The 288,358-nt window shown below is 40.5% G+C and overlaps 10 protein-coding genes and 2 long non-coding RNA genes across 19 annotated transcripts in view; 7 read left to right on the top strand and 5 right to left on the bottom strand.

Annotated features, from left to right (window-relative positions):
• Positions 1 to 5,421: 5,421 nt before the first annotated feature.
• On the bottom strand, positions 5,422 to 19,775 carry LOC125769005 (uncharacterized). 2 transcript variants are annotated; one of them, XR_007419001.1, is made up of 5 exons: positions 16,477 to 19,775; positions 10,980 to 15,960; positions 9,179 to 10,078; positions 7,566 to 8,085; positions 5,422 to 5,760 (listed from the first exon to the last, which is right to left on the bottom strand). It is a non-coding gene; the product is annotated as an uncharacterized LOC125769005 (long non-coding RNA). The 2 variants fall into 2 exon arrangements; XR_007419002.1 differs by lacking the exons at positions 5,422 to 5,760; positions 7,566 to 8,085 and having other exon boundaries at positions 8,995 to 10,078; positions 10,980 to 14,537.
• Positions 19,776 to 23,254: 3,479 nt separating this feature from the next.
• Positions 23,255 to 42,793, top strand: LOC125768984 (uncharacterized). Its single transcript, XM_049437340.1, has 5 exons — positions 23,255 to 26,354; positions 34,237 to 34,999; positions 35,365 to 35,471; positions 36,566 to 37,281; positions 40,752 to 42,793. The coding sequence occupies exons 1-5, from the start codon at positions 26,315 to 26,317 to the stop codon at positions 41,628 to 41,630; spliced, it is 2,505 nt and encodes an 834-aa protein (XP_049293297.1). The 5' UTR covers positions 23,255 to 26,314; the 3' UTR covers positions 41,631 to 42,793.
• Positions 42,794 to 55,935: 13,142 nt separating this feature from the next.
• Positions 55,936 to 162,067, top strand: LOC125768983 (Down syndrome cell adhesion molecule-like protein Dscam2). 3 transcript variants are annotated; one of them, XM_049437339.1, is made up of 22 exons: positions 55,936 to 57,214; positions 67,644 to 67,680; positions 67,995 to 68,830; positions 89,006 to 89,127; positions 93,249 to 93,370; positions 96,259 to 96,317; positions 126,003 to 126,079; positions 147,407 to 147,596; positions 149,255 to 149,872; positions 151,112 to 151,239; positions 151,391 to 151,527; positions 151,840 to 152,726; positions 152,802 to 153,881; positions 153,946 to 154,098; positions 154,166 to 155,311; positions 155,388 to 155,537; positions 155,610 to 155,780; positions 155,896 to 156,047; positions 157,264 to 157,342; positions 157,502 to 157,579; positions 158,289 to 158,463; positions 158,538 to 162,067. In XM_049437339.1, exons 3-22 carry the CDS (start codon positions 68,779 to 68,781, stop codon positions 158,761 to 158,763), a joined length of 5,802 nt encoding a protein of 1,933 aa, XP_049293296.1. In that variant the 5' UTR covers positions 55,936 to 57,214; positions 67,644 to 67,680; positions 67,995 to 68,778; the 3' UTR covers positions 158,764 to 162,067. The 3 variants fall into 3 exon arrangements, with proteins under 3 accessions (XP_049293296.1, XP_049293295.1, XP_049293294.1); XM_049437338.1 differs by lacking the exons at positions 55,936 to 57,214; positions 67,644 to 67,680; positions 67,995 to 68,830; ... (3 more) ...; positions 126,003 to 126,079; positions 147,407 to 147,596 and having other exon boundaries at positions 149,343 to 149,872; positions 155,896 to 155,999; XM_049437337.1 differs by lacking the exons at positions 55,936 to 57,214; positions 67,644 to 67,680; positions 67,995 to 68,830; ... (3 more) ...; positions 126,003 to 126,079; positions 147,407 to 147,596 and having other exon boundaries at positions 149,343 to 149,872; positions 155,896 to 155,999; positions 157,433 to 157,579.
• LOC125768986 (uncharacterized) lies at positions 133,430 to 145,923 on the top strand. 2 transcript variants are annotated; one of them, XR_007418996.1, is made up of 4 exons: positions 136,178 to 136,466; positions 136,992 to 137,180; positions 142,703 to 142,891; positions 144,129 to 145,191. It is a non-coding gene; the product is annotated as an uncharacterized LOC125768986 (long non-coding RNA). The 2 variants fall into 2 exon arrangements; XR_007418995.1 differs by lacking the exons at positions 136,178 to 136,466; positions 136,992 to 137,180; positions 142,703 to 142,891 and adding exons at positions 133,430 to 133,804; positions 138,417 to 139,842 and having other exon boundaries at positions 144,129 to 145,923.
• A 532-nt stretch (positions 162,068 to 162,599) lies between the features above and the next one.
• Positions 162,600 to 174,659, bottom strand: LOC125768985 (ceramide transfer protein). 2 transcript variants are annotated; one of them, XM_049437341.1, is made up of 8 exons: positions 173,855 to 174,659; positions 173,212 to 173,510; positions 172,901 to 173,131; positions 172,769 to 172,829; positions 164,903 to 165,019; positions 164,257 to 164,814; positions 163,491 to 163,626; positions 162,600 to 163,369 (listed from the first exon to the last, which is right to left on the bottom strand). In XM_049437341.1, the coding sequence occupies exons 1-8, from the start codon at positions 174,086 to 174,088 to the stop codon at positions 163,242 to 163,244; spliced, it is 1,764 nt and encodes a 587-aa protein (XP_049293298.1). In that variant the 5' UTR covers positions 174,089 to 174,659; the 3' UTR covers positions 162,600 to 163,241. The 2 variants fall into 2 exon arrangements, with proteins under 2 accessions (XP_049293298.1, XP_049293299.1); XM_049437342.1 differs by lacking the exons at positions 172,769 to 172,829; positions 172,901 to 173,131; positions 173,212 to 173,510; positions 173,855 to 174,659 and adding an exon at positions 167,614 to 168,060.
• A 209-nt stretch (positions 174,660 to 174,868) lies between these two features.
• Positions 174,869 to 181,910, bottom strand: LOC125768570 (uncharacterized). The gene is made up of 5 exons (XM_049436422.1): positions 181,172 to 181,910; positions 176,407 to 177,059; positions 176,056 to 176,326; positions 175,821 to 175,967; positions 174,869 to 175,742 (listed from the first exon to the last, which is right to left on the bottom strand). Exons 2-5 carry the CDS (start codon positions 177,017 to 177,019, stop codon positions 175,391 to 175,393), a joined length of 1,383 nt encoding a protein of 460 aa, XP_049292379.1. The 5' UTR covers positions 177,020 to 177,059; positions 181,172 to 181,910; the 3' UTR covers positions 174,869 to 175,390.
• A 762-nt stretch (positions 181,911 to 182,672) lies between these two features.
• On the top strand, positions 182,673 to 187,660 carry LOC125768569 (tripartite motif-containing protein 2-like). 2 transcript variants are annotated; one of them, XM_049436420.1, is made up of 8 exons: positions 182,673 to 184,264; positions 185,572 to 185,659; positions 185,972 to 186,174; positions 186,240 to 186,373; positions 186,446 to 186,592; positions 186,794 to 186,982; positions 187,043 to 187,115; positions 187,179 to 187,660. In XM_049436420.1, exons 1-8 carry the CDS (start codon positions 184,145 to 184,147, stop codon positions 187,650 to 187,652), a joined length of 1,428 nt encoding a protein of 475 aa, XP_049292377.1. In that variant the 5' UTR covers positions 182,673 to 184,144; the 3' UTR covers positions 187,653 to 187,660. The 2 variants fall into 2 exon arrangements, with proteins under 2 accessions (XP_049292377.1, XP_049292378.1); XM_049436421.1 differs by lacking the exon at positions 182,673 to 184,264 and adding an exon at positions 184,639 to 185,229 and having other exon boundaries at positions 185,572 to 186,174.
• A 53-nt stretch (positions 187,661 to 187,713) lies between these two features.
• Positions 187,714 to 189,410, bottom strand: LOC125768575 (ras-related protein Rab-43). The gene is made up of 4 exons (XM_049436428.1): positions 189,023 to 189,410; positions 188,836 to 188,920; positions 188,505 to 188,761; positions 187,714 to 188,443 (listed from the first exon to the last, which is right to left on the bottom strand). The coding sequence occupies exons 1-4, from the start codon at positions 189,233 to 189,235 to the stop codon at positions 188,336 to 188,338; spliced, it is 663 nt and encodes a 220-aa protein (XP_049292385.1). The 5' UTR covers positions 189,236 to 189,410; the 3' UTR covers positions 187,714 to 188,335.
• Positions 189,411 to 189,443: 33 nt separating this feature from the next.
• LOC125768572 (translation initiation factor eIF-2B subunit beta) lies at positions 189,444 to 191,067 on the top strand. Its single transcript, XM_049436424.1, has 3 exons — positions 189,444 to 189,662; positions 189,724 to 190,641; positions 190,700 to 191,067. The coding sequence occupies exons 1-3, from the start codon at positions 189,586 to 189,588 to the stop codon at positions 190,770 to 190,772; spliced, it is 1,068 nt and encodes a 355-aa protein (XP_049292381.1). The 5' UTR covers positions 189,444 to 189,585; the 3' UTR covers positions 190,773 to 191,067.
• LOC125768574 (SAP30-binding protein) lies at positions 191,029 to 192,259 on the top strand. The gene is made up of 2 exons (XM_049436427.1): positions 191,029 to 191,266; positions 191,330 to 192,259. Exons 1-2 carry the CDS (start codon positions 191,144 to 191,146, stop codon positions 192,200 to 192,202), a joined length of 996 nt encoding a protein of 331 aa, XP_049292384.1. The 5' UTR covers positions 191,029 to 191,143; the 3' UTR covers positions 192,203 to 192,259.
• Positions 192,260 to 192,348: 89 nt separating this feature from the next.
• LOC125768558 (uncharacterized) lies at positions 192,349 to 269,903 on the bottom strand. 2 transcript variants are annotated; one of them, XM_049436388.1, is made up of 11 exons: positions 268,339 to 269,903; positions 247,503 to 247,614; positions 232,247 to 232,784; positions 231,397 to 231,540; positions 231,014 to 231,112; positions 215,806 to 215,916; positions 210,323 to 210,577; positions 206,295 to 206,378; positions 199,119 to 199,642; positions 198,699 to 199,034; positions 192,349 to 198,620 (listed from the first exon to the last, which is right to left on the bottom strand). In XM_049436388.1, exons 3-11 carry the CDS (start codon positions 232,668 to 232,670, stop codon positions 194,307 to 194,309), a joined length of 6,291 nt encoding a protein of 2,096 aa, XP_049292345.1. In that variant the 5' UTR covers positions 232,671 to 232,784; positions 247,503 to 247,614; positions 268,339 to 269,903; the 3' UTR covers positions 192,349 to 194,306. The 2 variants fall into 2 exon arrangements, with proteins under 2 accessions (XP_049292345.1, XP_049292346.1); XM_049436389.1 differs by lacking the exon at positions 268,339 to 269,903 and having other exon boundaries at positions 247,503 to 249,372.
• Positions 269,904 to 281,343: 11,440 nt separating this feature from the next.
• LOC125768560 (uncharacterized) overlaps positions 281,344 to 288,358 on the top strand; it is an 11,397-nt gene continuing 4,382 nt past the window's right edge. Inside the window, exons 1-6 of the mRNA XM_049436390.1 lie at positions 281,344 to 282,434; positions 285,455 to 286,121; positions 286,195 to 286,752; positions 287,626 to 287,925; positions 288,114 to 288,200; positions 288,269 to 288,358. The exon at positions 288,269 to 288,358 is cut by the window's right edge and continues 6 nt beyond it. Coding sequence (XP_049292347.1) covers positions 285,692 to 286,121; positions 286,195 to 286,752; positions 287,626 to 287,925; positions 288,114 to 288,200; positions 288,269 to 288,358 — 1,465 coding nt within the window. The 5' untranslated portion in view covers positions 281,344 to 282,434; positions 285,455 to 285,691. The remainder of the gene's footprint in view (positions 282,435 to 285,454; positions 286,122 to 286,194; positions 286,753 to 287,625; positions 287,926 to 288,113; positions 288,201 to 288,268) is intronic.

The following is a 288,358-nucleotide window of genomic DNA, read 5'->3' as shown; positions in this document are numbered from 1 at the left end:
GTATAAGGAAAAAAAACGAGACGAATGATGGTTGTTCAAGCTCTCTCGCTTTTTCTCCATCTGAACACGATACGGAACGATAGCATAGCTCTGCGTATGTGTTGGTGACGTCCCATGACTGATTCAATGCAGGGGTGTCAAACTTATTTAAACGAAGGGCTTTTTAATCCCATCACTAAACGCTTAGCAATTGTCGCGTTTGCGAACGCCTTAGCTTTTATTTTGCGAAATTTAGTTGATGAATTTTAATGAGAATTTGTTTAAATAAGTTTCTTTTCACTCAAATACTGCTTTAAATTTAAAAAAGATAAAAATCTTTAAAATTGAAAAAAATTATAAATTTGTCAATCTACTAAGGCTCATTTTCGCACCAAGTTTTGCCTATAACTCGGTCGGTATCTAACGGATCGCCAAACTTTAATTTGTGGTCGATAGATGGCACCAATGGCTACATTTTCTTCTTGGACGGCCATGCCCTTAGTCGTCTGTGCCAGAAGTTATTCGAGGAACCAAGTTCCTTACCCTGTTTGAGAAAATGTAAAATTTTCCTCATTTTTGAGCAATGTAGCAAAAATTTTAAATGTGATATATTTTGATAGGAATTTGTTGCAATAAGTTTCTTTTCACTTAAATAGTGCTTTAAATTAAAAAAAGAATAAAAAATCAGAAAAAAAATTCAAAAAAATTTTCCACTCGAAAATTTCATAAGGCTTACCCCTTACGATTTTTTTGGGAAATTTTGCAAAAAAAATTAAATTGTTTTATTTTAATGCCAATGGGTTGCAATGAGTTTCTTTTCACTCTAATAATGCTTGAAATAGAAAAAAGAGTGAAAAATAATAAAAAAATCAAAAAATTAAAAAAAAAATGAAAGTTTTCCCCATTTTTGCACCAAATTTTGCCTATAACTCGGTCGGTATCCAACGGATCGCCAAACTTTAACCTGTGGTCGATAGATGGCACCAATGGCTACATTTTCTTCTTGGACGGCCATGCCCTCAGATGTCTGTGACAGAAGTTATTCGAGGAACCAAGTTCCTTACCCTGTTTGAGAAAATGTAAAATTTTCCTCGTTTTTGAGCAATGTAGCAAAAATTTTAAATGTGAGATATTTTGATGGGAATTTGTTGCAATAAGTTTCTTTTCACTTAAATAGTGCTTTAAATTAAAAAAAGAATAAAAAATCAGAAAAAAATTTCAAAAAAATTTTCCACTCGAAAATTTCATAAGACTTACCCCTTACGATTTTTTTGGGAAATTTTGCAAAAAAAATTAAATTGTTTTATTTTAATGCCAATGGGTTGCAATGAGTTTCTTTTCACTCTAATAATGCTTGAAATAAAAAAAAGAGTGAAAAATAATAAAAAAATCAAAAAAATTAAAAAAAAATTGAAAGTTTTCCTCATTTTTGCACCAAATTTTGCCTATAACTCGGTCGGTATCCAACGGATCGCCAATCTTTAACCTGTGGTCGATAGATGGCACCAATGGCTACATTTTCTTCTTGGACGGCCATGCCCTCAGATGTCTGTGCCAGAAGTTATTCGAGGAACCAAGTTCCATACCCTGTTTGAGAAAATGTAAAATTTTCTTCATTTTTGCACCAAGTTTTGCCTATAACTCGGTCGGTATCCAACGGATCGCCAATCTTTAACCTGTGGTCGATAGATGGCACCAATGGCTACATTTTCTTCTTGGACGGCCATGCCCTCAGATGTCTGTGCCAGAAGTTATTCGAGGAACCAAGTTCCATACCCTGTTTGAGAAAATGTAAAATTTTCTTCATTTTTGCACCAAGTTTTGCCTATAACTCGGTCGGTATCCAACGGATCGCCAATCTTTAACCTGTGGTCGATAGATGGCACCAATGGCTACATTTTCTTCTTGGACGGCCATGCCCTCAGATGTCTCTGCCAGAAGTTATTCGAGGAACCAAGTTCCTTACCCTGTTTGAGAAAATGTAAAATTTTCCTTATTTTCGTACCAAATTTTGCCTATAACTCGGTCGGTATCCAACGGATCGCCAATCTTTAACCTGTGGTCGATAGATGGCACCAATGGCTACATTTTCTTCTTGGACGGCCATGCCCTCAGATGTCTGTGCCAGAAGTTATTCGAGGAACCAAGTTCCATACCCTGTTTGAGAAAATGTAAAATTTTCTTCATTTTTGCACCAAGTTTTGCCTATAAATCGGTCGGTATCCAACGGATCGCCAATCTTTAACCTGTGGTCGATAGATGGCACCAATGGCTACATTTTCTTCTTGGACGGCCATGCCCTCAGATGTCTCTGCCAGAAGTTATTCGAGGAACCAAGTTCCTTACCCTGTTTGAGAAAATGTAAAATTTTCCTTATTTTCGTACCAAATTTTGCCTATAACTCGGTCGGTATCCAACGGATCGCCAAACTTTAACCTGTGGTCGATAGATGGCACCAATGGCTACATTTTCTTCTTGGACGGCCATGCCCTCAGATGTCTGTGACAGAAGTTATTCGAGGAACCAAGTTCCTTACCCTGTTTGAGAAAATGTAAAATTTTCCTCGTTTTTGAGCAATGTAGCAAAAATTTTAAATGTGAGATATTTTGATGGGAATTTGTTGCAATAAGTTTCTTTTCACTTAAATAGTGCTTTAAATTAAAAAAAGAATAAAAAATCAGAAAAAAATTTCAAAAAAATTTTCCACTCGAAAATTTCATAAGACTTACCCCTTACGATTTTTTTGGGAAATTTTGCAAAAAAAATTAAATTGTTTTATTTTAATGCCAATGGGTTGCAATGAGTTTCTTTTCACTCTAATAATGCTTGAAATAAAAAAAAGAGTGAAAAATAATAAAAAAATCAAAAAAATTAAAAAAAAATTGAAAGTTTTCCTCATTTTTGCATTAAATTTTGCCTATAACTCGGTCGGTATCCAACGGATCGCCAATCTTTAACCTGTGGTCGATAGATGGCACCAATGGCTACATTTTCTTCTTGGACGGCCATGCCCTCAGATGTCTGTGCCAGAAGTTATTCGAGGAACCAAGTTCCATACCCTGTTTGAGAAAATGTAAAATTTTCTTCATTTTTGCACCAAGTTTTGCCTATAACTCGGTCGGTATCCAACGGATCGCCAATCTTTAACCTGTGGTCGATAGATGGCACCAATGGCTACATTTTCTTCTTGGACGGCCATGCCCTCAGATGTCTGTGCCAGAAGTTATTCGAGGAACCAAGTTCCATACCCTGTTTGAGAAAATGTAAAATTTTCTTCATTTTTGCACCAAGTTTTGCCTATAACTCGGTCGGTATCCAACGGATCGCCAATCTTTAACCTGTGGTCGATAGATGGCACCAATGGCTACATTTTCTTCTTGGACGGCCATGCCCTCAGATGTCTGTGCCAGAAGTTATTCGAGGAACCAAGTTCCATACCCTGTTTGAGAAAATGTAAAATTTTCTTCATTTTTGCACCAAGTTTTGCCTATAACTCGGTCGGTATCCAACGGATCGCCAATCTTTAACCTGTGGTCGATAGATGGCACCAATGGCTACATTTTCTTCTTGGACGGCCATGCCCTCAGATGTCTGTGACAGAAGTTATTCGAGGAACCAAGTTCCTTACCCTGTTTGAGAAAATGTAAAATTTTCCTCGTTTTTGAGCAATGTAGCAAAAATTTTAAATGTGAGATATTTTGATGGGAATTTGTTGCAATAAGTTTCTTTTCACTTAAATAGTGCTTTAAATTAAAAAAAGAATAAAAAATCAAAAAAAAATTTCAAAAAAATTTTCCACTCGAAAATTTCATAAGGCTTACCCCTCACGATTTTTTTGGGAAATTTTGCAAAAAAAATTAAATTGTTTTATTTTAATGCCAATGGGTTGCAATGAGTTTCTTTTCACTCTGATAATGCTTGAAATAAAAAAATCAAAAAAATTCAAAAAAAAATGAAAGTTTTCCCCATTTTTGCACCAAATTTTGCCTATAACTCGGTCGGTATCCAACGGATCGCCAATCTTTAACCTGTGGTCGATAGATGGCACCAATGGCTACATTTTCTTCTTGGACGGCCATGCCCTCAGATGTCTGTGACAGAAGTTATTCGAGGAACCAAGTTCCTTACCCTGTTTGAGAAAATGTAAAATTTTCCTCGTTTTTGAGCAATGTAGCAAAAATTTTAAATGTGAGATATTTTGATGGGAATTTGTTGCAATAAGTTTCTTTTCACTTAAATAGTGCTTTAAATTAAAAAAAGAATAAAAAATCAGAAAAAAATTTCAAAAAAATTTTCCACTCGAAAATTTCATAAGACTTACCCCTTACGATTTTTTTGGGAAATTTTGCAAAAAAAATTAAATTGTTTTATTTTAATGCCAATGGGTTGCAATGAGTTTCTTTTCACTCAAATAATGCTTGAAATAAAAAACAGAGTGAAAAATAAAAAAAAATCAAAAAATTCAAAAAAAAATAAAAATTTTCTTCATTTTTGCATCAAATTTTGCCTATAACTCGGTCGGTATCCAACGGATCGCCAATCTTTAACCTGTGGTCGATAGATGGCACCAATGGCTACATTTTCTTCTTGGACGGCCATGCCCTCAGATGTCTGTGACAGAAGTTATTCGAGGAACCAAGTTCCTTACCCTGTTTGAGAAAATGTAAAATTTTCTTCATTTTTGCACCAAGTTTTGCCTATAACTCGGTCGGTATCTAACGGATCGCCAAACTTTAACCTGTGGTCGATAGATGGCACCAATGGCTACATTTTCTTCCTGGACGGCCATGCCCTCAGATGTCTGTGCCAGAAGTTATTCGAGGAACCAAGTTCCTTACCCTGTTTGAGAAAATGTAAAATTTTCCTCATTTTTGAGCAATGTAGCAAAACATTTAAATGTGATATTTTTTGATGGGAATTTATTGCAATAAGTTTCTTTTTACTTAAATAGTGCTTTAAATTAAAAAAAGAATAAAAAATCAGAAAAAAATTAAAAAAAAAATTTCAACTCGAAAATTTCATAAGGCTTACCCCTTACGATTTTTTTGGGAAATTTTGCAAAAAAAATTAAATTGTTTTATTTTAATGCCAATGGGTTGCAATGAGTTTCTTTTCACTCAAATAATGCTTGAAATAAAAAACAGAGTGAAAAATAAAAAAAAATCAAAAAATTCAAAAAAAAATAAAAATTTTCTTCATTTTTGCACCAAATTTTGCCTATAACTCGGTCGGTATCCAACGGATCGCCAATCTTTAACCTGTGGTCGATAGATGGCACCAATGGCTACATTTTCTTCTTGGACGGCCATGCCCTTAGATGTCTGTGCCAGAAGTTATTCGAGGAACCAAGTTCCTTACCCTGTTTGAGAAAATGTAAAATTTTCCTCGTTTTTGAGCAATGTAGCAAAAATTTTAAATGTGAGATATTTTGATGGGAATTTGTTGCAATAAGTTTCTTTTCACTTAAATAGTGCTTTAAATTAAAAAAAGAATAAAAAATCAGAAAAAAATTTCAAAAAAATTTTCCACTCGAAAATTTCATAAGGGGTACCCCTTGCCATTTTTTTGAGAAATTTAGCAAAATTTAAAAATTTGTTTTTTTTAATGCGAAATTGTTGCAATTAGTTCCTTTTCACTCAAACAATGCTTTAAATTAGAAAAAGGTAAAAAATAATGAAAAAATTGAAAAAATCTATCAATTTGTCAATCCACTAAGGCCCATTTTCGCACCAAGTTTTGCCTATAACTCGGTCGGTATCCAACGGATCACCAATCTTTAACCTATGGTCGATAGATGGCACTAATGGCTATATTTTCTTCGTGGACGGCCATGCCCTCAGATGTCTGTGCCAGAAGTTATGAGAGGAACCAAGTTCCTTACCCTGTTTAAGAAAATGTAAAATTTTCTTCATTTTTGCACCAAGTTTTGCCTATAACTCGGTCGGTATCCAACGGATCGCCAATCTTTAACCTGTGGTCGATAGATGGCACCAATGGCTACATTTTCTTCTTGGACGGCCATGCCCTCAGATGTCTGTGCCAGAAGTTATTCGAGGAACCAAGTTCCTTACCCTGTTTGAGAAAATGTAAAATTTTGCTCATTTTTGAGCAATGTAGCAAAAATTTTAAATGTGATATATTTTGATGGGAATTTGTTGCAATAAGTTTCTTTTCACTTAAATAGTGCTTTAAATTAAAAAAAGAATAAAAAATCAGAAAAAAATTTCAAAAAAATTTTCCACTCGAAAATTTCATAAGACTTACCCCTTACGATTTTTTTGGGAAATTTTGCAAAACAAATAAAATTGTTTTATTTTAATGCCAATGGGTTGCAATGAGTTTCTTTTCACTCTAATAATGCTTGAAATAAAAAAAAGAGTGAAAAATAATAAAAAAATCAAAAAATTCAAAAAAAATGTAAAATTTTCTTCATTTTTGCATCAAATTTTGCCTATAACTCGGTCGGTATCCAACAAATCGCCAATCTTTAACCTCTGGTCGATAGATGGCACCAATGGCTACATTTTCTTCTTGGACAGCCATGCCCTCAGATGTCTGTGCCAGAAGTTATTCGAGGAACCAAGTTTCATACCCTGTTAGAGAAAATGTAAAATTTTCTTCATTTTTGCACCAAGTTTTGCCTATAACTCGGTCGGTATCCAACGGATCGCCAATCTTTAACCTGTGGTCGATAGATGGCACCAATGGCTACATTTTCTTCTTGGACAGCCATGCCGTCAGATGTCTGTGCCAGAAGTTATTCGAGGAACCCAAGTTCCATACCCTGTTTGAGAAAATGTAAAATTTTCTTCATTTTTGCTCCAAGTTTTGCCTATAACTCGGTCGGTATCTAACGGATCGCCAAACTTTAACCTGTGGTCGATAGATGGCACCAATGGCTACATTTTCTTCTTGGACGGCCATGCCCTCAGATGTCTGTGCCAGAAGTTATTCGAGGAACCAAGTTCCTTACCCTGTTTGAGAAAATGTAAAATTTTCCTCATTTTTGAGCAATGTAGCAAAAATTTTAAATGTGATATATTTTGATGGGAATTTATTGCAATAAGTTTTATTTCACTTAAATAGTGCTTTAAATTAAAAAAAGAATAAAAAATCAGAAAAAAATTAAAAAAAAAATTTCAACTCGAAAATTTCATAAGGCTTACCCCTTACGATTTTTTTGGAAAATTTTGCAAAAAAAATAAAAGTGTTTTATTTTAATGCCAATGGGTTGCAATGAGTTTCTTTTCACTCTAATAATGCTTGAAATAAAAAAAAGAGTGAAAAATAATAAAAAAATCAAAAAATTCAAAAAAAAAAATGAAAATTTTCCCCATTTTTGCATCAAATTTTGCCTATAACTCGGTCGGTATCCAACAAATCGCCAATCTTTAACCTCTGGTCGATAGATGGCACCAATGGCTACATTTTCTTCTTGGACAGCCATGCCGTCAGATGTCTGTGCCAGAAGTTATTCAAGGAACCAAGTTCCTTACCCTGTTTGAGAAAATGTAAAATTTTCTTCATTTTTGCACCAAGTTTTGCCTATAACTCGGTCGGTATCCAACGGATCGCCAATCTTTAACCTGTGGTCGATAGATGGCACCAATGGCTACATTTTCTTCTTGGACGGCCATGCCCTCAGATGTCTGTGCCAGAAGTTATTCGAGGAACCAAGTTCCTTACCCTGTTTGAGAAAATGTAAAAGTTTGCTCATTTTTGAGCAATGTAGCAAAAATTTTAAATGTGATATATTTTGATGGGAATTTGTTGCAATAAGTTTCTTTTCACTTAAATAGTGTTTTAAATTAAAAAAAGAATAAAAAATCAGAAAAAAATTTCAAAAAAATTTTCCACTCGAAAATTTCATAAGGCTTACCCCTTACGATTTTTTTGGGAAATTTTGCAAAAAAAATAAAATTGTTTTATTTTAATGCCAATGGGTTGCAATGAGTTTCTTTTCACTCAAATAATGCTTGAAATAAAAAAAGAGTGAAAATAATAAAAAAATCAAAAAATTCAAAAAAAAATGTAAAATTTTCTTCATTTTTGCACCAAATTTTGCCTATAACTCGGTCGGTATCCAACGGATCGCCAATCTTTAACCTGTGGTCGATAGATGGCACCAATGGCTACATTTTCTTCTTGGACGGCCATGTCCTCAGATGTCTCTGCCAGAAGTTATTCGAGGGACCAAGTTCCATACCCTGTTTGAGAAAATGTAAAATTTTTTTCATTTTTGCACCAAGTTTTGCCTATAACTCGGTCGGTATCCAACGGATCGCCAAACTTTAACCTGTGGTCGATAGATGGCACCAATGGCTACATTTTCTTCTTGGACGGCCATGCCCTCAGATGTCTGTGCCAGAAGTTATTCGAGGAACCAAGTTCCATACCCTGTTTGAGAAAATGTAAAATTTTCTTCATTTTTGCACCAAGTTTTGCCTATAACTCGGTCGGTATCTAACGGATCGCCAAACTTTAACCTGTGGTCGATAGATGGCACCAATGGCTACATTTTCTTCTTGGACGGCCATGCCCTCAGATGTCTGTGCCAGAAGTTATTCGAGGAACCAAGTTCCTTACCCTGTTTGAGAAAATGTAAAATTTTGCTCATTTTTGAGCAATGTAGCAAAAATTTTAAATGTGATATATTTTGATGGGAATTTGTTGCAATAAGTTTCTTTTCACTTAAATAGTGCTTTAAATTAAAAAAAGAATAAAAAATCAGAAAAAAATTTCAAAAAAATTTTCCACTCGAAAATTTCATAAGGCTTACCCCTTACGATTTTTTTGGGAAATTTTGCAAAAAAAATAAAAGTGTTTTATTTTAATGCCAATGGGTTGCAATGAGTTTCTTTTTACTCTAATAATGCTTGAAATAAAAAAAAGAGTGAAAAATAATAAAAAAATCAAAAAATTCAAAAAAAAAAATGAAAATTTTCCCCATTTTTGCATCAAATTTTGCCTATAACTCGGTCGGTATCCAACAAATCGCCAATCTTTAACCTCTGGTCGATAGATGGCACCAATGGCTACATTTTCTTCTTGGACAGCCATGCCGTCAGATGTCTGTGCCAGAAGTTATTCAAGGAACCAAGTTCCTTACCCTGTTTGAGAAAATGTAAAATTTTCTTCATTTTTGCACCAAGTTTTGCCTATAACTCGGTCGGTATCCAACGGATCGCCAATCTTTAACCTGTGGTCGATAGATGGCACCAATGGCTACATTTTCTTCTTGGACGGCCATGCCCTCAGATGTCTGTGCCAGAAGTTATTCGAGGAACCAAGTTCCTTACCCTGTTTGAGAAAATGTAAAATTTTGCTCATTTTTGAGCAATGTAGCAAAAATTTTAAATGTGATATATTTTGATGGGAATTTGTTGCAATAAGTTTCTTTTCACTTAAATAGTGCTTTAAATTAAAAAAAGAATAAAAAATCAGAAAAAAATTTCAAAAAAATTTTCCACTCGAAAATTTCATAAGACTTACCCCTTACGATTTTTTTGGGAAATTTTGCAAAAAAAATTAAATTGTTTTATTTTAATGCCAATGGGTTGCAATGAGTTTCTTTTCACTCAAATAATGCTTGAAATAAAAAACAGAGTGAAAAATAAAAAAAAATCAAAAAATTCAAAAAAAAATAAAAATTTTCTTCATTTTTGCATCAAATTTTGCCTATAACTCGGTCGGTATCCAACGGATCGCCAATCTTTAACCTGTGGTCGATAGATGGCACCAATGGCTACATTTTCTTCTTGGACGGCCATGCCCTCAGATGTCTCTGCCAGAAGTTATTCGAGGGACCAAGTTCCATACCCTGTTTGAGAAAATGTAAAATTTTTTTCATTTTTGCACCAAGTTTTGCCTATAACTCGGTCGGTATCCAACGGATCGCCAAACTTTAACCTGTGGTCGATAGATGGCACCAATGGCTACATTTTCTTCTTGGACGGCCATGCCCTCAGATGTCTGTGCCAGAAGTTATTCGAGGAACCAAGTTCCATACCCTGTTTGAGAAAATGTAAAATTTTCTTCATTTTTGCACCAAGTTTTGCCTATAACTCGGTCGGTATCTAACGGATCGCCAAACTTTAACCTGTGGTCGATAGATGGCATCAATGGCTACATTTTCTTCTTGGACGGCCATGCCCTCAGATGTCTGTGCAAGAAGTTATTCGAGGAACCAAGTTCCATACCCTGTTTGAGAAAATGTAAAATTTTCTTCATTTTTGCACCAAGTTTTGCTTATAACTCTGTCGGTATCCAACGGATCGCCAAACTTTAACCTGTGGTCGATAGATGGCACCAATGGCTACATTTTCTTCTTGGACAGCCATGTCCTTAGATGTCTGTGCCAGAAGTTATTCGAGGAACCAAGTTCCTTACCCTGTTTGAGAAAATGTAAAATTTTCCTCATTTTTGAGCAATGTAGCAAAAATTTTAAATGTGATATATTTTGATGGGAATTTGTTGCAATAAGTTTCCTTTCACTTAAATAGTGCTTTAAATTAAAAAAAGAATAAAAAATCAGAAAAAAATTTCAAAAAAATTTTCCACTCGAAAATTTCATAAGGCTTACCCCTTACGATTTTTTTGGGAAATTTTGCAAAAAAAAATAAATTGTTTTATTTTAATGCCAATGGGTTACAATGAGTTTCTTTTCACTCTAATAATGCTTGAAATAGAAAAAAGGGTGAAAAATAATAAAAAAATCAAAAAATTCAAAAAAAATGTAAAATTTTCTTCATTTTTGCACCAAATTTTGCCTATAACTCGGTCGGTATCCAACGGATCGCCAATCTTTAACCTGTGGTCGATAGATGGCACCAATGGCTACATTTTCTTCTTGGACGGCCATGTCCTCAGATGTCTGTGCCAGAAGTTATTCGAGGAACCAAGTTCCATACCCTGTTTGAGAAAATGTAAAATTTTCTTCATTTTTGCACCAAGTTTTGCCTATAACTCGGTCGGTATCCAACGGATCGCCAAACTTTAACCTGTGGTCGATAGATGGCACCAATGGCTACATTTTCTTCTTGGACGGCCATGCCCTCAGATGTCTGTGCCAGAAGTTATTCGAGGAACCAAGTTCCTTACCCTGTTTGAGAAAATGTAAAATTTTGCTCATTTTTGAGCAATGTAGCAAAAATTTTAAATGTGATATATTTTGATGGGAATTTGTTGCAATAAGTTTCTTTTCACTTAAATAGTGCTTTAAATTAAAAAAAGAATAAAAAATCAGAAAAAAATTTCAAAAAAATTTTCCACTCGAAAATTTCATAAGGCTTACCCCTTACGATTTTTTTGGGAAATTTTGCAAAAAAAATTAAATTGTTTTATTTTAATGCCAATGGGTTGCAATGAGTTTCTTTTCACTCTAATAATGCTTGAAATAAAAAACAGAGTGAAAAATAAAAAAAAAAAAAAAAAAAATTCAAAAAAAAAATAAAAATTTTCTTCATTTTTGCACCAAATTTTGCCTATAACTCGGTCGGTATCCAACGGATCGCCAATCTTTAACCTGTGGTCGATAGATGGCACCAATGGCTACATTTTCTTCTTGGACGGCCATGCCCTCAGATGTCTCTGCCAGAAGTTATTCGAGGAACCAAGTTCCATACCCTGTTTGAGAAAATGTAAAATTTTATTCATTTTTGCACCAAGTTTTGCCTATAACTCGGTCGGTATCCAACGGATCGCCAAACTTTAACCTGTGGTCGATAGATGGCACCAATGGCTACATTTTCTTCTTGGACAGCCATGTCCTTAGATGTCTGTGCCAGAAGTTATTCGAGGAACCAAGCTCCTTACCCTGTTTGAGAAAATGTAAAATTTTCCTCATTTTTGAGCAATGTAGCAAAAATTTTAAATGTGATATATTTTGATGGGAATTTGTTGCAATAAGTTTCCTTTCACTTAAATAGTGCTTTAAATTAAAAAAAGAATAAAAAATCAGAAAAAAATTTCAAAAAAATTTTCCACTCGAAAATTTCATAAGGCTTACCCCTTACGATTTTTTTGGGAAATTTTGCAAAAAAAATTAAATTGTTTTATTTTAATGCCAATGGGTTGCAATGAGTTTCTTTTCACTCTAATAATGCTTGAAATAGAAAAAAGAGTGAAAAATAATAAAAAAATCAAAAAATTCAAAAAAAATTTAAAATTTTCTTCATTTTTGCACCAAATTTTGCCTATAACTCGGTCGGTATCCAACGGATCGCCAATCTTTAACCTGTGGTCGATAGATGGCACCAATGACTACATTTTCTTCTTGGACAGCCATGCCCTCAGATGTCTGTGCCAGAAGTTATTCGAGGAACCAAGTTCCATACCCTGTTTGAGAAAATGTAAAATTTTCTTCATTTTTGCACCAAGTTTTGCCTATAACTCGGTCGGTATCCAACGGATCGCCAAACTTTAACCTGTGGTCGATAGATGGCACCAATGGCTACATTTTCTTCTTGGACAGCCATACCCTTAGATGTCTGTACCAGAAGTTATTCGAGGAACCAAGTTCCTTACCCTGTTTGAGAAAATGTAAAATTTTCCTCGTTTTTGAGCAATGTAGCAAAAATTTTAAATGTGATATATTTTGATGGGAATTTGTTGCAATAAGTTTCTTTTCACTTAAATAGTGCTTTAAATTAAAAAAAGAATAAAAAATCAGAAAAAAATTTCAAAAAAATTTTCCACTCGAAAATTTCATAAGGCTTACCCCTTACGATTTTTTTGGGAAATTTTGCAAAAAAAATAAAATTGTTTTATTTTAATGCCAATGGGTTGCAATGAGTTTCTTTTCACTCAAATAATGCTTGAAATAAAAAAAGAGTGAAAATAATAAAAAAATCAAAAAATTCAAAAAAAAAATGTAAAATTTTCTTCATTTTTGCACCAAATTTTGCCTATAACTCGGTCGGTATCCAACGGATCGCCAATCTTTAACCTGTGGTCGATAGATGGCACCAATGGCTACATTTTCTTCTTGGACGGCCATGCCCTCAGATGTCTGTGCCAGAAGTTATTCGAGGAACCAAGTTCCATACCCTGTTTGAGAAAATGTAAAATTTTCCTCATTTTTGCACCAAGTTTTGCCTATAACTCGGTCGGTATCCAACGGATCGCCAAACTTTAACCTGTGGTCGATAGATGGCACCAATGGCTACATTTTCTTCTTGGACAGTCATGTCCTTAGATGTCTGTGCCAGAAGTTATTCGAGGAACCAAGTTCCTTACCCTGTTTGAGAAAATGTAAAATTTTCCTCATTTTTGAACAATGTAGCAAAAATTTTAAATGTGATATATTTTGATGGGAATTTGTTGCAATAAGTTTCATTTCACTTAAATAGTGCTTTAAATTAAAAAAAGAATAAAAAATCAGAAAAAAAATTTAAAAAAAATTTCCACTCGAAAATTTCATAAGGCTTACCCCTTACGATTTTTTTGGGAAATTTTGCAAAAAAAATAAAATTGTTTTATTTAAATGCCGATGGGTTGTAATGAATTTCTTTTCACTCTAATAATGCTTGAAATAAAAAAAAGAGTGAAAATAATAAAAAAATCAAAAAATTCAAAAAAAAAATGAAAATTTTCTTCATTTTTGCACCAAATTTTGCCTATAACTCGGTCGGTATCCAACGGATCGCCAATCTTTAACCTGTGGTCGATAGATGGCACCAATGGCTACATTTTCTTCTTGGACGGCCATGCCCTCAGATGTCTCTGCCAGAAGTTATTCGAGGAACCAAGTTCCATACCCTGTTTGAGAAAATGTAAAATTTTATTCATTTTTGCACCAAGTTTTGCTTATAACTCGGTCGGTATCCAACGGATCGCCAAACTTTAACCTGTGGTCGATAGATGGCACCAATGGCTACATTTTCTTCTTGGACAGCCATGTCCTTAGATGTCTGTGCCAGAAGTTATTCGAGGAACCAAGCTCCTTACCCTGTTTGAAAAAATGTAAAATTTTCCTCATTTTTGAGCAATGTAGCAAAAATTTTAAATGTGATATATTTTGATGGGAATTTGTTGCAATAAGTTTCCTTTCACTTAAATAGTGCTTTAAATTAAAAAAAGAATAAAAAATCAGAAAAAAATTTCAAAAAAATTTTCCACTCGAAAATTTCATAAGGCTTACCCCTTACGATTTTTTTGGGAAATTTTGCAAAAAAAATAAAATTGTTTTATTTTAATGCCAATGGGTTGCAATGAGTTTCTTTTCACTCTAATAATGCTTGAAATAGAAAAAAGAGTGAAAAATAATAAAAAAATCAAAAAATTCAAAAAAAATGTAAAATTTTCTTCATTTTTGCACCAAATTTTGCCTATAACTCGGTCGGTATCCAACGGATCGCCAATCTTTAACCTGTGGTCGATAGATGGCACCAATGACTACATTTTCTTCTTGGACAGCCATGCCCTCAGATGTCTGTGCCAGAAGTTATTCGAGGAACCAAGTTCCATACCCTGTTTGAGAAAATGTAAAATTTTCTTCATTTTTGCACAAAGTTTTGCCTATAACTCGGTCGGTATCCAACGGATCGCCAAACTTTAACCTGTGGTCGATAGATGGCACCAATGGCTACATTTTCTTCTTGGACAGCCATACCCTTAGATGTCTGTACCAGAAGTTATTCGAGGAACCAAGTTCCTTACCCTGTTTGAGAAAATGTAAAATTTTCCTCGTTTTTGAGCAATGTAGCAAAAATTTTAAATGTGATATATTTTGATGGGAATTTGTTGCAATAAGTTTCTTTTCACTTAAATAGTGCTTTAAATTAAAAAAAGAATAAAAAATCAGAAAAAAATTTCAAAAAAATTTTCCACTCGAAAATTTCATAAGGCTTACCCCTTACGATTTTTTTGGGAAATTTTGCAAAAAAAATAAAATTGTTTTATTTTAATGCCAATGGGTTGCAATGAGTTTCTTTTCGCTCAAATAATGCTTGAAATAAAAAAAGAGTGAAAATAATAAAAAAATCAAAAAATTCAAAAAAAAAATGTAAAATTTTCTTCATTTTTGCACCAAATTTTGCCTATAACTCGGTCGGTATCCAACGGATCGCCAATCTTTAACCTGTGGTCGATAGATGGCACCAATGGCTACATTTTCTTCTTGGACAGCCATGCCCTCAGATGTCTGTGCCAGAAGTTATTCGAGGAACCAAGTTCCATACCCTGTTTGAGAAAATGTAAAATTTTCCTCATTTTTGCACCAAGTTTTGCCTATAACTCGGTCGGTATCCAACGGATCGCCAAACTTTAACCTGTGGTCGATAGATGGCACCAATGGCTACATTTTCTTCTTGGACAGCCATGTCCTTAGATGTCTGTGCCAGAAGTTATTCGAGGAACCAAGTTCCTTACCCTGTTTGAGAAAATGTAAAATTTTCCTCATTTTTGAACAATGTAGCAAAAATTTTAAATGTGATATATTTTGATGGGAATTTGTTGCAATAAGTTTCATTTCACTTAAATAGTGCTTTAAATTAAAAAAAGAATAAAAAATCAGAAAAAAAATTTAAAAAAAATTTCCACTCGAAAATTTCATAAGGCTTACCCCTTACGATTTTTTTGGGAAATTTTGCAAAAAAAATAAAATTGTTTTATTTAAATGCCGATGGGTTGTAATGAATTTCTTTTCACTCTAATAATGCTTGAAATAAAAAAAAGAGTGAAAATAATAAAAAAATCAAAAAATTCAAAAAAAAAAATGAAAATTTTCTTCATTTTTGCACCAAATTTTGCCTATAACTCGGTCGGTATCCAACGGATCGCCAATCTTTAACCTGTGGTCGATAGATGGCACCAATGGCTACATTTTCTTCTTGGACGGCCATGCCGTCAGATGTCTGTGCCAGAAGTTATTCGAGGAACCAAGTTCCTTACCCTGTTTGAGAAAATGTAAAATTTTCTTCATTTTTGCACCAAGTTTTGCCTATAACTCGGTCGGTATCCAACAAATCGCCAATCTCTAACCTGTGGTCGATAGATGGCACCAATGGCTACATTTTTTTCATGGACGGCCATACCCTTAGATGTCTGTACCAGAAGTTATTCGAGGAACCAAGTTCCTTACCCTGTTTGAGAAAATGTAAAATTTTCCTCGTTTTTGAGCAATGTAGCAAAAATTTTAAATGTGATATATTTTGATGGGAATTTGTTGCAATAAGTTTCTTTTCACTTAAATAGTGCTTTAAATTAAAAAAAGAATAAAAAATCAGAAAAAAATTTCAAAAAAATTTTCCACTCGAAAATTTCATAAGGCCCTTACGATTTTTTTGGGAAATTTTGCAAAAAAAATAAAATTGTTTTATTTTAATGCCAATGGGTTGCAATGAGTTTCTTTTCACTCAAATAATGCTTGAAATAAAAAAAGAGTGAAAATAATAAAAAAATCAAAAAATTCAAAAAAAAAATGTAAAATTTTCTTCATTTTTGCACCAAATTTTGCCTATAACTCGGTCGGTATCCAACGGATCGCCAATCTTTAACCTGTGGTCGATAGATGGCACCAATGGCTACATTTTCTTCTTGGACGGCCATGCCCTCAGATGTCTGTGCCAGAAGTTATTCGAGGAACCAAGTTCCATACCCTGTTTGAGAAAATGTAAAATTTTCCTCATTTTTGCACCAAGTTTTGCCTATAACTCGGTCGGTATCCAACGGATCGCCAAACTTTAACCTGTGGTCGATAGATGGCACCAATGGCTACATTTTCTTCTTGGACAGCCATGTCCTTAGATGTCTGTGCCAGAAGTTATTCGAGGAACCAAGTTCCTTACCCTGTTTGAGAAAATGTAAAATTTTCCTCATTTTTGAACAATGTAGCAAAAATTTTAAATGTGATATATTTTGATGGGAATTTGTTGCAATAAGTTTCATTTCACTTAAATAGTGCTTTAAATTAAAAAAAGAATAAAAAATCAGAAAAAAAATTTAAAAAAAATTTCCACTCGAAAATTTCATAAGGCTTACCCCTTACGATTTTTTTGGGAAATTTTGCAAAAAAAATAAAATTGTTTTATTTAAATGCCGATGGGTTGTAATGAATTTCTTTTCACTCTAATAATGCTTGAAATAAAAAAAAGAGTGAAAATAATAAAAAAATCAAAAAATTCAAAAAAAAAATGAAAATTTTCTTCATTTTTGCACCAAATTTTGCCTATAACTCGGTCGGTATCCAACGGATCGCCAATCTTTAACCTGTGGTCGATAGATGGCACCAATGGCTACATTTTCTTCTTGGACGGCCATGCCCTCAGATGTCTCTGCCAGAAGTTATTCGAGGAACCAAGTTCCATACCCTGTTTGAGAAAATGTAAAATTTTATTCATTTTTGCACCAAGTTTTGCTTATAACTCGGTCGGTATCCAACGGATCGCCAAACTTTAACCTGTGGTCGATAGATGGCACCAATGGCTACATTTTCTTCTTGGACAGCCATGTCCTTAGATGTCTGTGCCAGAAGTTATTCGAGGAACCAAGCTCCTTACCCTGTTTGAGAAAATGTAAAATTTTCCTCATTTTTGAGCAATGTAGCAAAAATTTTAAATGTGATATATTTTGATGGGAATTTGTTGCAATAAGTTTCCTTTCACTTAAATAGTGCTTTAAATTAAAAAAAGAATAAAAAATCAGAAAAAAATTTCAAAAAAATTTTCCACTCGAAAATTTCATAAGGCTTACCCCTTACGATTTTTTTGGGAAATTTTGCAAAAAAAATAAAATTGTTTTATTTTAATGCCAATGGGTTGCAATGAGTTTCTTTTCACTCTAATAATGCTTGAAATAGAAAAAAGAGTGAAAAATAATAAAAAAATCAAAAAATTCAAAAAAAATGTAAAATTTTCTTCATTTTTGCACCAAATTTTGCCTATAACTCGGTCGGTATCCAACGGATCGCCAATCTTTAACCTGTGGTCGATAGATGGCACCAATGACTACATTTTCTTCTTGGACAGCCATGCCCTCAGATGTCTGTGCCAGAAGTTATTCGAGGAACCAAGTTCCATACCCTGTTTGAGAAAATGTAAAATTTTCTTCATTTTTGCACCAAGTTTTGCCTATAACTCGGTCGGTATCCAACGGATCGCCAAACTTTAACCTGTGGTCGATAGATGGCACCAATGGCTACATTTTCTTCTTGGACAGCCATACCCTTAGATATCTGTACCAGAAGTTATTCGAGGAACCAAGTTCCTTACCCTGTTTGAGAAAATGTAAAATTTTCCTCGTTTTTGAGCAATGTAGCAAAAATTTTAAATGTGATATATTTTGATGGGAATTTGTTGCAATAAGTTTCTTTTCACTTAAATAGTGCTTTAAATTAAAAAAAGAATAAAAAATCAGAAAAAAATTTCAAAAAAATTTTCCACTCGAAAATTTCATAAGGCTTACCCCTTACGATTTTTTTGGGAAATTTTGCAAAAAAAATAAAATTGTTTTATTTTAATGCCAATGGGTTGCAATGAGTTTCTTTTCACTCAAATAATGCTTGAAATAAAAAAAGAGTGAAAATAATAAAAAAATCAAAAAATTCAAAAAAAAAATGTAAAATTTTCTTCATTTTTGCACCAAATTTTGCCTATAACTCGGTCGGTATCCAACGGATCGCCAATCTTTAACCTGTGGTCGATAGATGGCACCAATGGCTACATTTTCTTCTTGGACGGCCATGCCCTCAGATGTCTGTGCCAGAAGTTATTCGAGGAACCAAGTTCCATACCCTGTTTGAGAAAATGTAAAATTTTCCTCATTTTTGCACCAAGTTTTGCCTATAACTCGGTCGGTATCCAACGGATCGCCAAACTTTAACCTGTGGTCGATAGATGGCACCAATGGCTACATTTTCTTCTTGGACAGCCATGTCCTTAGATGTCTGTGCCAGAAGTTATTCGAGGAACCAAGTTCCTTACCCTGTTTGAGAAAATGTAAAATTTTCCTCATTTTTGAACAATGTAGCAAAAATTTTAAATGTGATATATTTTGATGGGAATTTGTTGCAATAAGTTTCATTTCACTTAAATAGTGCTTTAAATTAAAAAAAGAATAAAAAATCAGAAAAAAAATTTAAAAAAAATTTCCACTCGAAAATTTCATAAGGCTTACCCCTTACGATTTTTTTGGGAAATTTTGCAAAAAAAATAAAATTGTTTTATTTAAATGCCGATGGGTTGTAATGAATTTCTTTTCACTCTAATAATGCTTGAAATAAAAAAAAGAGTGAAAATAATAAAAAAATCAAAAAATTCAAAAAAAAAATGAAAATTTTCTTCATTTTTGCACCAAATTTTGCCTATAACTCGGTCGGTATCCAACGGATCGCCAATCTTTAACCTGTGGTCGATAGATGGCACCAATGGCTACATTTTCTTCTTGGACGGCCATGCCGTCAGATGTCTGTGCCAGAAGTTATTCGAGGAACCAAGTTCCTTACCCTGTTTGAGAAAATGTAAAATTTTCTTCATTTTTGCACCAAGTTTTGCCTATAACTCGGTCGGTATCCAACAAATCGCCAATCTCTAACCTGTGGTCGATAGATGGCACCAATGGCTACATTTTTTTCATGGACGGCCGTGCCCTTTGGATGTCTGTATGTCTGTATAGATGTCTCAGATGTTTCTATAAATATGCGAATCTCGTAAGGCTTTGTAGCCTTAGGTTTTTTGTTTGGGAAATTTAACAAAATTTTTAAATTGATGTTTTTTAATACGATTTGTTGTAATACGTTTCACTCTACTCAAATAATGCTTTAAATATAAAAAGAATAAAAAATATACAAGTGTTTTTTTTAACAAATTTGAATCTGTTACTTGTAGTCATAGGCATATATTAGTTATATATCTTTAACTATTTGTACTACATATTATTTCATATTCTGATTAAATTGCTTATTTGCACACGCCGAGATTGTACAATAAAAATGCCCATCAAAACGGCAACTAGACGCAATCAAAATTTATAATATTTTGTTATAAACTTGGTTCATCGTCTAATCAATCATTAGTTATGTTCTTTAGCATCTAATTTCACGTATGCCGAACTCATTTTGCAGCTCACAGACAAATAAAGTTGTTAATTTTTTAAAGATAATATCTACCAATCAATCACTTTTGGGGCGGTCCGGTGGTGCATGTGATAAACGGCGCCAGTCCACACGGCCGGACCGGGTTCAAATCCCATCCGGACCGTTCCCCCGTAGCAAGGACTGACTATCCGGCTACGTGGTAAAATAAGTCTAGTAAGCCAGAAATGGCCGGCGTGACCTGTAAGGTCGTTAAGCCAAGAAGAAGAAGATCTACCAATCAACTTCTAGTTATAGTGGAGCGCCGATTATCAGGAAATGACAGTTAAAAGGCGAATTGACAAATTAACTGCAAACCGCTGATCGCAAAAAATAAAACGCCTCTATACGGAATGATACAGTTTGCTAAAATTCGACTAAATAGGACAGCTTTATTTGGCAAAGTGCACCTAAGAAAATTAATAGTTAGTAGCTTTAGACTAAACACTAATATTTATCAATAAAAAGAGTTGTGCCTATTATCCGTGATATTTGCTTATCCGGCAGGGTCCATTTCCTGATGAGCACGAATAATCGGCGTACCACTGTACTTATTTTAAGCAATAACAATTAGCGGTTCTATGGCCGTGTGGATCGGCATTGAAGTTACTCATCAATGGCCTTGGGTTCCAATCTCATCTCGGCCTCTAACCCTGTAATATTAACACAGTAACCCTTCCCGCTGATTGAGCTTTTTTCATGTTGTACGACAGTGCTGCCATCTTTCTACCACGGGTAAGCTTTCGATGAGCTTTTTTCCAACCCCTAATGAAATGAGCTTGCATATCGATTTCGTAGAAATTTAATTTTAGAAAACAAGTACTATTACATTAAAATACACTTAAAGTAAAAAAAGTAAATTGTGTGTCTAAGTAAGAAAAAATTATGGACATAAAAAACATGTAATGTGTTTATAATCCCACCTTACTTCATCTTCCAATAATGTCGAAAAACCTGATTGATTTTATTTATTTTCTAACCTTCATCTCAGCTAAGAAAGATTTAAAATTAATAAGATCTACAAATTTATGTTTGGAAATCATCGTAAACGATCACACCGCGAGAGCAATCAACCCGAAAGGTTGATCATATTTTTGCTCATCCTAACCTTTGCCCATCATTACTAACCCACTGTGGGCAGTACAGGCCGGCTGCCGGTTAGGTGTTCGAAAATGGGAATTGACCTTGACAAAAGAAGTAGAAAAAAAACCGCTTTCAAAGCTCCACCTTCATGTTTGCTGGGAGAGCATAATTTGCCAATAAAATAATTCACCAGATTGACCAGGCTCCGGTTATTTATTGCACAGTCTTCACGGGTCGTGCAGTCTTGAACTCAACTCCCCCACGCTTCGATGTGGAATGTTGGAGCATGTTTAGCCAACGGGGAAACAGCAGATCGAAGCTCGTCTTACGGAATCGGCCCGGTTTGTGACATATTGCATGAGGTGGAGAAATATGTTACGAGCCGCAACGGGAAGGCAAAGGGACGACGGGACGGAGGTCAACATCGCCGACTGTTGACATCATGGTTGTGGTGAGCCCCGACCGATCGATGTTGTACTGTGTCTATCTAATGCTTCTTGATTATCGTACAGCTGATTTACATATTTTTGTGTGCGCGGAGAATGGACCTATAAAGGTTGGGAAGGCCCTTGCCGTCAGGGGTTCATTCATCTCGCGTAGCTTCCCGAGGCGCTATCAGACGTATCAGATATCGCGTCCGATGTGCCTGAAGCTTGTCCACTTACTACCGGTCGGGAAAAAGTGGATTCTGTCTGCACGACGTGCAGTTTTACATGGAGTTCGATGTGTATTGTAAACGTTTTTAAAATGGGTCACGCCTGAACTGTATGAAGGTCGATGGCGTAACTGGTTGACTGCTAAATTGTACAATAATTGTTGATTTATTATAAAGCGTTTGTATTTCGTGGCTTTAAACAAAACATCTTCCAAATTAATGATCAAACCATACTGATAGAAACTCTTGTTTAAACGGGTTGCTAGTTAATAAGCGATCAGTTTTACATTTTATCGCTCTAGCGTGTCTTCTCGAACGGTCCAAACAAATTGGACCAATAAAAGCTTCTCCCAAAAACTTAAGCCACCCACAAGTAGTATCGATGATCAGCCGATGGCGTCTACTGATCTGCTTAGCCGCAAATCAGCTTAGGGCTTCCGTAATAGGATTGATGTAAATTGTGAGACGTTTCGTTAAACAAACCACAACCAGAAGCCGTTTTGTCGTGATGAAGAAACGCTTTCCATCTCATGTGTACGAGATTAGTCGTGATTAGTGAACAAAGGGCTCACCGTTTGTTGCTTCCAGCGCCGTACTTGCACAAATTAAATGTATTTCTCGCAAACATGTGTTGTTTGAAAAGAACACAAAAAAAGCCCTTTTCGGTATTGTAGTGATGTCTTGCTTCCTAGCTGTGTTAGTGGAAACAAATAGAAACATCAAAACCACGGGGTGGCAAACAGAGCTTAAGAAACGACGCGTTCCCTCTCGATGGTTCGTCTCGGGAAGGTGTTGAAGGCTAATATGCCCATTAACGTTGGCACGGTGGCAACGAACGGTGGTGGAATTTCCAAATCTAGCGCATCGATCGTCGATCGTCGATATTCTCTTCCAGTCGAACATCACTGTGTTTTTTTTTATGTTCGTTATCTTATTGCCCTCAGCGATGGCAAGGGGTGGGCTAGCATTAATTTTTATTTTCAATCTTTGCCGCGTTGCGCTTTATGCTGCAGTGTGGTCGAGATTTGCATACAAGCCGTATTGCACTTTTGGGTCGAACTAATGATCGTTTCGGTCGCCCAGGGGAGGGTGTCTAATGGAAATCCATATGTTGCCGCTGATTCATGTTTTACAAATAAAAAGCCACCCTGTGTCGAGGGCAACCCTTCCAGACCAGAGGCAGATAGCAAGATGACTAACCTCTTGCTTACGACATCATAAAATGCGATCGATCGCTCGTAAGCTCCTTCGAACGTATTTTTTGGGAGGGGGAAGAACTTGCGATCGTGCGCTACTGTCTATTTGCATTTACGGATATGCAAGAATTCTGCGACCGTAAACAAAGTGAGAAACCGAAAATAAACCATCCATTGCGTAAAACCAGTAGACGATGCCAAATTGTGATCATGATCATCGTCATCAGTGGAATTCATTGTTGACCGTACTCGGGGCAGACCATATCTTCACGACGACACTCGTCTATGTAGAATTTGCAAATTTTGCACAAATAAGTAATGAAGTTGTCGCTCGAATGACGGAAAACAAAACCCCGCCAACGAATACCTTCCGCTCCCCAAAAATAGAATCTTCCCGTTACGGTCACTTGAGAGCGCTGAAGTGGTTTGTGGTCATCCATTTAACTGGAATTCTTACGGTCAACTTAAGAGAGGTATCACTCTTCTAAAATTTAGAAGAAGAAAAAACTATCTATCTGGCCCAAGTGCCACTAGAGAAAAGCGTCAACGATTGGAATGCGTACCACTCGAAGTTTAACCATTCGTAATCGGTAATGCTTCCGGGTTGGGAAGCTAAAAATAGCTTTTTTCGGGTTGAAATTATTCCAAATTCTAGCAATTATTTACAATACCTTTTAATAGTCAGTCACCCAGCAAAGTGGCGGCATGTTGTATCCGGCTTGCGAGTGCAACGTTCTTTAATTTGATGTTTTTGTTTCTCTTTGTCTTCGTAGTCTTCTGTTCATGTCGAAACAGAAGAACGTGACAAACTGTTCACATTACTGGCAATACCCGTGTGGCGTTAGGATTAGCTTAATGAACTCGAACGGATAATTGATGGCTACCCATCCGATGGATAGTTTTCTCCAATCAACCGGGTACGGATTGATAATTGCGTGGAGACGCCTGGTTGCGTCAGTGACAAATGTTGCCCGAGGAGGATGTGTGCAATTTTTGCATATGTTTATGATACGTTTTCGGGGGTGCTGTAAGATGATGAAGGATAATGATTCTATTGGTGTTGGGAAGATCCCACAAAGAAGCGAGAAGAATCAATCACTAAAATGACCCTAGATTGCTAGAAAAATTTATAAGGTATTAAAATGAATAATCAAATAAGATAAATAAATTAACTAAAAATAAATAACTTTTTTTTAAATAGAAAAAAAAATTAAAATATATTCTATTTCTCTTGTTTCAGTCAAAACAGGGTTTGAAATATAATTAAACGTTTGTTAAATTTACAATTACAATATTTAAAAATGTTAAAAAAAACTACCATTTAAACGACCCTCATGTTCGCACTAACGCCATCATAACCCCACTAACACCACCCATACGCTTGCCTAGCGTTACATGATCCGTCATCCTAAAAATAGCCGAGGATCGCGCTTCTACTCGGAAACTACTTCGCGAATGTATTTGTCATGACGATGATCGGACGCGACGGATCCAACTGTTTCGTACCACCAAAAAAAAGTCCAACCATCTTATCGTTACACCATCAGTCGATCGTGGCGTCTCGAACGGTAAGCAACCGGAGCAAGCGACGAACCCTTCGACGATCGCTATCGGTAGTGCAGTGATCAAAAGTGACTGTTTCTAGTGCGTGTGTTGCTTTATTTGAAAGCAGCATTTGTGAGGTGATTATTCTAAAAAAACGGTGAATTTAAGTGAGTGTACTGAGGTGTTAAATAAGGTGCAAAACGGAACTCAAGCTTCAGAACGGCTTACCATTATCGTCCATCAATAATTCACCCGTAGTTGGCGTCTTTTATGGACTTCTGTTGAAACAAAAAAAAATCGGAGGACTTTATATAGATATTCCAACTAGATGTGCTACTAGTTATGGCCCATTAGCTTTCATGTTCTTTTCCGTGTCGTGCCGCGAAACGTCGACAAAACGAAATCCTTAAAACGACCGACAGAACGTTATCCTTTAGTGCGCTAGAGCCGGGTTGAAATATTTCACAAAGTTCTCGCAAGCATTCAGGTGTATTCAAAGCGATCCGCTTCTCGACTGTACGAAGATAATCGAGCCAAAGAGATAGAGAGAGAGAGAGAGCCCACGAAGCTTACTGGGGTGATTCATGAGTGGATGATGTCTCTAAGAACCGAACTCAAGCGAGTGCAAAAAAGAATGGAACATATGATTCTTGGTGCACACATTTTCCTACCAACTCTACCGAACTGTTTCAAAAAGAAATACGAAAAGAGAAACACGAAAATCTCCAGCACACAGATCGAGAAGCTCAAGAAGTATGTGAAAGCATAAGTCACGCGCGAATGTTTCGACCGCAAATCTTACCATCCATCCATTTTCCCGCACCCGGGAAAAGGGGTTGAAAGGGCGTACCGTGTGTTGTGGCATTTTGATTTCAAGTTTTCCATTCACTTGCAATGGATTGTGTGTAGGTAAAGTTGTAAAACATCTACAAGACGTATAACCTTCCCGGTGAGCGTTTGAGCGTTTTGGGCAAAAAAACACCCCGGTTTTCAACCCCCCCAAAAAGACTGCACCACGAGCTGCGAACGAAACGGACAAGAAGCGGTTCTCAAGAAGCAACATCAGCTGGTCGTTGTGGTGGAAAATTCAACGGAAAGAATTTTACCGACTGCTTCCCCGTGCTAGCAAGGTGCAGGCAAACAGTGCAGAACGGTGCATCGATGTGAAAATCGTGCTGCCCCTTCCTTCCAGCCACACATGAACCACACCGATGAATGCCGAATGAAATTAGATTTATGGGTTTTTAAGTGCTTTATTGTATAAAGGATTTCGACGAAGGCGCGAGCTGAAATACGGTGCAAACATATACACACAAACACACGTACGTACACACGTACCACAGACACGTCGTGAAGATTTGGTACGATTTTTCCGGTTCGTTTGAAATGTGTGTGTGTTGTTTCCTCTACATCGCCGGTGGTGTATCCTCTTGCACTGGCAAACGCGGGTAAAAAACATCCAATCCCAAAAGTGCATCATCACATTCTTCTTGCTTCGCTGTTTGCGTGTGTGTGTTTGTCTGTGTGCAACAAGGAAGTGACTTTTCCGGAGCGATTTTTCCCGTGTCAATATTCCCACGTATAGCTCCGTGCTTCAGTGCTCATCCCGTTCGTTTCGGCTTTCGAACTCTTGCGTGTAGCTTTGGTGCAGTGCATTTTGGGGTTTTGTTTTTCCTGTCTTTCATCAACCCCAAAATCTTTCCCCTTTTCCTTTCGACAGGAGCGTATTGGAAGTGACGATTTTGGTCCGCGTGTTTTTTTTTTCTTTCAAACGGAAGAAAATCGACGATGCCACGACGTTTGCTGGCAGGCTGCTGCAGGGCGAACTGTAAGTAACGATACACACTGAAAACTATACCGAGGTGGAAAAAGAAAACCAAGAAAAAAAAGAAGGAAAGAAGAATTGATAAATTCAGCATTTTGCGAAAGGATGGTTTTGGTAAAAATTAGCATAACAGAATTCAGCCCCAGAACGGTGAGGGCCATGCCAAACCGCAAAGCATCCTTTCCGCTTCACGGTTTCGAGCTTAAGCCGGTCGCGAGCAACAGCGTTTTGTGAGGTTTTTTTTTGCTGGCTGGTTTTGTGGTTTTTTGTTTGCAGCGAACGTTTTCTCTTTTAGCACGAAAGGGAAACCTTGGAAATGGGAGGAAAAGAAAGTCATTGGTCCGTCATCACCTTTTCCGTTCGTTGAATGAGCAAAAGGGGGCTCATTTTTCATGCTTTCAATCTGTCTTGAATGGTTATGTAGCGTTCGTTTCGCTTCACAAAGAAGGTGCATCGTTTTCTTCCGTTTTATACGTTGCTTCCTCTCTGGCAGCATCTTAACGTTATCAGGAAGCTGCTGTCTGTTTTTTCGGGGAGATGTTCTACTGCCACGAGCACGGTAAAAGTAGGGAAGTTCCTTCTTTTTTTTGAAGCGTAGAAAAAAAAACATGTTTTCCTTGAAATGTACATTTCCAAGTGTGTTGTGTGCTTCAATCGCAAGGTAGATTATGTTGTTATGGGTTCAGGTTAGCACTAAAGTGGGATAGTTTTCCCGGGCAAAACAATTTGCATGATTTTATTCTTTACTACGATGTATCATCAGGTTGCAGAATGTGTGGTACAAAGGTAGCTTAAAATATGCAATCATTTTTAGCTGTTGCTTGTTTTCTTGTTGTGAAACGATCTGATTGATATGTGCACTATTGAATTGTACGTTTCGATTAGATTTGTTTTTTTTACATATATTTTAAGTTTTTTTATGCAGGATTTATGGTTGTTTACAATTTTTTTCTGTTTTTTATGTATTATTAATAGTCTTAAGTTGTTTATTATGTATTTTTATTTGTGTATCAATTATGAAGTGTTATACTATTGTATTCTGTACCAATTTCTTCTTTTCGGAGAATATTTTTTATTTTTATTTTACTACAAGCTTATTTTACGGTTTTGATTTAAAACTTTTATACAGTCCATCATATTTTTTTAATTTTCTTCATTAAACCAAGTATGTTCTGAATTAAATTGGAGAATACGCGAGATTTTTTATAGAATTTATATATTTTCCTACCTAAAACTAGTTCATTATTATTGTTTTTAAACAATATGAAACATTTTATTCCAAGTGAAAACATGAGAGTTCTATTTTTAAACTCCATCTTCTCAATTGAAATGAAAATTTCACGATAAAGATTCAATTCTCATGCAAATCTACAATATGAAATGTCTTCTAAATCGTATGGGAACATTTTATTACTATCAACGAGAACCTTCTCAAGCTTTTGATCGCCACCGCCTAGATCGGCCAACACAAAGAGCGGTTAGTTGAAGAAAGGGTTCTTCTTTCTGATAAAAAAACCCTCGAAAGAATTATCTCTAAGTCGATCAAATAATGGACACAGTTGGTATTCCCTTCTCTTTTCGCAAACTATCAAGCGAACTTTTAAAGTTTCCATAGAATCCTGGAATTTGTGTTTATTGAAAGCACCAGCTGTTGCCTAATCTGTTCCGGGATGGCATTTCAAACAAACAAATTTCTTTAGGTGGTCTTCAACACCATTATTGTTGAATCTTTCGCCAGACACCTGCCACATCATGGGGTGAGTGTTTTAACGTGGAGAACGCGATCGTTAATGTGGAACATTAGTTTTCACTCTCGATAGAATTAAGAAACCGCTCGATGGTGTTCAATTTTGGGCAGCTGATGATCAAACGCACATCGAGTGTTGGTTTTATGTGAGGGGTTTGACCCTTTTTCGTCCCTCGGCATTTCGAGCTTCGGAAATGTAAAGCATTTCGATTTTGCTGATAAGGTTCGTATCGTTTTTGGAGTGGAATTAATTTCATTTAATGCTCTGCTCCGCGGGAAGTCGAATGAACTGGAAAGCGTTATTTAATCGGATCGCCATTTTGAGCATGAAGGTTTGATCACTCCCTTTATTGATGATAGATAAAGTTTTGATAATTGGTTTACTTGCCTTTTTAAAATACGAAAAGTGTCGGAATGTATTACTAATGTTATTAAACATTACTTCAAGCTAAAATTTTTCATCCCCACAAACGTTAATGGCCGCATGAAATTAGCGAGTTCGTAAAATCGCATTCCATATTTCATCCCTCTGATTATAAGTACAATTATTTAAACCTTAAACATTAATCGTTAAATCATAAAACAAACCCGGGTGGTCGTTTTTGTCTTTTTTCCACCATGCCACAACATCATCTGTTCCCCCCTCCCCCCCATAACAAAGTGAAAAGAGCGGATCATGTTGGCGCTAAAATCGTTTCTCACCGTTTTTCTTCCCATTCCCCATATGTTGGTGTAATTTATGCTAAGCTTAGGCTTTTAGTGCTTGCGCCCAAACTACACCGTTTTTGCGGCTTATCATTGGGTTCGACTTTAAGTCCGTTCGTCCATTCGAGTGATCGTTGCGCATCGATTGTGTTTGCGCATGAACGATTGACTGCTTGTCCTCACCTTTCCTTTTTCTTTCTGTTGGCATCAATCAAAGGGGAAACCACACATGTCTAGATCCTCTAGGATCCGGTTGACATACCGTCTAGCACAGGAATGGTTCTGCGAAGCAATGAATTTACGGCTCACGCTTTTTTCAAGTGGCTGGTAAGCTTCCTTAAAGTCTCCCACCCACTAGAAGGCGGATGTACGCACAAGGTCTTCGTGTGCTAGAATTCCATCCCCTAGACACGCCGCCAGATATTCGAGCAGCTTCTTGAGCTATTTGGCGCCAGAATGAATGTCGCCGTAACGCCGTAATGTTACTAGAAGGAAGATCCGGCTCGGTTAGTGAAGATGGAAAGCAGGCATGAAAACGAAACCACCCGAAAGCCAAATACATCTCGTTTTGGGGAGACGTGGAGATAGCGAGAAAGGAGAAGTGGCTCGATCGATCGATTATAGTCGATCAACTTGGTGGTGAACGTGTTTGACGCCATGTGAGTAGCATGTATGTCACCTAACCGGTGCCGGGACCGTGTTAAACACATACACAGCTTCGAAGGGTTTTAATTCGTCATCTTTCGGCGACGATTCGGTTTATTCCTTTGCTTTCTCGCAGCAGCAACAGCAGCAGGCAGCTCACAGGCGTGTAATTATGATAAATATAAAAATTCAAATGAGCATATTTTAATGTTTACGACCCTTTTGGGACGTCGTAAAGATGGCTGACAAATGTGTGTCAACATGTTTGTTTATTGAGTTGTAGACCGTGTAGTAGTGTGTTTCAAACAAACGGAGTCCCAGTGCAAGTTTCGTGATCGTTTGCGATCGATTTTGTCGATCGGTTTCCTAGCGGTTGCGTGAAGGAAATAGGGCTGTGATTTATTTTATGGAACTCGTCCACCTGTATGTACGTCTAGCGATGGATTTGGGGTTTTTTTTTCTTACACTTTGCTTTGCTGAAAGGAATTAATGATAAAAGCAGCGACAAGCGGCTATGTATGTTGTACGCATGTTAAATCGCTCCCTGGTCCCATAACTAATGTAGCGTAAAATTTTATTACTATTTTCAAACCTACTCAAAATCACTTTTCGTGTTCTTTTGAGCAGTATTGGGAATGAATGTGCACACAAGGGAAAAGAAAATTGACATATTAGGCAATATGTTTGTTTATGTTAACCGACATTTAACGTTGTTTGCTGGTTGATTTACTGAGCAAAAACGATGGTGGTAATAAATTACTATAAAATCAATTTGGTTTTTTTTAGAAGAAGTAGAAAATGAAATTAAAATAAAGTTGTGGATCGCTAAAGAGAAGTGAAAACTCATGCTTAGACGATCAGATCTGGTCCTAGATGTTGTGATCTCGATCTTTGCCTAATTTAAAGATCGTACCAGTTATGATGGATAGGATCAAGCGCAACTTCATCAGATATTCCTCAAATTGGGGACCTCGATATTCTACAATATCCAGCTATTCCAGTTTGAATTGAAATCCTTGGAGTTTTTGATGAGTTGCCTGAGGTACTATTTACTAGTTCTACTACAACCAGAGCTTGTACATTTCTACTTCGGTTAAAATTTTGAGGTCTAATGATAAACAAATGTACTGCTAGTATTCAACTCATTCGTTACTTAACTTTCAAGCAGTTGAAGTTAATGACATTACGCAGTAAATTAGTACTTTGTAAAGTATTTTTTACTTATTTATTTATATTTAATCATTACCGCCGTATTGTCAGCCTGTATTGAAAGGCTGAAGTGTACAATTTTCACAAGGCTTTTCCTCCTTGTACTTTGCCTTATCCCGGGCATACTTGGTTGTAGATGCGTTTTGTTGTGGTTGTAGTTGTTTATGCTATTGTTGTTGAATGTTAGAGAGTTGGTGTCCTATTTTGTTGTCTGCTTCGGTTATGTAGTTCTATTGCTTCAATGTAGTTTGATAAGGTGTCCGTGATGGTACTATTTCTTAGTTTTGGTGGTGAGAAGTTCATGACTGCGATCTTATCTCTCGATGATAGGGTCTACTTAGCTGTTGTAATGTACCTGCGGCTTTGGCGTTATTTTCGAAGCAACTGTTTCCTCAACGGCTTGGCTAAGGCACTACAAAAAACATGTATAGACGAATACTTTGTAAAATATTGTGAAATCAAAAACAAATAAAAAGGCGATACTAGAATCTAGATACTAGAATCTTTCCTTTCCTAGGAGAATTAGAACTCTTTCCAATATTACAAATATTGGTTCTTTGTTTAAATCTCGACTGGATGCGACTGGAAATTTAAAGTATCCAATATCACGCTATCATATTATTCTCGATCGGCCACAGTGGTTTATAGCTGTAGAAGAAGAAGAAACAAAAATGATAAAATGATGATCATAATAATTTGAATTCAGCAGCACTATTAACGCTACTATCTCGAAAAGGGTCCAGCGTCTTACTGGCGTAGCTAATGAAAACGCACCGATACGTTCGTCGATTATGACGTCCCTGGTTAAGTGTTCAACATTTTATTACCTTCGCTTATCTATCATCCAGCACTGTGGTGCCCTGCGGTGCCTCCGGTGGATCATTCCCATCTCACGGGTACATAATAATGAAACACAATCCTTAAATTTTCTCCCGATTTTAAAAGAAGCGTCTGATTAAGGACCGGCACAGAAGGATACCATGTATTCCCAGCAGGTGGTGACAACGAGGCTCCATGGTGGTAATGTCGCTAAATAACACAAAAAAAAACCCCGACCCCAACGGGTGGGCTCATTCGTGAAAAAAAAAGAATTGGAAGGGAAGGGAGTAGGGGAAGGTTGGAGGAAGCCCAATTTCGAACGTTGTCAAATAAATGGGAAAAATCAATAGCATACGGTCACATTTCGGACACATTTTTCGGACCATTCTTCTGCCAAAAGAACTGGAACGGTTCCGTATTCGGGGTGGCGTTCCTACCGGCGTCTTCTTCTTGCTGGTCTACCAATAATTTAATGTCCGATTCGAAACCTCCATCATTCATTTGCATAATTGATTTTATCTTGTTTGCCCTTCCAACCCGGTTACTCCCCCCTACCGCCGTTTGTGAATTCCACATCCCTTCCACATCAACCCCTTAGGAAGGATTGAAGTGGGATGATTTTATCATACGTCTTTTCCGTTCCAGCACAGTACGCCCTATCACTGCCACTTTATTTCTACATTCTGTCAACACTCACCGTTTGGTCACATTGACATCGCACGCACTCACAAAAAACGGAGGATGCAGGGAGGGTCCCCCTCCCCCCCCCCCCCCTTAAGTGCCGGCATACGTTAGGGTGAAAATCACAAATTGGGAAATTAAACGAGAATTTGTGGAATGCTTTTTGTGTGCGAGTCTGTATTTTGTTTTGTCTGGAATTGGTTTCGAATCCATTTTCTTCCCAAAAATCTAAGCTTTCTTTCTCAAGCACGCACGTTGATCTATTTCGCACGCCATCGGAATGGGTAGCGTTTGCCAGCTCTTTTGAGGACAAGAGCGTTAGGGCGTATTGTATTGCTCATCAGACACACACACAAACACACACCAACCAGCCGGATGGGTTAGTTCGGGTCGTTAATGCTTGTGTTGTAATTTTTTACGAGCGTCTTGTCGGGTGAAAATGGATGTAAATTCTGTCCCAAGGACGACAGGGTGCGACAGGGGTTTCCTCTGGTTCCCCGGGATTCTAATTAGCAGACGGGCAGGGTATATTTGCGGGCATTGGATCGATGGTGTTTGGGGTGACCAACATCCGGGTTCGGGTTGTTACCGGCTTATTCGAACGGGGAGGTGTTTGAACCGTCATTTACGGCCATCGCGACATAAATAGCAGCTTGATCTTAATCGAAGCGTGTGCCAACAAAGATGCTGGGTGTGTTTAGATGTGCGATCGGGAGATAAGCAATGGGAATGCACGAGATTAACCAGCAGCAGAGCAGAAGGGTCATAAAATTGTACCGCGAATTTAAAGAATGGAAGATATGTTAAGTATTATTTGGTGGAAAGGTATGCCAGTAGGAATTGAAAGTCATGGAATTTAAAGGTTTAAAGTTATCGGAGAAAATATTATTCCTTTTTTTAAAGAGCATACATTTTTAATGTTGGTATGACCCGGTGGTTTATATGGTAAACGGCGCCGGTGTCACACGACATGATCGGGTAACAAATCGCATCTGGACCGTCCCCCGTAGCAAAGACTTACTATCCGGCTACGTGGTAGAAATAAGTCTAGAAATTCAGAAATAGCCGAGATGACTTTAAGGGTTTATTAATCCAAGAAGAGAGAAAGATAGAGAGAAAGAGAGAGAGAGAGAGAGAGAGAAGGAGAGAGATTTTTTAATGTATTTTACGCTTTAAAAACTTAAGGTTCCGACCTTAAAAAGTCGTGTAGTTGGCCTCTGTAGGAAAGTTCAATTATTAAAATTGCCTCAGCCATCGTTTGGAGTTGATTCATGCCCAAATATCTGTATGTAAATGTTTAAGATCACGTGATTTTTTTTGTTACGTTTTAAGTTTAAGTTGTAAATTAATTCTGGATAATTATTCTAAGAACACCAACCATATGAGGTCTATTTATGCTTCTGAATAGACACCAACTCCAAACACCACTAAGACGATAGTTAGTTGCAAAACAGTACATAATTTCACTGGTGCCAAAAACCACGATATTCTCCGACGTGTTTCGTTTTAATTCCCTTCCCATTCAAAGGCAGTGGATAATTTATTGAACATTTCACTTCAGCTAACCCGTGCAAGCGCCCAGAAAGCTCTTTGGCGTTTTTTTTTGTTTCCTCCTCCAAAGCAAAAGAAAATTGTCCACAACGGGACATCGTTTCCGGCCCCCGGCAACATTCAGCACCGTCATCAAAACACCACCGGTACATGGGAATCCTTTTGCCATTTGGTCGGGGGATGACAGTGCGTAGTTTATTAGATTGTCACAGTTAGTTGGACTGCCTTTTTTTGTGCTTTCCCGATTTTTTTTGGTTCACAAAATTGCAGTTTCAGCAAAATTCGACCGTTTTTAACACTCCTTTTTTGGGGATTTCTCTTTTTCGGTCGGTGAGAAGAAAACTGCAAAAGGAGTAAAAATGAAACAAAAAAAAAAGATGACCGTTTGATTGAAATATGAACCACGGGATCGTGTTGGGAAGGAAAATGACCCAATCGACATCCGTCTCACTGAAAGAATCTTGATTCATTTCCATTTTGGAAAATTTTTTTTCTTATTTTTTTTTCAACCCATTTTCCTTTCGATAGGCCGTGTGGTGTGCTCTAGTTCACTGCCACTGTTACTACTACTACTACTGACCGGAACGGAAGTACGTGGACATGTTAGTGAACCCAGCAGCAGCAGCAGCAACTCCGTGCGTACGGTAATGGATCTGATGGAGGTGATGCTGAATCGGAACATTCTGGATATGTTGAAAAACGGTGGCTTTGACTTCCGGGAGCCGGCTCGCATCTTTCTGCCACCGAAGTTTTACTCCATCGTCCCGCTCGACCAGGGTCACATGAGCCCGGACCAGATCTTTACGTACGACCAGCAACGGATAGGTTCTACCGGGCAGAGTGATGCCTTCCCCTCATCGGTCACATTCGGTGGAAAAGCCGACCGGCAACCGAAACCATCTGGTGTGGTGGCCGGAGATAAACCTACCGTCCGGGATGCGGTGAGTGAATCGGGCGGCGGTAGCAGGATCAACTTGATTTCGTATTCCGATGGCAAAGTGACGACAGCCGGCGGTGTCGGTAATGGTAGGCAACCTGCGGTGACCAATAAGGGAAGCGAAACATTAGAGAAAAATGTCGCTACAAATGGGCTGGTGGGTGGGGTGCCGACGATGGCAAGAATGAATTTTCAAGAACGAATCAACGGAAAGGAAATGACGCCAGCAAACGAGCAGCAACAGCAGCAGCAGCAGCGATGGCAGCCATCCCTAACGACCTCGATAACGGATCAAACGGTGTCACAAAATGTCGGCCGCACACTTCCGACATCCGGTCGATTCAGTGGTGGGAGGTAAGTTTATGGAAAATGGGGGGGAACTGTAAAAGAAGGTCGGATGGGATGGGAGAGATGCTTTTTTTTTCATTTTTGTACGACTCTTCATGGCTCGAACTCGACAGGTGAACACAAAACGAATTCGGAACCGACGGTTGGATTCATTTAAAGAGGTGAAAATAACACACCCAAAATTGCCAGATGGACGGAATCGTTCTTCAGACGCTTATTTGTTGCGCGTTGGAGCTTTAGGGACTAGTAGTTCGAAATGGAAAGAAAAGCATCCACATTGAAGGTTGAAAACGTACACTAAATGAAACTTTTTTTTGTTTTCCTTCTTTTTTAATTTCATTTCATGTACTTCCACCCGTTTGCGACGGCAGTACGACGGATCGGCTACGTTCGGCACTGCCCGGTGAACCGGATGTCGATTATCCGATTTTGAGCAGCGTACCAACGACTCAGTTCAGTTGTGATAAGCGCCATCATGGTAAGTATCCGTAGTGGTGTGGAGAATTGTTGGGAACAATTTTACTGTAGTAAGATTTAGCTTCAACAAAAGCTTTGGTGCAGTGACCAGGATTGAATTGTTTTCAAAATCTCACGATCAACACTATCAAAGGACGTTTGTTAGTCTTGTCGTACAACTTACTGAATATTTCATTAACGAATAGAAAGATATATCAAATCCTTTAAAACTGTCCAAAGATGTGTTATTAAAAAACACCTCTTCATTAGGAAAACCCAAACTTCAGCTAAGGTTATAATCATCGCACATTAATTATCCCCGGAAAGGTTACCGGGAGCTTTATCCACAAGATGAATACATTCGGTTGCTTCAGTTGACACTGCGTGTTATGGATGATAGTCTACTTTTCGGGAGGGGTGCATCCATCATTATTACTACCCGGAGCGATCATGGCGACCGTGAACTCATCGCGTACTAAGCGTGACTAAGCGTTGCTACATAAATAAGATGTCACAAACGATGAACTCGCGTACGGTTGACACGGGCGGACACGGTATGGCTGTACGCGTAAAGAGGTTGAAATATATATGCACCAAAACGCTAAATGAGAACGACGCAAAGGAGGTGTGAGATTTGAAGAAAAGGAGAAAAAAACCATGGAAGCTACAACAAATCGAAAACACAACCTCGAAACGTACGCAAACGAAACAGAATGATTTATTAACGATCGTTTTGTCTAGGCCGGTGGGATGCGTATAGATTGTGCCTTTCGGGAGGGACAAATAAAGGCAGGAGAGAAAAAAAAACAGTCACGACTTGCGATTAGATCTGTATCGATGCGTGGGTTTACGAAATTGCTACTGCCTCGCGCCAACTCCGTTTTTGGGGGGGCAACGTTGCTTTGACGATCATTTGCTATCATTTGGTGTCTCTTGCGCTCGTATCTCTTGCCCTCCTTAGTACGGCAGATAGTATCGTGACAAGCGCACAAAAATTAGCATATGAAAAGGGCTCGAGGGCGCCTTTGGTCGTTTGAAGAATTGGAATATTTTTTCTTATCGTTTTCACACCATTTCTTTTTTTGCTCTGTATCGCTCTCTCTTCCTATCGATCAGGTTATTATGCGGATGTCGAGACGCGGTGCCAAGTGTTTCGCGTGTGCGCCAACACAGATTCAACCGGGCGTGGATTTGCCTTCCTCTGTCCGAACGGGACACTCTTCAATCAGCGGCATCTCGTGTGCGATTGGTACATGAATGTGCGGTGCGAGGAAAGTGAGAACTTTTACCACGTGAATGATGCAATCGGTGGCGCGGGTGGTGGACGATCGATGGTAAGCGATAATCGGCAGGATATGATGAAGGTTGTCATGTCGATGGTTACCTACCCGATGCGTTCACTGATGGACATGATGAACGGTGTCGGTGTGATTGAGGAGCGTACAGGAGGTGGTGTACAGGAGCAGTTGGTGGAGGTTAAAATGCCACCGTCTTCTAGACGAGAAGATTACGTGACTCCTGGTACGGGTCTAGAGCCACCATTCAATCGGGAGCAAACGAGAATTACCGGAAGCGTAAACAATTTCAGCCCCGTAATGAACAATTTCGTAGCAGGTGTTAGCTCTCCCGTTGCTCCTCCTGCAGATCAACGATTGTCGAATGTATTCCGACCAAAGCTAGACAATGTTTATGTGTCTAGTCTTGGCACATTGTCCACCGATCTGGATTCTGGATTCGATCCACTAAGGTCTACGCTGCTTAGCAACACTGATGGCACTGTAGGACAAATGATTGGAGTACCTCGAGCGGATACGTACGGAGTTGTAAATATGGTGAGTATTGCATTGTAGTAGTTCTTATGTAGCGAATTTCTACTGCCAAATTGTTAGATTAGATTTAGATTCACATTAATTCGAATTCTTAATACATGAAAAGATATTTGTATAAGGAAGATATTTATGAATAATTGCGCTTAACGAAGAGATTCAGAATTGATTTTAATGACATACTTTGAAAAAGATTATATTAAATCTATAAAATACTACAAAGTTTTGCACTTATACATATGAGTGTAAGTCTTGGGGTCTTTAGCTGGTAAGATCGTATAGAAAATCCATTATTACCTTTAGCTCGTTCATGGTCTCCAACTGTGCATCTTCCAGATAGGAATTGTCCAATGCAAACAATCCTATCGTATCAAAGAATGCTTTATATATAATGCTTTATGCGTTGTATTATTATTCTAAACTCTATTTACACGTTGCTTACCTTGGGGCAATTGCAGCCTTGGATGGAGTGCTGCAGCCCTGGGCCGAGATTTCTGGAAACGGATTGGTGACTTGGCCATGTCATCGCGACGTGCTCGACCATGAGCATGAGCAAGAAAGAAGAAGAAGTTACCTTGGGGCACAAAAAGCAAACTACTATTAATTGAGAATGGAGAATTCACCTTACACATATACAAGTCTTTTTCTTTCTCTTGTGTGTATTAGCATCAATTGGCATGAATCTTCTTCTTGGCTTAACAACTTCTAAGGTCATTTCTGGCTTATTAGACTTATTTTTACCATGTAGCCGGAGTCCTTCCTATGGGGACGGTCCGGATGCGATTTGATAGAAGGGCCTGTTATAAATAGTAGTATATAAATAGACTTACTAAATACAGTGCGATGCATTCGTTTAGGCGCATGTGAAAATACTATCCGTTTGCGTTTACTACTTTGCGCACAAACACATGCACTGCAGAAAAGAATGGAATCACTTGAGTTTTTCAGATGAGTAGTAGTAGTAGTAGTAGGATTTATTTTATATTTTTTCAGATGAAAAAAGGTATATTTTTATTTATTCGAAGAAAAATTTTGGAGGTGGAAAGGTTATGGTTTTGGTGCAGTTTCAAGCCATGCTAAGCTTCCTATATGCTGGATATCCACGAAAATAAACTCAGAAAGTTACTGCGAGCTCCTGACAGAAGATTCCTCAGTTGGAGGAGCACTCAGACAATGTGCCTGTTTTCCAGCAGGATAATGCCTCTATTCATGTTTCGAACTCCGAAGACATGGTTTCAGCAGAAGTAAATAATTGTTCTTGTGTGGTCAGGATTATATTGAGCATCTTTGGGGGATAATGGCGTCAAAGGTTTACGCAAGTGGACGAAAATTTACAATTACAGTAAGGAATGCTTGGAGCGAATTGACCCACTAACCATTAAAAACCTAATCGATTCCATGCGAAAACGATTTTTTGGACTCCTTAAGAACATAGGAGGACCTGCCAAATGATAATCAATCAGCATGTCATGAAATTTTGACTTATTTTTCATTTTTTCAAGGGTGCGTCTAAACGAATGCAATACTCTTTATACGATTTTGCCTTATTTAAACATGCTAAAGCGCACTATTATTGATGTAGTTTCTTTTATAATGTGAGTATGAAAAGATAAAAAAGACTTATAGATAGGTTCAATTCGGATTTATTTTCACTGAGAAACCTATCGATATGATTTACTGGCTAAACAAATGCATCACACTGTATGTATAACAATTAAACAACAGGGAATCGAAATGTTATTAAGAGCGTCACCATATCCTATCAATAACTTTAGTAAAATTGATAACTTAAAGAATTCAAATGAGTCAAATATAACTAGTTTTTTTCATTAATATAAACACCAACAACGATAAACAGCCCACCAAGTAATCGTATCCACAGATTAGAAAACAAAAGCTTTTTAGCTCGGTATTAGCATTAAAACCCATAACTGCTCATGGAAAAAGAGGTCCCAATAAGTAGTAGCAATATTCTTTACGATAATGACACATTGTTTATGTGGTTGCAAAAGTTTTAGAGTAGATCGATAAACTTGCGCTTCTCTACCTTCCTCCTATTACATTAGCCTGTTTTTCGGGGTTTTACGATTTCTTCACTTTGACGAGGTACGTCAACATAATGGTTCGTCTTAAGATATCCGAGCTTCAGTGCTTCAGTGCTCAGAACCTTTTCCTTTTCTAGCGTCAAAAAGGCTAGATTATGATGTCCCTTAAAAACGTATCATTTGGTCCATCCTTATCCCGCCCAACTCCAAAACTCCTGCCACCGAACACGTTTGGACACTCGTTCCTCCCGTTCAACTGTTGGATCGGCAACGACATTGCTGTGGTTTGTCACGCCAATGTGACGATGGTGGTTCATTATAAGCTGAAAGTTTAATTTATCACCCGAACGGAAGTTTTTTTGGAGGGAGGCGGGGTAGGTAGCAGTTTTAGTTTTCGGCACTTATTTGACTGGCACCGATCCGTATCATTGAAAGTTTACAGCACCAAGCGGGCAAACGAGAACGCTTGTGGAGGTGGAAAAGCGGTAAATTCCTCCATGATAATCGACGGGCAACCCGGGCTGCGAAACGATGAGAGATGATAATGAGCAAAGGGCCAGCACGAAATGGTGTAGCGTAAGCGTTTTTCACTTTCACTGTGACCGACCGCAGTGTCGATGTTTGGAATCGGTTTGTAGTAGAGAGCCCGGGGAAGGATTAGCTAGAGCGTCAAGTGTACGATAGGGATGGTGTAGGTTTTTTTTTGGGTTTTACTTTGGTTTTTAGGAGTGTGAAATTTACATCCAACTTCAAGCCAAGTAGTCGTCCCTTTTTCCGTTTGCAAACGGAAGCAAGAAGACGTAGTACGTCAAGCACCATTGAGGAGCGCTTAATCGAGAACTTGTAGTGCAAGAGGGGTTTTTCGGCCGGAATAGACGGCTTGAGACGGTGAAGGATGTTTGCACAGTTTTGCAAACTAATTCCTAACAATAAAGCGAACGAGGGGGGAACCACCACTGCTGCTTCTCCCTGTATTTTGTGGGGTTTGGCTGAAACTAGTTGGTGAAATGTATGATTGAAACATTGTGCGCTTGGGTTCCTCTGAAGTAAGCACACGCCATCCCAGAGAAGTGGGAGATGATTTACAGGATTTGTGTGTGTATGTGTGTGTGAGAGAAAAGGAAGGGGTAGAAAAGTTGTGACCAAGCACATTTTGCACATGGCATGAGTGGCAATATGTCCGTTTCTGGAGAGTGCTCGAGGGAATACATGGGATTACAAGCTTGGGAAATAATCTAATGCAATAAACAGAAGGGAATGGATTCAATTGGGTGTTTTTGCGGACCAGCGAATGATTAGGAGATATGTTAGAAGAGGTTTTTTTGTAGTTTAAAATTTTGTTGAATGAGTTGAATAAGTTTCGCATGTTTTACAAAAAAATAATAATTAATTAATAATTTTTGTTTCTAAACTCTTATTTCTTTTCCTCAGTATCAGCCAACTTTTGTAAGGCCTGCAGTTGCGACGGATATTCAACTGGTCAGGGCTGATTTGGTGAAATCGTGGGACGACCAATCGGAACCATCACCTCCACAGCAAGCCTCATTGAAGCTGGCCCCGGTATTGCGAACACAACCCCAGCAAACCGCAACACCTCTGCATAAGTTTCAACCGCAACATCAGACAACGCACAGTGTCCTCAAGCAAGGCACGATACTACCACCGACCGGTGTTCTGCCACCATCCAGCTTTACACGCACGGTTTCGATTGGCGGCTCCAAGAAGTATGCGGACCCATCGGTACACCGGTTTGCTCCAGTGCGCACGGTACTTCCCATCCAGCAGGTAACCGTTGTACCGGAAAACTCGTACCAGCTGCATAGCAACTTTCACACACCGTTGGGAAACTTGTACCCGGCGAATACTCCAACGTACAGAACGATCCCGATGGCTGGTAGTGGTTCCCTTCCGGTTCAGACAATGTATGTTCGATCGGGAGCAAACTATCCTTACACGGGTCAACCCCAAACATATGCTCCGGTAGAACGGTCGCCTTATCAGTACACCAAGACGCAACAAGCGCCGGTAGGATATAATCGCGATACAAGTAATACACCTACGCAGCTACTTCGCCGTAGTGATGTACCTCGGGCAACCGTCCCGGCGACCAACGTAAGCCCTCGAAGGCTAAAAACCACCACCGTGTTACAGGTGGTACCGTCGCTAAGCTTTTATCTGAACGATGCACAGGAAAAGCGAGCGTTCGATGAAGCGGTTCGGCAGGGACTGTTTGACGAACGGAGACGCCGGGCTTACACATCGTATGATGCACCGTTGGGCAGTGTGGGACGACTCGGATCCATGGCTTAGTTCACTGGCTAAGAGTTAATGTAATTTATTAGAAGCTCGCTAAGACAGAGCTTAAAAGAAACGAAGCGAGGAAAAAAAACAAAAAACACACCCAGGTGAAGTGACTTTGAATGCGGAACGGATAAGAATAGCGTCACGCGTTGCTGAATAATTCTGATTATGAGATTATGCATAAGAATAAAGCGCAAAAAGGCGGAAAATAAAGTAAAAATCATCTCTAAAGTGATTCATTTCATTCTTTTTTTTGTGTTAAATATAAAACACCGCAACCCTGAATGGTTGAGGGAGTGGAAAATGGGAAAACCTTTTACCCCAGCGGGGTGGTTTAATTCCAGTGCTCTTTGTCGATCTTTGTTTTTTTCCTCTTCGTTTCGTTTCTCTTAACCTTAGCAAATTGTGGCAAAGAAAATTCAACACGAGAAAGAAAGAATAAACGCTCGTATGCAACAGCCGTGCAATCGAATCGAGTTACGTTTTGCTTGATCATTTCTCTAATCTTATACCCGATACTGAAGTGCTGCTCTCTGGAGGTGTTTTGCTGAAAGGAGTTTTCTTTCTTCTTTTACATGGAATTACATTTTTACATTCCCGGGGAAAGGAATCCAATCAGCATGATCAGCAAGCGGAGAAGGAAATTTGATTCATCTTGTTACACGACACGGAATGCACGAGGCGCGGAAAGGATGTTGTGTAAGGGATGTTTTAATGAGATTGTACCATTGTATTGGTTCCATTTCTTGAGCTATTCCTGTGTTGCACCCTGTTGAGAGAGGGGGTTTATTTTTTTTTTCGTTCCGATGTACAGGGCTTAAATAATGCATTCATTGTCCACGCGAATGGAAAGAAGTACGGGTTGTAAATGATTAATTTATCGATTTTATTACATTTTACATTTTGCTGCTATCAAGTATAGAAGTAGAGCAAGGAAAAACTATTTTTTTTCATAAAAACTCTATATTTAATTTCAACTATTTGCTTTTCTTTCTATTTGTTGAAGCTCTCTTTAAGCTCACATATTTCCCTGTAGAAAACAACGCACCCCCTGCACCGTTTGACCTTTTAAAGTGTTTTTAAAGCAATTCATTTAATGCTTTCATTCAGCGCTTTTTGGTGCAATAGCATCCAGGGGAAAAGCTTTAGCGAAAGCCACCCACACAACGCATCACACCTTGCGGATAAAGCGTCGTAAATTCGTTGCAGTGACGCGTGCATTAAGCACCGGCTGCATAATGTACAGCATCATCCTCCCCCCTCCCGAAAAACAAGCCTTTCCTCGATGTTCACGGTACGGCAAAGGTGAGCAGACGAAGCAGAGAGAGCGGGAACTTGTAGTACGAGTACGTCGTATTCGTACATATTGCCGGTGCTTTCATTAAAATGTGTAGCGAGTTGCCTGTGACGCGCATCGGTTCAGATGGTTTTGATGGTTGTTGACGATGGTTGATGGAGCAGCACCCGGGAGCACCGAAACACTAGAATGCAACGCAGTGTAAAGCGACCGTTTTGCTAACCCTTGCACCTCTTCTACCCCCCAGCATCCCCTTCCACGGGGCGCACTATATGCTGACGGTGGCATTTCGGTCATTGATGGTTCCAAATCGGACGTTCGGTTCGGGGGTTTTTGGTTGGTAAATAGTAAAACTGTGCTGTGGCTGGACCGGTCGACTCGTGCACCAAACCGAGGTCCGAAAGCAAAGTACGAACCCGGCACAGCTTTTTTTTTGGCATGTAGAAGGCATGCGCTTTACTCATCGCATCACGATTTATGTGCCATACCCGGCGTTACCCTGTGATGCGTTGAATCGATAACAAAGGTTCGTTGTAGTGCAAGCGATGCACTTCCGGTTGCAGGTCCGTACCGTGCTGGTCGATGAAAAAGCGTCGCTTTTGTTGCATCTACTATAACGCTGAGCACTGAACGGTGAGTAACTCACATGTCTCATTCCCATACTGCTCACACTCACTGTAGCTTTGGTGAGCTTTTCACCATGAACGCTCTCGCTTGCTGAGGGTTTTGAATCTCATCTCACCGCGATGGTTGTAGTGAGATGGTAAGCTTCCATTGCCATACTCACTACCAGAACCGGCAAGTTGAGTTCGGAATCATCAATCACAGGCACATAACAGGTACGCTGCACGAAGCAGTACAAAATAGGGGAGAACCTCTAAAGCTGTCGCTCACTGCATTCCGCAACCGATGCAGGAGGAATGGGATGAAGGTAGAACTTTTCACCCTTCTGTAGAGAAAAAAAGCAACTCTGAGATCAAACCGACCAAACAGTCCGAGAGGTTGCGGGTGCTTTTTGGTACGGTGCTCAGTATTCAACCTATCGCAGACGGTGATGCAACGTGCAGGCGCTTATCATGCTCACCGAATGGAATAAGAAGAAAAAAAAATACTGTACAGTAAGCTTCCCTGTAAGTAAGCCAGTGTGAAATATATATTCTACGATTGTGTAAGTGAGTGTGTATGTGCTTGTTGAAAGGAACTAGACGCAAAAGGAAAGTCTATTACTCGATGAAGTTAACGTGAGTTGATTCTATCATGCACCCGCTATCCCAAAGTGAGTTGGAATTAAATGTGTTCGGGTATTGATTAAACTTTTTTTTTGTTTGCGTGGAGAGAAAAATGTGTTCAATTAAAATAGTTATTAATTAAATTGGTTTCGAGATGTACATTAAAAAATAAACTTTGCTTAATCGATCATTTATCGGCATTATTACATCCATTCGAACGAGATAACCGTTTTTCAACCATCAATTTTCTACCAGATCGATGAGGAAAACTTCACGCTGGTACCACGTTTGGTAGCGGCCAGATAAGAAGCTCCCTCGTTTACCGGGTACCGGGCGACTCCATCGTCTGAAAAACGCTACATACATATAGACCCATCGCATGCACCACGGTGAAATGCATTTTCAATTAACTCTCTCCAGGCAGCATCCTTGCGAAAATGTGTGTGTGTGTGACACTGATGGCGTTAGTGTGATAGTGTTCGTTTTGTGACGCGTCATAGTGAAGGTGAATTTGTGGAAACTCACTCACATCCCGTGTCTGCATGTGCACTCACATAGTGCTGACCAATCAAACGGTTCCGAAGGTGTGTTTGTGCAAAGCGACAATACGGTTTTGTGGTGGTGGTGGTGTTTTGGTGCAGTTTTCTTTTTCCCGCTAACCGAAATGCACTGTAGACCTCGGTTGGTGGTGCATCGATTCACGTGTTTCAACGTGAGGCACGCAAAACTGGAAACGCGCGATATGACCGGTACGGGGTTTGGGGTTGAGGAAGCTAAGCGGAACAAAAAGCACGTGCCTGTAGTAGTGGTAGTAGTAGTAGTGGATTTTAGTGGATTTTTTTTTCTATTTTCATTCCTTATCGTACCGGCTTTGCCGGTTGTGTGCGCGTGTGTGTACTGTAAGCTCTGTGGATGCACTTGAGACGCAGTGTCGCGGTACGGTGGCTATATTATAAGAGCGAGAAAGAGCTAGAAATCAGTTAAATGTTCATCTTGTCTTATGTGGAGGGTTAAAAATGTAAAAGAAAAAAAAAAAGAAATAAAACCAACACATCGCCCCGAACAGGTAGGTAACGAACGAAATTACATCATGCTGGGAAAATGAATTTTAAAAAAAGGTGAAAAAATAGTTTAAAAAGAAACGAAAAAAGAAATGTCACAAAATTGAAATCAATAGTCTGGAACGTGGAACATGCATAGAGATTTAGGATCCTTTCTCACGTACGAAATGTTCGCGTGAACGTGATTGATGGTGAGGCGATGAGTTGGAGAATAGATTTGATTTTGTTTTTTTTTTTTGGTTTGTTTGAACCGATTTTGGCTTATTGCTACGTATCGAGTTTGACCTTTTTAGAGCCTTTTAGGTTTGATTATTTTTTGTCACGAATTTACACAATCGAATATTAAAAGCATTTGGTTAGAATGTTTTATATATGAAACATGTTTTTTTCTTTCCAAACTATTCAAGTTTCACTTGATATCTGCATTCTTGTTTGCGTGTGCTTTAAAGAAAAATCGATCCAAACAATTCATTTCCATTCGCCATTGGCCTGTCGATAAAGCCAGACAAACCAGACACTGAAGCAGACATTTTTGTTAATGGTCGATAACAGCTTGCAAAAACCAGCAGGATGGTGAGTTATGTTTGGATTAGTTTTTTTTTCTTTCCCACTGAGTTTCTAAATGAGACATTGTCTCGTGTCTGGTACACTGACTAGACGGTGCTAATCATCAAAGAACCACACAGCACCGGACGACGTCTGATGAACTTTTTCCAATCCATGCGGAAAGAAATGGATTTTGTATTGTGGTTTGAAGAGGAAAATTATTGTTAGCCTATTGTTTCTGTTCCGGCTCCATCGGTTTGACTTTGAACTGGCAGAACACAGAAATCCATGATTGAAAAGTGAATGACCTTCATTTATGCTTGTTTTGTGGCTTTGCTTTATGAAAGTAGAAAATAAAATTCGGAATGAAAGGATGAAAGGAATGAAGATTTCCTTTTCATCGGAGTTTTTATGTTTTGTTTGATATTTTACTTATTACTTTTTTATGTACGTCATGATTTGTGGTTTTATCACATTTCATTTTACATGTTTCTATTTTTTATTGTGCGTTACACGCGTTACGTTTTAACAGTTACTTACTTTTTATTGTACTACAATATTTTCTTGAATTATGAAATTCTTTTTTATAATCATCTTTCTCGTTATTAAGAAAACCATGAATAAATAACTCACAAAACATTATCTAATTATGAAATATTATATTTTCATTTTATTATCATTTGCATTGAAAGATTAATTTTTTTAATATATTTAATCGATTTAGCCTATTTTGGTTTGTTTTTTTTAGTTCTTTTTTGTTATGTATTGTGTGAGTTGTTTAAGGTTTTATTATTAGTTTTTTTTTGTTATTTTATCCTCTTACAAATTTTTGGTAAATTTCTTTTCTTCCAAAGTTACTTATATTTTTTTCTATTTTCTTTCTTTACAAAAAAAAATATTTCGTTTGAAACGCGTTACGTATATAATGAAACTGTATAGATTCATGTCCAATGTGAAAAGCTTCAACGGTTCGATTTCCCCATCGGCTCAGCCCCACGTTATGCATGCCAAAAAGAAAAAAAGACCCCATTCAATAAAGAGTGGAAGCTTTTTTAAAACTCATTCTTTTGCATGTCTGCGCCAATATGTTTGTGTAGGTGCGCTTATGTGCCTACAACTATGGCAAAGGGTGATTGCTGATCACCACCATCAGCCCACCAGGTCCAGGTATTTAATTTCTGATTCGTCTATTGGATTTTCCCTATCGCCCTATTCGTGCCGGTCATCGGAACAAAAACCGGAACTCCGTGCATGTTTGTGTGTCAGTTGGAAACTTTGCTCATCAGTGTTAGTACCATCTGATAGAAGCGTACGCCAGCAAAGTTGACCATTTTTGGGCAGTTTCGATTAAGGTTTGTTCGCACTGGATGGGAAGGACGGAAGGGGGGGGGGGTCGGTGGTGATGAGGGTAATGCTGGGAAAATGGAAGTGAATGGATGGAGTTTGCCGGTTGCAACTCTCAAATGTGAGTAATTTTCCTCCTGCGCGAGTGTGTGTGTGTATGAGCATCAGAGAAACGAGGATCAAATTGCAGTTACTACTAGTTATAGGAGGGATAAGATAAGGCATGCGTGCACCGGCACATTCCGTGCGTACGTGTGTGTTACAGTGCGTATGGATGCATTTTTTCCCATTCCACACTCTACGCACTATACGCAAGTTGTATCGTACGCAAACTAGCTTCGCGTAGAAATGGTACGTATACGCACACGCGCACCTCTGAATGCGGCTTGCCGTTTGGTGCTGATTGCATTTTGTGTTACATTTGCCAAAGCAAGAGAGCCACGGAAAGATACGGTGAGCCAGAAAGGGATGCCAGAAGCGTGGGAAATTTAAGATTCTCAACACCGGCACTCGGGTGTGATGGTGGCGGATGAAGCTTTCATTGATTTTTCGATTCGGACGTCCGGTTAAAGTGTTGCGGTGGGAGGGGTTCCGCATGGAATTGATGTGGTGAAGCATAAAAGCACCGAACGTTTTGATCGAATCCGAATCTTTCACACATACATGCTTGCTTGTCCGTTGCCAAGCTTTGGGAGCAAATGCAATTTTCCACCCACCACAGGAGGACCACATCTTTGCTGCACTGGAAACAGTTTCGTTCAATCGACTCCACCATTTGTCACCCCGGTTCGGTCACGGTGGCAGTCCGGTTGGTGAAGCATTTCGCACAAACTCAATTAAAGACAGCATCGTTTCGGGCGACACACAGTGTCGTGTTGAAACACTTTTCACCACAGACTCGTTCGTGATGGAGTTTGTTATGCGTGCAAAAAAGAAGGTTTAGTGATCATATACTTTCTTCTTCCACTAATAGAAACGAATGGTGGGCACTAGCAGAACGGAGAAGAATGTTCAGCGTAGTTGGAAGATTTTTTATTGCACTGCTTTTACACGTCACGTGAACGGACGCACCTGAAATTGGTGGCACAACCATTCATTTCCACGGAGGCACGGTAGCGACGGACCAAACGGGTGCGGAAGGAAGTTCAATTTAAAGTTTGCTTAAAGTCGACATGCCATTAGCACGCGCTTCATTGACCAAAGCTGGGGATGGTTTGTTGCGATAGTTTCGGAATCGTTCAGAAACGTCCACACGTTACCTTTTTTTCCCTCTCCCCCCCCAAAGAACGCACGAACGAATTGCTGTCACGGTTGATAATAAAGTTGATAGTGAAAAGTTTGAGCGGGCCAGTGTATGTGTGCGTGTGTCTGGATGAGTCGGGGAAGGGAAAAAGAGAAAAGGCATCTTGGTATCCTTCTGCATTCCATTTGACAGTTGTAAATTGTTCTAATCGTTGGAGTTTGTTGGAGAAAACTTTCCACATACCCCCGTGGTACGAAAACGTGTTGATTAAGAGCGAAACGGGTAAGTAAAACTGTTGGCATATTAGTTTGTGCTTAATAGTGTTTGGAACTGGATGGATTTTTGGAACTATTTGCGACTGAGCAATATTTGCAAAGAATGTTTTTTTATAGATTTTTTTTGGTTAGAATAAGTTTTCTTGAAAGGATATACTAAGGATTCCTTTTGTTGAGACGGATGTTTTGCTCGGGAGTACAAAAATTCACAATTAAAAAAAGTCCATAATTTAGATTTTAATTTTTATATCGATTTTCCGCTTCAACCGAGCATCAATGTCAATAATCTCTTAAATGAATGGTTTTAAGAAATGAAATTCAATTTTCCTAAATTTACCAGTCGAGAATAACAGTTTTTTTTGGAAGCATGCTTAATTCTTTAATGGCTACGAATGAAATAAATGAAATACTTTAAACAGTTCAGTTTAAAAAAATTATCCTGATCGTTTTGACGGCCATTTTTATCAATAGTCCATGCTGAGGTGGCAAATATATTTTGTATATAAATCGTTTCTTTGCTCTTCTTCATCCTGTTGAATTTTGATATTTTTCTAACTATTTCTTCTGGTAACAATTGATTGATATTTCCATTGAATTACGATTTCATTAAACGATGAAAATAAGTTCTTCGCGTAGTTTTAATTTTAATGCTTGTTTATTCTCATAGCTTATGAACATCGACCTATAACAATCTTTTAAATATTGTTGAAAATGTTGTAGAAAAAATGTTATCGGCAGTGCATTATTTTAAAACATATTTGTTTCGTTTTTAAATATTCATTCTATTATGATTTCCCTATTAATTTATGTCATCCATTTTACGCCTGAAGGTATGCAATGTAAATGTGAAACAATCATTATTTTTTTTTTATTTATCATACGACTTAATTGACCTAAAGCGGATATGTACCATGTTATTTCTATCATGTAATGTATTCATGTAATCATGTAATAACAAAGACACACAAATGTAAGTAAAGCTTGAAGTTTCAATACATTGAATCTTAAAAATTCTGCCTATTGTGAATCACAAAAGAATGGCTTGTATATGAATTTTGTGACTAATTTTGCAATAACCACCACCTGAATTTATTTGCTATTATACTGCTGTATCTATTGTTCAATTTTGATAAAAGCTGCCGCATTGTAATGTATTGGTTGAAGCATGATAGCTTATTAATTGAATTCCAACTCTGCTTTACCACGGTATGGTGTGATTAAAGAACGCATCTAAATATAGTCTAACGCACAATTTGCTGCAAGGTGTTCGATTGCCACGCGTAGCAGCACAATGTTGGTGGCGACTGGAATAGAGACAGAGAGAAAGAAAATAAGTACGAGCTCATTATTGTGCTTGTTATCAGTATTAGCGAGTAGCAGCAGCAGCATCGCCCCCACTTGTAACATCATCATCAGAGTGGCATCATTTTCCAAACAGCTGAGGCAAAACAGGTTGTCGTTTTTACATACGCTTCGTTATCGATGGTGAAGCACGCTTTTTTACATTTTGCCTCCCAACGCTAACATTAGCGCTTTGGTTGTTTTTTTTTCGTTGTTTGGTTGCTGTTTAGTTTGTATTTTTGTTTATTTTAGAAGATATATTTCAGTAGCAAAAAAAAAGGAACATGACATTTTATGAAGGTGGGTGGAAGAAAACATAAAGAAAAACACAGCAAGAGTAAAGATGAAAGAAAGCGTTTGCAGAGATGGGAAAACGAAAACACAAAACTTGAGCAGCCGACAGAGACGATAAAACATGAAAAGAATTAAATGAAAATAAAAACATAAATCTTAAAGGACAACAAGCAAAACCGTTATTTGATATGTCTTGTCGATCAGTGGCAGTGGAGGTGTTTACAGTTTGTCGTTTAGAATGTTGCTTGATTCGCTTTCAAGGGAATGGTGGGAATATAATGTTTAATCAGAAATATTTTAAAAATACAAATAATATTTGAAAGTATAATATAGTCAACATGCTATTCATATTAGAAAAAGAAACTGTTTTATAGCATTTTAGAATTTAAGAGTCAAAGTTGTAGTAGAATAACCATCACGATAAAATCGATTCAAAAAAGGAACAATAACCAAAAAAGAAAAGGTCCTACGATCATGACAAAGTTTTAGTCACCGAGCGTTAGCAATAGATGCTGTTTTATATTCTGCCAAGCGTCCCTCTGCATTTTGATCGAGCATGTCGCCGGGAGTGTACACTAATTGCTTAATCTTTTCGGCTCTGCCCTGGTCGCCCGGATACCAAACCCAACTACCCGCACAAAACATACCGTCCTTCTCCTAAACTACCTACAAAACACCACAACATTGTTTGCTTTGCATTCTCTCGCTCTCTCTCTCTCTCCCTGTGTGTCACCGCAGAAAAGCCAGCAATGCTTTCGTGTTGGTGTTTGGTATATATTTTTTGTGCCTTTTTTCGGGTTTAAAAAGCCGGCCACGCTTAAGTTCATTTGCGTGCCACGGTGCAAAAGTAAAGTTTTCGAACTACCTTTCAACAATAATTAATTTCCTCAGAATTAGTGCCGTGGAAAACGATGTCAAGCTTAGTGTTCGGCCGGTCGCTTGTGTTGGTCTCGTACTGGTACAACAAATGTAGTGCCTGGATGCCGGATCTCACGGTCACGAGTGAGTGGAAACCGGGGGATGATTTTTTTGTTTTTACTGCTACTTTCGGTAACCTCATCTCGTCCTTCGGCCTGTGTTTGAAGAAGAGCTTGTCGAGGGAATGGGAGTGAAGTAAAATAGAGAGAGGGAAAAAAGGAACCGGTAGACAGGTCTGAAGAGTAGCAGCAAACAAGCGCGAACCAATCGGAACCGTTTAGCACCGGATGGAATCGTATCCGGCAAGCGCTGTTTTGCTTGCCCGGTTCAGAATTTCCATCCCGTTCCCTCGAACAGGAGTTTTGCTTCGAGTGCCACTGTTTTGCTGTTTCCTACGCTCGAACCTATTTTTCCATTGAATGGAAATTTCGCTGCTCAAATCGTTCGTCCTTCACGGGACGCGTATGGTAACATCGGGAGTCGGGGTCGTTACTATCCCTGTTACGTCGACCATATGCAACCACGCAAACCGGTATGGGTAGTGGGATTTAAAATTTACATATTAATTAAAAAACCATTTTCCACCATCATCTTCACTTAATGTCAGTATCAATTGCAGAGCGTTTGATGGTACGGAAAAATTCGTGACCTGCAACCGTGCGCACTTTCCACTGTATGTTACACTTCCCACTTGCTGAAGAAGCGAGTAATGGAAAACGTTACCATTGATCGATGAAGTACAGTGAACAAATACAAAAAAAAACTGTACACACACAGACACATCTCACATTCGTGCGTGTGGAGCGCCTTGGTACACGGTACCAGGGACCGGGCGTCCCCATCGAGAAGCGAGATGCATGGTTCATGATTGTTGGGCATGGAATGTTCACCAGTGGCATACCAGTTTTTCACAACCCAAGCCCCTTTGGATGGTGCGGGAATGTGGGTAAGGTTTTATCGCAGGAACTTTAGCGTTTTCTTGTTCTTCTTTCTATGGAATTTCCGTGCACTATGTAAATTCGTTCGACGTGAAGTATGGACGATGTAGCAATTTCTCGAAATTATCATAGTGGAAATAATTTTGCAACTATTCGCTCAACTGTGCAGTTATGTGAACTGGTCGATTTTGTTCGATCAGCACAAAAAGTGGACCGGCAGCCATACATTGCATTTGGTCATGTTTGACAGGAAATTAAAATGGTCATTTTCCAAATTAAAATTAGAATATCAATATTTCTTATGAGTAAAATGAGTATAAATTGATATAAAGAGATAAAAAGAGTGAAAAATTATCTCAGTTACAAAATTGTAAGACTAGGAACTCTTAGTTATTTTAAAATTATTTCTTGACTCCATATAAAGCGTTTACAAAATTGTCCTAAACCTCGTATAATGTCCTATGTTGTCAAGACCATATCTCAACGTATTGATTACGATAGCTCCATCATCAAAGTTCGCTACGCGGCATCTCAAGCTCAGAAAACAAACAAACACACTTGACTCGGTGAAAATCTTCCGTACGGACGGTAGGTCTTGGCGCGTTGGCCGGTAATTGAGCGTTGTCAGAAATAATTCAATTTCCCGCACGCTCCCGTGAGCTATCCGATTTGCCTAATGACTTCTCTAAATACTTTGATCTGCTCGATTCTCGGCATCATTTTTTTGCGTTGCGTTTGGGATAAAATGCCCCCACCCAAAAATAAAGGAAAAAACCTTCGACAAACAACACCCAGCAATTGTGCAATAAAAAGCAAGTCAAATCAGGCGCCCGACGGCAGAAAAAGTCAAACTTTAAGATGTTGGTTTTGTGCGTGCGGGCCTATCTTCTTCCGGAGGTCGTATTAAAGGGATGGTTCGAGGGATGGGATGGAGCGAGTTTCTCTGTTCGGTGCGTAAAGTGTGGATCTTTAAATAGTCTCACAATGAACACTCGCAATCGGGGATATTGTGTTAGTTTTTTTTTCTTAGCTTCTTTCCTTCTGCTAATGATAGAACGTGGATAAAACATGGTGGAACATTATGTTGGGAATTAATGTTTCTTGTGGTGTGTGCGTTTTGCATTGAGTAAAATTTGGTCTGTCTATTTAGAAGAAAAAATGGATGATAATGGTTTAATAGTAGCTAATTAAATTATTTGTTAAGGCTCATTATTATTTTTATTTACTACTTTAATAAATGTATGTAGCAATTCAGTATTTTTTTAAATAATTCACTTTGAAAATATATTTTCTTTATAGCAGTTTCCTTACATATGTTTCTAATAAAATATTAATATTTATTTGGAGTTTTCAAGTCTTTACCTTCAGTTGCAAAACGTAGTTTCTTAATGTTTGAATTTCTCATTCTATCGGATATTTATATGCTCTAATTTGATTCTAAGCAAACATTTTTTTCTTTAGTTAGGATATCGGTTATTGCACAGTTTAGGCTGAAGTTTTGTTTTGTTTTTTTTGGTCCTATTTCCAATCTTTTCTCTACTTTCATTCGTGTTGTTTCATTAGCGATTGAGGATGAAGTTGTTCTTATTTAGTTATCAGTCTTTTTCTTTACTTGCGTAAATTTGGATGTTTATGATGGTTGCTATCTGTGCACGCATTACCCAAGAAAAGATGTGGTGAAAAACTTTATATATTGGCAACTATATGTCTGCATGCTTAACGCTAATATACATCCCATCTTATACTAATCACAATTTACACCCTTTCCATATAAAGCCATCCACAACACATACGTACCCGAGCCGTTCATTCATTCTGGGTTTAATAAGCTGTAACCCAGCCCCATTACAGTGGCGTGTGCATATTATGTTCCTTCCCCTTCGGGTTTTGCTTAACATAAAACAAACCTGTCATGTTCGTAACGGGTCAGGTACGCGTTACTGGTTGACAGCATGGAATGTGAAGGAACGAGGACAACAAAGAGGCACAAAAATAAAATAACCACACACACACACACATACACACAGCACGTGTGACTCCTTGTCTCGTGTGCCGCCTAATGAGCACATTCAAGCTGACAGGAGTCGACGCGCTTCCGGTTTTTATTTCCACCGTTGCATAAAAACACACACACGTGGGGAAGGGGGACCGGTGGTTGGACGAATCAATGCGTTTCGGCTGCTGCTCATCTCATTTATGATGCACGTTCGTGGGAGGTAATTGAGAAAGGTATGGTGGACAGAGAGGCACACCCAAAAGGGAACGGTATTCAACCGTTTGTTTGCGAAGGGCTCGTTGTTTGTTCGTTAAAATAGGTGAAAAATGAAAGGTGACAGCTTGAAGAGAAGCGTCGTGACTTTATTGAAAGTCATCACCCTTTAAAAGTGGACGAACAAGCAAGCGATGAGGTGCATTGCTTTTAAGAAATGCATAATGAATGAATAATAATTTGAAATAAATACATTGTGAAAAAGGTTCTTTCATAAACAATAAAATCGCATTTCTCAACGCAAGATTGTTGCATTATGATCGATATGTGGGATATGTGGGTAGAGTAGAAGTGAAAAAAAACGCATTCCTTCTTACTCCAAAAAAAAAAAAAAAACAAAAAAAAGAACGCCTAAAGTCCTCTTGTCTTCCCTGGAAATGATTTTTTCTCCATCACAAATAAACCGTTGCAGTAGGCTGAGGTGATACAGCAGTAGAATCCCATCTCACAACGCGAGCGAATGAGAGCGTGAGAGCAATCAGACAGAGAGGATACGGATGCACGTGAGTGATTTAAAAGTACGAACAAAATCTTGATAATGGAAGCGAAATGTAAAAAAAAGGAAAAGAAAATGAGAGCCCCCCATTTCATCTCCTGAGATTTCGGATAAGTGAGCATTTTTCTCGCACATTTTCCCCCCACTCACCGTTCGCCTTGAGGGGTGTATTTGGCATTCTTTTCTTTTTTTGGCTACCGTATGCGTATGGAACGGCTGATAAAACGAATAGGGGATGAAAATGTAGAGCAAAAAAAAAATCCCTTTTGGAAGTGTATTAATTTTTTTCCTTACTATTTGTTCATTCTCTCTCTCTCTCTCTCACTCGCCCACGAGACCGACCACCTTCGGGTTGCCTGCTAATGGTTCACATAGCCTTGAGACTTTCTGGATCATTTGCTTCACCGCGGTGCGGGAGAGTTTTCCACACGGATTCTATCCGTAGGGTGTTTTGGACCTTCGCCACCTCGAAGGATGCTGCTGCTGCTGCTCCGGTGACGGCACCGGAAAGGTAGGTCGTGTTCGGCAGTATGTGAGTGATTTTTCTTGTCGATTCTCACCGACCGATGCTGCTCTCACTCATCTCAGCGGTTACGGTATCTCAGTCTTCATCGTGTGCTTGTGCCGCACTTATCGGTACGTTCGCTGTAGCGTTCGTAGCGCCGGAATCCTGTTGCTGTCACGTCGGTCGGATCGCTGAGCTGAGGCTGCACATCCTTCAGTTCGAATCCTGCGGTTCGTCGCGACGGTTTAATAAGGTGGCGGAACAGAGACCTGCTTGCTTCCACTTTTCGTATCGAACAGTGTGGCTTCCTGGTGCGATTGTGAGGGTCGTCTGGCGATGAACGTGATAAGCGTGGTTTAGTCCATTCGTAGTGCTCTGGTGAGTGTGTTGCGTGCGTGTTGAAGCAAGATATCGTACAAATGTTTTCAGCTCTCGTAAAACGTTCGGTGAAGAAGAATCTGCACAAGTGGTGTTTGTTTGACAAAATTTGAATTTTGTGAACGGACAGTTGCTGAGTGAGGAGAAGCGAGAAAGCTTAGGTAAAACTATTATCTACCATGCTGTGAACAGAACACAACGGCTTGTCCCCAAAAACCCCTGCAAGGAAAGTCCTGACAAATGGGGTACTCTTAAGCTGTGGAATAAGTCCATTTAGCTAGAAATATCGCTGTTTATTCCAGTTTTGTGTCCTCAAGAAGACTGTTTTTGTGTGTGTGAGGCAAGAGGATAAATTTAAAGCACGGTAAAATTGCATCAAATTAGCTCCCATAAATCCTGACCAACGATCTTTCACCTTGTCCATTTAAACCGGTTTGACGGGCAGTGTGCTAGTTTCACCTAGTGGTGAGAAAACGAGCTTCAAAATTTATCAAACATTCAACGGACTTTGTGCCGAAGACAATGGAAAGAAGTGACTGGAAAATGTGTGCGTGTGTGGAAAGTGTTTTATTTTAGACCGTCACCTTCACTACCGTACGGTTTGACTCCGGAACTTGATCTTTCACCCCATTTTTTTTTCTTCTTCTGCAAATCACCGCCTGAAAGACAATCCTGCCAAAGGAGCACCGAAACGAGTCCTTGTCGTGTTTTATCAAATTTATGGTACCACATCAGAGACGGGCGTAATTGAGCCGAAAGTGCTTGACTCGGTGTTTGGTACGTGGTGCGTGCTTCACCCATCTTCTGGAGGACAGTTTTTGGGGCTACTCGGTCCCCGGTATCGCCATCATCACTATTATCATCATCACCCTTTGCTCCCGCGGGAGTGTGCTTTCGGTTTCAACGCATACTCAATTTCCGGTTGGCCGAGCGAGGCATTGGTGACGAGGGGAAAAATTTAATAAATCATCATTCTTCTTGCAACCTCACCGATGCGCACGACTACCGTCTCGCGTCAAAGAACACTCTTCACATAGCCTATCGGTTTGATAAGACGCTGTGAAATCAGTGGAAAGGAATGTGACGAAAAAAGTGGTGATAATTTTTCCCGCTTTGATTCGGTAAATAAAAGGGCTTCTACAAGACCGGGGTGACTTCTGTGGCGGTGAAGATGTAGGACGAGATACAGATTTTTTTTGTGTTGCGTTCCAATCACGGTTCAGAAACACCGCTGAACGTGAAAAAAACCGTTGATATTCTCTTTCATTGTGTTTGAATGTGTTTTCATGTGCGTGATTTCGTGTGTGTGTGTGTGTGCGGTTCGTGTTCTTGAAGATTGGCCGTCATCGCTGGATTCCGGCACGCGAAGACGACACTTGAACGAAAATTGGATTTCCTGCTCCATTGGAGCCACCATTCGAGGACAACACAGCCAAAAAAGGGGGAATTGCAGCAAAAGGTACCGGATAAATTCGCGCTGTTTTCTATCGCCCGTGCCTCAGTGCCTCTTTTCTATTCTTTTCTGGCTGAATTATGGCGGCCCAGGGAATGGCGTTTATCGGATGAATTCATATTGCAGTCGGGTGGGTTTCGAGTATTTTTGTTATTAATTTCCTCTATTGAATTGGATCGAAACATGAATAAAGTTGATAGTAGAGGACGAAAAGGAGGGGGTAAGTGGCAGTACTGGGAAAAGGGGGTAAGATTGGAACGTGGAACAAGGAATTTGAGATGGATGGATGACGTTGAGCTACGGCATTGTTGAACAAATAGTGCGTGCATTTTGTTGTTTGTGTGCCGAATACATTTTTGGCGAAAAATTTGCAATGAGCAACGTTGGTTTGTTGCATGTTTTGCTTGTCATTTTTTTCTATTTTTTTTTTGAAAGCTTTGTAATTACATCAAAGAGAGAAACATCAATACGATTTGGCAAACTGGGTACGAAGCTTCCGCTTGGCAAAACGAGTCATAGCGCATAAATCAATAAGTGAAAACATTTTTTATAGTTTTCCCTTATTCGAGCCGAGTTGTGGATCAATCATTTTTAATTAAGGATTTATGTTGGCAGATCGTAACGGATCGTTTTAACTGATGAGAGATCGTTTTGACTGATTCTAGAGACAGAAAATATTTGATTAAAAATCATATTCAACACTGATTTACATAAAATTTATAAAATTTATGTAAGAAACGAACTGTGTTATGAAGCACAGCTCAACTCAATATTTCCGTTAATCTAAACAAATTTTTGAAGTTTTTATGCAAATGATCGTTCAACTCTTTCGATTTACGTCTTGAAAGCAAACTTCAGTTTCGGGGTAATCTGTTTGTAACAATTTTTTTAGGAAGCTTATCTGAAGAATTGACTAGAAAACGAAATTGAATATTTGTTTTAATCCTTACACCTGGTTTGAAAACAACCATTATCTGAAATTGATGTTCAAACTGCCAGATGGATGCCAGATCTGATCATGTGATGCTATTAGCAACGTACGATTGAACTAGCAATCCGTCCCAATATAATGCTTTCTAGAGGTTCTAGGAAGGTTTTTAACATTCTTTACAAAACCTTGCTTTTGGGTACAAAGAACTATCTATTCAGTCGTGTGCTATAATAAAAAAGAGTAAAATTCTAGACCGCACCTTCCTGTAAAAGCAATTAAATGGCGTTAAAAATATTTAAATAATAGGAAAAACGTCCTTTACATACAACGAGTAGTGTTCCTCTCAATATACTTCTCCTGCTAGATCGATACGGCAATGGCTTATTAATTCTCTGATAACGAGCCAACTCCGTTACAAGCATCGAGTAGCTGACGGTACCATCACCCTAAGGGAATGCACTGAAAGATGCACACACTTATGCATCGGCTTGCACTGTATGGAAAACTCTTTTCCATGTGCACCATGATTTAATCTGCAGTCGTGGCGAATGGTTGCTGTCCCTTTCATTCCGCACCATTAGCAAAAGTAGGGATTTCCAACATTTTCCCTTTTCCACACACTCACACCCGACCCACCCACACACACCCACATACAAGACACAGATACAAGTGGGTCTGATGGCCAAAAAAGCCCCATGATAGCAAGCAGATGCCGTCGGAACGAGTTGCACTTGCACAGCTGTGCATATCTCCGATACACACACAGGAGTGTCGGTCTGGGGCCGTAAGATGTGCAATGTGCTGGTGGAAGTTGCCAACCCATTCTGGCGGTATGTTGCTTATCTCTTGGTACATGCTTCCCTGTCCTGTTTTTCCACTTAACGGTCGCGTAGCAGGTGAATCAGCATTACATAAATTTTCTGCTGCAAAAACTTTTGCTTGTAACCCGGGGTGGTCGGGTACCCGAACGTTCCGATCAAGTGCATATGTGTTTGCATGTGTGTGTGTTTTTATGTTGCCATTTTTTGCAACAACAAAAAAAAAGACCGATGTAAGTGGAACGCACACAGAAGCGCATCGTTAGCAGAGTGAAATTAAAAAGCGTATAATTTACGGTACAAGCATAGATCGTTTCTACCTTCAACCTCATGTAAGATGGGGCCACGCTCTGGTCAATGCGGTCGGTAGGCATTTTGAGCATGAGCTGGCTAATCGGTTCCTTGGCAAATGCCAGCTGCATTCCAGCCTGCTCCATCGAATAACAGAGCGAACGTAGTACAGAGTAGGTCAAAAGGTTGTAGATCACAGTGTCGAACCAAGAGAAAAGGAAAAACAACAACCCCTCCATGTTTGTCAGGTAACGCCGGTGCCAATGCCTGGCAAATATCGATACATTTGAATCAATTCCACGACAGCTTTCGCCACGTCAGCGTTTATAAATGCACGTAGCGCCATTTTCATGGCCCAGCTGCCCGAGAAGCAGCCATATTTCCGAAGTGCAATGTGCTCGCAGCACGGGAGTTTGCTCGTTGCTGATAAAAATCGATCGAAGTCAAAGCAGTTGGGGAAATGAATCATCGTACGGAAATGGATGGGAAAGCGCGCTTCATCTGAAAGCTAAACACCATGTGCACAAATGCACACGCGGAGCGTAGAAATGAACTATATTTTATGGTTTTTGGTGTTATTTTCTTCTTTGCAGCCATTGCGGAATGATAAATGGCATAAATGTGCATGATTTTGAAGGAATCATTTTAACTTTGCACCATGAATAATTTATGAAGCGTTGAAAGTTTGTTGAGAAATGATTTTTATTTTTGCAGCGATGGGAGGCTAAGGGTAACAATGTAATGCAGTACTTTCGAAAGGTTTACTAAAATCGTGTGCTGACTGAAAATTGTAAATATTTTGAAGCTATTTTCACACATATAGCTGGAATAATCTTTTATTTCATTTTTACTAAGCACATCATCCTCTGAGTGTTAAAAATGTATACAACTAATTTTATTTTTTAGTGTTTTTTTATTTAAGTTTATTTCAGAATAACTTCAGAATATTTCTTTGTACAGATTTTATGGAATTATTTTAAAATAGTTATAGGTTTCGTTTAGTTTGTTACAAATGTTTTAACACTAAAACTACCAAGCGTGTAAGGCGTTTTTCGGTCGTGGTTAATTTTTGACAATTTCGAAAAGTTGGAGTTTATTTTATTCTTTATTTATAGTTCTAGTTCTAGTTCTAGTGTTAAATGTCTATGAAATACAAAATTTTATTGTTATGGTTACCTTTATAAAATTTAGTTACGTTATTTTATCAAATATATCGTCTTAAAAATTAAAAGCAACATACTTTCGTCCATTAACGTTTCGTGCATCTGTTTTTCAAACATCTTCCGGTGTATCTTCATCTATCGTCAGCCGAAACCTTACGCAAGGCTGCATTAGAAAATACATATATTCAAAGTGTTATAAATGTTTGAAACCCTCCGGCACAGGGAAAAAGCAAAAACCACATGTGAAGAACATGCATCCTGCAGCCAGCCACCGGCCTTGGTGTACGGTGCAAGCGACCACCGTGCGATCGTACATTTGTTGACATTATAAATTCATGCACGAAGCATCTCTGTCGTGCCGATCGGCGGAAGTGGAAGAATTGAGCAAAAAGGTTCAACGCCGTGGAAGCGCTAGTAGCGACAAAAAACAAAGTTAGAACATCCTTTCTTATAAGAGATAGTGACTTTGTGGTGCAGTAAAGGGTAAACACGATGTTCCGGTCGTTTCGGCAAGGTTGCACGGTTTAACTCAGTTTATAGTTCAGTAGAAACGTGGCCTGAAGAGTATACTTTTGAGTAAGAAATTCATAACCTTTGGTTTTCAAATAGAATCGAAAAATAGTTCCAATACAATGTTTCGGTTCTATATTTCGAAGGACAATTAACCCGAAAAAAAAATCGCAATCCAGCACAAGAGTTGGATATGATGGCTCTGATGTCGGTTCAAAGTATCCGAGAACGTTTGCTAAGCTGTTGAAATGTTGTTGACCGCTTTCTATGCAAATATCCGCCCTTGGACGATTTATGGAAAACTCATTTCCCGTCCCAATGGAGGAACCTGGTGTGTGGTGGAACGGGTGAAGTTCCCAGCAGACAGTGGAAACGAAGCAGAAAAATCTGTTCACTACCAGACTAGGACCGGAAGTAGTTGCCTGACAGCAAACCGACCACCGTGCGTAAACCGACTGGACGACAAAAGGAAGTGCAATGCAACGTGCAGTGTACTACGTGTTTACACATACGGTGGAGAACCATATTGGCCCGAGTTTGGGAGTTTCGTTTGTTTGATTAACTTTTGCGGTCATGAAATACGGTGTAGGGTTTTTTGGGGGTGTTTATGTCGGTGATGTGTGTTGTGGGTGGTGTGGCGATTTTTTCTCACTCTCTCTCTCTTTCTCTACTAGTGTCAGATGTGAGTCCATGCTGTTTGAATGCCATTTGCACACTTGCTACCTTTTTGTTTTAGACAAGTAAGTCCAGTGAGAATTTTTTTGGCCCTGATAAAGAGAGAGAGAGAGAAAGGAAGAGAGTTTGTACGAGTATGAAACGAAAGAAAGTTTTGCAACTCGTTTTCGTTGTTTTGCGGTGTTTATGAAGTATTTGAAAACTGGATAATAGGTTTTGGTGAAGGAAGGTAGAAAAAAAACACACACACACACAAACAAAAAACGGTGCAGAAACAAACCAACCATTTGGTTGTAGGTGACAGGTCAGGGATTTGGTTGTTTGGTTGAGTTTCCGTTCGGTCGAGTAGGCGAGCTTGTAAGTTTGTTTGGTAAGTTGATCATCCGTGAACGATCTCGGGAGAGATTGAAGCAATAGGTGTATGTGCTTGTGTGGGTAGTTGGTGGGTAGTTGGAAAATTGAATATGAATTACATGTCCCAGCGGTGTGTTACAGTTTGTAAGTCCAATTACAAGCTTATTGAGTGTTTTTCTATGATCATACAAGTCAATTGATCTTTCGCCTTGATTAAATGGAAATTGGATGTAGGAGATGCTCTTGTACACGGTCTAAAACATGAATTTTATAAAATATATTATGTGTGTTATTCTCTTTACGTTACCTGATTTATATTACCTTTAAAAGGTATTTAAAGTTCAATGATTGCATACTTTCAGGCTGTATCGAAGTATGCAATGGTTAATTCGAAATATATGACGATGAGAATGAAGTATGTTTTGCAACATGATTTGTAATGTAATTCAACAAGTAATTTAATTTGAATATTGAAATTTATAAAAAATTCCGTTTAGGTTTTATTTGAAAATGCCGCTAGAAATTGAATCAATTTTTATTTTTCAATTGTATTTAACCTTTGCCTGGTTGGTTGAAATATATACAAAAAAAGAATCTACCATCCGGAATCAATCAAACCGAATGCAAAAACAGACTGTTCTATATTGAATTATTGCTCCAGAAATTCTACCCGGGTAGTCTATCTTATTAGAATGATTTCATTTCGCTGCTGCAGCATACACTTTACGCTGCACCGCTCACCCTATTTTCCTCACGATATTTCCTAGCGAATGGAAAAACTTATTTCTGCATCCCATCTATCAATCATCAGCCTGCAAAAGGTTCCTTCTGTTCTACACACCCAAGAATGGTGAACCGGGGTTTCGATTTTCACACCGTGAGCAACGAACGGGCGAGCGCTGATGAAGCAATCGCTAAACTTTGCGCGTAATAAGATTGGCTTGCAATTTCAGGGTAAATTTAATCTAAGTTAGATTGAAAACTAAAACGGTCTGTTTGCACAGCTTGCACACCGTGCGTCTTACTTTGCTGCAGAAGGCTGCATCTTGCAATGATGCAGCGATGGGAATATGGTAAACGATCGCAGCAGGTAGTTCCACTACACAAGCCACAGCTCTAATCAAGCGTTACAACGTGTCTGTTGGTAGTGTACCGTGTAAAACCGAGTAGTTAGAGTGTATTAAGCATTAGACGTTTAACGTGCTTTTTGTTGTGAAAGTGATTAGGCGCGTCTACACGATACGATTCCTGCTCGATTTTTCACATTCGGCGAATCTTTTTTGTATGTATTGGTGCGTTCGAGCAGAGTTGGGCAATCTTTTTCGCCTAAAAAGATTAACCAACTTTGATGGATGCCTCGAATCTTTCGCTTGTAATCTTTTGTAAAAAACGGTTACTTTGATGGAAGAACATATCTTTTCAGACACTTTTTATTTGTGCTGGAAGCACGGAGACGAAAGTAGGCCTGGTAAAGATTGGTATCGTGAAAACACGAGAACACCTACCAATCTTTTTATTACAGGCTCCTATGACTGTATGTGTAAGATTGGCGATCAAAGATTGGCATCGTGTAGATGCGCCTATTGAAATGTATTTATCACGAATAATTTGCTGCTTAAGTAATAAATGGAGCGTCTTGTGATGATTGAAATTTGATGTCAAACATTGGGCGATGCAAATTATGTACTTTAGCAAGCTTCATAAAGTGATTATAGTTTTGGAACAGCTCGAAAATAAGTTTATGTTGTTAGCTTCTAAAAATAATCCTCTTAAAGCGTATTCAAATTAAGACCTAGGCGTAGGTTGTTATCGAACACCTTGAGAAGTCTTAATTGCACAGAAAAGCAGCTAACTCACACACCCACCCACAGCAGCTAAGATGTTCACTTTGAACTCATCGGGAACTCTGGTGCACAAGAGATTTACTGTACCATGTCTCAGCAAGACCGCCTCCAGAGCACAAACTTACCAGAGTACCATCGCACCAAGGCACAGAAAGCCGCTGTACTTACCAACGTACAGTGTAAGTGCAAAAAGGAAATGCATTCCAAAACCGCAACCGGCAACCGCACTTGATGGCGGGAATCAACCGATCGGCCCTTAGCTCTTTGCGTGCAGCGCGATCGTACATTCATTGCACGACGTTCGTGCGCCAGCAGTTTTGGTTTGGCAGGCGGGTGTGTTTACACAGGCGAAGTTGGTTCTTAATTTTCGCTCCAATTAGCTCACCCGGGTGCCGTGTGCCGTGAACTGTCAGGAGATTAATTTATTATACACACATCTACAGCAGTAGCGCGTGGAACTCAAGCTAGATTTATTATGCAGTTGCCCGGTGCGACTGGAGCGAGCTGTTCTATTTTGCTACCTTGACACCGAGGAAAATACAGTACAATGTAATCGCTGTTTTCAAGACGTTCCGCGGCGTGTTGGGGACGCCTGTGTCTTACGCTTGTATGAGTTGGCTAGGGTAGTCGTTTTGATAATTAAAATATGCTACAGACTAAAAGTGATGTATTAAAACCTTTAAGAAATTAGAAAATGATGCATGACAACGGCCAAGAAATATTCATCTATTATTTGCTTTTTTTGCAAAAAAAAAACTATTTAAGGTTTTGTAAAATTAATCGAACTCCAGGACATTCGGAAGTCGACTCCGGATCAACTCCGCAATTTGGAGGATATCAACAAGATGATACAGAACAGCGGAAACTACCCTTACTAATTTAGGGAAAACTAACTATTGTAAATTAGTACAAAATATGTGAAAACCTCTATGAAATCTGTTTAAATATAGCCCTGTTTAAATATAGAAAACGAAGCTTTTGAAATGTTGATATTCAATATCAATCGAAATCTATGAAAAAAATTAACGAAAAATGTTTTAAAAACCAGAAGAAACCTATTTGAAACATTGATGAAAACTGTGGAAAATTTAAATTCGAACAATCCCCAATCATATGGAGTTGACTTCGGAGTTGAGTCCGGATTCTGTTTTTAATCGAATTCCGTATTGCAACTCTGGAGTCAGAGTCCCATCACTAGTCGGTATTATGTAGAACTTGGCTGGAGGTCCATAGCACCGTGGACCGACCCACCTGACCAAAAAGACCATAGGGGGATTTTAAGATTAAGAATCGGTCACACGCGACTAATCCACACGCACAGGTTAAAGACAGACACTTCTTTAATTTGTTCATTTTGCAGCGTGGAGCTTATCATCATCTTATATCTACTGTCTAATAGACAGGCAGAAATAGTCTCTACGGACTGGACTCTACGACGAATTGTATTTTTCCTCTTAATATTAAAGGACATATAATATATGTAAGAATTGGGTTTAACAGCCCTGGGAGGCTGTCCGAGAAGGAGTATAAAAGGAGCAGCGATTAGGATATCAGTCAGTCGTGTTTTGAATTTCGGAACAAAAAAACATCATAATAAAGATTCGAATTCTCCCTCCTTTTTTCTTATATGTACATATTTTTATGTGTGTATATTTATATTAACATATGTACATACATATATTTCATCTCAAGAGAGGCGAAAGAATTTTGTAAAAGCAAAACAAAAGCAACAATTACTAGAATATAGATTCAAGATTAAACGTTGAAATAATTGATATATTGTTACAATTGATTGTTTTAGTATATCACTTTTGTGTGCACTTTTAACAGGAGACAAGTGTAAACATTTACAATTAATCTATTTTTTTAAATAAAAATATTTAAAACGCCACCAATACAAAAAAACAAAATCTTCACTGAAACATTTTAAACACGGCAAATTTAAAGTATGCGTCGTTAAAAAGCAACAAACATAATGGTAGTAGCCACCAATGTTAGGAAACGGATTACCTGTTAACATCGGTAGAAAAGCTTCAACCGTTTGCCGGATACATTTTGGGGCTGAATTGACAAAAGGTCTTTCTTTCCGGCTACCGGGTGGAATGTCGCATCGCTCGGTTTTTTGGGATTGATTGTGACAAAACAGGGAAGATGGTGCAAAACGCAACCGAATGAAGACATAGATCAATTTCCCATTTGTATCTGTGTTTGCTTATTCTTTCACCAGCCTTAACGCAAGAAAAAGGTAACAGTCTTTGTAACGTGAAGGATGGAAGAAGTAAAAAAAATCCTCCACGTACAGGAAAACACACATTTACAAAGCGTTTCGTTGATGGGGTGTGGAAAGTATGCTTCAAGCCATGCCGTTTTCCCACTTCTACTCGTTACACCGAACCTTCCCATCGCTGCCCCTTTTGTTCAGTCCGTCTACCGGCGTCAGCTTCCTTTGCAGTTGGCAACGAAATCGAAGACGAATGAGCTTGGGCTTAAAATCACGTTCCACAAACACCGTAGGGTGGGGCCCGAATGCCGAATGTTTCTTTGAGCGAGCGAACGCTTCCGTTAGTAATCCGTTTGACAAATAAAAGCACTTTGTCGTGCGCCGTACGTTGTATCGGGGCGGCGAAGGCGACGGTTTTACATTTCCTGGAGGATAGGAAAGCTTCGTGTTCGTTTGCCTGGCAAGTTTACCCGTCTACGGTGCATGGGTATTATGATAAATTGAGTTGCACGTTCCAATTTCTAATGGGTTTTTCGGGGGTTTGTGAAGGTTTAGTTTGTTAAGAAAACAGGAAAGAAGACGGAAATTCCATTGCATCCAGGTTGCAACAGTGCGGGGCAATTGTACTAGGTGAGCGCAAGCTTTCCTTGAAAGACCCTTTAAATTGTTTCGATTGTTTCGAGCTTTATTTCCGGCGAAATAAAAAAAAAAGGCAAAGAGAAGTTTGTCCTGTTTAATTATCGCACTGCCCGGGGGGTGTGCCAGTTGCATGATAAGCACTCGCCGCACGCAAACTCTCATCAACGGCGGGCATATTAATGTCGAGTCGAGAATGTCGAGTGCTCATTTTGAATGCGAAGATTTGCATGCGAAAGAAAATTGTCCCCAATGTGTTTCTTGCACAACGCACCGGAAGTGTCCCGTAAGTGTACGCAAGAAGTTGTCGCAAGGCGTTTCTTTTTATCCCTCGCCCCACCCTCCTCCACCCAAAAATCAAGGTAAAATGAAACTTTTGCACCAAGGCATAAGTAGGATTTATTTCGGCCAAAAAACTTCGTCTGCACGCAGTCTTCAGCTGAAGGGGTTGAAATGTTTCTTTTGTGGGTGTGTATGAGTTTGTATATGTCCTTTCTCCTAACGTCTTATGTTCGAATTAATACTTGCATCAAAATGCAAATGCGCTGCTCCGTTCGCCACATTCCACCATGTTGAAGCAGTGTGGTTAGTGGAAGTTGCTCACTCACTTTTCTCTAGCTTTCTTTTTTAACAAAAGCTTTCCCAAAAAGGGGGTTTTGGAAAAGAACTTTTTAATTCCTTTCGGATTGTTTCGAAACGGGGGAAGATTTTCTACCTTTACTTTATGTGACTTTTCTGGGGTGAGTTTCTTTCTTTTTTTTTGGTTGCTATTTTGTTCAAACGGACTGTTCAGCTATCAGGATAAGCTCCAAAAAAAAAAAGTCAAACATCGCAACTGTTTCGTTTCATTTAACTTTTGCCGAGTTTTGAGTGATGGTAGCCGGAACTATTTTAAACTAGAATACATAGCAAAAGAAGAAGCAAAATAACGACAAGCACACATAATTCTTTTCTTAACGTAAGTTTTTTTTTCTCTTTTCTTCTCTTTGCAGCAAGATTCAGTGTGCTATTGCGCTACAGGACTTTTTGGTAGAAGAAGAAATAAAAAACTTTTCACACACTAACGAACCTTCTTTTGTTGGACAAGCAAGAACAAATCTTCAAAAGTTATAAAATTACTTCAAAAAGAAAAGAAAGTGAAAAAAATTAACACAAAAGAAACAAAACCATAACTGTCTTACTCGCTCACCTTAAGCCTGTACCGTAAAATATTGATAAAAATTCGTTCCCTTCTGTTTGTTCGTGAAACGAATTGACCTTTTTTTTCTTCGATAATTAGCTACAATTTTTTGTGGTAAAGATATTTTTCTTAAAACTTAAATATTTCATTCCCATGTCTTCAGTGCAATTTCTTTCGAGTGAAGCCTGCGACGATAAACGAAGGAAACGAAGCCTGTGCCAATCAGTCAGTGTTAAATGGTGGTTTAATCAGTCGGTGGTTGGTGTGTGATGTAGTGCAGTGAATCACAAGTGAAGAAAGAGAAGCGATAAAAAAACATCCCGCTGCAGTGCTGTCGAGAAGTTGAATAATTAATTACGCAGGAATAGAATAGCAGCGGCTAGCGAAACTTGGCTGGAAAGGAAAACAAAAAGCTGCCAGGGAAAGAATAAAGCATCGGTAAGGAAATGCTTGTCTGGGTGCTAGTGTGCGTGTGAAACATAATTGGCGTTTGTGCGCGCTCCGAGCGAGTAGTTAAAATTGTTTCTCGGTTCCTTTTTGTAGCACGTGGTGCCACATCTCGTTAGTGGATGCGATTGATTCTAGCGAGTAAATAACATTTAAAATTCCATAAATAAACTAGCCCCCGGTGTCGTAAGCGTTCGAGGCAAAAGATTGTCCTGTTGTAAGGAGAGATAGTAAGAAAACTATCTTATCAAAACGGTGCAGCATAAAAGGGTGGGCCTTCAATGTAATGTGCAGCGCGTGCTACTGAAGTGTTTCCCTCAAACAACGACCTACCGAACCAACCAACAATGCGAAGCGCGCGTGTAGCAACGTTTAGCCGAAGAATCGCACGTTCCCATCGTTAAAAGGTGACCCATTCCTGGTCGATCGGTCGAGTCGCAAACAACTGCGGGCCCAACCACGCTCACGTCTATGCCGTTGGCGGGCGCGTCCTAACCATAATGGATGTACGCGGCCTCGCCCAGGGCATTTTGCTGCTGCACATTCTTAAAGGTAAGTCACAGCTAGATGGGTTTCGTTGTCGATCACTCTTTTTTTTTGTACCGCTTGATCGTAAATGTCCATTTGTTTGAAGTATAGCCAGACTGTCTGTTAAGTTCATGTTTTTTTTTCTTGGCTGGTGGAATGCATGAACCAATCGTTTAATTAGTGTGTGAATGGAAAAGGCAAGAGACTAAAGCATTCCAGCTTTAGAGGGCATCGTTTTGAGGTGAAAACCCCTTCCAAGGAAAGGACTCGACTCGTCCTACAGACGTATGGCGTACCGTTGGTGTGGAAAAGAATTTAATGAAGAAATTCCTACACTTCGTTTGCCGGCAAAAATGAAGATCAAGTATTCGAGCTTTACCACTCTCGGGGGGTTGGGAGAGTTCGGTAATCGTAAGGAATTTTATTGATATCGGTAAGATGGAATGAAATGCATGGCTGTTGAAGGATCAAGGTGAGGTTTTTTTTTTGCTGCTCTGTGCCATGATGGTAAGGAATGTTTGCTGTTGTGAGAGATGAAACGATGCAGAAGGTCAAATGCAGTATTCCTTCTGGATAGCTAGGAATATTTTTTAGCAGGTACAGATGTTATTAAGCTAATGTTTTATTAGGTCAGATTAATAGGAATACTATTGTTTTTTTTTATGAAATAACTCAAAGTGTTTCACAATAGTATTGAAATTTGAAGAACAAAGAAAATGTGACCATAAACGACATTCTAGTCTTGGAAGTAAAATAAAATATTTAGCTTAAAAATCTTTTCCTACAATTTCTTCTGCTACGTAGAAGGTTTTATCTTACCCTGCTCAAAGAGTATGCTCAAACTTTAACTTTAGCCTAACTTGCTAGCTGCCTTGATGGGCACAGCTGAATTATTAATCGAAGGATCACCGTTGAGCCATCGTTCAACCATCAATTAGCTTTGCTTGATTACTAGCCATCGCCGGGAAGAAGCGGGTCCAATTAAGTCAGTGAAGTTGCCTTTAAACGGAAACTAATGCAAATTTCACTCCTCACACGACACAAGGCCGGCCTGCCATACCCGGTACGGTTACCCGGTTTCAATGGACGTTAATTTGTTACGATCCGAGCCATGAGCTAGGCATCCCCGAAAACCGACCCCTTTTCCACCACCACGAACCACAACCCATAATCCCGGTGCCCGGTACGTGAAAAGTAATGTCAAATAAATTACAACAACAAAAAAAAATTCACCATCTTTCTTGCTCTCTCCTTCCGCCCCCAAATGCGATCTAGCGTCCGTTTCCATTATGGAAGCTTAATTTACATGGAAACTGTCAGGCTACGAGGGAACAATTGAGTTAATTTTTGGCAGTCTGTAACTGGGTACACAACACACCCACACAGCAAGGAATGGCATTTTGGGTGATAAAATCGGGTGTATTTTTTGTTTTGGGTGGGAAACTTTTTTCTAAACGAAAAAATTAAAAGTTTCACGAACCACCAGGCGTCTCCATTTGTTACGGATATTTAGAAAGCATCACGGTGTATCAAAACCTTTGGCGCCAATTTGCGCCTACCATTTTTGGGGCGCACCGTGTACGAGATTGCATCCCCACAGCAAACGTTTCAAATTCACAGCTACAACAAGAAAAAAAAGAATGAAGAGAAACATGAGACACCTTTCGGACGAGGTACGACGCGGGGGACTCGTCCTTGTTTACGTAGCGAGTTCCCTTTTCGAAGAAAGTTAGCCTGTCGTGCTCGGAATTTATTTACTTCCTTTTATGTTGGTATTATTTGCAAAGCAGGCAAGCTTTTGCTGCGGTACTGGGACGAACCGGACGAAGAGAGGTGTGTTGATTTATTCTTCCACCCAAACAAATTGCTTCACCAAATCCATCATCCCGGTACGGTGGCATTGGGCAAACGGGATGGAAAGGGAAAAAGGGGAAATGGAACAAAGGCAAGGTAGAACGAGATTTAGATGAGACGTGTACGATGGATGGTAAGTTAATGTGGACGTGAAAGTGAAAGTGGCAAAATCCAAAAACCATCCGAACGCATTCAATCGATGACACGTTTGCGTGTGAAAATCATTCATACTCATGCCCGTTCAGGGATCGTACCATCGAATCAACATTATTAGGGTGAGAGAGAGAGAGAGAGAGAAAAGAAAATAAACACAACAGACAGAAGATGAAGGAACCTCTTGTTGCGATTCAAATCAACAGCAAAACGAATGAGGTGAGTGAGAAAATAATACCATCAAAAGGGAAGCGTTTGGAAGCAAATGTTCGAAAAGTGAAACATCTCGTTCATTTCCGCAACCGTGGTTGAAACCTGGGGTGGCTTTCTTTCGTTTTCCCCTCATGCTGGGAGGGGGTTTTCTTTTGATTCAACAAATCTAGACAAGTAAAAGATTGCGCCCGTGTGTGTGTGTGTCATGAAGTTAAGTCGTATCCGGCCATATTCTTTGTTTTTTTGCTCCTTCTCTGTTTTTACTGTGGAAAGAGGGAAAAAACTTTTTTCATTTCAATCATCTCCATTGGTTTTTGTTCCGGCAGTTCGTATCCTTCGTCTTGCGAAGTTAAAGTGAAGTCTTGTTTTTTTTGTCTCAACTCGTCTAACCAAACCGATTCGAAAGGCAGGAAATAAGAAAGAGTGGCACACAAAAAAACCGCACACGCATTAGAAATGAGAGAAAGTTCTTAATTTGACAGTGGAAAGTAAACCTCACTTTGTCGAGCTTTCGCACCACTTTTTACACCGGGCTACCGGAGACATGTGAAGTGGATGGATATTTTGTAAGGCTCTCCGGTTGCCGGTACCGGTTGGCATATCGGTCACGATGAACTTTTGCGAAAACCAACCAACCAAACACCTGAACGCTTGACAGTTGTTGCTTGTGGTTGTGGGATGTGTTGCCAGCTAACATGGAAAGTGTTTCAGCGCTTGCTCTAGCGAGATTGCCTTTCAGGGGGGTTTTCCCCCACACCGATGAAGCTGGTGAAATATTCAAAACAAGCCAACTCTTGACAGGGTTTTTTTGGACGGGATTTTGATCAGCATCCGATTTCTGATGTCAATTTAAATCCAAAGTCCATTCCTCGAATGGGGCAATGTGTTTTAGTTGAACTGTCCATAACAGTGTCGCTGCACGGATAAATCAATTGATCGATTTCTTTTTTGCTAGATGAAGAAAAAATAAAGGCAAGGTTGTTAGGATAATTGGAAACAAATTTTAAATTATTTGGGGAAAAAATTGAATAAAATTGCATGAAAAACCATGATATGCATTTCATTGATATTATTATTTCCATCATCTGAACAAGCTCATCGTTACAGTTCCTTAAGTCACTATGTTCTGAGTATACTTTCAGAAGATAAACATAAAACTTCACCCTAGGTAGTAGCTTAAACCCTGTCAGACGACGTAAGCAAGCAGCCAGCCGTCACCTTACCGCTTACCGATTCGAAACGTTGGTCTACCAGCACGAAAGCATACGGCCAGGTTGAGATAAAGAAAATTGGATTTTCCATAAGCACAACCGCATTGGCAGCAGTGTACTATCAGGTGAAAAGATGGATTGCCCATTTCTACACGGTAGCGGTTGGATAAAGTTTGTAAACTTTTACGGCAAGGCAAACGAGACGCCCAGGCAGCAGACGTCAGCAGGTTTTGCTGCTTCTACTGGGGTAATTTTTTTTACCGTCTTGAAGTTTTTGCTTCAAAAGCGAGTAAAAATAGAATAAAAATAAATTTAAAATGAAACAAACGAAAAAAACAAGAATTACATCAAACCTTTCGACGTACTGCAGTATGGTTCGGGTGGAGAAAAAAAGCTTAAAACCATATTAGAGCAGTGTTTGAGTAAGAAAAGCACCCCTTTTCTACACGCTTATACACACTCACTCACGTATCTATATGTATAGAGATACACTAAGCAACTGTTTGCATCCCACGAGCGCACCCTGCTGGAACGGGGATTACTTTACTTTAAATCAATTTTCTCGTCCAACACGGCGTACTACGCCACAGCGGGTAAGAGATTTATGCTAACGAATGTTACGCTTATCCCACCGTGCGCATAGTAGGGCTGATGTGTAAGGCGAAATGAAGAAAAAAAACAGCACCCTACAACCAAATAAAGGAAGGTTAGAAACGGTTATAAGCTACACCTATTGAAGCTTGATGTGAATTTTCCTGACATAAAGGACGGAAGGTGTTAAGTATATACGTTGCATGTACGAAACGATTACAGTAATTCCTGGTTCATGTTTCCTATAAAAGAGAATATTATATTGAGGAAAACATTGCATGGTAGAGGTGCTGGTTTGAAGGACAGCTTTTAATTTTCCACAGCTTTTTGTTTTGGTTCACGTTGAAAATGGTGCGTAATGCATATTGCATACCTTACAGGCGTTTATATTGGTTTTATATAAGTTATTTAATTATATATAAAATTTATTTTGGTAACATGCACATACATACGTATTAAATGTTTGCAAACTTGTGAGTACGATAACAAAATAATCGTTAGTGTTGATTCAACTATTACGTAACGCAAAAATTGTGAAATTTTGACCATTTCCCTCCGTATCGTAACAAAACGTAACGCAGAAAGCATCCCTCCTCTATTATTTTCAAACTAAGGTAGTATGCTCAGCACGCTGTGCAAGGCGTTAAGGAAGCAGGGCGGTAAAGACTTTGGCAGGCTTGATGATCCGATCGTCGACAGTTCAACAGTCAACCAGTCCGCTATGTTTTTTGAGCCTAAATAATATTTACTCCGCGTTTCAATTCTTTTTGTGCATGTGTACGATCGTGTCTTCATGATCCTTGTTTCGTCGTTTTAATTGTATGCAGTGCAAGTTCATGTTTTCGTCCTTCTTTCGTATGTACTGCCTGTTTGAATCGTCTTCCTAAGGCCGAATCGTCCTTCGAAAAACTTCTAAGGCTATAGCCTTAGTTTTTTTGGGAAATTTAGCAAAAATTATAAAATGATGTATTTTAATCAGAATTTGTTAAAATAAGTTACTTTTCACTCAAATAATGCTTTAATTAATAAAGGATATAATATAAAAAATAATAAAAAATCTATAAATTTGCCAATCTCCTAAGCAGAGGCGGATCATCCACTACGCAAACTAATCGGCCGCGGGGTGGCGCGAGGCTAACGAGGCCTCAAAATTGTTGGCGTTTGTAATGTTCAATATGCATGCCTTACAATATTGTAACACTTTACTTATTTTCTTTCGTCGGTTGTCTCCTCGCACCTTCCGTGAGTGGTACGTAATAGTTGAATGATCCCTTAGCTGTTTTTCCTCTTATCAATCCACACTACAGGGCAATGCGAATCGAAGTTACCGAGAAGGATTATTCCTCAGCTCCTCGCATCAGCCGACTCATACGTCCGCTTGATAAAGGTGATGATTAAACGCTGCAGGATATCTTAAGAAGGTGGTTACCTTCTTGAAGTGGTGCAAAAAAAAAACCCCATACCTTCTACTCTTAGGCCTGCTGTTATCAAACATTCCCTCTGTCCCAACGTTTACGCCCGATGAAACAAGTGAACCCATGCGTCCGGATTTGTAAGGATATTTGTAACGGCAAATAAAGCAAAAAGAAAAAAAACGACGACTAAAGGTGACGGTAGATCTTGGTGGGCTTAGAAAGTTCGTTCCGAACGACGCGCCCCGAAAGCGGGGAGGTTTTGGGAACTTGGTAGGTTAGAAATGAAAGATGCTTCACCATCGAACATGGTTTACGGAATCGATCGGTATAGGAAACGGGGCAACACGATACTCATTTTCCAGTTGACGTAGGAGGCAAGATTATAAAACGGGACGTGTCAGTTTATCTTGCGTTATTTATGAGTGCTGGTACCCGGCCGGATCTGCGGACCGATGCGATGCCTGTGACCTTTGCATTTATGGATCAGCAGCCGCTCGTAAATCCGAGTCCAAGTTTCTGCCTTCTTGTACCCTCCCCGGTCACGTTTCCATTTCGTCAGCATGTGTCAGTGTTTGCTCAGGTTCATGCAAACGAAAGCGACACACGAACACGATCTGTTCTCGGTAGTGCAGTGCAGGCCCGGCACAAGTTTGCGAACGTTCCGGCTTTACACTTGTGTGTTCTTTCTAATCGCAACGAAGCCTCACACATCCAGTGAACCAATATTTCTGCTCTAGGAGTTTGATTTCGCTCGCTGCTACCCATCTGTATGGGTGCAATGAATATTCATTACGGTGTGAACGGTTTCGGGGGAAGACGCATGACAGGGACGCTGTCAGCTTACCATTTTTATCGCTATTGATTTTGCTAGGATTTATGCAACGATCGAGCACCTTCCTGAGGGCTCCGGTGTGTACGTATGCGAACCGGGGGTATATTTTTTTCTCGTTTACTGCCAGAGCAACGTGGTGAACGTGTTGCACAGCACAACGAACGGAAATGTTCGTCTGATTCGATTTGATTTGAGCGAAGAAGTGCTGCTCATTATTAGTGAAGTTGGAACTGAATACCCGGACCGAGAGTTTCCATTTCATGCATTATCGATAAGAATGCGAAGTAACAACTGTTTGCTTCTAACGTACGGATGTTTTCAGTTGAGAAATGAAGAAAAAACCAGGAATCATTCCCGGATTTAGCATAGACCTTGGACGTTCTGATGTTTTTTTTTGTTGAGGATGCATGTTTAATAAACGCATACACATATTTTTGAACACAACTTGCAGGACCGATCAATCGATAAATTTATTACAAAACCTTTTTTTTTTCTTTTTTCCTTTGAGGGAAATTGTTGGAGAAGTTAGCATAAGTGTACATGACTTTCGACGTTGCATTGTTGCGTAGTATTTTGCATACAAAACGCCTAAAAGTAGGCAATCAGTTACTATTTAAACATTTTATCACTTTTAAATCAACAACAACTTACAACTGACGATTTAAAAATGTTTTTAAAAATGTGATTAGACCAGTACATTTTTAAATATTTATAGCATTAATTATTCAGGCTTAAAATACAATTAAAAATATTAAGCGTTCATGTCAAACGACATAAACAATTATGTACATGCCTTACAACGTACAAAATAACACATTGAGTCAAAGAAGAAAATAATAATATACTGGAATTAAAACTATACAAATATTTGACAACCTTATCATATGTACATGTCCTAACACACCAGTAAGACGGAACGAACGTGCCGAGGAATGGTACAAAAGTAATTTCGAAATAGCTGAACTGCAACCTCTTCGATGCATTTGGTTAGCCGGTTAGTTCAAAGGTAATTTCGTTGAAAAGTAAAGAATGTCTGATTGCAACCCAAAATTCATTTCCCCATTGTGCATTCCGATGCACCGTGAGCTTTGTGGGGTTTTTGATTTTAATTTCGAATATTATTCCACTCGCTTACGGCTGACATGACTTCCCTTGAAGCTCAGCTCGAGGTTTGAGCATTTTCTCAGATCTTTTGCTTATTTTAGTGTTTCCAGTTGGATGCAGGCAAATTTCGGTCATATCTGAACCCAGCTCACCGAAGCCAATGAAAGCCGCACGGGAAGGAAACCTTTTTTCGTTCCACGCAAAAAGGGAATACTTTATCAAACGAACAGTGTGACCAGGTAGGTACCATGCTGGTGGTAAGTGTGCGTGTCTGGTTGTGACTGAGCGTAAATAATACATTTTTGGATAATTTTATTCAACCCGGCATGGCCGATGCAGCAACTCACCTGCAACCGACATGGGTTTTGTTGGGTAAACTGTAAAGGTACTGAGGGAAAGGTAAGGTTACTGCTACTGCTGGAGTGTTTGCGCAGCTCTTACCCGAACAAATACATTATGAATTCGTAATGCTTTTCGATTATATATGGTTATTTACTTGCAAGAAACTCACCGTTTGGATGGTTTACCGCAAGCACACCTTTAGTTAAGGTAAAGATAACATTTCTATACCGCAAAAAGGAAACCATTGAAGCGTACGGATGAAATGGTGCTTTAATGTTTAGACTTAACTTTAAATTATGTCTGCTCGAGCTATGCAATACCCACACACATTCATGTATACAATTTTGTAAACGAACACAAGAAATACATTTTTATCTATTGTCATTGACCGAAATGAAAAATATCGTCCAAATGCACTCAGGGTATTTTCAAAATAGAAATGAAAATTTAATATATTTCGTCAGATTACTTGGTACGTGAAATGAAAACCACTCAACATGGAGAAGTTGTTAGGAAACGTTTATTTATCCGTTTAATCTCACCTCATCAAAAATATGGAGAGCCGTACGGTAGTAATCAACCGAAGTTACGTTCCATTTCAAATGTTGGCCACTGGAAAAAGACAAAAAAAACAGAATTTATTTTCTGATTTATGAGAACATGAAAAACAAATTATGGAGGTAATTTTTTTTGCTACGCAATGGTCGTTAAATGTTGGACTTATCCTCAAGAAGCTTTTTATAACGTCGCCGTGAGCTTTGCAGTTCAAAGCATCAGTATTAATTTGGACAGTAAAGCGTTATTTAATGAGTGATTAAGTGCGTGGAAGTTGGAGACGAAAATTACAAAGAAAACCAATGTTGTTACAGAATTATATTGGACTTAGTTTAAATGGTACATGTAAAACACAAAAAAACACCACGCAATTTTAACACTAGTGAAGCATTTTTAGCCTTTTGTTATTAGTGGTACTGTTTAAATAATTTAAATAATTAATAAAGAACTAGATAGTCTTATACCACTTTTTAGTTCAAATAAAAAAGGTTTTATTTTAAATGGACATTAAAAAAGGTGGAATGATGATAATTCTAGAATCAAGACATATACACAATGTATTGCATACTTTTAGGAGTTTAAAAACTTTACAATACAAGCAAATACCACTTAAAATCACCTTAAATAAAATGTTGTCTTGCTAACAAAACTTCATTGTTTCGCATACAAAATACAAACAACCATACCGACTCCATTGTGTATTGAGGGGAGTTTTTTTATTACACCACATTTAATAGATTTTCTTTTCTTTACGACACTTCACAAACTGCCATTACGCACAAACTTTGCACAACATCGAGTGGGAACCGTTGTACCGGTGGCAGTTTTGCCGGGGGTTTTGTAGGTGCATAAGATGCACTTTTATCCAAACCTGGCACGTAAGAAAAGCAAACATTAATTTGATGTAAGATAAATGAGAAAGATAAACTCGTGCCATGAGTGCATCGGTACCACACACACCCACCGAGTATGCGACCGGTCTGAAGCACCTTCCGGCACGTGTTTATGCTGACGTGTCATCGTACGGCCCACTATCATCTTTCACCATCAGCCAGCCAACGAACCGAACGACGTCTTCAAGAAGCAACGACGGCGTGACGCTCTCGAGCGGTCGACAGAGGGTTGAGTGACTGACAAATTCTACCCCCTTCCGTTTGGCCCGGTGTACGTTGCACTTTACCTGCTTACGATAAACGAATGCCAGGAAACGAGGTTGTCTTCTGCGGTTTGTAACACACTTCCGTTGAAGCCTCTTTGTAATCAGCGGCAGTATCGCAAGACACGTTTATGCAGCAACATACCAATTTCACCTGTATCGTGTGTCCTTTAATGCTAAGCTTGTAAACGCTTGTAAACTTTGGTTCTAATTTGGTATGGAAGTAAAAATAAAGGCTCTTTGCAGGGTGGGCTAAACCGAAACCAAATCAAATGTGTTTCATACAAGTGTTGACAGCCGACTTGTAGTGATGATTTATTCAGTTGACAATTTTCAGCGTTGTTAAGGAAAAAATTTCAAAAATACACCATTTCAATTCCTAACTTTTCTCAATTGATAATAATTACACGCTACAGATATGTATTATGTAAAAAAAAACAAATGATATGAATATTTTACATCAAAAAAGACGAAAGAATTATTCAAATGATTCCAAAGCTAAGACTGATTAAACTGATATTCTGTCATTTTGTCTTAGATTAACGATTATTCCATAAAATTCTATTAAAAATCACATTTGTGATCCAATTTAAGCTTATCTTTTTGGAAGATCGTATACTGCAATGCTCTGTAGGCCACACAAGGGCTTGTTCACAAGGGCCTCAGGTATTTCTTTAAGCAGTTAGTACATGCTTCGTTGTGCTTAACTAGTATGTTCATCGAACTTCGAACATACTTTATAGTATAAATGTGTTACAACCGATCGGAAGCAAACGAACCATCACAATAATCGTGCAGCGGATCATGACCGATAAATGATAAGTGATCTGACAGACCATATCGAAATGGGACATGTAACCGTATAACATATCGTCCAATTTTACATTTTCTCTTCCCCCATTTCCAACAACCCGTCTACGATACAAACAGTAATTTATCGTCCCTTAACCCTGCTAACTCCATGCTAATACAACCTTCGCCAGCATAATGCAGATATTTGCATTATAAATGCCTAGATCAATAAGACACCAGAACTCGCCTGAAGGGATAAATTAGTTTGCCTGTTCGGTTTCGGGTCGTCTTCCGCTCAGCGGCTCATCATTCACCGGTGGCAAAGGTGGTTACATAAAATCAATACACAACACACATTTTGCAACTTGAAGCAGAAGTTTCTTTCGCATTGCAGACTCATGTATGCGGCACAATTTATGATTGTCAGTGCCGGAATTTCCTTCCACCTTTTGCGATTGAAATCAATTTGCTACGAAAGCCACCAACCGGTGAGTGTTTCCTTCCTGTTGCAGAAAGTTTCTTCCCAGAACTGAGGAAGGAAACACACACACACACACATTCATATCGGTAGCTTTATTCCGACGACGTTTTGTATCGTTAATTATGCTCACCGTTTCGTGCCGTGTGTCGCTTGGGTGGTAGTATCCCGCCCATAAGTGAAATGTCACTCAACCGTTGATTAGATCGTGTCAAGGATGGCTTTATTATGGGTGACAGATGTCAACGTTATTAACGTCTTACTAAGGCAAAATACTGGCACAAGTCAAGGGATCGGTTTTGTAGCAAATAAGAACAGGAAGACAGGAAATGAGAAAGATTTTTTTTAAATGAAATTACTATTTTGGACTTGTAGTATGCGTGCTTGATAACAATTATAATTCATTTTCCTACAAAAATTAATTCATCTCTAGTTAAAATTCTAACATAATTATCCTTGTCTGATGATGTACAAAGAAAAAGAATTTTTCTTCGGTTTTTGTTTAATTTAATTACGTTGCGTTGTATTTTATAACGAAATATCAAAATGAAATTTAAAAACCAAAAACTTTCTCCAGCACTAAAATGATTATGAAACGAATTTCCATCCCCGTCACGATATACAAATGATCTGAATGAATAATATTGTTTGCGAAATATACTTCCCAATATCGCATTCCCCTTAGCACCACCGTATCAGCGCGCTGTTTCGAATGCAAAGCTTTTGCAACTTATTTTCACTGCCGATGGTGTTGTGTTTCAAAAGCAGGTTCGAAATAAAAATATGCAGCTGCGGCGCATATGTTATTGCTTACGGAAGTTTGACCGGTGGACGGTGGACCGTACGGTTGAGAAAATAGCACGAATGCACAACGCTTGATGGATATGTGAAATTTTATGGAAAAAAAAACAGATAAAAAACAATTTTCACACACAAACACACATTCATCGCGAGGATGAATAAATAAAAACAGACGACATATCAAAATAGGTTCTACCCTTCACTTGGTCGGAAAGTGTGTGTGTGTGAGATAGTGAAAATTCTTTTTTTTTCAAGCTTCTTATTTCCTTATTCCACATTTTATTTATGTCGTTCGCGAGCTTTATTATTATTATTTTTTCCACTGCTCGCCACCATAAACGCAGGAAAATACAACACCAACTATTGTGAGAGTGAAACTGGAAGAAAAAATATTCTCCTATCAGATAATCACATTTGAAATCGGTACAGTCGAATTGTTTGAGGAAGAATTCGAGCCGGTGCATGTATCTTTATTTATGGATGTAGATTAGCTTGCGTGAAATGTATCGTATATTGCAGGAAGAATGTTTTTTCCCAGAAAAAAAATCATAAAAAAGCATGATTATTTTTTTAGAACCCATGTGTTTTTAAATAAAAATGTTTAACTTATTTATTCTGCCATGCAAATAAGCCTTCAAAAACAAAGTTTATTACTTCCAACCCGTTCAACCCGCCCGATGACGCTGCTCGTCTGTTCGCCAAGCAAAAGATGTAGTACATACACATAATCATATTCAAATATAACCCATACACTAGATGCAAATCGCAAATTAAACATCCAGCGACGACGAATTCGACACACTTCCTCCAACCATGGTCCACGCTTGATTTCGTTTGTGTATTCCGATGGTAACACTTCAAACGCTCGTTTTTCTCCCGTTCGCACATGATGCCTTCACCATGCGCACACGAAGTAATCCAAACATTATCATAATTTATAGTGAAAATTGTGTTTGTGTGTTCCATTCCGCGGAAGCAATTCGATGGGTGGTTGCAAGTGAGAAAAAGTTAGTTACTTGCCAAACGGGGCAAAAAAAGCATATTTATGCTACGTACGATTTAGGTAGCGCCCTGCTGCTACCAGATAGTATGCGCAAAAAAAGCTGCTAGCCAGGAAAGCTAAGAAAATATTCCACTCAAAAGCAAAGTTTAACAAAAAACTAAAAAATAAAATCAGCTTAAACTTAAACAACTCCAACTACCGTACGGTAACTTTCGCCATGTTTGGTGAGAAAGTAAAAAAAAAAAACATAAAACATACTATATGCTAAACAAAACAACAAACAAAAACCGAACACACGATGAGGCGCAATTCGAGTCAGAAGTAGATGAATGTTTCATTGCTTGCACTCGTACCGTTTTGGATGGGGATAGTGTATTTTCGCAAAACAACCGGCCAAATCCTGGTCAAAAAGTATGTTGCGCTGTAGTGGGTTTTTTCTCCATCACAAATCTTTAAAACCCGTAGCATAGTGTGAGCAAAAGGAATGGATAGTATAACCACACACACATACACAAAGTTGCCAGAAAACAGAGCATACGAAATGAAATTCGTAAATATGGACCAGCCTTTCTACACCGACGAGCTTTTGCTTCTCTTGTGGGCATGCAGAAACCGGTGAACAGATGGTTAGAATGATGTTTGAAAACTTCAGCCTGTTACTTGTTGGTGAGCATCTTTTTTTGCGATACCTTTTTTTACCAGGAAAATCTCAGCTAGTAGGTGAAAGTTTTGTTGAAAATGTTCATTTTATTAGTTGTTACTGCATTTGAGCTGGTGCTTTTGACAAGTTTTTTTTTATAGTAAACAATAGAAAACGTACTTAAGCAGACTTCAGAAGATAAATTTAATTATCATTTTAATCGTTATGCTTTTTCCATAACAAAAGAACAGGAAAGAATTTTCATTTAATAATCGAAGCAATAAACGGCAATAAAGAAGTATGAAATTTCTAATTCGATGATCACTTTATTCTTCGTTTTGTACCAAGTGTTTAGAATTCGAGTAAGTGATCAGTTAGATTTAGATAGATCAGGACGTTGGATTAAGTAAAATAAAGACTGCCTATATCCTTTCGAATTAGGGGCGTCCCGATGGTGTATGTTATAAACGACATTGTTTCCACACGACACGTTTGTGTATCAAATCCCATCTGCACCGTGTCCTTCCTCAGCAAGGACTGGCTATCCGGCTACGTGGGAAAATAAGTCTAGTAATACAGAAATGGCCTGCATGATCTTTGTGGCCTTAATGGCCAAGAGACACCAAGAAGAGAGATAGATAGAGAAAGAAAGAAAGAAAGAGAGAGAGAGAGAGAGGAATAAAGAGAGAGAGAGAGAGAGAGAGAGACAGAACATATTTCCAGGCTGGCACACACAACTCAGAGTCCGATGGAGAACTGTTGGTGAAGCGTTAATTATTTTTTCTCAAAAAAACGCTAAATCACAAGAAAATCAAAGTGTTTTTTTTTAATTTAAAAACTATTAATTGATAAATAAAAACAATTCAAATGTACAATAATAGTAAAATGGTAAAAATAAATCGGATCGGTTGATGAGTGAAGGACCAGCGTCGATCATTTGCATGGATTTTTTTAATTTAATTTGTGCAATTTGGAAGACAAATGTCTATGTTAAGTTATATCCTCTATTTAATTAATTGTTTAATGAAAAAACAAACGTAAATAGCCCAACCACCCTTGTAATTGAGCAATATAGACGCAAAATTTACCTCTTTATGGCTGAGTCAAATTCAGTTCGAAAAATTATCATTGTAATCAAACATTCAGGGTTAAGAAATAATTTTCATCAAATAGTAAAATCATCATAACCGTGCAAAATAACACAACAGAGGAAGGAATCTCGATATGAAAACATAACAACACGTAAATAGTAGTTGATTGAGTCGAAAAACAAATCCATTTGGAACTTTATAGCATTCCATTCGGAACAATTTCTATTGCGTACTTCTTATCTTCCATGTGTATAGCTGCTACCGTATTTGCGCATTCGTATGTATGCGGTTCAGTTTCAGCACATTACATTAGCTTGGATTCAATACATGTATACTCCCATTCCCTTTCGTACCTTTTTCGCATCCATGAGCTCCTCTCACACGGAGAAACTTTTCCGCTGACGCTTGGCGGTAGAAATCAACCGACCGGTTTGATGCGTCGCAAACTTTTTCGCCTGCGTGTTCGATATTTATCTTTTGCGAACAACCGTAACCACCGCAACATAAGTTGTTTAACCATCCGAGGAGAAGGCGGGAATAAAAAACAACCTCGTTGCGGTAAACTTTGGCGGAGCGAGCGTAAACAGAGCAAACGATTTCGATAAATCCGATGAACCGTGGTTGGTTGCAGTTGTTCGTTGTTTTTGGTAGTAAAATGGCACTGTTGATATCATTATTAGCAAGTTTCGAGCAATCTTATGCTGAAACCGGTCCGCTTGTTTTGCCCGAACTCCCAGACTTGGTGGGAGGAGAACGATGAGTTTTATTACTCCCACTCGGAGTGCACATTTGCACACAGCTGGTTTATCGTTTACCGAGCAAGTGTCTTATATCCTGGAAGCTTTGCAATGTCATCGCAAACTGAAGCGAAAAGTAAAACCGGAAAGCTCGCCAAACACGGGACAAGCACGCAATACGATAAAACCAATTTCCTCTACGCCATTTGACTCAGCAGCAGGAAAAGTTTTGATGAAGAAAATGCAACAGCATTCCGTAAAGGAATGGAAAAAACATAAGCAAGTTTTGTGGTTGGCGTATCGTGCTCTAATGCTTGAATTTAAACAAAACCAAAACAAGCCCAGCTCTTTATTGCCTGTGTCTGTTTGCTGGTTTGTGTGTGGGTGAGTGTATAGAAAAGGGAAAAACTATTGTTATTCGTACGTATCTGCAAATCTTCACCAACAAAATCTTATCGAATATGAATCGCACCAACCGATGGTGAGGTTGTTTGCATTTATCCTTTCCCTTGTTTTTTTTGGTTTTCTTTCACTTTTTCACTTCCACTCTCACTAAAAAGCAATGTTTGTGGTTTTGACGCTGCAGGGTTCGTCGCTTACACGCTCACGCGCCCGCTTGCTTGTGGAATAAACTCTGCTACGTCATCTGTTTCTTTTCCACTAAAGCTTGGTTTGGATTCTCCACATTGCAACACAACTTTAAGCCACGAATGGAAGGGGAAAAAAGTTAGTTGCTGAAAAGTATAACCATTATCACGGAACGGCCACCGTACGCCAAGGGATAGAGCGACGAAACTGTCTGGATCGTGGTAATACTACACCGCGATCCCCCGATCAGGATTGGCTCTAGTGGGGAAAAGCGTACTGATAACTTCATAAAATAAACAACCAGAAACTGAATTTCCATTCATTTGTTCCATCGCAACACAGCGAGCGGATGGTGATGGTTTTGTAACTGAAACGAAGCGTGACGACTGGAAGGCAGGCTTATTGCAACCAGAAGCATGGTTTTATATTTTTGTTTCCCAACCATTCCTCCACACGGCATTCCAGGGCAACGGAGTCTATAGAAAGACAATGTTTTTATTCCTTGTCTCCTATTTTTATATCGGATCCAACCGGAAATGCTGTAGCAAGTTGCGATCGCTTGGATTATTTATTCTTCTCGACTTTATGCCATTTTCTCTTTTTTCACCACCCCCCAAATACCATCATCCGGTTTTGTGAGAGTGAAAGAAAACCAAACACAATTGATACAATGTATATTCGGGCTGTATGACGTTTCTACCGGAGCGTTAAGAAGCAGGCAGGCGGTCGTGAAAAAATGTCTCACCATTTTGTTGTGTAAAAAAGCAGCGTTCAAATTCTACAGCACACTTTCGTTACCGGAGAACCTTTTTGGTGCATTTTTACGATTCTAGCTGCTTTCTGGGTTTCCGGTTGGTGGTCCCGAAGGCACAGTTTGCTATTGAAAATTCTACCTCCATTCTACCGAGGACTTCATGTGGGAAGATGGGGAAAATAAAAATTGACGTGTACGTGGCGGTGGTGTTGGCACTGGTAGAAGGGACAACCAAGTATCGCTTTCCAAACGCTTACCGGACCATTCAATTGAAGCAATTTGATGATTGGAGAGTTGGGAACAAGAGAAGAGAAAGAGAAGCATCAAGAAAAAGGAAAAAAAAAAACATCTGTACCGTTGCCATGGACCAGCTCAGGGAGGGGCTTTTGTGGAGCCAACTTTTATTTAAGCTTACATGGTTCATTTTTAAGGAGCACTTATTTTTTCGATTTTTATATTGAACCATCAAAAAAAAAGGACTGATATTATACAGATCAATCGAAATCATTGTGCAGCTGGAAGAGCGCAAACCTCGCGCAAACTTCTGTGCGCGATGTAATGTTTGACGCTGGTTCCGAAGCAGACGTCCGGTGATGGTCGGTTTTTTTTCTCTTTCCTTTGAAAGCTTTCATAATAGGTACTTGCTGGTATTTCTTTATTACACATCTCGAACAGATGTGCACCCCCCCTTTTTGTTGTGGTACGAGTGTTTCCTCGTGGGATTTAACTGCTGGGGACAAGTCTTTTGAGGGAAGACTTTGCCTGGCAATCACAATGATTTCTCCTGGGGGCAATAGTTGGAGAATCATGGTTTTTGGTGACTCCACCTGGGTTGCGTGCTGCTTACAGACAAGCTGGGATTGTGTTAAAGAGATGGGAATAACATTTTTTGTATTGATTTTTTTTTCTGTAAATTTGTCTTCCATAACAAAAGAAATAATTAAGAAATGGAATATACTCTCCTGTGAACAATTTAGCAGCGATAAGCATGATTTAGCTCTTTTTCAAATGCAATAAGAAAAGTCTTCATTGTCTTTCATTATCATTGTTATATGATTATCAATGTTTGAAGATGTTTCATGATTTTATATGACTAGCGTTTATTTATAAAAAGGTTTTATTTGTATTGTTATTTATAAAACGATTTAAACATGTAAAATCCAAAATGCAATTTTCAATTGTAAAAAATTGTCTCATAAAATTTAGATAAATTTCGGTGCTCAGTTTCTAAGCTCGTTAAGCGACACCAGATAACTTTATCAGAAAACCATGTACAAGAAAAATTGCTTCCTCCCCACGAAGCACCAATATCATTTGCCAGCTACTATATGTTTTATTGTAACACAAAATGGCTACACTGTCCCAAACCCTGTCCCATGCTCGGTAACACAAAGTCCCAGTCCGACTGATTGGAATTGTCACGTACAGTCGCCTCACCCGGCATGCGTCGATAATGCCATTTGCCATAAACCAAAAGTCTATAATCTTGTAAGTACAACAATATATCGAATAGTATTTATGGCACGCTACACGACTTTCTGCCGTTCTGCTGGCCGGTTTGATTCGGTTATATCGGTACCGCTAACACAGTGGCACCGCGCTAAAACACACAAATCGACAAGACACAACACGCAAAAAAGGGACGAACACAAAAATGTACACACACACACTCCGGGGCACACACACAAACACAAGTACAGCTTGCAATGGCACAGTCCTTCGCAATAAGATGGGTACGCTCAGAAGGAACACCACCAGTGTACGATACTCTCGGGGCAAGTAATATCCTCATTTTTATTCAATCGTCTTATCTTGGAGGTTGGTAATGGTCCATGCTGATCCCCAACTGCTACTGCTACTTTCTCTGCCTCTTTCTCCCTTTCTTGTGCCTAGTTTTGTCAACGAAGAATGCCAAGGTAAACATGCAAACAGCCACACACACACACACGCTCTAACACGCTTCATCCCCCAAAGGTAGAATCATTTTTTTTCCACATCCACACAAAGGTTCGATTTTCACTTTAACAGAAGCATTCGGTGATGTTGACTTCGACTCAAATCATCCCGTTGCGATTCCTGCGGCAGTAGAAAAAAGGAACAAAATAAAACCCTTAAAAGAAGAACGGGAAAAAAACTACAAAGAAGATCGTACCGTAAATGATGAGCTTCGAAGTTGCAAGCGAAAAGTCACCGAAGAACGGAATAGGAAAGTCTCACGTACCGTACTGTGTGTGTGGTTGATGTCCTTTGAATGTTCGTAGTTTCTTATCCCATGGAAGAAGTAGCATGCCGCAGGACATGGGTAGTAGCGTAATGTTGAATTTTCCATGTCGTTACCAAGATGGCAATATATGGGAAGACACACAACATGGTCCGCTTTTGTTCGGCGTCCGGTGGAAAAGAGACCGTTCGAGGAGGGGTTACGCTGACTGGACCAAAGTAGCGAGATGTCTCGCATATATTCAATTCCATTTCTCAAGGCGCAAAACTCTACCAACAAACACACCCAACGGCGTGTGAATGTGTTCGCCGGAGCGAAAGAATGTAAATAGCATAGGGAACATTCTTGCACCACTTTAGCACGACTCTTTTCCTAGTGAAATGCGCGCATTTTCTAACAGTACCAATGGGTTTGGTACGCTGTTGTGTGAGCGAGTTGGATTGGAAAACCGCTACGACTATGACTATTTCTCACCAGCTGAAACCTTCTTGCAAACCTTCTCACCTGAGCGTCAAACAGTGTCTGGGGGCTGATTTATTGCGAAGTATATTTCATAACGATGGAATTTTACTCACTCACCACCACCCGCTGGATATGGTGGTTGAGTCGGTTACTAATAGAAACAGGCAGCACTTCCTGTTACCGACACCGGGCCAGGCTTATGAGTTGCTGGGTTACGACGGCAAAACGCTGTAAAAGCCCACCAGGCTTAACAATTGATAGTGTCGCGGTTTTGGTATTTGAAAAATGTTTCATTTCCAGCGAAGTGGTGTAAAGTGGTGAGTGGTAGAAGAAGAACAAAAAAATACGTAAACTTAAGCCCCCATTCCGCCTTTTTATGCTGAACTACAAGTAAGTGTGTATTGAGTATTCCCGCTCCGCAGCTGAGTAAGTGGATGCGCATGGAAGGATAAAATAAAATTATTAATGATACTCTTCTATTGTTTCTTCCGCCGCCGGGTCCATCGTTTGCGCCTGTTCTTAGCTAATGGAATTGCTGGAACAGGTGAAGAAACACTGCCGAGCTATCGCGATGGTGTCTCGGTGATCATTTTTCACCGGTTCATTGCTTATGTGAAGTTACTTTTCTTTAACTTTCTTCCTGTATAAATTTGTGCCCGGAAAAGGGTATGATCGGGATCGGAAGGGTAAGGGTTTGTGACTACAAGTTATGCCCGCATTGCATAAACACAACCATTTTTCTTAACTTTACTGTGTTTCGAAGCCACACTATGGGAAGATATTGGACAAAAAAAGATTTAAAAAAAATTGATGAAAATTTTTAAATTAGTAAATAAGATACGAATTGAATGTGTTTTGATAATGTAAAATTATAAATTGAAATGTCGTGAAAATAAATAAAGTATAACTTTGGTCATCGTTGAACCCACTGTTCAGGGGATACGAAAAACATCTTTTTAATAAATTTGCACCACCCCGTGCCGAACTAAACCATCAGCACCTTATGCTTGGTAGTGGAACGCCAACGCCATTTGCAAATTGAACCATTACCGAGCAAATGCGGGCAATGACGAAACTTTTTGAGGACAGTCTTTTTTTCCGCATTCCACCACGGTAGCCATATCATTTTGCCTGATTTGTGAGCGTGTGTGTGTGTGTTTTTTTTTGTTGAATAATTTTTAACATTCCTTCTCAACTCTCCCACAGGCGTCATTCTGCTCGATCTTCAGGGACCAGTGTTCTTGAGCGAACCACCGTACAAGGTAGAATTCTCCAATAACTCTGGCGGCCTCATCGACTGCACCGGACATGGTAGCCCTCCACCAGATGTAAGTACTACCATTGCTTGTGACTTTCTTATTTTTTCACTTTTCGTTCTTTCGTTTTTTGTATTTCCGTGATCTGTAGAAAGCTTTTAAGATTTGTTAGCGTTTCTTTCCACTCACAGTTCTTGTTTTATCCACCCCTTCTCCTTTAATATTGAAGCGGGAAAGACTCCTTTATCATGTTATTTCCCCCTTTTTGTGACCCCTAACATTAGATAAGCTGGTGTGCGAAGTGAATGGCCGATCAATTCCGGGTACGCCATCACTTTTTCCAGCGCGCAACGGTTGATTTATGATTTTCTTCGCTAGCGATATTAAATCATTTTACAATTGATTGCTGTGTGGAGGCACGGGTGGCGAAACAAGCGCCAGTTCCGGGGCGGTAGGCTTTTGCATGGTCGCTTTTACGCTAGCGTTTTCAGAGAAACGTCTCATCGTTGAGTTGCTTACGGGCCCTTTGATGGTATCATCATTTTTGGTGAATTGGTGTGAATGTGCCCTTGCCCAGGCAGATATATCAAATGTAATGGTGAAATATTAGATAGCATCAAATAGATGGCACAAGGGTACAACGGGACAGTGAAATGAAATATTTTCCGGTCCAGTTTGGCTTTGGTGTAGTTTACAGGATGTGCTATGGTTCATTTTGAATTGAAATTGGATTCTTTGAAGGGCATAGAGTTGGTGAAAAAAAAACAATTAACTTAATATCTGCTACAAGGTTATTGATGTCTGCACGATACGGCATTGCAAATTTCCTTCCTATGTAATTTATGAATCAATCTCCGATAGGCCAGACATAATAAAGCTTCAAATAAACGACTCACGAAACCCATTTTAAATTACTGTTAAACTTTACTCGTGCTAGGTGAAAAAGTTCTGCTAACTTCATGTGAATTTATTTCTTATTTCTTATTTATTTCTCCATTAACCAATTTACAATAAAATTATTGAAGAAGTAGTATTAATTATTAATTAATTATAGTATTAAGAAGAAGAAGTGTTAATTTAGTTAGTTTTGATGTTTAAAATTATTTTAAACCTTAGTTTTTCACCATTTTTCTTCGGAGTACAATAAATAGTTTAAACATTTTAAAGCACGAGATCGCAGCTTAACGATGGAGGCGCCTGGTAAAATTTAATTCCACATGGAGGCGGCCAGTAGCTTACAAAAGCTAAATATTGATTGTTATTCTCCTACGAAGCTTGTAAACAATCTTTGAAAGAAGGATTAAACTTATTAAGTATTTCAATTAAAATTCACAAAAACGCGTCACCATTTGAAAAACTCATCGGGACACGTACTACAAAACGGAACTAGTTCGTCGAAGGAGTTAGAAGTGTAGAAGAGAAAAAGAAAACCCCGCCTCCGTACAAATACAAACAAAAGTCATGGCTAACTAAATGCTGTAACTCTAATTTACTCCGCATTTCCCATAAAGTGCACGTCTTTGCGTAGCGCTAAGCATAGGACAAAGGAAATCGAACCTTTTCAACACCGAGCAGGGCCTTTTCTACTTGGGTTGGTACGGATTACTCGTCAGTGCAAATGACTGGTGCGAGAACGTGCATACAACGGCGTGGTTCCCTTTCGGTTTTCCTTTACATCGAAATCGGGTGATAAAGTTTTGCCTTGGTGGATTTTTTTCCCTTCATTTCCTGCGGTCTGTAAACGGAAGGAGCGGCAAGAAAGCAAACCTGCACATCCTTTTAATCCTTCGATTGATTGACGACAATAATTTCCTATTAATTTTCTTCTCATCGCTTTCGTTGCACGTGTCCGTTGTTTTTCCTCCATTCCTGTTACGCTTCCGCGCATTGTCACCAGTCTTTCTTTTCTTATGTAGTGCTAAGTAGAGAGAGAGAGAGAGACAGAAAGAGAGAAATGGCAAACCCCCGCCATATCTTGCTACCTTTTCCTGAGATTTATTCCTCAGTTATGGCTACAGCACCATCACCACAGCGTTGCGGTGCTGACGTGAGGAAATCGATTCTGAAGAGCTTGCTGCTTGGTGTGGGAAAACTGGGCCGGATAGGGAAGTGATGTAAGCAATGGAAAATGTGTTCCACCAAAGGGAAAACCACAAGACGAAACCCTTCGTTCATCTTCATTGAAATTCGCTTCCAATTTCTATCGGTTGAAGGCGACCATGAAGGTGGAAGAAAGAACCAGGAAGCTTAGGGAAGGAAAAACTTCAATTTCTCTTCCACCGCTTGGGTCTGGTTGCGTTTGTATCAGCGCCAGAAGAAGCCTGGCCTACGTTGCGTAATTGTTGAATTGGAATTTCCCATCGTTTCCGTGCATTTGTTCACGCTCTTCATAACGTCGTTCCAATTTTACAGCAGGACGTTGCTACCATGGCACGTTTTAGTCTTCACATGATCGAAAACGAAGCGCAAAGAGGATTATTTCATTACATTCGAACGAAAAAGACAAAAATATGGGCCGAAAAGAAGAAAAAAAAAACAATGCAGTACCAAGACTCGCAGACCCTCGTTTAAGAGTTTGTGGACGGGAATGTTGTCTTCAGATAGGTTGATGTGTAAATCTTTTAGCCTTTTACTTTTGCCTTTCTTTTTTATGTTGGAGATAGTTTTTTCTTTATTTCTTCGCTCATGTACACGCCTTTGCACCGTGCAACATGTGCCTGGAAGCGATTAAAGGACGTGGCTTTTGGGAAACGGATTTTAGTCACGCAATCATAACCCAACCTTGCGGTGAGTCGGATTACGGGACGGGACCAAATGCAGGCATCGCCCGAAAAATATCATCATAACCATAAACGATCATGCTACCACCGTTTCCTTTTACGGGTAGCCCATTTCCCAACCGTTCCCCCCTAACACCATAATGGTTTTTGGATCGCTTTTTATCCTGGTAAAGAAAAGAAGAAGAAAAAACGAACAAAACGATACGACGCTTCGTTTCCGGATGAGGTGCTTGCCGTCTTTCTGTTTGTTTCTGTGTGTATTTGTGTGTGTGTGTGTTTTTTTTTCATTAACAGCAACGCAACGCATTTCTTCTGTTTTCGCATCGGAAAGAACGATCATTGACTTCATCCTGTTGTGCGCTGCTGATCGCCCATCGTTTCCATGTACATGTTTGCAAACACGATTGGCAATTCTGATTAATCTTATTTGAAACGTGCCGGATTAGAAATCATTAGCGAGTGTCACGGGCCCGTCATTAATGTTACGGAAGGATCAACAAAATCATTATGCCGCACAATGTTTGCCAGTTCCGTCTTGAACATAATCTGCTCAATGGAGGAAATTAGGAGGCCACAGTCGTTTCGAATGGAATACGAAGGATTTTCTTGAGGAAGTATTTGGTAATTTTATGATTTTAATTCAATTTGGAAACTGTTTTGTTTTATATATAAATATAAAAGCCAGAAATTTAATTTAAAACTGTAGAAGTTCTTGGAATCTTCTCCTACAATAGGCCTCACATTATTCATGAATGTTTCATTGTTAAGCTTAATGAAAATAAATCTTTTTAAATATACTAATACCTTAAATCTACTGTACAAAAATCTTCAATTTTTTCACCCTCTGATACTGCGTCAGCCCTTCAAAATGGTTTTTTTAAATACTGCAACAATGGCTGTATTTGTTTTAAGTTTCATTTTTTTACAATAAGGACATAGTTTAAAACTTCAACCTTTCATTTGCTTTTTTCACAGAAAAAACTGATCACGTCAAATAATCAAATAAATAAAAATTGTAGAAATGATAAAGTAGATCGCAACTGTATTACGAGTGAATTATAAATAAATAAATTTACACTGCACTGAACCAACGTGCTCTTGTGTACCGACAACAGATATACTGTGCATTTGAAATTCAAAAGCAGCTTAACACCATTATCCTTCGATTCTGTGACATATTCTCTTTAAACAGCTATCATATCCAGAAATCGTTTGTCTAGACCAGAGCCACACCAAAACCCCGTTATGCTAACCCCCTGCCAAGGGGTCATTCACTTCCGAAATATGGTTGCCTTTCCATCGTTGCCACCTTCTTCCGGATGTGCTCATCAATTTTTCACTTTACCGTACGAACGGACAAACTCGAACAATGTTTCTCATTCGTTTCTGTAATTTTTTCTGCTCTCTTTCCAGGTCGAGTGGTCGGTAGCGACCACCAATCACGAGCTGGTCTACACGCTGCCGAACGGAAGTCTGATTTTTTATCCATTTTCTGCGGACAAATTTCGTCACGAAGTTCACTCCACAGTGTATAGGTAAGTTGACGTGTGCGCCATTTTCCATTTTTCGGAACGGTATGGTTGAAGGCTGGATCTTTTTTTGCCCTGTATCTATTCGTTGGTTTTTCTTAGTTGACAATTCTTGCGCTATTCCGGCCCTGCGGATGATAGCTCACCGCTGGAAGTGTTTTCCCTTCCCGGTTGCGCTATTTTGCACCTTCTGCACCACCCTCGGCCATAACGCGCTGTCACGAGAAGAGGTTTCAATGGTTGTCAGCAAAAAAAAAAAACGATTACAATTATGTCCTTTCTCTCTCTCTCTCTTTTTTTTTTGTTACCACGTTGATTTCTGCGCTTGTTTCCCCTTACGATAGCAATATGCAAATGTCAGCTGCATAAGGCCCCGTGACCGGCTATGAACATGCTGATGATGATGTTGATGATGATGACGGTGATGCTATCGCCCCAAACCTTCTCCCAAAACGTGCCCACAATGTAGGGCTCTGTAGTTGCTCCGGCAGCTATTAAAAAATGCAAAAAGGAAGAAATGCAAACCAGTGGGCCAGTATGCAAGGAGAACGTTTGTTCCCGTGTTCACGGGTACGCTCCAGGATTTAAGCTTCGACAGTCACGAAGTAAAATGAGCGGAAAATGCCCCTGGAAGAAGAGCATCGGACACAAAACGAAAGCAAAAAAAAAAAACACACGAAAAGAAAACGCTCTCCCGCTTCAAAAGAAATCTCCCGTGCGTCACCTGAACATGACAATGGCTGGACCTCCACCACCCCGGGGAGGAAGATTTTCTCTCCTCCTCGCTGGTCCACTCCACCGTACCACCGTGGTGCGCATTTCGTGTCCTTTCATGCCTGCATTAGCATGGTTTAGCTGGTTGGATTCCTACAGAAATTCCACTTCTGCTTAAGGATTTATGTGATATTTCTTCAACTACTTCACGCACACCACCCTCTAATTCCTGGGTTTCCCGAGAGCAAACGGACGGAGCTGAATTCCTTTGTCTGATTTGCCATCATTATCGTCATTTGTTATGTGTTTTCTTTCGTGGCAAGCTTTTTTATTGTGTCCACTGTCCGCATCAGATGCGGGATTGGTGCAATATCTCTCTTTTTAGTTGTTGTTGTCTCTGTTACGTTGCTGTCCTTGCGTTGGCAGAGGTAACTCAAAGGTTTTCGGAAAAGCCACCGATTTACGACTCATACATAAATACGCGACGAGTACAGGCGCAGCAAGCATTAAGATGAGTACGAAGGAAAGGTTTCCACTAAAGTATTTTGGGACGCTAGCAAACGGTTGTAAATTGTTGCTGGTGAAAACAGTTGGCGATTGTTGTAAAAGTTTACTAATGGTATTGTCAGCAAGTAAGGGTGATTGTAAGCCTGCTAAAGTTATGTCTCGAAGAAACGAACAATTTATGGAAATATTTGTATGTACTTGTTGCTAGCTTGGAATAAATTTAGAAACATTTATGAATTCTTTGAAATTTCAACTTGATCAGGTAGGTCTAAAGTAATTCGCACAAAGATTGCAGTGTGTTAGTTGAAAAGAGGTTTAAACAAAATGAGTTTTAGTTAGCTAAACTTTCAGAATGTAAGAAGCTTTTCAAAACCTCTCGACGCATTCTAATTCTACATTTCAAACAAACTTAAAACTTTTCAACTTTTTAATTCGAATTGGAAAACCCTGTAAACCATTGGTATTCAACTCAAGAGGTATTTTACGAAAGCTACCGGTTTTTTTTTCGTATTATGAATCTCAATAATAATAGGCTTTAACATGAATGAAAGTATTTTTTTTCTACGTACTGCAAGCAGCTGTTAGAAAGATAATCCATTCTTATAAAATGCGCTTTTATAAGCTACCGTTTTAAGGTGCAAAAAATAATCATCATCTCTTCATCACTTCCAGTAAATTGGACATGGAGGCTTGGGCGTTTTTATCCATAAGATCCATTTCATGGAGAAATTTTATAAAAGAATACTAATCTTTATAAGACTCCCACTCGGAAACTGTCCAATATTCTTGAGTGGCTTTACCAGATCTTACTTTCGGAAAGATTTTAATTAAAATCGACCCGAAAATTTATCGCAACCACGTGGTATTATCTCTCGAACACTCGACGCCTAAATGTAGGCAATTGTTAAGCAGAAGTATCTTTTTTGTATTCGATTTTTTTGTTTTGTTTGAACAATTTATCTCGACCCGCATAGGCAGTTGAGAAACTTGTAAAAGAATGTAATAAACAGTTTTCAGCTGGGTTAGCTCGTGTAGATGAAACGTGTTGTTCCGTTAATGAATTAGGGAATGATTGCTTATCAATAGCCGTTCATGTTTCGTGAAGTAAACCGTACAAACCTACATCACCATCATCACCATGTTCCGGGTGCTGATGGAGGAGTTGGCGTAAGAATCCATTTCCACCTTTAATAACTTTAACCGATTTCCGTTCGCTTGTTAGGCAGAAATAATAATGTACTCTCGTTCCTACCTGATACATCCCACATTCCCATTTAAACCGCAATGACCATCCAACATCCAGCAAAAGAGAGAGAAAGTGCGAGAGGGAGGGTGAAAGAATCGTAGAGAATATTGTTGCTCGTGCTTTGTGGTTGACGGTGGATCAAAGGAAAAGAAATATTGCAGGGAAAAGAAACCCTACTACCTTTGGCCAGCCGCAACAAGCTGACCTGCCCGTTCGCTTCGTTTGCCCCGGGGATGCTTTTAAAGTTTTTAATTAAATTCCAACCGATCCGATAACTGATTGTACTTTTGTAGTTTTACATCGTGGTTGCAGAGGTTGTATCGTGTCTCTTTTGTGCTTTGTGTCGGAAATTTGCCCTGCCCTGACAGCGTCAGGCTGCTCGCTTTGCTCGGAAAGTAAATCATGCTCCGTTTTCTTTTACTTGCAGATGTAAATTAAAAAACTTAGTCGGTACTATCTTAAGCCGGGAGGTGCATGTTAAAGGAGGTAAGTAATGTAACCGCAGAAATTAAAAAAAAACATCGAGAAATAACCTGATAAATGCTAGTTAGTACGGTGGAGATTTTTTAATTTTTTAATTCTAGATTTTATTTTATTAATAACTTTAAATTTAAATACTAAATGAGTCGTTTGATGATGGGTTTATTTTAAACATGTTTCATGACATAAATTTTACCAGGTCGTTGGTTTCGACTTTGTCAGCTCATAAGAGGCGTAAATGCAGCGAACAAAAATAAAACCCCTCTTCAAATGAACTATTTGCAGCTAGGCCATTGACAATGTTTTCCCTCATACTTTTGACCGGGTTTTTTGACAGTTTCCCTCAGCTGGGCTTTATTCTATGAGTGATTTTGGTTTTGGTGTTTTTTGGTTCACTCCTCCCACAGTTCTACCACCGAGCGAGAGTTACTTCTGGAAAACTTTTACCTAATTAAGGGACGGCTTCATTAGCGCGGTCGAGTCGAGAGTTGGCAAACAATTTTCAGCTGGAAACAGTTTTTTTTCTCCCATTTTTCCTGCTCGCTGCGTTTTATTCGTTTCGTTACTTTGTTGGGTTGCTTTTAAAAGTGAAAAAAATCACGTTTTATGCTAGCTTCGTGGTGCTGTATTGTAAGACGTTGTGGTACTTTGAAGGAGATTTTTTTACACTGTGTTCATCCTTTTAGTGTAAGTGATTGAAAGCATCAATGAACGCATTAGTCGTGTAAATTTATTCCACCATGAGCTTGAGGATTATTAGGTAAATTTTATTAGAGCACCAAAGCACCATCAGTTCGATATGAAAACAAAACTGTACTGCTCGTGCAGTGCACTGCACGTTTTCCTGCAATGTTAACACGGAAGCGCTGGAAAACTTATCTCAAAACTGTACGAGTGGAAACATTCTCTAACAACTGAGGATATGCTAATTGGATAAAAGTTTGTTTGACGAACGATCGTTGAATGATTAACTTTCCAAAAGTGGTCATGTAGTAGCGTAGCGGTTCATTGATTAGTGCCTCAAAAAAATTCAATTCTGCTTTTTAACTTATCAACTGGATGTCTATGAAACTGAATGAAACTCATTTTGTATTTCGCTTTTAACAAATGTATTTTTGTGTTGTTTAAAACCTTGTATAATCTATCACTTATATTAACTAATTTACCGTTTTAGTTTTTTGCAAATTATTTTTAAGTTTGCAATAGTTATTCTATAATATTAGGGTATAATTTAAAATTGTCTCAAGCGAGTAGAAGGGAGTAATTATTTTCGTTCACTGAATGCTTTCATTGACAAATAATTCGCCTTTTCTACCTACGATTAACGAATAAACTGAGTACACAGAATTAATACATGCCAGAGTGAAGCACTTTTCAACAGCGCTGCATTAACTGTCTACGTTCATTGTTTTCCAAGAATAATGGTGGTTCCCTTCCCGTACTTCTGCACCAAAAACAAAGAAAAAACAGTGTAATCCGCAAACACCATAAACAACAATTCGTCCTCCTAACGAGCGCCACTCTTGCCAAACGATTGTGGGCAATCCTTTCCTATCAGTTGCTTATTTAATTATCGCTATCGCAGCGTTCCGCACCGTGCGAAAGGAAAGAAAACTTTCGTTCGCGAAAGCTTTCTCCCTGCCGGCGGTTCGATGGGAGGATCGATGGGAAAAGACCACTCGATGCGAATGGTACGAGATTGGGAAAGAAACAATCGCACGGTGCTGAATAATTCACGAGACTGTGCGAACGCTGGAAGAAGGGATGAATGAATATTTGCGGCTGTAAGTACGCGACGAATCTGTACGGGGAAAAGACAAAAGACAGGTAGGAACAGGGTGGAAGAGTAACAATAACAATGCTTTGGAAAAACACTTGCGGCCACAGTCGACACAAGACGACAAAATAATGTTACGATACGCGTATTTTCCCGCGATAATTATAATCAGTTCGTCCACACTGTACTCTTTTCCGCTATTTTCCGTTTAATCTTTCGCTTAGTACACGCTTCTCATGGAAGTTTTTTTTCTGTACATTTCACAGAGCTTTTCAAAGGTTAAAAAAAACCCCATTTGAAAGCTCTGGTTCTATAGGTTTACCATAAAAGACGTCACACATCCATTGATAAAAGTAGGACACATATCTGCACTCACATTATTATGAGGGAAAACAAATTTGATGTATGTGATTTAGAAAATGGTTTAAAAAGGAACGAAACAGGTCATGAAAGCATTGCAAAAATAATTGCATTCGTTACCAGCGGGTATTAGATGCGTAACCGTCATAACCGTCGTAACCGATTAGATCAAGCTGGAGTATAAGCAACGAATGCGATCTTTTCATAATAACGATATAAAACTGCTTTAGACCATTGAAATGCATTTCGGATTATCGTAATTGCTGTTCATTATGCTTACGCTTTCTTTGCGCCACATCGTTTACTTTTAACGTCACACCTGCTCATTTTCCTTAAGCTGTAAAATGAGAATAAAGAACTTTCCACCTTACCCGAACGATCGTGGTCGTCTGTACAGCGAATATTTCTATTTCCCCCGAATGTGGTGGCACCGTAAAAAGGATGTGACAATGATGTGAATATATGTGTGGAACGTGCTACGTTTAGAGAGCTTCTTTGACCTCACTCCCCCCTACCCCCACGGTCACTATTCACCCTCACGAAACACACCTGGAACAGAAAATTTATGTTAACTGGAAGTGCGTTCCTCTGCCGCACACCAAAAACCCCCCCCCGTAAAAGGTGCGAACAACGGACCAGTACCATTTCCGCTCGGTGGCCATTTTGTATTGTACTCGGTACATGGTACGGAACGATTAAAAGGAATAAAAACCATCGCGGAACAACAAAAAAAAGGAACGAAGCTCTTTAACTGCCCGCCGGGTGAAGGGAAAATTCATTTTCCGAATAGAAACACCCGATAAAAACTTTTATGTTATGTATGTGTGTGTTTTTTTGTTCACCTTCCACGAAAGCTTAGCAAACGCATTAAAATGTCAAACTCATCCAACGCGCATCGCCCACAGGTCCAGGCATGAGGATCGGCAACCCACAGCACTGTATGACCTCCCTCATTCGGTAGTCAGTAATTATTTTACACGACACACTTTTGTGTGCCTTGTGTCGGTGTAATGTAATGGAAAAATGTCAACCTAATCTGTTGATGAAGATTAGCTACAAACGCAGTGGAACTTGCAGAAACATCAACTGAACAAAAGGAGAGAGAAAAAAACACACCACCACAAAACTAGCTCAAAATGTTCTTACCTTATCACAGAATGTATATCTTTGCACAATGAAGCACAAATGGAACGCAAGAACATAAGGAGAAAATTTAAGTAAAAGAAACTGTCACACTTTCTACCTTTTGCCGGATGCGTAAGAAGCGGCGCTTTTAGCGAGTGTCTTAACATTTATTAATACCATTGCTTTCTGTACACAGTGTGCCTAAAACAACAGCCGTTTGGTTGAAAGTGTGGCAATTCGTTTTCACGAGCAAACACAATTTAGTTCTTATCGGCAAACACGCCTATGACGGGGCCCCCGTGTCTAACGAGCAATCTGAGGTTTTATGCCGAATTTTTACAGGGGAAAAGCAAATATCTACCGGGTAAAGAGGCAGGTTTGTGCCGAACCAGATCCAAACTAGAGAATCGTATCCGTTTTTTTGTTTTTTTTTGGAAGCCATCGAAACCCAACAGAAACCCGTCTTCAATTCCAACCGACGGACAGTCGGATTGGTTCACCGGAATGGATTGATAGGCTTCCATTAGGGTTAATGGTGATAGTAACGGGCCATGCCGGATTATGTAACGAGCTGTGTAACGAGTTCAAGTCAGAGGGCCTACTCGTTTGAAGAGAGAAAGAGAGAGAGAGAGAGAGAGAGAGATAGAGAGAGGGTTTTGGGGGACGGTAACGATGACGAGTGAACTTGAAACAAGTCGAGATAGTTGAATTCTGTGTTCTACCGGTATATTGATTTTTCATCTCAGCATCCCGGGGAGGATTGTTGGAACCGGGTGATGATGTCCCTTTGATGGGCAGATAACATAAGGTAAAGTACCATTGACTGGTAAAAGACGTTGAGTGCGTTTAATTATCGTTCCAACAAATGAAAGTGTCTCGATGGGAGACTACGGTTTGCAGTAGTTTTGTCACCGGATCTTTTATACTTGAGACACTTCATTGTAACGGGTTACTCCACAAACGTGTATTGAAAAGAGCAGCAGATTGTCATTTGCTGATTTCACTGATTGTCTGTCTGTGAGCAAGAAAAAAAATCTTAAACCACAGCTTTATATTTAATTTTTGACAATTTAAGAAAAAGAAAAAAATCAGGACAAAGAAAAAGATAAATTTATTAACAAAAAAAATTAAAGCTTTAGTAATCTGATTATGAATGTTAAAAAATATTCCGTTCGATTAATTAAAACAAACCTGTTTACTATAATTATAAGATATATTTTATTAACAATTGTTGAATAAGAAAATGTCAACTGTTTAACAGAATATAAAAATATCAAAATCACCTAACGAAAAAAAAAATCAATAGACGACGAAGAGAAATCCTTCACAATGGGGTTCTATTTTTAAAATGCCTCCCTTTAAAACGTTCACAAACAAACGATAAAACTAGATGCTTTCGGCATTCGCTTTGGGATTTGTTGTTTCGCCCTTGATTAAATCCTCCTCCTGAGCTCAGTTTGCACATCGAAGCAGCTTTGAACCAAACAAAGAAGAAAAAAAACCCGGAAAAATCATCTATTTTCTTGAGTGAAATGGAATAGAAAATATCATTTCTGTGCGTGCTGGGAGGGTTTGTCTTTGACCGCATCGTACACTGCAACACAAGTACGGAACGGAGTCTGTTGAACGGTAGAAAAGAACCTGCATTTAGCAACTTGCTTCCGCTATTTACTACCGAAAGCCACCATGAGTTTTCGATAGCTCGAAGCTTAACTTTAAGCTACACCAAACTTTCCCATCACCATTGCCGTCGAACCACACGCGTGAGGATGGTAAATGTATATATGGATTTATATATATTTTTTTCTTCTCTTGCCTTTCACACCGTCATACGGAAGCCAAGTATGTCCAGGGTGATGTTCCAAACCAAACAACAAGAACGCCCGTCCCAGGCTGGTGACTCGGTCTCGGAACGTGGAACGATTTTTTATGATAACATTGCACCATAAATTATGCCTTTTTATGTGTTTATTATGGTTTACGTACTTTTAAAAGCATCGCATCGTGAAAGTGTATCTGTACCGTTGCTGCTGCTTGCAAAAAAAAAAACACGAAGAGACAACAAAAAAACGAAGAAAAATTACACGAAGGATAAAATAAACCCAAAGCCCGACAAAAGCGAAGTTAAACACTAACTCCAGAACGAAAGTCTACCAAAACCAGAGGCGGACACTAAACTCAAGCAGAAACTCGGCCGTATAATGTGCAGCAGCGCACTAAAGTCAAGTCGTGACGAGTTCGGTAAAGATGATACAAAATGGTCACCGTCCCCCCGCCCCCATTGCGTTTGCCATGTTTTGCTATCGCCCTACGATACAAAGTACTGGGCGCCTCCATTTTGTGTGAACTTTCGAGTTTAGTACCGCAAGCGTGGAAAGCTTTCTAGCCGGCTACGGTTTCACCACCCGATAGCATCCAATCTTTCGGACACAGTATTCCTATCGTCACAAGGCTCCCGGAAACATTCTGTACTAGGCAAAAAAGGCGAACAAAAATGGTTTCGCGTGGATGTTTAAAACGGAAAGAAAACCCATCCCGACCGTTCACTTCCTCGTGCAGTTGGAATTGACTTTTATTGTGAAAGTTCCCCTAAGCAGCAATGCCGGCTGCAAGTGCTGAGTGAGTGAGTAGCCAGCCGAAAAAGTTACGCACCGGCACTGATCTTCCATCCGGAATGACTTATTTTTCCGCCATTCGAATGACAGCGCCGAAAATGGCACGAGGGTGGGACGGGTTGGGTTTTATTTTCCTTCTTGTACCCATTTACCAATGCGAGAAACGGTGATGAAGCTGATGTGTAAAATATGACGATGGGCAGAAACTGTGACAGAGTCCACCAACACTTGGACGCTTCCCCACAGTGCCCCTTGATGAGGTGGTGTTGGTGTTGGGAAAGCTTTTAAAAATTTTACACTCGAATATCTTCCGTACGCAAGATTATTGCTTTATCTTTTTTAGTGTGTTTTAGCTTACCAAACAATGGAGCTATATACGGTAGCCACAGTCGCCGGATTACGAGCTGCACTTTGGAGTTGCTATTAACATAAAACCAAAATTTTTTATGCCTCTTCCTTCGAGCTTACTTTTTTTACAACCACTATAAGCAACATTATGCAAATGTTAAAGGAAGTTTGGAATTATCTTTGCGCTTCCGAGTGACAAATTGAGCTTTCAAATAATGTTTGGTTGGAAAATTATTAAAGCAAAGCAATTTGATGTAATTTAAACAAACACGTGTGGTGTAAAGAATGGAAAATGGGGAGGAAAAAATACATGACCTTTAATCGATTTTTATACATCCCAAACCGAATGATATCAGTGTTTTTAAATCTCGTACCGTGTCGTATTACCAATCAAAAAAAGGGAAGCTCCTTTGATCGATCTACCCTGGATTATTCCACATGATACCCATTTATTTTCCAATCACTGCACCAATTTCCCCGGTCCCCACCCGTCCCGTCGGCTTGCTTGTCTATTCGATTTCCAACACGGCACGGCTTGTCTAGCTTTATCATTTCATGGTTGTGGCAAAAATCATCATCGTTTATTTGTGTCCTAATAAAGTAGCGAACGATGAATCCCGTTCCACAGTGCACTCCCAGCCCTTAAAGTGTGACACTTGTTTTTGCTATAAAAATTGCACATTTATAAGTACGTTGGCGTTTGCTAACGTTACACCGTATCCCATTTCCCCCCCAAAAAAAGAACCATATGGGATCGTTCTATCACATATCGTCGGAGTGGTGAGCGACGAAAAAAAACACACCGAATGGAGTGAAATAAAATTGAAGACACCAGAACATAAAAGAAACGAACCATTCCAACACCCGCCCAACAGTTCACGACGTTTTGACATTGAGTGTGTCACAAATAAAACACGTACTTACGCGCACCGGAGACGCAATCTGACCCGTTCTGGTTGGTAAAAAAAAATTACCCCCAAGAAGCTGTTGTCGTGTTGCGTTAGTGACACTGTGGAATGTCCGGTCGGCTCACGGTGACGATCGGTCGTAAGGTTTGATACCGTCAGCAAATAAACTTCGCGATAAAAACCTGTGGGCTGGGAGCCGTTTTCAAGAGATTTCAAATGGTGAAATGGGTCGTTGGAATAGAATAAAAGCGAAAGAAAGATGACAGAACATCTCATAGCAAAAGGATATGTTGGTGAGGCTATTAAGATGTCTCGACTTGATTTGGTGCGTTTTAATGCACCAGTATACCGGGGTTTACTATTACAATCAAACAAAGACAATCTGTAACAGGGAATATGAAAGTTTATATAAGAAAAAATAATTTGAATGTTGGTTTAGTGATTTTCCGTTTTTTCGTACTCAAACTAAAACATTGCTGATTTAAATTAAAACTACAGAAACTGTGTACATCCGTATTTCCATCACTGAGCATGATGATGATTTGATTCCTAAATTCTTCTGATTTGTTTGTTGATTGACTGCGTGCCAGTTGCGTTTCTTTATTCGACCCTCGAAAAACAGGCCCCACGCACGTGACAAATCAATGAAGATCAGTAGTAAAAAAAAATCAACCAACCAACCGAAGTAGTGAAAAAGCAAGTTCTACACGATGGTCACCTGAAAAGTAAAGGCAAAAACGAGAAAAAAAAATACATAAACAGTCCGGAAGATATCAACATCAGCAGGTTCCCTCGTCAGCAAGTCCTCCACATTTCACTGTTCAGGAAATGGCTACCTGTTTGGTTCACCCATGCCAAGAAGAAGGGTCTTGCCTTGATTGCTTCTGTCATGATTTCGGCCCCAAAATGTGCAAGGGATCGGTGAAGCATCCGTGCTGAGGGGTTGTTGCGAATGATGGCGATTTTCTTCACTGACGGACAGGGCATACGGCATACATCAGACGCTCCGGACACGGGGGCACGTTTGTTGAAATAACGAATTTAGCAACGGACACGTTTTCTCCCCGACAGTGATGGCTGTTTATGGTTTGAAAAATGAAAAACATACATCCAGAGTACCGGTATCGGTATTGAAAAGCATTCCAGTTTTATGTCTGTTGACCAAACGTTGAACGATCGAAAGGGATGGTTTAGAGACATGCTAGAAGATGATATTCGACGGCAGATAAATTGTCTGTAGCGTTCGGTACGAGTATGAAGCAAGGTTATGGTTTTAGCATAATTTACAGAAATTCTGCCAAGTGCAATGTTGAAAGGACACAATCAATTGCTCAACACTCTACCTGATAAGGAGACGATTTTACTCATGAATTTGTGGTTTTGACTAAAATTTTGATTACTTTTCATACTTTTGTACATTAAAGTTGTAGGAAGCTTTTTTAAGGAAAAACTAACTAAAAAGCTTAAGGATAAACACGAACGCTTAATAAGATTAATAAAGCCATATCAAGGAGGTGGTAATCGTCTATTGATCGTCATATAAAAAGCTTTATAAAACCCCCGAATTTCTAGATAATTATTAGTAAAAGCGTGATCGTTTGTTAACTGGACTTATTCAGGATCGTTTCCAAAACATTTGATAAGCATTTAATTTGTAATGATGAAATATAATGTGCATTTATAATCCTTTTCTAAGGCCATGTTCTATGACCTATTGAACAAGATATAAGACAAGAATCAAAATGTTCGAAGAAGACATTTGGCAGAGCAGGACCTAAGTAATCGTTTTGTTCATTCTGGTTATAAAATTAATAAAATTATCTAAAATATTTTTATTTCACACTTGAAGTTTGGATTTTACAACAATAGATGTTAAAAAAGTTATTTAAATTCTTTCTTCTGACCTTATATTCTATCTCTTTTCAATGAAGATTGATATCGACGTCAGGTTTAGATGTATGCGTTTTCTACCGAACAGATTTAAAAAAGTGCAAACCGTTGCACAAACTCCTAAAGTGTTAATTTCAAACGAAGAAAATAAAAAGCTAAAATAAAGAACAAAACAAAATCATACCGACTTCATCTACACTATATGGTCGAAAACTGTATGATACAGCTGTTTTTGTTTTCTCTCCTACACCTTTCACACCATTAACTCGGGCTTACAAACATTACATCCAATCGGTAACAAATCATTGCAATTCAAGCTGATATGAGCCTGATTGCTGACAATATGCTCACCAAACCGATACAACACTTCCGCATAAAGCACTGCCGGCGTACGATCTGAAGCGTAACATGCAGCTTAAAAATAATCACCTTCTCTTACGATTCCGTGTGGTAGGCGCGTCCAAACAAGGTACCGCATATAGAACGAAACGGCGCAGCATTTTGACAAGTTTGAAATGGTCCAATTTTGGCAGTAACAGCGTTGAAAAGAATCATCGTTCCGTTTCACCACCGACCGGTGGAGGATTTTCTTGTTTTTTTTTTTTCGTTGGTTTGGCTCTCGTTTGCTATGAGACTTTCTTTCATCGGCTTACCGGTTGTACAACCTTCTAAACGGCACCACAACGGCACCCGCGTTTCGTTGTGGATGCTGCAATATGCTAATGGTTTCGCTTGCGACAGCACAGTATGATACCGGGGGGATGGGGAGGACATTTTTTGCGTCTTTGTGACTCCGCCATATTCCGCTCAGCGCGATACGCCTGTCAGTGCAAATGACAGCACATATTCCCTAACGAGCAAGAAGGCAACCGACTTCGCACAGTCGTCGACGTTGACAGTGAAAAAACGTTTTTGGGTCGAAACTTGAGTTGAGGCTTGTTTGGTTTGTCCGGTCGTATTCTGTTGTTTTTTTTGTTTTTCCTCTCCAAAAGTAAAGGGAAAAACTCACATGGTAAAGTGAAACAAAAAATATACAAACAAACACTTACGGGTTTTTTTTTGTTTTTAGATTGGTACGCATTTTCTGTCAGACGGCACGAAGCTCGTTCTTCTGTGTCGGTCAGAGTGCTGGCAAGTTTTGTTCGTAATTTTCCACAATGTTGCATAAAACTTGTGGCTGTGTGTATGAGTGCACGGTGTAGGCTACAATATCATTCTCCCCATCATCCGGGACCGGGTTGGCTAAAAAGAAACGTTCGCGGTGAAAGTACCAGACTTTAATTAATTTTCACACAACATTTCCTCGATTGGATTATACAACGACCGGCACTAACAGCTCTTAGTCTGTATGCCGACTGTCTGCAAGCCAATCATTGTCAATTGCAACCGAGCAAAGCAATGACTATTTTAAGGCCGGCCAACGTTTCTTCCAACCAATGGAAACGAACTACCGGACAGCAGGGGTTCTGCGTCTACTACCCATGCATCTCCCCCTTGCGAAACATTATCCAAAAGCACCGAAATCCCATTTTCCATTGTGACACGCTTAAACAAGCTCCGGCAAGCGAGTGGAAAATGGAACGGTTTTCGATTAGTAACTGAAGGGTCTATTTCAGGACCCCGTGTACACTTTCGGATGGCTTACACATTCATGGTAAATGGGCACTCACACAACCACAAACACAGACCAGTTTTCCTTCGAGCCGGAAAAGACACTCGCACTGTCAGTCTCTCATTAGCTATTTCGCGTCGTTTGCCACTTTTGCTGTGGTTTGTGAGCGATCCCACCAGTTCCGTAAAACGTGCAACCCGACACGTGGAAATGTAGTGGAAAATTGGGTACGCGTTCTGTACATTGGGTTTGTGCGCCGTTGAAAATTCTGAGAACACCGCACTCAAAATTAACTTCCCGCTACTTTCTACAAACGTCGAAGATATGTTTATTGTTCCTTTATGTTTGGGCTGAAGAATGCTTCAAGTGAACCTTACACTCGGTGAGCTTTGTGTGCAGGAAGGACCACTTCATCTCGACAAAGACACACATGCCGGTGGCTGGAATATTCAAACTGTTTCATTTAAAGTAACGAAAACATGGCGACAAGAAAGAAAAATATATTACCATGTCTTTACTAATTATTTGCACTGGGAGTTGCATAAATTCAGGCGTATATGTTAAGAATACGTTTAGAACCAAAGATAAAAAGCAGAACTTAGCCGTGAGTTGATTGATGATAATAATTTTATTTAATTTGAAATTTTATTGCGGTTCTTGAATTCATTGGTTAAAAATATTCCTTTTTAAGTATGGGAAACATTTTAAAGCTTATTCTATAATCCATCATTAGTTTGAAAAATAATGGAGACGCATGGTACTTTATAGCTTGTTATGATTAATGAGTGTAATAAACAACAAACAAATCATACAAATCCCTTAACTTCCTCGCAAATATGTTTGAAAATTGTCTCACAGTTTTTGCTCTACAATATAGAGACGCTTTTCGGGAAACATCTGGTTTTTACCTTTAAACAATCAACAGTGTTATTGAAGTACTTCCGGGTGGCCCATCCCAATAAGGCTTACGCATAAGAAAAAAAAACAAAATCGTTTTGCTTACCCCACGCAATACAGCAATGAGATTATTATTTCACGCTTACTTACCACCTGTGAGAATTTCCAGCGATTATCTTCGATAAAATATGCGCCCTGATGATGCTGCGGGAAAAGAAAACTTTTCTACCATACACACATTTTCTTTCATGATGTCTTCCGTTCATGTCTATGGGGACGGGTAGTCGGAACACTTTTCATAAACAAACATAAAATGTTACTAAAGGAAGCCTACAAGAAAAAAAACATACACAAAACCGAACAGCGTAAAGTTCTTCCGTTTGCGAAAAAGCGTTTTCTCCACTCACCGGTGTAAACGTGCATAATTTATTGTCGCAGAATGTTTGATGACTAAATTGTATGCCTTGCGTGTATATATGTCTGTGTGTGTGTGTGACTTAAAAAAACACACAAAAAAAACCAGATGGAAAAAAGGATCCTTTTTCTTGCTAAGAATCGGTACTTATGGAAAACTTCATTCACTCCCACGTCGTATATTCGTGCAGAAAATGTGAGTGTGTGTCATCTGTAAATGATGAGGAAAACGAACGTTTGTGCTTCTTTTACTTTTTGTCCTCCAAAAGTTAAAGCGATGAAACGAGAAAATAAACATTTTCACAAGAAGTCGAGAACGAAAATGAGAGCAGACGGTTTTTTGGTCAAACAGGGTCATGGTGACAGCTTTTCTTATTCAGCACACAAAAACAACCAAAACATGTACCAGTTTCAGGTGAGCAACTTAACTTTTTATATATTTGTCCATTCTATTTCGCTTTTTTTGTTGTTTTTTCGTAATTCCAAGGTAGTAAAATTCTCTCCGGAAGTGGTTTAGCTGATGCAAAACGGCAAATCGTTCGGGCCGGCAACGCCAGGCGATAGTGAAATCATTCCTCTAAATTGAATTTGAGATCAGGTGCCTTTCGGGCCGTGGAATGGCCCAATCGAGAAGATGATGCTCGAACCCGGAACCGTTCATGAGACGCAACAAAAAAAGGTTGCTAACAAGTAATGAACAACGCAGCATAATGATGACCTTTTCTCCAGATCCGTTGTTAAATCTCATTTTCTCTCGCACTCTCTCTCTCTCGCTCTTTCATTCTCTCTTTGCTGTGCCATTTGAGGGATATCTTTTATCAGCGCTTTTTTTGCCGCACTCTACCACGACCCAAAGATTGGGGGAATGGGAGGGGTGATTCCATTGGGGACATTACATTCTTTATGAGGGTGAGAAAAATTGTTGAAAAAGTAAGTGAGAACGACAGCCATCAAAAGACCATCAAGCGACAAATGGAAAAAGTGCTGAAGGTAATTATTAGCAAATTGCTATTGAGTGGGTCGGTAAATCATGTCACAGGGTTTGCTTTCGTAATGAAAATGGTACAATTTGCAATTGATTTAATGTCACATTTTGCCGGAAGGCTCAGCATTCGATTCGGGTTAATGGAAGTATATCAATAATGGCAGTTCAATTCGTACATTTTACAGCTGTGAAATGTTTTTAAAATTATATCTAATAATAATTTTATATTTATTATTATTAGTCGAAAAATTTATGCCACATTATGACAACAAATTATCAATTTAACTAAGCATAACTAAGAACTACGGGGCGGCCCGATGGTGCATGTGATAAACGGCGCCAGTCCACATGGCCGGACCGGGTTCAAATCCCATCCGGACCGTCCCCCCGTAGCAAGGACTGACTATCCGGCTACGTGGTAAAAATAAGTCTAGTAAGCCAGAAATGGCCGGCGTGACCTGTAAGGTCGTTAAAAGCCAAGAAGAGAGAGAGAGAGAACTAAGAACTAAGAATAATTTTAAAATTTGTTGTAGTTGATCAAATAACTATAAATAATCAAATTATAAATTTTCCACAAACTGAAAAATACACGCAAAAAAACACTCAAACTTAGTACAAGAACATAAAAAAATAAAATAAAAGGAAATTATACTCCCATGAAAAAAAACACTTGTTAATTACAACAAACCTTAAAACGAAGAACAATGAAAAAAAAGAAAATGTATATCCTTTTTGATTATTTCAAAATTTTACTAAATTGACAATGCTAGAAAGACAAATTACTCGTACCATGCGAGAAGGCAAATCTCATTTATCATTCTTAAAATGATTGAACAACTCACCAACTGCATCACACGTAGCGTTACCCCACACCAAGTGTGTCTCTAAATGATCCCCCGTTTCGGTAGCGACTTATCAACATCAACCAGGAAAAGCAATCTCTAATCTACCCTGCAATATACCGCACGTACTGCTTTCGTACCGTGTGCGTGAGCTGCGTGATATCATTCGTGCCTTGATACAAGGCCACTCAATCTTAGAACTAATTACAACCATCCTACCCGCGCTACGTAGGGTTTCAACTCGCACCCCGATCGAGTTCCACCTCCTGTACGACTAACGTTGGTTTTGTAAGTTTACCACGACGGTAGACGAACGTACCAGAACATTGAATGCCTGATTGAAAATGGAGAACGGGCGGGGATAGATTCCGCAAACGGTCGCACATGTAACTGCGGGCACGTTTTTGTAAGGCAATTAAAATTACGGCAGGGCGGAAATTCGTTTCCAATTTACGTTCGGGTTTTTCTATTTACTATCGTTGCCACCGGAACTTCCCGTCTTCGTTGTCATCGTCGTCGTTTGTGAAGGTGAAGCTAAAACTATCGTTTCGTTATCGAATCGTAGCGTAATACACGATACCGACGCAACGAAAACTGGCAACTGATGGAAAGCGGAACTAATTAAATGGAAATATTCATAAAATTAATTGCCCTACCACCGTTGTGCGTTCCTTTTTCGAGGCGGGCGGTAGTAAAAAGAAACGAACGACGATGCCAGGTCTCACTGGTGTGCACGTTATTCGCGCTTCGAAGAATGCAATTCTTAAGTGCAATTTATTGCATCGTTTCTTCTTGGCTTCTTATACCGGGTGGGCCCATATGTACGAACCGACGCTTTGCCACAATCGTTAGCTTTTGCGATGCATGAAACTAGTGGAACGGGCACCTAACCGGGCTCCGGATACGGTGTTTAATTTGTTATACTGTATTTAAAGAACATTATCCCGCAACACTAAACGGGTGCATCCATTGGGTGCCCATTGAAATGAAACTTCCGATGTAGCGAGCGTAACGAAGAGCTCCGTCGGAATGGAGCGGAATTATTTAGCAATCCTTTCCCGGTTACGATCCTTTCCAAGGTTAGTCTCTTCGAAGGTTGAGTCTCTGTATGTGTGGATTCATGCGGGGGTGGCGTATTGTGAGCTTGATTTTATTCACCGGATTTCACACGCTAGCACTGTACAGGGCCAGAGACTGTGCGAAGGATAACAGGACGGATTTCCTTGGCGTAATGAATTCAGCGGCATTCCAACACAGTGCCGAATGGCATTAAAATGCCGACAACGAGCAACCGTGAACAAAAGCGGGGGAGAAGTTTTCACCACAAACAACCCCTTTCCGAACAATTCTTATCATACCGTGCAAAGAAAGAATTTTCACTAAAAAGAAGCGCAAAAAAAAAGGAGAAAGGATGCGTTTGTGCCAGCCGACCACAATCCGATCTTTGTGGGTTGTTTTTTTGTTTCTCATTTTTTTCTTCCAACAAAAGATATTCTCCGACTTTTTTTTTTAGCCTCTTGATGGCACTAGCCCAATACCAACACACACACACGCAAAATGTTGCTGAAGGAAATAAAAAAAATCCCTTTTTCTTTAGGGCTTGGATCCTACTTTCTGCCCATCCGGGTAGACTGTATGGATTGGCGCACACAATTGCAGTGCCGTGTTTTTGTCATTTTCTTTTTGTCGTAGCTGCACAATAAAATAACCATCAAATGACAGACGATCTGAATTAGTAATTCGCTGGTAGGTAAGGGATTGCATGCTCGCTGGTGATTTTATCTGCATTTTTGCTATTTTACAAATTGTCTTCTCTAAGGACACTAGTTTTATTAGCTTCTCAACTCAGGGCAGTTGAAGTTTGTATCAGATAATAACACTCTCTAACAAGTATCAATTTGCGCATCGAAAAAAAAATTAATTCTTCATTGCCTTTTTAACCAAAAATTTTCATAATTTATATGCGAAATACGCAACAGAATGGATAGGTGAATGTTTAAATAAACTAAAAAGAAAAACATATTGCATAAATTTAGGCTGTTGTTTGCATGTGACGTTTTAGATTAAAGGTGGTTTATTTTAAAAAAAACACCTACAATACTTCTAAAAACATTAAAACTATTCAACTTTTTATTCTAAAATTAAAACCGGTTTTGTTGGCACACAAGTACACTACGAACATGAATATGAACAACTTATTATTAGAGAAATATAATTAGCTTCACCACAACATGAGTTCTGCTTCCAACACAAACCTGTAGAAAACACAGGTGAAAGGACCTTTTCTGCGGTCTACCAACTCTAATGACAGCTCTGACCCTCTTCTCAAAACAGTAAGCCGCCCTTTTCTTGCAAAAAGCTTCTTTTTTTTAAGGAAGCTTTTATCATATACTGTTTTCCGCAGACATTCGGTCTGTAACCCCTCAGTCCGTAGCAACATAGAAGGTATAAATTTCAATTTCATCTCCTCGGCAAGCAACCGTTCTTTATAGGCGCAAAAGGGGTTTCGAAACCTTTGCTACGCGCAACCCCACGCAACCCTACGCAAAAACCCATCAAAAATAATACATTGTGTCATATAATTTGTATGAGCAGGGGGTGAAAAAAATAAACACTCGGATGCGTGCCGACCTCGTATTAGGTTGTCATCGTTACAATGCAAGTGTTATGGTATTCGCTCTGCACAGTGACATTGTTCTTCGCAGGAGGAAGACCTTCCAATGACAGGTTTTATTTTTTTCGATCCATGCATCGATTGATGTTTTCGTCGAACGCGCTTCTGTATGAAGCAAAATTCGATCTTTTGGTGTTTGGTTCGGTTCAACGGTATCGCTGTGTACGCTATTACAAGCAAAGTTCCGGTTCGATGACGATAAATACAACTGAAACCGATTGGAGCGGGAGGTCGTCAAGGAATCTAGAGGTTTGAGGTGGTGACCGTCTTGGTGGCGGCGCTTAGTGACAGATGCTCACAAGGAAGGCTTTACAGAAGAAGTCAAGCCACCCTGAATCGTGAACCACACGGGATGGGATCATATTTTTTTTTATTAACAAAGCGCTTCTTATTGCACGAGCTGAGTTTATGTCGGCATGAGGTTTCACTTTTCTATTGCAACTCTTTTTGCATCCTTGGACAGTTTGGATTCTTTTTTTGTTTTGCTAGTGCCCTGAAAAAGTGGTCTGACTTCTGATGTGGGCCTGCTACCTAGACGACCGAGCAGAAATGTCGAACCGAAGCAAAATGTTTCTTGCTTCAAACTATGAAAGAATAGTACCAAATCACGGAAAGAGATACTGATGATGAATATTTCACATCGCACCGGCATAGTTTCTTACTGGCAATACACACTGTGACAAAACACACAGGACTGGAATTCAGCACACTGATACCGACCGAACCTGAACAAACGGTACGACAGAAAAGACCACCAGAATGTCAGATAATTGAAGCAAAAAAGGAAAGAATAGGCTTCAGCAGGAAGGGGCTGAATACTGAAAGTAAACGAGAGGAACATCCAGAAATACAAACAACAAAAAAAAGTTATGTCCCCATCGTCACACGAAAAGTCTGAAAGGATTTTCTTATCCTTCGGTATCCAAATTCCTTTCCCATCGTCCGGCTCCTAGGCACCACACAGCACAACCCACTGAAAAGCATTGTTTCGTGTGAAAGCGGATGCAGCCAAGCACAAATTCTCATCACTGCCGGAAGTTGTTTAATCATCGCCCCATTCATCCTCTCAATAATGATCTCATTAGGGCGCGAAAGAGTTGAGCGGTTGTGTCTTTCGGGATTGCTATCGGTAGTCGGTAGGGTAGTATTTGTGGGTGGTTTGTCTTTTTTATGCTTTCAGAGAACCCTTTTTGTCCGTCGATAATCGGGGAGAAGGTGGTATGTGGGCGTTGGGAAGTGGCCGAGTAAATTGTAAGAAATCATTATTAATGCACATTGGTGTGGCAAAACTATTATTTTGCATATATTTAGGCGTTTAAATGTTCATTGAGATACATCACTGAATGGGTGAATTTTGTTTAATATCTTGTAAGAAATGGCGTTTTAAAACCTTGTAATTCGATGGTGTTAACTGAGCCATCAAACGAACAACAATAGTCAGACGAAACGTTCATAAGTGACATTCGCTTCCACGAAATGATCATACATTGCACGGTTTGATGCATCGACTAATTGCAAATTTCTTTTGTAAAGTCTCGTGTACCTGTGTGAAAAAGCTCACCCAAGCGATAGGTATCCTCACGCAACCGACCCTTGAAAAAAACCCCTTTCAAAGGCTCTCTTGCCTGTTGGAGGGAATCTTTGTCATTTCTTCGTGTAAAATTTCCTTCCCCCACAACTCAGTGAAAGCAAAGTGATAAAGGAAATGTAAAATGATTGTATGCTTTGCTCACTGCTGCTGATATGTCGAGAAGCTTAAACGTATACTCTTTTTCAGTTAAAAAAAACCAAACCTTTCTCCGACTGGTAGTTTCCTCGTTAGTTGGTTAGTATCTCTTTCTTTCTTGTTTAATTTACGTGTATGGTTTGTGTGACGCTCAGCGCTGAATGTACGATGTGCCAGAACGCTGGTACCATGGTCTCCCGTGGCTAATGTTTCGTCCATTTTCTGGTTGGTCATATAGCTTGTACACCGACCGGGAATGTAGAATTAATGAAAAAACCAAAAAACCTGGAAGGAAAAATATCAAATCTCATCCGGGGACTAGCAAGTAAAGCATAAGTCTGCAGGCGTCCTGCTGTTGGCATCCCTGTTGAAGGTTGTTAATTTGGCTGCAGAATTGCTGCACTCGTGTGTTTGTTGTTTCCATTTTTTTTTTCACTTGTTTGTTCCCATTTTTATTCGTGTATATTTCTGTTGAGCGTCGTTAAATAATATCACTATGAATGTTTGTGTTGATAGTAGCTGCTGCTGTTTGTTTTAGGTGTTTTTGAAAATGTGATGAATATGTAAAAAATCATTATGATTAAAATATGTCGACAGCGAAATAACACAATTAATGCTATTTGCCTAAAGTTATGCAAATCTTAAAGAAACACCTTTAATTATGATTTATTTAGTTATTATAGTAAATTATTTATAGTAAATTTATTTATTTGTTATCATTATTGGAGAAATGAATCACTTTTTGCCTTGCCAAAAATAAGTCTTTTTGTGATTATCATGCTTCTTCTTGCACCATTAAAATGTTATCCGCTTTCCACAAATTGGTCCATTTTGTTTTCATAACGAGATTAACAGTCAAATTAGAATGAAATACTCAACATATCAATCACCTACCAGGGTGCTGTTTAATCAATTTTACAAGATAAGACAGGTCATAAAAATGGTTATAAATTTATTATTGTCTTCTTTCAATTACACCACGAAAAGCCCACGGCTTGGTTAGTTCATTAATCGCGCAGAGCAACCTACCAACACTCCCGGACACTTGTGTGCCCGGCATCATTGAGTGAAAAATCGCAAATCATTTGTATCCTTCCGTGTGACACCATTCAAAGCTGTCGAATCTGCCAATTCATCGCCATTCTGTCGTCCTGGTCCTGGTCTCTCGTCCTTTCCGCTTGCGTGAGTGGAACGCATTTCTTGGAACTGTTCGCCGTCGGTCCCATTCGAGGAGCATGTGACTCTATATATTTTAATTCCCACTTTCCCACCCATAGGCCCTGGCTCATCGGGTGAGGCGCGTTACGCGGCTCACTGCCGGATGATTAATTAAGCCGCTTTGTGATTACGCCTAAGTAATTTCGCCCGAATTACCTAACGAACTGTTTCGGTTTCGCTTTGTATCATCCAAAGCGGGAGCCACATGTACCGTAGAAACAAAAAAAAAGCAAGAAAAGATGTCCCAAAAATACAAGCAACTTTCGGTGTGTGTGTGGTGTGTATTTTTTTCTTGTTGGACCCGGTCACACCCAGTCGCTCACTGTCCACATTCATTTGCTTTACCATCCACTTTCAGCCGGCGTCGGTTTTACTCCCAAGAGACCAGTTGAGGGACACAGTGACAGCAACATTCTAACGGATCATTTGAGAAATGTTGCTGTCATCTCCGTTTTATTCTTGTGCCTTTTGGTTTGCGCGAAAGCGCCGTAGACATTTAGTTTCGTTTTTTGGCACCATTTTTTTTTGCTGTTGCCGTCGTTGTTGTTGCTATGCCGGGCTCCCTTGAGTTTGTTAAGAGGAGAATTTTCACGACAGAAAAATACCACTCGGATGTATGGTGGGTATTGTTTTTTTGCCACCAAAAAATAAAGCGCCTGGTCCCTCCTGGTGCAGATCAGCACAGACGAATTGTTCTCTTCTCTTTGGCTCTCTTTCGTTCGCCGGGTTTAGATGTTTGATCGTTCAGGATTAAGGAGGTTTTTGGCGAGCTGTGCTGAAAAACGATTGCAGAGCGAGAACGAAAGAAAAAAAGCAGATCACAATTATCCAAAAGGTCGAAAAAACCAAGTCTATCTCTGGTGTGAACATTTTTGTCTGCAGAATAGAACAAAACCCGAAACATTTCGCACAGTTTTTCTTGTTGTGCTTCATTCGATGACCTCCAGTGCAGGAGCCACAAAGGGATTCTTCAAAGCCAGCGATTAACATGCCTCGAACAGGGAATGGTGAACAGAAATAAAGCGTTCACAATCACTACCAGACTAACATAGGGGGATGAAAAGGGGGAAAAAACACGAGCCAGAAACATTCAATGCAGCAAAGAAATAAATCACGTGCACATATTCTTGAACTTTAGTTGCGTGCTTTCGTCGATTAATTTAACCTTTCTTGGCGGGTTTTTGGTAGTTTCCATGTCGCGTGTGGCGCGAATGCTATGAAGCCATTCATTCGCTTGTTATAAAATATTTATAAATCAACAAGTTGATTCGTTGCTTACATGCTTCTTTCAGCATGAAACAATGCGAAGGTGTTTAGTAATTTAACAGTTGATGGAACTGTGAATTTAAATAGCGTTGTTCTTACAGGCTTCTTTCAATATTTTGTATTCTAAGGCTACTCTCCTTAACATAAATGAATGAAAAGGAACCTGATTCAGAATGTAAACGGAATGTTTTGTTTAAAGATTTGCATAACTTTAGGCGTTATGTGTATTCGTTTGCTCAGCGAACAAATTAGACTAAAGTATTCAATGCAACAACCTTGCATTAATTGGCTTCTCTAACAACGCCAATCTTAAAGCATTCTTTCACCAGTTTCACTTATAAAACACAAGAATTTTTTCATATTTTTCGCGAGATTATAACTTTACCATAATTTTGTATCTTTGTTGTCCCTTTGTTTTAAACATACACCAGGCATCAGATTTCGCCGTCACGACAACATAATTTAAAACTTCTCACAACCTACACAAAAACATAAAAACGAACAAACAATCTTAAAGAAACCTTACAGATACAGACGCCTACAAAGTGAACGTTTTTATCCTGCACATACCACACCAATTGCAAAGGCAACTGAACTTTCAAAAGTGTCGTTTGTTGGTTTGTTTGATGAACATTTAAAGTTAAACAGCCGTCGTGAGAGTCATTTCCATCGTGAAAAGAGCACACCGATGGTCAACTGGCGTTCGACTACCAACAACATCTTTATGTTTTTTTTTGCTTTCCTACGTGCGCCCCTAATGCGAACGTCAATTAGATTGTGAAAGCATTGAACCCGTGCGCTAAGTAAACGTGAGTCACTGTACTTTAAATTCAGTTACACTTTTGCCTGCATAAAACGTTTACTCGTTCTCGTCCGATCCCCGGTACAAGGTGACAGTAAAAATCGATTCGCTCGGAACAATTTGATAAACAAGATTCGACAACAGATTTTCCTCCCCCCGAGGGCTGGCTTTTTTGGCTGATTATCTGGTTCGCTTGGGACTAGTGTTGGTGATGACACAAAAGCAAGACAGCTTGAAAGCTCCACTAAAAGGCAAAAAGATTCCATTGGCAAGATAAGAGTGTGCCAGGATACACCAAATGAGTTCCACGTTTCTTCCGCACGTTTGTACTATTCGGCGACAGGAGAGGACAACAAACACACTTTCCTTTTGTACCATGGTGATATGGTGAGGCGCTTTGCCAGCGAAGAAAAAAAGCAACTTAAGCGGTTCTAGTTCTATGTAATTTCAGCCCAACTGCAAATCCTTTGCTAACAAACACATCCCCCCGCAGGGGGCGGAAAAAAGCAGGAAGCACAGTTAAGGATATGAAAAATATAATGGAAAATCCGGACGCGACAAACATTGAAATGAGTTTCATTGTTTCATTATTTGCCTTCCGGACCTTCCGGTGCACAACAGATAGCAACAATCTTCCAAAAAAATAAATACGCCCCCAGAAATCCTTAAAAAAGAGATGACAAACCGCTCTGCTGATGCTCCCGGAAAAGCGATCGTAATCGGAAGATCACTCAGCAAAACCGAAAACAAACAGCTTCCTCCATCATCGCAGTAAATAGACCGGATACAGGTGCGTTTGCCGTAAGCACGAAAGGATGATAAAGTATTTTGAGAAAGGTTTAGGTCAACCTGTGATGGTGGGGTGGGGACGACGAAAGAGAAAAAATTGCTCGTGACAATGCAAAATGAAAATGGGCATCAGCTTTGGTAAATACCAAAAAAAAAACAAAAAAATCCTCCAACAAATCGTACCTCGTTTTTTGGTGACGGTTTCGGTAGGTTAATAAAGCCTCCAGCGGAAGTTGATACCAGCGGACACCAACGAAACCCGGTTAGTGAACGAAGAACAAAGTGTCACCGGGTGGATCGGGTCAATGTTTAATACCACCTACTGGAAGCGTCCATGCGTGAACGAAACGAAAAAAGGCAAGAAATAGCCGGTAGCATACAAAGGAAAAGGATAAAAACAGATGATTAATGGTTCGCACTACCAGGTACACCGCAGGCCCAGCGGTAAATCTCTTCTTTAGCGTCTGTCGTTAGTTCTGAAGTGCCGTTTATGTCCCCCCACCCATTCTGCATCCCTTTACCGGAACCATAATTGACGCATAATGTGTCCCCTGGGGGAGGGAAGAGAGAGAGATGGCTAGAAGAAACTTGTGCTCCGATTCCGACGCATAACACAGCGACAATAAAAGAACAATTTTGTCTTAATTCAAACATTACTACTGTTTGCTTTTTCGATTCGTTTCGTACGCAAGCCAAGATTTCATATCGTATACTAAGTACTACCATCATCTGATTATGCTTTTAAAAGCAGCTCTCGGAATGCATGTTGTACGCTGAACTGATGTTAATTCATGATAATTCAATTAGAATGTGCTATGCTTTGAAAGCAAATGTTTGTAGTCAGAGTTCTTGGAACTGGTGGGCGTTGATGCTCTATGGTGTGTGTGGTATTTCAATTACTAGGAAATTATTTTTCCTTGCATTTTGTCCTTATTAATTATGTTCGAGTCATGTTCTTTAGAATTATTTGTACGATGGTGTTTTCATGCTGATTTGAAACGTTCATTGCAATACGTTTTCCTAATGAACGGCTGGAAATTTATCTTTTTACGAGTTTCCCAGCAGATGGCGCTATAATGTGTCGTAAATCATTTATAGATCTATAATTTTAATCTTTAAAATTTTTACCTTAAAAAGTTTGTTATCTAATTTCTGCCTTACATAAATATGCAAGATCTCCTACAATTAATGTACACTTTATAAAAATGCTTAAATAAAGGCATTTTTTACACTTTATCACATGTCTTCATGAAACATTTGTAAGGTTCTTATCGAGCTGTTAGACATCTTTAAATTATAAGTATTTAGACGATGGATGAGGCCTGATGGTGTATGTGACGCCTGTTCCATTCGCAGAAATTTGTGAAAAATGAAGCAGCTTCTTCCTTTCCTTTTGCATAATTTTCACAAGGAACACAGATACAGATAGGGGATACGAGTGAGCACTAGCTCTTTATGCTGCACAAGTTTCTTCAAGCGTACTTTTTAAAAATTAATTGCTAAAGCCAACTATCAAATATCGAATATGGAAAGAAACCAAAGAAAAAAAATGACTTCATACTCTCGCACTGTTCATAAATCTCCTTTCAACCCTCATGATCGCCACTCGCTAGCATTAACACAATCATATTCGTAGCACATTGACTGTGAAATGCTTCAAAGTCAGAATAGATTTGCTCTCATCGTACCTTAACAATTCGTGTCTGAATGATTTGTCCAATTTAAATGTTTACTTTCCCAACCCCTCCACCACACCACACTCGATGGGGCAATCTGTAACGCGAATCCGAACCAAAAGTACGCAAAACCACCTCGGGGACAGTAAATTCGGAAGGATGGAAAAATAAGTTCTACCATTAGGGTGCTAAAAACCAATCGTGGATAACGGCCACGGTGGGGTATTATTTTTTTTTTTGTGGTGCCAATCCGCGAACTGTAAGCTGCCTGAATCCTGCACACTGTCCAGATGGTTTGGGAAAAGTAACGCAATTTGCTTCATGAATACATTATAAACAATTTACATATAAATTTTGCACAGTCAACCAAGCTTTCGGGTGGTTGGGTGGAGTTCGGGACCGGGGAGGAGGTCGGGAGGAAACATTCAGTTTGATAAAGTTTTTCGGCTGGGGTAAGGAGAAAGAGAGCAGAACATTTACTTGTATTCCATTCATTCAGTTAGTTACGGATATCAGCGGTCTGCGACAATGCTCCGTACCGCCGGACGTACCGTAACGTCTCGGGAGACAAAGGCTTTCCCGAGCGTTCTTTTCGTTCACCATCGGGATGAGGGAACCTTTTTTTTTGGTTTTTGGTTCATTTTCAAACAGGAAGGTTGTTTGAAGTTGATTGTTTGGTTTCATTCCGGTTGGATGATGCTGGGTGAGGAGGATGGTTTGCGCTGGTGGAGCAAACAAGTGCAGTTTTGAGGACGGAATAAGAGGAACATGTTGAAATTTTACTTTTCATCGGTACACCAACCCAAATCAAAAAGGAAGAAGACTCATGACCGAGTCGTTTTGATACTCGTTTTTTTTTTGTTGGTTCATATATATACTAGCTCCGTGCTAGCCCCGTAAGCAATGTTTCCGGTGGCAAGCATACAGGAGTTTAGAGTTGGTGCTTTTAGAATTGAATTTCCCCAGAGCATCGTAGTGTGGCATTAGAATGGAAGGTTGGAAGGAAGGGAACGAAGTTCCGTACACGGATTTTCCATTCATTAGCATTTGCAATAAGTTAAAAACTCGGTGTGCCAAACGTGGACAGTAGCACGTACAGTCCGCATTTTCCCGATCTGCTCAGAGCAAAAACCGTGCACCTTGGAGTGTGTGTGTGTGTCGATGTATACGGAAATGTTCCGGATTAAGCGCTCCGTTGACGACGTCAAAGTTTGTCAGCATCTTTCACACTCGGAAATGCCTGCCACACGTTTCTCCCAAGTGAAGTGGAGTTAGTGAAATGTCTTCCGAGACTGTGCCTGTGACAAACTCTGATGAAATGATGGATTTTTTTGGTACAAAAAAAACTCTCCGAGAAACATCGAAACATTAGCTCCGTTCCTCCGTTCCGTTGGGATGGGAAGGAAGATGCTTTACTATCTTCCTACCCCAGTACCGGTACCGGTTGATAATCCTCAAAGCTCAGAATTCACGAGCTTCGCAACGTACGTACGGGGGGTTTTGCAAGTTTGTGCGCGTTTGATGAAGTTGTGAAAATTTTCACTACAAGCCAGTTTTGTCAAATGGCAGCATTAAGCCTAGGCTCCTATAATCGTCTACCGTAATCAAAGAGTTGTGTGAGTGATGGCGGTAACAGCGGCCCCCGTTCAGACCGTGTTGACATCGACAAGCTGCATTGTCAGTGGCATGGCATCAGCACCACTCATCTTATCGTCAGTTTTCGACGATCGCCGTGCTAGTCGTAGTTACGCCACCACGTTCTGCACGTCGTGATTACGTCGACGATCCAACCCCGGCGAGATAGTCAAAATGGATAAAGTTTGTCATAGTAGTTCCGTAGTTGCTCCCCATCGTTTCCCGTACATGGGCGGACGGTGATGAAAACACACCGGCAAAACCTGAAGATGATGGTGTTGAAGATATTTACTCAAAGTTACCACTTGCTTCGCCTCTAAGCTTACCGAGTAAGCTTTATTCCCTGGCGATGCTTGCCTTATCCATTTCTTTGCGTCTGGTTTATATTCTTGCTTCTCTTACTCTCACTACCGTACGTCACAGGCACACCAACGAGACTTCTTTCATCCCCATCAAAGCAAACGAATAGCTTAGTGGTGAAGCTACTCATAAGGTTTAACTTCAAAACTGTTGTAAGGTTCCACCGCAACGGATACTTTTACACGAAAGCAGAGACATATTTTTCTGCAGACTGTTTCCCTTTACCCCTACACCACACAGCTGCCGGTTTGAGGCATGGTGATGGTGAAAGTTTGTACCACTCTTCCTTGCCCTTCCTTAGGACTTTCTCCTTCAGCTCCTGCTTGCATCGCTTGGGAAAGTTTATCCAACGGTAGTCACTCCGCTTGGACAGATCTGCACAGGCGCTGCCTGGTGCCTGACGATGTGAATGTTACGAGACCATAAATTTGCTCTGTAAAACTGAATAAACAAAGTGAAGTGAGTCTTTACCATGGAGCGTCACCGGTTCCGAGACCGAGGCTTTGGAGGTTTTGATGTTTTTTTTCTGTATTTATGTTCCGTTTTGCTCACACATTCTTTCATCTCTGTCTTATCGCAAACTTATGCCGGTTTTGGAGCAGCCGGATGACAGGACAAGAAATTATCTCCGGCTGGCGCAAAGCAACAGTACAGCAGCCTGCCGATAGTTCACTTTCATCTTGCAGTGTACACCGTTTTGGGATGGGATATGGGTAGTATGGATGAAAGTTTTCTTCAGCTGCTGTCGCTTTGCGTTTTACATGAGTTGAATAATTAAATTTTAATCCGGAAGTACAAATTCTCGAGCACAAACAGACCACCCACCTAACAGCACTAAGAGCACTACTGGATGCTCGGGATGGGACATTCGATGCAAGCAGTACCAAAAAGGCTTAGAACGTGTTTGCTCAATGCGTCAACGCTGGGTGACAAATAAACAGTGTGGCCACTCTGCCATTTCTGTAACCCGGATGGTACAAACCATCGGCCCCGGTACTTAACATCGTACCGATCGTATCATTAGCCTGACAAAAACCCTTTTGGACGAACGCATACAGTTCCAGCTACTTCTCAGACAGCCGTAATGTTTGTACATCTCACAAGATGGCCGGGCAAAGGGGCGAGAATGATTCTATCGAGCATTTGTGTTCGTTTTGGTGCAGTTTGCGAAAGAAAATTAAAGAGAATAAAAAAAAAAGACAAACTTTCTATGTACTCGGCCTAGCCGTAAGGTAGCCTACCCTTAGGTTCAGAGTTGAAGTTCGCTACGCACCAAGTTGATTTCCAAGTTTCGCTTATCAGATTAAGGTTTTGTTGACAAAGTGTTTGATGTAGAAAAACATACACAATCCCACACCACAAGGTTCCATGATTTCGTACTTACGAACGAAAGAAGCGGGATGTAAACGGTCTTTCCACAAAGGTCGTGCACGGACGTCCGGATAAAGCAAAAGCACACCATGTGTTTGATCCTTTAACCCAACCATCCATTCATCTAGTTCACCAATAGCTCATCCAATTCCAATAGTGATGATGATGATCTAGTGAGCTGACTGTATCTCGTCTCCCGTCGGTTTTTTTTTCCTTTTTCAAGAAACTTTTGGTTAGCCATATCACGTCCACAATCAAACGCACACACACATGCTCCTACAAACACAAAGCGAGACATGCGTGGAAGTTTCACTCTTAGTTCCCAGACCAACCTTACTGCAAACCACTTCCATAACAGGCAAAAAGTTTTTTTTTCCGTTTTTTTTTGCTCCCCCACACACTAATCGGATAAGCATTAACCGTTTTTATTGATGGGATCTCTGATTAAGCGATAAACTAATTCATTTAAGATCTCCGTTTTTCCGGTTCGGGGCACGCCACGGTACAAGAAAAACGAAACGAAAACTTTGCTACGCCAAAATAGTCTTTCTTCCTGCTTGTGCTTGTGCTTGTGCTATAATTGGTAGATCATCTTTTTGGGGGCTGTTTTTGGTGAGCATGGTTCGAAGAAAAACAAGCCTTCTTTTCCGTTCCGGATAACGTTCGTTCGTTGTTTACCTGGCGCTCGGAAAAACACCGGAAGCACGCGGTACTTGTTTGTTTTTCCTACTGATTGCATTGCCGCTTGTTTAATCGAGAGTGGCAAAAAGAAATGTGTGTCCGGCAATGGGTACATATTGTCCGAGTTTCAGTGAAAATTAAATATACTCAATCTGTTATTAAGATTAAGCTAGTGCTGCCTTAAGCCAAAGAACGATTATACAATATTGTTTTTTGTTCTAAAAGTACGACACCGTAATGAATTTTACAGAATGCATATGCACCACACATGAACACATTTATGAGCTGATCAGATGCAAAAACTTTATCCTTAAGCTGGTACCCATTCACTCCACTTGAAAAGACCTCTTGATTATGTACCATTTGAGCAGGAGGACGGTTCTACATCCCGAAACTTTCACCACTGTCATAAGTCTTGCCCGATTACATCTATCTCACGCTACTGCACACGATGAAACGATGGACTCCCCTACCGGTGAGACCTTGTTTCAGACTCATTTAAACTTTTCCAACCAGTCGCTGGACCCAACTAAAGCGATGGACCCGATTGCAGCAATCAGTTGATTGCGGCTTACCCGGTCCAGTGGGAAGGAATCATGCATCCAGTACGAGAAGATCTCATCCCGCCCGAGGGTTAGACATGCACGTGGAAAGTTACTTTCGAAGTTTGCGATTAAGTCTGGTGCAGAATGGTGCATTTGGATGCAGCGGAAACGATTGAGGCTGGTATGGGAAGATTCCGTTTTTATTTTACGGAAGCACAGGTTCATTCCGTTCGAGAGGAACAATTTCAAAACTGTTGGCAGGTGAGATTAATGATCGGAAACGATGAGTAAATCAGTGAAAGGGCTTATGCTCTGTGAAGTTACAAGTGAGTGCTTTTGATGCATACACTTAATTGAAATGATTCACCATTATGCGTTGAACATAAAGGATATCTTTGAGATCCACATGTTTCTTTCGTTTCCTCCTAGATGGCGCTAGCTGTTACAAATTAGTGTAGAAAAGCAGTCACTAATTAATTTCGAAAAGTTCTAATAGTTTTACATTTTACTTTCAACTAAATACAAACCCATTGAGCTTCCAGTAACTATTCAACCATCTTTTACCGACGCTTGCAAAAGACCGCAGCTAGCAAGCGTACACTAAACAGCATAGAAGTGCTATTCTGTTGCGCCATTACTGTGTATCGTCCGTAGCACCGAAGCAGCTAGCTACTCGGAAGGGAAAATTTAATTTCACACTCGATTTGAGTAGGTTAATGGTGTGATTTGTGTTTCGAAATAAAATTACGATTACGAACTTTTTGCTTCGACAAAAAAAGCAAAGCATCGGACGCGTCAAGCGGCAGAAGCTACGAATGGAGTTGGAAAAAAACAACAGAAAACCTCTACTCCATCTCCCCAGCAGTAACAGTGCTTCTAGTTGTTATGTTGTTTCCCCCATTTCGAATTGCCAGTAAGCATTGTACGTTTCGTCCTTGTCCTTTCAGCAAATATACTTCCACAGTTAATTGTTGCACCACCGTTCTGAAGTTTAATGCTTCATTTTATACTGTCTATTCGATGGATCACACACGCCTACATTTTATTTTAAACGCTTTACTTTAATGTACCAATTCTGTACAGCAATGGTACCAATAGCTCTAGCCGACTATTTGCTCTATATAGTTTTAATAATTGCATCTTTTTTCTCTCTACTCTCTCTTTCTTCACTGCAGTTGTGAACCAAAAATACAACATTCAGGTGCACGATGAGTATGTGATGTCGGGGAATACGGCCGTTTTGAAGTGTCAGGTGAGTGTGCTAATATTGGATCGTATCATTTTATCGCGCTGTAAAAGGGCGCCATTTAATCTGTACCGTAAATTAAGTTTTATTCTTGCAGTGTGGCCGTTCATTTGGGGTGCAGGTGGGGGTTTAAAAATAAGTCTAAAAATAAAAGGAATTAATGGCGGAAATGAAAGATTCTCGTGAAGTAAATTTTCCGTTTTCAAAAGTGATGGAAAAAATTACATTTACATTTTTTCCCGGAAGGGGGCCATCGCCCAAAAAGGAATTGTTTTATTTCTGCTTTCCAATCATTGATAGCTTCGCGGAAGGTTCGATTAAATCGTGTTGCTGTTAAAGCTTTTCAGATTGAACCTGAGTTAACAGCTTGTCTGTCGTGTTTTTGTGGGGTTGCGCGTTGGTGGTTTTCACTGTTCTTTTGATGAATTATTGAGTTAATATTTACAGGAAATGATGTTCCAATTATAACGATCATGAGACCACTGAAAGGAGACGAGCAAAAATAACTTCCCAGAATTGCAAACCATTTCAACATTTACACCGTTTTTATTGATCACGGTATTAAATTGTTCTTTTTTTTAAAACCTTTAAACCTTTTTTCCCCCGATTAAGGTAAGGCTTCTTATTTATGATACAATATTCATCACCACTTATAAATAAAAAACAGCAAAGTATCTCGTCAGGCAATTTGGTGTCGGTAACCGATAAAGCTGAGCCTTACGTATTAATCACACCCCGTTCACTATCAACCGGATACGATCTCCGATCTCCTTGGGAGTTTCGGGGGCTTTAAAGACGCTTTACGATACGTCCAACAAATAACCCCGCAGGAAGCATATTTTTCATCATCCAAGTGGTTTTAATTTATTCTTTATCCTGTGACAACTCCCAATATTTCTCCCAATATCAAGATCTTGGGTAGTGTTGGGTACAGTTTTCGTACAAAAACCAGAGGGACAACAGTGTGGAAGCAAAAGTAGCCACTTTCTAGCGTAACTGGGTTCATCTTTGTCCCCAAAAAGCCTACCCGGCGTTCGTGTTAAAGTGCTCCTCACCTTGACGACACCGAGCCCAGGCACGCACACACAGGCCGCTTATGCCAAATGTGAGGAAATTGAATGAAAACTGAGAACCATTCATCATTTTCACCATGTCGAGGCCATTTAGGCGTTGACTGGATTGGCTAGAAATGGCCACCTCCACCGAGGTGGACGATCCACAGTGGCACTTGGTCGGAGATGGACAGTGCGACAGCTTACGAAGTGTCTGATGATTTATGATGTTGCCGTCCCTAACTCCTGGTACGCATTTACCATCCCATTTCGCTTTAGGGGCCGGTTGGTATGTCTTGGGGAAATAAATATTCATCACAAGCCGTCGTTGGCCATCCATACTGCGTCAGGCTGGCCAACCAGTCCTGCTATCTTTGGTAGTGTTGCAGCTTTCCCGGTTTTCCACCAGAGGACAACACACACATACGGGGTCCTTCTTGCCACTCGGGGTCAAGCTACTCGGTTTTGTTGCCATTCGACATTTGACCGGTGTCGGTTGACATTTGTTATGACAGACCGAAACATCACGATAGTCACCGAAGTTGCGTTTTCGTTGCAGCAAACTTCATCTGCATGAACTTCAGTTTGTCACCAGCTTTGTGTGGCAGCTGCAGCTGAGTGGTAAGCGGCTGATATCCCCCAAAAAACAAAAACCAAAAAAACGGAGTGCCGAAATACGACAACGAAATTTATGAGTGACATTTTGGAAAACTGTTTCTTTGTCCTGCTTCTTGCCAAACCCACCCGCCCGGACGCCCGGATACACTAACTTTTTTGGAAGCGTTCACGGACGGACGTACCATTCACACGGCAGATAACATTCCTTTCTACCGGTTCGCACGTTCGTCCGTCTCGGTCGGTACACGGGCACGGATGTCACGTTTCATAATGCTGTAATTTACATAATTTCATCACGTCTCAAGGATAGGTAATATAAATTTCATCACAAACCTGTCAAGGTTCTGGTCGTGAACCGTCCCGTTACGGTTCCCTCGAGTGAGTTGCGAATAAAGCAGCACGCGTCCCGGAAGTTAAGCATCGTTTGACGTCTGCTCATTTCGTTCAATTCTCAATTTCTTAGGAAAGCTGAAACCAAGCTTGATGAGGCCCATTTTGATTCATTCAAAAAAAAAGGTGGCAATTCAAAGCATAAACGGTACGGTATTATGATTGAGGTAAAAGGCAAATTAATTAATTTTTAACAACAAATGGGTAGAAGAAGTAATTTTTAGTTAGTGAAAAATTTGGGGCAATGCAAGACGTTTTCAAGAACTGACCAGTGGAGTGGTGGGAGATGATATTTAAAAATGTATTCGTATTTATTTATTTAAGTGCACCAGAACATACAATTAATGGTGCTACATATTTTTGCACACATATTGTGAAAGAAAAAATCCACCCAATAATTACTGTTGTAACAATAATCTTAAAAATAAACCATTGAAATTAATTAATTACTATTCCTCTCTTCTGTCCTTGAGCCCACGCTCGACCTAAAGAAGCATTAACTTCCTTTAGGCTGTGAGCCATTTAGTTCCTAAACCCATTTAGTTCTAATTATAATTTCTATCACGAATCAGCATACCCACGTACCGATTCATAAATTCTGTAAAATTACACTCACCTCTCGTGTTTTTGATAAGCGCTGCTAACGGCAACTCGATTGAATATTAAATTTTGCGTAAAACATCACTTACAGTACAATCGCGAGCGGAACTTTACTCCGAACCCAACCGATCGATTTCGGGTGAGAAACCATTGGAAAACGATAATGGCCATTAGGGGATGAGATTGATGGTGGAATGCCACTGATGATTGCAATGAATTACGGCTTCCAGACCGTTTACTTGGTGTTGTATTTGTTGAACTGTTGTATTATACCGACGGTAAACAATTGCATGGGGGAAGGTATTTTCGGTAGTTTAGAATTTAAACTCAATTATCGATCGTCGAACAAGCGCGGTTTAGCGAAATATGTTGTTTTTGCCCTTGTAGAAATATTCTCTTCGATCGATTTAATGCGGGAACTAGTTTTCAAACCCGATGTTACGCTGTCCATTTTTATCACCACTCATAGCGACATCCCCATTAGCAGCAGGAAGTGGCGTGTTAACCGCAAAATTGCTTCATAATTAAATTTCCACCATGGCTGCCCACCATGCGCTGGTCACGAAAATGGTGGAGAAAATTCCGCACGTTACAAACCCATGAGCGAACAACATGCATTAGAGCATTTAACGACACTTGCACACGCAGAAGGGTTTCACTGGAATGCGTTCGATTCCCTATCGATCGTTACACATACGCCTGGTGGCCGGAAGCATTTTCAAGATGACCGCAACAACCCATCAAGATGGCAGGAAACTACTCACCATTTCTGCTTCCCCCCACCACCAGCCATCAGCCACACCCCCAAAGCCTTTTCCCAGTCTCACTCGCGAAACACAATTAGTACAATTAAAACTGTTTTTCACCACTCATGGTGCCGATGGTGATCGAGGGAAAAAACAGACGGTCACACACTCAAAACGCTTGTCGGATGCTGTTGCTGATAGGAGCTCCAAAGTACGTGTGGTTTCTAGTTATTGGTTGATTCCATTGCGGGCAAAAAAGGAGAATAACAAAAACTAAAGTCCTCGTATTGCCTGAAGAAATATGTTATCCCGTCGCTACATGCTTAGCAATTGTCGCGTTTGCCAACGCGAAAAAAGTATTTCAATTTTCCAAAAAAAAATTGCAGCTCTGGCGCGACTTCAAGGTTGTTTAACTTTTTTCATGCAAGGTTTGTTTATGTTTAATCGAATCGAATTAATCGATCCGGTAGCGTGAAAATAATCTTGAATTAGATTAAATTCATTGAAACATAGAAAATTATAGTAAGTAATAAATTTATTGTTTTGATGAAGTCTTTGAGAAAGGCAAGTTTTTTAAGCCCAGTGACGATGTTTCAAAGCAACGGACCATCAAGAAAGCTCGTCGCCGGATGATGCTGACTCCTGTGATACAAATAAAGGATGCTGCTAACAGTACCGCAGATTTGGATTGGTGAACGAAGATGTTTTGCCCACCGCGTCATACACCCGGCAAAAGCTTCGAGTAGCATAAAGGTAAAAACCTTTGTATACGGGTAATCGAACTTGTCCGGCTGTTTTCTCATTTCATGACCGTCACCGTACCATCAATCCTCGGGTAATCATAACCACGATTCCGACACTTTTTCCAAAATAGATCGAACACCGTATAGCCTTAGGAAATGTTCAAATTTATACATAGAATTTGTATTATTTAAAGTATTATTTGAGAGAAAAGAAACTTATTTAAACAAATTAGCATTAAAAAACATCGATTTATAAATTTTGCTATGTTTCCCAAAAAAAAGCTAAGGCTATAGCCTTAGAAGTTTTTTTCTTTTTTTTATAACTTTTAAAACTTCTTTTATTTAAAGCATTAATTCAGTAAAAAGAAACTTATTTCAAATAAAATTCCCATTAAATTACATCAATTTATAAATTTTGCTAAATTTCTCAAAAAAATGGCAAGGGGTAAGCCTTATGAAATTTTCGAAAGAAATTTTTTTTTTTTATATTTCTTATTCTTTTCTTCTTTTAAAGCATTAATTGAGTGAAAACAAACTTATTGCAACAAATTCGCAATAAAATATATCACATTTAAAAATTTTGCTGAATTGCAGAAAAATGAGGAACATTTTACATTTTCTCAAACAGGGTAAGGAACTTGGTTTCTCGAATAACTTCTGGCACAGACATCTGAGGGCATGGCCGTCCACGAAGAAAATGTAGCCATTGGTGCCATCTATCGACCACAGGTTAAAGATTGGCGATCCGTTGGATACCGACCGAGTTATAGGCAAAACTTGGTGCGAAAATGAGCCTTAGTGGATTGACAAATTTATAGATTTTTTCAATTTTTTTCATTATTTTTTACCTTTTTTTAATTTAAAGCATTGTTTGAGTGAAAAGGAACTAATTGCAATAATTTCGCATTAAAATAAAACAAATTTTTAAATTTTGCTAAATTTCTCAAAAAAATGGCAAGGGGTACCCCTTATGAAAATTTTGAGTGAAAAATTTTTTTGAAATTTTTTTCTGATTTTTTATTCTTTTTTTAATTTAAAGCAATATTTGAGTGAAAACAAAGTTATTGCAACAAATTCGCAATAAAATATATCACATTTAAAAATTTTGCTGAATTGCAGAAAAATGAGGAACATTTTACATTTTCTCAAACAGGGTAAGGAACTTGGTTTCTCGAATAACTTCTGGCACAGACATCTGAGGGCATGGCCGTCCAAGAAGAAAATGTAGCCATTGATGCCATCTATCGACCACAGGCAAAGATTGGAGATCCGTTAGATACCGGCCGAGTTATATGCAAAATTTGGTGCGAAAATGAGGAAAATGTTACATTTTCTCAAACAGGGTAAGGAACTTGGTTCCTCGAATAACTTCTGGCACAGACATCTGAGGGCATGGCCGTCCACGAAGAAAATGTAGCCATTGATGCCATTTATCGACCACAGGCAAAGATTGGAGATCCGTTAGATACCGACCGAGTTATAGGCAAAATTTGGTGCGAAAATGAGGGAAATTTTACATTTTCTCAAACAGGGTAAGGAACTTGGTTTCTCGAATAACTTCTGGCACAGACATCTGAGGGCATGGTCGTCCAAGAAGAAAATGTAGCCATTGATGACATCTATCGACCACAGGTTAAAGATTGGCGATCCGTTGGATACCGACCGAGTTATATGCAAAACTTGGTGCGAAAATGAGCCTTAGTGGATTGAAAGATTTATAGATTTGTTCAATTTTTTTCATTATTTTTTACCTTTTTTTAATTTAAAGCATTGTTTGAGTGAAAAGGAACTAATTGCAATAATTTCGCATTAAAATAAAACAAATTTTTAAATTTTGCTAAATTTCTCAAAAAAATGGCAAGGGGTACCCCTTATGAAAATTTTGAGTGAAAATTTTTTTGAAATTTTTTTCTGATTTTTTATTCTTTTTTTAATTTAAAGCAATATTTGAGTGAAAACAAACTTATTGCAACAAATTCGCAATAAAATATATCACATTTAAAAATTTTGCTGAATTGCAAAAAAATGAGGAACATTTTGCATTTTCTCAAACAGGGTAAGGAACTTGGTTTCTCGAATAACTTCTGGCACAGACATCTGAGGGCATGGCCGTCCAAGAAGAAAATGTAGCCATTGATGCCATCTATCGACCACAGGCAAAAATTGGAGATCCGTTAGATACCGACCGAGTTATAGGCAAAATTTGGTGCGAAAATGAGGAAAATTTTACATTTTCTCAAACAGGGTAAGGAACTTGGTTCCTCTCATAACTTCTGACACAGACATCTGAGGGCATGGCGGTCCACGAAGAAAATATAGCCATTGGTGCCATCTATCGACCACAGGTTAAAGATTGGCGATCCGTTGGATACCGACCGAGTTATAGGCAAAACTTGGTGCGAAAATGGGCCTTAGTGGATTGACAGATTTATAGATTTTTTCAATTTTTTTCATTATTTTTTACCTTTTTTTAATTTAAAGCATTGTTTGAGTGAAAAGGAACTAATTGCAATAATTTCGCATTAAAATAAAACAAATTTTTAAATTTTGCTAAATTTCTCAAAAAAATGGCAAGGGGTACCCCTTATGAAAATTTTGAGTGAAAAATTTTTTTGAAATTTTTTCTGATTTTTTATTCTTTTTTTAATTTAAAGCAATATTTGAGTGAAAACAAACTTATTGCAACAAATTCGCAATAAAATATATCACATTTAAAAATTTTGCTGAATTGCAGAAAAATGAGGAAAATTTTACATTTTCTCAAACAGGGTAAGGAACTTGGTTCCTCGCATAACTTCTGGCACAGACATCTGAGAGCATGGCCGTCCACGAAGAAAATGTAGCCATTGGTGCCATCTATCGACCACAGGTTAAAGATTGGCGATCCGTTGGATACCGACCGAGTTATAGGCAAAACTTGGTGCGAAAATGGGCCTTAGTGGATTGACAAATTGATAGATTTTTTCAATTTTTTCATTATTTTTTACCTTTTTTTAATTTAAAGCATTGTTTGAGTGAAAAAGCACTAATTGCAACAATTTCGCATTAAAATAAAACAAATTTTTAAATTTTGCTAAATTTCTCAAAAAAATGGCAAGGGGTACCCCTTATGAAAATTTTGAGTGAAAAATTTTTTTGAAATTTTTTTCTGATTTTTTATTCTTTTTTTAATTTAAAGCATTAATTGAGTGAAAACAAACTTATTGCAACAAATTCGCAATAAAATATATCACATTTAAAAATTTTGCTGAATTGCAGAAAAATGAGGAACATTTTACATTTTCTCAAACAGGGTAAGGAACTTGGTTTCTCGAATAACTTCTGGCACAGACATCTGAGGGCATGGCCGTCCAAGAAGAAAATGTAGCCATTGATGCCATCTATCGACCACAGGCAAAGATTGGAGATCCGTTAGATACCGGCCGAGTTATATGCAAAATTTGGTGCGAAAATGAGGAAAATGTTACATTTTCTCAAACAGGGTAAGGAACTTGGTTCCTCGCATAACTTCTGGCACAGACATCTGAGGGCATGGTCGTCCAAGAAGAAAATGTAGCCATTGATGCCATCTATCGACCACAGGTTAAAGATTGGCGATCCGTTGGATACCGACCGAGTTATAGGCAAAACTTGGTGCGAAAATGGGCCTTAGTGGATTGACAGATTTATAGATTTTTTCAATTTTTTTCATTATTTTTTACCTTTTTTTAATTTAAAGCATTGTTTGAGTGAAAAGGAACTAATTGCAAAAATTTCGCATTAAAAAAACAAATTTTTAAATTTTGCTAAATTTCTCAAAAAAATGGCAAGGGGTACCCCTTATGAAAATTTTGAGTGAAAATTTTTTTGAAATTTTTTTCTGATTTTTTATTCTTTTTTTAATTTAAAGCAATATTTGAGTGAAAACAAACTTATTGCAACAAATTCGCAGTAAAATATATCACATTTAAAAATTTTGCTGAATTGCAGAAAAATGAGGAACATTTTGCATTTTCTCAAACAGGGTAAGGAACTTGGTTTCTCGAATAACTTCTGGCACAGATATCTGAGGGCATGGCCGTCCAAGAAGAAAATGTAGCCATTGATGCCATCTATCGACCACAGGCAAAAATTGGAGTTCCGTTAGATACCGACCGAGTTATAGGCAAAACTTGGTGCGAAAATGAGGAAAATTTTACATTTTCTCAAACAGGGTAAGGAACTTGGTTCCTCTCATAACTTCTGGCACAGACATCTGAGGGCATGGCGGTCCACGAAGAAAATATAGCCATTGGTGCCATCTATCGACCACAGGTTAAAGATTGGCGATCCGTTGGATACCGACCGAGTTATAGGCAAAACTTGGTGCGAAAATGGGCCTTAGTGGATTGACAGATTTATAGATTTTTTCAATTTTTTTCATTATTTTTTACCTTTTTTTAATTTAAAGCATTGTTTGAGTGAAAAGGAACTAATTGCAATAATTTCGCATTAAAATAAAACAAATTTTTAAATTTTGCTAAATTTCTCAAAAAAATGGCAAGGGGTACCCCTTATGAAAATTTTGAGTGAAAAATTTTTTTGAAATTTTTTTCTGATTTTTTATTCTTTTTTTAATTTAAAGCAATATTTGAGTGAAAACAAACTTATTGCAACAAATTCGCAATAAAATATATCACATTTAAAAATTTTGCTGAATTGCAGAAAAATGAGGAAAATTTTACATTTTCTCAAACAGGGTAAGGAACTTGGTTCCTCGCATAACTTCTGGCACAGACATCTAAGAGCATGGCCGTCCACGAAGAAAATGTAGCCATTGGTGCCATCTATCGACCACAGGTTAAAGATTGGCGATCCGTTGGATACCGACCGAGTTATAGGCAAAACTTGGTGCGAAAATGGGCCTTAGTGGATTGACAAATTGATAGATTTTTTCAATTTTTTCATTATTTTTTACCTTTTTTTAATTTAAAGCATTGTTTGAGTGAAAAAGCACTAATTGCAACAATTTCGCATTAAAATAAAACAAATTTTTAAATTTTGCTAAATTTCTCAAAAAAATGGCAAGGGGTACCCCTTATGAAAATTTTGAGTGAAAAATTTTTTTGAAATTTTTTTCTGATTTTTTATTCTTTTTTTAATTTAAAGCAATATTTGAGTGAAAACAAACTTATTGCAACAAATTTGCAATAAAATATATCACATTTAAAAATTTTGCTGAATTGCAGAAAAATGAGGAACATTTTACATTTTCTCAAACAGGGTAAGGAACTTGGTTTCTCGAATAACTTCTGGCACAGACATCTGAGGGCATGGCCGTCCAAGAAGAAAATGTAGCCATTGATGCCATCTATCGACCACAGGCAAAGATTGGAGATCCGTTAGATACCAACCGAATTATAAGCAAAATTTGGTGCGAAAATGAGGAAAATTTTACATTTTCTCAAACAGGGTAAGGAACTTGGTTCCTCGCATAACTTCTGGCACACACATCTGAGGGCATGGTCGTCCACGAAGAAAATGTAGCCATTGGTGCCATCTATCGACCACAGGTTAAAGATTGGCGATCCGTTGGATACCGACCGAGTTATAGGCAAAACTTGGTGCGAAAATGGGCCTTAGTGGATTGACAAATTTATAGATTTTTTCAATTTTTTCATTATTTTTTACCTTTTTTTAATTTAAAGCATTGTTTGAGTGAAAAGGAACTAATTGCAACAATTTCGCATTAAAAAAAAACAAATTTTTAAATTTTGCTAAATTTCTCAAAAAAATGGCAAGGGGTACCCCTTATGAAATTTTCGAGTGGAAAATTTTTTTGAAATTTTTTTCTGATTTTTTATTCTTTTTTTAATTTAAAGCAATATTTGAGTGAAAAGAAACTTATTGCAACAAATTCGCAATAAAATATATCACATTCAAAAATTTTGCTGAATTGCAGAAAAATGAGGAGCATTTTGCATTTTCTCAAACAGGGTAAGGAACTTGGTTCCTCGCATAACTTCTGGCACAGACATCTGAGGGCATGGCCGTCCACGAAGAAAATGTAGCCATTGATGCCATCTATCGACCACAGGCAAAGATTGGCGATCCGTTGGATACCGACCGAGTTATAGGCAAAATTTGGTGCGAAAATGAGGAAAATGTTACATTTTCTCAAACAGGGTAAGGAACTTGGTTTCTCGAATAACTTCTGGCACAGACATCTGAGGGCATGGCCGTCCACGAAGAAAATGTAGCCATTGGTGCCATCTATCGACCACAGGTTAAAGATTGGCGATCCGTTGGATACCGACCGAGTTATAGGCAAAACTTGGTGCGAAAATGGGCCTTAGTGGATTGACAGATTTATAGATTTTTTCAATTTTTTTCATTATTTTTTACCTTTTTTTAATTTAAAGCATTGTTTGAGTGAAAAGGAACTAATTCCAATAATTTCGCATTAAAATAAAACAAATTTTTAAATTTTGCTAAATTTCTCAAAAAAATGGCAAGGGGTACCCCTTATGAAATTTTCGAGTGGAAATTTTTTTTGAAATTTTTTTCTGATTTTTTATTCTTTTTTTAATTTAAAGCAATATTTGAGTGAAAACAAACTTATTGCAACAAATTCGCAATAAAATATATCACATTTAAAAATTTTGCTGAATTGCAGAAAAATGAGGAGCATTTTGCATTTTCTCAAACAGGGTAAGGAACTTGGTTCCTCGCATAACTTCTGGCACAGACATCTGAGGGCATGGCCGTCCACGAAGAAAATGTAGCCATTGATGCCATCTATCGACCACAGGCAAAGATTGGCGATCCGTTGGATACCGACCGAGTTATAGGCAAAACTTGGTGCGAAAATGAGGAAAATGTTACATTTTCTCAAACAGGGTAAGGAACTTGGTTTCTCGAATAACTTCTGGCACAGACATCTGAGGGCATGGCCGTCCACGAAGAAAATGTAGCCATTGGTGCCATCTATCGACCACAGGTTAAAGATTGGCGATCCGTTGGATACCGACCGAGTTATAGGCAAAACTTGGTGCGAAAATGGGCCTTAGTGGATTGACAGATTTATAGATTTTTTCAATTTTTTTCATTATTTTTTACCTTTTTTTAATTTAAAGCATTGTTTGAGTGAAAAGGAACTAATTGCAAAAATTTCGCATTAAAAAAACAATTTTTTAAATTTTGCTAAATTTCTCAAAAAAATGGCAAGGGGTACCCCTTATGAAAATTTTGAGTGAAAATTTTTTTGAAATTTTTTTCTGATTTTTTATTCTTTTTTTAATTTAAAGCAATATTTGAGTGAAAACAAACTTATTGCAACAAATTCGCAATAAAATATATCACATTTAAAAATTTTGCTGAATTGCAGAAAAATGAGGAACATTTTGCATTTTCTCAAACAGGGTAAGGAACTTGGTTTCTCGAATAACTTCTGGCACAGACATCTGAGGGCATGGCCGTCCAAGAAGAAAATGTAGCCATTGATGCCATCTATCGACCACAGGCAAAAATTGGAGATCCGTTAGATACCGACCGAGTTATAGGCAAAACTTGGTGCGAAAATGAGGAAAATTTTACATTTTCTCAAACAGGGTAAGGAACTTGGTTCCTCTCATAACTTCTGGCACAGACATCTGAGGGCATGGCGGTCCACGAAGAAAATATAGCCATTGGTGCCATCTATCGACCACAGGTTAAAGATTGGCGATCCGTTGGATACCGACCGAGTTATAGGCAAAACTTGGTGCGAAAATGGGCCTTAGTGGATTGACAGATTTATAGATTTTTTCAATTTTTTTCATTATTTTTTACCTTTTTTTAATTTAAAGCATTGTTTGAGTGAAAAAGCACTAATTGCAACAATTTCGCATTAAAATAAAACAAATTTTTAAATTTTGCTAAATTTCTCAAAAAAATGGCAAGGGGTACCCCTTATGAAAATTTTGAGTGAAAAATTTTTTTGAAATTTTTTTCTGATTTTTTATTCTTTTTTTAATTTAAAGCAATATTTGAGTGAAAACAAACTTATTGCAACAAATTCGCAATAAAATATATCACATTTAAAAATTTTGCTGAATTTCAGAAAAATGAGGAACATTTTACATTTTCTCAAACAGGGTAAGGAACTTGGTTTCTCGAATAACTTCTGGCACAGACATCTGAGGGCATGGCCGTCCACGAAGAAAATGTAGCCATTGATGCCATCTATCGACCACAGGCAAAGATTGGAGATCCGTTAGATACCAACCGAATTATAGGCAAAATTTGGTGCGAAAATGAGGAAATTTTTACATTTTCTCAAACAGGGTAAGGAACTTGGTACCTCGCATAACTTCTGGCACAGACATCTGAGGGCATGGCCGTCCACGAAGAAAATGTAGCCATTGGTGCCATCTATCGACCACAGGTTAAAGATTGGCGATCCGTTGGGTACCGACCGAGTTATAGGCAAAACTTGGTGCGAAAATGAGCCTTAGTGGATTGACAAATTTATAGATTTTTTCAATTTTTTTCATTATTTTTTACCTTTTTTTAATTTAAAGCATTGTTTGAGTGAAAAGGAACTAATTGCAACAATTTCGCATTAAAAAAAACAAATTTTTAAATTTTGCTAAATTTCTCAAAAAAATGGCAAGGGGTACCCCTTATGAAATTTTCGAGTGGAAATTTTTTTTGAAATTTTTTTCTGATTTTTTATTCTTTTTTTAATTTAAAGCAATATTTGAGTGAAAACAAACTTATTGCAACAAATTCGCAATAAAATATATCACATTTAAAAATTTTGCTGAATTGCAGAAAAATGAGGAACATTTTACATTTTCTCAAACAGGGTAAGGAACTTGGTTTCTCGAATAACTTCTGGCACAGACATCTGAGGGCATGGCCGTCCAAGAAGAAAATGTAGCCATTGATGCCATCTATCGACCACAGGCAAAGATTGGAGATCCGTTAGATACCGACCGAGTTATATGCAAAATTTGGTGCGAAAATGAGGAAAATGTTACATTTTCTCAAACAGGGTAAGGAACTTGGTTCCTCGCATAACTTCTGGCACACACATCTGAGGGCATGGCCGTCCACGAAGAAAATGTAGCCATTGGTGCCATCTATCGACCACAGGTTAAAGATTGGCGATCCGTTGGATACCGACCGAGTTATAGGCAAAACTTGGTGCGAAAATGGGCCTTAGTGGATTGACAAATTGATAGATTTTTTCAATTTTTTCATTATTTTTTACCTTTTTTTAATTTAAAGCATTGTTTGAGTGAAAAGGAACTAATTGCAACAATTTCGCATTAAAATAAAACAAATTTTTAAATTTTGCTAAATTTCTCAAAAAAATGGCAAGGGGTATCCCTTATGAAATTTTCGAGTGGAAATTTTTTTTGAAATTTTTTTCTGATTTTTTATTCTTTTTTTAATTTAAAGCAATATTTGAGTGAAAACAAACTTATTGCAACAAATTCGCAATAAAATATATCACATTTAAAAATTTTGCTGAATTGCAGAAAAATGAGGAACATTTTGCATTTTCTCAAACAGGGTAAGGAACTTGGTACCTCGCATAACTTCTGGCACAGACATCTGAGGGCATGGCCGTCCAAGAAGAAAATGTAGCCATTGATGACATCTATCGACCACAGGTTAAAGATTGGCGATCCGTTGGATACCGACCGAGTTATAGGCAAAACTTGGTGCGAAAATGAGCCTTAGTGGATTGAAAGATTTATAGATTTGTTCAATTTTTTTCATTATTTTTTACCTTTTTTTAATTTAAAGCATCGTTTGAGTGAAAAGGAACTAATTGCAACAATTTCGCATTAAAAAAAAAACAAATTTTTAAATTTTGCTAAATTTCTCAAAAAAATGGCAAGGGGTACCCCTTATGAAAATTTTGAGTAAAAAATTTTTTTGAAATTTTTTTCTGATTTTTTATTCTTTTTTTAATTTAAAGCAATATTTGAGTGAAAAGAAACTTATTGCAACAAATTCGCAATAAAATATATCACATTTAAAAATTTTGCTGAATTGCAGAAAAATGAGGAACATTTTGCATTTTCTCAAACAGGGTAAGGAACTTGGTTTCTCGAATAACTTCTGGCACAGACATCTGAGGGCATGGCCGTCCAAGAAGAAAATGTAGCCATTGATGCCATCTATCGACCACAGGCAAAGATTGGAGATCCGTTGGATACCGACCGAGTTATAGGCAAAACTTGGTGCGAAAATGAGGAATATTTTACATTTTCTCAAACAGGGTAAGGAACTTGGTTCCTCGAATAACTTCTGGCACAGACATCTGCGGGCATGGCTGTCCATGAAGAAAATGTAGCCATTGGTGCCATCTATCGATCACAGGTTAGAGATTGGCGATCCGTTGGATACCGACCGAGTTATAGGCAAAACTTGGTGCAAAAATGAGGAAAATTATACATTTTCTCAAACAGGGTGAGGAACTTGATTCCTCGCATAACTTCTGGCACAGACATCTGAGGGCATGGCCGTCCACGAAGAAAATGTAGCCATTGGTGCCATCTATCGACCACAGGTTAAAGATTGGCGATCCGTTGGATACCGACCGAGTTATAGGCAAAACTTGGTGCGAAAATGGGCCTTAGTGGATTGACAAATTGATAGATTTTTTCAATTTTTTCATTATTTTTTACCTTTTTTTAATTTAAAGCATTGTTTGAGTGAAAAAGCACTAATTGCAACAATTTCGCATTAAAATAAAACAAATTTTTAAATTTTGCTAAATTTCTCAAAAAAATGGCAAGGGGTACCCCTTATGAAAATTTTGAGTGAAAAATTTTTTTGAAATTTTTTTCTGATTTTTTATTCTTTTTTTAATTTAAAGCAATATTTGAGTGAAAACAAACTTATTGCAACAAATTTGCAATAAAATATATCACATTTAAAAATTTTGCTGAATTGCAGAAAAATGAGGAACATTTTACATTTTCTCAAACAGGGTAAGGAACTTGGTTTCTCGAATAACTTCTGGCACAGACATCTGAGGGCATGGCCGTCCAAGAAGAAAATGTAGCCATTGATGCCATCTATCGACCACAGGCAAAGATTGGAGATCCGTTAGATACCGACCGAGTTATATGCAAAATTTGGTGCGAAAATGAGGAAAATGTTACATTTTCTCAAACAGGGTAAGGAACTTGATTCCTCGCATAACTTCTGGCACAGACATCTGAGGGCATGGCCGTCCACAAAGAAAATATAGCCATTGGTGCCATCTATCGACCACAGGTTAAAGATTGGCGATCCGTTGGATACCGACCGAGTTATAGGCAAAACTTGGTGCGAAAATGGGCCTTAGTGGATTGACAAATTGATAGATTTTTTCAATTTTTTTCATTATTTTTTACCTTTTTTTAATTTAAAGCATTGTTTGAGTGAAAAGGAACTAATTGCAACAATTTCGCATTAAAAAAAAAAACAATTTTTTAAATTTTGCTAAATTTCTCAAAAAAATGGCAACGGGTACCCCTTATAAAATTTTCGAGTGGAAAATTTTTTTGAAATTTTTTTCTGATTTTTTATTCTTTTTTTTTAATTTAAAGCAATATTTGAGTGAAAACAAACTTATTGCAACAAATTCGCAATAAAATATATCACATTTAAAAATTTTGCTGAATTGCAGAAAAATGAGGAACATTTTACATTTTCTCAAACAGGGTAAGGAACTTGGTTTCTCGCATAACTTCTGGCACAGACATCTGAGGGCATGGCCGTCCACGAAGAAAATGTAGCCATTGATGCCATCTATCGACCACAGGCAAAGATTGGAGATCCGTTAGATACCGGCCGAGTTGTATGCAAAATTTGGTGCGAAAATGAGGAAAATGTTACATTTTCTCAAACAGGGTAAGGAACTTGGTTCCTCGCAAAACTTCTGGCACACACATCTGAGGGCATGGCCGTCCACGAAGAAAATGTAGCCATTGGTGCCATCTATCGACCACAGGTTAAAGATTGGCGATCCGTTGGATACCGACCGAGTTATAGGCAAAACTTGGTGCGAAAATGGGCCTTAGTGGATTGACAAATTGATAGATTTTTTCAATTTTTTCATTATTTTTTACCTTTTTTTAATTTAAAGCATTGTTTGAGTGAAAAGGAACTAATTGCAACAATTTCGCATTAAAATAAAACAAATTTTTAAATTTTGCTAAATTTCTCAAAAAAATGGCAAGGGGTACCCCTTATGAAATTTTCGAGTGGAAATTTTTTTTGAAATTTTTTTCTGATTTTTTATTCTTTTTTTAATTTAAAGCAATATTTGAGTGAAAACAAACTTATTGCAACAAATTCGCAATAAAATATATCACATTTAAAAATTTTGCTGAATTGCAGAAAAATGAGGAACATTTTGCATTTTCTCAAACAGGGTAAGGAACTTGGTTTCTCGAATAACTTCTGGCACAGACATCTGAGGGCATGGCCGTCCAAGAAGAAAATGTAGCCATTGATGCCATCTATCGACCACAGGCAAAGATTGGAGATCCGTTGGATACCGACCGAGTTATAGGCAAAACTTGGTGCGAAAATGAGGAAAATGTTACATTTTCTCAAACAGGGTAAGGAACTTGGTACCTCGCATAACTTCTGGCACAGACATCTGAGGGCATGGTCGTCCAAGAAGAAAATGTAGCCATTGATGACATCTATCGACCACAGGTTAAAGATTGGCGATCCGTTGGATACCGACCGAGTTATAGGCAAAACTTGGTGCGAAAATGAGCCTTAGTGGATTGAAAGATTTATAGATTTGTTCAATTTTTTTCATTATTTTTTACCTTTTTTTAATTTAAAGCATTGTTTGAGTGAAAAGGAACTAATTGCAAAAATTTCGCATTAAAAAAACAAATTTTTAAATTTTGCTAAATTTCTCAAAAAAATGGCAAGGGGTACCCCTTAAGGAAATTTTGAGTAAAAAATTTTTTTGAAATTTTTTTCTGATTTTTTATTCTTTTTTTAATTTAAAGCAATATTTGAGTGAAAAGAAACTTATTGCAACAAATTCGCAATAAAATATATCACATTTAAAAATTTTGCTGAATTGCAGAAAAATGAGGAACATTTTGCATTTTCTCAAACAGGGTAAGGAACTTGGTTTCTCGAATAACTTCTGGCACAGACATCTGAGGGCATGGCCGTCCAAGAAGAAAATGTAGCCATTGATGCCATCTATCGACCACAGGCAAAGATTGGAGATCCGTTGGATACCGACCGAGTTATAGGCAAAACTTGGTGCGAAAATGAGGAAAATGTTACATTTTCTCAAACAGGGTAAGGAACTTGGTTCCTCTCATAACTTCTGGCACAGATATCTGAGGGCATGGCGGTCCACGAAGAAAATATAGCCATTGGTGCCATCTATCGACCACAGGTTAAAGATTGGCGATCCGTTGGATACCGACCGAGTTATAGGCAAAACTTGGGGCGAAAATGGGCCTTAGTGGATTGACAGATTTATAGATTTTTTCAATTTTTTTCATTATTTTTTACCTTTTTTTAATTTAAAGCATTGTTTGAGTGAAAAGGAACTAATTGCAATAATTTCGCATTAAAAAAAAACAAATTTTTAAATTTTGCTAAATTTCTCAAAAAAATGGCAAGGGGTACCCCTTATGAAAATTTTGAGTGAAAAATTTTTTTGAAATTTTTTTCTGATTTTTTATTCTTTTTTTAATTTAAAGCAATATTTGAGTGAAAACAAACTTATTGCAACAAATTTGCAATAAAATATATCACATTTAAAAATTTTGCTGAATTGCAGAAAAATGAGGAACATTTTACATTTTCTCAAACAGGGTAAGGAACTTGGTTTCTCGAATAACTTCTGGCACAGACATCTGAGGGCATGGCCGTCCAAGAAGAAAATGTAGCCATTGATGCCATCTATCGACCACAGGCAAAGATTGGAGATCCGTTAGATACCGACCGAGTTATATGCAAAATTTGGTGCGAAAATGAGGAAAATGTTACATTTTCTCAAACAGGGTAAGGAACTTGATTCCTCGCATAACTTCTGGCACAGACATCTGAGGGCATGGCCGTCCACAAAGAAAATATAGCCATTGGTGCCATCTATCGACCACAGGTTAAAGATTGGCGATCCGTTGGATACCGACCGAGTTATAGGCAAAACTTGGTGCGAAAATGGGCCTTAGTGGATTGACAAATTGATAGATTTTTTCAATTTTTTCATTATTTTTTACCTTTTTTTAATTTAAAGCATTGTTTGAGTGAAAAAGCACTAATTGCAACAATTTCGCATTAAAAAAAAACAAATTTTTAAATTTTGCTAAATTTCTCAAAAAAATGGCAAGGGGTACCCCTTATGAAATTTTCCAGTGGAAATTTTTTTTGAAATTTTTTTCTGATTTTTTATTCTTTTTTTAATTTAAAGCAATATTTGAGTGAAAAGAAACTTATTGCAACAAATTCGCAATAAAATATATCACATTTAAAAATTTTGCTGAATTGCAGAAAAATGAGGAACATTTTACATTTTCTCAAACAGGGTAAGGAACTTGGTTTCTCGCATAACTTCTGGCACAGACATCTGAGGGCATGGCCGTCCAAGAAGAAAATGTAGCCATTGATGCCATCTATCGACCACAGGCAAAGATTGGAGATCCGTTAGATACCGACCGAGTTATAGGCAAAACTTGGTGCGAAAATGAGGAAAATTTTACATTTTCTCAAACAGGGTAAGGAACTTGGTTCCTCGCATAACTTCTGGCACAGACATCTGAGGGCATGGCCGTCCACAAAGAAAATATAGCCATTGGTGCCATCTATCGACCACAGGTTAAAGATTGGCGATCCGTTGGATACCGACCGAGTTATAGGCAAAACTTGGTGCGAAAATGAGCCTTAGTGGATTGACAGATTTATAGATTTTTTCAATTTTTTCATTATTTTTTACCTTTTTTTAATTTAAAGCATTGTTTGAGTGAAAAAGAACTAATTGCAACAATTTTGCATTAAAAAAAAAACAAATTTTTAAATTTTGCTAAATTTCTCAAAAAAATGGCAAGGGGTACCCCTTATGAAATTTTCGAGTGGAAAATTTTTTTGAAATTTTTTTCTGATTTTTTATTCTTTTTTTAATTTAAAGCAATATTTGAGTGAAAAGAAACTTATTGCAACAAATTCGCATTAAAATATATCACATTTATAAATATTGCTGAATTGCTGAAAAATGAAAAAAATTTTTACATTTTCTCAAACAGGGTAAGGAACTTGGTTCCTCGAATAACTTCTGGCACAGACATCTGAGGGCATGGCCGTCCAAGAAGAAAATGTAGCCATTGTTGCCATCTATTGACCACAGGTTAAAGATTTGCGATCCGTTAGATACCGAACGAGTTATAGGCAAAATTTGGTGCAAAAATGAGGAAAATTTTACATTTTCTCAAACAGGGTATGGAACTTGGTTCCTCGAATAACTTCTGGCACAGACATCTGAGGGCGTGGCCATCCAAGAAGAAAATGTAGCCATTGGTGCCATCTATTGACCACAAGTTGAAGTTTTTCAATCCGTTAGATACCGACCGAGTTATAGGCAAAATTTGGTGCAAAAATGAGCCTTATGAAATTTTCAAATTTTTATAATTTCTCAGTTTTTTTATTTTTTTTTTGTTTAAAACATTATTTGAGTGAAAAGAAAGTTATTGCAACCAATTGGCATTAAAATAAAACAAATTTTTAAATTTTGCAAAATTTCCCAAAAAAAACGTAAGGGGTAAGCCTTATGAAATTTTCGAGTGGATTTTTTTTTAAATTTTTTTCTGATTTTTTATTCTTTTTTTTAATTTAAAGCATTATTTGTGTGAAAAGAAACTTATTTCAACAAATTCTTATTAAAATACATCAATTTATAAATTCAGCTAAATTTCCCAAAACAAAGGATACGGCTCTTAGGAGATTGACTAATTTATAATATTTAATTTTGAGAAATGTCCACGAGATGAGATTTTTTTTTAGAATTAACAGCCATTTTTCTGTTTTAAAAATAGTATTTACTTTCACCATAATTATTTACAACACGTACGTACTGTAAAAATAAACGCTCGATTTGTTTTTCAAACTTTACAATATTTAATGACACTTAACCGACCTAATTTTTGAATTTCTATTTGTTTACGTTGTTATTGCCAGCAAAATCGAGGCATAGGCCCCTTTAGGGACGGGGCTAGAGATCAAATGAACAGTGATGTTATAGTAATTTTTGAGTGTTTGAGGGTGAACAACTCTGTGAAAAAGTTTTTTAGAGAAGCATTTAATAAATAAGAGAATGATTTCTCTTTACAAATTCCAATTGGGTGGGCGTTAGAGACCTTCAATTTCTTTTACTTGTCTGGAAAAATTATGTTACAAACCACTCACTAATATTGAACCGTTCGTACATGGAAAGATAAATGGATCCATTTTACACCTTCCAACCACAATGCGTACCCGTTGCTACTACCTCTCACCATTACCAGAAACATTCCTTCGCCTACCTCAAACACCCAGCACACGCAACAGTTCCAGCGACACGTGTTTGTTTGGTGAAAGTTTTCTCGGAAAAACAACCCACATCCCGGTATCCCGGTTACCCACACCCAACAGCCATCGTCCTACATCGTGGGTTGAATCCGTGTGGTTGGTTACCGTTTGTGATTGTTTTGTCAGAGACAGGGAAATTAAGTTTTCTCCCCGCGCTTCGTTCGTTTGCTTTCACTACCATCATCATCATCGTCGTGTTTTGTCGCTTCCGCTTACAATCAACTGGAATTTCGATCACGATTAAGATTTAGATGCTGCGTGTAAAACGGTGCCCTGATGTTAAATGGGTACTGCCGGTTTGTTACAAGAAACGGAATGTCTTGCGAGGGAAAATATTTCCTACCATCCGCGGTATGCGCACGTACGTTTGAACAATTTTGCGTAATTAAATGTGATGTTATTTGTGGTGTAGCATTCAACTGAACCATGACAAATGTGCGGAATGCGTACGACAGATACCAACATGTGACAGGAAAAAAAACGTTTATTATTATATCATCAATTCACCGTGCAAAAAGAAAACGTTGTTGAAATATTGAACAAAATATTCCCTTTATCTTCAACCGAACCATCCCTTCAATGGGTTTGAATTTTAATGTGTGTTTTTTGCTATAATTTGTCTCTTAACTACAGGTGCCAAGCTACATACAAGACTACGTGGTAGTAACGGCCTGGGTACAAGACTCGGGCGTCCATCTTTACCCAAACACGGACATCGGTGGCAAATATATCGTCCTGTCGAATGGCGATCTGTACATCAACAATGCCGGTGCAAGCGATGCGTACAAAACGTACTCATGCAGAACTGTAAATAGATTAACAGGTAAGGATACAGTATTACCACTACAAAATGTCCGTAGTGTAGTTTTACAGGAAAAAGAAAGTTGTAAAACTCCATACCATCTACCATTTTAATTGTTGTGCAGCAATCGTCATTTAAATCTAACTAACGCCTAAATGTATGCAATGCGCAGCACACAGTTTGGCGCGAAACATTTTGCTCCCTTGGAAGACATGAATAAGAATAATAAAATATATGTTTCAACATTTAAATCCACATTACTTCAAGCCGTTAATAGGCAAAACAGCGTTTTCCCGTTCATTAAACCATCAATTACATGGTTTGCATGTAATTCTAGATATTGTCCATTGCAATTTGGATTCATTTCACCAACAAAAAAATCAAACCCCCAACTTCTCTGTTCACATTTCGGAAAAAACGGTAGTAAATATGAGTTTTCTCCTTCCCTTTTTGTAACCGGGCAAAGACCGTGTGCAAAGCATTCCATTTCACCACGCAGGATAAAAATATCTCGTTTCAGTCGTGGCGCGTAGTAAAGACCATTGTGTAGTACGGGTACCGCTGCTTGATATGCATAACTTGCCGACGACCGTGCGCGTTCCAAAGCTTTCGAGCATTGCAGTCACGTAGCGTCCATTACCGAGCGACAGTAATTACCGCCGCAAGCCAAGCAGAAATCGATCTACGAAAAAGCACCACCGGACCACTAGCAGTGTTGCAGCGGCATGCTGGTGGTCCTCCTCTCCTCGTGTTTGTGTGCGGGAGGAACAGCTAACCAAACAGAACAATGTGCATACTTGAACGGTGCAAAAGTAAAGAAACAATGTGAGCGGAATTGTAAAAGAAAAGCAAGCACCGAAACAATATGGTGCAATGAGGGAGCTACAAGACACAAAAAAAGGAATCTGAATCTCATGAGTTTCCACGCTTTGTATCGCATTACAATCGAAAATCCTTCAAGATCTTCCCCCATTTCTAGCTACCAGCAAGTCCGATCGATCGAACCAACCTGGTAACATGCACGGCGCAGTGTGGTTTTGTTTTGTTGCCACTTGCCAATGTAATGCTGCCTGCTTCGGTTGTGAAACGTGTGCTAGCAATGGGTCTGTTGCTTAAGGGATATTCCCTTCTGTAAGTGTCACCTTCCCCCTCCTTCCCAGTCACGATGTTTCACACGTACACATTTTGCGCGAGAATGTTTGAAGCAAGTGGTTGAAATGGTTGCTTAAAAGCTACCAAAGCGCAATCGTTCTGCATCCCTGAGTGGTAAATGGAATTTCATTTGCACGGCACCGACAGACGAAGGTGGCTGCAACTATGCAGCAGTAAAAGCTCGTAGCAAATGCATAGCAATGTGCTGCAATATTGCATTAAAAGAAGCCTCAGCAACACTAAACACTCGAGCACCAGTTCTCGAGTAGTTATTTTCGAGCAGTTAAGTGGTGTGCTGGCACGAATTAATTTTTGAAACCAAACCATGCGCCACCACCGATGCGATAGAGATAGTTATGTTTTACCCCTATTCCGAAAATATATCTTCACTTCTAATTAAAATGTTCATGGTAAACTTCAAAGACGCATTAGTAACCGCAGCGTACAGTTTTATATTGCGATTTGTGTTACCTTAAGCCCTAACCACATTTGTACGCTGTTTTCCCATTTCTCTCATTTCCGTACAGGTGAAATACAAATTTCAACATATCCAGGTCGAGTGATAGTGACCGAACCGAAAGGATTAGTACAACCTAGAATTAACGTGGAGAAACACTCACTCAAGCACGTGGTAGTGAACGCACCCGTCACGCTGCCCTGTGTCGCCCAGGGCCATCCGGTACCGACGTACCGGTGGTTCAAGGAGGTAAAGGACCAAATCATGCCACTGCAACTGAACGAACGCATCAGCATCGTGTCGGCGGGTTTGCTCAAGATCGCCAAAGCACGGCTCGAGGACAGTGGGAAGTATCTCTGCTGGGTGAACAATACTGCTGGGGAGGAAACGATACAGGTATCGTTGACGGTGACGGCGCCGTTGACCGCCCATCTACAGCCCCAGGTACAAACGGTCGATGTGGGTAAGGATGCACAGTTTCAGTGCATCATATCTGGGTTTCCTGCCCACGAGGTGCTGTGGATGCACAACGGTAAGCCGATCGTGCGGGACAGTCGGATCGAGATCTATACCGATGTGCCACGGATAGTAATAAAGAATGTGCAGAAGGAGGATCAAGGCATGTATCAGTGCTTCGTCGCCAACGAATGGGAGCAGATTCAGTCGACGGCCGAGTTGCAGCTTGGTGGTGAGTGAATTAAACAGATAAGAGAGAGATATTATTTATTTAGTTACAGTACATTCAGTAATTGCACTTGCCAACAGTTGACTAATTTAGTTAGTCGGGTAACACTCCATAAGCTATAAAAAATTGTCCTATGAAAAGTTAATGCATACATTTAGCCGACAAAGTATTTGTTCTGTTCTTTAGGGCAATTACTCTTTAAGCTTGTTTGCCGTTTTTTACTGTTTTCTATTCTGTTTTGGATATGGACTCTGAGAGAGCATTAGGTTGTAAATAGTATTTATCTCTACTAGCAGATAAAATTTTTCCTTCCGGGTTCAGGGTCTGGTGGAAGTGACCCATCACAGAAACTGCCCCAGATCGGATTGTGTCAATCGGATTAAAATCTGAAGATTATGTAGGCCATCTCAATGCGCTAATGTCGTTGCCAATTAGCAACTAATTTGGTAGTATTACATCACTATCCTACATAAGCGGCTTTCTCGGTGTTTTATCCGTTTATCTCCATGCTTTATCTAAGTGCATATCGCTCATTCTTACTGTTATATTCCAAATGATTCAAAAGGAACTACACACCGTCATATATTAGGACCAAAGTACTGATTGGTGCTTAGGTTATCTTAGCATATGTGCTATTTAACATAACATTTTTGTCCATACTTTCTCTGAACACTGCCTGGAGTACAGAAAAAGGATCCTACAAAGAATAGGTATAACTATCCTTCTTGGCAACAAGTGTTGCCGAACTAACCAAAGCTGTTTTTCGATAATGCTCTTTGATAAGGATAGTAAACTAAATCATGAGTTTAACTGCAAAAAATGTGCAAAAAAAAAATCCCAGATAATGACTATGTTGCACATATTTTGTAAAATTCATGATCTAACCCAACAACTCTTTTATCCTCAAACTCATCAGAAATCTGTGCCAGATTCGAAGTAAAATTGCATCAAACTCACGATGCATCCCATTAACAAAAAAAAAAAAATACCACCCTTACTGCATATCAGGATGGAATATTCATCACGCAGCATCCATAATTAGGACAGGGAACATTATTCCTTGCTTTCTTCTGTCCCATTCGCTTCCCAATCGCACTGTAAGCCCTTCAGAGAAAGAAGGGAAGAAAAAAACCCGAAAGCATACAAAACACACTCTTTTGATCATTCTGCAGAGGAAAAGCAACCCCTCGAGTAAGTACTTAGCGTGTTCTTTTGCTTCTCTTTGGTTCTCGGTATTTCCAGATGCTACTCCAGAGCTGCTTTACTGGTTCTCGGAACAAACGCTACAACCGGGACCGACGGTATCACTCAAGTGCGTGGGTACCGGCAACCCGCCACCGCAGTTCACTTGGAAGCTAGATGGATTTCCGGTAAGTACGGAGCATGATAGTACCGTAGTTGCCGATTGCCCACTTTTATGCCCATGGTTGTGCGTCGCGTTAGGTGGAAAAATTGAAAACGAAACATAATGGAGGCAACATAATGCAAAATGTACGCATGCCACACTTCTGCAATTCACAGATTCCCGATAGTCCCCGGTTTGTCGTCGGTCAGTACGTCACCATCCACGACGATGTCATCAGTCACGTTAACATTTCCAACGTGAAGGAGGAGGACGGTGGTGAATACACGTGCGTGGCACAGAACAGCATAGGAAAGTAAGTACTGACACGGTTTCGTAGTGTTCTAGGAGTCTTCTAGCTTGGCATTATAGGGAACGGGGACTAGCATATGTTTCCAAAATGTCCTCAAGGAATCGCTCCATGGTTAGAAGGTGATGAAAAATGCATTACACAATCTATGCCAATCGGTGACGGGTATGGTGGTGGTTTTGGATAGCTCTGGAGAGACATTGTTGAATGGGAACGGATATGCCTCCTCTTCAGAGATGTTCGGATGCATCATACTAATAATGAAGAATATTCCTATTTCTTATTGCTTTCCTTCTTTTTGTCCCTTTCCCCAAATAGAGTGTCACACAGTGCCAAAGTGAACATTTACGGGCTTCCATACATACGCGAGATGCCAAAAATTACTGGCGTTTCGGGGCACGATCTCATCATCAAGTGTCCAGTCGCCGGTTACCCGATCGATAAGATTCACTGGGAGCGTGATGGACAAACGTTACCGATCAATCGACGTCAACGGGCATACAACAATGGTACACTAATAATCGAGCAGCTACAGCTAGCGGAAGATGCCGGAACGTACACCTGTATGGCACAGAACAAACAAAAGCAGACGGCACGGCGAAACGTCGAGATACAGGTGATTGTACCACCGAAGATCATGCCTATACAGGCGATGACCAATATGCTCCGCGAAGGAATGCGTGCCGCGATCTCGTGCCAAATCTTGGAAGGTGATCTGCCAGTTAATTTCCGCTGGGAACGTAATGGCAAACCGGTGCTCGGTACCGGTAACGAGGTGATTCGACGGTTAGACGAATACAGTACAAGTCTTGTGATCGAACATATTACGTCGGAATATTCGGGGAATTATACGTGCATCGCTAGCAATGTGGCAGGGAGTGAAAGCTTCACGGTGCCACTTACCGTAAACGTTCCACCGAAGTGGATTCTAGAGCCGAAAGATTCGAGTGCCCAGGCGGGGCAGGATGTGGCACTGCACTGTCAGGCCGGTGGACATCCACAGCCGACCGTAACGTGGAAGAAAGCGATCGGTAACACACCGGGCGAATATAAGGACTTTCTGTACGAGCCAAATGTATCGTTGCATACTAACGGGACGTTACAGTTCCGTAAGATAGCTAAAGATTCGCAGGGTCACTTCTTGTGCGAGGCAAAGAATTCCATCGGTACCGGTGTTAGTAAGGTTATATTCCTTAAAGTTAATGGTAAGTATATCTTCTTTGGCTGTACATTGGTTGTTGCTCTGTTCAACTAACGCCGCGTATTGATTCTTATTCCAGTGCCTGCCCATTTTACCACCAAAAACAAGCAAATCACCTCACCACGGAACAAACAAATTCACATCCAGTGTAACGTGCAGGGCGACAATCCTATTGACATTAAGTGGAAGATGCAGAGTTCCCAACAACAACTAGACGAATCGCTCGACAATCGATACAACATCCGGGAGCAGGTGCTGGACGATGGGATGGTGTCCGAACTCGGCATTTCCCACACCTATCGACAAGATACCGGTGTCTACATCTGCCAAGCATCTAACGCTTTCGGTCAGGATGAGATGTCTATCCACCTGGTAATACAGGAAGTGCCTGAAGCACCAAAGAACCTGCGCATCAACTCGCAACAGTCACGCACACTCCAGCTCTCCTGGAGCCAACCGTTTGCCGGTAACAGCCCAATCGAGAAGTACAACGTGGAGTATAAACTGGTAACGGAACCGTGGCAATCAGCGGAACACATAACCGTCGCCGGTACTCAAACCGTTATTACGCTGCAAAATCTTAAACCAGCCAAAGCGTATCATTTGCGTATTTCGGCCGAAAATAAACTCGGCGCCTCTGAGTACTCGGAAGTGATCCAGGTGACTACACTGGAGGAAGTACCTTCGGGGCCACCGCTCAATATCAAGGGTGAGCCAAAGAGTTCTACCGAAATCTTTCTCTCATGGGAAGCTCCCGATCGGGATCAGTGGAATGGGAATTTATTGGGCTATTACGTCGGCTATCAGGTGGCAGCCAATCCTAACGATCGTGAGATCAATCCGACGCAGGGCTTCAACTTTAAAACGGTTGAAGTGCGAAGCCATTTTGGTGGTGAAACAACGCTCCAGAATCTAAACAAGTGCACCAACTACAATATAGTCGTGCAGGCATACACTAGCCAAGGTAGTGGACCACCGAGCAAAGAAATCTCGCTCGGCACTCTCGAGGATGTACCGTCCAGTGCACCAGACAGCCCAAAATGTGACGTACTTAGCTCGACGTCCATCTATATCACCTGGTCACCACCGCCGGTTGATGGACAGAATGGCAAGATACGGGGATATAAAGTTTCCTACATCGAAATGGATGACCTTTATGGTGAGTGTCTAGTGATGTAGTATGTAGTTGTGGTTAGTTTCTGTAACACAATTCTATCTTACAGAAAAGGAACCGTACACATCGAAAACGAACAACCAGTATCTAACGCTGGAGAACTTGAAGAAGTTCACCAATTACACGTTCTGGGTGTTGGCATTCACTAAAGTTGGAGACGGCGTGCGAACTAATCCTTTTCATTGCATCACTCAGGAGGACGGTATGTTAAGCTCATCTGTGTGACATGGGCACATTTAAATTCAATTATACTTTAACTTCTCTTATAGTTCCAAGTGCTCCGAGTGCGCTGAAAGCGGTCCCTTCATCCAGTACTAAAATCATCATCTCTTGGTTACCACCTGCCCATCGGAATGGTCTTATCACCGGTTACACCTTCTACATGGTACTGGTCGATGGTGGTCGTGACGAAGGAACTCACAAACGCTCGTTAGTGCCGTACGCCGAAAGCCATGAGACGGTACGGTTGCAGGAACACGCCACCTACCAGTTTTGGCTTACCGCCTCTACGAAGGTTGGTGAAGGTGAAAAGTCCGAAGTGATCACGGTACCACCCAACAACAAAGTGCCCGCCAGAATCGTTTCCTTTAGTCAAGAGATTGTAACACCTTGGAAGGAAACATTGATACTACCCTGTCGGAAAGTGGGTGTGCCAGCACCGGTCACCATCTGGCGACAGGACGATCAACCAATGGATACAGGGACGCGCAAACTGATCGCAAAGAATGGAACACTCTACATCAAGGACTGTCAGCACTCGGATGCGGGGAATTATACGTGCAGTGTGGAAAATACCTGGGGCAGGGATGAGATCGTGTATCGGATTCGAATACGTGTACCACCCGATCCACCCACCCTAACGATCGTCAACACGTACACCGACAGTCTGTTGCTAGAGTGGACCGACAATCGGAACGGTGGTTCACCCGTGCTTGGGTACGTCATCAACTACAAGCGTGAGAACGGCGACTGGGAGGAGTTGCAGATTGATTCCAAAACCAACACACATTTGCTGGTTAATCTGTGGTGTGGTACACGCTACCAACTGTACATTACCGCGTACAACAAGATCGGTACCGGGCTACCGTGCGACATTGTCCATTCGCACACGAAAGGATTACCGCCGGTGCAGCCGAAACATTCGCAAATGATCACCAATAATTCTACCAGCGTGACTTGTTGGCTTGATTCCTGGGGTGATGGTGGTTGTGGTATACTGCACTTCTCCATCGAAAATCGGCTGTATGGTCGAGCACAGTGGAACATGATCGCAAGCCATGTGGAAGCTACGGAGCGCATATTTACCGTAACCGAGCTGCAGCCGGCCACCAAGTATCAGTTGCGCGTTACGGCCTATAATAATGCTGGGGCAACGATGGCCGTTTACAACTATACCACACTCACCGTACAGGGCGGTAAGGATGAGGGACTTCAGCACCATATTGTGGACATGTTGTTGAGGTATTTTAATTTTTACTTCTTCATTTTTAGTGATGGTGTATCCGGACATAACTAACCCAGTATCGCCACACATGGGTGAGAATCCGTTCTATGCCAACTTTAAGGTGATCTTACCACTTTGCCTATCGATTTTGATACTGTTTGCCCTTGTCGCTGCCGCGCTTCTGATACGCAAGAGAAGTAAGGACGAAGGTCGTAAGATATTGAACTGTTCAATTAATTTTAACTTCGCTTCTCACTCTCCATACCCAGAGCTCAACAATCAGAACCGAATTCCATCAACTTCAATGTCGGAGTCACCGTCTATCGCTAACATCCAGAACAAGCACAACCGGGACCAGCAGTATCTAGCGGTGCGGGCTCAGCAAGCAAGCCGTAACAGTAACTCCGTTGACTCGGGCAGCTATAAAGCCGAGGGAAATGGTAATCGTTTTTTTGTTTTGTGTATTAATCCTTGGGGAGTTTCTTCAGCAATTGGGACGCAATCCAGCATCCAGCTTCGATGACTTACCATACGGTTTCTTTCTTCGTTTTGCAGAGTATATTGAAGACATTTGCCCGTATGCAACCTTTCAGCTGAACAAGCAAACGTACAGCGAAAGTTCATACAGTGGAAATGTCTACAGTGGACCATATCACTCGGTAAGAGGATCATTTGTGTATCATGATGTTAAAACCGAAAGCTATCATGTAAGTTTAATTTCTATGCCATCTCGTTTCTTCGTCTAAAACATGCGGGTTTTGTTTTTCGTTTGGAACATCATAAAACCGACTGAGCGCACACATTCACCCGATAAACCGATCGTTTTTTCACCATTCCATCCATTTTCCTCTCATTTTCCCGTATCACATATTCGTGACCATCCATTTGCTTCCGTTGCGCTCTCATTCATCTCTGTGTTCATTCTATCTTCTAGCTAAATGCGATTGTGTTCTTTATAGTGTACGCATACTTCATCTCATGATCGTCGTCTTCACCACACACGTCGTTGGTTATTCGAACTCGTTTTTTTGCCTTTTTGAAAGTAATACGTTTTGGGGGTTTTCGCCCCCATTGAATCCAAACATTCACTCCTTATAACCCTTCTTACTCATTTTGTCAAGATTTACATCACTAACAACTTCACTACAACGACTCCTTCTCGTTCCATTTTTCATCACGCTTCGTTCCATCCCATAGATCGTGTGATCGTTACATCTCTCATCAATTGGCACTAGTTTTTAATGCTTTCGTTTGATCTCGCCCTTATGCTCATTTCACATTTTTGTGCGACATTAAAGTCGCACCAACTAAAATAGTACCTACTGTACTAGCCTATAGTATCGCCCGTTTCACACACAAACGCTCACCAACGCAGTACCGAACCGTGAAAATCAAATGTCCCAAATGGTGTTTTTTTTCTTTTTCTCTTTCTTTCTATCTCTCTTCTCTTCTCTTTCTTTCTCTTTCTCTCTTTTTTCTCTGTATGTTTGTAAAATGAAATTTGATATAAAACATAACCAAAACTATGTTCATCCAAAAATCAACTCCCCCCTGAATATCTCCCTTCGATTTCGATCGGATTCGATAAACATGATCTCCGTGGTGCTGCTGTTCGTTCCTGGTTTCGTTCCATTTCGTCTTCTTAACGATACGTCTCTTCCCGTTTTTCCAAACAAATGTCCTGCGCCGAACGTGTATTCTTCTAACGCCTCCAATCTTTGGGACACGTCCTCGATTGCGTATGTGTGTGTGTGTATGTCCTGCCTGCGGATACTGAAATAACACTGAAATCGAAACTGATTTATACGAACTGATCGACAATACATAACAAAAACTAAACCAACCTCACAACACCGAATTCATGCTATGAATCGTTCTACTTATCAACCAAAATCAAACAAACAAACAAACCACCTTCCGTAGAACAAAGAGCCCGAATATACGAAAGTGCGCAGAAAGGGCGGATCTCGGCTCCGAGATCCGGCCACCTCGGAACCAATAGGTGAGTACGCTCGCACCGATAACCGTTTGATGTTTGCTCGCTGTCTTGCTCCATAAAGCCGACCATTTCTAGATATAAATCAATTTATAGAATCAGACAATCCCGGATCCACAGATTCCGAAGTTAGGAAGATACTAACACTTCATATACCGATTACAGAATATGATACACTCGGTTCCGAATCTGACAACGATATTGCCTCGCGTTCCAACCAGTCCAACTACCGTCACCATCGTGGTACGTATGCAATACGCGTGTTCCGTTCACCTTCCGTTCTGTTGTTCAGTTTACTATCAGTTTTCCATTTCCCTCCCTTTTCCTTTTCCCCCCATCTTTCCCCTTGGCCGGTTCCAAATTTACACGCGTATTTTAATTTACAGCAACGGTGCTCCGTAACATTGGCAAACTTTCCGAAAATCGCGTTGTGTTTTCAATTGTTGTTGAACGTGACGCATTGTAAGGGATGCCGTTATTCAACCAACAATGAGCAAAACAGATGTTGAAGATGTTTCAAAAATTCGTTTAACTAACTTTTAATTTTGTGTTTTTGTTTGTAACCAAATATTAAATAATATCCACGCGCAAATGCTTCATTTTTGCTTCATCACTCACACAAACACGCTCTTTCTCTCTTTCTCTCTCTCTCTCTCTTTCTATTTCTCTTTCTCTATTTCTTTATCTCCTTCATCGTTCAACTATAATTTACATTTGCTTTGTTACAATCCTTATGTTTGTTTGTTTCTATCCTAATGGTGCAATGATGCGGCTCGTTTATCATTTGTTTTATTTAATTTTTGTTTTGACAATGTTTTGCATTAACTCTCATTCTATTGATTTTGGTTTTTATATCGTTTTCCATGTTGCATCTTTTCTGTTTCTTTCATTATGTTTTTCCTATTTTTACTTGCGTTTTTTCTCTGTTATAAAAATAATCTATCCTGCACAGACACGCAAGACGAAACGTCTTCGTCTTCCGAAAATTCACCCTCGAGCATATCGAGGAAATCCAAACCACCCTATCCACCGAGAAAATCTGCCAAAGCACAGTCGCAAAACCTACCGAAGCGGCACGTGCGTAGCTCTAGCGGGTACTCTAGCCACAACGAAGAAACTACTTTCAGGTAAGCAGCTCATCGATTTAGTTTAGTATTTTCTGAGCTAATGTTATCCTTTTTTTCTTCTAAATCAAAAACAGTATATCGAACTATCCTAACTACTCCGATCATATAACACCGCCGGCCCGTTTTTCGGACCTGCTCGGTCGGGACGCAACGCTCGCCGTATCGTCCGTTAACCCATCCAGCTTGGGCAGTGCCACGGAGATCGGTAGCAATGTGGTGGGCAAAAAGTCGAGCAACCATTCGCCCCGACCGCGTGCCAATCAGAAGCTGCAACGGGAAGCGTTTCAGATCAATGTGTAAAAGTCATCTGTCATACTGCCGCAGTACAACGAAAGTACGACGAATATCCCGACATCCTCGCTTAGTGCCCGGTACATCTTCCATCAAACAGTCGGTTACACCCAACAAATGATTGTTCGCATTAGCATAAGTGTAAGAAAAATCGAACTAAAACTAGCTGAACTACATCAACAAGACACACATTCCCGGACAACCCCCCCTCAAAAAGCCAAAATGGACAACGTTTTTTCATCAACAGCCAACCTTGGAAAATGAGTGTTTTATACGTATATTTTTATAGCATATTATCGAACTTCTGCGCATAAGATACATACACCCCAAAAACGTACACACCTCAGATAAAACAGCCATTAATCAACCATGCATCACTAGAGTTCATTTTGCTTTACCACAAACATATAGTCAAACAGGAGTCAAACCTAATAAGTACGAGAATTGAATATACAAACTGAACAAAGGCGAACTAAAACATACAGCTAGAAACAAATCGGCAAATGACAAATTTCAAAGCGATAGTATAATTGTTAGTAAATGAGAAACTAACGCAGGAGACCAGTCTACAACAGAGTAAAACTAAACAGCCAAACAGTGAGCGAAAAGTGGTTGAACAAATGACATACGTATATAGAAAAATCCCCCACTAGATAGTATTGTTGGAAGAATGATAAAAAAATGCGCAAACAAATTGATTAGAACATAAAACGAAACACACGCATTGCACTCTCAAAGAGATGTAGACTAATGAAGGCCCCAAAAAAAAGGAATGTCTTTTTCTTAAGGTTGGTACAGCAGATCGCGCTCTACTCTTTCACTGAACTGGATCATTATCCCTAGCTCCACTTCATTGCGCATTGTTACGGTTTGTCAAACTCGATCCAATAGTTTACTACACAATTCTGTTCCCTATTTGTCGCTTCAAAGAACTGGACCAAATGTCTCTGGTACGTTACAATTTTCGCATTCTGCCAAAAACATTAATTCTAGTGTGTTAGTTATCGATGAACACGTTTACAGGGTTTCTTAACGCGCGACCGTGGAACCGAAAGCTTCGGCCAAAAACATTTCCACAAACATTTCCATATGTAAAGTGAGCAAAAGGATCACGCTTGTTATGAAAAGCACTCGTTATGAATTGGAAATTAAATAAGATTCTTACAAAGACAAAGGTTACACTTGCAGGATCAGATGCACATGTTCTTACATTAACTTATTGAGAAAGTGATTTACAATGTGTAAAGTTTAAGTAAAGTTTTAAAACGCAACCTTCACGGTAATGATAAGTAAGAGAATGTATTTCGTTAGCTTAATAGCTTAAAGCTTTTACTTTTTGAGACTGCAATCATAATTGGCCGTTTTCCCCCCCAGGACCATGCTTAATGTACATAAGAAGCTGGCGTTTAATGAAGAATTAAACAAGAAAGACGACTTAGCGAAACAAGCAGACAAGAGCACGATACATACAAGATTAAACATTATTTGCCTCTCGTTTTCATTGTCGCATTGCATTAAGTTATTCTGGCTAAGTTTAATTTTCTTATCTACCATTTTAGCAGTGCCTTGTACCACACGACACATGACAGCTGACTTGCTGCACTTGGGCAATTATGAAGATTTTGTTCCTTTTTTCCCCTTCAAACAATTAAATAACGAGTAAAACATGTTAAAGCTCGTTATGTTATGCATTTTAAATCATAAATCAATATCAACGCATTAACATTGCTTCATTGTACCAATGAAAATGAATAGTTAATTTAAACTGGTTTTGATTATTTACAATTTCACCTTACTTAACTTTTTCTGTTTTCCATCTTCATCCATTTTTATACAAAAACACTATTCTCGAACTGACCACTGACAGCAGTAAACACTAATAGCCCCTTTTACAATACTATAACGTACTAAAGAAGATGCACACCCACTACTCCGAAAATAACATATCCCGATGAGTGTATGAAGTGAACTGAATTCCATTAAAATCGTTGCTTTTTGTTACCATTTATCTTTCTTGCTTGACACCATTCAAACTGTTATCCGGATAAAGCTTCCTTTATGCTTTCATATACAAACCAGCTAAGAAACAATTGCTACACATCTGGTGTTGTAGTTTAAGGAAAGGAAAAAAAATAGCCAAACTCAAACTCCAACACCCTTGACACATAAGTAATACAACAAATGCAAACTCCAAAAAAAAAGCAAAACAACCGAAAGCCTAGCGTAACTGTGCGGGATGTTGTAAACCCACTAGCCAGTAAGTGTTGCCGTCTTTGCCAGTGATCGACCAGAGAGACAGTTAGTAGATAAAGTTAGCAGAAAAAACGGTTACGTAAAAAACAAACGTCGGTGCGTGTATGCAGAACTAGGCTAAACAAAGTAAATGAATACAATGAGACAATATCGAATGAACCCATTCCAGGTGTGTAGAGTGCGTAAAACATGTAAAGCGGAACGACTGTGTTGAACGATCTGTTCGTTAAGTTGCTGAACATTTTCCGTTTTTAATCGATCGATACGATAAGATACATGTTATATTTGTATATAAGTATATTTATAGAACGAAAGATGGGGAATGAAAAATAAAACACTGGGCCAAGTTCCAGGTAGGAAGCAGCAAAGCACACTAAGAGATAGATTTTCTCCGTCTGGGATTAGGTCTTTGGAAGGATTTGGTTCCATGAACGTTACGCTAAATGAAAAAGCAAACATTACAATAAACAGATTGCCAACCTCAGCGAGAGAGACTCTTCTACACCGAACTACAATATTGCAAACTAACCAAAAAAGAAACACTAAGAAAAAACGAAAGTATTAAAAAATGCCATTGATATCTGTTTTTTTTAATCATTTGCATCCTGACACGTGCATTTAACAAAAAAAAAACACATTCACACATCATCATATAGCCAGACGACAAACTACCATTAACCCTTCCGGCGGAACTGCTTACAAACATCACAAAAAATCTCCGATTCATGCAAGGTTATTCGAAAAGAGCAACCGTAATACGATCCATCTTTCTCATGTACATCTTTGCAATGATAAAACAGATCATTATGTAAATTATGAACACGTAATGACGATCGCAGAAGAAACTTTTGAACGAGTAAAGAACACACAACAACAGCAAAAAAAAACGAAAGCTATATTTCGTGACATTTTGAGCGAAAAGTGAAACAATTTAAGGAATCGATTTTAAATGGATGCATGTTGGAACTTAAAACGGAACTACAAAGAAACAATAGAATGAATATCAGTCTACAAACGAAAATGATAAAATAAAGCACGATAAGAATACGATGAATAAAAACATGTGTTTTTGTTTTTATTTTCTTTCCCTTCTATACAATGGAGCTTCTTTTTGTCTTATACTAGTTAAATTTTCAATATATATTTCTTTTTCCATTGCACATTATCTAACAAATGTTCACAGGTTTGCTTCATCACGTCTAACGGACAGCAACAGGAAGGGAAAAAGGAAAGATGTATTAGCAGAATTAGAAGGGTTGCACCGATAGCTTAACAGTTAACACTAATAACACGCCATTTACGCACGCTCCACCGCGTACCAGATCCTTTTCCTTCCACAAAAAAAAAGTTCAAACACACACCCGTATTTCACTGGAAGGGACTGATGTAGTTGGTGAAGTTGGTTTAGGATTCACTTTTCGGCCATCTCCCTGCCCTTTTTTGCGCGCTCCCTAACGTGTACGATGGAGTGTTGAAATATTTCAACCGACAGCAACCACGCGTTCAAGCGTTCAAATTGAAATGTTTCACTATGCACTCAAAACACCGCAAGAGACGGGCGTTTTTTGGTGGTGCATTTTGTTTGCTTGCTTTTGTTGCTTTGTTTGTTGTCCTATCTGTTTCTGCTGCAAACGAGGAGCAGTCACAATAAAACCGAACGCTAATAATGAGAGAATCTTTGTGTTACTTTGGAAAACAAGTGTAAACAGGCAGTACCATGTTCCGGAATTTTCCCCTCACAAACTCCCTTCCCCCACAGCAGTAGTAGTAGTAACTTCGGCCAGAACAGCACTGATGGGATAATCCATCATATCATTATTTTACAAACTACGCGACACCTATCACCCCCAATACATAATGCGTTCAAGATATGTTCGACAGATTCGACCAGATTCCGGCCGATAGGGACATTTATCGTTTTGCACTACTCAACCAACGATTGACCTAGCTACAAATTACATCCGAAATTATTTCGGGATAAAATTTTCACACATTTCCCCAATTTTTCTGCTTAAATATGTCTAGTCTCTCCGCTTAATTTCTCGTAAAGCTGTACCGGTACCCATTAGCGCAGCACACGAGCACGAAGGAAATAAGAAACATAATGCATGTGTGTGTGTGTGGTTTTTTGTGTGTACATAAGTACACATACATATATAACAACATCTAGTTCTCTTATATCATAAAAAAATAATAAACAAAATAAACCAACCAAGCCTATCCTGCCCAAGATTCTAATACATGATCGGTTTTGCTTTACATTGGTCAACAACGTATCCGGTGAAACGCTTAAGGAACTTTGGATATTCTTTCTTATAGATAGCGCGCAGCACGGTTGCTGGGGCCCAGCCGCCAGGATTTACTGTATGGAGAGTGCGAAAGGGTGAGAGAAAAGAGAAAATTCAAAGAAACCGTAACATTAGTTATCAAGAAAGAATCGAAAGTTTCCATAAAAAGCAATTTAAGCAAAACATATGCATTACCAGTGGAGCAGTAGGTAATTTTGCAGGTCAGATCATCTCGTGTCGCCGTTTTGCTGTCCTTCCCCGGTGTCAGGTAAGTTTGGCAAACTAATATCACCGTTAGATAGATTCGTACACATTTGCCTTGGTTTGCGGGCTGGAAAATGAAACAATAGATAAAACACGCGTTGTGTTTTGTTATTCATTTTTAAGTGCATTAGGTCATTGGTAAGCCAATATTAGTGTAAAGTTTAACCTGCCTTATCTTAATGCTAATAATATAGAGCACAAAGAAGTATATCAAAGGTCTCATTTTTAAACCAAATATCCTGTGGGAGCGATAGAATGTGATGTTTATCGCTCTGAGAGTAAACTAAGACTAGTTACATTTATTCGGTATTTGATGTAACCCCGGTTGCTCTAACCGATTACTACTCGATTACCACTAAAATGATGTTAAAATCAATCCACCACAATCCCCAAGCATCATGTCACGTTATGACAAAATAAAAAAGTGCTTTTTACTAGCAGACACCTTACCCACCTATCCCACGTAATGAAAGACTATTTTTATATAACAAACACAGATGTGCAAAGATAAAATCGAAACACTTTACGGAAGAGTGCACAAGATACGCGCACCAGATAGGCAAAAAATAAAAACCTCCCATCAAGAGGGTAATGTGATACACAAACCAGCGCACATTAGCACTCGCATGTAATGTGACAATTAAAAGTATGTAACGTACGAATTCGGCCAAAACTTACACCACATTAACCCACTTACCGGATACTCTTCGTTCTGATTGGAATGATTGCACACGATCCACACATCGTTGGCACCGGTGTCGACGTTATCGGTGATGCGGCGCATGTGCGACCAGAACAGTGCATCCCGCTGGCTGGCGGGCCAGATGCGTTTGTACGTTTGCAGAAAGACGAGCGTGTCGGGTGCAACGTTATCTACGATCTGCACATCCTCCAGTGTCGTTTCCCAATCGTTCCGGTACGCCGGATCGAAGAAGTAATGGCACATTTCCCGGGCAGTAACACCCTTCACCACGTGACAGGATTTTAGCGGATCGATCACCATACCGTCCACTTCCTCTTCGCGCCGGTACATCTTCATCTCGCCTTCGTCGGCAAACAGTTGCCAACCGTTTCCATCCTCACCGACACCTTGCCGCGCTTGGGTCAGTTGCTCGGTACAGATCCGATCAATCTCTGGCCAAAGTTTGTGACTCTTCGCTTGGGCACCGGTACCGAAATCTTCCGACAGCTGCGGTATCTCATCCTCCGTTTCGGCGTTTGGGCTATGCAACGAACCGACACTACTTATCTGCGACTGGGGCGGACAAGGGAATAGGGAAAATGGTAACGATAACATAAACATCATGTCCCGACTATTCTTTACTCAACATGTTTTGTATTACCTGTTGGGATTGATACTTCAGACGCACTCGAAGCTGACGGTCTTCCTCAATCTTGTCCAGTCCCGTTTCGACCGCGTCGAAGAATTCATCTTCCGGGATAGTTGAATGCGGTCCTTCCTAAATGTGACAAATGGATAACAAGGAAAATTTTTTAGTGAAATTAGGGTGACGGAAAAACCTAATGAAGTTGCTATGTACCGATATTCGCTAATAACAATTCCGATGATTGGAACACTAAGTGAACCATTGAAAAACTGAGCAATGGAAAAAATTCTCCACAAATTAACAAACAAACCCAAACAAGCAGCTCTCTATCGCTTTTTCCACGACCAAGCAAATGAGTCACCGTTAAAGCAAACATTTGCCGGATCTAATTGTTTAATCATATCCGACGCATCTGCCATTCTTTACACACAGTGAGTCTCGGGTCTCGGGTAGAAGAAATGATATCGCGAATTAAACATTCATCACACAATGCTGCTCAGGCTCGTTCGAGACGCGAAAAGAATGTTTCCTTTTTTGTCCAAACCAAAAACCAAAGCGAAATTTCTATTTCATCCCGTACTACTTTTCTGAGACGAAGCAAAAATATTAATACATTAATCATACTGCTGCTTTCATAATCGACAGACGACTTACGATGACGACATCGTTCGTCTAAGTATGGCCAGCGTCGTGGACGCGTTCGTCATTGGCAAAGTAACGAACATAGGCAGAATATTAAACATTAGGAACACCAACTACTTGAATGATAGACAAAATGACGCTAAAAAAGTGATTTATTTTACGTTGAGAGTTAGTAAAGTCAGGGCGACTGAGTTATTTAACACGAATCCTGAGCTTCAAGGTTTCCATCACGTCACCCTGTCAATCGAATTAGCTTCTCTTCGGAAGGATATAGCAGCAAACGGTTTAATCACCAAAATTATCTTCGCATAGACCTTCGACACGAAAATGTAAGGCGAAGGTTTAACGCTACTAATTAATCAACTCTTTCGCCTGGTAGTAGCCTTGTAGTGCTTCGCTTGGGATGCTCTGTCGATGCTTTCCGTCGAATACCCGGTTCAATCGTTGTCGAACGAAACAGGTCCAGTGCAAAAGTTAGACGCCTAGCCTTTCTGGGCAAATTTCCAAAATGTGACCATCGAAGCGATCTATCCGGTCACACACTGCACCAGTGGCCGCTGCCGGGTGATAGTTGCGTTTGCTTTCCGGATGATCTTCCGAATGCTTTACTGCTTTCGGTTGCACGATAGCAAAAAGGTGGAGTATTTCCCCTGGCGGCCGGACAGAGAAAACCGTGCACCGTGCGATATGACCTTAGCCTTGGCTTTTTGAGACGCGACAGTTTTATTGGTCTCTTTTTTCCCTCTATATCGCACACCAAGAAGTGAAGTTTTGCATATCAACCGAATTTCCGGACATCGAACACCGAATCGTGATCTTGAACAGTATTACGTATGCTGTTGAATCATCAAATGGTTTGATGGTTCATTTTAGGAGGGAAAAGATTTTTCGCTCACAAGATTAGGTTCACAATAAAAAATCGTCTGAATAAAGTTAAGGACTTCCGATACATAACATAGTCATTAAAATACGTAGAGTTAAGATTTATCATTTAAAACCTAAACATAAAAAATGAAATCCATTTGACTTTTAATTAGCTCCATTACTCAAAGTGTTTTGCTTAAAAATGTAAGACATGTCCTAAGAATTCATTTACATTTCATTTGCATTTCATGCTGAAGTCTGAAAGAGAGTACTAGAAATTTAATTTAAAAAAACATTTGATGACTGTTTTTGGAAACAATTTAATAAGATTCCTTCCAATCTTTCGCTTTCGAACACTTTTTTCTAAGGTAGAAACACATGACTAATTTAAACGCATTAGAATAATATGGCTCACGGAACCAAAAACAATTGCCGGAATAAAATCAACATACGCTTATATGCACCGGATAAACAACTAAACAAAAGTACGGTCGAAATAAACAACACATCGTGCAAAGCAATCATCATCACCCCCCCTCGACCCGGACGCCTTTTTCGTCGCAGAGACGGCCGAGATCGAATTTACATTTCCACAGCCCGCCTGGCGCTCTTATCGGACATGGCAGCGAAACAGTCGTGTGCCAATGCGGTAGGTGGTAAAATTGGCGGGCCAAAGCCAATAAGACATCGCCCCGGACCTTAATGGAACTGCCGCCGCCATCAACTGGGCCAGGGTTAACGCGGTGCCAAAGCAAACCTCCATCGACGGCAGTGTCGAAAACAATTGTTTATATTTTGGTAAAGACATGTTCGATTCTTTCGACCTGCGAGCAGCATTTTTTGGATGTCCAGTTGGAAGTGAATGGATAATCCTTTGTTGCAAACGGTAATGGTATGTTTCGTTACGATTTGAGATATTAGTATTGATTGGCAGTGATCATTTCAAACGATCGTTACATCATAACTAAGTGACACGAGCCCCGATTATTTGACCTAAGCAAGGTTAATTCCAATCATTTCGAGCATGTTCGGGGTTAGGTCTAAGATCAAGATAATTTGACGAGACAGAGACATTTCATTCCAGCAAAGATACATCATAACAACTCCACAGTTCTTCAAGTTCACAGTTGGGAAAATGGGAACTTTGCCTTTGTTTATATAAGAACTAAGAAATATGTACACAGTTTACAACATTCTTCACACTTAAATGTAACACCTACTATTTCCTTCCTCAGAAGCCCTTTAAACAATCGTGCCGTTGTCAGCGAAGGCATGTTTAGCCAATTGCGCGCACACCTTTCCAAACGATCACCTAAAAACCGCGCAACTGTAAACGGCAAACTTGTCGCAAAACTTCACAACTTCACTGCCACTGGTTCACGGGACGCTAGCTCCGTCCGCTATTAAACGTTACGAAAACGGTGCAAACTTTCAGGTAAAAGTTTTCCAAACACGTTCGATCACCGAAAAAGGTTCGCGACCTTAACGAAAAGACACTCGTAATAATTGGCGGCAAATGCTGCACTGCACACTGCACTTGCTAATGCGGGTTATCTTCGTCGGTGCATTGACAACAATGCGTTAAAACTGCACACACAGAAATAGCACAGAAATTTTAGACAAAATTTAACGGTGTAAAGCTTTCGACTGTAAACGGTGCAGCCTGATCCGAACGACGGTACGACCGAAAGTGACAGTGGGCATCGTAACGACGCAGCGGTTGACGCGCTTGGCTGACGGAGTTGCTTACGATTTTGCTGCCCAAACAACAACCGCAACCGAGGGTGAACGAGATCGTGCGACAGTCGTTGGGGGGGTACACCAGGAGATTAGCCACCGTTCGGAGCGTTCGGGAAGTTTACCATTGTCGTACGCCTTTTCGTTGGCGCGGACGAGACGGATTGGATGTGCGGTGTCTACGATTTTTTTTATAGAGCTTAAGTGTTGCAACGGCCGATTACAACAGTGCGTTACATCCGACCAAGCACGAAGATATTGATTTATCATTACCAATTCACTCGGCAAGGAGCGTTGCGGAAAAGGTTGCAATTTGGACATGTTTGTCATTAGTATTAGAAATTCAAAGATTTTAAGATATGTTTTGTCATGTTAACCAATTAAAATTATTTATCAAATATCGAATGAAGAATTATGATAACAAAACTGTACATAACACTGAAACGCAAACTAAACTAAACTGATTTTGTGATGTAGTCCACGAATGGATTTTCCCACACAAACACAGTACGATTATTTAAACTGGGTTGCGTTGTAGTTCGAATCTTGGTCGATGAAACGATCGCACTTTCATTATAGCGTTTTAATTTCCTGTTTTACCTCTTTTCCTATTGTTTAATATTTTCTTAAGCCTTCGATAACAAACTAAGACGAACTAGAACAAAAAGTTTAATAACAATTCCCACTACTTGAAACCACCCTTAAGGTAGCGCCGATGTAAACACAATTGTAAACAATTCGGCATGCATCTTGCACAACCAACCCCAGTACCAGCTTCACTTTCATTACACCGCGACCACAAACCGACCAGTGTGTCCAATCGACACCACCATCCATTTTGACGCCCTCTTTTCCAAAACTGCAACAACTTCCATTCCGGGCCACCCGAGTGCCCGATTGCAAATTTGTGGAGCCTATCCGCGCACGGGTGTTGTTGGGGCTGTAAAGTAATTAGATTCGCGCTTGTGGAGCTTGCGGACGGCTGCCAAGTTTTTATGACAAAAATATCAATCAACTGTGCGCCCAATCTTTAATAAACTTTATTGCAATTGAAAGGAACGATCGAATAGTACGGGTGGAAATGAAAACGCTACAATTGGCCAACTGTAATTACGATTCCAATGTCTATCCACTTAGTGGATGGATTCGTGTGCAGTGACCGATCCTGAAAGATTGAATAGATTTTCTTTTGAGCATTAGCAGTCAGCGCGTGAATTCTTTCAATCGATCGTACGATCGCCTCCGGTACAGATATCAATAAAGATATTCAAAAAATGCTCTCTTTACGAAAGCTTACATTAATTCTTCTATAATAAAAATGATAAAAAAGTAATCATAAAGTGTAATTAATAAAATGCTATCAAAAGCGAAAGTATGATTACTAAAGCATAATCCCAAATCTCTACAGCCGAAAACCGCTCTATACCATTCCATGGAATGCCATCCAAGAAATTATATAACTATTGTTTATAACCCGAACCGAAAAACCCCTTCCACAGCAGCAGCGAGGGCTCGAAAGGGAAGGATCGAGAAAATGAATATTAAGACGCGTATCACACACCAACAGCAGCCGCGAGTTGCAAAGTGGATAGACAGCACCAAAAAAAAAACACCAGAAAGCGAGCAATACTAACAATAGTGGTGCCGATCCAGCAGCTGGATTGTTTCCCCGCCGTCGAGATAAACGAACTTTGGGGACACGTATCTCGTTCAAGGTTGCAGCAATATGTGGCATGCTTTTTCCTTCGTTCACCAAATGATGGCGGAAAACTGCTGGATCGGTCTCGTTCACGAACTCGTACACGCGTATTAAAGGGCACCGGCTTGACCTACGTTACCACCAAAGTTACGCGAGTAAAGTGTGCCGAATTGAGGGGGCCGTTTGGCGAAAAAGCAGATTACCGACGGTTCATTATGATGGTAGACCGAGCTGAAGCTTTTTTTTACGAAAACGATCCATCTCTCATGTTTTATACAATTTGTAGCGTAAAAATTTTAAAAAAGAAGGAAAACAAAAATTCAGTTTTCGTGTAAATTGTAAATAAAAAGTCAATTGGAACAAGGAGATATGAAACGCAACGTACAATTATTCAACATCTCTCACTTTGACCTACATTCTGCCTGTTTCGACATCCTTTCACTTTCAATAAAGTCCAGGGTTTTTTGGGATAATTTATTCCCGCACTAAGATACGAATTTATGCGAGACAATACGACTACTTATAGTAAAATTTCAAGCTATTTTAGATACAACAGCTTCTAAAATTCAAATTCCAGGAAAAAGTACTCTTATTGCACTACAATAAAAAAAATAATATAAAAAAAAACAAAACAACCATACAAAAATGAAGCAACAATAATTCAAAATGTGTTCCACTTTTAGGTAAAAACATTCATGACACCGTTGAAATCAACTCCCCAACTCTCCTGCTCATCTTCGATAACCACGGAACTAATGCTTCCAAATTAAAAAAAAACGACCGAAATTGATCAATATATTGCATCCATCTAACTTTAGCGAGCCCGTTAAAACTCGTCCAAGTGCTAACGACCTAAAATCGGGACGTGCGAGATCGTGCTTATGAAGTATTGGAGTCCAAAAGACCGACCGGGAGCAGATGCCACTGACACGGGAAGATGATCGCGGAGTACCCCACCAAAAATATCGCCGCACACATACATTTCGGAAAGCAGCCAATACCCCACGCCAGATTACGCGTGCGACCATGCGTCTAGTCGCGTACCATCGAAAGCGAAACGAGGCTATGAGCGTTAGGTGAATTTTAAGTTTGACGGTCATCGATCGCCTTACGATCGTACGATACTAGCGGCGCATCAGCGAGATGACAAACAGGTTTTTTTTGGGATTGTTAAAAGTGCAATTTTAAACAAAAACCATTCGATGACTTCCAACACATTTCACCACCTCGTACTACCCCCGGTGGGTGTAAAGAAAAGCCATCATATAGGGCACGTCTCTAAGGCATACAATCAATCCGTTTTGATTGCCCAAACCAAAAAAAAAAGAATACACATCGGGAACCATGACCTATAATCTGGAAACAGGTTTCCGTTAACCACAGCGGCAACGCAGGTCGACGAACAGAGCCCATCCAAAACGCGCTGTGCATCATTTCCGATGCTCCCGAACGCGTGCCATCGCCCTTCGAATATACGAAGCAATTCACACCCGAACGTTGCTTTTGGGTGACAAAAAGCGTTGCATTGCGTTTGCTTCACCGGTCAGCATTTGCTAACGCGCGCGTACACTGTTTCGGTACGGCTCAGGGTTAATTGTGTTCGCTTTGTGGTTCAGATTTATCGCACTGGACCCGTTTTCGCTTATCGGACGAGGCGCATGCTTAAGTAAGCGCGATGACTAGCAAACGCTTTGGTTTTGCCTCTTTGCAAACAACATTTGGCAGTCCGATCTTCACCGATCGCACGCTACGTCACCGCGGCACAGGGTCAAACACGCTGAAGGGCACGAAGAAAAGGTGTGAGAAAATTCCCAATTGCATTCGCTGGGCAGCACAGCGTACAGGGCCATGCACGTAAATGTGGTTTAATGTATGTTGAAGATTACACTGAATCGTAAGGTTGTAAAAGGTATGGTTATCTACGTGCTTCTACGAAACAGTAAACATAAAAATGGAATTTTACTTCAAAATGAACCGCTTGGAAAAAAATAGTGTTAATCGATCGATCAAAGAAAAAAGATAAGATTTATCTAGTGCCAGCTTAAACGTGAACAATAAACTGGCAAATATTGGCTTTACTTGCAAATATTGGCTTATTATGGCTATCGAACACAACTCAGCGACAATAAAATTGTTGGAAGAACGATATTTTTCCCCTGTTTCGCATTAAGAAACACGATTTACCTACGTAAATGCACACCCTTCATCGCGAGTAAGTGTGCTTAACGTGCACTTGACCATGGATGATTAAATGCAAAAAGACAACCAACAAACGAGCGTGTGGCGCGAAAGGAATCTTAAAATTAAACGTTAATACGTGTAACTTTGCAAACAGGGTGCCATTAACAAGTGAAATTTAAATTATATGTACACAATTTCTACAAATAAACGTTCGTTTGGAGGTAGTGCACGGTCATGTAATATTGTTTGTTTGTTAACGTATTATAGGTTTGTAAAGGTAACATTTTAAACGCTATTGTCTCGTGATAAATTTGTTTTAGGAGAATAAACATTAAGAAATTCAAACATATTTGCTCCAATGTAAAGCATATTTGCTCTCTATGGGCGATACAGATAACATTCACAAGAAAAGTTTGCGAAATAATGTATACTGTACAGAACAGAAGCATTTTCAAGAATTCCATTCCAGTATCATAAAACAATCACTTATACGTAACGTATCTTCTAACGTAAGAAATTCTATTGATAAAGGGTCAAAGCATCGAGCCGTTCGGTGGCCCAGACAAACGATATTGCTTATCAGTCAGCTCCAACGCAACAGATTCAACGTTTCTGAGTTTGTTGAATCACACTCGGGCTTCTGGTGTACACGTTGCACAATGCTATCGCAAAACGTGCCTGTTTCCGTTCGTCCACCCGCAATGAGTGAGTAATGCAAAACAAAACACCCACGTTGGCAGTACCGTTTCCCAACTTACCTCTAAGTCCGGTCCAGGAATAACAGAATTTCGATTCTTCGACAGCTCATCTTTACAAGCTCTGTAATAAGCGAGAAGACACATTGTAACATCTTCAAAATCGCATTCCGTTTACGTTCAGCTTTTACTTACCTATACAATTCTTCTGCCTTTCTCCGCCGTTCCTGCTCCTTGTCAAGCTTTTTCTTGAAGCTTTCCTCCTTCTGCGAGATAATATCGAGGCAGTGCTGAAGCGTAATGATCACGCCCGCCGTCGTTTCGCGAAACGTTATCGCTTCGCCGCGGAAATCTATCGGTTTCAACCCATCGCCCAGATCGAGCGGCGGTTGGTCATCGTTTTTGGCGTGCAGGGCGTCAAAATAGCTGCAAGATAGAACCATGTTTTGTTTGTATGTGAAACTAAATTCCTTTAAGCATCTTATCGAATAACAATGGCAACTTACCGCTGCAGTGTGTCGATCTGTCCGTAAAGAATATCGCGAAATGTTTCTATTTCGTGCAACTTTTCTCTTAGCCCTCGGCTGACTCGCTTCAGGCTGCTACCACTTGCCGTGGACAGTGTGTTGGATTGCAACGAGATTGTGCTTCCGTGACGCCTTAGGCTAATCGTTTCTGGGATGTCTGTTTTGTACGATTGAAGTACCTCGATCCAATTGCCTTTGTCCTCTGGCGTTTCGGCACGCAGATACCATACGTTCTGTCCAATCGCTACATCAAACCGGCATTCGTCAAATTCGTGAGACTGTGAAATATGAAGCAGAAGAACATTTGTTTATTCATCGTTCGCGCCAGATCGTTTCGTTACCAGGAGGAATGCATCCCCCATGCAGACGCTCATGAACGAGAATGTTTCAGGGTTAATAGAGTCAATTGCATCGGTGATAAATATACGATCCCTGCTGGTTTTCACTCGGTCAGCCTTGTAATCGAGCAGAAGAAATTTCGGTGACTTGCACCAATCGCATTCGACCGATACACACACCACTTATCTGTTTGATGAGGTCGAGGTCAGATCGATCGTACGATGAATTGAACTTTGACTAACCAAGAAGAGGGATCGCATCGCTCGGTACGGCATTAGCTTACCTTTATCGTTGCCTTTTGCAGACTGATTGCACCCCGGCATCCAAAGTCGCTGTCCTGCTCGCTTTTGTAGTAAGACAGTGTACCATCCTTCAGCACAATGAAGCGTGGCTGCCAACCGTGTATGTAATTTGTCCACTTGCTCAGATAACCCTTCAACTCCGGGCTGCTCAGGTTCAGTTCTACCTCTGAGTCATCACTGTTGGAATTGTTCTGCACATAGTAATCGTCGGCCATTGCACGTCCGCGTCAAGTTGCGTCTTCGCAGGTTAGCGGTTTTGAGTTTTTCACGAGTTTTTACACCACTCACGCACCGCACACTTCGCTCTGCTGGTCAAGACTTTCCCAAAAAAAATAGCAGCCAAAACACTAGCTTTCCACAACTTTCTCCCTCTCGTGTTTTGTGTACGCTAACGCTACTATCAGTATTGCCACTTCACCTTGTTTCTGCTCTGCCGTTAGTTCCGTTACGCCCGGGTAGTGCAAGCTGCAGAAACAAAACACAAACCTTTTTTTGACGAATCAATTTCGTCCACAACATGAAGCGGTAACGGTGCTCAAGGACTTTATCAAAAATAGACCTCTGTTACAATAACGCAACACTTTTACACGGTTTGACGCGCTGGCGAACACATCCGGACCGTATTGCCTAGAAGTAATTTGCGCGAAGATTAGATTCTGCGGTATTATTATTGTTTAGAAGTTTCCACCTTGCTTTTAACGAACCCGCTGTCACAAATGAAAAACTGAACGAAAACGTCAACATTGTCAAATACTTAACGAAGGTATTGTTTTCGATGCGGTACGATTGAACTATGCTGGAAAAGGTGGACATATTTTGTCTCTTTTTTCCATATTTTAACAAATTATTATACTCCAAATTAATTACTTACCAAAACAAAATTCCCCTTTTTCATTGCCTAAGTTGATACAAAGAAAATGGCCTGTCCAAAAATATAATAATTTATCAATAGCTCTTTAAGAGCTTATTTAAAGTTCCCCGTGCTGATGGGAGGAAGCGCTACTTCAGATACAAAGACCCAAACAAAATGCGTTTTGCTCTAAAGAGGTAAATTGTTTTATTCAATACAACAATGCACGTTTTGCTCCTATTTACACAATTCGGCTCACTTTATTTATCTTCGTCGTTCCCTGCCTGATAGCGACTAATACAAAATTATGGGCACCTGTTGCTGCAAAACGTTACAATAAATAATAAAAACAACAATGTCTATTTCACGTAAGACCGTTCACATTTGGCCACTCTGTGACCGCACACCTGGAAAACAAATCATACATTTTAACAACGTGCACCCACAGCAACGTTTGGGACTAACAAATAGGAATAAATTACTATTCTATCTTAACGACGGATCATCCCAGATCTCCGCACTCTATTACACTAAGATTTACAGCAGTAACTCTCAATCTTTCGTACCTCTCTACTCCTTAATACCCATCAACCGTTTTGTAGCACCGGATACTACAATCCCCCGAGATATAGTGCCCCACAGTTTGTGGTGGCTCTTGTTTAGTTCACTACATTGCCATCTCTGCCAGATCGCGCTGCTCCAGCTGTACGATCGTGTTTTCTTTGGTGTTGCTGCTTCGCGAACTGGCGACACGTGGTTCACGTACCGGATATTCCGTTTCCTCCCTTGGATCGCTCGGGACCTCGTTATCGAAGTGTTCCTCATCGTCTAGATCACGATCCAAGTCAGATGTTCGGTGTCGTTGCTCCGGTTGCTGGTACATGTTTGACGAACGGAACAAACTTCGCGGACAGTCCTTGTAGTAGGGAAAACATTCTCCAGGTCCATCCTGACCTCGTCCAATCTTTTCCGCCGTGACGTACTCGTCTAAATGCTCGGAATATGGCGACAATGATGCTCTGAAAGTGAAAGCATTGAAGAAGATTATTATTTAATTGTGAAAGGAAGGAAACATGAACTGAGGATAGAACACTCACGTGAAGAATAGTTTCAGCATCTCTCCGATCAGGCCAAACTTTTCGATTGATTTCGAATGGACCTCACATATGGCACGAAGCATACATGCTCTCCCATCCAGTCCAAAGTTTGCAATGAAATCTTCCACCACCACGTACAGGAGCGCTCTGTTACAGTAAGAAAATGGACAAAGACAACAAATAGGTTTGGAATTATTCATACACTAAAGGTACGTATATACGATTGTATTCCTACCGTTCTCCACCATGGAATGCATGCTTATGTTCTGCCGGAAGCTGTGGCATTGACTGATCGCCATCCTCATCATCTAACCGGTTGGTGGTGATCTTGAAGTGATCATTCGAAGAACTGGGGACGCTACGCTTCCGTCGCTGCAATCTCATGTAGTCTGATACATAGTCTGCCAGCACTGATCCGGCTGCCTGACCCATCGATCTAGCAAACAGCGGTGGCAACACACCGAGCGGATTCTGGTTATCCGTCAGGCCCAGCTTATCGAAGTCAACTAAAATGGACAGATTGCGTACATGCGGTGTAAATGTTTGCAAATGCAAGAAACTAACCCCCACCACCACCGCTACTCACTCGTTATGGGCAAACTGATCGAGATGTTGGACAGAAAGCCGGTCGGTGGATAACGCACAAACGGTAGTGCGATTGTCGGCGCGATCGTTAGTGACGTACCGGGAGGCAGCGCTAACCGACCATCGTCCGTAACCCAGATCAGGCGCTTCTTTCTGCTGTGCGGTTCGCTGGATTTGGACGTTCCACTCGTTTGCCTTTCCACGGTATCACCGGTAGAGATGAACGGGGCAGAGCCGGCGGTCGCCGACTGTTGGTCGGCGTGTGGCATCGATTTTCGATAATCATCTTCGGACACGTACTTTTTCCGGTACTTTTTGCTTTCCTTGCCCAGTGGGCGCTTCTTGGGTGTGTTGTGCGTGGACGAAGGCGACGACTCTGTAGCCGCACGCGCAGCAATTAGCTCGTCGTCTACCAATCGAAAGTGACCGGAATCGGGATGCGTGTCGCTTTCTACCCCGGCCAAAGGGTCCCGTTTGCTGGGCAATGCTTTGGGACTGTTTGCAAACTTATCGTGAAGCTGTTGTTCTTTCGATGATGATGCCTGAATGATGGGAATGGTGACGAGAATTAGAAGCAACACCAGGGGCACATTGTACACCCATCGTATCTCCATCGTGGAAAGCGTTTTGTAATGAAATAGAGTATGTCTTGCACTGGGGAGAAGAAATAAAAACCCACAAATTAATATTAGTAGGATCGAAATAACTAAATAACGTAACAAGAAAACGCTTACGCCTAATTCAACTTCTTACATCAGAACAGATCTGGTTCACTTTCCGTTTCCTGATCTTACTTTTTCACGTAACAAACCGTAAATTGTGAACTCAACTATCCTCTACTGTACAAACTGTCCGCCTCCAAACCAGCCCAGGCTCATTGATCATACCCGTATGGAGTTATTGGCGCTTCTCTGTCCCATCGGATACCTCCTACCGTTTTGTATTTCCTACCAGATTTTCACGGAAACACGAACCGATATAATCGTCTATTGGCAGCTCGCGGTTTGCTTCCGACATAGAAGTGCTGTTGAAAACTTCCCTCCTCGTGCCTGGTCAGCCAACATCTTCTGCCACCGTAGAACGGGTCCGGCTGTGGGCAACGATCGTACAACGGTGGAATATGTCCGGAAAAACCAGTTTTCCAGTCACGATTCCTAAACGATCCACTGTACACACGGCCAGAACCTACATTCCCAGGGTCTGCACGTGTGACAACGCTTGCTCGAGCGAAGAAGACGATACGATACCGTACCGCCTTCTTGTTCTTGTCCTCCACAATCCGGGTTGTGGATAAAGTGAAGACGAAAGTTTCTTTTTTGTTCACCAGTTTACCCGTGTACTGCATGCCCGGTACTGTATGGGGCAGGAACGCGTACAGAAATGTCCAGGACGAGAAGGCGCTTTCATCGCCAGTAACTTCCATCTTTTCCCGCCGCATTCAGCATCCAGCATCATCTTTGCCTCATGTATGATCTATGACACCAACCGACGGAGGCACTTTCGTTTTCCGGGTCAGCCTTACAGTGTGCCGCTTTCTTTACTTACTTTTTGGTGGTTCCCCTTAAAAAAATCCCCCAATCCTGCCACACCAAAAACCCCTTAAGCGTAAACTTCTGGATCAGTTGGAAGAATTATCTTGCATGTACGCTTGCTGCACATCCTGCAAGTGACACACTTTAGCGCGACTGTTGGAGGTGAAATTCGAAATTTAGGACGAATACCACTATGACAGGCAATGACCGTCGTCGTCAATGCACAGACGGTCGGAAGCAAGGTTCTCAATAACTCCTTGGATGACCTCTTTAATTTTTGGTCAGCAATTTCACCTTACCCTTGGCGAAACTTATGTGCATCCGTAGACTTAAACGCTGCAGAAGAACAGGCCAAAGATCGACCTACTGGAGCGTATCGATGCATGTGTGTGACGCACGACCAAACCAGTCATGAGCCAGGCTCCCTACCCAAACATTTACCGACCTTGAACTTGGCGCTACATTGTTAAGGATCACTTCATACAGCGTGCCACTGCTGAAGCGCCAATTATTACTGCCCGGAAGTTAATAATTTTTATACACTTTCGCCTCCAAAATTGAACATGCAATTTAATCACACTTGTATTATTGTCGTGCAATAAATTGACCCCGGACTGCGCCTATCAATTATGGACAATTTGTGATGCGCTTCTTATTTCACAGGTGAATTTATCACTGTACGCACGCTATCCCGAAGTTCTCATCATAAGATGCGCTTATACGACGCAGACTGCCATATCGGGAGAGGAACTCATCTTTAACCGTACTTCCCCCCGGACGGTATCGTCGGTTGGATCAGGGAACAAACTTAAGCTTGAACAAGGGTAGAAGCAACAAAAAGAGAAACCGGCCACCATCACTGGATGCATTGTATTTCCCGGAGCGATATCAAATTAATCCGATTGAGCATGAAATAAGACGATAAATTGCAATTGCGATGATAAACTGCGCGAAATGCACCATGATGCACCTGGGAGGGTGCAAGTGTAAAAACAGAAATAACCAGACAGCAAGCAGACTGAGCGCTCGAGAGTTTGGGGAATTTTTCGAGGCTCTTAAGGTTTCCCTTCTATGTGTGTCAACAAGGGTACGTGTAAGCATCTCGCCGAGAATCAATTATTGCTTACAAGAATATTTAAAGGTATTTAAATATAGTAAGTCACAAATAGTAATAGTAAGACCGAATAGTGGATAGTAAGACCACAAATTTCGTATGTCGAATGTTTAGCTCTTTATCACAAAAATCTTTCAATAGATAAATATTCCTTAATAATGTTAAACAAACTATAAAACATGACCTAATGATCGAATCAGCTAAAAGTGTTCGGACAGTTTTCACTTTACACCCAATCACACCCAATCATCGTAAATAAATACACGAAGATGCAATTATGATGCTCCTTTGCAATGCTGCCAGCTGCACATTTAATTGATTACACCCGATACAGCGTTAATCTAGTGAAACCGCCGCATTAACCGGTGCCGTATGGAGGACAAACCTTCATCTTAACCTATGCACACACGCTAATGAGGCAAACATTAGCACCAAATCGAGCGCAATGACCCACCCCATCTGGCACACGCTTAATTTCCGGAATGCAATTCGACATCCCATCGGGGAATCACTTTCACGCATTCGTCTCAATCGGCCACGGAATGACGTTTTGGTGCATCCCAAACCTAAGCCGTGTAGCTCATGATCATGCAGTGTCTTAATGTTTTCGTGTGGCACGTTTGTACAACGCCACCTCCCGGAGTCACTGGATCAACGGACGGGCAAAAGTTGGGTCAAGGTTTCGAACCAGCCCGAAACCCGAACGAAACGCTTCAAAGGAAAGTGACTAACGAGCCAAACACCGGCCAGACTATCGCCGGAAGCCGGAAGAGTTGGGTGTGTGGAAGTGGAAGAGACACGGAACGCAAGTACTGGTAGTTACCGGTAGTGACCGCTAGCACGGCTAAGTGCATGCGTTGCGTGTGCTAGCTCGGATTGGGAAGGAAACGAGTTTTTCCAACCATCGGATCATGCGTCTGTTTTTTTTTCGTTGTTGCTGTTGTGTTTCATTCCGCAGCCTCATTGCACTTGCACTTGCGGCCATGTGCGTCGTAGTTGAGGTAGAGAGAAAACCCACTTTACGTCCATCCCCGTTTGATGCCATCTTGTTGAAGGTTGATTTATTGCATTCCGAAAAAAACCTTAATTTCCCTCTTCAAACGCATACAATGTTGTTAATGGTAGGATTATGTTTTCTTACTGTAGAAGTTTTCTTAGTGTAGAAGATCATACAACTTTTTAGAGAATTATTTATTTTTTTGTGAAATTGATTTCTGTTTTAATTTTCATTGTCTATTACTATTGCTTTTATTCTTCGTTATGAAGTTTTGATTTATTTTTCATTATTTAAAGATACTTCTAAATATTTCAAAAACATTTTTTTTTTATTTTTTTTTTACTTTACGTTTCATAATTGGCGAGTTACAAATAATATTTAAAAATATTTGTTTCAAACAATGAAAAGAAACAAATTAAGAAATAAACCTAAGAGTATAATGTAAACAAACGAAATAATGAACAAAATACACATTAGAACGCATTTGAAAACAAACAAAACACATAAAATCCCATGAAACCTTTTCTGTAACAAAAGACTTGAACTCCTCGCAGGACGGAAGCCCCCGCTGAAACAATTCAACACAAACATCAATCGTTAACGGTATGACTTAACGAGATATATGTGTGTGATTCTCGAGCTCGAGCAAACTTGCCATTTTCACCGCGATCACAATCGAGCGAACGAAAGCGACACTCGGATGATGATGATGGCCGACATCGGTTTCACTCTCGTTGCACCAGATCCGGAGCTCGGGAGGACTAGATTCTTCAGATATCCGGACAAAGTGCGCAATAGGAAAACTGTCCATGATATGCGGCTTGCAATTTTTCACCCCGATAGTGGCGTGCGAGTGGAAAAACTGTGTCTGTGTGTATGGATCAGGAACTGGATGTGTGATTGGAAATGAGTCGTCTAAAATAGGGAAAATCCCCGATGGTCCGGATGTATGTATGGTAAGGCTTGTGGGCAAGGCACGTTTTAAGTTGGCATGTATCTTCATCCGGATAATGCAACACGATACAGGAGTGGGAAGATTCCTGCTCCAAGCTTTCATACTATTCACACAATTTTCCGAATACTGCGATAAGAGAAGATCATCGTAGGAAGAGAGGACACTTACACTTTCTTGCTCGATGGTTGTGTCGGACGTTATCAGAAAACACCTTTTTATGCGTTGGCCCACTTGTGTTACTGCTTGGATCAGGTCAAAAACACACTTTTTAAATAGACGGAAATTACGATATCACCGACCTCACTCACAACGGCGACTTTGTCGTAGGTCTTTGCTTAACTGGGTCACCTTGTGAAACTGATACTACCTCCAGAAATTCTCACTCATCCCATCAACACTAGCGGAGTGCACTGTCGCATTAGATTTATTAAAATCGTTGTTCAAGTCAAATTGTGTCACCGTCGGCATACCATCACACGTCTCCACGGGCAAACATTCAATTATTCGCGATCGTTTTCACACGTGAGCTTCATCACTCAAATTACGCTCCATCTATTTCACGCTGCCGCGCTTACTTCTTCGCTATCTCTATCCCTCTCTCACACCAATATAAGCCCCAATAAGATGGCAAAATAATCAATCGAGCGTGTAACGTTGGTTCGATTCCGGTAGCACAAAACCGCGGTATCACGAAAACGGAAGGTACACAATCATACCAAATGCTTCGAACGCACCAAAAACCACAAACTGTGCCGCAAGTAACCGCGTACTTGCGTACCGCTTCGCTATGCGCTCCGAGCTCGACTAAAGCGCGTCACGGCGGGAAAAAAGAGTTTAAGTGGCTCCCGCAAAAGGTCCGGACCGTTTTGCTTTGCTGGTCGCTGGTTCGCCCCGCGCACTGTGCGAATTGGTTCCTGGGGATAGAAGAAGAGGGTTCCGATGGCGGCGGAACGATGATCGAACGAAATGAACCGAAGCAACGAGTGAGGGACTGCTGCGGCAGGCCAGTTGTGGACCGGTTAGGGTACTGATTGTATGCTCTAAGCTGCATATCACTCTCTTGTGCATACTTGCACTGCGACACGGAAGATGCACGACACCTGGTACTTGGTGAGATGGTGCCGCATCTTCAACGAGACGGTGAGAATGCGAATGCCGCAGCGAAGAGAGTGAATCAAGAATCCTTCCGCTACTGGTAAAGTTGCTAGGGCTTCACTTTGTGGGTTGGTCGATAAGTCAAACTTGCAATAATTGACTTGAATATTTCATCACATTTAACTTATGCACTTGGTTTGATTTTATTTTAATTTGTTGATACTTTTGGTACTGTAAACCAAAAATTATAAACTATTAAATAGAAGAAAATTAAAATAGTCTAACTACGGTCTCTGTTCCAACAAAAACCGTGTCGATAAACAGCATGATATCTGCTGAGGACGTATCGAAAAACAACAAATGTTCACCAGATAACATTCTGTATCAGATCGCCAATCAAACGGCGAGTTTCTTCTTTGGCTGAAGTTCCTGGTCCATTTGTGTCAGTATCGTTTACGGTGTGAGTTAAAGTGCATGTTTTGGCTGATTCTGAGAGTGTCCAGTGAAGAAAATAACGTATGAAACACAATATGAGCCGACCGATACGTAGTAGTCGACTTATTTCCTACGATGATACTGCTAGAAGTCCTCCAATGGCCGTTCCGAATAGGAATCGAAATATTGAAGGATCTTCGAACAGGAACTCCTACGATTCCAGTCACCGGCGGTTAGTGAAAAGATCTTTTTTTTTTACACACCAGGAACTTCAGATAGTGTTATTCTTTATCTTACTCCAGTGAGCACATGTCTAAAACCATCGAACAACTGTTGATCTGTGGACTTTGTGAGCTGCGTCTAACCGTTCCGAAGATGCTCAACTGTCAGCATACATTCTGTCTGGACTGTCTGGAAGAGACCCTCCACAAGCAAGCAGACAAGAGTAAGTGTTCTTCAGGACCCCTTTTAACACTAAGCATATTAATCATACCCTACTCGATCTCCACAGCCTACATCGGATGTATTACGTGTGGTACTAAGCAACTTCTTAAGGATCCTGATCTTACCGTCCTACCATCGAACCTGCACATCGACAACATGTTACTAATGATGAACCCAGCACCTACCCGGCCCTCATCACTTACTCGTACGCCGGGGGGAAGCTATCAGTTGGAAAATGTACGCATGTGCACACTCACACGCCGAGACTCATCTTATCAATGACATTATGTTGACCATCAATTAATTGGTCACTTATCATGCTTTTCGGGAAGATTGGAAAACATTCCTCTGTTATCATACTTGCAAAGCAATTTCGACCCAGGGAAAATCATTCATGTTACGTATTGGTCTGCTTGGTAATTTTATTTTTTGCAGAATCTTGCCCCAACGCTACAGTGCTCCAAGTGTCAAACTGTGTCCGAAACGTCTCTGCACAAATGTGATCACTGCATGTCGGTAAGTATTAGATGTGGATTTACTTAACTGCTTTTTATGTTTTCTTTTATGTTCTTATGAATCTTTCTTTTATGTTTTATGAACTAGATTGTTGTTTATCCTTATTTGCTGAGATTTGGTTTTTTATTTGTTTAATTATCTGCTTTCGAGAATTTGTTTTGTCTTTGTACTTATATGTATACCATTGCGTATATTATTAGGTTTTCTTTAACTTTTTTTTACATTATTTAGCACTTTTTTAATTTCAAATTTATTTTTATCAAACCTGTTTGGCCTTTAGTTTGCATTAAAATAATATTGATAAAAATATGAAATTGATACAGATGCTGGTGAATATTTCACTGACGGTGTAATTATAAACAAAATTCACTTGATTGAAAAGAAAATTTACAGAAATACTTTCAACCAAAAGCACGAATGGCATCCCGCACGAATTTAATTGTCGATTTCTTATTGTCCTGCAAAACATTCCCAAAATTGGTTTGTAAACTTCCAGCAAAGAAAATGCCATACGAAACAAGTTCTTGCGTGGTGGCTTGCGTGAAGTAAAAACAAAATAAGAAAAAACAAATTGTTAACAAAAATGAGAACAGGTATCATTAGCACACATGGCCAAAAATAAGCGCACGCCATTCTCGTTTTCGTTTGCAGATGCTGTGCGCAATCTGTTGGCTCGCTCACGTGGACGAGCTGGCGCGCCAGGTTCGGCAGCTGGATGGTCAGCTAAAGTCGGCCATCGAAAAATTGGACCATAAAATGATTGAATATAAGGTAAGTTAAATTAACACAAAACCAAGCTGGTCAACGCCCCATTCTCTAGCCCTTGGGCGACTGAGTACGGTGGACAAACCCGTGGTCTAATACTTCCGAGATTTCCGAGGACAAAAATTACATCGTCTCCTGTCCCCCACCAATGGTGAGGCAGGTGACAATCAAACAACGTTGCGCAGGAAGGAGGACAAAATTGGTTGCGAATAAGGAAAACGTGAGGGGCAAAAGCGTACAAACGAACGATTGCACGCCATTCGTGTGATCGAGAGTGAAAATAAGGTCACATTGGATGGACAAAAATCTTGTCTTATCATTCGATCGGAGCAGCACAAACGGTGCCGGTTGCATTGCATACGAGAGTGCTATCTTTTTAATCTGCAACGACCTCTGCCGAACGAAGAAAGTTGTTTGACGGATTTGTACGAAGTTTTTTTGCGTGATGAGAAAAAAATCCCCCAAAAATAATGGCAAACGAGCCGATTTTGTGCAAACCCTCGTTATCAGGTGCCAGACGATGGTTATTTAATGTAAGAAATTAACTTTCCTTCATATTTGGTCAGTGAGTGAGTTTTATAGCCGGCCATGTTGGAATGGTCCCCCGCAAGTACGCAGCACGTGGGTAGCGTTATTTGAGCGAAGAGCACGTGCGTTGCATTCAAATGGCAGTTAATCTATCACGGTTTGATTTTGCTATCGATGCTACAGAAAGACAGGCGCTACTTTTGTCTTCATTGATGGTTCATTGCGAATGCAAAGTATTGCTTCCAGGGCTGCGGACAAACAACGCGCGCCATGTTGTCGATAGGGAAAAGTTGCAAAACCAAAACGCTACCAACAAACGAAAGTTCCGATCGATTGTTTTGTGGTGAAATTGTTTGATCAATGCAAAGTGAACGCGCGGAATGGGATAGAATGTTAAAATTTGGACAGTCTGGAACGGTGCAATATGTGCACCAATAAATTAGGTTAGGTTTAAGCTAAGTATCCACATTCCACTGACTGATTTAATTTCTTCGCACGTGAGTGAATATTCTGTGTGAAATATTAAATTAAAATTAGAGCAATATTTAAATACTTTGTGCACTTATGTGTAAACAGGGAGATTTATTAATATTACTAATTTATAATGTATTAACCGTCCGAAGATTTCTTCTACAAATTAAACATTCTGTTGCCGTTCTCGCCAGCAATGTGTGTGCTTGTGGCAGCTCTCGCCAAGAATACCAACTCATTAACACTCAACAACAGACGATCACGTATGCTAATAGATGACACTAATCATTACCTTTGCTGATTGCTACTTTCAGAGCCGCTTTTCCGAGATCAACGACGAGATAAAGGATTATTTTCGCGACAAAATCCTCGCCCTTCAACAGCAACAAACGGAACTATTAGGTGAAATTGATTGTACTTTCTTTTGCAAATTCTCTCATCCACACCCAGCTCATATGCAGCTACCGGAATTTGATCGCGTTTTGCTGTTTTGCTTATAACGCTTCCTTTACCGATGCACTGCACGTTCTACTCTGCTTTAGCTTATTAGTGTCCTCTTTTCTGTTGCCTTTTCGTTTCACGTACAACGTGTGGCCCAAACAAATATGTCGCACCAAATATGTCACGTCCGGTACATGTCCGGTCCGGCCACTGGTTTACGCTAAAACGCGTCATCAACATAAATGACCAACCTAACCCAACGCCGAACCGAAGGTTCATCGCAAGGAATACTAAACGATGCGGTCTGTTCGCACGAAGTGGTAAGGGCGAAAATTGACCAACTGATGGTATCGATTGGGCGCCCGATCGTTGGATCATTGGATCCGGTCCAGGTGTACCTTAAGCTGCACAAAGATATGTCTATCATTTTGGAGGAGGTGTCACTATGGGGTCGTGAGCGTGTCATTTTTAATCGGGTAGGACAGAATTAACACGTTGCTTAAAGAAATGCATTAAAACAGTGAACGGTTTCTTCTTGCAGGAAAAACTAAAGGTGGAGTCCATTTTTGACACCACACCTGTAACAATCGTAAAGCCTAATACGGTTGTTAAACCTTCGCTCAAGCATCAGTTACATCCGAACTCATCAGAGCTATCGGTAACACAATTTTATAAGTAGGTTTTCAGTCACATTTTCGGGTCTAGAATTCGGGCGAAATAACCAGGAATCGGGTTATTCAATTTCAGAAGCCACGTTTACAAACCCAGACTGCTCTGGGATCACTGCCAGCGTCCGACCGGTGTTGGATTTGCACCCTGGAACCATGCGGGATTGGAAAAGCCACTTCTTTACATCGCTGGATCTGAATGTCGTATCGTTTTTGGAATAGATAAGTATGTACCTTGAGGGAAAAGTACTGCACTTACTTCTTCTTCTTGGCTTTAACAACTTTACAGGTCACGCCGGCCATTTCTGGCTTACTAGACTTATTTTTACCACGTAGCCCGATAGTCAGTCCTCGCTCCGGGGGACGGTCCGGATGGGATTTGAACTGTACTTACTAACTAATGCAAATAAAAAACTTACATTTCCAGAACCAACGGTCACATAGTGCAGAAGATAACACACGATGAGCTAAGCTATCCACAATGTATCACGTTCGATCCCGATAAGAGGGAACTGTTAGTTACGGATAAGTGGAAACACTGTATTTTTGTGTTTTCCCACGATGGTCAACTGATTCGAAAGCTTTGCTCGAAGGGTGATCAAGCTGGTCAATTGAGGTATGGACTACCGTACATTGCTAAAATTTAAGTTATAATATCGTACCTTTGTATTCGTAGATCACCAGAAGGGATTGCATTCTGTCCGAGTGGTTTCATCTTCGTGTGCGACACTGGAAATGATAGAATACAGGTAAGAGAAATAATAAATCTTAAATACATATCTAATGTATAATTACCTCTAAACGTGTCCTAGTGTCTTAGCCCCAGCGATGGCAGAGTTTACAGCCAATTCGGACGCCTTACGAAAGATCAGCTCGTGAAGGGTACGCTATCGAAAATTTCCTCGCGCATGGTGGATCTGAAGAATCCTACCGACATCGTTGTGCAGAAAGATTCCATAATAGTACTGGATGCTGGAAATCGTAGGGTGAAACTGTTCAACAAGTGCGGCGAACAGTTGCTAGAGTTCGGTCAAACCGGTACGATCAACGGTCAGTTCCAGTATCCGGAGGTGATCGGTGTGGATCCGGCCGGTTTTATCCTCGTCGGTGATGGAGGCAACGCGAAGGTTTTAGTCTATCGCCCGAACGGACAGTTTGTTACGGCGCTCGGATCGCGTGGTGACTCCGCAGGGAAGTTTAACTGGATTTCAGGCATTTGCGTTAGCAAAGATTGGGAAATTGTCATCAGCGATTACAAAAACCACGCCGTGCAACTGATTTTCTAAAAGGCGCAACATGAAACCATCAGCGGATGTTTTCTCACAGTGCAAAACCACATTCTACCGATTGGGAAAGTTAAAATAGCGTTATATTTACACAACTGTTTCGATCTAAAATAGTTCCATCTAGAGAGTTCCTCAAATAAATAAATAGATCGTATAAAATATGTAATCGAGTTCTGTTCTATGCATTTCACTCTACGCTCACGGCCCTGTGAGCCTGCCTGGTGGTTCGAGAATTGGGCAATCAAACGAAAATTAACGTTAATTCAATGCCATGGTAGTGGAACTCGCACACAGCTTACCATGAACGTTATAGTAGTTGCTACAAATTAGTTAACACACATGTATCTCATGCCAATTATGTACAGGAAAAGTGCACCATCGCCATTCAATGACGTGTGCTATAAGAAATAATAGTGAGAGGGATTTTAAAATAATGCAATCGAGCACCGTACTTTAGTCTAAGGTACCTTACGTACTAGCGCAACATTGCTGCTGCTGCGGCTCAATTGCTTAGGACAATGGCATTTAAAACAGTGGCATACATTAACCGATGGGTCAAATTATAGGAGGGATTATTGTTTCTACTTTCTTCGCGCATTTGCTGTTAAACAGTTGTGTGTGAGTTCGCAATGGTCCTTTGGCTTTGGCCAGGTATCGGTAGCTCCGTTCACAGATGTACTTCTTCACGTTAAATTGCACAGCGCGTTGCACGAGTTTGTAGATAACGATTTACTCTGACCCAGCGTTATACCTTCCTCATCCTCGGACGCATTTATTCCGTCGTGGCGTCGCTGCAGTTAAAAAAAGGTATTGTGTAATTGCAAACAAAGATTAGGAGGTTAGCTTTCGGACCTTTAGTTCTGTTGCTAGCGTCATAAATGCGTCCTCGATGCAACGATTGTCTTTTGCCGATGTTTCCATCACAAACATCACTTCGGGGATGTACTGGCACAGGTTTTGGGCTTCGGAAAACTCTACCTCCCTTATTGAATCCAGGTCGGATTTGTTGCCTATCACGAATATCATCACGTTAGAAGCCGTGTACCTTCGCACCTCGTCAATCCATCGCTGCAAGCTTAGAAAGGACGATCGTTTGGTGATGTCGTACACTGTAGAATGTAAGAAACACGCCATAAATCATTGGAACTTTTTGCCATCTGTTTCATTGCTCGGATATACGTACCAATTAAAACACCGTTAGCCGAACGGTAGTAACTTTGTGTGATGGTACGAAAACGCTCCTGACCGGCTGTATCCCATATTTGCAACTGAAATAAAGCACACCGATTAGAAGATGCATGGTTTGGTCTGGATTGCCCTTTGCCCTTTATTATACCCTGATGGATTAGCGGAGTCCGTTCTTATCTTACCTTAACCTTCTTCCCATCGACAGACACGGCTTTCATCGAGAAGTCGACACCGATCGTGTTGCCGTGGCTTTCGATAAAGTTACCCGATTTAAACCTCTGCACGATGCATGTCTTGCCGGTGCCACAGTCTCCGATTAGTACGATTTTGAACAGGAAATCGAACGATTCATCACCAGCCGTCGATATCAACGATGTTGGACCTGAAGCGGACATATTCGTTTCACTCCGTATTCTGGTGCGTTACTGATTCTCGACGTGTGCAAGAAGATTGTTCGATTTTTGCGCTGCGTGCGTTATTTAATCGTTCCGGGCACTTTTCTAATTATTAATTACTAGAAAATGGATCTTCCAAATGAATGATTGTTTTCTTTGTGTTTTGTTATGAATTTGAGACGCAAGAGCACACTGAAGCCGCGTGTACATGTCGCAATGTTGTGAAGTGCTTGACAGCTCGGAATCTGGTTAGAAATTGCACGTGTAGAATGGACTTTATTCCGTTTGGAAACGTCAACAATAATCACAATTTCGCTAAATACAAGTAACATAAACAGTGCGCTCAGAAAATGAAAGAATTAGTAAAGGAAACACCTGTCCTGCCAATTAAAGGAATTGAAGAATTTGTTCAGGATGTCCGCCTACGGTAAGATTCTATCTTTCTTCGTAGCCGGATGTACTAAATCGTGTAATTTCGCGGTTCGTAGGAAAATCTTCGGATCTCTCAAGCTCGCTTCGAAAACACTACAACTGCAGATGGATCTCGTATCGAAAAAATCATGGAGCACGGCGGAAGAGCTGCTGACGTTGATTCGAGACCAGGGTCGTTTTCTGGCCGAAGCCCTTCCGCATGACATCGTAGTAGCGAACACCATCCGTCGTGTAATGAAAATCGTGCGCGAAGAGTATGACTCTTCCCGTGTGGTACACTTTGACGACGGTCAAAGCATACTTTCACTTCACAAACTTGTAACACAGGCGGCTGATCCGGAACGGGATGACTATTCAAAACCGATGCCTGGGCTCAAGAACGCACTGATGGATCATTTGTCGGAAATAGAAACTGAACTGGAAACGACGGGTGACAGTATATCTACGCAGGCAGCTGAACACATTCATTCGGCGGAACTGATCATGACCATCGGGTATTCGCGAGCGGTAGAGAAATTTCTCCGCAAGGCTGCCGAAACTCGTCCTATCGAGGTGGTTGTGGTGGAGTGTGCACCAGATTGCAGAGGTCAGCAACTGGCGGCCAATCTTGGACGGGCAAAGATCCAAACAACACTCATATCCGATGCGGCAATCTTCGCGATCATGTCCCGCATCAATAAGATCATCATCGGTACGCATTCGGTGCTGGCGAACGGTGGACTGCAGGCGGTTTGTGGAACATACAGCTTAGCACTGTCTGCGAAACACTTTTCCGTGCCGGTGATTGTGCTGGCCCCTACGTACAAGCTGACTCCAGTGCACTTGTGCAATTACGAGCAGGGTGACTTTAATATCCTAGGCAACACGGAAGCGGTCCTGCCATTCAAAAGCTTGGCGGCACGGTTCACAAAAGCGTACAATCCGCTATTTGATTACGTACCACCGGAACTGGTGACGCTCTTCGTAACGAATAAGTATGAATTGAAATAAGTCTTTATGGAAGAAAGGGTTTAACAATGATTTTCTTTCCAGTGGCTCCAACGCTCCTTCGTATATATACCGTTTGATTGGGGAACTATATCATCCAGACGATAACCAACTGTGAAGAACGCCAGCCAGGTAAATAACGATGTAACAAGCAAAATACTGCAAAAGAATATACATAATGTAACGAATAGAAAGCTGTTTTACGAACATGAGAAAGAAGGCAGCTCTAAATCACTATTAGGTAATTAACTTAAACTTTAAAATTAATGTTTTTTTATGCACTTTTTAAAGTGCATCCGTTCTTTACACGGTTGCATTTTGCGTGTAGCTAATACATGAACCTTGCATGACTGTTGTAGAGTTCCGTCTTCAAATGTCATGATATTGTCAAAATAAAATATAAACAAAACAAACAGTGCGTGCAAGCGAACCATTTCGTGAATTCTCACCGAAAACCCCAATAAAAATCGTTTAAAACAAGTTTCTAACATGAGCTCGAAAAATTCTGCACTTGCATCACTAACCGCTACTTATACGGATTCGGAAAATGAAGATGATCGTCGTTCGGACGATGATTCACCTCAATCAGATGGAGGAAGCTCCGTGTCACAGGTGAGTGGCTACTATGCGCACAGATTTCGGTAAGAGACTTACATTCTTGATTTTCCATTGCAGATTCGTTCTCGCCAGCAGACACCTCTGCGGGAAATGTCCGAGAGCTCTGGAACGCCCATCACGCAAAGCAACACTGCAAGCCTTCCGTTCAAATCGGCCGAACCTAGTGGTGCTAGCGACAATGGAACACCTGTCCCAACACGTAAGAAAGCACTCCGGCTCGTTAGCTACATCGACGATACGATAGTAGATACAGACGAAGAAAACAACTCGCCGGCACACAGCGACCAAGAGGAGATAGTCCAATCAGAACACGAACCAGAACCACAGCGAAGCCCTTCGCCGGAAAAGATCGACCGAGCAAAACTGTACGGTTTCAGTTTGCCACCCGAACCCAAGGGCAAAAGTTCGCAGGAATTGCAGGATAAGATAGCCGCACTGCATGAACGGATGAAAAATTCCAACATGGACACAAACCGCATTATTCAGGAACGGAAAGAGTTCCGTAATCCAAGCATCTACGAAAAACTTATCCATTTCTGCGATATAAACGAGCTGGGCACGAACTATTCACCCGAAATATTTGATCCCTTCCAATGGGGCAAGGAGTCATACTACGAGGAGCTCGCGAAGGCACAAAAGGTCGAGATGGAAAAGGTGGAAAAAGCGCGCAAGGAAGCGACGAAAACGGAAATACAAACTGGTGTGAAGCGTGTCGATCCGGACGAGTCGAAAAAGCGGAAATCGAAATGGGACCAACCGGGTGTGTTGGGAGCGGCACCTGGTATGCTGGGAACCGCAGCTGCCGTCGCCATGGTGAATGCCCTGAAACCGGCAGGTATTATACAGCAGACGCTCACAACGACGGCTACCGGAACGAAGGGAACCGTTATATCGGCGTTTGGATCGCTACCAAAGAAGCCCAAGGTTTAATGCGAAAACTGCAGATATTAGAAGAAGTAAGACGAATAAATATAATTTTAAAAAATACTCCCGACGCAACTGTTTCTGTATTGTCATAGCAATTGCAAAAATATCCTCTTTATTTCATATTTTAGCACAAATAATAACACTTTTTTATAATTAAAAACAGTTCTTTATTCGATTCACTTGCATAAAATCAATTACAGTCATATGGGAGAAGAACTTATGCCAAAACGACAAATTGGTCGATCGTTATAAATAATCGAAAAATGTAGGGAAAAACACATATTCTTTTCTTTCGTTCGTTCTTCGAGCCAGTACTGTACACGGCCCCAAAGCTTACGAATGTCGAAATGATGAGCAACTTCAGGCATTTTTTACGAAACTTACGAATAACAGAGAACAACTTCACTTAACATCCTGTCTTTCACCTCTCCATTAAATAGGCTTGCATGTCTTAGCGGTTATTACAATGGAAAATAAACAGGAGATGGGAATGTCTATGCTATTTAATAATTCTGTAATCTTAACCAGTAATAATGGAATGTTTGCTTGCAATAATATTACCAACAGGAGGCGCAATAGAAAAGTACTAATAGTATGCAGTCTGTAAACAAAAACAAAATACGCTAACAAGGCATTCGCTAAGAATCTAAGCAAATATTTGTTGAATAAATATGTGTTCGATAAAGATTGCTAACAGTTTAACTACTATTCGCTACTAATTTGTTGAGGAAACCTGTAACGCCTGGGTTTGAACGTTTTTCAATTGGTTCCTAACTCTATTTCTTTCTTTTTTGGCAGGTACTTATGAAGCTAACGTCGCCCGAAAGACTCTTTTGAATGAGCATCGGTTGTAAGCAATGAGGCCATTGCGTTATTGCAGTTGTATCTTATAAGGTAAAACACGAACGGGTTAAAACTTACTTGCAACCGTACCTAATACTACGATATTTCCCTACGTGCAAGAAAGTTACCTATTAGAGCCAAAAAAGTAGTGTGTAAGCCATATTTGGTATTATAGCCGTGATGTAAGCTACAACTACCACACCGTATCGATAGATGCTACAAAACTTACTAAAACAAAACCATATTTCTAGTGCTCGACTTTAGGATGTATTGCCTTCCTTCGCTTGTCCTTATTGTACAAACTTTGCCTTAAAGCTAAAACCTTAACACGGATTGTTGTATTTTATTGCACATATCCGGCCTAGTGTGTAATGCAGACAGGCACAACCCCTGCGGGAAGGCCGTCTGGCAATTACGGGGGTTTCCTTGCGGAATGGTTAAACCTAAAATGTTCCTAATCAACTATCGTTGTCATTTATTGCAAAACGACGTGCAAATGCATGCCGCATATCACATTCGATGCTAACGAACTACATTTTCGCTTTTAGCTTTGAAAATATTTTGAACAAAAGAAATTATACAAAACCGAAACACAAGAAAAGGATTACATTAAATGAACAGAAAACGAACATTGAACAAAAAGAAATTCAGATAAAGCAAAACAAAACGCAATTATAACAAAACTGATAACAAGCAAAGCGAAAATGCAGCAGAAGCAGAAGAACTTAACAGTAGTTAAGCACAATGAAAAAATCACACACACACAAACACACATAAATCTCAACCATTCCTTTTCACACAATTATGCACACTTTCATCAAGCCTTTTCAAAAATAAATATTCAACTTAAGTAACCCTTAAAAGAAATTGCACAGTTGCCACTGATTTGTCTATTTAAACTACTAACCCTATACACTAGAAGCTAATCTACTCGGCTATCCAACGTCGGCTATCGTCAAAAGGATGTACTGCACTTCTTCTTGCGATGAAGCGAGCAGACTCATGGATAAGCTCAATACTTGTGGAGGTACAATAACTCAATAATCTCGAACGGTGTGCGACCCAAATGGATGTGTCCCCGGGTCGAATGTAATGTACAGAACTAGCCTTACACATAGCTAGAGTTGAGGTTTACTTAAACTCTAACTTTTTATGGATGAAGTGTAGAAGAGGATTTAAAAAGAAAACTAGAAAGAAGCACAGCATTATTGCACAATTTGGGAAAGAGAGTTTCATTTACATAAGTGAGAAAGCTAACCAATTCCTAATGAACAGCGGCAGCCATTGCACGATCCGCACTCGGTGCAACCGTCAGATGTGCCGGTTTGCGTATGTTCTTGAAGAACACCGAGTGCGTTTCGACACTCTCCGCTCCAGATTCGGAGATATCGTCGAGGTGTGAGTCGAGATCGTCTTCATCCGAGATGCAGGATGCATTGTCACTACCCTCAAACTTCTCATCGTCGGAAGAGTACACGCGGACACTGATTGCATCGGAGGTGTTGAAGAAAACGCCATTTGGAGATTGGAGTCTATGGTGCGATGGACCCGCTTCCATCTCCCCCCGGTTAATGGTCACAGTTCGTGCGATCGTCGTCAAGGATGAGGAGGGTGAGGAAGAGGCAGGTGGTGACGGTGGTGGTGGTGGTTTACTGTGGGGCTTTTCAATCACCTTCACGGCAACACCCGGTGAGGACGACATTTTCTTCGTCGGGATTGTAGCCGTCGGTGGAGGAGGTGGTGGTGCATTCGGTGGGGGAAGTGGCGGTGGTGGCGAACGGGGACGGACGATCGATTTATCCGATCGGGACCCGGCCGCAGAAGATCCACCCGTAGACGATCCGCTACGATTGGTGCCGATTGCTTCCGGTGTTGCTGGAGCTTTTTCGTTCGATTCCTGAAGAGCACATATCTCGTACTTGTTTTCCTCGAGAATAGGGCCCTCCGTACCGGTACCGTCGGGAGATTGGGAACTAAAGTTGAACCGCTCGTAGATCTTCTTACCGTTAAGTTTTGATTCGCTCGAATCAGCACTCATGTAACCACTGTCCTGTTCCTTCGTGCTCGACCGCGAATTGCTGCGCGCGATCGTTATGTTGCGTGAGGTTGTTGGCTTTTCTCCGTCCTCTGCCGATGGTCCCTGTGCGGAACGTTTCCGATGGTGATGATGATGAGAGCGTAGCATCTGTTGCTGCTGCTGGTAGTGTGAGCCATACGCACCACTACCTGACGAATCATCAATCAGCGACGATATACCTTCGTCCTTTTCGAGAATATCCGACGAATCGGACGTTTTCTCCAGATCCTGATCACCTGTCTTCCCATTGAACTTAGCCGTAGCTATGCCGATGAACTTTTTCCAGGCGTTCTTCAAATCTTTTGACTTTTTAACGCGATCCCGCAGTCCCATCGCGATCTGCATACCGTTGGAGGGCTGGTTTAACTCCACTCGGAACACTTTTGTGGTGGTGGGCGAACCCGTACCTGGGCTTCCGATTGGAATAGGTGCACTAATATCGTAGATGGATGGTTTCTCATCTTCACCATCCTTCGGATTGATCGACGGTCCGTTTCGATTCATCGGATAGCTGTAGTTGGAGAGAGTTTTCGTCGACAGTACCTCGATCTTGTCGATATCCTCGATAAACTTTGCCTTACTCATCAACTGCTGATGCTGCTGGTGTTGTTGCGATTGACGAGTTCGCAGGTCGTAAATCTTACTGTCCACCTGCTGCAAGAAATTCTTGCTATTCATCTCCCCAAGCGTCATGTAGCTTTCCAGTATTCCACTAAGCTCCTCCTGCGACGTTTGCTTCTCGTCGATCCTCGCGTACTCCGACTTCTCGGTGATGTAAAGCGACTGATCTGCGGGGTTCTTGTGAACGTGGCTATAGTTGGGAAGCTTGTTCTTCGCGTTACGATTCTTGCCCGTACTGCTACTATTACTATTACTGCCACCGGACGCTGTACGATCGTTATCCGAAATACCCGTGAACTGAGTGGAGTCGCTTTCCGCCGTAAAACTGTTGATCGATTCGTAGTTTTCGCTGTTGGTGCAGAAGTTTGGTTTTGGTGCCGGACCCGTCGGTGGGTTGGACAGCTTTTCGCTATTGCTCCAGCAGGCCAAATTCTTGGGTGCAATACCATAATCTTCCACCTTCTTCAACTGCAACCGTGGATGGTCGTACAGGGTGGTCTGTCGTGCATTCTCCGGTGGTATCAAATCTGGCGGAACCAACTTCGGTGCCGGTATCATTGCATCGCCCACATTCGTACGCTGACGTCGTGAGTGTCTCGTCTCGAGCGTAAGCAACTTCCCCGACTTTACGTCCAACTCCGACAAATTGTTCAGCGAATTTCGAATGACCGCGGGTCCAGTGGCTTTTGGGTTCTTCGATTCGTAAATCTCCCTCAAGCTACCGAAGCTTGTTTCGTGCTTAAACGATCCGGCAGACTTCAGCACAAAGTGACTGTTAAGATCGGCCGGCAGTGAGGTTAAATTTGACTCGATTCCACTACATCCATTGCGTCCCCGTTCGCTTTCCCAAACATTGCTTCGATGGCGACTAACGGCGGCCTTGGTCTGTCCATTTTTCTTCGGCTTACGGTCAAGTGTATCTGGCTCGAACTGATCGCTGTCCGTCGCCGACAGATCGCAATCGTCGGGACTGTGTTCCACCTCGATCGTGATGCTCCCCTGAAATGGCGTATCACACTTGATCTTCGGTACCTTTTTCTTCGTCTTGCCACTCGCGTTTGCCAGCGCCGAATCGTGCTGCCCCGTAACCAGTGACGAAGCCTGCGGAACGTCTTCATACTCATCGGACAGGATACTGACGGCTTCGCGTTCCGTCTTGATCGTGTCAGTATCCTTTCTAAAACCCTCCACCCGATCGTATATGGCATTGCGTATCTCTACTTCCTCTTCGAGCGGGAGCGCGGTGCTGAGCGAGGGTGATGGTTGCGAACCCAGATCGCTACTGTTCGTCGTGGAGGTATTGAAGCTCATCGGTGTCTTTGAGGTGACCCGCTCCAAGCTATCGGTTTCGTAGTCCACGATCAGATAGTGGGGCGATTTGCGTGAGTAGATCGGTGAGTCAGGCTGATACTTGGTGTAGGAATTCTTCCCCGATCGGTTCCCAAGCGTATTGCACTCCTGGTCCGAGTTTAGAAAGTCGTGAAAGAACTTCTCGTTTCGGTAGCGCTCGTGGCGATCGATGCTGCTGAAGCGACTATCCGAAGAATCGACATTATAATCTAACGATTCCATCTGTGGCATCAACCGATCTGCATGACGTTCTGACCATGAACGAATCTTTCGCTGGTCCATCGCGAGAGCCTCGTATACCATGTCTGGCATCTGATTGATATTACGCAGCTTCATTGGTTTGACGTTTGCATACTGATCAAGCACTTCTTGGCGACGCTTGCTGGAAGAGGCGACGAGTGACATGGAAGCGACTGATGGAGCTCTTCCTCCTGCGGCGCTAGGTATTGGGGGTTTCTTTCCATGACCATGATGATGATGATGACTCGAGTGTGTCACCGTCAGCTTCTTGTGTGACATCACCGGTGACGCTTCGAACTGAGGGTTATTATAGATCTCACTACCGGCAATGCTATAAAGATCTCGCTTATCGTACATCTTGTTCGTGTCGAGATTAGCCACCGAATTGTTGGTATTCTTGATGTACAGATCCTGATTGCTTGGTTGCACTGACCGCGTCTCCTCGTAGATAAAGCTACTGTTCTTCATCAACGCTCCAGCACCGTCCTGCATACCGAACTTGCTCATCTTACTAACCAAATCCGACTTCAAACTGTGTGATACAATTTTTGGTGCCGAACTAGTGTCCGATTGTACCGATTTGCTGACGGACGGTATACGCACCACAGAGGATCGTTCCTTCACACTGTTTGCTACGATCGTTTCATTGTCCGACGTTGACGAACTATCGCTGTGCAAACTCCCCGTCTTTGATGGCCGGTGGCTTTTCGGTTGCTTCTTAATGTCCGGCCGAATCGGCATCGAGTCAGGTGCGGCAGTTCGGTCATCTTGTGACTTAGGAGACTCTGTCTGCTGATCACCTACAAAACCAGCGTTTGCGGTTCCTCCGTCCGGTTTCGGTGTTGGAGTTGTTCCATCCGTTTCGGTGGTACTGCCACTAGCAAGCAGATTCGATTTACTATCGTACAGATCCTCAGCAATACCGTCTCCGTGCGTGGAAGAAACATCCTCCAGCCATTTACGAATGCTGTTCTGCTTGTCACCACAATTCTTACAGTTGCTCGACGGTACCATTACTGGATCGGTGGTAGCTACCTTCTTCTCACATCCCGGACACCCCGAGCAGGCACTCTTTCTGGAGCTATCCTTGCGAGAACTGATCAAGCTACTTCGACGACTTGCTGGAGCAGTTTGCACGGCGGCGTACGTCTCTGAACCGTTTGTTGGCTGCAGTTCCTCCGGAATGATGTTAAGCGAGGGTTGAAAACGTTTCGCCGACATCTTGTACTTGGCGATCGTGATCACTTCGCGAATCTTATTCAGAAATTCGATAGCTGCCGGTGGAGGTGACTGATTTTGAAAGGAAGAAAAATAAAAATGACACATGAAAGGGTTTTGCCAAGAGGGGTAGCTTAACTAACTACTTACAACTAGAAGATGTGGTTCGAAGTAGGCGGGATTGAAGTATAGCTTCCGGCGCATCGTACCGTTCACGATGGACTTCATGCTTTCGAGCTTTTCTTCGTTGTTCAGTTCTTCGACAATGGATACATTTTCCTCGGGCAGGCACTCCGTATCCTGGCCACCGGAATTCAACGGATTCTGCTGATGTTGGTGCTGCTGGTGCTGCTGCTGAAGGTGATGGTGATGATGAAGAAGCAGTGCGGACTGCTGAGATAACTGCTGCTGCTGCTGTAGGCGATGTTCGCCATCCATTTCGGTACGCCCTGAGAAGTTTTTTGGCTGATGTTTGCCGGTTTGCATCTGCGAATTAGAAGATTGCGAAAAGGGTTACTCCATTGCATTTTTTTTTTTTGCCAAAGCGTCATCGACATTGTATAGACCTACCTGCTTCTCAACGTCGGTCGTAATATCATCCTCAAACTCCGACACCGAATTGGAATTGTCACTGATGAAGCCCGAATTGTCGCTCAGATTTGGAAAGTGTTTCAGCAGCGGATTGTTCTTCACGATGCCCATTTCTTCCGCGTGCAGACCCACACTCGTAAGCCCACGGTGTGGTCCAACGGTTGGTCCTCCACCCTGCCGTTGACTTCCGCCGAGTGCATTGCGTCCGATAAAGCTGGCCCTTGCCTGACCACCGAATGGGCTAACGGCGGCACCCATGCCAACACCGAACGTGACCTGATCATTCTGCTGGTAGGTGGAGTAGTCATTTTTCAAACCATTGCCATCATCGTTCGAGCCCGATCTACTCTTCCGTTTCTTCATGTGGATGTAGAGAAAAACCGAAGCGATATAGATCAGGCCCAGACACAAACTGCAGACCGCAATCACAATGTACTCCTTCGTCGATAGGCCGGACTGCTGTTCGATGTGTGTTTCGGAGGCGAACGATACCTCAGTCACATCTGTAAGGTAAAATAAGTGAATTGATTTAAAATAAGGTGAAGTTGTATCAGAAGCATAATCGAATGATTCAACAAGTAATAAACCCAAATAGTGCTCTGTTATACGCTACTAAAGCAACTGTTATACACGTCTCCCTTCAAAAATTTGTAGAAAGTTCTTCACACCGCTCTAATGGTTCACAACAACATAACACTAATTAAGCCACTACCAGCATAAAGCTTAAGGGAAAGTACTTGCTTACCAGTGCCCTTACCATATTATAACGATCGTACAATCATTCATTCAGGTGCCTTATGTCACCAAAAGCTTATCAAAATGGCCCATAAAATGATACATTCCATCACCTCCCAGTAAATTGACTCTCGAAATTATTTTTCCACTCATTAAAGCCTAATCATGGTATGACTGAAAGAAAACTCATTAAAAATCGGTTCGCTCCCGAAAGGTACACCGGAAAAGCGATTGACTTGCATGGGTTCCGATGGTTACGCACCGAAAAATTACCTTCCCTTCAAAAACCCCAAGGGAGGGAAAAGGTTGAAGTTGGAAAGGGTTTTGGAACTCTTGATGGGTTTGCAGTCAGTCAATTCAATAGTCACCGATTTTCCACCCACTTTTTCGATTCAGATTTCGGATAGGAACCCATTATAAATCTCACTTCGGTGTAGTCGGTGTTAATAAATTGTGTTTCGTGGTCGGTTTATGCTTCTTCGGTTTCGATTGGTCAGAAAACGGCTACTGGCCAAAACAAAAAACAAAAGGCAAGATGAGACGGAGCTTACCAGCTCTGCAGCGTTGCATCACGTTGCCCACAGACACTCGCCGTATGTACTCTTTCACGCGCGAACTGATTATTTCATTACCCTGTCCGCTGATAACGTTATCGTGCCGCAGGAGATGGGTTGAGAAAAGTGAAAGTTTTCCAAACCGGCTAGCATTGGCAGGTTGAGTAATAATATTCATAATTGTGTGATAATACTGAAACGCAGTACAGTGGTCAGTGGCATCCGGTACGACTTTGTAAGGTGTAAGAGGAAAAGACAACATACGTACACTTTCGACTTCACACTTACGCCTTGCGATCTAAACCCGTCCCGAAGGTGTGTCGCTGGGAAATGCTCCCTTTCTATTGCGTGAGCTGCTTAGAAGTGTGGCAACATAAAGCAGCAGGTCACAAGATGTCAACTGGACGGTAAAACCGTTTGAACGTTTTAAAAAGACGGCCGTGACATCAGGTTCCCGCCGCTGCGGTATGAACGAACCGGTCGAAATGAAAATGGAAAAACGACCAACCATTTAAGGGTGTGTGATTTACGATCGCGAAACGGCCCGTCCTCACACCGTGGTAGGTCACTACCAAACTACCTGGGGATGGCTGAAGAAAGGCAGAAAATGAAACGTCTTACCAACACAACCGTACCGTTCACACGATTAGCATAATCTGTGATTTAAAAGGAACCCCCCGTTGAAATCGCGACGAAGGAACACATCGTTACCAGGATGAATTATGACATTCGCGACCCGGCAACACCTCCCAGCGTCGTTTCGGATGATCACCGTAAGAAAAGCTCAACAGGCCCCCCAAAAGGGGAGAAAAACACGCTGTGACACGGAGACGATCGCTAGTTTCATTTTCATTTTGTTTTTCTCCGCGATGAAAGTGAAACTTCTTTGCCAACACAGCAAATGCTTTAAATTGCACCTGAAATGTGTACCGTGTTTTTTTTTGTCTTCATCCCCATCCCACCTAATGGGTGGGAGCGGAAAAGTGTTAGAGACTGACCGGCCGCAAAAAAATGGTGCAAGGTGAAATATGTGTGTAGACTTTGGGTTGTTATTATTGTCTTTGTTTACACATTTTTTTTTGTTCATCTTCGAGGTTCGGGTTGCACAGTATTCAAAACAATTCCGACCACTTCGAAAAGCGAAAGACGAAATTTAAACAGATGGAAATCGGGGTAAAAAAAAGACACGTTCGGTTGCATCACAACGGTTGGTGGCATCCTACGTTTAGAAAATGGTTTGCTTCTTCCGGTGCGGTTAAATATTATGCAAACCACTACAGCATGGATTCATCGTTCATCGAGGGAAAAGCTTGATAAGTAGAGCTTGGTTGTGATGAAAAATAGTTGACTATTTATTGAAGTGATTTTGAACGTGAATTATATGCATAGCTTGATAAATTAAAATTATGCCAAATAATGAAACAAGTTTTTCTTTAAATTACTTTTATGTTTTAAACACATTTTAAAATGATTAAACATGATGGAAAGGTATACATACAATTTTCTATAATCTTTTAATTATTTGACTCTTGTTTTTCTTGTTTTCTTAAAAAAAAGTTAAAAGAAATTCAAAATAAAAAGAAACATCAATACGGCCAGGCCGTTCTACCTAAATAAAACAAAAATTATTCATCTCTTGTTTTTCTTGTTTTTCAAAGACATTAAAAAAACATTCATACATTATCTCGGCGTTGATGTTTAAAGGAGATTACTAAAAGAATTTGATGGCATTATGCTTCATTAATAGTAGCACAAAAAAATAAAACAAATGTACTTTTCTTGTTGTGAAATAAAACCCTATAAAAATTCCATCCTAATCTCCCTAAAACTGTTCAGTGCATTCAACATGGTGCCCTAAAATGTTTTTAGCGGTATCTTTACTCGCCGATTATTAGCCTCATTCGCCGGTACTAATTGCCAAAATAGCAACGAAGCTAAATGTTTTTACTACCCTTGTGGCTAAACGATTCACCAAAACACTAACGGAAATCGTTATGAAATCACCAAATCATCAACCGGTTGATCTTGTAAATTTGCACACCACTAAAACAAAAACAAAAATTAGAGCTCCCCTAAAACCAGCGCCCAATAAAAAAAGCAAGGCGGAAAACTGTATTTAGCTGTCGGTTCCCAGCCAGGCCGCAAAGCGCCACAGGGGATGCACTACACTAAAGTATCGATGTTTTACCCACCAAGAACAACGTGTCCAAACGATCCTACAAAAAGGCTTCCCAGGCTAAGCATCCCAAGCATCGGAATGGATTGTGGGTCTCTCGTTTTTGTAATAATCCAATTCCGCTCGCGCTAATAAACAAATAAATCGGTGTGATATAAAACTGGGTTGGAAATCGTAGCTTTGAGTCAAATCCCATAAAAACGCGGATAAGAAGCGTTCGCCTCGTAACATGCGCTCGTAACATTGTAAGCAAACTGATCGCAAGAATTCGAACAGATGACGATCGGTGCATGGGGGTTCAATTTGTAAAACCGACACAAAATGCAAATGCAGCTAGCTCCTGCATGCTCCAGATTAGACCGGTTGCATTTTCGATGCATGGGAAGCATAGGAATTTACCATAAACTTCTAACGGTCGAACGGCCGAATGTTATGCTCATCAAATATTATTAATTAAGACATAACCGGATTCATGTTGAACAAAGCCGTTTCTCTTGCCTCGAAAGAAATGTTTTTTTTTTTATTTTTCCTCTTCATTCCCTGCCTTTATCTGCTGGATAAAGAGTGCGTAAACCCGCTACCACAAGCCGAACTGTTGACTTACGCATAATTGGCCGTTATCTACTTTCTTTCACCCGGCTTCAGACGAATTTACAACACTTTCAACACAACCCATCAATGTTGCGGGTCGTAAAACATTCTCGCAACCTTTCCTTCTCCCCAATCTGCTTCGCTCACAAGCACACACCGTTCTAAAACTAAACGATTTGATCTAAATTCTTGATTGGAAGACATAAAAACCGAATCCGGAGGAATTTATAACACCCGGCATGGGCAACCTGATCGGAACCAGTTTAAGCATAAAGAAAAACCATTTACGACGGGTGCTGTTACCAGACGTCTAATGACTGATCAGCATAGATCACTGAGATTTATCAGAAAAAAGCGTTTCCATCCAGGTGATTTAGAATGTGTTTTTGTACCAAATGGTTCTTTAACATTGCAAATCCACTGTTTAGTCTAGTCGCTATAGGGCTGCAAAACCCGATACATGTTTCTGTTTTATTTCTCACCTTAAGTAGCATAGTATTTTAAACCGTGCAATGCGAATAAAGCAATCTCCTGCGGGATGGTCTGATGCGGCAAATATAGCTACAACACCTAACACCTAACCCTTGCTGATGAGCGGTTGCAAATCGAGGCCATAAATTAATAGTAAAATTTATTGCACCGATGCGAAGACAGTATGCACTTACTTTTGCACCAAACTTTTTTGACGTCTCATAAAGTCACACTAATGGGACAATAAAGGAAACAAATCACCTTCCACCGCGAGGTTCGTCGCTTGCTCGCGTCTTGAAGTCACCAGCCGACAAAATCACCTTCTCCAGCGATGGTTTAGCTTTGGCGTGATAGAATCGCACTTTATTGGCCACAATCGTTCTCACAATTACACCTCTCCCACCCCAGCCCGCTTCTTTTCTGATTCCGTTTCTTGCCGATCGTATATTTGTGTACGTTCGTGAGAGTAATTGCTTTCAAGGGTTGAAATATGAAACCACGAAGAAGGCAAACATTACGAAGAGAAGGAATTGAACAGACCATTCATAATTTATGGTCATTCCAACCGAATCGAGGAGGTTAAACACGATCAAGTGGCCGGGCGTTTGTCGTTCTTCGTGGGGTTTTGCGTTGGGGTAGCCGCTTTTGTCGGAAGCAAATTGCTTGCTGCGTAACGACAACATATTTACTACACTTTTTTTTGGGTAAACGTACAACACACACAACACAGAAGGCATGAATGAATAGTCTTTCATTTTCATCTTTAAACTACGGTCTTTACCGGAAAAGGGTGTACCATCTGGTACTCTAATTTCGATCAACCGATTTGGATCGCTTTTAGCTTCACTTTCTGTACGTCACCGATGGATACACTTTCGCGAAAACATTTACCAAAATAAGAAAAGGGAGGATGTTTTCCTTAAAAAGTTACCATCAAACACAACAACAAAAAAATTAAAAATAAGTGAAATCGGTTTTTTACCTCTGCCTCAGTTCGACTGCTCATTACACACCGGTGTGTATGATCTTTCATTTCTAAACGATCGTCGCCAGAGGTTCCTCCTTCGCAAAGAATCACTTCGAGGGCAAAAGGAAAACAAAAACCTCCCAACCGTACCCCCAGCTGTACGCTGAAAGGGAAATAGAAATATGTTAAAATGTACCATCGCACCATACGCATATTATTACTATAAAATGCGCACACAAATAGTTAGGCTGCGTTCGGTAACCGGAACGAGCCGCTGTGGAGTTCTTCCTAATTTAGCCACCGTAGTAATTACGATGCAGGAGAAGAAGAAAAAACCCTCCTTTCTCCTTTAATTGGGGCTTCGATTTTTTCGCTTTCATTACGACGTCCTTTGGGGATGCGGGGATGATGTGGGTAACGCATCTGCCAAAGCAGAGCACAAATCATCATCCAATCAGTGTGGTGAGGCTGTAGCGCTTCGCTAATGTACCCATCCAGATGTGCAACGCTGGACCAAGTGCTACACTTAGGTTTGGCCCTCAGCAAATAAGGGGCGTTGTGAGTGTGTTTGTTTTCGTATGCGGGAGGATATTTGCATACAATGTTATTATTTTCCTAGTGAAGAGCTGTCGGTTTCATCTCGTTTGCTTCCACCATACCGCGCGGGGAAGGCAAAACAATCGGTGGCGGCATCTTGAAGCTCGCGCAATGCTCGTAAGCAAATATATCAATTACATGATTCAGTGAGCATCGCGTCTGGGTATCGTTTGCGAGATCGCCGAGGGTGGCCAATCGTACTGTGCCGTCCGATGAACTTGCTGATGAATGATTATTATGTATTTTTGGCGTGTTGAAGCTAAGCGGCTGTACTCCATCATCATTCAGCTACGATCCGTTTGCCATTTTTTTTTCTTCTGTTGTTGCTTCCCATACGGCAGGAAGTGATTAACGCTGCGTTTGGTGGTTGTTTTAAGCATTGAACATAAATAATGCAACGCACAAAAAAGCACCAACAAATCGTTCAAACGGAAAGACATCAATGATGGGGCAATGCTTTCGCTTTCCGTATCTCATGCGTGTAAAGTGTAGGGCCTTTCCTAGCAATTAGATAGATTTTTGGTAGTCAAATGCCAATAAGCTTTAAAGAGCTTTTAATTGGAATTTATTGTACAGTGAATAAATCAATTTAATATATTTTGTTTTAATCCCAAGCAATAAATTTGTACTTTAAGTATGAGCAGCTTGGATACAAATTTTACAAAACAAACTTAATGTAAAATAAAGAAAGGAATATAATTCAAACTATTAAAACAATTTAACCGATATTTCATGGTAGAAAATAATCTACAACACACATAAAAGCACTGCCACAAATTAAAATAACAAACCATGAATGTGTTTATCACTCACGTCAGATTAAGAACGGCGATGGACAAAAAAGAAATACGGAAAGAAAAGCGCATTTGCATACGCAGTAAAAGAAAACTATAAAATAAATTAAACAACCACCTTATGTGTGTGTGCAAACAGTGAACAATCAGAGTAAATCATAACAAAGCGCAAAGCATCTTGGTAAGCAGAAAGCCAGAAGCAAACAAACAAACAAAAAAAAGAGACAGGAAAACAAACAAAAGAACAAAAGCAGCAACAAACACACTTACTTGTGACGTATTTGATCGGTGTCCCAACGACGCGGAAAGCGATGCACGGCGTGAAGATGTTTTGATTCGGCATCTGCATGTCATCTGCAAGTGGAACAGAAGAAAGTAGAATGAATGAAGCGGGGCAAGGCAGTTGAAAGCAAACGACGAAACGATCGCGAAATTAGATCCACAACACGGAAGCGAACAAGCGGCATGATGGTGAAGAAACGACAAGTTGAATTTATTACTACAACACCCGCAGCCGACAAGCCGTTGCACGTTGGTGTTTTATTAATTGTGATGCAGCCGCAGTGGATGCGATCGTATCGATCTGCATACTTCTGATGCGCTCGCTCTCTCTCTTCATTGCTTGATTGCGATGGTGTCTGTGTATTTTATGCTGCTGAATCTTAAGCGAGAATGGTGTAATAAAATGATCACGATGCACCTTCCATGCTGCTGCCCTCCATTCCACTGCTCAATTGATTCCAGTTTGAGTGTCCAGCGGAGGTCACACAGCTCGTTCTACGCTGATGTGTCTCTGGTGGCAAAAACGGTGGCGCGGTAAGATTTTGGGCGAACGATATAGAACGTATAAATAATAATTTTCTTCATCGCTGTAATAAATTTTGCTAATTTTGCCACGACCTGCAACGTGGGTGAGGTGCAGTGCAGTGTAAATTGAAATTAAGACGAAAGATAAGTAACTAAAGAGAGAAGGTAGAAAAAAAAGGTTAAACACATGCGTGGAGCTACCGTAGCGGTGAAACAGCGTGCTTGATCACGATTTGTGTAGCGCAAATGGTGTGTGCACGATGGAGATTGGGGGTGTCTATGCGCTATTGCAAATAATAAATCACAGATCGCCACTATAGCTTTCGAAATGAAACCTCCTTGGGAAGGGTAGTTTCATACGGGACGTAACAAAAAAAAAACGCTAGCAAAAGGACCCACACGAGCGATAATAAATAGAGCAAAATTAATATCGCCCTAACTAGTGGAATCGCGTTTCGTATTATTTGCTAGTGCATAGTATCTTCCGCACGTGCATCCATGCCGAGGGTTTTCCCCCAGTTTTGCGTATATGTTACCATGATTAACCCTCGAGGGCTACGAGGGCTCAGGGGTGCGATCATAGACGCTGACAATAAAAAAAGAACTCCCTTCTAGCCACATGCACATGAATCAATGCGAAGCGATGGGGAAGCAGAAAGAAACGAACGAAACGATGCCATTAACCAGTCGAAACAGATTGCACATCGCCGTAAGGCGGCCGCCTACGTACTTCAACAGAACATATGAAGTTACATTTGCATTCCCCACACATGCGCGTTCGATTGCACCTCAGTGCAATGAGCTTTGACGAGCTGGTCAGTTCCATAACGACCGTGGAATGGAGGCTACCTTCCATCATCCGCCCATAATCGCTGCAGGGCTCAACGTAAGACTTAGTAGCAAACCCGGTATAAGATCTTCCCCCCTTAAGGGCCAGCAGCAGCATCCAATGTTTCTGACCATGAACCTGGGTGGAAAAAATAACTTACGCCACTGATTACAAAATATCAACGGTGTCATCCGTTTTTATCGCACCATTTGTTTGAAGTGTTGGTAGGAAAATGGAAACTGAACTGGGAAAAATATGTTACTAGCGATACATGCACTAGTACGGGTACTGGTAACCCCTAAAGGGATAAAACGGCGCAGAAGGGTGTAGGTTTTTTTTATGATGAAATTGATATGGTTGCAATGGATGAGAAAAATGATTTCAACCGTGTGTGTGCGGTTACCGTATAAAACATTTATGTTTGATAAACGTAATTTGAAGTGCTTAAAGGGAAACGATTGCTCATAGTAAAAGACACTTAATTGAAAGAGATACTCTTTTGATTTAACCACATACATTAAGCTTTATATTGAATGAAATGAATGAGATATCTAGAATTGAAAAAGCCCACAAGATAAGCTTTTTAATTTTTTTTTTAATTTTTAAACAAATTATCTCGATAACCTTTAAAGGATATACAATATCATTTTATTTGAATATTTGTTATAACATCTTTGTAGGAAATTGTGGAAACTAAATAAATTTTAATGTTAAAGTTACTCAAAACATTTGCCAAAGGACATTGAGGGAAGTTTCTCATACTTTGCTTTTGTATATTATAAACCAGACATCCCTTTGCACACCTTAGCACACAGCTGCTGTAATCAATTGTTCCTGTTCGTCTTAGATAGCAAAGCACAAGAGTATTGAGGGTCAAGGTCTGAGAAACATAATGCAACTTGAAGTGATTCTTAAAAACTTTGTGCATTATCAATTTACCATACAAATTATAAACAAAAATGAACAAATGAAGCATTTATTTCACAAAGCAGAAAAACGGAATTTTTGTATAATTTATTTCCATCACAAGTACAAGATCAAAACGTTTCCAGATAAATTCTCCGATCGACAACAAAGCCAGAACCGTTTGCTACAATCCATAAATTGATTGATCAGTGATTTATGTTTTCGGCTTCTTTTCATTTTGCTTAACAGCTCAAAAACCATTATTTAGTGTACCAAACGGTCTATTCAAATGTGTTTCTTCATGTAGACCAACACTTCCGGCGACTCTGAAGAAGCGCAACAAAGGTCGTAGAAACGATGAGTGAAATATTACGCTCGGTCGGGAATCCGTGTGGCGGTGCCGATGTTTATCTTTTGCGTCCGGTTACCTTTTGCCCTGGTAATGCGCTGAACCCTGATCTGAATATGTGTGCCCCATGGCGTACGGTTACATATAGCAAACGCACCAATTGCAACAGCGCTCCATCGATTTGTTCTGAACAATTACTGTCAGAGAAATGGACGCGAGAAAAAAAAATTGCCCCCGATCTGGTCTCCATGTAGAATATCATTAAAATTACCTCCACCAGATTGCTTTTGAACTCCCGAAGTAATAAAAAAAACACACTATTCTTATCGATTTAGCGCAATCGGGTGCGGGAAGTCGAACAATCAACGCTGCTTGAAGTCGTAACTAACAAACAAAAACCATTTCACCAAGTATGGCACGTGTGGAGCGAAAGCCCCCTCGCACGGAAAGGCCGACGAAATTGAACGAGAAATAAATAAATAGACGTCGCGATAAGCGTCCATCGCAAACTCATCAACAGCCACAAAAATAAGGTTCGGTAAGCGAGGAAAATGGTAACCTATTTACGGTGTTCAGACCGTGGCAAGCGCTTCAAAACAAATTCCACTCACAGCACAGTACCGAAAGCCAACAAACTAATGAATTTATGGAGTCCAAAATAAGCGAGCACTTTGACCAGAATAATAGCCCACGCGGGTAGGGGCGGCCGTAAGCCTGCAACAGGTGCCCTTCTGCTGCTGCCGGGTTGTTGCAGACACCATCACCCGGTGATGTGGTGGTGATTCATCATAAATTTATCGCGCTTCACTTTCCGCACCGTGCGCCCGGGAGGTGACTACGAATGCTCGGGAGTTACGGCTGGAAGGAAGCGTTGTGAGGTGAGTCCATTGTCTAAGATTAAGATTTGACATGAGCTCGCGCGCGCACGCTTACCCGTGGGCCGGACACCTTCACCATACTGTGCCTCGTTGTCCCGAGAGAAGGGCGAGGGCTTTAGCGAGACTTCGTTGTTTTTCTCTCTATCCTTCCACGAAGAAGTGGAAAATCACAAGCGGTTCTAATTATTCTTCCTCACCTCATGCTGCATGCTCAGGCGAGCGTGCGATATTGTAACACCGACCGAGTCTGAAGCCGCTAAACCTTCGGCCAAAGGTATCGGGCCTGCGGGAGCTTTTGATGCCAACATAGAATAGCAGCTAGCAGCCCGGAACGGCTGCTAGAAAACACCAACCAAACAGTACGGTATGCGCCAACCGTGTTGGAATTGGAAATTGTAGAATTAATAAAGGGTACCGTACCCGAGGTGAAGAACCATGTCTTGGTTATGGCTTTAGAGAGAAAAACAACACGATACTAACACACACAAAAAAAAATAAAAACATAATTCAGAACTGTATCTTAACGTACCGTGATGAAGAGCGGCCCGGCTATCCTCCAGCAACAGGCGGGGTGTCATGTCGCGGCACATCAGATGCACCAGCACCAGTCGGCCCTGCATCCGCTGGCGTAGCTCCGGTTCACCGAGCCACTGCAGGTAGATGCGGCCCTCGTCACGAAACAGCCGAAACGGGACGTCGGTGTCGATCGGGTTACGCAGCTCTGCCCAACCGTTGGTGGTTAGGTACTGGGCAGCAGACACGGCACACATCGGCATCTTGACACCTTTCAGTGGAGACAAATATGAGAAGGAAGGTGATTAGTTTGGTAAACAAGCAATAATAATTGTAATTAATGTAGCGCTGTTAAGGACGATGAATGAAACCATTTTTTGTAATTAAAATGTATCGATTAAAAAATGAAAGAATACCATAACGAATAGAAGCATATTTTAAATGACTTGAACAGTGGAGTGTAATAACACAGGAGCATAAAAAGAAGAGAAAAAACAAATAAAATAAATAAAAAATAAAAATATAAAAAGCAAAGAAACAAATTAATTGTATATTTTTGAATAATTTTCACTTTTATTAAATTTTGTTATCTTTTTTGTTTGTTGAAGGTAACTTTTTTGTTTGTTTTTTTTATATTTCTTTACTTTTTAATTAACATTACTAATGAAAATTTTCTTTTTTGAACTTTTGTTTACTGTTGTTTTATATATAGGTTTTCAATTATGAATCTTTTAAGACTTTTTAGACATTAAGAATATAAGCAAGTTAGATTTATTCAATTATTTTAAATAAACAAAACTTTCTAGTACCATTTTTGTTTTGAAATTATTATTCGATATTTTACTTCTTCTTCTTTGTATTTTATGTTTAACGTTTAATATTTTCTTTTGTTCAATAAACATCGTAAAATGCGAGTTCTCTTGGTATATTTTTTGACCTATAAACTGGTTCCTTTTCCGACAGCACCTAATTGAAAACAACTGGATGAAGAGCAATAGCACTATCATTCGTTTTTAACTTACGGTGCCTCATGATCACGAAACGAGGTGAATTGAATTCTGTCACAAACGAACAAGCAAACGCGTTAAATGCTATTATTCGGCAGCAGGTACAGTATGCGAACAAACCGTCCGCCCCGTTTGAAGGGATGCAATAAAAACGTGCCCACTTTCAAAATAATACCACACGACACAACGTGTGAAAATCGTCAATATCGATCGGCTTGCTTTTTAAATGCAGAGTATAATGTAGTGGTAATTTTATTTCCTCCACCGAATGCACTCTAGAAAGTGCACTTTATCGGATATTTGGCGTTGGTATTTGTTACGAAATTAAAAGTTGAAACAAAATTAAAGCCAACCCGTTCGTATTTTTGCATCTCCCCTTCGGATGGAATGCAATTTTGTGCACGGTCAGATCTTTTCTTGTGCGATCGTAAAACAGTCAGACAAACATGGGTACCACGCCAAACGTCCGCGTGCTTACGTTCATTATCGATTTTATGAGTCCAGTTTAAGCTGGCGTTTTTAAGGTGCAACCTGCGTACGCAGTATGCTACAGGGGATGAGAACATTAACCAGATTCGAACTTTAAAAATTGAACAGGTTTCATTTTTGTGGGTGAGTAAAATAAATTTAGGGACAATTTTACACAAACTTTGGAAACACTCAATATCCTTAAACCTGTTTTTCCGTCATCTTCGTGTTGACGTGTTTTTAATCCAGCCCACACCTTTAATACGCATCTGTGCGTGGAGTGGAAAGTTTGTAAACAATCTTCATAAAAACGGGTCGAATTCCGTTAGGTTGAGGTTAATCCATTAGATGGATTGATGCCGACATATTCAACCTGTTCAAAAGCCACTCGAAACCAATCAAGGATCTTCAAGATTCGATAGAGCTTGTTTTTCTTTCTTTTCATTTTCCTTTACAAACAACTTTTGTTAAGCGTTATTGTTTTGTGTTGTAGTTTTTTTTCTCTCTTCATGTCCCAGTATGGTACCTCTAGCAGGTTGAAGTCTTCATTTCATCCACCGATAGAGGAACCTCAAGTGCATTGCGGGAAAGAGGAGGTTTCAAACCATCGAGTGCGGACACTTCACGGCTTAACCATTGTCAAGCGATAGTAACAAAAGGCGGGCGCGAAATTCTTAAGTGTCGTATCGCAACTTCTTCCTGTCTGTTTGAAGATGATCTAAACGGGAAGCGAATTCCACCTGCTACAACGGTTAAACTGGGCGGTGTCGGTGGCTTCATCAATCCCCAAACCCGTTGAAACGATCAACGAGAAAAATGGTGAGAGAAAGAGAGGAAGAAAGCTTACAGCACCAGAAGAAGTTGGCAGGGTTTTCTTGAGCCTTTTTTATGTTTGTCTCACCATTTCAATACCTTGACGGCACGTCTGGTAAGAAAGTTCTGTGCGATTATCACTGAACGATACGGGATGATTATTGCTATTATAGAATTACTGGTTTTTTTCTTTATACGAAGCGTTCAAACCGAGAGAAGAAGGTTGTGATTATTTTATTAGTTGCTTCAGGTTTTTTTTTCAAGCTGTCCCGTTTTCTTCAAGTTTTCACGCGAGGTGGTAGTGAACGGTTTGAAAGAAGTTCCACTTCGGGCAAAAAAGGGCGTTTGCTTTGTCGAGCTGATTTGCATTTGATCGCCACCAATCCAGATGTGTCTTTAGGTGGTAAACAGACTCATCAGTCGGGAAGTGCGTGTGTGATTTTTATTTGAAGTCTTTTTTTTTTGTTGACTGCGTTGTTATTTAATCTAGAGTGAGGAAAGAAACCTGTTCCATTTTCTAGACACGCACACCCTAAGCTGGCAAATTTTGCATCTCAAAAGTCACGTCTGAGCCTAATTTGCCGTTGCTCCTCTAGCGCGTTACATTGTGATGTAGATTTGGTGGGACAAACGAATGATCGAAACAATGGTTTAAAAATCTACACACCTGGCCTCACCTGATTTTGCCAGTGTTATTTTTTCCCCAAAAAGGCAACCAAATGCGAATCAATTTTTAGCTGAATTCATTATACACTCAAATGTTTTGTTGACGCGCGTGGTTTCAGCGATTCCATGTGAGAGAATATAAATCATATCAACATTTTATTACTCACATTTGTGTGACCATCGGCTCAAATGCGAGATCGCAAGAAAGTACAAAAGAACTGTACCGGTTCGCTAGATTACCATCGTTTAAGTCTTTCCAGCACTTCTAACTGGACCTGTCCTCTTTCATGTTAAAGTGCTGCAAAAACGTAACAACAAAACTGAGAAGGGGGAAAAACTGGTGTAAAAATCAGGTTCTTCAGGATTGGTTTTCCGTATTTGCGGATCCTTTTGATCGGCCAAAACTCAAACGGCTCAACTCGCCCCAAACTTTTAACAGTTTATTGCACATGATCGTTTTATAGCGTCCCAACTCCGAAAGGGGTTTTTTGCGAAACACTACTCGCAGAGAGCGTTAATTTATGTGAAACAAGGCAAATTTTTATACATATGAAGCAAGAGAAATTTTTAATTATTTCATCAGTCTGTGTTGTGATGCTCCTTTGAGATGCAATTTATGGTTTCGGTTTTTTTGATTTTTGTATCATAAAGCGCATCTTTTTCTTAGTGATGTTTTTCCTGTGAAAGGTAAATTTTCATATGGTTGAACGTGTTAGTTTACTGTAAGTTAGGTACAGAAATAACTGACGAAAGGTCAATAAAAGCACATACCATTAATATGGAAAAGGCAAAGTTTTTTTTCCACTTTACTTTCGTAACATTAAAACATCACACCGCAATGCTAGATAACTGCAACGGGTAATAGATTGCAATTTGCATGCTTTCGCTATATGGGTGATTAGTGATAATAAATGGATGTTTTTTTTTGTTTTAAAATTTAATGCGCTTAAACGTACAAAACACTGTTTGGAAAAAAAAATTATGAGAAATTTCTTCTTCATTCATCAGCCCAGTGTGAATTGATTGATCGTTAAAATATAATGATTGATTAATTATAAAGTATAGAAAAATCGTAATATTTAGAGTGCTTTACGGTTATTTCGACTAGTGGTCTTGACTACTCCTTAATGAATATATTTTAAATAGAAGCTTTTCTGGTAACTTTTTTGCGATAAAATTAAAACCTTAAAATGAAGAATTCATCAGTTTTAATTGATCGCCTCAGAAACTGCATGTTTAATTACAAATTACCTTGGTGTGTGTTTTGTAAAACAAATCACATTCATTCTCGTCGTAATGCTTCTTATCATGTGAAGAGTCTTATCACAATATTTTGTTATGTATCGCTACAAAAAACATATTTCCCAATCTCACCTCAGTTCACCGTTTAATGTTCTCGCATCAACACTACACTGTCCATTAAAACAGGGCTTCATGTTACCGGGACAGAAGCTAAAACTGCATTCCAAGTATTTTTATGCACATATGCGAAACAAACCACACATACGACACGTTCCCGGCTACTGACCCGCCTAATGGGGTCGTTCCCGGGGATACATTGTGTCCGGAAACGGGGGGCCACACAAATGTGTTTGCACATCGCTCGTGCGTCATATTGCGTGTGTGTGTGTGCTCATGTGTACAAAACATAATGCTCAGAGGCGACAAATTTGCCTTATGTCTTTTCCTCCGTTTTTTTCGGATTCTTTTCATAATTCTTGAAAAAGAAAAACACATTCGGTTTTTTTTTGTTTTTGCCTCTTAAAGCACACGCTGCCACACGCGTCTTCGCGAATCGTCTCAATTCCGGAACGTAACCCGGGCTATTATCCCGGTGCAGCGTGCCACGCATGCGCGTAAGAGGGCAGCAAAAAAGCAAACGGAATCGTTGCCGTCCGGTAAGTGTTTGTAACGGTGGTCCAATAGTGCACGGAAAGAAGCAACGCGAAGCAATCAGAAACACGGCACAGTTGACCACCCGAAAGGTAGTACAGCAGCAGTGCATTGACACGCATCGCGTTCGACAAATTGCACCACTTGACAGAAGGTTAAAAGTCTTGTGCATTTTGCGCACAACAATTCGCACCTTCGCGAACAGGTGCGCTGCCCGGCTGATCGTTAGAGAACACACCATTAGCAAATTTGTCCAAACACTCTCTGGCACAGCAAAAGGTGGGTTAGGAACCCGGGATAAAGGTTCGTTGTTTCGTGTTCTAACAAATCTTTGCTCATTTGAAAGCCAGCGAAAGCGTTGCCGTTGCTTCAGCGTGAAAGCATCGCTTTTGTGGAACACCCCAGGCCGTCAAGGGTTCAACATCTAAAGTGAGGTGTAATAATTGTTTGCTAAATTAAAGTCAAGTGCCGTTGTACTGGTTTGTTGTTGTAGTTTTTCTCTTCATTCTCTTAACTTGATCGTAAGAGTTCGCAAGGGTCAAAGTGAAGATAGTAGATTGGGGAGGGGAGAAGAAATGAGCGAAAAGAATCTTTAACTGACGATGGTTGAAGATGGTGATCGAAGATTAGGTGAGATCCTTTAGCAACTTACCGGGAAATCCAATCTCACGGCTCGGATGAACGATTTGGCCACGGTGTGGCAAAAAGACGAACGGTATCTTCTCCGAGCTTGATCCACTGATGAACGGCGCTAGAGTGCATTCTGTAAAGTGGAAAAAAACGAAAAAGAAATGTAAATAGTAAAAAAAATGTACAATTACATTCAATAAAATCTAAAACATGTAATATCATGTGCCTGAACCATACAAAAAGTTGCTTAAAAGTAGTTTTAAGTATTTTTTTTTCTCGGTTAGAACGGCCTGGCCGTATCAAGACTTATTTTACCACGTAGCAGGATAGTCAGTCCATGCTACGGGGGGGACGGTCCGGATGGGATTTGAACTCGGTCCTGCCGTGTGGACGGGCGCCGTTTTTCACATGCACCACCGGGCCGCCCCAGTTTTAAGTATTATTCTTAAAACAACTTAAAACATTCATGATTTGTTCAAAAAGATTAATTGTTGAATTTAAAGCCCAGAAATATTGAAATTATAACTAAAAGAAAATGAATTATATAACAATTTCAAGAAAAAAAGCCGTCTAGTGTACGAAGAACTCCAAAAAGCACAATATCAAAAGTAAAACAAAATACAGAAAAAAACATCATATATAATCTACAAACGAGAAACTTTCACCAGTGATAGTATAATGAATTGAATAAATGCAAAGGTAAACAAAACAAAAGAAATGCGATTAAACTTAGAAAAAATCACAAAACAAAAAATCATTATCACCATTGCAAGACAAAACAAACAATAAATTTGAACAAAATGCATTAAGTTTGAATTTATTTTACAGCACTGCATTAATATGTAGTTTTTGTGTTTCTACGACGTTGTGCTATACTTCGAATGTGAATTTAAACATGGTATAGTACTTTGCTTACAATAACCAAAAAAAAAGTGTTCCCCACCCTAACGGGTGAAGAATTTTCGGGCGACCCAAACCACCCCGGCAAACCGTTTCAAACGATTATAGTTCGTTTGTTAGTTTGTCTCCATGTTCCATGTTCGACTACTTTCCATTTCATCGTCATTGTGAGCGGCCACCGCCACTAAATATTGACCCCCGCGAAAGGCCACACCATGGCCGGCTTTCATACAAAAAGCTCAAACCCGGAAGCCCGGTCAGCTGGCAAGTCACTGACGAATGTGTTTCGCAGTGGGTTAAAGAGAGCTCTTGCGTGTTTTTTCTTTCACCTTCACTGGTGCCATTTAATCAAATGAAATGTACATATTTCCATCATTCTATTTCGGCTCCTAAACTCTCATACTTTTCAAAGCACACAAACGCTAATACGCTGCACAAATAAAGCCAGCTAGAGTGGCTGGGAAGCGGGCGATGAAACCAAAAAAAAAAAATGCCAACCGGTAACGTTAGTGACCCACGCAGGGGCTTACCCATTCCGTTCGGGGTACCTGGTATGGACTTCTGTCCCCGCCCCTTAGCATGATGGGAACTAATTTTCTCACACAAATTTGTTGCACGATGGGCGCTGGCGGGAGCGATGAGTCGAAGTTGTCATCGGTGGGAAATATGGTAAGAAGGAGTTTGAAAGTGGAGCGAGCGGCCGGCGAGTGGCGCGAAAATGCAACAGCGAAAATGATGAGCAGAATGAAATTTCCAATGTAAACCAACTTTAACTAAACTACACCCTGTGAGGGTGGGCAGGTTTCGGAGGCGGTTTGGGATACAACGGAGGAAGATCAACCCACGATCCGTTCCACTCGCGTTCATGCTAACGCGAAGCAGATCGCAGAGTGGATTGAATCCGGTATACCTTCGAGTTCGAGTAGGATTTCCGCGCACATCAACGATCGAATGCTGCCGCGAGCACCGGTTTCGATGCGGTTCACGGTGAATTGAATAAAATATCGTCCGTGAGTGTCGAGGAAGCGGGTGGGTTCCATCTAAGTTCCCGGGAAGTTGTATCCATCCCGGCACCTGGGTGGTACGGTTGTTTGCATAGCGCTTTGGACCCCCCGAAGCAGTGCGAGCTGGTTCCGATCATGTCAATTTTGAGTGAATCGTTGTAGTTTAATAGATCCAAATATTGGAAGTATGGTTGTGAAAGTGTCGTTTCGACCAGTGATGTGATTTCCGTTTGTTGGAAAGTGTGGAGCCTTGTGCAGGACGGGCTTAAAACCATTCACTTGGCATGGAAGTGCAAATGCTTTTACATCAATGGGTAAATAGAAAACTTGTTTGACACACATTTTATTAAAACAATGACACACGATGTATTCTAACACATCGATGGAAAAAAGTTTCTGTATTGGAAGGAAGCTTTCAATCGTCCGCAGTTTAAAAAAAAAACACTGAAACAAAAACATATTTTGCAATATAACAAAATGTTTATTTGAAAATGAATAATTTTGAGGATAACATTAAAAACCAAAATTAAATATAAAACAAAAAAATATATTTGAAACAACATGAAAACGAACATAGCAAGTGTAAATGTTTCATGTGATGACAAGGAAAAAATATTGATAAAGGAAAAAATAAAGGAAAGAATTATAAATGCAATAGTAACAAGTCATACTCGATAGACAAATTAACTGTTACATTAAAACTAGAACTACCGGAAAGTCATTTTGAATGGAACGCTTAATTTTCGCCATATAAATTTTTGTGGTTAAAGAATTCTAAATTAGTTGATATATCACTTTTCCATATCTATTCAAACTGTGCATTTTAAAAAAAAGCAACTAATAATTTAAAACGCTTAAAACGCTTAATATGCTCGGTAGTTCTAGCGTTAGTAGAACTAGTAGTCTCAATAGAACATATCCACGCATCACATAAAAACTAATTTTAAACGAAAATCTACTACCTATTTTTACACGTTAGCTAAATTAGCTGACAATAAAGTTTTCTGCCACTCAAAAACACATTACCGCTTAATAAATGTATTCAAATCAACGCAATTGTTTGCGTAGTTTCTCCACTTTACTTTTTTCCGAAAACGGTCCATTCAGCCTCCTCTAAACAAGAAACCTATTCCGCTGGTGATAAAGCACGGTAAGGGTCGGTGATATTATGAGTTCATTATGGTCTGCCTCAACGAAAAAAAAAACACACGGAAAACTGTCATACTAATACCTTTCAGAAGTCACCTAACTTTCGTCCACTTTACACCAATAAAATGCGCTACGTCCATAACCTTAAACTTCACCGTCGACTACCGTGGTTTGCGAACTCGCTTTACTTTTTACGGTTGCCACCGGCTTGCGAAAGCAGTGCGAAATGATTGGCATTAATTTCGTACCTCATAAACAATGCGCTTGTTGCTGTTTTTTTTGTTGCTATTTAGTTTAAACCGAAACCTTCGCCAAGAAGCTTCCCAGTTTTGGCATTTCACTTCACAAAACCACTGCATTGCACAGCAAAAGTAAAGCGAAGAAAAAACCGAATTAGATGGATTTTTCATCCGCACGCAGTCTGGTCCAAATGTATATTTGGATTAATCACCGAATCTAGGCAAAAGAAAGCGCTAAATGCGTAGCAAAATCTCATTTCCCCGTGCCTGCCCTGCCTGGTGTGATGGTTTTACCCATTGGCCACCACCATTGGTCCAGCGCGCTCGTAAATGGACGATTGCTTTAATGAAACATCGCGAAAGAACCGCTATTTCGCGCAACAGCAGCCTCTCAGTGCTGATTCTTCTCTCGGGGTGGGCTTCAGGGATTGGGATGGACCTTATGGGATCTACTAACGCCTGGCAAGTGATCGACGCGAACAGTTGGAAGCAGCGACCGGCAAAGAGGTTGAAACAAATGAATCCCGACCGTACAACATGCACCGAAATTTACGCTTCTCTGCATAATTAAGCCGTTGCTGTGGTGAATCTTCAGCCTTTGTACGGTACTAAACATACTCGACTTGGTTCGGCTAACGAGAAACCATGTTTGACTCAGTTTTATTTTCTAAGCCATTGGGACGTAGGGCGATGTATGTGGCATCGAATGCAGCTGCTAGTGTTTCTAGTGGCGCTACAAACTACAGGCGCACGCACGCAAGTAAATGTTTTAGTTTTCAATTTCGTGAACCACATTCCGGACCCCATTAGGGAGGAAATACGGGAAGGGGTGTAAGGGTGGGGCACAAAATTGAATTACTCCCGTAATGGTGCATGAAGATCGCTCCTGTTTCATTTTTTTTTTTGCCTACCGAACAATCGATTTTCACTACCAACGCGTTCACTTTATGGAGTTTTGAGGAACATTATGTGTACGCGACCGAGATTGACCCAATTTTTGGGCCGTATTTTATTGTTGCGTTTTGACAAAATTGGTCACAAGATGTGTTTCGATACAAATGTTGTTGCATTTCGATGCTGCTACAAACTACACAACATACCACAATCCCTTCATTGTACGTGGTAATCGATGCAAAATTGTTCCATTTCTCGGTTTTTTTTGTGTAAATCCCAGTTGGGGAAGGTAATTTTGGGAATTGGGTCTCAGTAATGTGAACGAAAAAAAAAGCTCAACTAAATGGCGTCAAAACATTTCGCCCTTTTTTTGTTGGAGATCAAACGTTCGGCTAAAAGCTGGGCGTGGAGGGAACCCAATTTTTGCCCCTATTTTTATTTAATTTCATCGTTGCCCACTTTACCGCCCAACGGTTGGAAGCAACAGTAACCAAAAAAAAAACAAGCCCCACAAAATACTCGATGGTTTAATCATAACGCTTGGTGACTTGCGCGGGTTATTCTGTTTTTTTTCCTGTGTTTGTGAGCCTGTGGAAAAAGCGCGCATATGGTCAAAATCGCAATAATCGTTCGAAAATTCACACTTTTGAACGGTACAGTAAATGGGAAGGAAGAGATTTGGATAATAAATGTTTTCTCATGACCTGCAGAGGGTTGAATTTGTTGTTTAGATTTCAGTTGCTGCTGCTCTTGTTGTGCCTCTCAGTAAACACTTGTTTGGGTGCGCTTTTTATTCACAATTCTGACTTTCGTTTCGATCGAGAGGGAAAGAGCAGTTTGCGCCTCGTTCCAGGTGCATGATGAATTTAGGAAAGAAAACACCACCCCGAACATATATGGCACCTGGTAATCGTTTGTATCGTTTTGTGGTGGCTTGGAAATCTTCTTTTTTTCTAAGACGAGAAATAAACTACAAACAAGAATAAAACATTGGGACGGAAATTTCCTTTGTTCATCATTGAACCGCCTGTTGTAAAGTGGAAAGTACTCGTAGTAGTTGAGTACTTCTGCCAACTTGGGACTGCCAAATCACCTGTCGATTAGATCCGAACTCGAAGACGCTACCTACTCAAGCATCGCCAAGCATCGAGCTGTTCAGAATTCCGGAATACGATCATCGTTGCGATCGATTTAATAAACGTGTGAAAAACTTCACCTCACCACCTTAACGTCCATTCTTGAACGTCCATATTCCGTCGCACCTTGGAAGCTACTGCCTACTAATAAACTTCTACCTACGGTCAAGAATCTCTACTGCCGATTAAAGGTTTTGGGGCAAGCGATTGACCCACCCGGTGCACGGCATCGACATGACTAACAAGAGCTCAAGTGTAATTTTGGAGGAGCAACTCAGCTCACGTCTCAGCTCCAAACCAAAAAACCCCAGAGGAAGCATGGAAAAGTAATTGGAGCATATTGTCTCACATCATTAAAGCTGTGCCGCTGAGAATCTTCACACCTGCACCGAGATCTCGAGCTCGTTTCACGAGTGAACCAAATTGGATAGCATTAACGAGTGTGGATTATTGTGTGCCCAAACGAGTGAGCCGAACTTGACGTGTCGGCTCAAGAAGTCCATAAACACCACTCGTAGTCCGGCAGTACGGCGCCCTGTTCGATCGATCTGGCGTTTGATCGAGCTAACCGATCCGATGGCAGGTTGATTTATTTAAACGTGCGTTGTTCTTTTCTTCTCTCTCTCTCTCTCTCTCTCACACTCGGCGAAAGATCATTATGCAGGCAGATTTCAGGGGTACGCATGTTACGCTTGTAATAAAATTATTTGTTGAACAATTTGTTACCACTAATGAGCGTAACGGCACTGGGGATGTGAAGCGCGTTGATTGCTATTAAGAATGAAGTAGAATCGTTCGGTGAACCCCCCGTATCTGGTGAACCCTATTTGACTTAACTTGAACAGCTGCTTAGGATGGTGATTAAACTCATCTTCTCCGTCTGCTGTGTGATTAATCCATTATGTTTTAAAAATTCTTCAATCTTTAGACATCCAATAAGTGGGCAAATTCGCGTTTCAAATGACTTTACGCCTTAAGAGTCTCTGGGTGATGATCTTCGTTCATCCGTGTTCGAACACGTATTGATTTCTGTGGGTCACTTGAAGTGTCTTCAAACATCTTCATGGCAGCCTGTCTTACCGTGGGGCACAATTTAACGTTAAGTTCCTCACCCGCGGAGATGTGCCTTTAATTAGACAAAGAAAATGGTTATTTTCGCATAAATTCCTTACGGTCGCGCGTGCGCACCGCATTCCACGCATTCGCCCAAACCGTCAATCGTGGTTTGTGCTTGTACGCCTGCCAGCGATCAGTGTGAAACGAGCCATTTATCATCAGCCAGAATCAGACACTCGTGCGCAGAGACACACTATTTGCATTTGTGCAGGATTCAACTCATTTAGCTCAAAGTCCAAGCAACTCTGGAACGAATAAACGCAAAGGGACTGTTCTTCGTTGCCGTAGAAATCAATTTCCCGTTCGACCCAGAACACGTACCGGGATTAGAGTTCGCGCATTAGTCCAGATTGTTGTAGGCTTTCGTCTCCCGCATTTCACGAACTATTATGCGGTTCGCTATGTAAACATGCTCTCCTTCTTTATTTCTGTCGGCTTTTTGTGGCATGTTTTTCACCTTGGAAAGGGCTGTCCCGGGTGAAGTTCACGTGCGACCTGTACGTTCGGGTGTTTGTGCGGAGGATGCATTTATATGCAATTATATGCGAAACATGAGAAGGGCTCACTTTGGTGAGCCCACAAGCACACGCGATCTGAACAGATCTCCAACTGAGTGGGAACTCGTCGGAAAAAAGCAACCTTACACTTTCCGCTATCGCACGTCGGGCGCATGTTACAAGGATCGAAGTAAACCAGATTAACACATATGATCGGCACGATCAGGCCGTTTATGACCAGCACCGAAGGGCGGGTGTGTGTTGTTCCGTTTGTTGTACCAACGGATTCTGATTATTCGATTATGTTGCACTCCTTGAACCCACCTTAGGCGTTGCCGTTACAAGGAACAGGGCAGTCATATAAAATAGTCACTTTACACGCATCATTTTCCAATAAACAACCTACAGAATGGGCGCTTCAATGCAATAGCCGACCGGTAGGGAAGCAATCGAACCATTTTGTATCGGGTTTTGCTACAAGAACACATGCCCTCATGTGTTACGCCGGGACACGGCCGTGTCTTCAGTGGGTCATCGGACGTCACCGGCAAATGGCAACATTTTAAGCTTTATTCCGTGTCCGAGTGGTCCGAGCTGTTTGGCTAAACCTCCGTTTACACCGTAGGATGCCAACGAGCTTACGCGAAACAACAACGTGCTTGAAGCCATTTACGATCGCATTAACAACGCAAATCGATGCGCAACTTGGAACTCGTACACGGGGAAGAAACCGGGATGCGGGAGCGTATCTCGTGATCGGACGGCATAAATAGCGTTTGTCTAGTGTTCTATCTCCATCGCGTCCGAAATAATAGCCCATTGGCATGCTAACTTGTGGCGTTCCGTGCACCAGATTCTCTAGGCAACTCGAGCGATCCAAGTGTCATGTTGTTATGCAGAAGCAGCCACCTTTGAAGCGGAAGGGTGGATTAAATTTCCACCGGACAAACTACACGAGATGCGTAGGCTCAATGACTCTCTTCGGGAATCGACGGTGTGAGGAAGAACAAAAACTATGCAGACGTTCGGTGATACACATTTAGCACATTAATGGTCAAGGTAACGTTTTGGCGAGCAATCGGTGCAGCACACTAAGCCGTTTCGAATGACTTGATGGTTGTGTGGTTGCCTATGCGGTTGTAGAGGAACACAATTCTGGAGCAAACGAGCAGGAAGGACAGCTAACGATCAACCGCATTGAATACATTTACATACGATACGCCACTACACGATGCAAGTGTCGAAAAGACCTAGATCTGGCGAGAGTCGTGTTGCAACAGTTTACAAACATTGTTTTATAAATTCAACCAAAAACAGTACCATCTCTATTACACACATGATCGCATCATTACATAAACCAAACAACAATTTTCCACGCTTCAGCTTTCCTACATTACAAATCAAATATTTATTTACCAGTTTTTATTTTCAATGTCCCGCCCACCCTGTGCTGTCTGTTGAACTGTAACGCTGTTTACCGGACGAAAATAAATAAAACAAAACCTTGGAAAATAAAAACACGGCGTGCTTTATTGATTGCATCACATATGGGCATGCGGGTTGGTGGCCGTTGTTTCCTGTTGAAGAGGGTGCAAAAGAAAGTGGAGATGCGCGAAAACTAAACAGACAACATGTGCGAAATTAAATTACTTCCACTCCAAATTGCTTCCACAGGATCCGCAAAGGTAGGCACTGTTGTATGTGGGAAGGTTAGACCAAGATATTCCCCCTGCTTGATGATGTCAGCAGTCAGATGAGTTTCACCTTGTAGACTTTTATAAGGTTCCGATTAGAAACGATTATTTTAATTGCTTTCAATTTATAAAGCATATCTTGAATTATGAAGCCAGTTTATGTTAGCAAATCAATCAAAAGCTGCTTAATAATTGTTATCACCACAATACGGGAGAGCTATTTTTTCTATAAATTCTTTCTCTAATCAAGCTTCTCAATTGATCGGAAGAAAGTGTTTCATCCATTAATCGATGTGATCACTAACCGTTTTCTTATGCAGATCATCTTTGAAATGTTCATAATGGAGTCGCAAGTCAGAAAGTAGAAGCTGAAGAAAAACAGTTAAGTGATGTCGTCTTCATGTTGTACCAACCTACTCTGCTTTCCATTTGAAAAAAAAAATCCCTTCTTCCAATGAGACGTAAATTGGTAAGCGCTGAGACCATTTGTTTGCCCATTGTTTGCCCCTTAACGGCAAACCCATTCCGATGGGTTCGTTTAATGGCACCAGCAGCACCATACGCGTATGTTAACCACTTTCCTTCTGGTAGAAAAATTGACACCTCACCCCTAGGAACGATGGCAGCCGGAATGCGTTTCACTCTGTCAGGTCTCCGGTCTCTCCAAAAACCATTCCATGTTCTATGAATGTGTAACCGTTCGGTTGGTTTTTATAATGTGTGAATCCAAGTCGCACATTAGTGAGAGAAACCGGCCAAAGCTAGATGACTGTTTGATTACGGTGCCACGAAATGTCTTAATCTACGGTCCGCCCGTTCACCTTACCGCGTCGCGTATGTTAAATTATTTCCTTTTCAATCATTTTATCGCTTACCGATTGTTTCGTTTTCTTTCCCTAAATCGTACCCGTTAGTGACTCCACCCTAACGAGATCGTGTTCAGATTTTGGTTGATAAATTATATGCCGAGACAACGACGACACTCAGCGGGACAGTTTGGAACGCGGGAAATTGGATCACAACTAACGTGTCGAAGCAGTAGGGAATCCGTGTTTATTTTTCGTTTCTGATCGATTAAATATAGATCAACGGATTGGAATGAGTAGAATAGGGTCTCTCCGAAGGCATCTAGTTCACGGGGCTGCATTGGCACGCGCGCGCGCGCGCAAAACATCGAAACGGTCTACAACATATGTAATTAGTCCCATCCGGTGCGCTCCCGGCTAATTACCATAAGCATACAAACTTATATGGAGCGCGTGCTCCTCAGGATACTCGCCGATTTCCGCACACTTTCATTATATCGCCGGTGGTTTTGTGCGAACGCTTCCGCGGTTGCATCGCACCGTGGCAAATTGATTGATCGCGATGGGTGCATTTAAATCAGGACCCATCCCACCCAACCAAGGTTAATCGGTGCCTCACCCTGCCTGATTGGATGGGTTTCGTCGCGCTTTCCGATTCTCCAGTTCGAAGCAGGTGTGATTGGCGGCCGGGTGAAGGTTAATGGCAGTGTTTTCCCTAGCCAAGGTGGCGGGCGTATATCTACAGCCCTGGGTAGCTCGCTTCCCGGTTTCTGGAGACCTCCCGCTGACAGACGGGATCGGCCGACGACATCCACGCGATGTTCGACGGTCAAGCTACAGATGGGTAGCAGTTTTCACTTGTACAGTAATTACATGCACGCGATTCGCTGCGATTTTGTAGAGTATGCACGATCTGTTACGATCAGCAAACAAACATCTTTTGCGCTCGACTTGAGATCCAGACAAATTCTTCAGAACCGGCCCCGCGTCTTGGTAAGCCTCACCTAATACGTATGTTTTATATCGGCATCTGTTTTGCTCTTAATGCCCACTTACAGGTTTCCCCTTTCTGCTTTAACTACTTGATTCTACGCTAACGCGTCTGAATTCTAGCACAAAACAAGAGGCAGGGAGTGTTTCTCACCGTACACACCTCATCAAGTTGAGCTTCTTCATTCAGACGTCCATCAACACCGTTCCGACTCGGAAGTCTTAATAAATTGAATTCATTACAGTGTCGATGCGTCGAAGAACCTACCCCTCTCGATGTAGCGGTCTGCTGAACCGAAGGTTTACCGGTGTACGCATCACGTCACGCATCAACGCACTCGGTCGACTGCGTCTCGGTGATTGCAGAACTGCTACTGAAGCTGACGGAATCTTAACTCTGGTGCTTTTGCGAAATGACTTCAGACGATTGCCCGATTCAATCGATCGTTTTCAGATGACGCTCAATGACAGGTTTTTCCGTTGATGTGGAATCTTGGGTGGGTAAATATGGGGGCGCGTAACAAATGTTACAGCTAACGTCCAATTACAGCCCCGTAAGCTCTTGCCTTAGCGAGCTTATCAAACAGCCGAGAAGCTATCGTATGTGGTAGCATTTGCTCACCGTCGGAATAGCCCGAACGGCTATTCCACCCGCCTACGATGATTGTGCAAGATGTGAAGCCGTCGCAAACGATCGGTCAAGTCATCGGCTCTGACACGCTCATAAACGTCGTTGAGGTCGGGCGCATTCAGGCGCGTAATACGCAAGCACCATAAATAGAGCCGTAAACAGTTCCACTGTCCAAGGTGTGATGCTTGCCGATGATGGCAATTAGACATTATACGTACGCGTCGGTGGAAGATCGCCGAATAGCCTCAAAACATTCGGTACTTGGCTATTTGAAAGCTTATTATCCACCTGTATACATTGTACGCGAAAATTTATCGCTCCAAATTGAACGCACGAAAAACACTATCCACGCGCAGTATCGCAATCATTTGGATGGGACCATTCGCCGCTCTATCCTCTTTGGGTCCGGAATTGATGGTGACTATGGAGCAATAAATCATGTCACAAAATAAAGCCATCAAGAAGTTCACACCGGTACCCGATAGGTGTAAGGCCGTGCACGGGCAATTTTAGCCAGCTTAAAACAAATGTGTTTCCACAGAGCCTCGCAGTCTTAAAACTTATATCAACATCCATTTATCGGATCTAATGCGAAACCACTTCCAAGGCCGGGAGACTTCAACGATGGTACATGTGAGGAGCGGAAGTTACGGGTGAATAAATTTTGCACGATAAGCAAATATGTTACGAACACTTTTACGTGGCACACACACACGGACCTAGAGCCTGAAGCATTCCATCCCTGGAGAACAATCTTCTGCTTAGAACGATAGGCTTTTAATGCTTACACAGCTGGACTGGGCAAAGCATGAGCATCATAACTCATATTACCCGAACACCGATAGGAACCCGTACACTACGCCTTGGACAACGAGTACCCACTCGATCAAACACATTTTTTCCCTTGGAGGCAAAACCGTAGCTCAATCCTTCCAGGGTGCTCGAACTCAACGAGAGACGATCATTGGATGTGCGAATCGCACTCGTTTACCACGCTCCATGCCGATTTCCACTGCTCAGGTGCGTGTAGTGCTTGTACATTATCTCAATTAATAAATTTCCCAGCCACGAGTGACATGCGGGAATTTATTTAAGCTTCTCACAGTGGAAAGTAAAAGACCGTACGGTGCGAGAACGTTCATGTTTGTTACTTGTTTTTCGCGTTCAGTACCAGTACCGCAGGAATTACACCAATAAAACCTATGACTGATTAGACGGGCGTGTAAGATAGTGGAAGGATTTGCTCTCACTCACGTGCAATAACGTGTACAATCGGCAAGATTCGCTAACGGATTCTTCGATATCCGGAGCCTGTAATTTATCGAAGGATTATCGGTAGTCCCATGGTGTACTTTCCAAGTCTGGTAAAAACGAGCAAATAAAAAAAAACCCACTGGAAACCGCTCGCGTTTGGAAAGTGGAGAGCAATAAAGATGATAACATAATTAACCCAATCAAAGCGCTTATTGTTCGTGGTGAGCTTAATAATGTAGCAAGAAAGCTACATTAAAAGTTCATCTTTAACGAGATAAAAAACAAAAAAAAAACCGAAACGTAATATGTACATGTTGTGCCCATATGCATTCGATCCATTTCTTACCGTGCGTAGTTGAAGTTGCTGGACCCTTGAAAGGATCTGTCGAATCAACCCGATAAGCATTGTATTCCCGGATCCATTCACATGGATAAAAGGCACCACAAACCGAAAGACCACATTACTGGAAGTGAAGTTGTTAATTACGACTACCGTGTGCCCTGCGGTTGAGCTCGTTTTAAGGCGCCGCATCTAATGTGGTCCATTTCCCAAAAGCAAACTCGAAAAAAGTAACATCACCCGAGGGAGAAGATCACAACTAATGCCTGCACACCGTAGAACCGATGTAAGATGGTCTTGTACAAGACAACATCATTGGTTTAATAACAACAATTTGAGCCTGTTCAGGTGTAGTTTTGGTTTGGAAATTGGACGTGTATTCTGGTGCTATTCTTTAGCCAACCTGGCGCGTAATACATTAATCCGTCATAGTTAAGTTCCCGTTTTGTGGATTTTTGAAACATTCGAAGGCGTAAAAAAACTCTCCAGGTGATGTTCATTCTTTCGGGAAGGAAGATTATCCAAATGGTTTGAGGCATCTTGTACCTTTACCGTGGCACGGCAATGGCACTCAGAAAAGCATCGTCTATCCGTACACGGTGCCGGTGTAATGTGGCGATTAATACTATTTAAGCTGGCTTTTACTGCGGCACGGTATGGATCCGAACAATCCTTTTTGGACGGTTCAGGTGAATGTTTTATGAAGCGTTTTGTGTTTTGTTTTCACAGCTGTGCAGCTGTGCGTATCATCGCGTATCTGGGCAGGTTGTATGGTCGTCTTAATGTGGTTAACGAAGCGGATTTAACGTCTCCGCACCGTGTCAAATGTGCGGCCGCCGGAAGGAACCAATGATGAACTGTTGCAGCTTGCCGAAATAAGGGATGGTGTGGTGTTTTTTGTTCTGGCGCAGTAACGCATGTTAAGTAGCACACTTGAGGAAACAAACGGTATTGACGGTGGTCAATGTTTCGTCTTTTTCTGTTTCGAATTAATGTTGGTTTGTTAAGCTATTTAGCTTAGTGAGCATTCATTAAAACAATCAAATTAGGGAAATATGAGGTGTTTATCAGTTATGAAAAACAAATGTCAGAATATATCGTATGTTTTAAAAGATTTGGAGATTTTTAGTTTGCCTTGCTAATACTCCATTAGTACAATTGTACTAATGATTGATAAGTACTAAGTATCTTATACTTTGTTGTGCTGTCAAAGTGACTAATACGTACTAAACATATCTGCCATTGCACTCTTAATAAATAGCTAATAACACTATCTATCAATCCAATTTAAAAAGTGTGGCTACTGTAATGACGTAAAGTATTTCTTGATTCATTTTCAAATTAAATTGCACACGCAATTGCTTCCCGGTAATGGCGGTAAATATAGCACAATTATTCTAGCTCCACACATTCTAGGGCGCGTCGCGTGCGTTCAGCACCTCTATTGCGCGAAGAATCTATATCTAATGAGACAAATTATTCACGAGATTATCGAAGCAAAGCATCAAAGGCATAAAGCACATTCCGACTTTAAACAGCCACCACATTTCCGGACGCAAGATAGAAGATTCCGACGACGAGAAAGGTGATTGGAATAAGGTTAGCAAATTATGGAGCTAAATTACCAATGGTTTTCATATCTGGTCTCAGTATATGTATAAAAATTTATGCTTCTGTCTATAGGTCTATACGAATCGCAGATACTACTGCACTTATTTTCTCATTTTCCACGTCCACACAGAGAGCAGCGTTGGTGGTATATGGGCTGATAGCATGCAGTACGCGCGGTGCGATTGCGTGCCTTAATGGAATAGGCGTAATAGAGGGCGTCCATATGAACGAGGCAACATCGGTTCATCTTCCCCAAGTGGAATGCAATCATGAGTGCAACAAGCACACTTCATGGTTCACAGTTTTTCCAATTCGCTTTTCTCTCGCAACCCTGTTTTTTTTGTTGTTGCAGACGAATCGTAGCTCCACATGCACATAGGTGCACATAGGAGTAATGATCAACGCGCAACCAATGCTGCACACTACATACTGGTGAACTTTGCGCAATGCCGCAGCGAAAGCGTACCAGCGTAGGATGGTGGAGAATTGTAATTGATTTTAGAACCGTTCTAGCGCGTTTCGCTCGGTAAACTTCCAATTGAAATGCGCACCGAGCGATCATAATCACCGGTGCTGATGATGCGCTCCCGCCTTCAAACATCTATGGTGTTCCACCGCATTCCGATGGTGCTTCATGGAATTCGAATGCAGATGCATCAATGGATGTTTTAGGGGGAGTTTTTTTGTTGTACCCCTTGGGAGGCTGGAAACAATTATGTTCCTTCCGTAACATTAAACTATACGTTTTAATGATAGCCGTCCAACAAAGAACCCGAAAGAATAAAAACAGATTATCGTTATTAACGATGGACGACAACAGTTTATGAAAAAAGGCTCCGGTAATAGAAAAGCCCCCTAATTGGGAGCTGATCGTTTTGTTCAATGCTACCCAAACAACAGAGCTACGATTCGTGATGGTTGTTTAAATTTAACAAAACAAGAAGAAAAAACAAGTTATACCACACTTACCTCTAATATCGTCCACACAGATGCCGAGATCTTCCCGGTAGGTGCTCAGGTGCGGCAAACATTGACACTTGCACTCGATGCCCGCATCCGATGACATGTCTGGTTGGATGAGTAAAACACGAGATTAAAAAACAATTTGTACTAATAATATACCCGCGTGTCAGACACACACTATGGGTAGTGTTTTATTTTCCACCTATCCCTCCAGAAGCTAGCCAAAAAGGGCGATCCAATAAAAATTGGATCAAATAGATCACACCTAACCGCGTGGTGCATTCGTCACGGCAGTCCCATCAGGTGGTGTAAACCTAATTAAACTGTCATTTTGAATTTCCCCTCCCTTGGGTGCGTGTGTTGGTGACGGTATATGGCACCAAACTTACCGATTTCTTTGATGTGGTCCGTACTTCCGGGGATACGGTGGGGTCCGTTGACCGTGCCGGTGCCGGTCCGATCGCCACCAATCGATAGTTCCGCCGTACCGCTCGACAGCCCCACGCACGTATCTGTGTCACATTTTTCCGATTCTGAAACGCAACAAACGATTCATTTTACCGTTCAGTGTGTTGTCATTCGGTGCCGTGTGTTATTAGTACTGATTCTGATGAGTTCCGCTTGGGTTGATGAGTGTTTTTTTTTGTTGTGTGTGAAGGTATGAAGGTGGTTTTGTAAAGTGTATTTTGTTTGAGTCAATATTTGTCTAGAAATAAGAAAGCCACCATTCATCTCATGCCATGAGCCTGTTGAAAGTGCGTTTGGAAATTGATATGTATTGAGGTCCAACGTCCAGTTTGATCGGTGCATACGGTTTCTACAGTTTTAAAGAGATAATTGAAAAGAGCTGCTCTTGGTACGGTACATTGCATAACCGATTGTGACCATGGCGTGCCATTTGGTCTCGTTTCAGATAAATCAATTTACTTTTCCTTGCTATTTGCAACACTCCGGCACGCAAATCATACTCCACCAACGGTAACCTAGCGACCTCTAGCGCATTACTCTTGCAAATAAAACTGGACCGGATACACAAAACGCTCCTGATGGAGCCGAGAAGTAGTTGCGTGACATTTTGCACCGGTCGCGTGCACCATTAGCAGATGAGCCAATCGTGCAAACGTTTAACTCAAGTAACGAAAAAAAAAGAAAGAAATTAAAACGCAACTCTACCAGGGTGACAACATGATGGCAGGGTCTTGTGTATACTCTATGTCTCTAGGGAAAATATATGCTTACCAAATGTATAAAACAGATCACCACTGTGAAGACGCGTCAGGTTTGAGATCCTGCCCGAATCGGTTAGGCCACCCATTCGCTTAAACATTGGTGGACCCCGCCCGAATGAGGACAGTGGACTCTTGACCGGTGTTGCCGCCGCATCACATCCGAACCCGCCCCAGCAGATGATCACCACCAGCAAGCACCAGTGCAGATATTGCCGGCCAGTTTTCGTCGTACGTGTCGGTAATGCGGGATAATTATCACGTCCAAGCGGCAACCGTCCGGTGTGTCCCGGTGCCCGGACCGGGTGACGGTATGTACTGCCCTCGGCATACCTTTCAGGCGCGAGGACTATCTGCCGCGACCGTGCCATGGTCAGCAACCGTTCGCTGCCGGCGGTGGACGTTGTAGCATGGTTCACTGGCTTGCCGGTGATCATTCATCTACACAACCACAGTGTCTACGAGCGATCCTTCACTCTGGAAGAATTTTGCGGCAAACCGGTCAACACCGGGAAGCATGCCAATTGCTTTTACGCAAAAGGGGTAAAAACCTAAAAAGAAAACAAGAAAAAAAACATAAATGATCAGTAATGGGTAGACTAGGATGGTGGCATAAATAGACAACGGGTCGAAATTAGTTTCTTATATTATTACATCTATTTAATTCACGCAATCGAGATGAATGGCAAAGTAAAGCCGACAAACAGCAATAAACGAACAATGCCTCCGAAGACACTAAATACCGTTTTGAGCAGATCATTTAAGATCCATCAGCTTCTGCTATATCAACGTGACGGGACGTACCAACGCATTCTCGCAGGTCGGAGGGCCAAGTTCAGCCGCTGTACCGGTAGGTTCGTTTGATTAATGAAGCTAAAAAAAACCCGTAAGCGCATCGACTTCCAACGCTTCTGCCTTTACAAAAAATCCAGTTGTAACCTTTCATAATTAGTCAAATGATTTGCCAAAAGGGTGCGTTGAACGATCACAGCGCTTCTGGAACTGTGGTGGGAAAGGATGGGAAAACAGTTCCTGGCCATATGTACCGAAACTCTTAACAAAGTCATCAATTTCCCGTCGAACACGCGCGTACCACAAACCAAACACGCCGATGGGCTGATGAACTTGTAAATCTAACGGAGGCGCAACAATCTGGCATCTCTTAAGCATCCTTTCATAATGTGTGTGTTTTCCGTTCTTCAATTAAAATGTGATCTGACGCCGATATAGTTTTTCCCAGCATCTCAGATTTTTTTTTGTGGGGTGTGTGCAGACACACATTAAATTGTCATGTGGATTTAGTACCTTGTGCTTTTACTCTACCATCGAACTATACGAGATCTAGATCAATTAAGATTATGTAAATATTAAATTAGGCCTCCCAAAGGAAGTAGATTAAATCCATCTGACCAGTGTTTGATTAATGAACATGTCATGTCCGTTGGAGAATGGTCGATCTTTTTCAGAAGTGGTAAAAGTCAGCGATGATGATGATGGTTAGAGTTGTCTAGCTCTACTACACACAGCTGTACGATCTAGAACAAACACGAACAGGACCATAAAAAGCAAACGATGAATGGATTGTAACGAGTTGTTGAAGAATTTTAAACACCTGTCTTGTTCATGTTGTTGCTTTTTCGTCCAAACTTGAATGTGTCAACTTGTTTCGGAGCGGTGTGTTGGCGTGCCAAAAGTGTGCCGTGATGTTTACCTTCGATTGACAGTTGAACTAGGAACTGTCGTGTAGCCGTCACTTTTCACACTAACAGCGATTTGTTTGAATGGCAGACAAATGTGATTTAGTAGTACCGAAATCAGTGACGATCGCCCAATTTACACAAGCCATTCGGAAGGTAGTTTAGGAGAGAGAACGAAATTTCTCTTTCAAAACAATATGCGCATGCTTACGTCACAGTTATTGTGAATTATTAGTTTAAATTGAAAAAGGAAATCTAAAAAAACGAAAAAATCCTTCAACGCATGACAACTTGTCATATTGCTCCGAATACGAAAAAGGTCATTCAGATAAACCAATACACATTCAACGCTTCTGGTTAAACGGTAATAATTATCAACATAACTGCTTACTTACACGTTAACACGATAAATCTGACAACCAAGAGTTGACAAATTTCATTAAATAGCATGCGCGATCCCCTTGGCGAGATTTTATCATCCGATTACACCCGTTTGCATAATTTCTCCTCTTAAGGCAGTAGATCCACCTTAACAAGAGGAATACAATTTTGTTTCCGATAAGCAAATTGCCACTGGCGTACGAGCGAAACGCTTCAAAAGGATTGAGGAGAGATTTTCTCGCCACTCAACCCTGAAGGATGACATTGCACGTTCACTAAAAGCATCCCCCTACAGCTATGGTGTAGATAAGAAGCCATTAAATTATGTCAAACCTCACACGAATCGGTACCGCTTTCGAGGGGAAGGCGAGCAAATGTTCGACAACCGTTGATGCGAGGATAACGTCTTGGACATTCGTATTTCTGCATCAAGCGCCGTGTTTGGCTGGACTAAGCATTATTGAATGATTTCACATCAATGCTTCTCGTTTAATGATCAAAACTGTTCCCGGCACGATTGTTCCAGCATCCGCGATGCCAGCGGCTAGATTTCACCTGCGTTTCAACGCGCACAACGGTCGCAGCATAATTAATTAGTATTCCATGGCAGCCACAGCCGGGCGTTACGAGTCTGGCCCGCCTCATGCCTCAGAATCATCGTGTGGTCATCATTTAAATTGGATCTCATCTGATTTAACGCATTTTTTGAAACAGTTTACAACCCGCCATCGCGTTGATTAGTGCAGAACAGAGCGAGAAAATGATGGACGAACCCATCGCTTCGACACAGGTTGTATGAAATGTGTGAGAATCGGAGTGCGACCGATCGGAGTGCGGGAACTCCTCAATAATCAGCATCTCAATCTTTCAATTTCTTGTTGGCGCCTCCGATGCGTAGCTCCGGTCCGGTTGCGTTAATTTTGGAGGGTAATGAATTCTTGACGTTTTAACGAGATTCCGCCTTGTCGATCGGGGTTCGATGCAATTATGCTTAAAGGGAAGATCGTTCTGCGATTTATATCTGATAGGGTTAAACGCGTTTGCGGTTTTGTTCTGTTTTTGCTGTGGTTGAAGCTGCCAATATTCATGGTGATACGGTAACATTTAAAAAATGTTTACGGGTTTGTGGGTTTTTTAATGTTTGCCCTATTTACGAGTACTGTTCTCTTCCTTTTTAATTTAAGAGCATAACTTTAAATGAGTGTTAAGGCCTTAAGGCAAATGCTTTTTTATGAAAATAAATTAATTTTCTCACACAAATATAAAAATCGCAACCAATGTAGCGGACGAAAAAGATCCATAAAAATCAATGAAATGAAGCATCAAGCCTGCAGCGCAGTATGATTTATTCGTTAGTGAATAATAAAAATTATTTAAAATGTGCCATTCCATTTTTATACTGCTTTTTATGCCTTTTATTTAAATATGACTTCTCCCAAACACAATCTTTAGCACAGACAAACAAATGTTCTTAATTATCGCGTGTATAGCAACTCTCTTTTCAAGCAGAAAATACAAAAGAAATTTAGTAAGTAATTAATAATTTTTCCATCATGCTTATTGAATTTGAAGAGAGGAAATCAATTGAAATATTAGAAATTGAATTACCTAGAATTGCATTTTATGATATTTGAAATAAAAACCATTATTGCAAAACAAATTCTTTTAGACGTTGCTGGGGTTAATATACACGCGAAAATACGGTTATATCTTATTAGACAATCATTAGTCTTATGTTAAAGTGCCACATGTCAATAAAATAAAACCACTTCCAAGTATAACATGGGGAGGGTCTGAAATAAAACCATTTTAATCATCGTCATCTTTAGATTAGCATATACAAGAAAGACTAGACGTAAAACAAGAAACAGGAAATAAAAAAGGGGACACTCAGCTTTGTTTGTTTAACGATTCCCGATGCCATTCGCTTTAGATAATTTCTTCATTTCACCCTCTACAATCTACGATTGCTTCAAAGCATTGGAGAGCATTTTGATTTCACCTTTACCAGATGAAACAACACGATCAAATTCTGTTGCTGTTCTTTCGCCTACTACTACAACGCAGCCTGAACTGATTGAGTTGCGACGCTAGAAATGCTGTCCCCAGCATTGGACAGGAACAACGCATAAATTTGTCAACCAAACCGTCAGACGTCATGCGATACGCGATTGGCTGGTAGGATTATTGTAGAACCACCATTATGCTGTCACCGAACATGGATAAGAAATGCAAACCCTCATCGTACGGCATAGGAAAGTGACTTCCGAAGAATGTAGTTTCTTTTTTTTTGTGGGAAGTTTGTTTACTTGGCACATTTAATTTCCTGCTGGATCGTGCAGCCCCTATCAGCAATCCAACTGACATCGATAGCTGCGTCACATTAACACGATTTGTTACGCGGCGGTATAAAAATTCAGTGAAAATTGCTCCTGCGAAGGGTTCGTCACTACCCGACGCAACTCGATCATCATAATCACCTGACCGATAAATAGCAATTAATGCATACCCTTCTAGAGCCGATCGCGTTTGCTTGTTCGTAAGAAATGCATATTTTGCCATGCTCAACCTGCTAGCAGATAAGAACGACACTAGAGAAATGCAATTATGAAAAAATGTCTCTAGTTTACATAGGCTGCTTTTGCTTCATCCTATCACTTTGCCATAGGGCTCCATCGTCCCGCTAGTGCAGGTTTTCATGCACGTTAATGAGCAATATTGAAGACTAGTTTTGCATAATTAAGTCACCTGCTTCGAGCGACATCAATCTCGGACAACGCGCAAAACTACTACGCAACGGTCTGGCAGGTTGCCTGTCTGCAGTGCATTGAAGTCAGTAAATATAGTTACCGAAGGCAGGCATACTAATGGGTTTTCTTCATAACAGTCATTAAGTACCGAGTGAAGGAATGTATTAAAATATTATACTCGGTCTGGTAAGCTAGTCGTTAAAATAAATTAATTTGAATTAGTATTTTTTATCGTCAAAATAAATAATAAATTTAATGTATTTTGTTCATTTTCGCATGAATAAGAAATTTGTGAAAATTAATTTTCCCTAGCTTTAAAATTTTATCAATCCGAAAAAGCCAACAAAGAAAAGTAAATAAGACATCGAGCATTCTTACACTTCACAATTCCTAGAATCAATCTCTATTCATCAGCTTATATTTTATGCAAAAAAAAATTTAAAACCTCTCAAACTTCACCTCTTGTCAACGATCCGTCAGCAACGATTAAGCTGCCTATAAATCCTCACTATTGAAGCCATAGGAGCGTCCTACACTAGTGCAAAAATAAAACAACAAAAAAAGAAAAGAAACGCCGCTTCTTGATGTGCTCCTTCTTACCGTCCCCATATCGAGTTGTTTTGATCGTTATTTTATGTTCCGTTGAATAAAGTTAATTAGATCAATCGAGGACGTCGCTCGCATCGAAACAGGTTCTTCCTTCCGACCGACGAGATGGACCGATTCTAAGGGACAGGTTGCGCGTCTCTTCTGGGCAGGTGCGTCTCCTCCGATTCCCGTATAATGGTGACTTCGATTTTCCGCTTGTGCCGCTGATTGGTATTTTCTACACCAGTCCTTAGATCATCACAAACCAAGCCACAAATCGGTCAAACTCCACTCGTGTGACAAGCCACCGGATTGTTGATGCGATTGATTTCATCGCATTTCATCGGTTCGGAGCCATTCGGTCGGGTTGATTGCTGTCTCGTGAGTTGCCTCGTACCGTACCGGATTACGGAAACAAACGCGCCAGTGAGTGTGGAATTATCGGGTAGGTTTTATTGGATCTTCAAACAGCGATTATCCCGTTAGCGGCTCGGTTTGTCGTAATTAAAAGTAATTGTTATTAATTGTGTGCTATTCCTTTACGCTGTCGAACGCGAGGAAGTAACAAATCGATTCCCACCGGATATCAGCCGTTGTGGGGAAGACGGTACCGCTAGAATAAGGCATTTGGAAAATGAATTGTTTTGGTCTTTTATTCGCGTAAGTGGAATTTTAAATGTTTCAGATATTTGCGCAACTTCAAAGAAATCGTGTAGAGATTGTTGGGTTAGAATTTGCGAAAAACTTTTTTTTAATGTTAGAAAACTGTTCAAGCTGTTATACAATTTAGAAATAAATTTATAAAAACTTGTAAAAACATATCTAAAAATAATTTAATGCTAAGCGTCCGAAGCTAATTGACGGTCGAAATAACATTGCTCAATAGGCGAAACTTTTAAAGCTAGATATCTGTATAATAAAATTTATTACGCAACGTACCATATTGTTACACATTTTAACAATCGACAACAAAACAGCTGAAACCGTTTCGTATACAATTAAACAATATTTATCAAGGTACATTCAAAACCCATCGCCACAACCATAACTAACCAACCGTTTCTTCGCTGATTGCATCGATAGGAGAAGAATTTATGACGTACAAAACGAGTGCAAAACGCACCGTTTCGATGAAGCAAAAAGCCTATCTTTATCTGCTTTATTGAAAGATTAAAATATTACATCGATAAGTGGCAAGGCACGAGTGAACCTCGCCTACTCGCTTATCCCTGTCCATCCGCCTGTTGGATTATTCTACGATCGTTTCATGATAATAATCCACAAAGCAACGATCGTTTGCCACGTAGAATATTGGAATGGTTTTTTTTTTTTGTTTCTTCACATTTTTGTTGCCTTCCAACCTTTAGACGTTACATCTACTGAGAAAGGGTTCGATGCTTCGATCGATTTAAAGCAACAGGAGCGCGAAAGCAACATACCAGCGGATGGTCAATAATTATCCAGTGTACACGCGCACGGGACTCTTATGACGCGGTACGCGGCCATGCACGTATCGAACTTTTCTAATCTTCAACAATTACCTCAGTGTGATATCATCGTATCGTAGCTGGGTTGCTTCAAGCCATGGAAGAAGCTTCCGTCGGTTTAGTTTAGTGCTCCTGATGGGTAACGCAATCCCAAAACAGTACATGCCGTGTACCATACTTACAGGTGGCCATTTTATTCTTTCTTTCGCGCACAGTGAGCCTTCAGTTTTTTTCCTTGCTTTTCCTTATTTTGTATTTTTTTTTCTCTTTGTTTGCTCTCACACACAAACTCACATGTACATTTCCGATCCCCGGGAGATGCTTATGGCAGGACGGGATTTTACGCCCCGCAGTAATCGAGCACCGTACAGTTCTAGATTTACCGGTTTGGTGCTATAAGAAGGACAAGGCTCCGGTCAGGTTCGTATCGTACCGCATCGCATTGGTCCCTACAAATGGCCTACAATCGAATCTCCACTACGGAAGCCGGTACGACATGTTGCCCGTATGCGGCATAAGTACCCATTGAATGGCCAGTTCGCTTTTTTCCCCGTTCACTCGCTATATTATTATTCCGTCCCAATGTGTGCCGGTAATGTTTTATCGAGCTGCTAATGAAGATCCACCGTATCCAGCCGGTTCCAATCCGGTGCAACGGGAATTGTTTTTCAAACGATCCGTAACCGTTTTTTTACTTTGCTTTTGGGACGTATAAAGAAAACTAGGTTTGGTACTCGTGGGATGATGAGACGATAAAGTGTATTTGTCCACTCGGTAAAATCACGCTCGCTATGTTTGCGACCCAAGTCCTTCGATTGGCAACAAAAACTAGCAAAGAATTAGCAAAAAAAGATAAAACACGCTCACAAACGCATATGATCTAGATTGAGTGCGTACGGCCTCTAAGAAGGTCCTATTAAGCTAATTTGTAAAATATGCCGTGCCGCTTACATACCACACGAATGTTACCATTTTGGGCCGAGTCACGATCGCGCATTATCAATTTGTATCACCCCTAAACGCATTCCCTACACGGTCCGTATGCAAATGACCCCATCAGGCCAGTAGAGGGAACCGGCCGTCCATCGAAAAGGAAGTGATCGTGCTCCAGTTTTTGGTGAAGTAATTTCATTTTCGATCGCAATTCCATCTCCAAACCTGAACCGACAAAAGCAAACCCGATCGGAATGCGTGTCCACTGTTCTCTGTTGGTTGGGTTTCGCGCTTCTGTCTCAGGCGCGTGTTGCTGTAAAACAAGACAGATAGACAGCGAAAAACGAGAAAGCATTGTGCTATTGTTAGGAAGCTGAAAATCCACAAACACAAAGCGCAACACTGATTAGACCTAACCGGACGATGAACGCGCGCGCTTTTGATTGGAAATGTCAATTCATTCGATTGACAGCAAAAACCCTAAACAACCGATAGCAGAGAGACGGAGATCGAACTAATGTCAACCGGTGCTAAATCTATGCCGGACTTCATCGTACAATGGGGCGGCTAATTTTCAATCAGCTTGGACGATTGGTCCAAAAGCAAAAACATTTGTTTGTATGCAGATTATCAGACGTCAGCAGATTCAGGCTTACAAATAGCAGAAACTTTCTACTGGAGATCACTACCCCAAAAACCGATGGTGGTATAATAATCTTGTCCAGGATGTTTCAATAATAATTCAATTTTGTTTTGCTTGTATTGGTACGATATAATGCGAACGTTCTGGGAATTTCCCAGCATCAAGCCAGAGAGATGATTATTAACATGTAACATACTTAAAAGTAGTTGTTTTGAGGATGCTTTTGTGGCCCAAGAGTGTGTTAAGTGGAGCATAAGTTTTCCGTGTGAACTACTCTACAGTTCATTGGAATCTAACCTCCAAAATCTCATGCTCAACTATTTCAGAAGAAGTTACTTCTTGAAAAAAAAAACTTCCTTCAATACTCTTGTTAATTCCAGTAGAAAATAATTCTCCTTTTACCGCTAAACATTTCCAATAGTGCTCCGTGGTTGGCTTCTAATGGTTCACACCGTACTGCAACAACCCTTGACCACTTGATGGTATTTGAACTCAGAACCACCTGTGCTCGCCATTGACCCTTGAAGGTTAGAGTACTCGCCGGTTGGCTGCTTGATGAAGTCACTACCGTTCTCTTCACGGAAGCTAATCTACCAGCTAAGGTTTCTGCTACTTGTTAACTCAACCCATCTCCCAAGCCACGAAACCGTTCGAGATTTCTTCAAGTGAGCAATTGAACAAGATTCTTAGCAACTTCTTCAGCACCGGCCAAATGTCTTGCTGCATCGTTTCCCATGCATGTGCTGCACTGCGGAATGAAACAGTATTTTGTAGCCCGTTCGATTATTGTGGCATAAATTGTACGATCATTGCAATGGCACCGGATTGGCCACTTCAATCCCCTAAAATGACCGCACTCAAGTGGTCTTTTCTGTGGTTACATGCACTATTAAACGGAGTCTCGTTTTATCCCTTTTGCCGAGGTGCAGCACCGGTACCGGGTTTCCCAGCTCAACAGCAAATTAGTTGTTCCTGTCAGTTTACGATTATAGTCACCTTTCGGACTGAAGTGCCGACAAACACACCGAGCGGACAGCATCAGAACGGGACTGTTACTACACTTAGCCGATCGTATAGCCATTCCCGGACATCATATCTTCGGGGATTTCTGTTGCGCCGGACGAGTATTTGCCATACGTGATTATCCAACCGGACAGCAACTGGGGCTAAACCTGGGGCTGCTGTAGCTTCTGTAGACGACGAACCCGAGACTACCGAATGGTGGTAATTTGAGCGTTTCATTGAAAGGTATTGTTGGTAATTGTGTTGATTATCTAAATTTTCTATCGTTAGCGATCTGTTTGATAGCCGCTAAGCTGCACGAACTGTAAAAAGATTACTTTGAGCTCTCTACCTCACACCGGCATTGAAGGCATACAAAAAAAACAGGTGCTTTGTGGGGTTTAGTGTTGCCAATCTTCAACCACCTTCTGGCCTGGTTCGTTCGCGGGGAAGCAGAAACTTCACCTTTTCGGTACGATAATCTGCAACACCGGTATGTTCTAGTGGTGGTGCAGACAGCGAGAGGCACCAAGCAAACTATTAGAATTATGATTATTATTATGTAGTAGTTGATGATGCCAGTGCCCCATCGCCAGTGTACCGTTCTGGCTTGGTAGTGTTGTTGTTTTTTATGACGATGATCCAGCCAAATCCACCCTTGTGCTTCGACTGACGACTGACTGGCGGCGACCGGTTTGCATAAAACTTTGCAACCTGCCCGGGATGAGTAATATGTGGTGCAATAATAATAAATCACTCAATTTATGGATTAATCTATTAATTCGTTTCGTTTGCCGATCACGATCGTACGGTTCACGATCGGTAGTGATGGTTGGGATGTGCTAAAGTTGTTGAACTTTGCAACCGCCATACAGGGAAACCTTTTCCTCCGATCGACCATAGGTATGCCATTGATAATCGATTTTTACAGCATACAGATAAAAGTTTCACACTTTCTTTGCCGAAAGGTTTCACCGTTGCGTTAGGTAAAAACCAAACGTTCCTCTAGCCTCTACGCTCACTCGTAGCAAAATGTATTTTAAATCAAAAGACACTAAGCGACGAACCCGTTTTCTGCATGGCAAATCTAATCTCATCATTCGTACCCATTCCGTTTCCCTTGTTCGTCCTGCAGGCTGCATTCGATGCTGCAAATTAAAAGACCAAAGTCCCCGGAGGCTTCCCCGGTTGCATTCATTTCGCGGTGGACACTTTTTTCTTTCGCACCAATAAAAAAGCAGTTATTGAAGTATTTACTTTTAATGGCTGTCGCCATTGCCGGTGGACCATTTCTTCATGAACGAAACCTATCACGGTTGCAGTTACCACCGCACTAGGTCTGTGGCGTGTCGCCAACCCGAAACGACCCCAGCATCATCTTGAAACAGGGGGATTTTTTTTTTAAATATAAAATTTCCTACCCATCACCCGAGATCACACGAGATAGCAAACGCAATCCTACGCAATTCATCTCCTGCTTAGCGGTCCACTACGGCCATGCCACGATCGAACCAGCTATATCGACAACAAGTGCAACGAGTTTTTTGTGAAACAAGTTCCATCTTCCGAAGGTAAAGACCCACAGACCGTCTGGTGGATGGGGAACGCTAGATAAGTTCACCCGTACCGATTGTTGCACTGCAAAAGACTCGTTTTTACTCCCTAGGTTGATGATAAAACCAGATTTGAAATTGGCAACCAGCACCAGCAAGTTCAATGTTTTCGCTTCTCCCGTTCCAACCTCTCGCAGCAGTCCATTTTGAAAATCCCTTCCGCGCCTCCGTAGCTGCAAGCAAACGGAGAAGGCAGGATGAGCTAGACCGCTAGCATATATAGACATCGTCGCATTGCTAAGATCCTGTTACTGTTATCCTCCTACGACGCAACGACCAGATAACACCCGCTCACCATCGTACAAATTATGTTGCCCCAGATCAATATTTCAATCGGGACGACCACCAGTCACTTTGGCGGAAGAAGCTCGGAGAAGCGTTTGCCGTTTTATGCAACGTTTCGGTGAGTAGCATTTCGACCCTATTTGCAGGGAATTGTATGACCATCCACCCGCAATCGAGAGCCCATTATGTAAATTAAATTATCTTCCTCTTTGTCTCTCGCTTCCCGCTTCACTCCTAACACGTACCGTCACATACGTGCGCCGCCGATCAGATTTCTGCAAATGGTTGTATGTCTAGTTACGGCCATACGTTCACCACGCAAACGGCCGCACTTAGCAAGCGATCCCACGGGATCGATAAATCTGGTCCGGTTTCGGGTTCTACGAGCGAGCGACAATGCGACGTGATAGAGCTACGGCGGACGATTCTACGAAACCTACATCCTACTAGCAGTTACCGAAGGCAAATCGAACCTGTCGTCAAAGGCGAAGGTCATAATTTATGCAACGTTTACGATTTTATTGTCTTTACTGTACTGAGATTAAGGAAATAGCGGAAGGAACTGTAGAAGATGGGCCAAGAAGAATACTCCGCAAAATGGATGGTTAATAACTTTTTTTTTCGCCTGCCTTCCCACAGCACTTGCCTTGATCGATCTGCCTCCGGGAAATTGCTGAAACCTTCTGCAAAACCCATTTTCCCGAGAACGGCAAGAGATTGACTGGAAATTGATTGTCAATTGAGCTGAGGCGTGGGGATCTGATCACGACCTCCATGCGATCGACCCCGTCTGAAGCTTTCATCCGGACGACAACGGACCAGCCAAGGTATGGAATGCATAAATACCCAGCCAGTGTCATTCTTTCGCCGCCTGCATAAATGCACAATTTTTCTTCCGGTACCAGGGATGGATGGTACGATGGATGGACGGCTCAGTGATTGCAATCGGATGTTTAGTGAGGAAGTACGGAACGGATGAAGAAACTGAAACTGGTTCTCTACCCATCATCGGTTGTCGTTGGCCGTACAGATAGGTAAGACTTGTTAATTGTCGACCGTTTGACGACAGATCCACCGGACACGATCGCTGATTGCTTCCGTTGATTGCAAAATAATATCTAAAAATTTATTCCTTTTTTAGCAGAGTTGAGGCCTCACGATAGAAAAATAGAACTGGTTGTGTCATAGATGATAATGTAGAACAGGTCTTTTAACGTCTTTTACGCAAGCTTACCGGTGAGTAAAGAAACATATGGTGATTTTTGAACTTTTTTTGAAAGACTGCTATTCGCGGTAAGACACGAACCTCGCAAATATTTTGTCACGTTCAAAATATACCTTCGTTTTTTTTTTGCTACATTCCACTGTTGATCCTTAATTTATTCCAAAAGGATTCAACCAGTATCGCCATCGGAACTGAACATAATTACACCACTTCCTAATGCCTTGCTAATTAGCGTATCTAGTTCATGTTAGTTTTATGCTAACTATCCCGCGTCTGGCATGGATGACCTACCGAGTCGTTCCATTTACCGGTAATATTAATATCTTCTAAACGGACACCATGTGCCAGTACGGCCGGAAACGATGCTCACGGCAAAAGCCATACAGCCTGCGCTTCTACTTAACGGTGCAAAACAGTACCATCTTTAATGGCTTCTTTCCTGTCTGGTTCTATTGTGCAAAACCGTTTTGCACACATATCCTCGCTTATCAGCCGATCGTACGAACATGCACAACCGCCGTGCACATGAAGCCACGCGGAATAAAGACGTTTGCTTTGCGAAAGGACAGCCCAAAAACTACACTGCCACATAAAAGCTGGCCACGCGTGCAACCGCGTGCAGAGCTTCTGCGGGACTGCCGCGAGTTGAAAGAATAAATTAAGAAATTAACGAACCAACGTTATGACTTTATGGGTTGGCAAGAGGGTTTTGCGATTTTCCTCCTGTGCGAGTACGCGTGGAGAAGTAAATCCGAAAAAAAGAGCGAACCATCCTAAAGAACGTTGCCCACAGTCGTCGACGTAATTGGAAAACAAATAAAACTCATACGTGCCATTCTCCTGCCAACGGGGTTTGGAAAAATCTCCTCCAGTGCGTCGTGGACTGGGCATGTGGAACAATAAATCAATTTTACTGCCCGTAAAGGCCATCTTTTTGCCAGTGGTTTGTACTGTGCAGTGGGATCGGAAAACAGTGCTGACCCAATCCGACACGAGGTACACCACCACGGCCGAAGGTGTCCATGAATGATCTCCGAGGGCATTGGGATCATTGCTATTTATTTTGTGATGCTATGCGTGCATCCACACATTTACTTGGAGGAAGGGGAGAAAAAAGGGAAAGCAAATCTTAATCCAATCCGCACAAGTGAAGATGCTTGATTTTGTAATGTGAAGAGTTACAAAAGTGAGGACCCAGCAGAAATAACACCACAGTGTCCAGTTTTTCCAGTTCAGATCGTACTGTAAATATCGGCGGTGTTTGCTTGTGCACCCGCAGCGTGGAAAGTAATTTACAGGATTTTGCAGAAACGTTCGCAACACTAACATCGGCACCGTTGAAGCGGGTAGATTGACCCTTCTGCAGCATATCGTGCGACGGCATGCAATGCCACCATCGTTTAACACAGCGGCGGGAAAAATGTTGCGTGTTGCACATGAAATAGGATATGGCATTATTTGTTTAGTCCGACATAAGGCATAAAACTAAACTCTAAGCAGGATGAAAAGAAGGCAGGGAAGAAAAAACAGGGGGAAGGGATTTAATCCTGTTAGAGCAGACCCCATGGTAACCCCCATTGACACCATCACCGGGGAGAGAGTTACGAGGCAGAGGGTTTTCGTTTTATTATTTTCCCTGACCAAGAACTACATCTTGTTTGGAATGCGGAACAAAATTGTACCTATTCCTGAGTGCAACGCAATTTGTCTTCGCTACAGGTTTTGGGTAAGAGTAATACTGAAGATGATTCTTCCTTCATAGGGGTATGGTTTGCGCTGAAAAAATGTTCACACGAAACTCCACAATTTGTAAAGAAATTCAATAAACCAAAAGTAATATTTAAATGATATATTCTTATTCCAAGAATTAACAAAACCGTTCTGATTGATTAAAATTTACATATAAATATACACATCTGTATGATAATTTCAACTTCTTAAGTATACAATGTCGTTAATCAAAGGCAGAAGTAAATGTCCATCGACGTGTAAAATGCGTTGATTGTTTTGTAGAATAAATTCTTCTATGAAAGCTTCTACAAACTTGTTTCCACTAGGCAAGCACGTCCAACAACTCCAGCTGGATAATATCCCAACAGTAGCTCTAGCAGTCCAACACAGACGCAAATTAATAGCTCTTATCAGTCATGAATATTTATGATGCGCAGCCACGATGCACTTCGATCAAGAAATTGCACTTCAATACGAACGCCCCTGAATAAACTAGGCAAGAATTTTTGCTATTTGTTTTTGATCAATCGTTTCTTGCTTGTTGCCTTCGTAGTACCTCCCTTTTCATCGCTGATTTCATCAAAGCAAAAAAAAGGAAATGATGCGTACACCATTAACGCACCATCAACCTGAGCCGGGTTTCGCGCTTGTTGCCGCATTGCAACTCGTTCTTGTTGTACGCTTTCCGTGCGTATGCAACCCACGAACAACGCAACTCAACGCGTGTGTGCATCTCGATTCTACCAGCAAAAAAATGCAACGACACGTCATCAAGATGCCAATCTGGAGCGAATCTAACTGTGCATTGTAGCTTGAACGTCACCAATGTCACCGAGAACAGAATATCAAACCGATGCCATTTAGAAGGACGCTACACATTTCGCTGACAGATCGGTAACGAAGTTCAATCACATTCTCTCGTTCCATCACTCACCCCAGATCCTGGCCGTCTGCTAGCAGAGAAACTTGTCTAGCTGGTGGGTTTTTGTTTTGGTTTGAAATTCCGCTTCTACTTCGAGTGATAAGCAGTACTGCAGTGTGTAGGTCTGAAAACGGAAAATTGAGAGAAAATAAGGTGGAAGTTAATCATCGTGCGGTGACAGTTGAATCGCAAACCTAAGCGGGACAGTAAAATGTCATCGAATAGAAAGAGATAATTTCATGAAAGTACTACTACACCCGATAGAATCTGGCTGCCTTGGGTTCGTTAGGGACCAATCGACACCTTTATAAATAAATCATGCGAAAAATGCTCAGCAGATGAGCAACTATTTTATACCACTTAAAGTGATGCGTTGTTAATTCCGGCCAGATAATGGGCGATGGAAATACATCACCGTTGGTGGGTAAGAAAAAAAATTGGTTATGAATTTTATTAACCCACTTCTTTTTTAAATGTAATACATCTCTCTTGGTAAAAGTTTCTTCTCGTGTTGCAAAACGGCAAAACTATTTCCCTCATAAAACCATCAATCAGAAGCTTATAAAGATACGGATGCATGGTTAAACCACTAAGCCACGCTTGAAATGTTTCATCACTTTTGCAAAAACCGACCGAATGCAACGATTCACACTATCTCAACGCCATCTTTAGACCCGGCTCCTAAACCCTCAAACCCTGATGGCGTGAAAAACTGGAAGGATTTTGTAGCATGGCCGTGAACGTTTGTGTGATTTTTCACGCCTGCAAAAACATTTCGCTCCGATGCTGCAGCCCGATACACACCGTAAGGATTTGCTGGAGAAATATGAAGAAAAATGATCACCCCGTTCACCCACGGAGCCAGGGATCGCGACGGCACCGAAACGGGGGTTGACAAATGACCAATTAATATGCAATTCCTGCGCAGGGCGCGTCTGCCACACAAACACACACGCTAAACCGACCGCGGAATTCACTAGATGCACTTATAAATATTCATTTCCCTCCGGCTTTTGCACAGTAGAAAGCACGTATAATTATCATTAAAATATCATCTAGCGAGCTGGGCGATCGTATGGTTCTGCAAAACTGCACCATCTGCACGGTTCGGTATGTAATCGGGTGAGAAAACATGTAGCAAAAAAAAACGACAAAGCACTAAACCCAAAAGACTAAATCACAGCAGAACAGCGAACCGATGAGGGTTTAGTGTTTTCTTTTACCCCAAAGAACCGCTGAACATCTCAGTACTGTTTTGTCCATCCCCGTTGCATATCCATCGAAGTGATGGTTAATCGACCAAATGGTCACCATCTTCTTTGTGGAAGAGTTTAGGCACGGAATCTCGATCCGTTAGGATGGAAGATTACGGAACGGTGTGGATACGGCTTACGTAAGGACGTTTTGTTGCTACCGATCAAGGTCGCGCCACTTGGACTTGGTACGTCCGGAGGGAATTGCAACAGCAGTCGGCAAACCTCAAATGACTGTTCGAGATGCAGAACCATATGGAGTGTATTTGTGTGTGGTTGTTCGTGATTGCCGTTTGTGAAATGGTGGCTATTAAAATTATTTAAACATTTGATATTTCTTTTGCAACTTATCTTACCGCCCATGACCGGACGCGGACGATTGGATTGCCGTTGGGAGCGTATTTTTTTTTCTACCACCCGGCTTTTTGCTGGACTGTTCAGCTGAGTAATGGGTATTGATCCCGCCAGGCAAAATGTTGCGTTCCATTAATAATGGAATGCAATGCATGGAAGGAAGAAAGAAAAAAGTATTACCCTTAGTGGGATTTTACGATTTGAAGATAGATTCAAAGTAATTTAACAGAACTGATTTACACCACATAAATCTATAATATATTTAAATTTACGGGTGATTAAACTAAGCGAAGTAAGATGATCGTAATTTGTATTGTAAACTACATAATAAAATAAAATTACGATAGCTTTTTAAATTTAACCTTTACGATAACTTCAACCTCCGTTTCATACAGGATTAAGATCAGGATCGCTATCATTATCATCATCATCATCATATGATAAAATTACTTTGTACAATGTAGCAAATTAATCATTCGCTTTATTTCGATCATCAATCAGTTTTTTGTGTCATAATATACCTGCTAGAAAATGACATCAATCACCTTTAGTGTCAAACAAATGTCAGGAGAAATGACAACTCGTTTCAGTGTGTCAAACATGACATGAAGATGACATCTAGTGATCTACTATTAAAGTGTCAAACATACGTATGATTATCTTTGTTTTGTAGTAAAAGCTATTAGTTTGTTAAAATTATATCAATTTTAATTTTAGGTTGTATTATGGTGAACTTTCAGCTTGAACTCTACTTGTTCTCCTAATTACAGCGAACCTTATTAGTAAATCGTAAAAGTTTGCCTAATACTTGACATCATGCCGTATACTATAAATAAACATTCTTAAACGCTTTTGCCATCAAATATCAATTTTAAAGGCACTTGCAGCTCACATAAATCCCACACAACTGCCATTACCTTTGCTTCTTTACCACTTGTTCACGAGCGTACGATCTCAACTCATCCTCACGCTAACGATCCTGTCATTTTATGTAACAGCACCGAACGGGAACCACCATATGATGGTTTACTTTATGGTTCATAAGAAACGACCGCAAAACGACTCGTCCTGTGGGTGATCATATTCAGAGCAAACGTTAGATTCTGTATCACCTGTACCGCCTTCCTAAGCAAATCTACGCTCTCCATAGCTAATGCCTGCAATCGTAAAGAAACCCTTCTTCACCGCCATCCTGAACGTTGAAGAAACCCCCATAATTGTTGTAACAAATTCGTACCATTTATTAAACGGTCAAGCGAATCGTAAGGGGAAGGAATGAATGTAAATCCAACCCTCCCGCCCGCAGGATGGGAAGGGTTTTTTTGCCAATGAATTCCGAAGAATAGACCAGTTTTTCCGCTTTTCAACGCGTTGCCACTGAGCATAAATTCTTCCACACCGTAACATAAATCAAAGCTCGGTGCGACGATGCGAAGGGTAAGCAGACGGGCGATGATACTCGCATGTTTGCCGCAAAAAGTCGGAAGGACCGCGCAACTTGGTTGGACTTGCGCAACTGGCTCGCGCCGAATGCGCGACGTCCGCAGGTTCGGGATGGAATGAGATCATTAGTCGACACGCCAACTGCCCTTGCCCTTGTGCGTTGTGGGGCCCGTTTGCACTGCACGACGCGTCGCGAAGGACTACCGGACGGAACCGTGCAAGTGCATAGGCGTAATGCGAAGAAATTGCAATGTACTGGGCGACGCATGTTGCCATACCCCGTTAGTTCTTCGGCCTTCGCACATCATACTTCCACCACGGGTTGAAAGGAATTAGGAAGGGACGCTAGGTGCAGTAATCACATGCAAACGAGAGTAGACATTTTGCGGCAGGGATGAGCAACCATAAAACTTTGATAAAAAAATATTTAATACACAATAGCTCTAAAGAGCCCCGAAGTTTAACAAAGTCAATTATTGTTCATTTTCTTTAAGAAATTCAAAGATCTAAGTAATATCAGATCAGATACCCAGGAAAGCTCGAATATCTAGTAAGTACAAAGACAAATAACGAAATTACACCCAAAAATGGTAACCTCGTTCCCTGGCAAAAAAGGCATATTTTCTCAACGTTCCAAACCAAAATAGTCAACGTTCCAAACCAATATTTAATATTTTATTTTTGGTTTAAAAAAATCACAAAGGTAGCTTCGAGCTTCTGGGTGTACTTCCATCTTCATACAAATATTAACCTCTTTACAAAGCTCTCAAAAAGCATTTTAAATATAATTTTTACAATAACTTCAGTTGGATTGCTTACCCCTGGACAACGAAGAAGCGCATCTTTTGCTGCAGTGATTTGTAGCATCCAAATGTCGCTCCGGTTTCTTACGTATGCAGATGGGATACAGTTGGTTGTGGCGTTTTTTTTTTGCTGCCTCTCAAGAGGATTACGCGTGGTACAGTACAGAGCAACATCAGCAATGTGCCGGAAGATATATGCTGGTACCGTGTCGCACGACGAGGATCGCACCCTTCGGTGAAGGATGTGGAGGTTAATTATGGCCTGCTACACGCACGGCTTGTCAGCCTGCTCGATCAAACACGCTGCACCGTGGTAGTTCCGTGTGCCGTGTGATTTCATTGCTGTCGTTAATAATCAGGTGACAGGCGGCAAGGTGATTCGTTTGTGATGCCTTTCTGGATTCCGTTTATTGCTTTCGTCGTTTTCTCGCTCTAAGCAGAAGAGGAACACCCCTGAAAATTCACATCCTAATCACGAACAACCATCCTTCGCGCATCAACGCATCATCACTAGCGTTACACGTAAGTAAACCCTCTAAAACCTTTCCCACTTAACAAGCTTACGCATTCAAGCGCTTCAAGAACCGATCGCAACCGGATGCTGGACAGGAAAGAAGAATAAAAATCAAAACGGGAAAACGACGCAGATCGTTTTGCTACCGTGCATTTGATTCTTAACAGCGGCACGCAAGAAAACAAAAATGCCAAACGCAATGCAGGATGCGTACGATCGATCGAGCCCATTACGACGCATTCAATTTCCATTTTCCCAACCCCGTACGTCGTATCGGTTCAACTGTCCGCCCATGAGTCGGTGGCTTTCCGCATACAGTTGGAAAATGTTTCCTTCCGCTGTTTTGAACTGTTTAGCGCCCGGGCTTGTGTGGTTGCGAACCGTGCTGACGAGATTCGTTGCGGTTGTTGCGAATGAGGTTCCAACTCGGTTCCATCATCATCATCATCGTCGAGCAGCATGCCGTAATAATGCTATAATCGATTTCAATTAGTTCCGGTTGATTTTTTCGGTTTGCTCTTTTTTTTGTTTTCTTGCTGCTTCTACACATTGCCGAGTGTATGGATTTTGTTTTCTTCAATGAGTTGAGTGGTTGGATGCTTTGCTATGGGTTGTTTGTTACGAGTTCTGCCTTTTTATTGTGTGTTTATTTTGGTTTTATTTGTATTGTATAGCTTTGAATAATTTTGGACAACAAGACACAACGAAATTTTGTTTTTTAACTCTACAATTATGTTATTTAAAATGGGAGTTCTTTACAATACATTAAGATTACATCTGTTACATTAAGATTGATACATCTGCGTTTCTTTTGTTGTTTTTTAAACATAGAAAATTGTTTCCCAAAAAAAGATTAAAAATTGTGTTCATATTTGAGCAGACCCCACAAACACTATACAAACAAACTCAATAGAAAAAAGGTTTTTTTCCTTTTTCTTTCCTTTCCTTCCTTTTATCGCTTAATCTAGTACCGATCAAGAATTATTCTACAGTTGTTAAGACAATTGGTTTTTAATTTTATGTGCTGTCGAATCTTGCCACCCATCGCCATCGAAAACCCGATCGTGAGATAAGAATGTACTTCGGGTGTGCATGGAACTCTCCGTTGAAGCATCTTAAGCAAAACAACAAACAAACCAACGCACTCACACATCACAAGCGAACCGCCCAACCGCCGATCGATTGCTATGCGGTTTGGAATTCAACGGAAGCTGCGCCAGATTTATCGATCGAAGTTTGCTGCGGGCTCTTTTCCCTAACCCTTGCACATGCAGAAACATTATTCGCAGCAAAAGAAAGATGCTTCAGAAGATTATCGATTCGTCCGTGCTTCGCTGGATCACATTAAGCTACCCTATTATTTTATAGTATGCAAATAATGCACCATGATACGCGACGCATCCATTGGCGGCTGTATTGTTGTGTTCACTATCAGACAAAACCCTTGCAGGAATTGCGCCTCCGCACTGCGCAAAAGATTGGAATCGCAGCGTACCGTAAAGGCGACGTGTTGGCTAATGCTCACCCGAAGGGAATTTGTCCGTCCAAGCAGAAACCAATTGACCTACGCATGTCGGGAAGAAAGGAAAGATTTTCAACCATCCCAAACTAACCACCGATTTCCACCAGCGCAGTAAACCGTTTCCTTTTTGGTCCACAGTTTCGTGCGCGTAATACGGTACGGTTAGGGAAAACCTTCCGAAACGGAATCGATCTTCGAACGGGCGGATTGCATGAACCGGAAAGGAGTAAAACTATTCAGCCCGAGAAGCAACCACCTCGCGGTGCTGGTGAAAATCTATCTCATTTTAAGAATGGATGAACGATCGTTCGTTGACCTTCGTCGTGGAGTTCCAACCACCAGTAACAGCACAAACCAGAAAAAAAACCATGCTTGATTCGGTATCGTTCGGTACTTAAAATCAATCCAAAGAAATGCCCCTTCTCCTTCCGTGGGCTGATGGAAAGCTGCAAAACTCTGAAGCACAAAAGGTTCAACGACCCCCGGGGGAGAATAATTCGGACAAAAAAACCCCAAACGTACGTATTTCACGAGCTAAATCTAAACACTTCCGGCACAGGCGGCAGCAAAATATCTTACCAAAAAAAATGGGGGAGGAAAATGTTGAGGAGGTTAAAAAAGAAGTACGGTATGCCGTGAATCATCGCGAACATCCCTGTCTGGGCGCAGGGAGAATAGGAAATAAATAACCAAAAACCAACACAAAAAAGTGTACACATGGCTGGAAAGAAAGAACAAATCTCACTATTGGAAATTAAACTTTTCGATGGATGATGATCGCAGGGAAATTGCATAGAAAAAAACAACAGATGGTAAAGCGATCTTCAATAGAGATACAGCAAAACAACAGGCGAAATTAATGCGTTAGATAACTTTGTTACTTTGTATCTAACCGACAATGCGTGGAGAGCTTGAAAACAACATTAATTTTTCTGATTCTGTTCCTAATCAAAAGCACAAATTCTGCACTCCACTCGTTCACGATCATGTTTGCGCAGATATAGCGCATTCTTTTGAGTGATTAAATTCTTCCTTCCTGAAGTGGACGCTTCATCTCCACATGGGGCACTACTGCATACGGTGGCTAATTAAAGGTTTTGATTAAATTTAGACATAACCACCTCCCACAAAAGGAGATGAGCACGGCGCAGCAAAGCCACATTCTTTCACCGACCGGGCAAGTTGATCCCGTAACACGATCATGCGCTTCCTTCTAAGTGACAGCTACCCCTTATTTTTTGCTACAACCATCCCTTATATCGTATCGAGATCAACGAAACAGCATCCACGAAGAGACTTCGTTACAAGAAAGCGGGGGGTTCGTCGCTTGCAAACGAAAGACTTGGTCATGTTGAGATTTTTTGCCTTATATTTGTAGGACACTCACTCTGTGCATCGGGTGCGTGTATCTCGCACGCGGGATGCTTTACAACGCATCAGCAAGTGTCCGGTTTTCCATCTCACAGTGTTACACTTGTATCCACAATGTGTTCTTTAGGGGCGCGCGCGCGAGCGGTTTGTACCCGTCGGGCAATCAGCTAGCAAAGCAGCTGATATGGCGCAGTTAGTTAAGGTTTACACCCTTGGGGAAAACGAAGTAGCAAATGCTAGTCAGATGCTGTTATTTTGCTGATTCCACCCGCACATCGGGATTCCTCCCGCATTTGCCACTTAACACAGATTGGCAGCTTTATTGGTTTATTGAACGAGTGGTAGCGATCCGGGAAGAGATCACTGAACGCTTTTAAATTGTATTAATTTGTTTGTTGGCTGATCGTGGTGGTAAGGGTGTCCACCAAAAGGCGCACTCTAGCAGAACGTTGACAGGGAACGTTTTAATGCTTACCCGATCAGTTGCAATTTGCATACATCCTATACTAAGCCCCACAAATCACAAATGCAGGAAAAATGGATGAAACGCTAGGTCTATTATTTATTTCTCATCCCCTAGCGTGAACAGGGTACCGTTAGAATTTTGCCAAATCTATCACCTCGTCTAGGGTGGAAAACACAACGTGTGAGGGACGTGCCACATCTGCACTACCTTTCCTCCCACACTACACGATTGATAAGCATCGCATGAACTTCCGGTTGTAGTTTTACAGTTAATAGACAACCTGCGCGTATGGTGCAACTGTTCAGGGTGAAATAAAAAAAACTATAACTCCGCACGTACCGTAGCGTCCAGCAACTTTTACAATCTCGCGATCGCGCGGAAACATAATTGAAGGTGAAAAATCATCGATGCAAAGCGAATAGACATGACTCCCTCGGTTTGGAGCTGATCATCGGAGCTTTGCGGAATTCCAGTTGTAAGAGTTGTTTGCTATTTTGATCAATTTCACTATAGCAGGGAACATGATTACATAACCAGATGCTCATCTGTCATCCCGTTTTATGCAAAACAATCGGGATTCAACAGGGGATGAAATGGCATTCTAACTCCCCAAGGGGTGAAAACTGGTGGAGATAGTTTCGAATCTCCCGTGCCATGCAATGCTGGAACAAATAAAGAGTAATGCGAACAATAGACGATTCTTGATGGTTTGAGCGGTGGGAGGGATAGGTTGCCGGAAAATTCATGTTGTTCCCGTGGGGGCGCGCAATATGGTGAAATGGCGCTGGTACGGTAGGGCTCGTACCGAGCGATCATTGACACCTGTGACTGTGGGATAGAGAGAATGCGTTCCAAATGGATGAGCATACGGCTGCAGCTAAGCGTATGTGTGTATGGCTGCTGTTCGGGATTTACCAGAGGGTGCTGAGCCGTGAGAGTTTAGATTGAAGATCTCGTGGCATATTGTAGATCAGTTCAGCCTGTTGAAATGCACACTGGGATTTATTCCTTTTTACTCAAATGATTTGATAACATATAGTTGAAATAAATATAATATAAACTTATTTTCTATTCCATTAAAATTTCACACTCTGTTTTGTAATGCGTTTTTACTTCTAATTTTCTGATTTTTCCTCCATGTTTATCCTAATTAGGCTTAAAGCTGCAAACCACATCCACGCATCGGAAAGTAAAATCTAATCACTCTCGCTCGCTTGCATCACACTCATCAATCGATACCGAAAACCGGTGCCGAATGGGCGTTTGTTTCTTCCCCTCGCAAAAAAGCGTAATCTCTCGCACAAACGCCCCCATCGCGTCTAATTCATACTTCAGCTTATAAATAAAACATTCAGCGATACTGTATGCTCAACTAACGAGTAACGAACGTGGTATGGCGATGGTAGTGGTATAGATAATAAGAAAATAAAGTTTTAACAGGAAGATGGACATGGCTTGAATTTCTTGAGAGAGAGAGAGAGAGAGAGAGAAAGAGAGAGAGAGAAACAAGAAAAACAAATAATCTTAAGGTTCTATTATCGTACGCAGTGGTGCATTACCGGCGATTTGAAAGAAGAAAAAAAACGTATACCAAACTAATGAAGTTCCATGCTTTTTCTTTCCCATTTTTTATTCTCCTGTTTGAAGATTATTTCGTCGATTTCAACCAGTATAAAGCGCACATCGAACCCACTGTTCGTCCATCGAAGCGCAGAGCAGCAGCAGATGGCCACTCAGATCAGAAAGCGAAACACACTAGACCCATCATAGCCCAACACGGTAGAGGGTGTGGAGGTAACTAGTAACGGTTGGGAGGTAGGACTAGTGTGCTGTTTGTATGATGTACGAGAAATGTAAAAATGAATGAGAAAGAAAGATAGAAAAAAAATTACACAGCACGTAAAGATCGCCATTGTGTGAAATCATTCCCGGCCGTAGTTCAAGTAAATAGAATAATAATCGGAAGGCGAAATAATAATTTCGAAGGCTCGAGTTTAATGAACGACGATGTGTGCGCATGTTTGCTTTTCATGCTTAGATTCCACGATCAGACTGCTCCAGGTCTATTTCGATTCGACGCAGTTTTGCTAGAATGTGCGGCTTTTAATGAAAGCATTTGAAGGAAAGTGCTCTTGGGGTAACATGGATTTCCCGCGTACTGGCGAGCTGATCGTACAATGAAGCAGGCAAATGGAATTGCACGAAATTCAACAGGTGGCCAATGGCGAACGTATCGGCGTTCGGCGGGATAGAATGCAAATCATAAAAACCCAACGAAGATCAATTGTTCGCTGCAAATTTATGTACGATCGTTTTTGGGCAGCTGGGATTGCGGGATAGGTACTTCAGGTCGAGATAAACGGTGAACTTTTCTATCGAAAAGACCGTTGGATTTTTTTTTTGTTCCACTCAGAAGGCTTCAGAATGCAAAACTTGGTACCGTACAGCGATTGAATGAGTTTTTAGAAAGAGCCAGTTGCACAATCCATTGCCGAAATGAAGGGTAAAAAATAACTTCAAGTTCGTAATTTGATGTAAAGCAATGTAAAAGTTCATTACCACTGGCTTCTGTAGAGAAAAAACACAACTTACTTACCGGCAGCTAAGGTTTAATTTAGGGATGCCAACGAAAAAGAATCTTTCGTCAACCATGTAGCTAACATAATCAAGATAAGCGCTCTAACTTCCGCAGTGGAAAAGTGTGCATCCACTAGAATAAAATAGAGACATTTCCACAAGGCTAACCTATTCCTCATTTTGACCACAAAAAAAAGAAAACTTCACTCGCAGTGAAAACCATCCACCAGTGAGTGAGGCACCCGAAAAGAACTCGGAAAATCACTCCCGTCACCATTGCTCTTTTCCTTGTGCAGCTTGATCTACCGGTACGATACCTTTCCCTTATTTTCTCACGCATGCAATTAATTATGCATTTAATTTTCCCTATCGTGACCCGCATCTCTCATCGCTCTACCCGGTCTCGGTTAGCAGTACGGCGCGCTCCGTACTGCCGAGGAAAATTAGCACTTGAATTAAGCGCGAGTGAAGCGAGTGAGACACACAATCTCTACGCGTACAGCAGTTGTATTTCCCCGAAGGGTAAAGAAGGATGGAAAAATGGCCCCGTCAGTTTGGGACAACAGGGCGCATGTTTGCCGGTTGGTCATGGCGAAAAAATTTCCAAAACCCTTGTGGAATCTTCGCTGCGTCTCCTGCCAGCGAAACCCGTGTTCCATTTGGAGTGTGCACGCGGGAATATGCGCGAGGGTCGAAACGAAAGCCACAAACCCCGAATGCGCTCAGTCGGTCAGTAAAGTCATCAAGGCTGTTTCGGATGAGCTTTTTAGCCTCGATTTTTGCTGTTTTGTTGTTACCGTCACCGTTCGCTTTTCTTCCCTTTTTTCGAGATCAACTAGATCTGAAGTGCCTTTGCCTGCACCAGGGAAAACAGGTGTCGGGCTTTGTTTTTTTTTTTTGGGAAGATGATCACGGCCAACTGATAATTAGTCTGGGAGGAAAAGCAACACGTTTTCGTGCTGTACTTTGGCTTGAGGTTCGTTTTTTCACCGATCGTTTAAATCGTTTTCGCTGTAACTCATCCTAATTACTTCCGCCCACCGGGTTGATTGTGAATTTAAAACTCACTTCCCTCCCAAAAAAAAAGAAAAGTTTAATTAAAATTAACATCAACTTAAAAGATTGCTTGTTTTTACGATTGCAGTATCGGAAGATTTATTTCACGCCTTCCTCACTCACGAGCGGGTCATCTCTTGTAAGCGGCTTGTAGTTTTACCCTATCAGATCTCGATATTGTTCAAGATTTTACATGTATCTCCCTCAAGGGTAGCTCTATTTATTTTGGTAACATAAACTTTAAACAAGACAATCACCCCAGTTTGTCCACTATCGTCCGGGTCCGATCTGGACCGGTTTTTTTTCGGACGACGAAACCAATTAGCTTTAATTTTATATGCAATATTCCGTCACTCCATTTGCGGGAGGATGCTTATGGAACCTATCCAGATCCATCATTTCTCCGTGGCATTTCGCGGAAAGTGAATGCCATTACACGGGCTTCTGGGCACCCATGACCACGCCGAAGGGTGTACCTCGCCTAGAACACTGTTAGCTACTCGCGCGGGTCATAATTCACTTCGCAGTTCGTTAAATCGGTTATGTTACTTATACCGACCCTGGTGCAGTAACCGAGAACTTTGAAAATAATTAATAACAAAACGGAAAGCTTACACCGGTGCTGTACCGGTGTTGTGGCTACGATTAGAAAATCACGAAACCTACCCACCCAGAACCGCCCCCTCTCCCTTGTGCACCGAGACCTTCGGATTCTGGTGGCGCGTCCATCCATAATTCATACCCGTCCCATGAAGGTTCCGCCGTTCCGTTCCGCGCGGATGCATTCGGCCCCGCGGATATTGGTGCAGGATCATGTTTAAAACATACACATCCAGGAGGGTGAAATATACATGAACTTGCCATCTAGCACGGGACACCTTCCTTTCACTGTTCACCCCGCGAGCAACGGGAAAGGTTGCAAACCAACGGTGATAATGCTTGTTCTTAAGTTGGAGCATGTTTTCCAGCTCTGCTGTACTTTCCATCGGCCACACTGTTGCTAGATATTTTTTCTTTCTATACGGTACTGTCTGATTCTGTCATTTTATGCACCTTTTGAGTGAGCTTTCATGATGGAAACGAGAAAAATGGTAGTGGGAATTAATTAAAACTTCTCCGTAAATGTGAGCATCACAGGCACACGTCAATGCGGAGAGTTTTTGCTAAAAAGTAATTATTAAAGCAGAAAATACATTTTGCATATAGAATTTTTTTGAACTGAAACACGTTGTTTATTGTATTGTTATTAAATAAAAACGCCAATGTTGAAATGGAAGCTTGGAAATATTTTTTTTTTAAACCCTGCTTTGAACAAATAGATTTATTCGTCATCCATTTAACATATGACTAAACACTTATAAATCTATTTTAAAAATATTGTGTTACCTGAAAGAAACATTGCATTATGTCTAGCAACAACATTTCCCATTTTTTTTCTTGCAAATGATTAACAATTTACAGCTTCTCACTCAATTACACCCGCCATGAAACGGGTCCAGTAAAGCATATTTAAAATCTGATGAGCCATGAAACAATCACCACTACGATAGCGAGCAATGGATACCAGACAACAGCAGGTGCAATCGGATGCAACTCCATGCATAAATTTCGACGGTACACGCTTACCCATTAAAGGGCGAACTGAAAAGTGAAACTGATAGCGATTAGAGCAACTGTCACGCGATGTGTCTTTGAGTGAGCGCGCTCGAATTGAAATCGTCGCTCGATACCGTCTGGGAGTGAAATATCTACACACACCCCTGTCTTTATTCGCGTGCATTAATTGAGCGAACAAAGTTTAGCTGGGAACGACATGGATGCAGCGTGACTAATCACGAACAGATATTATAAATGCTTTCTAGCCATTGATCGAGCGTCACAGCTGATTGAAATTGTTACGATTTCACTCGTGTGCTGGGAGCACCCAGACACATCATGATAAGCAGGAATTTTGTGCAAAAAATTGTTTTCGTCTTACCACAAAAGATCGGTCATATGCAAATTTGCCCAGACAGGTGATTTGTTCAATAGGTTTGTTTCCTAACTTCTGGTTTTATTCGCCACCCTTTTCCAATGCGCTGTCTAGGTTTAGCAAAATGGTAGCGAAAACAACGAAACCTGTTTAATACCGACGCCTTGTTCTGGCATTCTCTGGAGGTGCTACAGACAGATAGCAGGAGAATCGTAAAAATGGGTCACTTAAACATTGGTATCCCTGCTGATTTGGGGCCTCCCGAAAGTTCTCTCAATGATGGCTAAACAGATTTAAAACCTGCACCAAATGATGATTGACAGATGCCGTGATTAATTTAGACTATTTTTTGTTTTGTTTTCTCTTTTGCTGGAAAGACTTTGTTTTTCCTTCGATCGGAACAGGTTTCATTACAGAAGAATATCAAATGACGAGCGAATTAAACGTCAAATGTAAATTTTTGTCTGGGTTTTACGAACACCGAGAATATGGAACACGTGCATGACCCATGCATGCTAGATCTGACCCACGTTGCGAGTTAAATCCCTTGGAAATTGACCGATATTTCTACCAACTCGATTTCGTGCGTAATCCCATCTGCGGTGATCGGGCAGACCTAGATCAATCAGCAAATGGAGCTTCTAGCTTTTGTTTTCGAAATGCCCTCAAAAAAGCATAATTCTCATTAGCATAATTGAAAGAGACGGACGAGAGACGAAAGTGTCCTGCGAAACGATACGTAAACTATTTGGGCGGTGGTCCTACAGCCCTTAAGTGTGATTGACAAACAATCGTTTCCATTTAGCATTCCTGAAATTGAAAAGATTTCATGTAACCGATGGAAACCTTTTGCAATAAGAAACGCAATACGATATTCTTTCAAATTTTACCATTTTATGTTCTTCTAATTCAATGCGTATCACACCAAACAGTATCGCTTGTTTAAACTACAGATGAATATGTACACACTTCAAACAAGAGGTTCGTCGCCTGTTCGGCCGTTGTGTTCTAGCGTACCATTAGATTAAAATACGCAACCTTTTGCTCTATTCGAAAGTAGTAAATTAAACCATCAACTGTCGAAAGCACTGAAAACCGGAACGGGTTAGATTAACGTTAGCTTTACCACGAAAAACCCACGCACGTACTAGGTTGGCATACTTTAAAATAAGAGCAATACGATATGCTTGTCGGGTTGTGTCGGTGTGGACATCAATAGCATAATTAAATGTATCGCAGTTCGTTTACCCATTTCATCCCACTTCAATTCGTTCAAGATTGTTGTACTTTTTCGCTATTTAGCAAAGCAAAGGTACAATTACTAGCCGATGGTGGCGCGAGTAGTCTCGACGATTTCCTTCCTAGAATTTGTCTCCTCTCATTTCATGCTATCGGTTCGCGTAATCTTGCGTAACTTCAACACGTGCCCACACAGCTTTTGTGTGAAGTTTGTCCGTGGGTACATTTTATAAGTCGATGTAGAAGAGCAAAAAAAAGGCTAGATAATTTGTACGCGCCATTCCATAATTGCGCAGAACGTTAAAGAGCTCCTCCCGTTTTAAATACTTTAGGATGGTTTGTAATTATTATGACCTGGATATTTTCTTTTCTTTTCTCTCGTTCACCTTTCATCTCGTCGGAACATTTTCACCCTGTGGCATCAAAAACGATCGACAGTATTGAAATGTCACGGAGCCGGCTTTACCTGTTCCGTTTCTTCACTCTTTCCAATTTAGTTCACATCAAATCTCGTTAGGCCACAGTTCGTGGTCAGTTGTGTTTACAAAATAAGGAGAAAAATTGGGGGGAAAAAGTTCCTACCACAACATCATAATCATCCCGCTATGGTCAAGGTTATGCATGCCCCGATTATGCTGTGCGTATCTCTTCTATTGTTGCTGTAGCTTGATCGTGTACTGATCGAGAGGTACTTTTTTTAATTTTCGATAGCACCCATAGTACTTCAGTTTTTTTTCTTAGCTTGTTTATAAAACACAATTGACTCAGCAGAAAAGGCAACAGGGCACACACGTCGTTCCATCACCAATAGATTCACCGATGCATATCCAATCTAGAGAGTCCCTTATCAACGGATTTCCTCTCGACAGCTTGCCGTGATGGAACCTTCAAAACATGTATGCATGCAAACAAAGAGCCTGCATCGTGTCAGTTATGAGTTTATTTGGTGGATTTTTTTTAATCCCGCTCCATCAGAAGAGAGTGTCGACAAAGGCATTTCAAACAAGTCGGGATACTTTGTAGCGGTATGACGATAAAAATGATTAAAAAAGCGAATTAATATGTCAGAAAAACCAAAGTAACTGTTCGTTGCAGGAAGCAACATTGAAAGCAAGCAATATTGAAGCCAGGCAATAAAAATATGTTGGCAGCAGCTCGTGATTAATTAAACGAAGAAAAAAAAAGAAATGTTTTTCCAGATAAAACAAAAAGCAATAATTATGCCAACTAGAACCAGTATTAGTTTGATAGCAAATAAGAAAACTTCTCAGATTGTATGTCCGTACGGTACGGTACAGTAATTATCGCATACATCAGGTCGTCTGGTAGCTGTAGTGTAGACGAAAACATAAAAAACACACAATTGTAGAACAAATTCAATTAAAAGGTTTCCCCATCGTGTGGAAATTTGTCTTTCTTACTGCTTTAAGCTGTGCCTTCTCAGGTTTTTTTTATACATGCTTGAATGATCTTAATCGAACGTGTCGCGAACACAAAAAAACGACACCACACCGTTGCAAATCGGAGCAAAAAATTCTAACGACATTTGGGGTCTTTTCAAATAAAGCCATCACACGGAGGAGAATGTGATAATTACATTGCACGCAACAATCGGAACCAAAATACCCATAAAGTGTAACAAACAACTCAAACAGGGAGTCCAAAGACAGATCTTGCCCGTAAATGCATGCAACAAAACGTATACACACTCACGTCGGCGTTTCCGCTTCATTTCAGTCTGGACAGATTCAATCGGCACCCGGCGTCTAGCATTGGGCTCATTAAACGTTTCCATCTTTCGCATCTTCATCCACTCGCGGGTGCTAAGAATACTTGTCGCAAACTGAAACCCACCGGTGAGGTACGTTCGCATTCCTTCACGGCGTTTTATTTACGAGCTGCTAATGGTTGTGAAGTCTCGCAGGGTGATCCGCTCGAAATTCTTGCCAACTGTACGCCTACCCTACGGGCCACCCTTCAGCAACATACGAATCGTTTTTTTCCATTCTTGTCGTCGTCTCTGTTTTGCGGTTAATTGAATGGAGAAAATGAATTAGCACTGCAGGGATGCTTCACGGGACGGCAAACAACCGAATGTCGACGGAATGTACATTGGAAGATGGTTTAGCTAATGTAGTTTTAAATTCTTTTTTTCATTTTCCTCCTTCTTTTCTCATTGTTTTCCCCTTTAGCAATTCGATCTAGCACCCGCAGGCTACATCGACCCTAGCATCTATTTCAATGTTGTTTGCCCAGATTGTCGTCTCCGACTTGATCACGCGATCCAATTTTCACTTGAAAATAACATTAGGGTGAAAATAACACTCAATTCTAGATTTCCCTACCAAGCATTTTAGTTTAGTTTTATTTTGAATCTTTTTTATAAAAAAGCAAAAAATATGTGATTAAACTTGCAGATTATTCTAAAAAAAGGATTTACCACGAATGCTTTGCATACATTCAGGCGCAACACGCTTGACGTCAAACAATGCAAAAGTAACGGCGTTAAATACGTACCGACTTTAATGGCACATAAAAAAGTAACTCAAAGCTCCGTTAACCATTCGCCAAATTCCATCCAGGTGTCGATCGTCAAGCAATCAATATCGACCTGATCACTAAACATCGGCTTTCTAGGATAAGCCACCTTTAGCCATCATCGGGAACACCTTCCCACTCAACGACCTGGACGCAAGCATTATGTTTCGTGATCCCAAATTTTAGCTACACCTCCCCGCACACTCATACGGTACGTGTGGTTCGATAATGGGTAAAAAGTCATCCACAAAGATACGAAAAAACAGCAACTTCATCGAACCACTTCGAGCAAAGTGCGATCGCCGAAGGTAAAGGTGTGAGAAGCGTGGGTAATGATAAGCAAATAATTATTAAAATATAATGAAGTAATTTGCTACGCTCCAAATATTGCACAACCACATCCCCCCAACGCTAAGGCTGCTATTGCTGGCGGCTCAAGACAGGAGTTGGCTTGAAGATTAAACATTACCATACCGTGCACCGGCACGTTCGGCCCCCACGAGCTCGCCATAGTTTCGCGGTCGTGCCAATCAGTGTTTGGTGTTTTGCTAGCTCGAAAAAAACAGCATACTCCCCCATACGCCTTCATCATCATCATCTTCATCCGCTCAATGTGGCCGCCGTCGTTAGGCTATTGGCGAATTGGACTCATCACCGTGGAGCTTTAAGATGCCTTGCTGATGAGCCACCGGAGACGCGGGTTGGTGTGTTTGGGTTCGATTTCTACTTAAACGATGAAGATGTTGCATGCAAAAATAGGAAACGATCACGCTCGCGAGTTCGATCTGATGCTTAAGCAGGCGATGAGCCTAAAACAAGCCGCACTTAAGCTGTGAAATTGTGGAGGGAGACCCTGCTAAAACGAAGCTAATGCACCCCACCGATCCACCAATTTGTGGGCAAAGCTGCCGAGTAAAGGATTTCACCTTCCCGATACGGAAGCGTTGACGGGTAGGGAAAACATCAACAATGCATAGGTACAGTGGAGTGGCACGGTTAAGATGGTGTGTTATGTTTGGTTGGTTGGTTGGGCTTAATGCACACACCAAATGTTACGGAATGACCCATGCACGTGCTGCAGCCCTGCAGGACGAACAGTGCTTTTAATGTGGTTATAAAGGAGCGGAGAAAAATAAAACACATAACGCATTTTTCCATTCACGCAGCATGCACGCGTAAGAACATTTTATTCTTCACCGTACGCGGAACTAATCATATTCAGCGAGAGAAAGGTTTAATTGGAACTACAGGAATGCAAACATCATTGTTAGTGTTTTTATATGCATATGGAGGTTTCTTTGTTTCATGCCAACATCGTTACGGTAATGAGCATCGTAAGGCTTTATAATAAAGGGATGGCTGTTCGTTGCCAACTGATCATACTGCTGAGTCTGAGGAAATTGTAATACTCAGGCCAACCTGTCATGTCGGTCATAACTAAGACAATATCATAATTTCTCAGAACAGATACTGAAACATGTAAAAAAAACACGAAACTTTAAAAAAAGCTTACAATCTCTGTTATCAAGGTTTGACGGAAGATGTTTAGAAAATTAATATACTCTGTGGAAGAATTATGAAGAAGCTGCGAATTTAAATATTTCGTTTGAACTTGAAATTGAAATATTTCGCATTGTAAACGAAAGACTTCAACGCTTGGTAAGGAAAGTTCCTTAAATCAGACCTTTTTTCGTTTATTTTTTTAATATTAAAACAACATGTAATAATCATAAATATACAACAGCTAAATGGTTTTTAAATCTTTATCACATTTCACAAAAATGATAATTAATATATGAAGCATTCTGATGATTACAATTCCAGATAGCTTGTTCCGGATAGCTCCAAATTTTACGCACCGAGAAAGTGCGTGTAAAATAGAAAGCTTACGATTACAGGCAACTGCTATGACACTTGTCGAATGCAGTTTGCACCACTTTCCAACCAATCCGAAGGACCCAAGGATAAAATTCCTTAACACCATTGGGCGCCATTCGATGGAACTGCCCGTTAAGCGGACAGCGAACCCAATGAGGTGAAAAGTGTGCACTGTCTCCGGCCCGATCCTAATTTATCTCCTGGGTTCCATCGTATTCGGAAGAGTTAATTGAAAGCTTTAAGTGAGTGGACCATTCAATCTGGCTGTTAATCTGCGGCTGATCATTTGTAAACCGGGCGTTTACTCCCTGGTGTTGGGATGGATTTGGTGAAATGCGTGAAAATAACGAAAGTGACTCTTACAGTGAGATCAAACTCAACGCTGCTACAACAATGTGTATGCTGTAAGCTTTTAAAACGATAAAAAAAACTTGAGTTTTTCTACAAAAGTGTATAAAATTTTACATTAGAATGACTATTTGATAGCTTTAAATTTCCAAAATTTTTATTTATTCATTGTAATTACACGTGCAAGGACGTAAGCACGTTTTATGCTTACTAACTTGTTGAAAAATATAATATTGAAATATTGATGTTAATCATTAAAATCTCTATCACCATATACAAATACATAAAGTAGTTGTCAACTCTCAAATGTCAATCAATAATATGTAAATCATCTGAGACACTGTCGATTGCCCTACCTAACAAAACAAATGTATATCGTTTTACATCCTCATCTATCGACTTTCATAACTAAATAATATGAAACCATTTCTCCAAACGGAAACAATCGTAACGTTGCGTCACCGTTGTGCGTAAGCCCTCGATTGAACCCTTAAGCATCATTAGACAAAAAATCAATCCCACATCAAAACACCCAAAATATGTCCGAAAAAAACCTTAAACAAACCGGTGCGTGAGAAAGAGATCACTTTCACGAATCAGAGGAATCCGGGTTGTTCAAAACCACAATCATTGCTTTAAAAAAGTTGACAGATTTGTGCCTTCACTCGTAAGCACCTGGAAGTAGTGCTGAGAATATTGAACCAATCAAAATACCACATCAGCATTGCACCGGAATCAACATTCAGTTCCAGCTACCATCAGTGAAATGTTGTTGTCATTCATACATTTTTGTTTCGCTTCTAGAGTTTCGTTTTCAACTCGTCTATTGATGCTCGATTTCTCTACTATCGAAACTGGCAACTCTCGGAGGGGGTGAGTGTTTTTCATCTCATCACTTTAATTTAACCATCGCAGACGAACATTCCCTGCTTGTGCAGAACGCATGATCACCTGCATTTGATATCACAACTGCAAAAATCTTCTCTCACACGATCATGTCTTCACTTTCGAACAGTGCGCACAAATCGTCACGATTCTGCAATAACACCCAACTTGCCTCCCCCAACAGATCATCATCCATCTTGCGAATGAAAAGTGAAAAGATCACCCCTCAAACTGAAGGTGCGAATTTTCCTTCCCATCGTAAAACCCTTGCCCTTCGCAATGCCAGTGGGCTGTTTGATGCATTTCCACTTCTCCGACCATGGCGCAAAAAACAGAGAGAAAAAAATCAATGATGTACCACATAAGTCACGGTATGTGACACTGGGTAGGTAGAGAAAATTGATCCCTTCAGGGACGGAAATTTCCGTTTTTTCCGCTTCTCCCGGTCGTTCGGAAGCTGGCATAGTGTAACAAAATGGTAAGCAAAAGGGCAACGCCAAACGTTTGCATGGGATCGTACCTTGTGTGCGGCAAAAAGTGATGGTTCCTGTGTGAAAAATACACCCAGGCCAAGGTGATGAGAGCCTGGGTATGTGATTTTATTTCTATGCAATTTTTCTCCCACTTACCTCGCCACCGGGATGACACCACCTGGCTGCTGGTGGACTAATTATTGCATTGTATTCTAAGTTGCCATACACGATGCACACACTCGCCAACCTCACACTGTCTCACATACACCTGAAGGAAGTTCGCTAACTAGATCAACGTCTCATACGTTCGTTTTTTTTTTCTTCACCCCCAAGTGCTGCACTATACACCTTCACTTCCTTGGCATGACTTTTGCTTTTCTTCGTTTTGTTTCGTACCTTCCTGCACAAACTTCTACCGTATCGTTCTCCTAGCCGCGGGCGGGGAAAATTTACCCCAGCAAAATAGTATGTCGAGCTGGTTTGCCGGCTACCGGCAAACTGAAGTGCATGCAAGCGGGAAGATGATACGTCAAGGTCTCGACGAGAACACTGTCTTCACACTAACTAGCCTTAACGACAATGGTGCGTGTTGGATTGCTCCGATCGGACTCCCGGATGGTGGTTGTTGCTGGGAAAATTCATCCCTCATCTAACCGATGAGACAAAATGTGCATTCAAAATGAAACTGAAACTTGTACACATCGCCGTTTTTTTTTTGTTCTATCACGGATTATGACTATTTAACGTCACTTTGTCTCCACAATTTCACCCCTGCAGCTGGTATTTTTTTTTTTTTGCACTTGAAAGTCGTGAAGTTTTGAATGTAAAATTTCACCGTCCGTTTATACGTTTCACTTTTCGCATTCAAATGAGCTCACGAAACTGGCGACAAAACTACATTTCTGTTTTGGTCATTTTTTTGTCGACCGTTTGTTGTCTAACGATCAATAAATCACCACAAACGAAGGCGGAAGCGGATTCGATCGTGATATGCTCCCGGAGAAAACAACAAAAGCATGCACATACACTTTGAAAACGGAAGCCCCCTAAAAGTGAAGCAAAAAACGAGCAAAAACAAAAAATAAACTTTCCGGCATCAAACAACTGGTACACACACACGCACAATAATTTCGCGGAAGTAGCCAAAATTTCGGAAGGAAGCCCACGATCAACGGCCTGGGTTTGGTGAAGATACGACAACACAAGCCGGTCTTTGGCGCGAGAGAAAAACGCGCACAAAGAAGGGGCGAAACACGCAAAAAGTCCGTCAAGGCCGCTGGTCGAACGGCGAATGCAGACGGGTGCGCCAAGACGATGCCAAAGAAGGTGCCCTCGGTCGGCCGAAAGAGAAGAGACCGATTGGCCACCTGGAAAGGGTTTGGGTGGAACAGTTCGCTCGTTGCGCAGAGCGGACGGGAAGACGCAAGCCTTAGGAGAGTCATAGACGGTGAGCGTGTGTAAGGGGGCAAGCGCGATGATTTCTCATTTCTCCACACTTCGCTTGGCGCTTCGCCAGCGCTGCCGTTCGTTGCTTTGCGTTTGTGGTTCGTCTGAGTGCCGTAGTTGGCTGCTTTTGGAAGGGATTAAAGGAGATGGGTTTCATATCTTTTTCGCCCCAAACATCGGTACCAAGAAGTGTTTGATCGCGTTCGAAAACCGGCGGGGGATTGTAGAATCAAACGACTTAAACGACTGATAAGAGACGAACCTTTCTTTTAGCTTTTTATTATTTTGATATAATGGAAAAACTTAACCTTTTTAAAAATTGCAAAGTAATAAAATTTTTGTCTCTCTTCTTGGCTTAACGACCTCTAAGGTCATGCCGGCCATTTCTGGCTTACTAGACTTATTTTAATTTTATCGTTGCTGGATATTCAGTTCGTGCTTCGTGAGGACGGTCCGGATAGTCCGGATCTGATACTTGGTCATGTCGAGTGAAACCTGCGCCGTTTTTGACATACATCACCGTACTGTTGATCACACCACGGATTGCTGATCACACATTTTTATTAAGAAATATAAAAAGGTAAATTTTAAAGAAAACGAAATCTGATCTGATCGAAATGACATTTGTTTTTAATAGAATATATAATAAATAATTTATATCGCTATTTAGAACCCTTTCGCTGCTACAACCAATTTAAGAACGACGGTAGCATAAAACAACAAAACGAGATCATTCAGCACGTCTGCTTTCGACATGTTCTCCGCTGGAAGTAAACCTTCGTATAAGATCGTTGAGGCAACAAACCTCGACGATCATCGAGAGTGTTCATCCGAACCATGCGCATACTCGGCATGAACATGCTGTTGAGTTCCACCTTAAAGAAAGAGATCACCGTATGCTCCAAGGAAATCCTCTCACCGACTGTCTCAGCGAAGCGTGTGTCGTGCGGAAAAAAGAAAAGCAATTTAAAATGATTTAATTTATCCAGCCATTACGCAACCTGATAACGACATAACGCCTGTCTGTGCCTGTTTGTATCTCCACTTTTGAGACAATTATTGTAAACTGTGTCAGATATTCTGATCACTTTATGTTAATTTGAGTTTAGGTTTGCATATTTTTTTCACAACATAAAAAAATTTTGAGTTAAAATAAACATTTCATTCTATTGCAAAATCCAATCGCCATTCGTTCATCACCTCACTAATATTTGCCTCCCCTTCGAAGGTATCCCAGAAGCTGCACATCACAATAAAAACCATGGCGCGATCATTAAATTTTATTACCACCTCATGTATGCGCACCCTTTACCATCACAAACGAGAATCTCAATTGTTCGGGAAAGAAATGAAATAAATCGGTAAGTAGCAACTTATTTCGATGTAATACATGCGGTTACCGGCATTGTGCGTTGATTGCTTCCCTTTTTTTTTACTTCCCGGTTGAAGAAGGTAACTTACCACAAACCGTCCGTCGAAGATCTTTTTCGACGCACAGGTAACCCATTTGATGGATGGATCTTGTGGACCGGCAACTAACGTGCCAGGAGAACATTGGTCCATTTTTTAGCAGCATCAACACAAGAAGAATTATGCTTAACAAGCTCATCGCCGGTACACTGAAACGGAAGGAAATTGCTATAGAAAATAGTGCAAATTACTACCTAGTTTTGTTATGCAAAATGATGTTTTTTTCTATTGTTTTCTATTCTTTTATATTTCAATTCAATAAATTGTACGAGTAGCTTAAACATCGTAAATCATAGTATTTGAGAAACTTTTGAAATCTAATTTTTATTTAATCTGATTTTATTTAAACTGTTTTTATAAATTACTTGCTGCTAACATTTGAAACAATCACACCTGTACGGATTATCACCGTGAACGAAAAATCACGTCTGGTCAATCATTTCCCCCAAACAGCTCGTTTACAGCAGAGTATGCCTCATCGTATTTGGTCCACTTTTAAGGTACCGGTCCCTAATTATGTCATCATTGCTGCCGTACACGCAACACCACATTCTAACTTCAACCATTACCAAACGTCAGATTATTTCACCAAGGACCGACCCGGACTTAACGGGAAACTGTGACGAGGAAGAAAAATTACGCTTCGTCTCCCACTGGTTAGAAAAGCATGTACGTTAAAGACAAGCGCTTAGTGCTTCTATCCATGCAGCGGTACGTATGTGGCCCACTAATAGTGCAAACCGGAAATTCAAAACCGGGAAAAATCGGTGCACCCTATCCATGGACCAATATCACCGGACAGGCAAATTTATTTCATACACAATCTCTTCTTTTAGTGATAGATTCTAGCACCTTCCGTCTCGCCGCCTGGTATGTTGAAAAGCTGCTCCAACCACAATCAACCTGAATCCGGGAAACTGGTTCCGGAACAGCATTTTTCACAGCAGTGGAATCATTCGAATTCTTGTCCCATCTTCCCGGTGGATTCGTCTGCTTTACATTCGTAAGGTGGAAGATAGATGCAAAAATCAAGCATCGGGGGTTTAGTTCGCTACATGAAACCGTTATCCTTGTTTAGGTTGGTTTTAGCAAGCACTGGAATAGAGAATGGTCCATCCTTTCTAGTTGATCATTCATACATTTTCCCCGCGCGAGATGTTCGGTGTGACCTGAATATGGACGTAAATTAATGATTCTTGTAATATCTCGTTTGATGTTTACATATAAAAGGCAACGTGTGAAAACTTTTAATGGAAAGATATTAACCCCAAACGAAAGATTATTAACAAGAACCGTTCGCATGGAACAAATTTATCGATGTAATGAATGAATTTTTTTGAATCATTATTATTTATATTTTATAGAAAAATTTAATCATACATTACATTTTCTCAAACAGGGTATGGAACTTGGTTCCTCGAATAACTTCTGGCACAGACATCTGAGGGCATCTGAGAAGAAAATGTAGCCATTGGTGCCATCTATCGACCACAGGTTATAGATTGGCGATCCGTTGGATACCGACCGAGTTATAGCCAAAACTTGGCGCAAAAATGAGGAAAATTTTACATTTTCTCAAACAGGGTAAGGAACTTGGTTCCTCAAATAACTTCTGGCACAGACATCTGAGGGCATGGCTGTCCAAAAAAAAATGTAGCCATTGGTGCCATCTATCGACCACAGGTTAAAGATTGGCCATCCGTTGGATACCGACCGAGTTATAGGCAAAACTTGGCGCAAAAATGAGCCTTAGTAGATTGACAAATTTATAGATTTTTTCAATTTTTTTCTTATTTTTTATCTTTTTTTAATTTAAAGCATTGTTTGAGTGAAAAGGAACTTATTGCAACAATTTCGCATTAAAACAAAACAAATTTTTAAATTTTGCTAAATTTCTCAAAAAAATGGCAAGGGGTACCCCTTATGAAATTTTCGAGTTGAAAATATTTTTTTAATTTTATTCTGATTTTTTATTCTTTTTTTAATTTAAAGCACTATTTAAGTGAAAAGAATCTTATTGAAACAAATTCCCATTAAAATAAATCACATTTAAAAAATTTACTACACTGCTCAAAAATGAGGAAAATTTTACATTTTTTCAAACAGGGTAAGGAACTTGGTTCCTCGAATAACTTCTGGCACAGACATCTGACGGCATGGCTGTCCATGAAGAAAATGTAGCCATTGGTGCCATCTATCGACCACAGGTTAAAGATTGGCGATCCGTTAGATACCGACCGAGTTATAGGCAAAAGTTGGTGCAAAAATGAAGAAAATTTTACATTTTCTCAAACAGGGTAAGGAACTTGGTTCCTCGAATAACTTCTGGCACAGACATCTGAGGGCATGGCCGTCCAACAAGAAAATGTAGCCATTGGAGCCATCTATCGACCACAGGTTAAAGATTGGCCATCCGTTGGATACCGACCGAGTTATAGGCAAAATTTGGCGCAAAAATGAGCCTTAGTAGATTGACAAATTTATAGACTTTTTCATTTTTTTTTTAATCTTTTTTTAATTTAAAGCATTGTTTGAGTGAAAAGGAAATTATTGCAACAATTTCGCATTAAAATAAAACAAATTTTTGAATTTTGCTAAATTTCTCAAAAAAATGGCAAGGGGTAAGCCTTATGAAATTTTCGAGTTGAAAATATTTTTTTTATTTTTTTCTGATTTTTTATTCTTTTTTTAATTTAAAGCACTATTTAGGTGAAAAGAATCTTATTGAAACAAATTCCCATTAAAATACATCACATTTAAAAAATTTACTACATTGCTCAAAAATGAGGAAAATTTTACATTTTCTCAAACAGGGTAAGGAACTTGGTTCCTCGAATAACTTCTGGCACAGACATCTGACGGCATGGCTGTCCATGAAGAAAATGTAGCCATTGGTGCCATCTATCGACCACAGGTTAAAGATTGGCGATTCATTGGATACCGACCGAGTTATAGGCAAAACTTGGCGCAAAAATGAGCGTTATGAAATTTTCGAGTTGAAATTTAAAAAAAAAGCTATTTAGTGATTTGCGGCTTGGTGGTACACGTGGAATCGGCGCCTTACACGGAAGGACCTGATATTAAATCCCAATCGTCAAGGAAAGCCAGAAATGCCTCCTAAAGTAGCAGAAAAGAAGAAGAACAGCCACAAAAAAAGAAGAAAAATTGCTTTGATTGGGAATATCATTTGGATTAGGAATGGCAATAATTTAAGAATTTTCAGTCAATCAACGATATTCTCTAATCACCGCTCTAATAATACCACACGAATCAAGATTGAACACTCAAAATGTTTGCATTAATTACAAAAGGCATGTTTAAGGGCAAAGCTAGGTTTGCCGTGTAAGCTAGTGTATTTATAGAAAGAAACTGTAGCTGTAATATTTTCTGAATATTATAGAAAACATTTTACAATAATTGCTTTCCTAACTATTCATCGTTTAAGCATACACAATGAATATGACTGTGCTTTAGAATTTAGAATTAGACATACAATTCAGTATAAAACAAAAGCGACGAACCCGACATATGCAATTTTCTAATGTTATTTCGTAGCAAACTCATATTTATTTTCATTTATTTACGGGAAATATTACATAATAAAGATATAAATAAATGTTTTATTTAACCACTTTTTACAATAATAAATCTTTTGAATTATTAAAAAAAAATAATTAAGAGAAAATTATTAGCTTAATGTTACGTATCAAGTGTACTAAACTAACTAATGCAACTGAATTATTTAAAAGTTACAAAAAAAAGTTTAAACATTAATCTATTCACACCATACCAAACAAGCAATCGACCCAAAGCAATCAATATTTAACGCCTCATCACGTGTGGTAACTAAGGTGATAAAACCTTCTCAACCGATCGTCCACACTTGATCGCTTCATGTGTTTTTACATCAGGCTTTTACTGTCCTACCGCACGCTTCATCAAGCAAAACGATACGTTAAACAAACACAGCAAACCATTAAATGACACCTGCTCACAATTCACTGTTTGTCACTCCCAGATCATTGTCCTACTCTCGGTTTTATTGCGTCCAGCGTCCCCAGTGTGCTGCCATCATTCGCTTAAAACAAGTGCACCGAGCATGTAACGACCGCACTCTAGTAACCCTTACCCATAAACTGGCTCTATTCGTTTCGAAAGAAATGCAAAAAAGGCATCCCCGATACGGTTTGTCCCACGACGGTGACTTTATGTGGAAATGAGCCTGCTAGTAAAAGCTTCAAACCCGCACTACGCCACCTTATGCTTGGACACCCAGGGATGGCAAAGAAAATGCCCTACGCCCCATAATGTACGCATAGGGTGGGCTGCTTCATGCACACGCAACCGGTTGCGCTGTTACGGTACAAACCTGAACTATCTGCAAAGACAAAATCCGTTCCCGGGGGCGTTGGATGGACAATTGAAGAAATTGAAAACTTCATAAATATTTCATTAGAGCCAAGATACCTATTTCATCTGTAGAGACAAAAAAAAGCGGTGGAACCATCGTCATAGGACAATCGTACCGCATGGTTTATACGGACAAAACACTCCAACAGAGAACACAAAAAAAGACTTAAGATGATTCAACCGATCCGTAAGCGAGCGCATGAAGATTCGTCGTAATTCATTCCGTGTGCAATCAGGGTAATTTATTGCGTCCCCTGGGAAAACTGGCCAGCCGATCGGACCGTACAACTACCATGCGTAATTCTCCATCCCCATTTTGCCAGCAAATGACGCGTATGTCCTCCGTGCGGGATCAGTTTATTTATGTGTCTTTTGAAATTTTTCCCTTCAAACGCAACAAAATGCCAATCAATGTTTAACCGCGCGTCATAGCCCATAAAACATGGACGCTTACGATCGTTCTCATAGGTTTTTCGGTTTTCTAAAGAGGAAATTCTTCCCTCATTCTTCCATTGATTGTGGCTGGGATGAAATTTAAAGCTTTCCCAGCCATTGCGTACAATATGGCGTACTAAATGGGCACAATTTGTCCATTTTGGTGTTTGTCGCTTCTGGTTCCCAATATGTTGAAATGTGGTTTTTAATTCTGCTTTGACCTAATCAACGTGGGACGAGATATTGTATTCAAACAGATTTAAATACTAAAACTTGTCGTTTGGAGAATAGATTTTATATTTAGCATACCTTGTTAAAGATCATCTTTATGCGCCGAGATGTATAATCAAAGTTGATGTAGCGTTGATGTAGTTGATGTTTTATATAAGAATTTGCAGTGGTAATAACAAAAGATAAATTATACATGAGTTGATTCATGACTTTAGGTTTTTATAATTTTCATTTAAAAAAAGACAATTAATAAGCCCAGAGATTTTTTTTATTTTTTTTTTATTTGTTTCAATGAAATAAGCTATAATAAAACATGTGTAAACAAATTAAAACATTCAAGGTTTGCATTGAGAGCACATAAAATCATTCCCGATTTTTCTACCAACTCGAACATCGAACCACTCATTTATGGTTTTTAATTAACGATTCAACCATAAGCAATGCGGATCCGGATGCAACTGGATGCAGGACACTTGGTGCCACACTTGCTTCCCAAGAGCCGCATGCAAATAACGAGGACAAACGCCATCAACGCCACTAAAAACTAAAACAGAAAACTTGATTTGCAAGTGCTAGTTCAGATTAAGGTCAACCAAAAGAGGATTTGGGCTCCGTTCCCGACAAACCTCTCCCAAACTCACCCAACCATCCAGAGTGTTCTAGTCCGCACCGCAGCAATGCGTGTACCTCATCTATATTTCCTTGGGTTAGAAAAAACACTGCACGTAAAAAAGTTTGTTCGTAATCGGTCTCGCCAACAGGGGGCCACAGCATCATCCGATCGACCCTGCTCGACTAGATTTTCCACTTTGGCCTTGTCCGCGCGTATACACGACGCTATTAAACACACATTACGGTGCGTTTATGCTGTCCAGCTGACGAAGAGCAGCAGCATCTCGTGCCGCCGGCTCTCTATATCGATCATAATTTATTTGTTAACAGCAACTTCGCGTAGTTTGGCGAGTTTTTAGGTGCACCTCGGAAAGACCTGGTCAAATACTTACCTTTCCGAGTGCAAACGATGCTTCTCCTTGCGGGAAACGTTTCGAGGGAAAATGCAACCAGCTAACGGTGCTCGGAGCGGGCTTTAGAAGATGATGTTAGATTGTTTGATTAGATATCATCTGCTTGGTATGGGGTACTCGATTCAATTTTGTGAGGTTGGTTCTTCTTCCAGTTACGATGAGATATTAATGTCATCGAACGAGTTGTCGAGCAAAAATTTATTAAAACTTAATTGCTACGCCGCTATCTTGTCTGTAGTGTTTGACAAAACACAAATGTTAATTTATTTTTTTAATGTTCTGGTAGTTAAGAAAAACATAGCAAGTATATAAGCAACAAATATGAAAATTATTTACAAATACAATTAATGTCCGAAAAACAAATTTTATCAATTCCTGCTATGGACAATCCACGTACAATGGAAATCTATTTTCCTTTTTCTACTATTTTTATTACCTTCAACAAGAATCCAATAAAAATGAGATGGGAAGATGGTAAGATCAGTAAAATATTATCATACTCAGTTAGATTTCCTCAATTTTCCATTTCTTCAAATAAATTTCCAAAAATTCCCCTTTCTAATCATCATCCTAACAAAGACCTCATTAGTACTCCATCATATCAACCAAAATGGTGTCGATTAACCTTAGCAAAATAGCAAACATCCCGAAAAGAAACGGGTGTGATCTCCATTCGAATTCGCGAAACGGCCACCAGGTCATACCACCGGGCTCATCATCATCCACGGAAAAAAAATCAACGCTCACAAACAGGCGTCAGACGGCCATAGCGTTCACCGGAATTCGCTTAAGATGATCCCGTTTTGAATGGCACGGGACACATGCCAAGCAGGCTCGAATGTGTGTGTGTGTCCGGCCACATGTTTGTTCGAATTTTGCTCACATCCGGTATTTCCTGCCGGTGATGAGGTTTTTGTTTCCCGATTTTGGGATCCATCAGGGTGGTAAATTTAACACTGCACGTTTTGATTGATGTTCCCGTTCAAAGGCAATTGTTTACGTCGGTACACTTTAATGAACTATTTTGCCTGGTGCCTTCATTTCTGCTTCTGGTTTCTTTACCTTTTGCTATTGGGTACAGCTTGGTTAAAGATGTGCTTTTATCAGAAGTCTGTACAATGTGTTTGTGCTTTTGGATTAATTTTATCAATTACTGCACATTGACGATAACTCTGTACTTTAGTATAAAAGGTTATCAAATTTAGTTGTTTTTTCTAGTGTTTCTGGCATCTAACCTCTGAATGATCTTCCTTGTCTTTTGTTTTAAATTACGCAGCCAATGCCAACTAAAACGATGTTCATATATGAAAGGTATTAATTAATCACTCATTGCAAATGTCCTTCAAACTGTATTACAAACGGCAAACAAACCAAAAACAGCAAAGAAAACTTATACTTTGTATGTAGTTATTTTCTAAAAAAGCATTTTTAATTTAATTTAATTTAACATAAAACGGATAATTGAAATGATTTTGAAATGTGCTTCGTTTTTGACAAGTCATGAGTTTTAAAAGTCCTATTTAAATGATTTTTTTTGTTAAATGCATACATTTTGCTAAATAAAACTTATGACCTTCAACCCAACTATTAAACTCCACGGGCTTTAATTTTTTTGCTCATAGGACCATGAACCTGAAGCAAAATTGGTACAGAATGTGAAACTAATCAAAACCTATTCGACGCAACTCTGTACCACTATATTCAGTAAAGCATAAAATACATCTAAGCACCAGGATTATCCAGTTGGATTCCGATTGAAATCATCGATAAAAGTTTGTTGACCATCGTAACAACGGTGCGCGCATTTTACAATCCTGCTCTATTTTGAGCCCTTTTTGTTTCGTGTGATTTGACATAAATCATTACAGGGAGTTCAGGGTTGGAATAAGTTGAAGCTTTAAATGCAAATCAACATTCACAATCACAATGCCACATTGTGGCCACACGGTGCAGCATCAAATCTATGATGGTTAAGAATTCCTTTTTTTTTGTTTTTGGATACATTGCCATACCGCGAACTGATGACCTTCGCACCTGACTGCCCCGAAACAGTTCGCCACAGCAGGCCGGTTCTAGCCACATAAAAATTAACACCATGAAACGAATGACCCACCGTGAAGGTGTCACCCAAACACCGAGAATACGGCACTCCCCACCGTACCAATTGATAGGGATCAATGTGTGAAACCACCGTGCTGTAGTGTATTCAATTGCGGTTCAACTAAGGTGACCACACTTGCAGATACCGCAGAACCCCAAAACGGGTGTGGATGGTCTGCCGAACATCCGGACGGTGCAGTTGATGACCGTCAGCATGGGTATGATTTCAATACATCGTTTGTATATTTTAAAGCGTTTAATTTTAACCACCATTTGATCTTGCTCCACATTCCACGTCGTGGAGTGTATTCGAAATCGGCCTACGTTTGAAGGACTTTGGGGTAACTTTGAATTGCGAGTGTCTCTGCGGTCGTTTACAAACCTATGATCTTTGTGTAAAAATTTCACCTTTGTAAAGCGATGTTAATCTGTACAATAAAGCGAAAGATACTAACGAACAGAAGCTAGTTTGAAGCGTTTATTTAGTTTGCGGTTCACCAACGAACGAAGTAAGTTATCAACCTGTCATGATCTACGAGCCCAAGGTACCGGCCGCCCGCCCGATCGACGACATGAACACCAAAACACACAATCTTATCGACGACGAGACAAACGTGTTTCCTTTTCCCCAGCTAACAAACCCCACAACACACACACACACACAAGATTACGGTGCTTGCAAACGTTCACAAATGATTACAATCGTACATTCAACTTCAACAGCCTTCGATTCCAACAGATTTATAGCCACCCTCGATACGAAGCGTCCCGTCTTACGGTCTAGGGAAGAAACGACATTCCCTGAAGGAAAATAGAAACCTTTTTTTTATCTCTCTTTCTTTGTTTCCATTTCTCTTGACAGCTCGATTGATTCCAAGGTGGAAATCTCGGTATCTTGGAAATGCTAATTAAATGCCCCACTTACCCCTTGTGTGTCAGCCGGCGTGCGGCAATAAGGATGTTCCGGTGGTTGTAATCTCCCGTACACTTCTCGCAATGCAATCGGGAATAGAACGAAACGTTTCGTTTGTGGATATAAATACAAAATTGCAATGCGTGTGCAGGTTTTTGCTTCATTCATCTCACGAATCGATGTCATTCGAATGTTAAAGAGAATGAAAGGTAGAATCAGGTTTATCAAAAACCATGCAATTGGAGGTCACCTTCCTCGAGGTACATCGATGGATACATCATCAGGCAGCAGCATGTTGCGTTGAGGTTGATCTTTCGACGGTCAGTATAATGCTAGTAATATTGTTGATAGTTTATAGCTTCGCTTCGTGCCGCCTTGGTACAGGGGAAATAAAAAGTTTATTGATCCGATGATATCCATTACGTAAGGGAAATGAAGTTATTGCCTCATGTGTGCCTTCTTTGTGTAATAAATCGTAAAACTCAGCTTTTGTTATTTCATTGTTAAAATCATTCTCAATTTTATTTCATATTTAAAATATTTCATAAAAATTATTTTATTTAAACTTTGTCTATGTTTAACTTTATCTATTTATCATTTTCAAAGATTCAATACCAGGAAATACTTCCAAGTTATATTATATTATAAGAATTAGAAATATGCAATGTTCCAATATTCAAAATTATATTAATATACAATTTAAGTACCAATTCCACAAAAAAAACAATAAAACCTTAAAGTGTTATATTAAAAAACGACGTTTCCCTCGTTTATAACATAATTCCAAATGCAAAAAGTGTCCTCCCTTAAGAGCGGCCTTTTCCACATCAGTTCAAAGCACATAAAGCAGTTCTCTGCTCATCGCAAATCATTTTTTTCCCTCGTCGCTGACCATGTTGAGGTCCGGCCGACGCCAAAACGTTCACGTTTCAACCGATCGCTTTGTTCGGTTAAACTCTTTCTCTTTACTCTTTACCGAGATCACCCAAGTACGAGCCACCCGCTCGATACGTCACGGTAAACTCCAGCATTTAACCAGTCGAACACTGGACGCGTTTTAGAACCAATTCGTCACCCCGTTGCAGTGATGCCTGTGTCCCGTAGCTCACAATTCTCACACAGCACACACTTTCCGGATGCGTGTAACAAAAGAACTTCCGCTTTTACGTCTAACCACCACCAGGCCTTTTTCCATCCTACCCCAAGCGAGATGCCGAGGTGGGGGATGAAAATCGCATTTCCATTTCATCACCTCCGAGCACTCCCTGTTGCCTTGCGGCCATTTCCTCCTCACCTCACAGGACGCGTACCTGTGCAGCGGGGAAGAGATGATCGTTCGGGTCAACGAAGCGTTCAACCTGACGCGATAGATCACAATTGATCATACACAGATTGTGGACCAACGCTACTAATACAGACAAACCCGTGTCCAAGCACGATAATGCATTCCATCTTTTTTCACCAACCATCGGTATGTAAAACTGTCCACCATCGGTGGGAAGATGGACAACAAGCAAACAAAACACACACAGAAAAAAGTCAACCCAGTGCGTCACGAACTTGTAGCATAAAACAGTTCACCCGTTCGTTCTGTATGTTTTTTTTTATTTATTCACCCACACACGCCATCCCTTTCCAGCGTGTGCTTTATCAACTTTGGTCGGGTCAGCAGCTAATTTGCTTTCCATGGGTGGTTGGAAAAATGGGGACATTATAGGCAGAATATTCTGCAGCCCAATATTCAGTACTTTATGAGATCTCGCTGTGAACGGTTTATTGCGCAGTCGAAAAGTTTGGGTGATTTTTGGTTCGATTTCCAGTTCGACAAATGCGTTGTTACACAATCGTTTGCATAACCATCATCGACGATCGATCATAAGCCAGCAAACACTGCCACCAACAGCAGACCAAAAGTGACGAAGTGTCGATGTGTTGACGAATAAGTTCTCAATCGAGAGTTTTTATATTAGTTTGTGCTGTAAATGTGAATACAGGATGATTTTATTGACTGCTTCCGATATTGTGTGGTGAAAAAGATATAAATCATTATTGAAGAAATTCTCTATTTCGTGGTGCGGTTGTGAAACTTTATCCAATACACTGTCCTTCGTCGTAAATTGATCGTTTGCAAAAATAAAAACCTGCAATAGTGCAACAAAAGGCTTTCAATATTTGTGCAACAGTTTCAATATATTATTATCGAAGTGTGATAAATTTAACAGGTGAGTAAAATGTGTGTAGAACTAGAACAAAAAGTTTTTATTGGGCAATTGTACTTTTGATGCGAATATAATTTAAGGCATGTATGTGAAAGTGTTCCTGGAAATGTGTGAATAGAAAATTAAAACCAAAGTTCCTATAAGTGGTTGACTATCAAACTAATTCTTTAAATTACTACATCTATATCCGTGTATGAGGTGTTTATGCTGCAAAATTATCTTGCTTTTAAAGTCCCAAATTTTACTCAAACTTTAATATATCTGTAGGAACAAATGCGCTAAAATCTAAAACAAATGTTTTTTTTTTAATATTTTTATTAAAAAATGTCATATTTCTGGTGTTAATATAGTAGTAGTTAATTTATTTATTATCGGATTATAATATGTACTATTAAACCGAAATGTTTGATTAAAATTGGACAACATTGTTTATAACATAACTTGTTTGATTTAAAAAAAAAAGGGTAATAATATAGAATTTGCAGTGATAAATAAGACTAATATTACCAAACGTGATAAAAAGTTTTTTAAGCTCTTGTATTATTTTGTTATTAAGTTAATAAATTTATTAAATGAAATTTTTGAATAACCATACAGTTTGCATGAAAATAGCTACATTCAAGAGAAAAGTTTATTTCGTAAAATAAAACCGATAACTACAGAAATTATATGAACTATTTTTTAAAATAAATTTTAACATGTGTGTAGAAGGAACTTTATCCAAGTATACGCTGTAATAAACCATGTTTTCCATAATATGATAAAGCAGAACAAATTATCTATTTTAATTTCTTTCATTTCCCTTCTAATTGTATTCATGCGTAATAGTTGAAGCTTTTCCCCTAAAGTCAGGATAAATTTGTGAGAGTGTTCAAAATACCACCTATTGAACAGTTTTATCACACCTTCAAATTACTTCATCGATCGAGCAAACACCTAGCCACCTAATTTGATTGAAACACATCAACTAAACAAAAAAAGCCTACCTATGAAACAAACCACAAACGCACGCGCCCTCAAAGAGCGGGTGATTTTTCCCAGTGACCCCACGAAGGCACACGAACAGCCATTTAACACGCAAACCCCAGAAAAAGCTTTCGTCACACATGAGCTGCTCTTCTGTCGATAGGTTTTTTTTTTCAAACCTCAATCGTTATTAAATTGCCAACCACAGTCGTTGCATAGGTTCTCCTTCACCTAAATCACAATCTCATGCTGATAACACACGCGGGTCCGGTCTATTGAACAACTCTGCTACAAACGATGGGGACGATGTTGGAGATCTGATTCTGATGGTCCAATTTCAATGATCACGCTCGGCTTCACTGGTAATATTCTAGCTAAAGCTACAGCAAAAAAAATACTCATAGTCATCACTTTTTGGGTACGAAAAGGGTTCCACGCACTTCATTCGTAGTATACAAGCAGGGTGAATCAAACCAAAGTAATAATTACATTCCATCACTGCTCTGCATTACTCACCCACATGCACGCACGATCCTCTCCTTACCACAACTACAGATCCGCGAGGTCTGTTCTGGTCGTTCTAGCCCATTTTCCCTGCGTTTTTTTGTTGTTGTAGTACCTGCAGCCTCGCTGTTTTTGAAACTCATAAACCGTAACAAATCAACTGTTCCGATCAGCAGCGGAAGTTGGTTCCGGTTTTTCCTCTTTACACTCTTTTGAACCATTCTTCGTAACGCACACGGTCCAACCGCAAACAATTCAAAGCGTACAACCCTCACTGGTCCAGGGCCAGCAGCTCCTCACCCTGCCCACCATCCCTTAATGATCACATTTGATGATCAATGTGGCTCTTTAGGCTAAGAGCCCCTGCGTACACCTCTATCAGCGGGGGCGGAAGGTATAAGGCAGTGTAGGGCGAGGATGAAAATAGAATTAAGTTAAACGCACCTCGACACACGGCACAGGTTGTGGGTTTGCGTTTGGCTGCGAAAAATTTCTCTCCCGGTACAGAATATTTGTGCGTTTACTCTTTTAGCGTTCCGCTGTTGGACGTTATGGCTTTTTTCCTTTTTTTTTGGTAACTTAGACTTTTTTCCCGCTTCATTCACGTTACCTTAATGGTAGCTATATTGCGAGATGATGAGGTTTGTTCCATGGTGTCAGGATTGCGACGCTGCCGAGCAAAATTAGCGAAAATTTGCAACCGAAAATAGAGGACAATGTGGGCAGGAACGCGCTCGTACATCCGTTTTAGGCTAACAAGCACATAATTAGCGATACACAAAATGCTCGGTATTGAATTCTGTAAAATGTAACATGAAATGTAGAACAATTTTGCGCAATAGAAGCATTTAAGTAACTTTTTAAATTCAACTACTTATTGGTTGGACATTTCAAAACGCCTTAAAGTATGCAAATGTGAACAATTTCGGTTTTAAGGGTTAAATGTGGAAATAAAAAATCACTCGTTTGTCTATTTGACGATAGTAATAAAATTTTCAATAAATTATTAATAGAACTTATTTTTTATTTAACCAAAAAAAACTATGAGGACTGAGTCATCCAGATCCCATTTTTATTATATGTCATGTTGCCTCTTTAGAGCCATGACGATCGTGTTGGCTTAGTGAGAAAATTCAAGTCTCTCGTGGAAGTAAGTACTTACGATGGAAGAACTGTTACTGCTCCGATCGTGTAAAGCAGAGGTCGGCAGAGTTTTCACCAAAAGGGCCAGGCAGTAAAAATTAACCTGAAACTGCGGGCCAAATATTTGAATTTAATCTTGAAACATGTGGAAATAAGTTTTCTTACGTGCCGAATCAAATCGTCTAGCGGGCCGGATTTTGCCAACCCCTGGTGTAAAGGATCTTTCTACAATCTAAGAAAGTTTATTTAATGATTTTATTACACTTTAAGCTTTAGTATAAAGAATTGTAAGTCAGCAGACTGTCACCCCAGTCTATCTTTAGTTAATTTAATTGCTCTGTTATCGTAATGAAGACCAATTTTCTGGCCATAAGCACGTAATAATTCTTCGCCCATCCTCTCAATTCCAGATCGGTGTATACTATGAAGTGGTGACATGCACGAAAGATGCAGAAAACATTTTCTGTTTAGGCCCTTACCTTCGAACGATACCTAATAGTTGCTTCGATCCACTGAATTCAATTGCCTTTCCGGTCTTGAACGTACATTTTTCGGGACCATTCAAAATCAACCCCAACCCATCCATCATACCGTACGGAGGTTGAGCTTTCCGGTGTTATTAGCAGCTAGTGCTGCTTGAGTTAGCTATGCGCAAAAAGCAAAAGCTCCTACCGGGGCTATCCGATCTAACCCTACTCGTCCTGGTCGCTCGGTTCGCCCTGGTGCTTGGTCAAACGACCTGCAACAACGGCCAGGGACGTGTACTGTACGAGCGGCTACCGAACCAACAACTGCAGGGTTTCGACGATGACGTCGTGCGTGATTCGGCACCACCGTTTCGCGTACTGGAGAAATGTCAGGACCTCTGCTTACGTGATCGAACTGCATCGAACAATCTTGGACGAGCCTGCACAAGCTTCGACTTTCAGCCCGGCAGCCGAATTGCATCGTTCAGTGGTAGCGTTGAGTATGAGGAGTCAACGTGCTACCTAACGCGAGAACAGGCAGCTCCCGAGGGTATCGGTAACTTGATGCTCGTACCGAACAGTGTACATTTTACGGAAGTTTGCATCACCTGTAAGTAGAATGTGAAAAAGGTTTGATTTGTAGCAACCACTTATCGATTTGTTTGCCTAATGCACTCTAACAGCTAGTCGACCTGATCGAGAATGTCCCAGCCGACGGTACGTATTCGAACGTCATCCAAGAAAGAAACTGAAACTCCCAGTATCCGACATTAAGGAAGTGACCGCAGCCAATCGCTCCGACTGTGAGGATAAGTGTTTGAACGAATTCTCGTTCGTGTGTCGATCGGCTAACTACGACTCGACGCTGCGCAGCTGCGCCATGAGTCGTTTTACACGCCGAACACATCCAGAACTCCTGGAGGATGATCCCAACTCCGACTATCTTGAAAACACGTGCCTGAACGCGGAAAGACGCTGCGATGGGCTGATCGTGTACGTGAAAGAAGAGAACAAGCGTCTCGGTGGTCCGTTTGAGGTGGAAATCTTCAACAACATGACACTGGAAGAATGTCAATCATTGTGTTTGCGTGCGGAGAAATATTTCTGCCGCTCGATCGAGTTTGACGATCAAACCAAGCAATGCATTCTGTCGGAGGAAGATTCCGTGTCGCAGAAGGACGACCTTAGCATCAGTTCCAGCCCGACGCATCACTTCTATGATCTTGTCTGTCTGGACAATCGTAAGTATATGCCATAAAATGCACCAGTCTTTATCCTTCCGACTTGGAAGGATGGCTAAACTCGCTTTTGCGCTTCGCTTGCCTTTACCACCGGGGTTCGAAGCTAGATCCCGGGTGGTGCGGCCGTTCGGTGTTTTAGAGCTCATTGGATTCTCCCATCAAGGTTCAGCTCTTCCTGAGATGTGAAATCGCATCCACCGGCATCGGTAGAATGCTCAATCGCTCTCTCGTATAGTTCGTTCTGGATAGTTAATCCGCACGCTTAAACGCTACATAAGCTTAAGTATCTCAAAGGCACGCTTGCATACAAAATGTTCATATGAACCTGTTTAGCTGTACTTCCCAAATCCACATCCCAACACTTTAGATCATGCGTCCCAAGGAACGATACCAATGCTTCCTCTTCCCTCATAGCTAGATCAAATTGCAGAGGTCATTTTTTCTGTTTATTGTGCTTCTTTTAAAAAATCGTACAGTTGTAGTTGTAGTTTTCCACCTCGCGCTGGTGGCTGCTGAGACGACGGACCTCATCCAAAAGGCCCGCCAAAGCATTCGCCGACCCTGTCAGGGATTTCCTTTCCCATCGTCGGGAACTCGTCAAATAGGCTACTCACATATCCCGGTTTTCATTAATAGCAAAATTTTTGGACAAATTTCATTCAATATTACCAACAAACCGTTACCTTTTACAAATCCTACCGGCTTTGCCCAGCATGAACCAAAACAAGGGGGAATCCAATGGGCTCAAAAAACGCCAAACAAACAGCGCCATAACGTTTTGAACAAAACAAGCAAAAAAAACAGCGAAACGACATGAAAACTAAACAGTACACAAAAACCACTTTGTTCTCGTTTGTTCGATCCTCGTCCCAGAGCGTGGTACCGAATATCCGGACAACTCCGTCACGTCCCATCTGTTTGCGAGTGGCCGCCGGCCCGATACCGCCTTCCAGCGCTATCGCAACTCGCGGCTGGGCGGTGAGTTTCACTCGGAAATCACTGGCAGGTCGCTTAGCGAGTGTCTTGACGAATGCCTGCGGCAGACGAGCTTCCAATGCCGGTCAGCCGTCTATAGCGATCGGTTCCGCACCTGTCGTCTCAGCCGCTACAACCAGCGGGACGGTATGCGCATCATCTACGATGCCGATTACGATTACTATGAGAATTTGATGCGTGAGTATCTTTGTTGCCTTCCGGGCGGATGGGTTTCTTTTTTCCTCGGTTATGATTGAATTCCATCCCTCCCGTTTCCTGTCACAATCCCACTGCTTTGTTACACCTCTTGCTATCCACCGATGCTCCTTGGGTTCCCTTAAACCGCTTCATCTACGAATACCGATTCTCATTGAAATCTTTCAAAGCGCACCTAGTTGGTGGAGACACGGACACAACCAATGGAAGACCGGATCCTACTGACTGGCGACCACCGTATGGAGGAGGAGGAGGAGGTGGGTGAAACTTTCACGCACAGGTGGGTTGGGCTTGTATTAAACTTTAATGCTTGTTTCCTTTACAGATCGCGATCGGGATCGTGTGCCGGATGATAGGATTCCTCCAGGACGTTATCCACCGGGTGATCGGTATCCGATGGGACCGAGACCAGACT

Source organism: Anopheles funestus, chromosome 3RL (genome assembly GCF_943734845.2).
Source record: "Anopheles funestus chromosome 3RL, idAnoFuneDA-416_04, whole genome shotgun sequence".
NCBI lineage: Eukaryota > Metazoa > Arthropoda > Insecta > Diptera > Culicidae > Anopheles > Anopheles funestus.
The sequence above is the reverse complement of the archived record's forward strand: the minus strand, read 5'-3'. Positions and strand labels throughout refer to the sequence as shown.

What these genes read in the sequence shown, in the direction of transcription:
- LOC125768984 (XM_049437340.1), top strand. Translation starts at nt 26,315, where the DNA reads ATGCCACGACGTTTGCTGGCAGGCTGCTGCAGGGCGAACT. An exon ending in AGGCTGCTGCAGGGCGAACT is followed by an intron (nt 26,355 to 34,236) that starts GTAAGTAACGAT and finishes TCCTTTCGATAG; the next exon opens with GCCGTGTGGTGTGCTCTAGT. An exon ending in GGTCGATTCAGTGGTGGGAG is followed by an intron (nt 35,000 to 35,364) that starts GTAAGTTTATGG and finishes TTGCGACGGCAG; the next exon opens with TACGACGGATCGGCTACGTT.
- LOC125768983 (XM_049437339.1), top strand. Translation starts at nt 68,779, where the DNA reads ATGGATGTACGCGGCCTCGCCCAGGGCATTTTGCTGCTGCACATTCTT. An exon ending in GCTGCTGCACATTCTTAAAG is followed by an intron (nt 68,831 to 89,005) that starts GTAAGTCACAGC and finishes ACTCTCCCACAG; the next exon opens with GCGTCATTCTGCTCGATCTT. An exon ending in GTTCACTCCACAGTGTATAG is followed by an intron (nt 93,371 to 96,258) that starts GTAAGTTGACGT and finishes TTTTACTTGCAG; the next exon opens with ATGTAAATTAAAAAACTTAG.
- LOC125768985 (XM_049437341.1), bottom strand. Translation starts at nt 174,088, where the DNA reads ATGGCCGACGATTACTATGTGCAGAACAATTCCAACAGTGATGACTCA. An exon ending in CAGATCGACACACTGCAGCG is followed by an intron (nt 173,132 to 173,211) that starts GTAAGTTGCCAT and finishes TCTATCTTGCAG; the next exon opens with CTATTTTGACGCCCTGCACG. An exon ending in AATTACCTACTGCTCCACTG is followed by an intron (nt 163,370 to 163,490) that starts GTAATGCATATG and finishes CTCTCCATACAG; the next exon opens with TAAATCCTGGCGGCTGGGCC.
- LOC125768570 (XM_049436422.1), bottom strand. Translation starts at nt 177,019, where the DNA reads ATGGAGATACGATGGGTGTACAATGTGCCCCTGGTGTTGCTTCTAATT. An exon ending in GATCAGTTTGCCCATAACGA is followed by an intron (nt 176,327 to 176,406) that starts GTGAGTAGCGGT and finishes TGTCCATTTTAG; the next exon opens with TTGACTTCGATAAGCTGGGC. An exon ending in GCATTCCATGGTGGAGAACG is followed by an intron (nt 175,968 to 176,055) that starts GTAGGAATACAA and finishes TTACTGTAACAG; the next exon opens with AGCGCTCCTGTACGTGGTGG.
- LOC125768569 (XM_049436420.1), top strand. Translation starts at nt 184,145, where the DNA reads ATGCTGTGCGCAATCTGTTGGCTCGCTCACGTGGACGAGCTGGCGCGC. An exon ending in GCAACAAACGGAACTATTAG is followed by an intron (nt 185,660 to 185,971) that starts GTGAAATTGATT and finishes GCCGAACCGAAG; the next exon opens with GTTCATCGCAAGGAATACTA. An exon ending in CTGGAAATGATAGAATACAG is followed by an intron (nt 187,116 to 187,178) that starts GTAAGAGAAATA and finishes AACGTGTCCTAG; the next exon opens with TGTCTTAGCCCCAGCGATGG.
- LOC125768575 (XM_049436428.1), bottom strand. Translation starts at nt 189,235, where the DNA reads ATGTCCGCTTCAGGTCCAACATCGTTGATATCGACGGCTGGTGATGAA. An exon ending in GGCTAACGGTGTTTTAATTG is followed by an intron (nt 188,762 to 188,835) that starts GTACGTATATCC and finishes TACATTCTACAG; the next exon opens with TGTACGACATCACCAAACGA. An exon ending in CGCTAGCAACAGAACTAAAG is followed by an intron (nt 188,444 to 188,504) that starts GTCCGAAAGCTA and finishes TTTTAACTGCAG; the next exon opens with CGACGCCACGACGGAATAAA.
- LOC125768572 (XM_049436424.1), top strand. Translation starts at nt 189,586, where the DNA reads ATGAAAGAATTAGTAAAGGAAACACCTGTCCTGCCAATTAAAGGAATT. An exon ending in GTTCAGGATGTCCGCCTACG is followed by an intron (nt 189,663 to 189,723) that starts GTAAGATTCTAT and finishes CGCGGTTCGTAG; the next exon opens with GAAAATCTTCGGATCTCTCA. An exon ending in ACGCTCTTCGTAACGAATAA is followed by an intron (nt 190,642 to 190,699) that starts GTATGAATTGAA and finishes TTTTCTTTCCAG; the next exon opens with TGGCTCCAACGCTCCTTCGT.
- LOC125768574 (XM_049436427.1), top strand. Translation starts at nt 191,144, where the DNA reads ATGAGCTCGAAAAATTCTGCACTTGCATCACTAACCGCTACTTATACG. An exon ending in GAGGAAGCTCCGTGTCACAG is followed by an intron (nt 191,267 to 191,329) that starts GTGAGTGGCTAC and finishes TTTCCATTGCAG; the next exon opens with ATTCGTTCTCGCCAGCAGAC.
- LOC125768558 (XM_049436388.1), bottom strand. Translation starts at nt 232,670, where the DNA reads ATGATCACCGGCAAGCCAGTGAACCATGCTACAACGTCCACCGCCGGC. An exon ending in TGATCTGTTTTATACATTTG is followed by an intron (nt 231,541 to 232,246) that starts GTAAGCATATAT and finishes GTTGCGTTTCAG; the next exon opens with AATCGGAAAAATGTGACACA. An exon ending in CCGGGCCGCTCTTCATCACG is followed by an intron (nt 206,379 to 210,322) that starts GTACGTTAAGAT and finishes TTCCACTTGCAG; the next exon opens with ATGACATGCAGATGCCGAAT.